General features: G+C 42.6%; 11 protein-coding genes and 3 pseudogenes across 21 annotated transcripts; 7 read left to right on the forward strand and 7 right to left on the reverse strand.

The window, feature by feature from the left end:
* Positions 1-29,623: 29,623 nt before the first annotated feature.
* On the forward strand, positions 29,624-54,983 carry LOC115101579 (sialoadhesin-like). 2 transcript variants are annotated; one of them, XM_029621048.2, is made up of 11 exons: positions 29,676-29,961; positions 38,634-38,686; positions 38,772-38,847; positions 39,174-39,536; positions 39,727-40,017; positions 40,246-40,497; positions 40,993-41,262; positions 41,376-41,472; positions 41,561-41,647; positions 41,795-41,870; positions 42,004-42,916. In XM_029621048.2, the coding sequence occupies exons 2-11, from the start codon at positions 38,660-38,662 to the stop codon at positions 42,067-42,069; spliced, it is 1,605 nt and encodes a 534-aa protein (XP_029476908.1). In that variant the 5' UTR covers positions 29,676-29,961; positions 38,634-38,659; the 3' UTR covers positions 42,070-42,916. The 2 variants fall into 2 exon arrangements, with proteins under 2 accessions (XP_064864176.1, XP_029476908.1); XM_065008104.1 differs by lacking the exons at positions 40,246-40,497; positions 40,993-41,262; positions 41,376-41,472; ... (1 more) ...; positions 41,795-41,870; positions 42,004-42,916 and adding exons at positions 53,446-53,697; positions 53,805-54,075; positions 54,384-54,480; positions 54,615-54,983 and having other exon boundaries at positions 29,624-29,961.
* On the reverse strand, positions 31,235-35,024 carry LOC115113917 (sialic acid-binding Ig-like lectin 14). The gene is made up of 4 exons (XM_065006587.1): positions 34,562-35,024; positions 34,081-34,371; positions 31,917-32,271; positions 31,235-31,406 (listed from the first exon to the last, which is right to left on the reverse strand). The coding sequence occupies exons 1-4, from the start codon at positions 34,920-34,922 to the stop codon at positions 31,235-31,237; spliced, it is 1,179 nt and encodes a 392-aa protein (XP_064862659.1). The 5' UTR covers positions 34,923-35,024.
* A 3,500-nt stretch (positions 54,984-58,483) lies between the features above and the next one.
* Positions 58,484-64,163, reverse strand: LOC115101699 (uncharacterized). The gene is made up of 8 exons (XM_029621169.2): positions 64,055-64,163; positions 63,736-63,796; positions 63,257-63,634; positions 63,107-63,154; positions 62,929-62,967; positions 59,479-59,581; positions 59,013-59,094; positions 58,484-58,815 (listed from the first exon to the last, which is right to left on the reverse strand). The coding sequence occupies exons 1-8, from the start codon at positions 64,118-64,120 to the stop codon at positions 58,741-58,743; spliced, it is 852 nt and encodes a 283-aa protein (XP_029477029.1). The 5' UTR covers positions 64,121-64,163; the 3' UTR covers positions 58,484-58,740.
* Positions 64,164-75,748: 11,585 nt separating this feature from the next.
* Positions 75,749-85,016, forward strand: LOC115101590 (heat shock cognate 70 kDa protein-like; annotated as a pseudogene).
* Positions 85,017-85,799: 783 nt separating this feature from the next.
* Positions 85,800-87,972, forward strand: LOC115113926 (chymotrypsinogen 2-like; annotated as a pseudogene).
* Positions 87,973-92,345: 4,373 nt separating this feature from the next.
* LOC115101678 (chemerin-like receptor 1) lies at positions 92,346-94,233 on the forward strand. Of its 2 annotated transcripts, XM_029621148.2 has the most exons (3): positions 92,346-92,429; positions 93,053-93,398; positions 93,573-94,233. In XM_029621148.2, exons 1-3 carry the CDS (start codon positions 92,420-92,422, stop codon positions 94,084-94,086), a joined length of 870 nt encoding a protein of 289 aa, XP_029477008.1. In that variant the 5' UTR covers positions 92,346-92,419; the 3' UTR covers positions 94,087-94,233. The 2 variants fall into 2 exon arrangements, with proteins under 2 accessions (XP_029477008.1, XP_064864200.1); XM_065008128.1 differs by having other exon boundaries at positions 93,053-94,233.
* A 270-nt stretch (positions 94,234-94,503) lies between these two features.
* On the reverse strand, positions 94,504-97,770 carry LOC115101714 (protein lin-37 homolog). Of its 4 annotated transcripts, none has more exons than XM_029621192.2 (10): positions 97,582-97,770; positions 97,153-97,199; positions 96,994-97,063; positions 96,801-96,848; positions 96,632-96,661; positions 96,452-96,537; positions 96,145-96,305; positions 95,894-96,025; positions 95,727-95,800; positions 94,504-95,550 (listed from the first exon to the last, which is right to left on the reverse strand). In XM_029621192.2, exons 1-10 carry the CDS (start codon positions 97,671-97,673, stop codon positions 95,463-95,465), a joined length of 828 nt encoding a protein of 275 aa, XP_029477052.1. In that variant the 5' UTR covers positions 97,674-97,770; the 3' UTR covers positions 94,504-95,462. The 4 variants fall into 4 exon arrangements, with proteins under 4 accessions (XP_029477052.1, XP_029477046.1, XP_029477059.1 ...); XM_029621186.2 differs by having other exon boundaries at positions 96,994-97,069; XM_029621199.2 differs by having other exon boundaries at positions 96,994-97,069; positions 97,548-97,604.
* Positions 96,471-105,967, forward strand: LOC115101492 (proline and serine-rich protein 3-like). Of its 3 annotated transcripts, none has more exons than XM_029621006.2 (14): positions 96,471-96,562; positions 98,262-98,350; positions 98,461-98,572; positions 98,689-98,981; positions 99,200-99,351; positions 99,823-99,929; positions 100,459-100,544; positions 100,666-100,799; positions 101,032-101,246; positions 101,389-101,822; positions 101,907-102,123; positions 102,303-102,465; positions 102,995-103,076; positions 105,358-105,967. In XM_029621006.2, the coding sequence occupies exons 2-14, from the start codon at positions 98,340-98,342 to the stop codon at positions 105,395-105,397; spliced, it is 2,046 nt and encodes a 681-aa protein (XP_029476866.2). In that variant the 5' UTR covers positions 96,471-96,562; positions 98,262-98,339; the 3' UTR covers positions 105,398-105,967. The 3 variants fall into 3 exon arrangements, with proteins under 3 accessions (XP_029476866.2, XP_029476864.2, XP_029476867.2); XM_029621004.2 differs by lacking the exon at positions 96,471-96,562 and adding an exon at positions 97,923-98,027; XM_029621007.2 differs by lacking the exon at positions 96,471-96,562 and adding an exon at positions 97,923-98,027 and having other exon boundaries at positions 100,702-100,799.
* A 368-nt stretch (positions 105,968-106,335) lies between these two features.
* LOC115113938 (alpha-crystallin B chain-like) lies at positions 106,336-112,988 on the reverse strand (annotated as a pseudogene).
* Positions 112,989-115,979: 2,991 nt separating this feature from the next.
* LOC115101452 (histone-lysine N-methyltransferase 2A-like) lies at positions 115,980-191,209 on the forward strand. 3 transcript variants are annotated; one of them, XM_029620948.2, is made up of 34 exons: positions 115,980-116,350; positions 122,099-122,177; positions 129,604-134,331; positions 134,524-134,717; positions 134,943-135,056; positions 135,281-135,443; positions 135,588-135,822; positions 135,933-136,231; positions 138,383-138,486; positions 139,111-139,221; positions 139,735-139,848; positions 140,035-140,175; positions 140,497-140,707; positions 140,843-140,956; positions 159,365-159,549; positions 159,957-160,058; positions 160,212-160,322; positions 161,611-161,687; positions 162,912-163,147; positions 163,255-163,409; positions 163,610-163,747; positions 163,903-164,061; positions 164,160-164,277; positions 164,364-164,442; positions 164,532-164,692; positions 165,988-166,131; positions 166,257-169,530; positions 170,005-170,114; positions 170,251-170,388; positions 170,698-170,950; positions 180,638-180,745; positions 181,270-181,353; positions 187,559-187,688; positions 188,368-191,209. In XM_029620948.2, exons 1-34 carry the CDS (start codon positions 116,018-116,020, stop codon positions 188,641-188,643), a joined length of 12,978 nt encoding a protein of 4,325 aa, XP_029476808.2. In that variant the 5' UTR covers positions 115,980-116,017; the 3' UTR covers positions 188,644-191,209. The 3 variants fall into 3 exon arrangements, with proteins under 3 accessions (XP_029476808.2, XP_029476816.2, XP_029476826.2); XM_029620956.2 differs by having other exon boundaries at positions 134,527-134,717; XM_029620966.2 differs by having other exon boundaries at positions 115,980-116,326.
* Positions 190,878-195,958, reverse strand: LOC115101670 (uncharacterized). The gene is made up of 5 exons (XM_029621139.2): positions 195,469-195,958; positions 195,301-195,340; positions 194,914-195,034; positions 194,341-194,505; positions 190,878-193,488 (listed from the first exon to the last, which is right to left on the reverse strand). Exons 1-5 carry the CDS (start codon positions 195,804-195,806, stop codon positions 193,166-193,168), a joined length of 987 nt encoding a protein of 328 aa, XP_029476999.2. The 5' UTR covers positions 195,807-195,958; the 3' UTR covers positions 190,878-193,165.
* Positions 195,959-214,865: 18,907 nt separating this feature from the next.
* LOC115113948 (uncharacterized) lies at positions 214,866-231,549 on the forward strand. Its single transcript, XM_065008165.1, has 5 exons — positions 214,866-217,310; positions 220,418-220,669; positions 221,313-221,420; positions 221,951-222,034; positions 222,589-231,549. Exons 2-5 carry the CDS (start codon positions 220,494-220,496, stop codon positions 222,974-222,976), a joined length of 756 nt encoding a protein of 251 aa, XP_064864237.1. The 5' UTR covers positions 214,866-217,310; positions 220,418-220,493; the 3' UTR covers positions 222,977-231,549.
* Positions 229,852-233,029, reverse strand: LOC115101662 (IGF-like family receptor 1). The gene is made up of 7 exons (XM_029621127.2): positions 232,834-233,029; positions 232,511-232,706; positions 232,333-232,372; positions 231,956-232,085; positions 231,689-231,790; positions 231,437-231,544; positions 229,852-230,589 (listed from the first exon to the last, which is right to left on the reverse strand). Exons 1-7 carry the CDS (start codon positions 232,934-232,936, stop codon positions 230,276-230,278), a joined length of 993 nt encoding a protein of 330 aa, XP_029476987.2. The 5' UTR covers positions 232,937-233,029; the 3' UTR covers positions 229,852-230,275.
* Positions 233,030-243,521: 10,492 nt separating this feature from the next.
* LOC115101548 (zinc finger and BTB domain-containing protein 16-like) lies at positions 243,522-255,852 on the reverse strand. 2 transcript variants are annotated; one of them, XM_065008100.1, is made up of 6 exons: positions 255,681-255,852; positions 255,417-255,531; positions 249,318-250,531; positions 247,733-247,833; positions 245,688-245,861; positions 243,522-245,562 (listed from the first exon to the last, which is right to left on the reverse strand). In XM_065008100.1, the coding sequence occupies exons 2-6, from the start codon at positions 255,489-255,491 to the stop codon at positions 245,333-245,335; spliced, it is 1,794 nt and encodes a 597-aa protein (XP_064864172.1). In that variant the 5' UTR covers positions 255,492-255,531; positions 255,681-255,852; the 3' UTR covers positions 243,522-245,332. The 2 variants fall into 2 exon arrangements, with proteins under 2 accessions (XP_064864172.1, XP_029476887.1); XM_029621027.2 differs by lacking the exon at positions 255,417-255,531.
* Positions 255,853-256,976: the final 1,124 nt, after the last annotated feature.

Raw genomic sequence — 256,976 nt, forward strand, 5'->3', positions numbered from 1 at the left:
TATACACTATGTTTTTAAAAATAAATCTGATTATTTCACATGGAGAGATGTGGGAAGCTAAAAAGTCTGTCTTTCAAATTTTGGGGGGCCAGGCTAAAGCCAGCTAGCAAGGCTGCCAGCTAGCCCACTGGCTGGCTACTACCAAGGGGCCAGGGTTCCAGTCAAGAAACATGGTTTCAATGGTTACTATAGCTTTTCTTCGGTACTGCAGTTTAACTGATGCCCGGCCCAGAAAGGCAGTTTCAATACATGGCCTCATAGAGAAGTCAGATTTGAACATTCCTAATAAGACACTAAGTCGTCACCTTTGTGCACAAAACATCCATTTAATTATTCAAATAAATGTCGCTGAGGCAGATTTCTTTTAAATTATTGCTCACAACCGAAGATATTAAAATGTTATATTGATCCAATGTCTGCTATATTTTTGGATGACGTCATCACGGCTCTCTGTGGGCACCAGAGGAGGCTGGTGAGAGGAGCTATAGGGGGACGGGCCGACATCCGACCCTAATCCGTAAATATAGAACATGTGCTGTATGCTACTGTCAGAGACGGCATAACAATTTTTTTTACAGGGGTTGCAGGAATGTGTTTTGCCTGATTTAGCTGTTTCTGCTTATAATTTTCAACATTTTGGTAGGCTATTTGTTAGTCAACTTGTCTAAAGTTAGCTTTCAGTTCGGCTTGGATGCATATTTTATGTGGCTGAAATACTATCAGCTTTTATGACTCTGATAAAGATAGCACTTCTATCTGCGCATTCACATTCTCTCAAGATGCTAAAATAAATAAATAATATTTCTCAACTCTTGTTCCAGAGTCAAAATGTTTCTTACATTTGGTGTATAATTGTACTGCAAGAAATGCTTAATTCTGCAGGAGTTAAAATGAAGGCTATGTGAAAGGCTATAGACCGGCAGTCAGTGTCCACATTTCAGTTAAACCCATTTGCACTGTAGGCTTTATATTTAATAACCTATTTAGGCTGTAGGCTACAGTTCCTTTCACTTATATATTTGGAGTCCCCGTCTTGTGACTATCGGACTAATATAGCACCTCACAGTCATCACACATAAATAACATAACCGATACTGCTTCAATCCTCTTTTACCACTTTTACCACCCAAACCCTTCAACTCTCCATTTCCCAGCTTTTCTCTTATTGAATTTTTTTAATTATTATTTTTTTAAACCTTTATTTAACCAGGCAAGTCAGTCCCCATTTGGAGTCCCCGTCTTGTGACTATCGGACTAATATAGCACCTCACAGTCATCACACATAAATAACATAACCGATACTGCTTCAATCCTCTTTTACCACTTTTACCACCCAAACCCTTCAACTCTCCATTTCCCAGCTTTTCTCTTATTGAATTTTTTTTATTATTATTTTTTTAAACCTTTATTTAACCAGGCAAGTCAGTTAAGAACCAATTCTTATTTTCAATGACGGCCTAGGAACAGTGGGTTAACTGCCTGTTCAGGGGCAGAACGACAGATTTGTACCTTGTCAGCTCGGGGGTTTGAACTCGCAACCTTCCAGTTACTAGTCACACGCTTTAACCACTAGGCTAGCCTGCCGCCCCGGGTAGCCTAGTTGTAATTTTGTCTCTGTGGATCGACTTTAACTTTTTCTGCTCGATCCCAAAAGCATTTGGTGTGTTGGTTATTTGGCACGCATACAGTTAGGGCCTACATTTTAGGATTAAGAACTAATTCCAGATAGCCTAAAATAATGAAAGAAAAACCTCAATGTAGCCTATAAACATAAATTGCAAAAGAATTATACATTTTTAAGGTATTGTTTTTTCTTTATTCAATCCGCCTGCCACCCACCCTTCATCCACGCAGTCCCGCCCGCACAGATGTAACAGCGGGGACTGCGGGTTATGAGTCAACCCCTGCCAGTGATGTGTATTCATGGATGCCAAGGGAAGCCAGGCTTCCCCAAATGACTGACCAATTTATCTTTCATCTGTCTTCATAATTTTCAGACAATTTGCAAGACAAAATTGACATAAGTGCTCATGCAAACACACAAACACAGACAAACAGTACCATGGACACACACATGATATTTAGCAACATTGGACTAAATCGTTTTTGGTATCTTTAAGTTTGTTTTTAATGTATTAAACTATAGCCTTGTTGATTTGTTGCAATAGCGCCGCAACAGCGGAGCCAGTGCTCCTTTTCTTTGTGCTCACTTGCAGGAATTCTGTGGTTCTAAGTCAGTAGTTGTTGAAAACGTTAACTTGCTTGACTGTGCTCTACGGTTTTGTGATGAAACATGTGTAGTTGAATTTATTCTGGCACTGTGTGACTGTGGTCTTTTTGTTTTCACGGCCTTATTGTATAGCACGGTGGCGTATGAACGACTGGGAGAGAGAATAAAGTAGACGGCACACGTCAAATGTTTGAAATATGACCCTATGTCAGGATGACGTGTGCATGCCCATATTTGGGCATCCTGTCAGGACATCCTGGCGGGAACTTATCACGTGCTTATGCCCATATATGGGCATCCTGTTCCTGTTCTCACGCATTAGAGGGTGTGCTAATTTATGCATATATTGCATCTATTCCTTTGAAGTTGTCATGATGATTGATGTCTAGGGACCTCTTTGAACTGGGGGGGATGTGTTGGCCCCCCCACCTCCTGTTTTATTGACCTTACGGCTGTTGTCTATGAAGCAGGAATGTCCGGGGGTATTGGGTGTGGCAGACGCATTATAAATAAAGCCCAGAACAAGGCATGCGGCCCCAGAATACTAAACAAGATTTTAAAAATAAAACCCAGAATATTAAACAGAAAATGATGTTTCCTAGGCCAATTCTCGGGGTGCTATGTGTCTCTTGTCATGAACCCAATGACAAAAGCCTCGAGGAAGTTTTGTGTGAGACCCCAGGATGTTTTAAAGGAGTTTTGGGTACGAGTGAGGGACATATGTCTTACATATTCCAACCTGAGGAATCTACGGTTAAGAGTTTCACAGACAGCGGCCCCAAACCCCTTTATCAGGCAAAACACGGGGAGTTTTTCTCCTGCGCTGCGGATAAGAGAATGGCTTATTAAGATAAGGCTCGCGCTCTGTCAAATTGAACAGGCCCTGAGCGTTACAACTCTCTCCGGATATGCACTGGAAGAACTGGTCTGCGGACGCAGTGATCTGAGGGCCCTAAGAATCGATGGCGTATAGCTCTGACTCCAAAGTAACAATTTTAGCATGTGAACAATTTGATAGTGCAAATGTGACTAAATCTGTCAGTTCATATGTATTTTCAAAAGCATGCAAGGATGTAAACTTTTTTTATGCCGGTGTTTAGCTTTAAATTGATTGATTATCCCATATTGAGTACCCATCACACTATTTCTGACGTTACTCCAATAATCACATACATAAGAATATTTATACATTAAAAAACACAAAGTGTGCACTCTATATTAAAAGCTATTTTTGTGTTTACAGCCAACATACAGCCAAGAAGGATAACGGGCTCCTTATGGATCCTGAACGACTTCGTTGGAGCAGATGACACATCCGATGACACAGATGCAATTCTCCCGTTCTGTACGAACGTTTTTTCAAACACACCGAGAACAGAGAATTTAAACGTCCCGCCAACTCCCCCGGGAACCTCCACCCCCTCACTACATATTCCAGACACAAACAAGCAACGCACACACGGGCTCTAGTACATTGCTCAGAATCCACCCCTCCAGAAAAGTACTACTGGGCAGGGAACTTGCGGCTTCACGAGCCGGCGCTCCATGGACACGGTATGAAGCCATTATATATATATATATTATTAGTAATACATTTTTTAGGCTTGAATATGTTAAAACAAGGACAAATAATGTTTTTTCAGGCTCCAACGAGACCGGCCCTGCAGAATCAGGAACGGTGGATGAAAAATTTGTCAGAACAGCCCTCGCCAAAAAAGCCAAGGTATTTTAATGATGTATTGTTAGTATTTAGTATTATACCTGAAATGTATTTGACATTTTATGTATCTAACATATTTTTATATTTAATAACCTATTTTGTATGTATTATTTCTATCAGACTCCTCCCCGGCGTATAACGGCACAGAAGACCACACACATCTAGAGCACACGGAGGATTCCAGCTCACCGAACATTCCCAATGAAACAACCAAAACTGAAGATTTCACCGTTTTAAATGACATTTCAGAGGCAGATGACCGGCTATTATGGGATGCGGCCAACCTTCTTGATTCCGCCAATTCTTTGGTGGCAACATCCGGATCTGAAATAGAACAAGCTAGGTTTTTCACAGCCTTTTCCAGGGCTCCAGGTTTTGCCACACAAACAAATGGGGGTTTTACTTGAGCGACATTACAGAGAGGATCTATCATTCTGGCATAGAACAATTCCACGTATGTTAAACAGCAATCCGATTAAAAAACGCAAATACAGGCGCTAAAATCATATATTTAACACGGATCCTTCCAGAATAACCCAAGAACGCACATCATTAATTATCCAAATGGCAGAGCCAACAGTCCTAGTTGAGACAGTTGAAAGCCTCTTATCACAGATACCGCCAGAACTCCTAGAACTTATTAATCGTATGAACAAGGCGTGGGTAACAGACATAATACCGATAGATGAAAGCATATTATCACAGATTCCAGCCAAACTCCTAGAAATGATTAAGCGTATGAAAGAGTCAGGGATGCCCGATGAAAACCTGTTATCACAGATTCCCGAAGCCCTCATATCGCTAATTAATCAGATGAACAAGAGCCCGACATCTTCGGGCATTCACCCCTCCCCCCAAAACCAACCGTTAATGCCCATGTCAGAAGAGTCTGAAACGCAATACAATGTTTTGGGGGAATTGGAAAATTGTCTAAAAAATCAGGAGGGAGTCGGTATTGATCGAAGTGTTCGGGTTATGTACCGAAATAAATTCAACAATACAGAGATTCGACAGTTTTCAATTTCACATGAGTGAATCAGAATCTTGACTATGCTGTGTTGTACGTAATGATATTGGATACTCTGACCAAACTGTTAGATAGGGCAAGAGATTATGGCGAACCACGTGATGTCTTACAGTTGGACATTTGTGGAGATGTGCCTGCATAACACGGTATCTCTTATTTTGACCAATGGCGAAGCAGATCTTGAACAATTTATCGCCCTGCTAGAACGACTTGTTCAGTCAAATTTATCCCTCATAGCCGATTGGACCCTCGAGCTTGTAGTGCAAATAATACGTCAACCCCAGGGTGGTGGGGGTCAGAGAAGGAAGCTAGATAGCCTAATGCAATCAGAAATAATAAGCAATAAAAGGGCCTACCTCATAAACTCATGCCGTTATAACTGTTAATTATGTCTGGATGAAAATTGCCGTATGCAACCCTTAAACCTGACCCCCTGTGAGGATTGTCACCGCACATGTTGTTCGGCCTACTGTTACGAAAAACACAAAATTGAAACATGGCACCCCAAGGCCTGTAAATCTGTAAGCAGTTGTGACATTAACAAGAAATGCCCAAAATGCCATTGCAATTTCAACCTTAAAATAGACAGCCCAAACCTCATGTGTGTGGAATCATACACTGTCCAATCTGTAAAGGGCCTTTGAAAAGCAGAGATGCTGAAGTGGTTCAAGAAGGGTCACACGAGTGTTATATTCAGCCCTTGGATGAAGATGAACATTCAGAGAAATACATGTTCTATGATTGTGAGACAAATCAGCAATCGGGGGTTCATTTGCCTATTTTTGTATCTACCATGACTTTCAAGGGTGAAAAGTGGTCGGCAGAGGGTCCCAATTGTGCACTGCTTTTTCTAAAACACAGAAAACCCCAGTACAGAAACTTCACGTTTATAGCGCACAATGCTAGAGCCGATGACTCTTACCTTCTTCTGAACCCCTTGATACAGCAAGGCGTGGCACCCAGTATCATAGCTCAAGGTAGTAAAATCTTGTGTTTTGTAGACCCCGTCTTCAACCAGAGATACATTGACAGTTTAAGCTTCTTACCCATGAGATTGGCTCAAATGCCAGAGGCCTTGGGTTTTGAAAACTCTGTGAAAGGCTGGTTCCCCTACTTCTTCACATCTGAGAAGAATCTACATTATATTGGATCTTATCCCTGCCCCGAAATGTACGGGTGTGATCAAATGTCTCCCAAAGAGCGTGAGAGATTCATAACGTGGTACGAGACAGTAAGACATGGCACCTTTGATTTCCATAAAGAGATATTGACATATTGCGACAATGATGTGGTTATACTTCGTGAAGGATGCCTCAGATTCAGGGAAGATGTAATCAAAGATGCAGGCATTGTCCCCTGGAGTTGTACAGCTATTGCATCGACATGCATGAAAACCTATCGTACACACTTTCTACCTACAGCATCTATAGCTATCCCCTCGCCTGACATCTACCGACGCCAGTTCAAGTCCTACTCTTGTGGGTCCGTTGGAGTACTTGGCCCAGGATAAATACATTTTTATTCAACATGCTTTGAATCGGGGGGAGAAGGCGTTTGGCTCTTACCATGTAGATGGATACACACAGATTGACGGGGTTGAAACTGTGTATGAGTACAACGGTTGTTTCTTCCACGGTTGTAAATCTTGCTTTGTGCCCCAGGCCATGTGGGTCCTAAACCAAAATACTTTTGGGGAAATGTATCAAGAGTTTCAAGACAAATTGGATTCTTTACAGGCTACTTACGGGTTAAAAGTGGAGGTTTTGTGGGAGCACGAATGGGCCACTCTCAAAAAGTTTGATCCTCATGTTCAAGCCTTCCTTTCCAGCTATGACACACCAGAACCCCTGGAACCACGACAGGCCTTGAATGGAGGCCGTACCAATGCTTTAACATTGCGGTATGTAGCGCAACCCGACGAGACAATAGGATATGTAGATTTTTACATCTCTTTATCCTCATGCAATGAGTTCCTCATGCTATCCTATGGGGCATTCGGAAATTATTCATCGCGACTTTGACTTACCTCAACACTATTTTGGTCTGATCAAAGCAACTGTCTACCCTCATAGGGGTTTGTTTATACCAGTGTTGCCTTACAAGGGCCCTCAAGGAAAACTTTTATTTCCCCTTAGTCGCACCTGCAGTGAAAACAACAACCAGCCAAACCTATGTGTTCACACAGATCAAGAAAGAGCCCTGACAGGGGTATGGGTCACAGTTGAATTCTCTAAGGCTCTAAAGATGGGGAATCGTGTGGCCAAAATCTTTGAAGTGTGGAACTTTTCCAGGAAATCAGATGCTCTTTTTAAGGAATACATCAAGACCTTCCTGAGATGCAAGCAAATGGCTTCAGGCTATCCTGCATCGGTCACAGATCAAGAGAGCAAGTACATTCAAGACTATCACGACAGAGAAGGCATACTTCTTGACCCTGACAGAATAGAGGTCAACAAAACCAAAAGAAATGTGTAAAAATTGTACTTAAGCTTTCCCCAAAGAGAGTTTTCGCAGAGATGCAATATGCTAACAACGTCGATCATTAAAGACCCCGAAGAATCTTTGGAATTTGTTTTTTCGGACCAATACGAAATTTCAAATTTTTCAGTCTTGAGTCAAGACATTGCCCTGGTGCAATGGAGGCACAACAAGAAGTGGGTTCTACCCCCGGGTAATGTAAATGTGTTTCTTGCCGCATTTACCACGGCCTGTGGCCGACTTGAACTGTACACCCTCATGGAGAAGCTTCAGAGGCGGGTTCTTTACCACAACACAGACTCTATGGTCTATGTAAACAAACAGGGCGATTGGAACCCCCCACTCAGCAACTATCTGGGTGGTTTAACGAGTGAACTCGAAGATAGTGACCATATCACAGAATGTTCCTCCTGTGGTCCCAAAAGCTATGCTTTTAGGACTAAAGACAATCATGTGGTGTTGAAAGCCAAAGGCGTGACTCAAAACTATGAAAATGCCCCGCGTGTAAACTTGGAATCAATCACACGCTTGGTCGAGGGGTTCATAAACGACAGGAATAGTGACTTGGAGATTTTGAGCTCCTACAAAAAGATTGTTAGGGATAAAAAGGGCTTCCATCTAAGGAACGCCCCACTTACTAAAAGATTCAGGGTAGTTTATGACAAGAGACTGCTTTTGCCTGACGGGACCACATTGCCCTTTGGCTACTGACTTATGCTACAAGCTACAGGGGTCTTAAAGCTTAAGATATAATGACTGCTGTAGAAGGTTTTGACCCCCGGTTGCAACTACCATTTTCAGCCTTAATCGCAGGCCCATCTAATAATGGTAAAACTTATTTTGTAAAAAGTATTTTAGAGAATTCTGAACATGTGTTAACTCTGATAATATTGTGTGGTGTTGTTCGTGTTATCAACCTCTGTATGATGAATTCTTGAAGAAAATAGGAATACCTGAATCCCTGTCTCATGATGAACTTCTCCCTCCTCATAAAAACAATCTGCTGGTTTTGGACGATATGCTATTTGCAAGGTAGCGAACATCCCGAAATTGCCTGAGCTTTTACCCAATATACTCATCATAGAAACCTGTCCGTGCTTTACTTGGTACAGAATGTCTTTCACCAAGCTAAAAATAGCCGCGCCATCAGTTTGAACGCCAATTACATGGTTTTGTTCAAAAATCCTAGAGACAAACTACAAATTAACACTCTAGCTCAGCAGATGTACCCAGGAAGGAAATCCTACTTCATGGAGAGCTATGAGGACGCTACGAAAGCACCATTTTCATATTTAATTGTGGATTTAAAAGCAAATACTCCAGAACACCTGAGGCTACGAACCTGTCTGTTCCCATGGGAGTGGCCGGCTGTGTACATTCCTAAAAAGTAACAGCTATGTCTCTGCGTTTAAAAAGAAACCTGCCCCTCTTGAGAAGCCTAGTTGGGGCTACAGCTAAAGAACGGAATGCCATCTTGGGTCACTGTTCTTCAGATCTCATATTATCCCTATGTGAGATTGCTTTGAATCTTCTCAAAGGATGCATTCCACTCACCCTAACCCAATTAAAAAAATTAAAGAGACAAAAGACTGCGATCAAACTCTTTGCCAATAAAAGGGCCAGTCTTCAAAAGAAAAGACATACCGTACAACAGCCTGGGGGTTTTCTTCTACCTTTACTAAGTATAGCCGTGCCCTTCATCACCAGCCTTATTGCTGCCAGATGTCAGGTTTGAACACAGAGTGTGATGGCCAATAAAATAGACTTAAAGTTGGATAGACTTAAAAAACAAGTGCAGGAACTTGAAAATATCAGACAAACAGGGGAAATGATTTGGATACGGCCATGAAGGATATTTTTAACCCAAAATATGATTGAACCCCTATGATAAGGTCCAAAAATACACAAACCTATTGCAAAGGTATTTGGCCTTGGTGAAACCAGGGGAGAGAGAGACCAACCATTGAACGCTTTCCCTACCGGACCCTTTAAAAGATGATGCGCCTAGCGAGAGCCAAGCCCCTGTAATGCCTGTACCTGCGAGCTTACCGGCTGAAGATCAAATGTTGAAGATAAAGTTATGCAGGACATGTTGACCCAACCCGGAAAAATGTTAGATACATTAAAAACAAGATAAAAGACTCAAAGGGGACAGGTACTTGGAATGACCAAGGAGAGTTTATCCTTCAGGGCGCTGTTGTCAGGGGTTCACATATGCTTGACTTGCTTAAAAGTACCACAGCTGCACACAAGGTTGCTGATGACAGAAGACCTCCAGGGTGGCTTCAGTTTCTTAAGGCCCTGGCCATCCTCAACATTCCCCTCTCGGGTGTACCCAACTATAAGCTTTGTCAACAGATTCAAGCTTTAAAACAAGAACCTTGAACAAGATACAGCACCCCGAAAGATACCCCAACAACCCCGCCCCCTATGAAATGAATGATGATAACTCATTTACCCCCCTGAACGTCTCCGGACCTTTTCCTAATCCCGATCTCTCTGGGTGGTTAGACTTTTGAATTACTTTTGAATGACTATGATTAAATTCAATACATTTTTTTTTAAATTAAGCAATTTAAAATTTGTGGCATTCTTGAAACATGTGACGTGAGCATACGCCTTGATTACACGGTCTTAAAGGACACATATTTGAACACTTTTGATATTTTCTAAAAAGACAAGCTACAACGTTATCATTACTTCTTAAATCATCCTTATGAAGAGACATAACATCTTCAAAAGAAACTCCCCGGGCTCTTTGGCATAGGTAGAATACACAGTGTTGACCACATGTAGTGGAAAGGTTATCTTGCACCTGTTTGATGCTGTAGTATATCTTTGAGACGTTTTTGGTAAAAAATTCTTCAATAGATTTGGGGAAATGTGAAAAACCGGGGGGAAAGCCATAGGAATCAAAAAAAAGTTGAGATTTTTCTTCCTCCTTCCTCTTCTAATGTCACAGCTAGCCAATATTCACCCGGCATGTTTTTAGGATGGGTATTGACAATTAACATGGCCGGCCACTCCAGCCATTTCTCAATAGGTAATTCATCACAAGCCAACACTCCACAAAATTGTATTCCAATCCAATAGGTTTTCTTGACTGCAGATTCTACTGCCGACAGGTATGCTAAAGGTTTTCATGGTAATTCTTTGGAGTGGGTAAAGGGCATTTCCTTTCAGCAAAGCCTGTGAGTGACCCAGACGAACGGCCGGAGATACAGACACTTTTTTAATAAAAAGCGTGGCCCCCAACACTTTTAAACTAAAGTCCCCATCCGTTGCAGACATTAGGCAAAACTCATCCTTGGCCCTGGTTAATTTTAGTCTTAAATCAACCGAATTTAAGAGTAAACGTTCTTGAAAGAAAATGTCAGAGTGTATAGGCCCTAGCAGATGAAACTCTCGAGATTCAGCACAGTAGCGAGCGTGTGCCTCCAGTCCTTTGTTTGCAATGGTGGAAGGGTCTATCGATGCCATAGAGACTCCTGCAGTATCCTTGCTAAACAGCCCGGTGCTGAATTGTGTCTTGAGAGTGTCTTCAGGGTAGTTGAGTAAACACTCCATGATGGCCCTATAGGGGTATTAGACACTGCTTTGACTGATTAGGCGTTCACCCAAAGTCACATCCACTTGGGAGAACATGGTGGCCAAGGGCCTAAGAGACTCTCTTTGGCATCGTCTGCAATATTAGTACCATCTCTTTTGGTTACTTTGAGACATAAATGCACCAGGGTGTTGTGGAGGTTCAGATAGTTGTCACCGTGGCCTGGTATGAAAGATTCTATAGGACTGTTGTCTGTAATGGCAGAGAGTGGGGCTATCTCCACATAACTGGACCTCTCTATTGAATGTTGGGTTAAGGGGGCCGTGAAAAGATCGAGCTCTGTCTTTATAGCTTCAGAGGACATGCGGTGTAAAAGAGCCATGTTGCTTGTTCTTTTAGAAAATAATTCTGAGTATTTTTTTTTGTCGTTATTGGTCCAGACCTCCTCACTTTACCCCGTCTTTGACTTACTGAGGTTTTTAGGGGCAAGCCTTATACCCGGAGGTCACTTTTTTGGTCTTCGAAACAACATCATAAGCCCCGAGCCTTCTTGACGCTCGACATCTGGTGACGCCCTTCTGGTCATAGCATTGGCTACAACCTCACTTACCTTATTTTTAGCCGCTGATTTTAAATGCGGTTTAGCTATGCTGAGGCCTCTCTTCATAAACGGTAAAACCATCCTAAAGAGGTTATGAAATATACCTCCTATCCCCGAACTGTACATGGTAGGGTATCCATAATAGCCGGGTATCCCATTACCCACTTGAACAACATAGTATGATGTATAGCGGTTAGGGTCGAGATGTTCGTGGTAATCCTTTTTAATTTATTTGTATTATGTTTATAAAAATATATAATATTAATATTATATATGTAGAGAGGTTTTGGTGGGTCTAAAGTGGAGTTTTACAATTGTTTTACCATAAGTAAATTCTATGTTTTCGTTCTGATCCGTTTTAAGCTCGACCAGAATGTTTTCAATATATTTCTTGCTTACAGGTACGTAATGTGGCTTGTCGTAGGTGACAGTGACTATGTCCCCGTCCTTTCCATCTATATGAACTGTTCTCAGGAGGGGCACACAGCTGTCTCCGACCCTTTGATAGGATATGATGTCAGTATACACAAATATGTTGTAAAATCCTGCATGTATATCCGCAGGGAATGGGAATAATTTATCTTTCACATACGTCCATTTATTGGGACCCATCCCCAACATGTGGGGGTATGTAATCTCGCTGAGACCTACTTCCCAGGCCTCTGATAACTCTATAGGCTTTGGAGAATTGGTTGTATAATTTGAACTCTGATTATTACGATATATATGTGCAGACGCATTACTGGGGAGAGTCAGGTAGAAGCCGCTGTGTTCCATGATGCACTCCTGTGTACATGCGAATTATGTTGAATTTATCATGAATGAGGGTTTAAGTTAACCCCCGATGCCTCCACCACATCGTGCTCTAATACACAACTGTTGAACTTTTGGGGCCAGTTTTTCCAGCTGACCAGCACCCATTTTTTTTTACCCTTTTCTCTATTTTGATCTAGAATCTCCTCCACGTGAAAGACTTTGTCTTTACCCAACTGTACCTTCTGTAATTCCTTCTCATAAAAAGATGCCTCTATACGCTCCCCGTCATAATCTTTTAACTTGTAGACAGGGGGTATGCACGGCAGACATTCGGTAACGGTCAACAACTCATCGCTGTAACCTTGCTCATATTTTTTGTCGAAAACACCCCTCAATTTGGATATACGCACCAAGCCCCCCACAATGAATTTAACATTTACTTTTTTTCTTATGGCGAAGGGGGAACAAACCATACAGATTTTTAAAGACTTGAAAAGAGTTTTCAGAAGAGACCTCAGTGGGTTTCATACGTATACTCTTATGTAGCTGTTGTTGTACCCCTTTACTAAATCTTGAACTATATCGATATATCTATGCTTGTTGTGAGCTGTAAAATATCGCCGCATCCACTCCTTCAGAGTTCTGTTAAAGCGTTCAACAACTGAAGCTTTCAAATCCGAGCCTGTAGCAAAATGTACTATATTGTGCTTCTTCATGAGTTTCTGAAAAGTATTATTAAAAAATTATTTTCTGCCATCAGTCTGCACTTTCTTGGGGGCTCCTCCTTCCTTCAAGATAGAGTCAAAGGCCCGGGTCACCTCTGCCCCGCTCTTATTTTTTAAGACCCTTACAAATGCTATTTTAGAGAAAATATCTATAATCGTTAGCATGTAGCGATTTCAATCATTTTTATCTGCAAGGGCCTGCATGTCACATAGATCCGCCTGAAATTGGGACAATGGTTGAGAAGAAAAAACTCTATTTCTTGGAAATTGTTTTCTTACAGGTTTATGTAGAGTATGTGCATCCTGCTTTGATAACCACTCATTCACGTTAGCTGCGCTTAACCGGCTACCTGTTTCTTCTGCTATAGCTCTCTGTAAACGCTCCTTACCCCCATAAGACCCGGGGTTAGAGGGATTATCGTAAATGTTTTTCAACATCTGCTCCGGCATCCTTCTTGCCTCTCTGAGGTACAATATCGTTAATGAGCCACTTTCAAATAACGACAACATTTCATTTTAGAATTTTTATTTTAAGCATACATCAAGTATTACGTATACAGAAAATTCAAAATTCATTGCAGGATACATGTCCCCGTTTTCTCAACGATCACAGCATGCAACACCCTGTAACACTCGTCGTGGGTGGAAGAAGAGGAGGACCAATGCGCAGCGTGGTAAGTGTCCATATTGTTTTAATAAGAACACTGAACACTGAACAAAAACAATAAAATGACAAACGAACAGTCCTGAACAGTGAAGCAAAACACAGAACATAAAATAATCACCCACAACACAGGTGGGAAAAGGCTACCTAAGTATGATTCTCAATCAGAGACAACGAACGACACCTGCCTCTGATTGAGAACCATACCATACCAGGCCAAACACAAAACCACAACATAGAAAAAATAACATAGACTACCCATCCACATCAAGCCCTAACCATACTAAAACAAAGACATAACAAAAGAACTAAGGTCAGAACGTGACACACCCTGTATATTTGATTTAGATTTACAGGCTTGTGTCGCTGAATTTTTAAAACACACACAACCGCTATATAAGTATATAAACAACAAATATGATACATGTTACAATTAAATTGTAACATGTAACATTACAATTGTTCCATTTTCAGCACACACTCTACATTAGCCCAGGCATTGTGGGTTGTGTAGAACGCTACATTGCTCACTTTATTTTCAATAATTTGATGCATAACATTTGTAAGTTCTCTCAAAAGATAAAATGTATTTATTCTCTATAACATCGTATACACATAGTTGCCCATTGCTTTACATCTAAATAACAAATTGTCACTCGGTCTCTTGGGGTTTATTGAGCCAGAAAGTCATCACATCAGCCACCACAGCTTCCCCGTATTTGTTGTCGTCCACCAGGGTGTGTCAGATTTCTTTGAGTTTCTCGTGGATGTAGATTGCCTCCTTCAGTTCATGTAGGAAAGCCTCGGTTACCCCGTAAACTCTGGGAATAGACGGCACAAGACCCATAGACTCCAGGGCTCTGACCAGCGATGGTATAAACCTGCAGGACCGAAGTCTTTTCACCAGCTCCTCAAAATGGTTGAAGAAGTAGTATCTTGGGGGCTCGTATAGGCACGGATGCCTGCGCTGGCTGGGGTGATTGATCTCACAACAGATGCATTTTTCTCTTTATATACTCTCCAATCACCACGTCTAAAAGTGTGGCTACAGAGGCCTTGATGGTGTCCACAAAAATAGTACTGACCACCCCATCAAACACATCCTCAGGCTGTGTACATGTAGGGGGTGTTGCGGGTCTTGCCAGGGGGGAGTAGAATGTTGGGCTGCGAGGCATAGAGTCCTTAGGGTCTGGCCCCCATGACGTTTCGGAGTCCTGGTATGTTGTATGAATATCCATGGTATATGCGGAAATGAAGAACTGGAGGCTTTAAAGGCCCTCCTTTTATTGTTGAACCAGTCCTTTGGGTATCAGGGCGTGGTTAACGCAGCCGCGTACTTCGTTTTCTTCGGGGGATGACCCTTCTGAGGATGACCCTTCTTGGGGCCCCTTTGAATCATAATCCTCAGGATTCGCATATATTATGCACTTCCTTACATGAACAATGCTCTGCCGCTGTTGGCTCTGAACAAAAAGAGCGTCCAACAACTCTAACATTTTCAATTCCATTAAATCCCAACTTTTAAAAGGAATAAGCATGCGCAATCTAAAATCCCCAGTCAGGCCACCATCACGAATGTTTTGTTTGCGGGTTTCCTCGTTGCTGATATTGATCTCCACGCAGCCACATGGAAGTCCATTCTTTCTTTGTATTTTCACCCTGTGAAATATTCTTCCTGAGAAGTCAGGGGCACCTTCCCAACGGGTCTCATAGCCCGTGAACAAGCTATACCCCTTGGTGATAAGTCTCAGTTCGGGACACACAACCTTGCGAAAAACCGTCCAGTCTTCAAGCCCGTAGTCCACTCCTAAAGTCTGGTCAGTATATTCTTCTCCTTCGGCTACCGTATAGAGTTTCACTATACAGGCCAGGTAATCAAACTGATACCCCCATTGCTGTCCATTAGACACCAGCACTTGATCTTTCAGCGCAGTTGCGGGCGGTATTTGGGTTCTATACACACTTAGAAACCGCTTTTTTGCGCATTGTATATTGTGGCTTTATACTTGGCCCTTTCTCTATGTTTCAGCCGTGGTCCTGCTTCTGTTGTTACAGTCATCACAGCTTTGCCACTGATCACAAAATCCATGTTTATTTTTAAAATCTTGTTTAGTGTTCTGGGGCCGCATGTCTTGTTCTGGGCTTTATTTATAATGCGCCTGCCACACCTAATACCCCCGGATATTCCTGTTTCATAGACAACAGCCCTAAGGTCAATAAAACAGGGGGTGGGGGGGCCATACTCTTTGAAATGTTCAAACACATCCTCCCCAGTTCAAAGAGATCCCTAGACATCAATCATCATGACAACTTCAAAGGAATAGATGCAATATATGCATAAATTAGCACACCCTCTAATGCGTGAGAACAGGAACAGGATGCCCATATATGGGCATAAGCACGTGATAAATTCCCACCTGGATGTCCTGACAGGATGACCAAATATGGGCATGCACACGTCATCCTGACATAGGGTCATAAATCAAACGTTTGACGTGTGCCGTCTACTTTATTCTCTCTACTGGGTTATAGTGCAAACAACGCAATTATCACAACAGGTTGTAATATGGCTTTTTTTTACTGGCTTGGCTTGCCCACTGAATTTACCCATGCATTGCTACTGACCCGCGATCACTAGTGTCTGCTAATCCAAAAATCTCACTCCACCCATGTGTATGAATGCAGGAATATCAATGAAGTCTGTCGTAACATTTAGGGATTAACAGATTACAAGCAAAGAATATGCTGAACACAAATGCTGTAACAGTTTATTGTATTCCTGAGTGTAGCCTGCCCCTTTGATGCTATCACTATCAAAACACCCATGGGTGTCCTATTTCTGTCTTTCAGTGGCTATGTGTTGCATGTAGTAGCCTACACAGGAAGTGTCTTCATTATTCTATGTATTCTTGGGGAGTGAGAGAGAGAGAAAACAGTAGAGAATCAGACCAAAGGGCTTGTGTAGGCCTACTCTTTTCACACCACCTCTTGCTCCCTCTCATGGTCTGTCTATGTAACATATCTGATATATTCATATTCTGGGTACTGTAGTCATATGGTCAAGAGGAAAGCCTGACTTACATGTGCAAAGTGGAGTGGGGTGGGAAATTCCATCTCCAACAAATGAGGTGAAACAATATCCAGTGTGTACATATTTACCTAACTAAATGAAACATAATTAAATAGAGTAAAAACAAGTGTATAGTAAGTCTTGACCTAAAGGCATTGGTGTCTTGACTTTCAATGTCCCAACAGACTTAGTTAAATTTGAAAGTTTGTCCCAATATTCGAATAGAGGTATTCTTCCAGTGTTCACTTCTTTACTGTATAGCTGTCCATGGTAAACAGTCTTCCACAAAGGCTGGGTTACACATCTCTCCCCTGTTAAGACAGAATCTGCTGGTCTGAGGGCATATGGGCAGGTGGACGTAACGGCTGCAGCTGCTCCTAGCGAGATGCTCCAGCTTGTTCCCGGCACAGCCATGCTTGGGGACCGCCAACAAATCCTCTTACTGCTTGGCCAGGAAGTCCTCCAGCTTGACCGTGTCCTCCTTGCGGTGGCCCCAGGACAGGTTCCCAAGAGGGTGGGACATGTGGCCGCTGGACACTCTGTTTCCCATGGGACAGGAGGAGGTTACTGTAGACAGGTAGAGGGGTAGTGGCTCACAGAGCACATGAGATATGGAATTTAAAAACACTGTAATTAGTGTCATGTGAGGAAAATGGACACATACTGGTATAAACCAACTGAATGACTGGTGGTGCTAGTTGTGTAACCCACTTACAAATGCTGTCTGCCAACGATTGTATGAATGTTTTGAGGGTAACAAGTCATGTAAACATAATTGAGCCATAAAAACTGCAGCAATGTTATTTCTTACCAGAGATGAGTTTGGAAGTGTCTTGCCTCTGCATTCAGCAACTGATGGAAAGGTGGATGATTTAGTCTGTTGATGGCAGAGGTTCTGTAGGCCAGGGAGGTGTGAATGGGCCTAGCCGCCATGAAACAAAACGTTTCACTCAAATCCATTTAGACAAGGTTGAAAAAGTATTAAAATATCATACTTGAGTAAAGGTAAAGATACCTTAATATAAGATGACTCAAGTGAAAGTAACCCAGTAAAATTATACTATAATTATATTATACTTTCCTTTACTTTACTCCTTTACTCCTTTACTGCTAAGCATTCAAATTGTAACTCGTACTTTTGGGTGTCGGGGAAAATGTATGGAGTAAAAAGTACATATATTGTCTTTAGGAATGTAGTGAAGTAAAAGTAAAAGCTGTCACAAATATAAATTGTAAAGTAAAGTATAGATACTCCAAAAAACTCCTTAAGTAGTACTTTAAAGTATTTTTACTTAAGTACTTTACACCACTGTGTATGTCACGTCCTGACCTTAGTTCCTTTTTTATGTCTCTGTTTTAGATCGGTCAGGGCGTGAGTTGGGGTGGGCATTCTATGTTTTGTAGTCTAGGTTCTGTATTTCTATGTGTTTGGCCTGGTATGATTCCCAATCAGAGGCAGCTGGCAATCGTTGTCTCTGATTGAGAACCATACTTAGGTAGCCTGTTACCACCTGTGTTTGTGGGTAGTTGTTTTCTGTTTTTGTGTGTTTGTACCAGACAGAACTGTTTTGTTTGTTCTGCTTTGTTGCCTTGTTGTTGGTTTTTGTTCTAGTGTTCAGTTTCTTTTTTGTTTTTTTTGTTCTAGTGTTCAGTTTCTTTATTAAATCTACCATGAACAAGTACCACGCTGCACCTTGGTCTTCTTCACCTTCTTCCACCTATGACAACCGTTACAGTGTATCAGTCAGGATTTCTGAAAGTTGAAACAATACAACTTCACTTCATCATTGCTGATGAATGCATTTGGCTCTCAATCAATTTAAGATTGGTGGTGCCAAAGAATGGAGAAAAGCACAGGCATTTCAAAATGACAATATGTCAAAATTGCAAATATTGTAAAATATCACAAAATAGAGTTGGCATCAGTTGTTTTAGACTGTTTGTACTCAGGGTATTTTTAAAAAATATATACTGTCCCCAACACTATTAGGGAACACCTTCAATAATAAAGTCTACAATGTTTTTATGGAGGATCACAATGGGATAGATACTCTTCAAATAAAATAAAATGTAGTGAAATGCTTGTGTTCCTTGCTCCAACAGTGCAGTAATAGCTAGCAATTCTAGCAACAACAATACACACAAATCTAAACTAAAATAATGGAGTAGAGAAAAATATATATATTAGGACGAGCAATATCCGAGTGGCATTGACTAAAATACAGTAGAAGAAAATAGAGTATGTTCATATGAAATGAGTAAAGCAGTATGTAAACATTATTAAAGTGACTAGTGTTCCATTATTAAAGTGACCACCTCTAAGGTACAGGGTTGAGTAACCGGGTGGTAGCCGGGTAGTCATTTCTATTTAACAGTCAGCTGGCCTTGAGATGAAAGCTGTTTTTCAGTCTCTCGGTCCCAGCTTTGATGCACCTGTACTGACCTCGCCTTCTGGATGGTAGTGATTTGAACAGGCCGTGGCTCAGGTGGTTGATGTCTTTGATGATCTTTTTGGCCTTCCTGTGACATCGGGTGCTGTAGGTGCCCTGGAGGGCAGGCAGTGTGCCCCGTTGATGCATTGGGCAGACCGCACCACCCTCTGGAGAGCCCTGCAGTTGCGGGTAGTGCAGTTGCCGTAACAGGCGGTAATACAGCCCTGTAAACATTTGTGGCCTTGGTGCAGTACGATTTATTGTGTTCCAAGTCTACAAAAAATTGTCATGGACGTAAATACAGATTAGACCATTTAAACAGAACTGGTGTGCACTGGGTTTGTTCACAATTTAGTCCTCTACTCCTCTTGCTCATCATTCATATTTCACATAAACATATGATGTAATAACTTCTACAAATCAACAGGAGACGTGGTGATTTACAGAGGCCACCACGAGCTAAGAAGAGGTAGACAAGTGGAGATAGCAGCTCATTGGTGACTAATAATTACCTCTGCTTGACATTTACATTCTTTGAGTACTTGAAGTTGATTCATGAAGTTGATTTTTGATAACAATAGATGTTTGTTTTCCCCCACACAGCAGTTCAATGAGAAGCAGAGTGTCCCAGTAAGAACATAAACTGTGGAAGTAAAAGGATGAAAAATAACTCAGTAGTAGATTGGGAGATTCAGGAACAAACATGACTGATAATATTCAAATGCAATGAAACACGTTTCTATTTGATCACTGTTGTTGCTGAACGTTTACACATGTTCATATTTCATCTGATCTGGAGACGATTTTCATGGTACTTTACAATGGTTGTGTTCTCCATCTCAAGTACATACAGTATATGTCTCAATATGGCCTGTTTTGACAAATGACACTATACTGTATCTGTCTGTACATTGAAGGGGACAACAAAAGCACAGTGCTGACCTGAGTGTTAGTTACACATCAGTGGATTACAGTTGAAAGGGGCAACACAAAAAAAATGATATACTGTATATACACTTCTCAACTATTATAACAGTACAGGTACAGCAGGTAGCCTAGTGGTAAGAGCGTTGGACTAGTAACCAAAAGGTTGCAAGTTCAAATCACTGAGCTGACAAGGTAAAAATCTGTAGTTCTTCCCCTGAACAAGGCAGTTAACCTACTGTTCCTAGGCCGTCATTGAAAATAAGACATTTTTCTTAACTGAATTGCCTAGTTAAAAGTTTTTAAAAAATATTATAATAATTCAGAATCGCCCAAGCTGTAGATAAAAACAAATGCCTAGTAAAACACATCAAACTAAAAGGTAGAACCCAAATAGAAATGTCCCATTTTCTTTAGCCTTTAGATCCATAAAGCTACATAAAGCTAACAAATGTAAGCAGTCGCCAGCTCTCCTACATTGGGTTAAAATGATCATATTTTACTGGAACCTTTGACAGGATAAGTACCATGGCCTCTGAGCCAGCTGACTCCCACATGCTTCCTCTACAGCCTACAGGAAACCAGATCAGAGATACTATCATCAACAACACCTCTTTTGTTATTTATATCCTTTCTATTTAGGTCACAGTTCTTCTCAGATATCTACGGTATATATCTGCAGTAGGCCTACAGTACATACCTCCATGTTGCCATATAGGTGATTGTTGGTGTAGTAGTTTGTGTGGATTTCACTGCTGGTGTCTGTTCCTGTGGATAGAGTTAGGGCCACTCTCAGAAGCATTCTCTTGATTTGGTAAGCCACAACAAGATTGCATGTAGGCTAATGGGCTTTAACAACTCAGCAGGGGTTCTAGGTTATGATCACAGACATAGCCACAGGGAGTAGGGGTGCTGATGGGTGCTGAAGCACCTCCTGATCAATCAGAATAAATAAAATGATTAACTAATAATATATACAATGACAAGGTAGGGGTGCTATACAGAAGATAGCCCTATTTGATAAAAGACCAAGTCCATATTATGGCAAGAACAGCTCAAATAAGTAAAGACAAATGACAGTCCATCATTACTTTAAGACGTGAAGGTCAGTCAATCTGGAACATTTCAACAACTTTGAAAGTTTATTCATGTGCAGTCGCAAAAACCAACAAGCGCTATGATGAAACTGTCTCTCATGAGGACCACCACAGGAAAGGAAGACCCAGAGTTACCTCTGCTGCATTAGAGTTACCAGCCTCAGAAATTGCTGCCCAAATAAATGCTTCAGAGTTCAAGTGTAGTAGCAGACAACTCAACATCAACTGTTCAGAGGAGACTACGTGAATCAGGCATTCATGGTCAAATTCCTGCAAAGAAACCACGACTAAAGGACACCAATAATAAGAAGAGACTTGCTTGGGCCAAGAAACGCGAGCAATGGACGTTTGACCGGTGGAAATCTGTCCTTTGGTCTGAGGAGCCCAAATGTGAGATTTTTATTTCCAACTGTCATGTCTTTGTTTGAGGTGGGATGATCTCAACATGTGTGGTTCCCACAGTGAAGCATGGAAGAGGAGGTGTGATGGTGTGGGGGTGCTTTGCTGGTGACACTGTCAGTGATTTATTTAGAATTCAAGGCACACTTAACCAGCATGGCTACCACAGCATTCTGCAGCGATACACCATCACATCTGGTTTGTGCTTAGTGGGAATATTAATTGTTTTTCAGTAGGACAATGAGCCAACACACCTCCAGGCTGTGCAAGGCCTATTTGACCAAGAAGGAGAGTGATGGTGTACTGCATCAGATGACCTGGCCTCTACAATCACCCCACCTCAAACCAATTGAGATGGTTTGGGATTAGTTGTACTGCAGAGTGAAGGAAAAGCAGCCAATAAGTGCTCAGCATATGTGGGAACTCCTTCAAGACAGTTTGAAAAGCATTCCAGGTGAAGCTGGTTGAAAGAATGCCAAGAGTGTGCAAAGCTCTCATCAAGACACAGGTTGGCTACTTTGAAGAATCTAAAATCTAAAATATATATATTTATGGGATAGATTCTGTTCAAATCAAAGTTAACACTTTTTTGGTTACTACATGATTACATATGTGTTATTTCATAGTTTTGATGTCTTCACTATTATTCTACAATGTAGAAAATAGTAAAAATAAAGAAAAACCCTTGATGGTGTAGGTGTGCCAAACTTTTGACTGGTACTGCATATTTTTAATTGCCACAAAAGTAATGCACTGGGCCTTTATTACTCCGGTATGAGCGGACCAAAATAGCTGTTGACAACAAAAAAATAACACTCCCACCCCTAAACATCTTCCGGCGGCCATGATCACAGATAGAACAGCCTTTAAAAATACAGTACCTTGAAGGTGAGGGTTCTGAGGAAGCACACTTGGATGCATCCATGTCCTGCATTCTGATTACTAGCTGGTCACTATGACTCCTGTCACTGATGAGAACAATAATACCAAGATATAAAAACAGAACAAAACAGCTAAAAACAAACAAAAGTCTACGTAACTCGTGGGCACAGTGAAGGACAAGGTGGCATTGCAATGTGTCTTGCTGGCATGGCAGTGGATGGTCTCTGAAAAGCCTAGTGCCCTCTGAAGGGTCACCATGGTAACTGACACATGCCTCTCCACCCTGGTACTGGGCAGGGTCCAGCTGGAAGAGACCACTCTACGGTGCCGGTGGGCTCCGATTCCACAATGCACAGACAAGTAAACATGGAAATGTCTGATGTGCAGGCAGAGTCCACTTTGATCTCAGGAGCATCTGGAATGAGAATGATAAACAAGTGTTTCAGTTGAACATGTTGTGCTACCTACATCCTTATGATGAAATCAAATCAAATGTATTTATATAGCCCTTCGTACATCAGCTAATATCTCAAAGTGCTGTACAGAAACCCAGCCTAAAACCCCAAACAGCAAGCAATACAGGTGTTGAAGCACGTTGGCTAGGAAAAACTCCATAGAAAGACCAAAACCTAGAGAGGAACCAGGCTATGAGGGTTGGCCAGTCCTCTTCTGGCTGTGCCGGGTGGAGATTATAACAGAACATGGCCAAGATGTTCAAATGTTCATAAATGACCAGAATGGTCAAATCATAGGTCTGGGACAGGTAGCAAGTCTGGTGAACAGGTCAGGATTCCATAGCCGCAGGCAGAACAGTTGAAACTGGAGCAGCAGCACGGCCAGGTGGACTGGGGACAGTAAGGAGTCATCATGCCAGGTAGTCCTGAGGCATGGTCCTAGGGCTCAGGTCCTCCGAGAGAGAGAAAGAGAGAATTAGACAGAGCATACTGAAATTCACACAGGACACCGGATAAGACAGGAGTAGTACTCTAGATATAACAAACTGACCCTAGCCCCCCGACACATACACTACTGCAGCATAAATACTGGAGGCTGAGACAGGAGGGGTCAGGAGACACTGTGGCCCCATCCGATGATACCCCAGACAGGGCCAAACAGGAAGGATATAACCCCACTTTGCCAAAGCACAGCCCCCACACCACTAGAGGGATATCTTCAACCACCAACTTACCATCCTGAGACAAGGTCGAGTATAGCCCACAAAGATCTCCGCCACGGCACAACCCAAGGGGGGGGGCTCCAACCCAGACAGGAAGATCACGTCAGTGACTCAACCCACTCAAATGACGCACCCCTCCTAGGCAAGGCATGAAAGAGCACCAGTAAGCCAGTGACTCAGCCCCTGTAATAGGGTTAGAGGCAGAGAATCCCAGTAGAGAGAGGTGTCGTGTCTTTACTATCATTAAATGAAGACTGATAGTTTTTTATCAAAGATTCTCTGTCATTAGTATTACACGATCAAATTGATTAGTCATGTAACTGTAATTAACTAGGAAGTCGGGGCACCAAGGAAAATATTCAGATTACAAAGTTATAATTTCCTAAACTTTTCAGATATTTTATCTGATCAATTAGTCTTCGAATTAATGAATAATTTACTTTACCTCACGTTAGTCTCGTTCCAAACGTCGTAAATTGTTGGTTATCTGCACGAACCCAGTCTTCAATATGAGTCATCCATACATAAATTGTCTTAAATCATTTATTTATTACTAACTAAGTAATTCACAGAAATTCATATACATTTTTTTTTTAAACAAGGTAAATATGGTTACAAGAAATGATAGGGGAATGTGCCCTAGTGGGCTAAACCGGCATCGCGGCTTGTTAGACAAAAGGGGAAGTGGGGGTCAACTGAGATGAGACACTACAAAGTGGATAATTATAACAATTGAAATGCTTTGCACATGAACGCTCACTCATTCAGGAACAATTGCAATCAATATATATATTTACGCTCAGTGTGTCGTCGGGATCTTTGTTGAAAAGTTAGTTTCTGTTCGAGTTTTGTCCATCTCGCTCTCTCTGTCTTGGTTAGAGGGGATAGTTCAGAGCGACATTCATTCATGTTGTAGAATGTGTGTTTCGGTAGTTGTCGTTCTTCGCGTTCAATGATACCGAATTCCTTGCTGCAGACTAGTAATTAATATCAAAGACTTGTTCTTATTCTGTCGGTATCGATAGTATAAGAGTTTAACCAGATTCAGCAATGGTCTGCAACCTTTGAACTCCCGTGATTGAGAGAAACATGGTCTACTTGAGATTTTCTCAAAGTTGGATTTTATTCGGAAGTGCAGAAAAGGGGCTGTCCCAGGATGCCTGACCCTAACTGGGCTCATAGGCGGTCCTCTGATTTAGTTAAACTCAAAAGGGAAAAGGAATTTCCTTCATTAAACAGTCCAAAATCACATTACACAATTTTACAACTAGTTTCATACTCATTCATCTTATACAACAATTAGATGTAAACCTCATATCTGAGGCTATTATATAAACAGCGTTATGGTAATGTGGCCATACCGTCTCCAATTAGCTTCCGCAAAATGTAACAAACGGACCAGTTCGTAGCTGGATTCTTCACCGATCTTTTATACCTTGTCCGGAACATGAAATTTGTTCGGACCTCAAGTTCTGTGAGGTGGAAGAAATTCCTTTGTTCTCAGGCAGAGACAGCAAGGGCGGTTCGTTGCTCCAAATAGTAAATAATCAATCAAATTGAAGACGGGATATACTGTGTTCAATACCGGAGGAAAACAAAGTGGAGCGTGCTTTTAGGTCACGCTCCTCTAACAAAGAGTACACTAGACTCGAGCCTCATTCTGAACAGTGTTACTACTTCATTTCTCAAAGGAAAAACCTCAACCAATTTCTAAAGACTGTTGACATCCAGTGGAATCGATAGGAACTGCAGGAAAGTCGATTAGAAATCTGGAGTCCCAATGAAAACCCATTGAAAAGAGTGATCTCAAAAAAATAAATACATCTGAACGGTTTGTCCTCTGGGTTTCACCTTCCAAATAAGTTATGTTATACTCACAGACATGATTCAAACAGTTTTAGAAACTTCAGTGTTTTCTATCCAAATCTACTAATAATATGCATATCTTAACTTCTGGGTCTGAGTAGCAGGCAGTTTACATTGGACACGCTTTTCATCCGGACATGAAAATACTGACCCCTGTCCCAAAGAAGTTAAATTAATTTCTATGAAAAAGGTGGCTAAACGGCATTTACTTGCGTTTAGCCTCCACTAGGCCGACACCACTGCCGGTAGCCTACCCTCTCAGTCGAGACAATTTTACACGCATGTTCGAACATATGCAGAACAGGTAGCCTTCCTTCATTATAATTGAATCAAACCATGTTTTACACCCTAGTTCATGAGTTGTCCATAATTCGTGAGTTAATGCTTGGAGTTTTGAATTAGAATATTGAACTTAAACCCTGTACGAATCATGGATCTTGGAGATCTGGGAAAATGCACTGTAGGTGTAACTATGCCTTCGTAACATTTAATTGTTTCACCATGAAAACAGTTCTGAAGGGCACACTAATCCAAAATAACGTTTGCTCTATGCCATTGCAAAATCGAATGCTTCTAACCGAACATTAACCTCTTCTAACTGAAAGAGTTACCTTATAGGCCTACTGTCATTAAAGTATAGCCTACTTGTTGGATTTATTTTATGTGCATTGGTGTCTAACTGTAGGCTAGTTGTCTAGTGATATTGTCAACCATCATCAGCTGATCCAGGAAACAAAACAATATTGATAGAAAATAATAAAGCCAAATAAATGGTCTACTACTTCTGGCCACAGATGGCACAGAGAACACCAGTACCTACCCGCACCTGAAAAACAAAGCAATGACTGACAGCTGACTGGCAAACGCAAATAATGATAAATCAACGGATAAACCAAATGCATTGGAATAAAGGCTATTTAGCAAGGACGCATGGCAAATAAATTGTGAAAATTAGGTAATACAAAGGAAAATCTATGCTCAAAGAAGCTCAGCATAGGCCAAAATTCAGCACTAATGGGTAGACAGTGCTGTTTCATTTCTAAGCTTTTATTTTCATATTTACCACTGTAAAACATACTTAACACTACATTTCAAATAAATAAGAGAATGATTAAATTAGCATTTATTAGAGACCCCTCAAATTTAGACTTTTTTTCATTTAGGGGAGATAACGTCTCATTCAGGGGAGCCCCCCCTGGCTCCCCGGTAATTCACACCTTGACTGTAAGCCTACTGCATATGTTTACAGCTACTGTAGAGATCTGAGAATTTTGCTCTACATACGAAGGATTAAGATATCATCAACAACAACCTTTATTGTTATGTTGCGACCCATACGAGTGTGATGGTGGAGACATGCAGTCTATGGTAACATTTGAACACAACAGGAAGCATGTGGGAGTCAGCTGGCTCAGAGACCCTTGTACTATATATTTACATTTTAACCCAATGTAGCATAGCAGCTGACTGCTTATCTGTGAGGTTTATTGTTTTTATGGATAAAGAATATGGTACATTCTTATTTGTGGTGTGGCTTATGTTATGACTTTTACAAGGCTTTCACAAGGCTTTTGTTTGTAGCTATGGCTTGGGTGAATCAAAATTAACCTGATATGAATAGCTATACAGTTATAATAGTTGAGGAGTATATATACAGTATATTATTGTTTTTGTGTTGCCCCATTTAACTGTAATCCACTTATGTGTAACTGACAATCAGGTCAGCATAGTGCTTCTGTTGTCCATTAGAATGTACAAACAGATACAGTATAGAGTCATTTGTCAAAACAGGCCATATTGATATATACTGTATGTACTTGAGATGGAGAATACTTGAGATGGAGAATTGTTATCTAAAGTATCTTGAAAATCGTCTCCAGATCAGATTGAATATGAACATGTGTAACTGTTCAACAACAGACAAAAAATAACAAATCTGTTCACTGCATTTTAATAGTCTGTAATGTTTGTTTCTGAATCTCCCAAGTGTCACATGAATGTTAGTTAAGCTAGTGAGCAAGCATTTTAGCCAGGTAGCCTAGGATAAAAAATTTAAAATGTAAACATGCAATGTAAGAAAGTGATTGTTTCATCAACATGAAAGAGGATGGTTTGGCATTTCTCTGCAAGGAGGGTGAGTCAATGTTTTTCACACTCAAACATTCACACAAATCAGAACCATGGACAGCCACATCATATTCTTCCCCAGTGATTTTACCCACACCTGACAGCAATGTCTATAGGTCAGGACTTACTATACACTTGTCTTTACTCTATTTCAATATGTTCATTTTACTTCATACCCATCCCGGATCCGGGATCGTGACTACGGCTCAAGCTCATTACCATAACGCAAAATGCAAAAAAATAGTCTTAGAAATATTTAACCTCCACACATTAACAAGTCCAATAGCTCAAATGAAAGATAAACACCTTGTTCATCTACCCAGCAAGTCAGATTTCTAAAATGTTTTACGGCGAAAACATAGCACATGTTTATATTAGATCACCACCGAAACAAAAGACAAGAGGCGGCCATTTTGTCCCAGAAAATATCAAATGTAAAAGTAGGATTAAAAAATAAATAATTCACTAACCTTTTGAAAATCTTCATCAGATGACAGTAATATGACATGTTACACAGTACATTTATGTTTTTTTCAATAATATGCCATTTATATCCATAAATCTCTGTTTACAATGACGACATTTCAAAAAATGCTACTCAAATGTCCGGAGAAATGATGATAGCTCCGACAGATAACGTCAGATAACAAGCAATAAACATGACTAAATATACATGTTCTACATATAGTTACAAAGATACACTTCTTCTTAATACAACCGCTGTGTTACATTTATTTTTAACGTTACAGAATTCGTTCACTAGGCTATACTATGAGACGGCGCTCAGATATTAGCAGTATGTCTCCTCTACGTTTGGAGTCCACAGAAACCCAAAATAACCACATAAATATTCCCTTACCTTTGATGTTCTTCGATCAGAAGACGTAGAAGGAGTCATACTTACCCAATACATCGTTTGGTTTCAAGTTGTGTGTCTTTGTATTAGCATATGCTAACAGCTTCAGCTGAAATGCACCCAAAATGACTTCTGGTCCCGCACTCTTGCGCATCAAAACTTCAAAATTACATATTATATGTCGACTAAACTGGTCAAACTAAGTGCAGAATCGAGCTTTATGATGTTTTTAACGTGTAAAACAAAGATCAGCGCGAACAGACAAACCGACATCAATTGGTGTTTCTTGGAAAAGAAAGTGCCCCAAATCGGCCGCGCGCAATAGAGTGCATGTATTTTCGAGTGACCCGAACGTTTTAGCCCGCCAAAGGACGAGGGCGCGCAAGATTCTCACAATGAACGCACCATTTGAAAGCAGGCATGGTGCTGAACGCATACAAACTGTTCCCAGATCGGTAGCTGCTTGGGAAGGGTGGGGGCTATGACGTCAAAGTTGGCCCAACTTTTCTGTTGCCAAGAGAGAGTTTGGGAGAATGGCTGCCCTGAGAGTTCTGCTTTACATACAGACATAATTTAAACGGTTTTAGAAACTTTAGAGTGTTTTCTATTCAATAATAATTATTATATGCATATATTAGCAATTTTGGGAAAATATATTTTCAGTTTACTATGGGCACGCACTTTCTCCAAAGGGGGCAGTATTCAGCCCTATCTCCAAGAGGTTATTAAAATTAGATTTTACACATTGTCATTTGTTTGAGTTGGAATTTCCCGAACCCCTCCACTCTGCACATGGAAGTCAGGCTTTCCTCTTGACCATATGACTACAGTACCCAGAATATGAATATATCAGATGTGTTACATAGACAGACCATGAGAGGGAGCATGTGGGGTGGTATGAAAAGAGTAGGCCTACCCACAGCCTTTGGTCTGATTCTCTACTGTTCTCTCTCTCTCTTTCTCTCTCACTCCCCAAGAATACATAGAATCACGAAGACACTTCCTGTGTAGGCTACTACATGCAACACATAGCCACTGAAAGACAGAAATAGGACACCCATAGGGGTTTTGATAGTGATAGCATCAAAGGGGCAGGCTACACTCAGGAATGCAGTAAAAGTTCTACAGCATTTGTGTTCAGCACATTCTTTGCTTGTGATCTGTTAATTACTCACTAATATTTGACAATTTATCATGTTAATGGTCATATTTAGTTGATGCATTCAGGCACTATAACCGCTATTGTATGTATGAGGTCCTACAGCTAGACCACTTGTTACTTCCTGGACTGAGTCACTGCTCAACTTGATTAGAAAAGCCATACATGAACCAACACTTTCTCGCCATACACATGTCTACTGGAAGACCGGTAATTGTTATAAGGTAAAGACAATTTTAATAATTGTGTTAGAGTTTGATATACTTTGTGCAGCACTTTTGCTTGGAACTGTTACTGTATTTAGAATTAGGCTTGACTAATGATCTTTATCAATATTAAGGGATAGATTAGTGAAATGTCTGCCTAGTCACAGCCATAGCCACTCTAATAATTTAATAGGATCTCTATGTTAAACCCCAAAGTTCCAGAACATATGAAAATACCAGCCATTGTGGTTGGGGAGAATTCCGAACCAGTCTAATTGTAATGAATGACAGTCAAGGAATAGGTGATGCATTTCCTACTTTTTTTATGCAGGAAAATAAAAGTAACTAATGTGATGTATCACTTGGTGATTTTAGCATGTAAATCTTGATTGGGGCAAACAAACAAAAAAATGTGTGTGTGTGTGTGTGGGGGGGGGGGGGGCATGCATGCATGCAAAGCCAAGACACAACACATTGATTGCACTATAACGATGACAAAAGGTGCCCACAAACTGTTAAGGCCTACAAAAAGCTGATGGGGCTAATGAGTTTGGAGATGGGAAAAGGAAAGGGTCAATAAACCGGGGGGAGAGTTTGCGGGATTCCACCTGGAGGGGCAGATCCCGGATGAGCAGCAATACCTTCTGCCCTAGCCGATACCGGAGAGCTGGGGTCCGGTGCGATCTGCTTGTCATCGATACCTGGAGGTGGTCTTGTGGAGGGCCAACCGGGCTCTTCTCCAGGTACAACGACAGTGACGGACAAACATGTGGGCAGAAGGTATGCCAAGGTATCCACCATGAACTGATGGAAAGGGTGAGGATGAACAAAGATGGGAGCTGTGGTAAAGCGATGTTTGAGCCCCCCAGACGCCTGGTCGGCAGCTGGAGACCACGTGAATGGAACCTTGGGCGAGGTGAGTGCTGACAGGGGGGAAGCCAGGGTGCTGTAACCCCGGATAAATTGGTGGTAGAAGTTGACAAACCCCAGGAAACGTTGCAGTTGCACCCTGGATGTAGGCTGGGGCCAATCCACCACCACTGTCACATTCCCGGGATCCATTTGTACACTCCCTGCAGTGATGATGTACCCCAGAAAAGGAATGGTGGAGTGATGAAACTTTTACGAACAGCTGGAGTGGCTCGAAGGCCGAGGTGTTGAGGCATAATGGGTAGCTATTTTTCCCCATCATGTCGTTGAGACCCGGGTAATCAATGCACGGGCGCAGGGTCTTGTCCTTCTCCCCAAAGAAGAAGCCTGGGCCGTCGGGAGAGGACGCAACTAGGGGGCGTCATCCACCAGTAGACCAGTTAATGAGGGGATCAGGTCGCTGGAGCCAGGAGAATTCCAATACAACGAGAACCTGAGGAGGCTTGAGCAGGAACTGGATGGCCTCGCTCTGGTTCCCTGACACACGTAGGTTGATGGGAGTGGTAGTGTGGGTGACCCGGCCGTCCAGCGCTCTGACATCCATGGAAATGGAGAGGGGCTGTGTGGGGATATACAGCTAGGAAGCCAGGGTAGGTCCAAAAAGCTCTCATCGGCCCCAAAGTCAATGAGGACCCGGATACATTTTGACTGGTTTCCCAACAGCGAAATGTCATGAAACGGGTGCGAGTAGGAGGAGCAGAGAAGCCCACCAGAGTACTCGATCCTACCGGTGAGCCAGGTCTTTTAGCGGACAAGAGGATACAAAATGACCACGAGTCCCACAACACAGGCAGCTCTTAGTGTTGAGCCTGTATCGCGGTTCCTCTGGCGACAACCCAGCTCAACCTGGTTGCATAGGTTCGGGAATTGATGACTCGACCGTCTTCGGCTACTCTCGGGGAACCTCGGGTGGCCTCGGGTTCTCTCCGCAATGTGGCCGTCGGGTGCTTCCGGGATACCTCAGAGGCGAGGTGGAATCTTTGGACGGGCAAACAAAATAAACCAAATCGAATCTCCTCTCCCTCCGACATTCCCATAGTCACCCATCGATCCTGATGGTCAAGGCAATGAGGGAATCGAGATCCATGGGCAATTCCTGGGCTGCAAGCTCGTCCTTGTTCCTACACAGAGTCTCAGAGGAGGTCATGTCGAACAGCGCTTCCTGGTTCCAGGCAGTGTCCGTTGCCATTGTGCGGAAATCCACCACATAGTCTGCCACACTGCGGGAGTCCTGGCGCAGCTGGAGTAGCTTCAGGGCAGCCTCTCTCCTGGAGAATGGGGAATCAAACCTCTCCCACAAATCTCCTACAGACTGCCGCATATGGCCGGCTGTTGCTCCCATACCGCTGTAGCCCAGGCGAGCGCTCTCCCAGACATCAGCGTGGTAAGGTACGCAAACTTAGTGATCTGAGGGGAAGGAGGAGGGCTGAAACTCAAAAATGAGGGCACAGTGGGCTAGAAATGCCCAACAGGTGCCCGCTCTCCATTGAAACGGGGAGGTAAGCGTTGCTCCCGGGAAGCCCGAGTGACCGGTGAGGTGGCGCCGCTAACCCGCTGAGTTACAGAGGAACCGTCGGGTTAACCGTCGGGTTCCCGTCGTAGTAGGCTTGCCTCCCAGCCAACCTGCAGAATTTTAATTGTTTTATTTTTTACATTTCACTTTATTGAACCTTGTAAGCCAGTTGAGAACATGTTCTCATTTACTGCAACCTGGCCAAGATAAAGCAAAGCAGTGGACACAAACAACACAGAGTTACACATGGGATGAACAAACGTACAGTCAATAACACAATAGAAAAATCTATATACAGTGTGTATAAATGTAGTGAGATTAGGGAGGTAAGGCAATAAATAGGCCATAGTGGTGAAATAATTACAATTTAGCAATTAAACACTGGAGTGATAGATGTGCAGAAGATGAATGTGTAGAGATACTGGGGTGCAAAGGAGCAAAAAAAACAATATGGGATGAGGTAGTTGGGTGGCTATTTACAGATGGGCTGTGTACAGGGGCAATGATCGTAAGCTGCTCTGACAGCTGATGCTTAAAGTTAGTGAGGGAGATATGAGTCTCCAGCTTCAGTGATTTTTGCAATTCGTTCCAGTCATTGGCAGCAGAGAACTGGAAGGAAAGACGGCCAAAGTAGGTGTTGGCTTTGGGGATGACCAGAGAAATATACCTGCTGGAGTGCCTGCTATGGGTGGGTGCTGCCATGGTGACCAGTGAGCTGAGATAAGGCGGGGCTTTACCTAGCAAAGACTTATGGATGACCTGGAGCCATTGGGTTTGGCGACGAATATGAAGCGAGGGCCAGCTGACGAGAGCATACAAGTTGCAGTGGTGGGTGATATATGGGGCTTTGGTGACAACGGATAGCACTGTGATAGACTACATCTAATTTGCTGAGTGGAGTGTTGGAGGCTATTTTGTAAATGACATCGCCGAAGTCAAAGATCGGTAGGATAGTCAGTTTTAAGAGGCTATGTTTGGCAGCATGAGTGACGGATGCTTTGTTGCGAAATAAGAAGCCGATTCTAGATTTCATTTTGGATTGGAGAAGCTTAACAAACCTCCAGACAAGCTTCAATGCCATACAATACTCCTTCCGTGGCTTCCAACTGCTCTTAAATGCAAGTAAAACTAAATGCATGCTCTTCAACTGATCGTTGCACGCACCCGCCCACCCGACTAGCATCACCACTCTGGACGGTTCTGACTTAGCTAGGTATTTATAGTTGTCCACATATTCTGTCTGGCTAGACTGTCTGGCTAACTCTCCTTCCAGACTCACATTATTAAACTGGCTGGCTAGCTATCCAATAAACATACTGTGCATATAATCTTAAAATTGATTGTTTTACACAATACCTTATAACAACACACTGCCTGACCATGGTTGACCAAGTCCCTGACCAAAATGGTTGACCTTTGATACTGTCACAAGAATTTTCATGTACATTCTAGTATTCTAATTCCTAATTCTATTAAAAACTAAAAATATATGCTTTTAGTGAGAATAGGCATTGGTTTGAAGCCGACAAATAAATGACATTCACATGAGCACCCCAATGCCTATGCCACCCATGCTCTACCAAAGTTTTACAGCACACAGCTTTGACCTACTAAAGTAGCTACAATATATATACAAAAGTATGTGGACACCCCTTCAAATTAGTGGATTCGGCACACAGGTGTGGTGCACTTACATTTGACATTGAGAGTTTTGGACATTTTCACTGGCTTCACTCCCCTGTGTTCTGCTGTGCAGACCAGAGACTGGTTGTGATCAGTGATGCTGGGGGTAAAGGTCAGGGATGATGTCACTTTCCACTGGCCGTTGGTCAGCTGCTGTGATTGGACACTGGGTGTTCCGGAGTGGCTCCAGGTGAGGAGAGGGGAATCAGATGGGCAGGAGTGAGACACAGAGCAGGAGGCAGACAGCTCCACCCCCAACTTCACCTCCTCCCTCACTGACAGAGAGGGGGGGTCTGGAGAGCCTGAAATCAGCAAAGAAAAGAGAACAGTTATTGCAGTTCTCTTGAGGTGTGCATCCACTACTTCTTAGTTCTGTCCTTTCAGTAATATAATTTTAATCTACAATAAGCTATAACTATCATTTGGGTAAATAATGGGATACTATAATACAACAAAAAATTATCCTTGTCAATTTTTACCCTGGGAACTTACTGCTCACTGCAATGGAGACCGTGTCATGTATGTAGGAATACTTGTTTTCGTCTTTAATTTCAACCCTGAAATGAAAAGGTCCTTTGTCACTGCGATGGAGGTGGTCGATTCTGAGAGAGCAGTTCTTCTGCCGGAGGTCTCCCACCAGCTCTGTACGACCCCTGTAGTCTTTGATGATGTTGGATCTGTCTGGGTGGTATATAGTATCATGGGTGCCTTTGAACCAGATGCCAGTGAATTCGGAGGGCTTCTTCTCTGGTTCTGGGTAGTTGAATGAGCAGGGAATCATGATGCATGAGCCCTGCAGGCCGGATACTGAGCTGGGCACCTCAGCAGTCCATGATGAGGCTTCAACTCCCATCACTCAAATAGCAGTAGGGGAAATGTTAATAAGAGTTGTTGGACACAGTCAATGAATGTGAGTATAATAAATATAATCCCTGATCTTCCGTGGGCTAGTCAAGTGGAATGATTTGAACAAATCAGAGGTTGAACAGGCTAGTAATAGGGGTGGCAATTTCGGGAGATTATTTTAGAAAGAAACGGTCCCAATTGTCTAGCCCGGCTGATTTATTGGGGTCCAGATTTTGCAGCTCTTTCAGAACATCAGCTGACTGGATTTGGGAGAAGGAGAAATGAGGAAGGCTTGGGTGAGTTGCTGTGGGGGGTGCAGTGCTGTTGACCGGGGTAGAGGTAGCCTGGTGGAAAGCATGGCCAGCCGTAGAAAAATGCTTATTGAAATTCTCGATTATAGTGGATTTATCGGTGGTGACAGTGTTTCCTATCTTCAGTGCAGTGGGCAGCTGGGAGAAGGTGCTCTTATTCTCCATGGACTTTACAGTGTCCCAGAACCTTTTTGAGTTTGTGTTGCAGGAAGTAAATTTCTGCTTGAAAAAGCTGGCCTTGGCTTTTCTAACTGCCTGTGTATATTGGTTTCTAGCTTCCCTGAAAAGTTGCATATCACGGGGGCTGTTCGATGCTAATGCATAACGCCATAGGATGTCTGTGTGTTGGTTAAGGGAAGTCAGGTATGGGGAGAACCAAGGCCTATATCTGATCCTGGTTCTAAATTTCTTGAATGGGGCATGCTTATTTAAGATGGTGAGGAAGGCTTTTTTTTAAATAATCAGGCGTCCTCTACTGACGGGATGAGATCAATATCCTTCCAGGATACCCTGGCCAGGTCGATTAGAAAGGCCTGTTCTCTGAAGTGTTTCAGGGAGCGTTTGACAGTGATGAGTGGAGGTTGTTTGACCGCTGACCCATTACGATGCAGGCAATGAGGCAGTGATCGCTGAGATCTTGGTTGAAAACAGCAGAGGTGTATTTAGAGGGCAAGTTGGTTAGGATGATATCTATGAGGGTGCCCGTGTTTACGGCTTTGGGGTGGTACCTGGTAGGTTCATTGATCATTTGTGTGAGATTGAGGGCATCAAGCTTAGATTGTAGGATGTTAAGCATGTTCCAGTTTAGGTCGCCTAGCAGCACGAGCTCTGAAGATAGATGGGGGGGGTGGACAATCAGTTCACATATGGTGTCCAGAGCACAGCTGGGGGCATAGGGTGGTCTGTAGCAGGCGGCAATGGTGAGAGACTTGTTTTTAGAGGGGTGGATTTTTAAAAGTACCCAAACTGTACCCAAATTGTTTGGGTACAGACCTGGATAGTAGCCTGCAGAGTTCTGTCCTATCTTTGCAGTAGATTGCAACACCGCTGTTCTGTCTTATCTGAAAATGTGATGGGGATGGGAAATGTCAGAATTTTTGGTGGTCTTCCTAAGCCAGGATTCCGACACGGCTAGAACATCCTGGTGGGCAGAGTGCTAAAGCAGTGAATAAAACAAACTTAGGGAGGAGGCTTCTAATGTTAACAAGGCTATTACGGTTACAGAAGTCATCAAAAGAGAGCGCCTGGGGAATAGGAGTGGATCTAGGCACTGCAGGGCCTGGATTCACCTCTACATCACCAGAGGAACAGACAAAGGTATGGTAGGATGTGAATACAGTGGAGGTAAACCTAGGTATTGAGTGATGATGAGAGAGATATTGTCTCTAGAAACATAATTGAATCCAGGTGATGTCATCGTATATGTGGGTGGTGGAACTGAAAGGTTGGATAAGGTGAGCAATGCTAGAGGTTCTACAGTGAAATAAGCCAATTAACACTAACCAGAACAACAATGGACAAGGCATATTGACATTAAGGAGAGGCATGCTTAGCCGAGTGATCATAAGGGTCCAGTGAGTAGTGAGGTTGGTTGGGGTCATGGCGATTCAGACAGCTAGCCGGGCCATTGGTAGCAAGCTAGCAGAGGATGGAGGTCTGTTTTTAGCCACCTCATGCGTTTCTGTCGGTAGATTAGTGGGGTTCCGTGTAGAAGAGGGGATCAATCCAATTGGCAAAATAGATAGTTATAGTGACCCAAGAAAAATTGTCCGATAGACCTATTCAGATAGCAGCCGATAAGACAGCTAACGATTAGCGGGCCGTAAATGGACGTTCAGGGAACGTTGCGACGGAGGGGCCAGTTGGATAACTCCCTCGGGCAGATAACGTCGGTAGTCCCGTTGTGAAGGCCCGGTGGGGCTCCGCATCAGCAGTAAAACGGGTCCGGATAGGTGATTGTAGCCCAGGAGTGGCTGATGGAACTCTTCAGCTGGCTAGCTCCGGAATAATTGGTGTTTGCTCCGGGATCAACGTAAAAAACACTTCAACTTCAACCAATAAAATTACTCTTTGGCTAACTTTTGCTACAGCCTATATCAATTAGTGTGTCACGTTCTGACCTTTATTTCCTTTGTTTTGTATTTATTTAGTATGGTCAGGGCGTGAGTTGGGTGGGCAGTCTATGTTTGTTTTTCTATGTTTTGGGGTATTTCTATGTTTCGGCCTAGTATGGTTCTCAATCAGAGGCAGGTGTCATTAGTTGTCTCTGATTGAGAATCATACTTAGGTAGCCTGGGTTTCACTGTGTGTTTGTGGGTGATTGTTCCTGTCTCTGTGTTTGCACCAGATAGGACTGTTTTTGGTTTTCTACATTTATTGTTTTGTTAGTTATTTCATGTCTAGTTCCTTTATTAAAGAACATGAATAACCACCACGCTGCATTTTGGTCCGCTTCTCCTTCACCACAGGAAAACCCTTACATAGTGTTAGTATTCTAACTAACAACTGCTGCATCCAAGTTAGTTATTGTACAAGATCACAACGAATGTTCAAGCAAGAATCAAAACATAATTGTAAGTGTATGAGAACCCCAAAAAGGTTTTTGTTTAGAAGTAATAAAAACATCTATGTTGAATGTGTGTGACATCAGTGTGTTGTGTACTGAGAAAGGGTCTATTGTACTTTAAACTATGTGTAGGCAGGTTGCTTCGCATTCGAAACCTTCTCGAACAGCCCAATTCAAACTTCCCCACCCTTTTTTGTTGTTGACAGGTGTGTTGTGTACCTCCAATCTAGTTGATTTGTGAATTTTCAAAGATATTGGTGTCATATTGGTGTCAAAAAGATTAAATAAATTAATATTGGCTTAGTTATGGTGATAGGGGATTTGAATTTAACACTGAGCTTCATCCAATCCCTATAATAGACGTGACTATCATCATATCTATAATTGTGACAGCACGGATCATGATACAGGATGTGAAATACTTGATCACAAGTACATTGTTTGAAGGAAATTGAATTGCAATGCATATGATAAAACGTTTGAGTTAATCATGTTGGTTTTAGTGCTACTAACGGAGTGTGAGTAATAGCCCTGACTAAAGTTAACATGGCGGAATGGTACGGTAACAATCTTACAAGATTCTTTACTGATTTCAAGAGATTTCATCCGTAGCTTCTGAAAACCTTTGAGTTTAGCAATTTGGAAAACAGTCCAAACACATATTCTCAAAGACATTACACTTTAGTGGGTTAACCCTCAATGGAACAGTTAAATCACCCCACCATCAGTCAGAGACAAAATATGGGAAGTCCTGATAGCAAAAATAAAGAAATCACGTTACATGTGAAATGGGAAGTGTGAGCAGGATGCTAATATTTCCTTTATATGTCAAATCCCTTAGTCTCTGAAGGAGAGTGGTTATCTGACATGAGAAAGAAATATTCAACTATGCAAGTAAGTGATTTGGCTTTTAGACATTAAACGTGTCAAAGGAAATGCTAACATTCTAGTAATAATAAAATCATTCTTATTCCCTCAGGTCCTGCACAAAGAGGAGGGGATGCGGAGTGAAACATTAACATGGCCTTTTCTTATTCATTGCATTTGGCTTGGAGGTAGGATACAACTTTAGATGTATAGAGTAAAAAATATTGTATTTATTTATTAAATTACACACAACAAAATACAAAACAATGTGGAGAGAGTTAAAAAGAATAGCGAAATATAGCGAGTAGCAAAAGGTGCATGTGTATTACTAACCTTGAGGGGCTCCCCCTTTAAAATATTAATTGAACAAAATGAACAATAAAATGGCCTCTTGATTTGTTCAAATCATTCCACTTGACTAGCCCACGGAAGATCAGGGATTATATTTATTATACTCACATTCATTGACTGTGTCCAACAACTCTTATTAACATTTCCCCTACTGCTATTTGAGTGATGGGAGTTGAAGCCTCATCATGGACTGCTGAGGTGCCCAGCTCAGTATCCGGCCTGCAGGGCTCATGCATCGTGATTCCCTGCTCATTCAACTACCCAGAACCAGAGAAGAAGCCCTCCAAATTCACTGGCATCTGGTTCAAAGGCACCCATGATACTATATACCACCCAGACAGCTCCAACATCATCAAAGACTACAGGGGTCGTACAGAGCTGGTGGGAGACCTCCGGCAGAAGAACTGCTCTCTCAGAATCGACCACCTCCATCGCAGTGACAAAGGACCTTTTCATTTCAGGGTTGAAATTAAAGACGAAAACAAGTATTCCTACATACATGACACGGTCTCCATTGCAGTGAGCAGTAAGTTCCCAGGGTAAAAATTGACAAGGATCATTTTTTGTTGTATTATAGTATCCCATTATTTACCCAAATGATAGTTATAGCTTATTGTAGATTAAAATTATATTACTGAAAGGACAGAACTAAGAAGTAGTGGATGCACACCTCAAGAGAACTGCAATAACTGTTATCTTTTCTTTGCTGATTTCAGGCTCTCCAGACCCCCCCTCTCTGTCAGTGAGGGAGGAGGTGACGCTGGGGGTGGAGCTGTCTGCCTCCTGCTCTGTGTCTCACTCCTGCCCATCTGATTCCCCTCTCCTCACCTGGAGCCACTCCGGAACACCCAGTGTCCAATCACAGCAGCTGACCAACGGCCAGTGGAAAGTGACATCATCCCTGACCTTTACCCCCAGCATCACTGATCACAACCAGTCTCTGGTCTGCACAGCAGAACACAGGGGTGTGAAGCCAGTGAAAATGTCCAAAACTCTCAATGTCAAATGTAAGTGCACCACACCTGTGTGTTAATAACACCGGAAGATTTACACTTTCACTTCTGTGAAAACAGAATGCTTATGTGCATACGACAAAAGTGAAAAAAGAAATTCAATGTATCTTCTTTGAAAAGGAAACATGCACTTTGTCCAGAGTCTGGATTTGGCATACTTCCTTTTTACATTTGAAATAGATTTAGCATGTGATTGATTCTTACTAATGTTGTGATTCATAGATGCCCCAGTGGATGTGAAGGTGGAGGGAGTGTCCAGTGTGAAGGAGGGAGACTCTGTGAAGCTGAGATGCTCCAGTGACAGTAACCCTGCTGCCCACAGCTACCGCTGGCACAACAGTAGAGGACCTCTGCCCACCACTGGACCTACCATCACACTGGAGAATGTGACCAGACTCACTGAAGCACTCTACTGCACTGCCATCAACACAGAGGGACAAGGCCACTCTAGCCCAATGAAGCTCAATGTAGAGTGTAAGTAGATGCAGCCATTCAAATCAAATTTGATTGGTCACATACACATGGTTAGCAGGTGTTAATGCGAGTGTAGCGAAATGCTTGTGCTTCTAGTTCCGACCATGCAGTAATATCTAACAAGTAATATAAACAATTTCACAACAACTACCTTATACACACAAGTGTAAAGGAATGAATAAGAATATGTACATATAAATATATGGATGAGCGATGGCCAAACGGCATAGGCAAGATGCAGTAGATGGTATAGAGTACAGTATATACATATGAGATGAGTAATGTAGGGTATGTAAACATTATATAAAGTGGCATTGTTTAAAGTGACTTGTGATACATTTATTACATCCCATTTGTAATTATTAAAGTGGCTAGAGATTTGAGTTAATAAGGAGCATGTCCTTTCTGTGTATATAATATTAAGACAAATCTCTTCAGGATGCATTCTGCCTACATGTTCAGTTAAAACCAAACTGTTTATCATTCTCATCCGAGACCCCCCTGAGATCAAAGTGGGCTCTGCCTGCACTTCAGACGTCTCCACGGTAACCTGTCTGTGCATTGTGGACTCGGAGCCCCCCGGCTCTGTGGAGTGGTCTCTTCCAGATGGACCCCTGCCCAACCGGTCCAGTATCAGAGTGGAGAGGCATGGGTCAGTTACCATGGTGACCCTACAGAGGGCACTAGGCTTCTCCGAGACCGTCCACTGCCATGCCAGCAACACACAGGGCAATATCACCTTGTCCTTCACTGTGTCCACAAATGGTAAAGGAAACAGTGGGGGAAGTGCATCATAAATGAAGTATTACATACAGTATTAACATCATAAAGGATATTATTAGTACATTAATACAACATATTTATTTGTTTTTGGACAGATAAGAAGTTGATGATGTACGTTTCAATTGGTATTGCTGCATTAGTGGTGGTAGTAATACTAATTCTCATGTCAGCTTGCCTTTTGAACAGGAAGGGGTAAGTTACTATTTTTTTTCTTTTTGGAAGGAGTTATATAGATTTGTGTTTGTTTGTTTTGATAACTTCACATTATTTTTCTCAACAGTAGGAGGAGTCGTAGTGACCAGTCAGTAACCAGCAAGCAGGACGTGGACACAGCCAAGGGTGCTTTTTCACATCCCTCACCATCAAGGTATTTTTCTACAGGCTGCTCTGTTATCTGTGATCATAATGTATACATCCTGCTGAGTTGTTAAAGCCCATTAGCCTACATTTACTCTTGTAGTGTCTTATCAAATGACGGGAATACATCTGAGAGTTGTCCTAACTCTATCCACAGGAAAGAGCAGAAAGAAACCAGGAGTGAAATCCACACAAACTATTACACCAACGATCAGCTATATGGAAACATGGAGGTATGTACTGTAGGCCTACTGCAGACATGTACAGGTGTTGTAAGGATCTGAGATCTGAGGAGATACAAAGGATTAAACAATAGAGGTGGTGTTGTAGATGATGATACTGTGTCTCTGATCTGGTTACCTGTAGGCTGAAGAGGATGGTGACCTATACGAGTGTGTTGGTGGAGACGATGCAGTCTATGCTAATATGTGAACACAACAGGAAGCATGTGGAAGTCAGCTGGCCCAGAGGCAGTGGTACTCAGTCTGTCAAAGTTTCCAGTAAAATATTAACATTTTAAGTCAATGTAGCAGAACATCTGACTGCTTATATTTGTTAGCTTTATGTAGCTCCATGGTTCCATGGTAAAGGCTAAAGAAAATGGCACAATCTTATTTGGGTTGTGGATTTGTGTTATGGCTTTTACAAGTATTTTTTTTAAATGATCTATGGCTTAGGTGATTCAGGCTCTTTGGTATCACATACACTTATGTCAGTCTCATTAAGACTGCAGAACTGTGTACAAGCTGAACTGTTAATTACAGAACACCACCTAACACATTAACTGGCATGACATTCCGTCTCATGGGAGGCCATAAAGCTTCTAAAAGTCTTTGAATAGGCGGCCACCTCTACAATGTATTCAGTCAAAATGCATGTTTTATTGTACACAAACCAAAAGCATACCAAAGGCACTAACAAGCATTTAAATGCATTTAAATTACTACAAATATGTCAAAATTCATCTCCCTCCATGCACCCCCTGTGACTTCTAGAAAGATTTGAACCCAGTAACCCCAAAAAATACTCAGTTTTCACCATCACTGTAAAGCCCTAGTCATTTTGTTGCTTTTGATGAAGTTATTTCTGAAGATTATTATTTATTTTATGTGAAAAGTGATTCCTTTGTCTGTTACGTGATCTGAACTCTCGTGCAGGGCTTGATAGTAACCTGTTAATCCACTTGTCCTTCAGAGAAGGTGGTGACTGAAAATGTTGTGGTGTTTGATGCAAGAAACATCTTTACAAAATAAAATGCATTATTATTCCCATACCGTTATTACAGAGAATCAGACAAATTATTCTACTCTCTGTCTATTGGCTACTTAGCTTATTTAAGCCTGTGTCAAAATACAACACTGCTCCTTTAATACAAACAAAAAAGCTCTTTACCTAACTCACTTTTCTAAGATGTCTCGAAGTGTATGTAGGAAGCAATCACTCCTCCATTGCTGACTACAAATGATCTATAACTGGGCTAAAAACACACTAACTAGCAAAGGATGTGAACATAATGTGCAAATGTGGCTACATGCAACTCTCGCTTTGATCTCAAAACAAGCTCATCTACTCATGACCGCTAAATGCTAGAAACACAGTCCAGTTCAAAGTAAATGGCACCGATCCATATATGGCAATGGTCTATTTGCGTATAGTCCTACTGCAGCTCTGATTGTAAATGCTGCACCAGTTTGTGTAGAGTACGGTCTGTGTAGACTAGAGTATGGGCTGAGTAGACTAGAGTACGGTCTGTGTAGACTAGAGTAGGGGCTGAGTAGTGAATGTCAATACAATAGAATCCTACTCCGATGCATTCTGCCTACAATAAAATATGTTGCATAGTTTGTTTTGTTTCGGTATGTTGCATTGAAAGTAGCTAATATTGCGTTGATTCAATCACAATTGCAACAGTAAAGGTAAAGGTTAACAGGGAAAACTCTAGAACAGTGGTCACCAACCTTCTCTGAGTCAAGATCACTTTGAGTCAAAATGCAACCCGAGATCTACTGCTCAGATTTTATTTTTTAACATGACTTAAAAGATGGAAGCCTATGCAACAATAATCAATTAAAAACAGTACTGTAGCAGTGAGGTTTGTGCAGTATGCTATAGGACCAATATATTGTCACTGTATTTTGGCCTTCTTGAATTGCCCTGCCAATACATCGTTGTTTGGGCCATTTTTAAAAATTTTATTTCAAAATTTGTGTTAGACTATGTGATCACACCGGTAATAGAGCCGTTGTTATATTACTTGTGAAGCACAGCTGAGTGAGCATACATTTAAATCATTTGCTTTTTATTTTTATTTTACTGGACTGATCGTGCCTGCATCTGATGGTCAGTCTCAGCCAGTCTCAGCCGCAGTGCTTGTTGTGGCGCTGAGTGAATATACCCTTGTGAAACAATATTGCAGTCAGAGCGGGGCATCTCGTTGAACTCGGCACAGCCTAGAGATTATGGTAATGCCATTGCAGGCTCTGTCTTTAAGCACCGCACTTTGTCACTCCATCCTTGCTCTCTCTGTGTGTGTGTGTGTGTGTGTGTGTGTGTGTGTGTGTGTGTGTGTGTGTGTGTGTGTGTGTGTGTGTGTGCGTGTGCGTGTGCGCGTGCGCGAGAGAGATGTTTGTCTTTGACATCTGTTGGGAGAAATGACTGATTTGCAGTTCATGAGTGTTACCTAGTCATACATTAAGTTTTGGAAAGATGTGACTTTTTTTACCTTCAAAACAGATACTGTGACCCCAATTAAAGGCACTTCCGATTAGCACAGGAAGCTAAAAGTAGACATATATCCATATTTGAGTAGGATTCTGTAAAAGCCTACCTAGTTTTAAGTCTATACGTTAAGAACTGACTGATTTACACAGGGTTGAATACACTATTTCTCACAAACTGCAGGTTGGGTATGGAAAAACACTTTGAGGGTGATTTTAACCACTTCCGGTTGCTCCAGGAAGCTTAGAATCAACACAGGTAGACCTCATAGTGGCCTGATGGATTATCATCGAAGACAGGTTCATAAGACATTCATAACCCACATAGGCTTCAGGTTGAATTTAGGGGTGCATGCAATGTATTCCTATGGGGAGAGAAGTCAGTGAAAACTGTTTGATGTAGACACCTTCTTTTAACTGTCAAGGGTTAATGCCACACGGTCAAGGTTAGGCTTGCACAGATCGGGAGGACCTCAGGAACGTTCCTGAGGTCATTGTGCTTCTCACCCTAACGGTTCTCCCACTGTCACCCAAATGAAAATTGAAAGCAAATGAAAGCAAATGAAAATTAGGGCCAGGCTTCATTATGGACCTACTTTTTCTCATGGTCGCTGCACTTAGACCGAGCGAGCTACGGTCAAGCGGGGTAACTCGTTGAACTCGACACAGCCTAGAGATTATGGTAATGCCATTGTAGACTCTGTGTGTCTTTAAGCACCGCACTTTTGTCACTCCATCCTTGCTGTGTGTGTGTGTGTGTGAGAGAGCTTTTCTTTGACATATGTTGGGAGAAATGACTGATTTACAGTTCATGAGGGTTTCCTAATAACACATATGAAGTTTTGAAAAGATCAGACATTTTTAGCCCTTCAAAACAGCACCTATGACATCATTTTAAGGCACTTCCGGTGCACACAGGAAGCTGAAAGTGTACACATATCCTCCTTTGGGTAGGCACTTATAGAATATTGAGTTTTAAGTCCTTATGCTAAGAACTGACTTATTTACAGAGGGTTGAATGAGTGTGTGTTATTTCAGAAGATCACAGAAAATCACAGAAATCTCGCATAGCTCGGAAACACAATTTACATTTACATTTACATTTAAGTCATTTTATTTCCAGAAGATCACAGTGGAAAATCATCTTTTCAGAAATCTCAGGTGCGGAAGGTGGTGATTAGCGTGAGGGAGTTTGTTCCACCGGAAACACAATTCAAAACGTTTCATCTGAACACGCTGCAACTGGACTTAAAAAAAATAATTGAACATCACCAATTTGACATTGGAAATTACGATAGATAAATGGCTGGTTCTTTTTTTATTGACACTGTAGGTTTATTTACTTTGACGTGAAGTGGAAGAATTATTGCTCTATTTTCATTTTTGACCTTTAATCCCAGAAAAATGGCCATAACTCAAAAACCGTAGAGGCCTGGATGCCATCTTGGTCGGGGCCAACTGCCCATTATGCCAAACCTATGCTCACCAAGTTTCGTCTTCAAAGTATTTTCCGTTTAGGAGATAAGGCCACGTCGTGATTGGTGATGTTTTGTACATTTGCAATATGTTTCCACTCGTCCTCTTGTGGGATTTACCGGGACGGCAGAAAAATTAGCAAAATGTAAACATTTTATAAAACGGGAACCGAATGTCCGAGTAACTTTGTTTGATGACTTCCTGGAAGATCAGGCCCTGCTGCACTGCCCGGCGCCGTCCGCAAATTTTAGAAACGTTGTCGGACGTCTAGTAATGGACCGTACATTGGCAATGTGGACTTTCTTACTAACCATATGGTGAATGTCAAAATGTTCCCTTAAGGTATGTTAGCAACACCTCCGCCTTTGCGGGATGCACAGGGGATATGGTCACTAGTGTAACCAGGAGGTGAGGCCTCATTTAACACAGTAAATTCATCAGGCTTAAGCCATGTTTCAGTCAGGCCAATCACATCAAGATCATGATCCGTGATTAGACTTTGATCAGTGATCGACTATAACTGCCATGGAAGAGAGGGATCTAACATTAAGTAGCCCTATTTTGAGATGTGAGGTATCACAATCTCTTTCAATAATGGCAGGAATGGAGGAGGTCTTTATTCCAGTGAGATTGCTAAGGCGACCACCGCCATGTTTAGTTTTGCCCAACCTAGGTCGAGGCACAGACACGGTCTCAATGGGGATAGCTGAGCTGACTACACTGACTGTGCTAGTGGCAGACTCCACTAAGCTGGCAAACTGGCTAACAGCCTGTTGTCTGGCCTGCACCCTATCTCATTGTGGAGCTAGGGGAGTTAGAGCCCTGTCTATGTTCGTAGATAAGATGAGAGCACCCCTCCAGCTAGGATGGAGTCCGTCACTCCTCAACAGGCCAGGCTTGGTCCTGTTTGTGGGTGAGTCCCAGAAAGAGGGCCAATTATCTACAAATTCTATCTTTTGGGAGGGGCAGAAAACATTTTTCAACCAGCGATTGAGTTGTGAGACTCTGCTGTAGAGCTCATCACTCCCCCTAACTGGGAGGGGGCCAGATACAATTACTCGATGCCGACCCATCTTTCTAGCTGATTTACACGCTGAAGCTATGTTGTGCTTGGTGTCCTCTGACTGTTTCATTCTAACATCGCAAGGTGACTGGAAACATGACCGAATACAAACAGTGTAGTTGTTCCCTCCATCAAGGCAGTCAAACAAGCAAAGAGTATGTATAGAGACAAAGTAGAGTCGCAATTCAACTGCTCAAATGCGAGACATATATGGCAGGGTCTACAGACAATCACGGACTGCAAAAAGAGAATCAGCCCCGTCGCGGACATCAACGTCTTGCTCCCATACAAATTAAACAACTTCTTTGAGGACAATACAGTGACAATGACACGGCCCGCTACCAAAGACTGTGGGCTCTCCTTCTCCATGGTCAATGTGAGTAAAACATTTAAACGTGTTAACGCTTGCAAGGCTGGCTGGTGTGTTTACGGACATATTCAATCAATCCCTATCCCAGTCTCCTGTCCCCACATGTTTCAAGATGGCCACCATTGTTCCTGTTCCCAAGAAAGCTAAGGTAACTGAACTAAATGACTATCGCCCCATAGCACTCACTTCTATCATCATGAAGTGCTTTGAGAGACTAGTTAATGATCATATCCCCTCCACCCTACCTGATACCCTAGACCCACTCCAATTTGCTTACCACCCCAATAGGTCCACAGACGATGCAATTGCCATCACACTGCACACTGCCCTATCCCATCTGGACAAGAGGAAATGCTATGTAGGAATGCTGTTCATTCAGCATTCAACACCATAGTAACCTTCAAACTCATCATTAAGCTTGAGACCCTGGGTCTCGACCCCGCCCTGTGCAACTGGGTCCTGGACTTTCTGACAGGTCACCCCCAGGTGATGAAAGTAGGAAACAACATCTCCACCGCTGATCCCACCACAAGGGGGCGTTAACAGCCCTCTCCTGTTAACCCTGTTGACCGCGTGGCCATGTACACTTCCAACTCAATCATCAAGTTTCTGAAGACACTACAGTGGTAGACTTATTACCAACAACGATGAGACGGCCTACTGGGAGGAGGTGAGGGCCCTCAGAGTGTGGTGTCAGGAAAATGACCTCTCACTCAATGTCAACAAAACAAAGGAGATGATCGTGAACTTCAGGAAACAGCAGAGGGAGCAGCCCCCCTATCCACATCGACGGGAAAGTAGTGAAGAAGGTGGAAAGATTTAAGTTCCTGGTCGTACACATCACAGACAGACTGAAACGGTCCACCCACCCAGACAGCATGGCGAAGAAGGTGCAACATCGCCTCTTCAACCTCAGCAGGCTGAAGAAATTTGGCTTGTCACCTAAAACACTCACAAACTTTTACAGATGCACAATCGAGAGCATCCTGTCAGGCTGTATCACCGCCTGGTACAGCAATTGCACTGTCCTCAACCACAAGGCTCTCCAGAGGGCAACGCGGTCTGCACAACGCATCACCGGTGGCCAACTACCTGCCCTCCAGGACACATCCACCACCCAATGACACAGGAAGGCCAAAAAGATCATCAAGGACAACAACCACCCGAGCCACAACCTGTTCACCCGCTATCATCCAGAAGGCGAGGTCCGTACCGGTGCATCAAAGCTGGGACCGAGAGACTGAAAAACAGCTTCTATCTCAAGACCATCAGACAGTTCAACAGCCATCACTAACATAGAGAGGCTGCTGCCAACATAAAGACTCAAATATCTGGCCACTTTAATAAATTGAGGTATCACTAGTCACTTTAAATAATGTCACTTTAATAACGTTTACATATCCTACATTACTCATCTCATATGTACTGTATATATATATATATATATATATATATATATATATATATATATATATATATATATATATATAAATAAAGGGAACACTAAAATAACACGTCCTAGATCTGAATGAATGAAATATTCTTATTAAATACTTTTTTCTTTACATAGTTGAATGTGCTGACAACAAAATCACACAAAAATTATCAATGGAAATCAAATTTATCAACCCATGGAGGTCTGGATTTGGAGTCACACTCAAAATTAAAGTGGAAAACCACACTACAGGCTGATCCAACTGTCCTTAAAACAAGTCAAAATGAGGCTCAGAAGTGTGTGTGGCCTCCACGTGCCTGTATGACTTCCCTACAGCGCCTGGGCATGCTCCTGATGAGGTGGCGGATGGTCTCCTGAGGGATCTCCTCCAGGACCTGGACTAAAGCATCCGCCAACTCCTGGACAGTTTGTGGTGCAACGTGGCGTTGGTGGATGGAGCGAGACATGATGTCCCAGATGTGCTCAATTGGATTCAGGTCTGGGGAACGGGCGGGCCAGTCCATAGCAGCAATGCCTTCCTCTTGCAGGAACTGCTGACACACTCCAGCCACATGATGTCTAGCATTGTCTTGCATTAGGAGGAACCCAGGGCCAACCGCACCAGCATATGGACTCACAAGGGGTCTGAGGAGCTCATCTCGGCACCTAAAGGAAGTCAGGCTACCTCTGGCGAGCACATGGAGGGCTGTGCGGCCCCCCAAATAAATGCCACCCCACACCATGACTGACCCACCGCCAAACCGGTCATACTGGAGGATGTTGCAGGACGTTCTCCACGGCGTCTCCAGACTGTCACGTCTGTCACATGTGCTCAGTGTGAACCTGCTTTCATCTGTGAAGAGCACAGGGCGCCAGTGGCGAATTTGCCAATCTTGGTGTTCTCTGGCAAATGCCAAACGTCCTGCACGGTGTTGGTCTGTAAGCACAACCCCCACCTGTGGTTGTCGGGCCCTCATACCACCCTCATGGAGTCTGTTTCTGACCGTTTGAGCAGACACATGCACATTTGTGGCCTGCTGGAGGTCATTTTGCAGGGCTCTGGCAGTGTTCCTCCTGCTCCTCCTTGCACAAAGGCAGAGATAGCGGTCCTGCTGCTGGGTTGTTGCCCTCCTACGGCCTCCTCCACATCTCCTGATGTACTGGCCTGTCTCCTGGTAGCGCCTCCATGCTCTGGACAATACGCTGACAGACACAGCAAACCTTCTTGCTACAGCTCGCATTGATGTTCCATCCTGGATGAGCTGCACTACCTGAGCCACTTGTGTGGGTTGTAGACTCCATCTCATGCTACCACTAGAGTGAAAGCACCGCCAGCATTCAAAAGTGACCAAAACATCAGCCAGGAAGCATAGGAACTGAGAAGTGGTCTGTGGTTATCACCTGCAGAACCACTCCTTTATTGGGGGTGTCTTGCTAATTGCCTATAATTTTCACCTGTTGTCTATTCCATTTGCACAACAGCATGTGAAATGTATTATCAATCAGTGTGGCTTCCTAAGTGGACAGTTTGATTTCACAGAAGTGTGATTGTGTCACGTTCTGACCTTTATTTCCTTTGTTTTGTATTTATTTAGTATGGTCAGGGCGTGAGTTGGGTGGGCAGTCTATGTTTGTTTTTCTATGATTTGGGTATTTCTATGTTTCGGCCTAGTATGGTTCTCAATCAGTTGAGAATCATACTTAGGTAGCCTGGGTTGCACTGTTTGTTTGTGGGTGATTGTCTATGTTGATGGCTTGTTTCAGTGCAGCTCACATTTAGCTTCACGGTTGTTATTTTGTTTACTGTTTTTTTGTATAGTGTTTCAGTGTTCCGTTCTTTCTTTAATTAAACATTCAACATGAACACATATCACGCTGCATATTGGTCCTCCGATCCTTCTCGCCTCTCCTCTTCAGATGAAGAGGAGGACGACCGTGACAGATTGACTTGGAGGTACATTGTGTTGTTTAAGTGTTCCCTTTATTTTTTTGAGCAGTGTATATATATATGCATTATAAGGTTTAATATTGTTCCACAGTTATTTTCTAGTCACTGCCTCTCATAAAGAAACGGTCTGAGAGATGTGAGTTATGGCAGTCAAACAGGGTGTTTGTGAGAAAGAACCGTGCAGGGGAGTGAAAGAGAAGAGACTAGTCAGACATTCTACTATGAATCAACTTGGAGTGGACATTTACTGCAGAGCCTTTAGATAACACTGAAACTCTTGTTTGTTTAGCTGTATAGGAATGGGCTTGGTCTCATGAGTAGAAGGTAATGACGTAGGCAGTGACATCACTAAGATATGACTGCACGTATAATAAAACAACTTGGACCCTTTTCTATCTTGCAGAGCTTACTCAGAAATGTGTGCTATGTTCCTGTTCTCAACTTCTGTCTGCAATTGCATTAATAACGTTTTTTTATTGATTTACTTATCCTAGGTAGGGGGCAGCATTCGGAATTTTGGATGAAAAGCGTGCCCAAAATAAACTGCCTGCTACTCAGGCCCAGAAGCTAGGATATGCATATAATTGGTAGGTGTGGATAGAATACACTCTGAAGTTTCCAAAACTGTTAAAATAATATCTATGAGTATAACAGAACTGATATGGCAGGCGAAAACCTAAGGAAAATCCATCCAAGAAGTGCTTTTATTTTGAAATGGCTGTTTTTCCAAAGAAAGCCTATCCACCATACAAAGACTTATGACCCAGTTCACGATCCCTATAGCTTCCATTACACGTGGCCAGTCTTTAGGCATTGTTTCAGGCTTTTACTCTGAAAAATGAGGGAGAAACACCACTTTCAATGAGTCTCTCTTTATGTTTGCGTTTTCTTCAGTAATCCACAGGCTCAAACACAGTCACAAAAGGCAGACAAAAAATCCAAATTGCATCCGTAAATTCATAGAAACATGTCAAACAATGTTTATATTCAATCCTTATAATCGTCTGGAGGGTTGTTTACCCAGTGTCCAAAGAAGGGCCAGAGGTATACAGAATTATATGCATATCCTATCTTCTGGGCCTGAGTAGCAGGCAGTTTAATTTGGGAACGCACACGGGAGGGTGGTTCATTAACATTTTGAAGAGTTACCCAGTGAATGAGTTGAGTTGTTTTTGAATAGTGGTAGTTCTGTGTGAAATTTACCCAGTGAAAGAGTTGAGTTGTTTATGAATAGTGCATTGTATGTTTCATTGTTTATCTGTGGATTATGGTGGGGTTAATTGGGTAATCGCCCAATGATGGAATGAAAAGTTAGGAGTAGGACAGAAGTTATTTGAATAAAAGGTTGAACATAATTGGTAGTGACACTTTCCTACCATAGGACAGTATAGGAAATGTACAACCCTTAGTATACCAGTAAAAGTATTACAAAGAAGTTCTGTAGAGATTTTCATAGAAAGTTGCTTTACTTTCATTTCTATCACCAGGGGGCACTGGTGTATAACATATTACTGGTACTCTAAATCCTTAAGATATAATATTAGGAATTGAAGTCTAGTATGCAGTTGTCTCTGTGAGGCTGTGTGTGAAATATATTTGAGTTTAGTAGAACCATATTCTGTAGCCTGGAGTAAGTGAGTAGAATTAGGATTACAGTACAAACATTTAAATTGCACAACAATTCCATGTGAATCTGATAAATATAATGTGTAGACTTTCCACTGTACCGTTTATGTCCTCCTATCATTGATGATAATGCCTCAGATGACAACTGAAAAATCTCAAATTTTATTAGTCACATGCGCCGAACACAACGGGTGTTCAACTTACAGTGAAATGCTTACTTACGAGTCCCGAACCAACAATGGAGTTTAAGAATAAATACAGATAAGAATAAGAAATAGGAGTAACAAGTAATTATAGAGCAGCAGTAAAATAACAATAGAGAGACTATATACAGGGCGGTGCCGGTACAGAGTAGTTGAGGTAATATGTACATGTAGGTAGTTATTTAAGTGATTATGCTTAGATGAAAGTTACAGAGAGTAGCAGTGGTGAAAAAAAGAGGGGTAACCATTTGATTAGATGTTCAGGAGTCTTTATGGCTTGGAGGTAGAAGCTGTTTAGAAACCTCTTGGACCGAGATGTGGTGCTCCAGTACCGCTTTCCGTGCGGTAGCAGAAAGAACAGTCTATGACTAGGGTGGTGTCATGACTGTCCTGACCAGGTCAGGTTACAGGAGACCAACCCTGCTTAGCTTCAGAAGCAAGCCAGGGTGGTATGCTGCTGGCCAACAAATAGGTTCTGTCGTGCCCATGTGTTGAGGATCAGCGTGGCGGGTGTGTTGTTACCTACCCTTACCACCTGAGTGCGGCCCGTCAGGAAGTCCAGGATCCAGTTGCAGAGAGAGGTGTTTATTCCCAGGGTCCTTAGCATATTGATGAGCTTTGAGGGCACTATGGTGTTGAACCCTGTCCTGTAGTCAATGAATAGCATTCTCACATAGGTGTTCCTTCTGTCCAGGTGGGAAAGACAATGTGGAGTGCAATAGAGATTGCATCATCTGTGGATGTGTTGGGGCAGTATGAAAATTGGAGTGGGTTTAAGGTTTCTGGGATACTGGTGTTGATGTGAGCCATGACCAGCCTTTCAAAGCACCTCATGGCTTCAGACGTGAGTGCTTCGGGTTGGTTGTCATTTAGGCAGGTTACCTTAGAAGATTGACCGTGCTCTACAATATATAATGTATATATATATATAACATAGTAATATAATTCTTACTAATGTTGTTATTCATAGATGCCCCAGTGGATGTGAAGGTGGAGGGAGTGTCCAGTGTGAAGGAGGGAGACTCTGTGGAGCTGAGATGCTCCAGTGACAGTAACCCTGCTGCCCACAGCTACCACTGGCACAACAGTAGAGGACCTCTACCCACCACTGGACCTACCATCACACTGGAGAATGTGACCAGACTCACTGAAGCCCTCTACTGCACTGCCATCAACACAGAGGGACAAGGCCACTCTAGCCCACTGAAGCTCAATGTAGAGTGTAAGTAGATGCTGCCCTTCTGTTAATATGGATCATGTCCTTTCTGTGTATATAATATGAAGACAATACTCTTCATTTGAAACCAATGTTTATCATCCTCATCCCAGACCCCCCTGAGATCAAAGTGGGCTCTGCCTGCACTTCAGACATCTCCATGGCAACCGGTCTGTGCATTGTGGATTCGGGGGCCCACCGCCACCGTGGAGTGGTCTCTTCCGGCTGGACCCCTGCCCACTTTGCCCAGTACCAGGGTGGAGATGCTAGGGGCAGTTACCATGGTGACCCTACAGAGGGCACTAGGCTTCTCAGAGACGTTCCACTGCCATGCCAGCAACACACAGGGCAATATCACCTTGTCCTTCACTGTGTCCACAAATGGTAAGGGAAACAGTGGGGGAAGTGTATCATAAATGAAGTATTACATACTATATTAACATCATAAAGGACATTATGGGTACATTAATAAATAATATTTATTTGTTTTTGGACAGATTTGATGCTGTACATTTCAATTGGTATTGCTGCATTAGTGGTGGTAGTAATACTAATTCCCATGTCAGCTTGCGTATTGAACAAGAAGGTGTAAGTTACTCTAGTATTTCTTTTTGGAGGGAGCTACGCAGATTTGTGTTTGTTTTTAGCTGTTTTGTTCTGTTGGTTCAACTTGGCATTGTTTTTTCAATCAGCGGGAGTCATTGTGACCAGCCAGTAACCAGCAAGCAGGACATTGATGCATCAAAGTGTGCTTCCTCAGATCCCTCAACATCAAGGTCTTTTTTGGAGGTATGTACTGTGGTTCTACTGCAGACATTTACAGCTGCTGTAGAGATCTGAGAAAAGTTTGCTCTAAATAAAAAGGATATAAAAAACAATAGAGGTGTTGTTGATGATAGTATCTCTGATCTGGTTTCCTGTAGGCTGAAGAGAATGGCGACCCACACGAGTGTGATGGTGGAGATGATGCAGTCTATGGTAACGTGTGAACACAACAGGAAGCATGTGGAAGTTAGCTGGCCCAGAGGCAGTGGTACTCAGTCTGTCAAAGGTTCCAGTAAAATATTAACATTCTTAACCAATGTAGCAGAGCTGGTGACTGCTTATATTTGTTAGCTTGATGTAGCTTTATGGTTCTTATGGCTAATGAATATGGTACATTCTTATTTGGGCTGTGGCTTTGTGTTATGGCTTTTACAAGGCATTTGTTTATCATCTATGGCTTGGGTGATTCAGAAGAGTTTTTACAAGATGTTTAATATGCACAATAAATCAACCAGTATTTAACGATAGATTGTTTCCCAATTCCCCAGCTGTCTGTTGAAATTGTGTCTTGAGTGTAATCTGAGGTTAGATTACGAGTGTGGAACTTTCAGTGATTCTCCACTTGGGGTTCCCCTTTCATTTATTGAGATTTTCAACGTCTGTTTATTTCACAATACTGATTTTGTCAGCTTTCTTGACCCTCTCTATAAGAACATATCGGCAACGGGCATACAAATCAAAATACAGACAATTATTAATTGTTATTAGGTTCTGATTGTAGCTCTGTATACATGATTAAATCTGGAGAAAAAAAAGAAAGTTTCACAAAACATGTTTTGGAACAAATCCTTCATATGATTTGAAAGGCATAGAAACATTTAAATGTATTCAATTTATTTTGTGAGAAAGGCCTCCCCATACTAATTCCTGGGAGTGTAGGAAAGTGTCCTTATCTTCAAACTCCCCCTCCACTAAAACTGTAGAGGTTGACAAGTCAAACGTGTGGTTTCGTTGGTTCAGCCCAAGTAATCTGCATACTTTTCTGGAAGGTCTGTTGGGAGAATATGGGCCATTTGTTTATAGCCACACAGCATATTTTTACAGACCACTTCAGAACTGCAATGAGCTACGAAAACTCTGGAACTTCCCCAATTACTGTGATCTTCAGAAAATCAAATCAAATCAAATTGTATTAGTCACATGCGCAGTTTTAAAAAATACGGATAAGAATAAGAGATAAAAGTAACAAGTAATTAAAGAGGAGCAGTAAAAAATAACAACATATACAACATATACACATACACATTGCCGAGTCAATGTGCTGGGGCACCGGTTAGTTGAGGTAGTATGTACATGTAGGTAGAGTTAATTAAAGTGACTATGCATAGATGACAGCAGAGTGGCAGTGGTGTGGAAAGGGGGGGCAGCAATGTGAATAGTCTGGGTAGCCATTTGACTAGATGTTCAGGGGTCTTATGGTCTGGGGGTAGAAGCTGTTTAGAAGCCTCTTGGACCTAGACTTGGCGCTCCGCTACCGCTTGCCGTGTGGTAGCAGAGAGAACAGTCTATGACTAGGGTGGCTTTGACAATATTTAGGGTCTTCCTCTGACATTGCCTGTTATAGAGGTCCTGGATGGTAGGAAGCTTGGCCCCAGTGATGTACTGGGCTGTTTGCACTACCCTCTGTAGTGCCTTGCGGTCGGAGGCCGAGCTGTTGCCATACCAGGCAGTGATGCAACCAGTCAGGATGCTCTCAATGGTGCAGCTGTAGAACCTTTTGATGATCTGAGGACCCATGCCAAACCCTATTCCCCTGAGGGAAAGACTGATATATGGATATATGAAAGGCACATTTAATAAGCCACGTTCAACAATTCAACAGGATATAGATAGCCAAAAAGTCCTCAACCAAATTAACATAGGCCTACCCAGCTTTCACATTGATGCAAACCATGTTACTAACATAGGAGAACTGGTTGTACTCTGGCATGTCAGTCCTGAAACAGAACGGTAAAACGTCATCGCGCTGACCATTATCAATACTCAGGATGCAGTTTTCCTTGTTCAGGTCTCCCAGGATCTGGGTGCAAACTCTGGGGCCACCAGGTGTTCTCCTGTAGATTCAGTTGACCTTCCCCCACCAGGAGAGGGTTTATCAGAAGCCTCCATAGTCTGTGATGTGTGTCCATGTGGGAGGGTACCTGAATGTACAGGATACATGGGACGTCTGCTGACCCGAGACTGGACCCCATGGATTACTGGAGCAGTCATTTGCCTCAAGTCAATCAAGAGTTAAAATAAATTCTTCCTAGTGTACATAGACCGCTTGCACAAACATGACTGCTGTAATATTATCAGGAAATTACCCCCCCCCGGGCGGTTGAGCTAACGTGCGCTAATGTGATTAGCATGAAGTTGTAGGTAACAAGTACATTTCCCAGGACTATAACGACACAAGGCAAGACCCAGATGCAGACACGGGAGGCAGATGGTTTGAGCTGTGACATTTATTATAGTCCAAGGTTCAGGCAAAAGGAAGGTTGGGAACAGTTCCTAACCAGGTCAGTGTCCAAAATGGTACAGGGCGGCAGGCAGGCTCGGGGTCAGGGTCAGGCAGAATGTTCAGGCTGGCGTGCTCAAAGTCAGGACAGACAAGGTTCAGAACCATGAGGTTGAGAGAAAAACACAGAATGGGAAAAACAGGAGCTCAGAGAAAAACGCTGGTTGACTTGGCAAACAAGGCAAACTGGCACAGACAGACAGACAACACGGGTATAAAAACACAGGGGATAGCAGGGAAGATGGGTGACACCTGGAGTGGGGTGGAGACAGGCACAAGGACAGGTGAAAAGATCAGGGTGTGACAAGGACAGACATATCTGATATGGGCAGAAAGCTTAAATTCTTGTTCATCTAACTGCACAGAATACCATGCTATTGTTTGAGGAGAGTGCACAGTTATGAACTTGAAAATGTATTAATAAACCAATTAGGTACGTTTGGGCAGACTTGATACAACATTTTGAACATAAATGCAATGGTTCATTGGATCAGTCTAAAACTTTGCACATACACTGCTGCCATTTAGTGGCCAAAATTGTGCCTAAGCTGGAATAATACATTCTGGTCTTTTGCTTCATTTCAAAGATGATGAAAAAATAAATAATAATAATGATAATATTATCTTTTACCAGATCTAACATGTCATATTCTCCTACATTAATTGTACATTTCCACACACTTCAAAGTGTTTCCTTTCAAACAGTATCAAGAATATGCATATCCTTGCTTCAGGTCCTGAGCTACAGGCAGTTAGATTTGGGTACGTAATTTTAGATAAAAATTGAAAAAAAGAGTCCGATCCTTAAGAGGTTTTAAGGAGATAACGTATAACAGCAAAATATGAAACAGCAGTTTGATCTCCATCACAGGTGACTGTGGAAGAAAAGAGAGGGAATGTGTTAAAACCGATGCCAGAGATGAAATCCTAAAACCAAAGCAATTGGAAAAGCTCTCATTCACTCTCAAACACAGAAGAAAATGTATGAGTTTGAACCAAAAAAATAAGAACGCAGGGGTACCTTTTCTGTGTTTCCTTAGTTCATGTCCAGTAATATGCCAGAGTTTCACCCACTCTTACCCCGAGACTTTGCATTTGAGTACCAAAATCAAGGCCTATATATGCATCCCCTCTGAAAAAAAGCTAACAGTGGCAGTTATTGTCTGCAAAGTTTCTTATTATATACTTTTTGTTCACATACGCAACATATAAAACTTAAAACTCTACCAATCAAAACTCTAAAAATGTATTCACTTTGACAAGTGAATCTCATGTGTATGACTTCACTCACTCATGACTACCCAGAAAGCCTTTGTCTAATTTTTTTTTTTTAATTCAGGCAATATATTGTTTCTGTCCAACTCAGCACAAATGTTACATTTAGTTGTGAATGCTTTTCAATATAGGACTGTGAGAGCTGCTTTTGTGAAATGTTTTGACATAGATTGAATCAAACAACCGGTAGCATATCATCTCAGTAAGTATGTTTATTTGAAAGCCAGTCTTTTAAAAAATAGTTACATGCTGAATTATGTATATTACATTTAACAAACAAACTGCACATATTATTGTTTAACCAAGTGAAAGTCAAACAGGATACTAGAAATGAGGGCTGACACTGTAAGCTGCCTTTTGACAAGAAAACAATCAAGATAAAAACACACACACACACACACATTCAACAAGCATTATTAAGCAGTGCTGATATCTGAGATTCAGCTTCATCACTGTTTTGCATGATCCACATTTGCATATACACTGTCCATTTGATCCATACTGTCCATCGGATCGTCTGGACCCTGTAAAGAGAAATGGAGAAATCAGGCAGGGAAGTTAACCCTTTCCCTATCATCAAGCTATGCGCACAACACTAAATGGCCAACATGGTAAACATATATAGTACCCACTGGCCACAGATGTCAACTCAACGTCTATTTCACGTTGCTTCAATGTCATGTCATTTTAAAACAGATCTGCTCAGGGTGCTGTAATGTACCTGGACGTTGCCATAGACGGGCTCATCAATGACCTTTGGAGGAGAAACTTGGGTGTCATCTTTCTTCTTTGTAGTCTTGACTCTGTGGAGATAGGGGAAGACAAGTATCTCACTGACACTGTAGGTCAACTCAAAGAACACATTTTAGAGTAATGTTCAGAAGAAAAAACAAAATATGTCAAACTAGCAATTTACTGAAGGATGTTTCATAGTTTTAAGCATATCTTTCAGGTTTGGTCGTTGGAGTTGTCATGGTGAAATTAGCATAATATCCAGACTCTTGCTTAGTGACACCCCTGGACCTATTAAATCAATTCAGTTATTTTAGTGAATGTGAGAAAAATGTATTTAAAATGTATCTGCAGTGACTAATATAAGGCAGAGGACAAGATGTTGCTATAGAAATGGATCAATGTCAGTCAAGCTGGAGTGCATCCCTCTGGGGACACCCATCAACCGGACCCACCTTTTCCTGTACTTGAAGAACCAAACAATCCCCAATACAGCAACCAGTAGAACTGCAACCACTGGGACCGTGGTGGCAATATATGTGGCCGTGGATGGTGCGTCTGTGAAAAACATTCTGATTAGGACTGAGGAATACACTTAGGTTGCAGTCATTAAAACTTGTTTTTCAACCACTCCATACATTCCTTGTTAACAAACTATAGTTTTGGCAAGTTGGTCAGGACATCTACATTGTGCACGACACAAGTAATTTTTCCAACAATTGTTTACAGACAGATTATTTCAATTACAACTCACTGTATCACAATTCCAATGGGTGAGAAGTTTACACACACAAAGTTGACTGTGCATTTAAACAGCTTGGAAAATTCCAGAAAATGATGTCATGGCTTTAGAAGCTTCTGATAGGCTAACTGACATCATTTGAGCAATTGGAGGTGTACCTGTGGATGTATTTCAAGGCCTACCTTCAAACTCAGTGACTTTGCTTGACATCATGGGAAAATCAAAAGAAATCAGTCAAAACCTCAGAAAGAAAATTGTAGAGCTCCAAGCCTGGTTCATCCTTGGGAGCAATTACCAAACGCCTGAAGGTAACACATTCATCTGTACAAACAATAGTACGCAAGTATAAACACCATGGGACCACGCAGCCGTCATACTGCTCAGGAAGAAGACGCGTTCTGTCTCCTAGAGATGAACGTACTTTGGTGCGAAAAGTGCAAATCAGTCCCAGAACAACAGCAAAGGACCTTGTGAAGATGCTGGAGGAAACAAAAGCAAAAGTATCTATATCCACAGTAAAACGAGTCCTATATCGACATAACCTGAAAGGCAGCTCAGCAAGGAAGAAGCCACTGCTCCAAAACTGCCATAAAAAAGCCAGACTACGGTTTGCAAATGCACACTGGGACAAATAACGTACTTTTTGGAGAAATGTCCTCTGGTCTGATGAAACAAAAATAGAACTGTTTGGCCATAATGATCATTGTTATGTTTGGAGAAATAGGGGGAGGCTTGCAAGCCGAAGAACACCATCCCAACCATGAAGCACGGGGGTGGCAGCATCATGTTGTGGGGGTGCTTTGCTGCAGGAGGGACTGGTGCACTTCACAAAATAGATGGCATCATGAAGATGGAAAATTATGTTGATATTTTGAAGCAACATCTCAAGACATCAGTCCGGAAGTTAAAGCTTGGTTGCAAATGGGTCTTCCAAATGGACAATGACCCCAAGCATACTTCCAAAATTGTGGCAAAATGGATTAAGGACAACAAAGTCAAGGTATTGGAGTGGACATCACAAAACCCTGACCTCAAGCCTATAGAAAATGTATGGGCCACACAGTGATTTCAATTACAGAATTTAATGATTGTGATATGAGAAAACAGGATGGATCAACAACATTTTAGTTACTCCACAATACTAACCTAACTGACAGAGTGAAAAGAAGGAAGTATGTACGGAATAAAAATATTCCAAAGCATGCATCCTGTTGGCAAATTATTCTTATTTTTGTTACATTTATGTCCCGAATACAAAACATTATGTTTGGGGCAAATCTAACACATCACTGAGTACCACTCTTCATTCGTTCAAGCATGGTGGTGGATGCATCATGTTATGGGTATACTTGTCATCAGCAATGACTATGGAGTTAAAAAAATAAATAATAATAAATGGAGATAAGCACAGGCAAAATCCTAGAAGAAATCCTGGTTCAGTCTGCTTTCCAACAGACACGGGAAGACAAATTCACCTTTCAGCAGGACAATAACCTAAAACACAAGGCCAAATCTACACTGGAGTTGCTTACCAACATCTATGGCAAGACTTGAAAATGTCTGTTAAAAACCTCTTAGAACTACCCATCCCGGATCCAGTATATGTGTCATCAGCAACGCTGAATAGCATAGCGCAACAGTAAAAAAAATATTACTAGAAAATATTCATATTCATGAAATCACAAGTGAAATATCGCGAAACACAGCTTAGCCTTTTGTTAATCACCCTGTCGTCTCAGATTTTGAAATGGTGCTTTACAGCGAAAGCAATACATACGTTTGTGTAAGTTTATCAATAGCCTAACATAGCATTATGTACACTTAGCATCAGGAAGCTTGGTCACGAAAATCAGAAAAGCAATCAAATTAACCGTTTACCTTTGACGATCTTCGGATGTTTTCACTCACAAGACTCCCAGTTAGACAGCATATGTTCCTTTTTTCCATAAAGATCTTTTTTATATCCAAATACCTCCGTTAGTTTGGTGCGTTATGCCCAGGAATCCACCGGAAATAGCGGTCACGACAACGCAGACAAAAATTCCAAATTATATTCATAATATCGACAGAAACATGGCAAACGTTTGTTATAATCAATCCTCAAGGTGTTTTTCAAATATCTATTCGATAATATATCAACCGGGACAGTTGGCTTTTCACTAGGACCGGGAGGAACAATGGCCGCCTCTCTCTTTTGCGCCCCACCTGACCACTTACGTAATGTGGTCGTTCACGCTCATTCTTCAAAATAAAGGCCTGAAACTATGTCTAAAGGCTGTAGACACCTTAGGGAAGCCATAGAAAAAAGGAATCTGGTTGATATGCCTTTCAATGGTCAATGGGGATGCATAGGAACACAGAGCTTTCAAAATAAGAGTCACTTCCTGATTGGATTTTTCTCAGGCTTTCACCTGCAATATCAGTTATGTTATACTCACAGACAATATTTTTACAGTTTCGGAAACTTTAGAGTGTTTTCTATCCTAAGCTGTCATTTATATGCATATTCTAGCATCTGGTGCTGAGAAATAGGCCGTTTACTTTGGAAACGTTATTTTTCCAAAAATAAAAATAGTGCCACCTAGCTTCAAGAGCAATGATCAACAACCAACTTGGCAGAGCTTGAAGAATTAAAAAAAACTATGTGCAAATACTGTACAATTCAAGTGTGCAAAGCTCTTAGAGACTTACCCAGGAAGACTCACAGCTGTAATCACTGCCAAAGCTGATTATAACATGTATTGACTCAGGGTTGTGAATACTTACGTAAATAAGCTATTTCATTATTTAATTTTCAATAGTTTCTAAAAACATGTTTTATCTTTCTCACTATGGGGTATTTTATGTAGATCAGTGGAGGCTGCTGGGGGGAGGATGGCTATATTATAATGGCTGGAACGGAGTAAATGGAATGGCATCAAACACATGGAAACCATGTGTTTTGATACCATTCCACTAATTCTGCTTCAGTCATTACCACGAGCCTGTCCTCCCAAATTAAGGTGCCACCAACCTCCTGTGGTGTAAATAGGTGAGAGAGAAAAAAATATTGAATCCATTTTTAATTCAGGCTGTAACACAACAACATGTGGAATAAGTCAAAGGGTATGAATACTTCCTGAAGGCACTGTAGATATAGCAGTGTCTACTAGAGTCTACTTACATTTTGTGGTGGCTAGTGGGACTGTAGTTGTGGAATCAACTGAGAAGACAAATACATTGTTATTGCTGTTATCAACTGTGTCAGGTTCACTAGTCATTTCTAAAGTAAACCAATATCTGATTCAGAGCAACATTTTAAATTCGGTGTGTACGTGAAAATTCTAAGCTGAGTATTTCACCTGTGTTTGACATGTCCTTTGGTATCGTTGAAATAGTCCCGGAGGTTCCTGAATGGAAAAAAATACAGTAGGGATTAGTTTCCTCCAAATCAAAGGAATGACACACTGCACTGAACAAAGGCACTTTACATTGCATCCTCTACTGCTTACCAGATATTTGAATGGAGACAAGGTCTTTATTAAAACTGAAGTTGTCGGCTCCAGTGGCAATTCTCAAGTAGTAGGAGTGCCCAATGTCGCCATGTTGAATTATATTGATCTTCAGGGAGCAGTTTCCCTGTGTGATATTTCCTGTCAGGTTGGTCCTGGTTTGAAAACTCTTGATGACGAATGTGTTGTTGGGGTGATAGAGGAATTCATTCTTGTCATTATCATTGATTTTTAGTTTAGTATTTCCCCAGCGTTTCCAGTAGGCTTGGATAGGCTCTTTAGATTGGGATGGGGGATAGGTAACATTGCATGGTATGGTCACATCTTCTCCCAATTTGGTAAAAACAACTTTCGGGTAATCAGCTTTCCAAACCACACCTGTGTTTGAATTAACGGCAAAAGTATTATTCAGTTTATGTTGTTTAGACATAGCATAAGAAAACACTGAGTGCATATTGACATAAAAATGAATCACATACCACTAGTGCCAGAGGCCTGAGACAAAATGAGCATCATCACAATCCACATCAATGGGCTCATCTGGTCCAACAGAGAGATTTGAAAGTTAACTCTAACTAATGACGCATCGGATTCCTAATATCGTTTACGTTGTGTTAAAGATACCTGGTGTCAGATGGCGCTCCCATCATAATTGTGTCAAACCAAATACAACATTACCACTGACCAACAAGCATAGCACAGACTGTAAAGCACTGGGAAATAATGTTGGTTCAGCAACAACAAAATAAAACAACAGCAATAACAAAATAAAAACTCAAATCTACAGAGGATACTCACTGTGTTGTGAAAAGAGGTGCCAAAACATGAGGCTACAGGTCCAAGGAAAACACCAGCAGTGACCATGGCACTGGCACACGTCTTAAAAGCCAACTGGTTCCAATAAAATGAGTGACAAGCAGTTATAACGAGAGTGGTGTCAAAAGTATTGCATGTATATTTCCTGTTACTTAACAATGGTTGAACAAAAAAAATTGAGGAAGTTTAGTGTAAATGTGAAAACTGAAAGTTGGCTAATTACTTGAGACACAGCTAGCACATAACGTTCTGAGAACCATATGTTTCTTCTTTTACCTTTATTTAACTAGGCAAGTCAGTTAAGAACAAATTATTATTTTCAATGACAGCCTAGGAACAGTAGGTTAACTACCCTTGTTTAGGGGCAGAATGACAGATTTGACCTTGAGAGCATGGGGATTTGATCTGGCAACCTTTCGGTTACTAGTCCAACGCTCTATCCACTAGGCTACCCTGCCGCCCCTTCTTAGAACAGGGCTCCGGGCAGCCTAGGACTATGATGTGTCCAAAAGGGGTTCTCACCCTTGATCTGAGATTTAACTACGTAATATGTGATACTACTGGAAGAAAACAAGTCTTGGAACTGCATCAAGAACACTGAAAAATTGCATGTAGCAACAGTTTGCATGTGTTGTGACTCCTCCGTGGCTCGACGACTCATTGCGAGCTCACAGAACAGGGCTCCGGGCAGCCGAGCGGAAATGGAGGAAAACTCGCCTCCTTGCGGACCTGACATCCTTTCACTCCCTCCTCTCTACATTTTCCTCTTCTCTCTCTGATGCTAAAGCCACTTTCTACCACTCTAAATTCCAAGCATCTGCCTCTAACCCTAGGAAGCTCTTTGCAACCTTCTCCTCCCTCCTGAATCCTCCTCCCCCTCCCCCCCCTCCTCCCTCTCTGCAGATGACTTCGTCAACCATTTTGAAAAGAAGGTCGACGACATCCGATCCTCGTTTGCTAAGTCAAACGACGCCGCTGGTTCTGCTCACACTGCCCTACCCTGTGCTCTGACCTCTTTCTCCCCTCTCTCTCCAGATGAAATCTCGCGTCTTGTGACGGCCGGCCGCCCAACAACCTGCCCGCTTGACCCTATCCCCTCCTCTCTTCTCCAGACCATTTCCGGAGACCTTCTCCCTTACCTCACCTCGCTCATCAACTCATCCCTGACCGCTGGCTACGTCCCTTCCGTCTTCAAGAGAGCGAGAGTTGCACCCCTTCTGAAAAAACCTACACTCGATCCCTCCGATGTCAACAACTACAGACCAGTATCCCTTCTTTCTTTTCTCTCCAAAACTCTTGAACGTGCCGTCCTTGGCCAGCTCTCCCGCTATCTCTCTCAGAATGACCTTCTTGATCCAAATCAGTCAGGTTTCAAGACTAGTCATTCAACTGAGACTGCTCTTCTCTGTATCACGGAGGCGCTCCGCACTGCTAAAGCTAACTCTCTCTCCTCTGCTCTCATCCTTCTAGACCTATCGACTGCCTTCGATACTGTGAACCATCAGATCCTCCTCTCCACCCTCTCCGAGTTGGGCATCTCCGGCGCGGCCCACGCTTGGATTGCGTCCTACCTGACAGGTCGCTCCTACCAGGTGGCGTGGCGAGAATCCGTCTCCACACCACGTGCTCTCACCACTGGTGTCCCCCAGGGCTCTGTTCTAGGCCCTCTCCTATTCTCGCTATACACCAAGTCACTTGGCTCTGTCATAACCTCACATGGTCTCTCCTATCATTGCTATGCAGACGACACACAATTAATCTTCTCCTTTCCCCCTTCTGATGACCAGGTGGCGATCGCATCTCTGCATGTCTGGCAGACATATCAGTGTGGATGACGGATCACCACCTCAAGCTGAACCTCGGCAAGACGGAGCTGCTCTTCCTCCCGGGGGAAGGAATGCCCGTTCCATGATCTCGCCATCACGGTTGACAACTCCATTGTGTCCTCCTCCCAGAGCGCTAAGAACCTTGGCGTGATCCTGGACAACACCCTGTCGTTCTCAACTAACATCAAGGCGGTGGCCCGTTCCTGTAGGTTCATGCTCTACAACATCCGCAGAGTACGACCCTGCCTCACACAGGAAGCGGCGCAGGTCCTAATCCAGGCACTTGTCATCTCCCGTCTGGATTACTGCAACTCGCTGTTGGCTGGGCTCCCTGCCTGTGCCATCAAACCCCTACAACTCATCCAGAACGCCGCAGCCCGTCTGGTGTTCAACCTTCCCAAGTTCTCTCACGTCACCCCGCTCCTCCGCTCTCTCCACTGGCTTCCAGTTGAAGCTCGCATCCGCTACAAGACCATGGTGCTTGCCTACGGAGCTGTGAGGGGAACGGCACCTCAGTACCTCCAGGCTCTGATCAGGCCCTACACCCAAACAAGGGCACTGTGTTCATCCACCTCTGGCCTGCTCGCCTCCCTACCACTGAGGAAGTACAGTTCCCGCTCAGCCCAGTCAAAACTGTTCGCTGCTCTGGCCCCCAATGGTGGAACAAACTCCCTCACGACGCCAGGACAGCGGAGTCAATCACCACCTTCCCGGAGACACCTGAAACCCCACCTCTTTAAGGAATACCTAGGATAGGATAAAGTAATCCCTCTCACCCCCCTTAAAAGATTTAGATGCACTACTGTTCCACTGGTTGTCATAAGGTGAATGCACCAATTTGTAAGTCGCTCTGGATAAGAGCGTCTGCTAAATGACTTAAATGTTAAATGTAGAGCTTGGTGAGAGTGTGGTTGTCCTATGGTTATTTTGAACACAACCTTCCCACAACATTCTGGGAACGGTGCAGGATACCCAGATGACACATTACGTTTTGAGAACCGTATGTTTCTTAGGTGGGAATTTCAGTACTTCAGCATGTTTTCTGCAGGTTTTCCTCATGGTTCTATTTAACGTCATGTTCTCAGAACATTAAGATAACTTTCCATAAACACCACAATACATTTTTTAAATTGGGCCTGTTTGTACATCATGTTGGCGCAGTGGACTAATCCATGAATAGAAAACAGAAGATCATAGGTTTGAATCTCACCGATGCCTTGCCACAACAATAATAAATGCCTAAACAAATGAATTTCCATGGGTTCAAAACAGTTAACCCAAACTAAGCCAACAGTGTTATTGAAACATGTTCTCAGAATGTTATTTAATTACCTTCAAATAGCCTATCATTTTTGATCTCAGAATGTTAATAAAATGTCCCAGGAAAACTTTCAGGGTTCCATGATGAAATGTTCTCAGAACCTCCCTGTACCCTAAAAATGAACATTCCCAGAACAGGCTAAATTGTCAAGTCTGTTCTCAGAACGTTTAAAAAACATAACATTTTACCGGTCAGGAAACTTATGGCTTCGATCCCAGAACCCATGGGTAATTAAAAATGTACATTCCCACAACTGTCAAGGACCCAGATGTTTTTCTCTCTCTCACTCTATCAGTAAGGGAGATATGAGAAAGAGAGATATGACCCAGGGTATACAGTTTTGGACTGTAAACACAATCATCTCTAACCTGTGGTTGTCGAAGAGATTTTGTCATGCTGAAAAGCTGAGAGTCATGAGGCTTCCATTGCATGTTAGAGAGGGGCTGCCACGGGGTGGGGATTGTGGGGTAATTAGAATGAGTGTAACGGATGCATGATCAGGAACGCAGAAAACATTTCTCATATAATCTCTCTGCCTTTCTCTCATCCCTGTCTCGATCTCTCACGCCTCTGTCTTTCTCTCACCTCTTTATCGCTCACCCCTGTCTGTCTTTCTCTCACCTCTTTCTGTCTTTCTCTCACCCCTCTATATTTCACCCTTCTCTGTCTTTCTCTCACCCTCTGTCTTTCTCTCACCCCTCTCTGTCACCCCTGTCTTTCTCTCACCTCTCTGTCTTTCTCTCACCCCTCTCTGTCTTTCTCTCACCCCTCTCTGTCACCCCTGTCTTTCTCTCACCTCTCTGTCTTTCTCTCACCCCTCTCTGTCTTTCCCTCACCCCTCTCTGTCTTTCTCTCACCCCTCTCTGTCACCCCTGTCTTTCTCACCCCTCTCTGTCTTTCTCTCACCCCTCTCTGTCACCCCTGTCTTTCTCTCACCTCTCTGTCTTTCTTTCACCCCTCTCTGTCTTTCTCTCACCCCTCTCTGTCTTTCTCTCACCTCTCTGTCTTTCTCTCACCCCTCTCTGTCTTTCTCTCACCCCTCTCTGTCTTTCCCTCACCCCTCTCTGTCTTTCTCTCACCCCTCTCTGGAACTTTTAAAGTAGAAAAACAAAACCACTTTTTATTCTTTAGGCCTTTGCAAGGTCAATGATTTAAACATTAAATATTTCTGATATCCACATCCAACTGACATTTGCTCACACAAACCTACATTGGAAACCACAGTGGGTTTGACTCATCTATATATATATATATATATATATATTTTTTTTTTTACCTCAACAGTGTAGCTAGAGCAACAGGAAATGAACTTAAGGAAGTAAAGTTGTTGCGGTACTATTTGGGGGCATAAGGTAAGACTTTAATGACAAATGTAGTCAATATCTTCTTTGAATCTCTTGTCTGTATGAAATTCTTTCACTATTCAACCCATAAAATCTGACTTTAGGTATAATAAAACATGCTAATTATTTGGCTCTTCTGGTTGCTGTAAGGAATGACTACCTTTCACATTGTCCTAATTGTGATCATCCTTCTCAAAGGTAATGGTTTTATCTTGTTTGGGTTTTAATTGAGTTTTGTGCAGTTGGCAGACACAAACCCCAATGTTAACTATAGGAGAGATCTAAACAGGTGCATCTAGTTTCACTATTGTATACTCTCTTTTGTCTTGATGGCAAAGAAAGTCATCATCTTGACAGAAATATAGTTATTTACATAATGGGTTGTTCAAGCCGTGAATGCTGATTGGCTGACAGCCGTGGTGTATCAGACCGTATACCACGGGTATGATAAAACATGTATTTTTACTGCTCTAATTACGTTGGTAACCAGTTTATAATAGCAATAAGGCACCTCAGGTGTTTGTGATATATGGCCAATATACCACGGCTAAGGGGGCTGTGTCCAGGCACTCCGCGTTGCTTCTGCGTAAGAACAGCCCTTAACCGTGGCATATTGGCCATATACCACACCCCCTTGGTCCTTATTGCTTAATTATACCATAACGAGAACATTTGTCACAAGTATTTGTCTATTCTGTTGTCCAGTCCCTCATCAGGCTTTCTGTCGTGTATGGGTGGACCAGGACCCTGTGGTGACCAGCACACTGGCCCAGAAAGTCTCCATGGGATGCCGTGTCCTGTCGGACAGCGGGGAGCTGATCACTGGCTGCAGGGCAGAGTGGTACATCAACACGGCCACACATGGCCAGAGGAAGGTGTGGAGGGAGATGGGTGACTTGCCCCGATTCAAGGGGAGGTTTCAGAAAACCTACGACCTGAACACAACAGATACAAGCCTCCTGATGACCTGGTTAGAGCTGAATGACATAGGCTATTACTTCTGCACTCTGCAGTGCTGCGTCAATGGGAAGGACAAGCAGTACCATGGCAATGGGACAAGACTCCTCCTCAGCGAGGCTACACACACACCTTATGGGTTAATATTTACCTCAGTTATCCCAGGTAACACAACAAAGAAAATGCACATATTAGGTTAAAAAAAATATCACATTTATTCCCTTGATATTGTATTGCTCAAAAATGTATCAAGTTATCATACAGATGACAGTTGTGCTTCCCTTTGTAGTTAATGTTTTCAATACGATTTTGTTCTTAAGGTGCAGAAGAGGAGAATACTTCAGAGATGCAACTCTTTTATTTTTATGCTTTTCTGGCAGTGAAGCTGTTGGTCATCATAGTGCTTGGAGGCCTCACAATCAGTTCTTAAAGATGTAATTTGGACAATTTAAAGGTTAAATAAAAAAAAAAGTTAAGTAGTTAATCAATTTATTAATGGAAAAAAGCCCAACATATTGTATGGTCATTATGTTAGTCATTAATTAGAACTCCTTTCTAGGGAGTTTTTCCTAGCCACCGTGCTTCTACACCTGCATTGCTTGCTGTTTGGGGTTTTAGGCTGGGTTTCTGTACAGCACTTTGAGATATCAGCTGATGTACGAAGGGCTATATAAATACATTTGATTTGATTTTGATTTAGTTTGTACTTTTAGTATTGCACTGAATTTGAATTTCACAGACCACTTCCATTCATAGTGTGGGAGGAAATGTAAATATTTGGGTGTAGGGTGATAAAAGAGCAGTTTAGACTAGTTAGCTGTAGGCCTAGTCCATCATAAAATGCCAAGAATATGAATGAAGGCGTTTCACTTTCAAACGCTTATGCCAGATTGACCATGTGTAGCCTAGCCCTATACAGTAGAAATAGTTATCTCGTAAAAACCACAAGGTAAGCGTTAAAATGCTCATGTAGCGGAAGAATTGCGGCTTTCAACCCTACATAAAAACCCGAATGTAGGCCTCACACACAAAACAGTAAGGTTCAGTCATATGACTGACTCACAGTAAGATCTTTGGACGTAAGGTTTAAGTGGGCAGAGCATAGAAGTCTTACACATCATGGATTCCTGCCTGAACTGGAAAATGTCCTAACTCCTGTGTGTATTGAAGCATATTCCATTTAAAATCGGAGTGCAGCATAAACATAAAAGTGAAAGGAACGTAAAACGCAACTTTTTATTTTGCAACAAACAAATGTAGCGGGCACTCAAACCGGTTTCACGGGGAGGAATGTTTGTGTTTTACACTTCGTGTCGTTAGTGAGAATATACATCATGGACACTCTACAGGAGAACGGGCTACCGCACTCACCTGCACTCGATATTCCCAGTCGTGAAAGTACCGCCAAAGAACTCGAGGTATGTGGGACTCCCTTTATTAAAACAAAGGGCAATAATGGAACAACGGAAAGAAGTTCACCTGCCAATCATGTCACGGCGGAGTTTGGCAACCAGCAGTTGTACCAAGTACCATTGGTAAACGCTCCTGCTCCTTCCACGACACCTCTCGGGTTACCTGGCGTTATGGACGTAGAAGGGAGAGCCTATCATAAAGTTTAAATTAAGTCAAGTTAAATTGTTTCCCAGTGCTGGGTTTCCCATATTTGGTATTGCTTTATCACTATCTACAAGTCAAGTGATCTTTTCCTGGGGAGCTAGCTGACTGCACTACAGTTCAACCATTCTCTAGAAAGCCATGTAATCAAACCTCACTGAGACCCCTCAAGCAAAGACTCCCAAAATGACTTTTAGAAACAGACAATGGTTTGGTTTTACATTTACCAGTCAAGACGTTGGTGTGATCTCACAGATTATGTTCAGAAGGAGGAAAAATCATTATTCACATGAAATCCATCAATCATGGTTTGTGGGTATGACATCAACAGTCCACACACAGCTGATCCTGAGCTGAATGGGTGAATAGCAGTATACTTTCTAGCTTCTATCTGCATCAGTGTGTACAGTCACCGGTACACTCAGGGCCTTCACTTGCATGTTTTCAAGGTGAAATGGACCTTAACATCAGATCTAGGATCAGATGATCCAACTACCAATCATAACCTTAACCATTTAGGGATGACAAAATATCTGACCATGTACCAGTGGTTAGGGGAAACGGCTACAGTATATGACCAAGATGTAGGACTCAGGGTGCATAGTGTTGACTGTAAACAATGAACCCCCACTGACTTAGGAACCCCTAGGGCTTCATTGTGCTGAAAATCATGAGTCATGAGTCTTCCATTGCACGCAAGGTAGAGCTCTGTGAGCTAGGTACATGGTATACTACTACAGAGGGGTTACTACTGTGACTGGGTTTATCAGAAAATGTAACCAGGAACATGGGGAAACCCCCCCCCCCCTTTCATCGATGCACATTCCTTCTCTCCTCTGGTGCGATATCATTAGCTGCATTGACTATGGTGGAAAAACATTATATAATGATCACTGTCAGAGCCCTAAGAAGGGGGCTAAAGGTCTCCACGCTGGGGATCAAGACTTGTTTTGCACACTAACCATTTTAAGCCACTCATTCCTTGAAAAGCCTAGTTTGTTTAGGGATAAATTAGCTAGAAGGAATAAATTAGCCACTTTATCTCCCGCGTAGAGGTCTAAGGCACTGCATCTCAGTGCTAGAGGCGTCACTACAGACGCTGTTCGATTCCAGGCTGTATCACAACCGTCCGTGTTTGGAAGTTCCATAGGGCAGCGCACAATTGGCCCAGCGTTGTTAGGGTTTGGCCGGTGTAGGCTGTCATTGTAAATTAGAATTTGTTCTTAACTGACTTGCCTAGTTAAATAAAGGTTAAATATATATATATATATCTCTAGTCAGAGGCCAATTGAGCCAATAGCTTATCTTTTATATTTTAGTTCTTGTCTTCACATTCCAGTGAAATTATGCAAAAGTCCTTGTCTCACCATTATAACCTGAGTCGATTCTGTTGAAAAGCTAAAGAGAGACCTACCAGTCCAGAACACCAAGTGGACATGTCATTGCATCTCTCACCTGTCCAGTTGTTTCCCATCAGTGAGGAAAAGTAACACACAGGAGGAAAGAAGCCATTGTAAAGTATCTGGACTCAACCTGTGCTGTATGTGTCTAGGTGGTATGTCCCCTTCAGGGCGTGGCTAGGTGTGGCGTTTCCTGTTTGGGATGTACCCCTGCAGCTCCACCTCTCTGGAGAGCCCCCTACTGCAGGAGCAGCTCAACGTCCGCTACCACTCCATGAAGAGGAAGTGGCAGCAGCTTTTTCCTGCCGCCGTCCGACTGCGTATAAATGGCACCGATGGTAGGGCCCGGATGTAGATCAACTTATACTCTCTCTTTCTCGCTCTCTTGCTATCTATTGTTGTTCAGCACCTCATTCTAGACTCATCAACTTTATGCTGGAATCTGAGCTCAACCAATTTAGTAAATTCTCCCTGGTTTCCTCCTGTAAAGTTGCTTCCTTCACTCACACTCACCTGCCTCCCATTCTCTTCCTCCCTCCCTGTGTGTGTTTCTAGCTGAGTTGGTGGCAGCGGTGCGGTACTACAATGTGAGGCAGGACAGGGTCCAGCTGCAGGCTCAGAACCAGAGTGATGAGGTCAGGGAGAGGCTGTCCTTCCTGGAGCTACAGGACCAGGTAAACCACCAGCCTCAAAAAGTACACTCAAAACCCCTGCAAAGTATATGGTTTAACTGCTTCTCCCTCTTTACATTTTTGAGTGTATAAGAGATCAAAATTACCATAAAGGTTCTCTATTGACCTTTCACTTATTCATAGTTAATATGTTCAACAGAAGTGCTATGCATTGAAAATGTACTACAGTAATTTAGCTTGGATCTGTTTGAAATGTTGTCAGTTTATATTGCACCAGGATATGGGTGTTAGGTTACAAACTGTGTGTTTTAGTCATGGACATGTCAATATAATCCACTCTGTCATCGCATCACTTAATATTATATATATTATATTTTACAATCTCTTAACAGCTGGTCACACTCTCAGAGGTTGACATGTCTTGTTACAGACCTTTACAGTCTACAGTATGTTACAGACTGAAGTCTGAGATGATGACATAGTCCATCTGATCACTAATATCTTTGTTTCTCTGACCCCTGAACCCAGGTGTTCTTTGAGCGGGTGACCTTTGATCTGGAGGAGCTCCAAGAGGCCATCCGAATCATCGACAAGGACGTGCCTCGGACAGACCGAGACCTACCCTACTACTTGTGAGTGGCTTTAGTTCATTATCAACTTCAGTCTCTGTACAGAGACAGAGCGCCAATGAAATTAGCTCACAGATGAATTCTCTACTTTGTGGTGATCAAATAGTAAGTCGGTAGCCAGAGTCTACACCCCCTTGTCGGAGATTGGTCACCAGTAGGGATTCTTCAATGAAGTGCCCGTTGTCATTCAACGAGAGATGACTCGTCCTCATGCACATTTTGTTCACTTGAGAAATACTGCACCAAACATTCTAGTCAGATGCAATATTGCACGATTAAGATCTCCTCTGGAAAAACCTCCAACTCAAGAAATCTGTCATTAATTTTATCTTAAATGAATCCTGATTTATTGAGGAAGTACTGGCTTCGGCATCTCAAAATGGACAAACAGTACTATTGCCACTTTTTTTCTAGTTTTTCAAGCGAAGGTTTTTTTATTGGAGTAAGCGATCGCATTCGTTTGGTTTCGGTTAGCCGAGCTCGGCTAGGCGCCAGGCGAACTAAAGCATGCTGATGCCTTTACAGGGAACATTGCTCAATACTTAACAGAAACAGGAAGCTTAACAGGATTTCTGTTTAAACTCCCCAGCTACAAACAGTTCAACACTTAAATCAACAGGGCATATTGGAGTAGGGCCGTAAGTGTTCGTTCTGTCAACATGTGTAAGCAGTGACACACTGACTACCTGTTGTTGGTTTTAGGATAAGAAGGCTGTGTCGTTACAACGTTAAAGGTTTTTAGCTTGACATTACAACCCATATAAAGCCAGTAGGCTACATGTAGTTTCTCATTTTTAAGGCTCTCAGTCTTTTTGTGCGAGGTATCAGTGTATTTGATCTGATTTGTTTTAACGAGGGTTGCAAAACTACTGGTCATTTACCAAAGTTATCAGATTTTGTCAGTGATTTTGGTAATTAACAGTTAATTTATCTATGGTAACTTAAAAAAATATTCATATAAAATAGTGATATTTTCTTAATCTTTACATCTGTGTGTCCATATTGTCTACTAGTTTCTAGTGCAGCGTTTCCCAAACTAGGGGTTGTGACTGAAATAAAAAATAAATAAATAAAACATCTTATTTTATCTGTTACATGTTATGAAAATTACCTAAAATCCTAGAAGTGTCCAATATTCCAGTAGTGTACTGGTAACGTTTACCAGTAACTTTCTCCCCCTTTGCAACCCTAGTGTTTTTGGTTTGTTTGCTTTTACAGGGGTGAGGGCTTGGGCAATCTGCTGGTGTTGAGGGATATTCTCATCACATATGCTGCTTTTCACCCAGGTAATCTCTCTCCTATTGTCTCTCTTTCTCTTCAGTCATTTTTTTTCTTTATTTTCTCTCTCTCTGTTTATCTTTGATCCTGCCTATCTCAGTTTTTAGTGCTGCAAATACTGTATATTGGACATCAAAGTCATGAGCCGGTTGTCACCCAACCACTGAAAGATACTGTCGTTAGAGAGCCCTCTAATGGCGAAATATATGTTGGCGGAGTAAAATGTCACACAATCCTAACTTGACAAATGTGCGTGTACGTTTCCGCCCCGATCTGCCATGGAAGTAAATTCAGAACTTATGAGAAATGTACACGCATATATGTTCAAATTATCCCCTTAGTCTTAGTAGTAAGCTAAAGTAACTGTATTTACTTACTTTCCTCATACTGTATGTGTCATGCTGATGTGCTGGGGGTCAGAGGTAAGCTATGCCCAGGGGATGAATGACCTTTGTAGCCGATTCCTGGAGGTTCTGGACTCTGAGGTGGACACCTAATGGAGCTTCTCCTGCTACATGGAGAAGTTCTCCAAGGACTTCCGCGCTGACGGCCTGCACAGGAAGATAGGTTTGTTGTTAGTTTTAATACATTTTTTGTCTTCTCTGTACATGTGTAATAATATGGTAGACTTGATAATAAGGTAATGTTATTTACGTTTTGATTGTTGTCACTCAGAGCTGGAGGCAGCACTGCTGAAGGAGTTGGACCCTCAGCTCCACACCCACCTGATCACAGATAGCATGGAGAGTTTCACCTTCTGTCACAGGTACACAACACTACATATACTGCATCTACATGTGTTTGCAGTACATACACTACACAAGTATGTGGACCCCTACTCGTCAAAAATCTCATTCTAAAATCATGAGCTTTAATATGGAGTTGGTCCCCCCCTTTGCTGCTATAACAGACTCCACTTTTCTGGGAAGGCTTTCCACTAGATGTTGGAACATTGCTGCCGGTACTTGCTTCCATTCAGCCACAAGAGCATTAGTGAGGTCGGGCACTGATGTTGGGCAATTAGGCCTGGCTCGCAGTTGGCATTCCAATTCATCCCAAAGGTGTTTGATGGGGTTGAGGTCAGGGCTCTGTGCAGTCCAGTCAAGTTCTTCTACACCGATCTCGACCATTTCTGTATGGACTTCGCTTTGTGCACAGGAGCATTGTCATGTAGAAACAGGAAAGGGCCTTCCCCAAACTTTTGCCATAAAGTTGGAAGCACAAAATAATCTGGAATGTTATTGTATGCTGTAGTTGTAAGATTTCCCTTCATTGGAACTAAGGGGGCTTCCAAACTTTACAGTTGCCGCTGTGCATTGGGGCAGGTAGCGTTCTACTGGCATCCGCCAAACCCAAATTCCGTCGTCGGACTGCCAGATGGTGAAGCATGATTCATCAGACCAGAGAACGCATTTCCACTGCTCCCGAGTCCAATGGCAGCGAGCTTTACACCACTCCAGCCGGTGCTTGGCATTGCGCATGGTGATCTCAGACTTGTGTGCAGCTGCTCGGCCATGGAAATCCATTTCATGAAGCTTACAAATAAAATGTATAGGTGAGACGGTAGGCGCGGTGCACGGTATAGGTGAGACGGTAGGCGCGGTGCACGGTATAGGTGAGACGGTAGGCGCGGTATAGGTGAGACGGTAGGCGCGGTATAGGTGAGACAGTAGGCGCGGTATAGGTGAGACGGTAGGCGCGGTATAGGTGAGACGGTAGGCGCGGTGTAGGTGAGATGGTAGGCGAGACGGTAGGCGTGGTGTAGGTGAGACGGTAGGCGCGGTATAGGTGAGACGGTAGGCGCGGTATAGGTGAGACGGTAGGCGCGGTGTAGGTGAGATGGTAGGCGAGACGGTAGGCGCGGTGTAGGTGAGACGGTAGGTGAGACGGTAGGCGCGGTATAGGTGAGACGGTAGGCGCGGTGTAGGTGAGATGGTAGGTGAGACGGTAGGCGCGGTGTAGGTGAGACGGTAGGCGCGGTGTAGGTGAGATGGTAGGCGAGACGGTAGGCGCGGTGTAGGTGAGACGGTAGGTGAGACGGTAGGCGCGGTATAGGTGAGACGGTAGGCGCGGTGTAGGTGAGATGGTAGGTGAGACGGTAGGCGCGGTGTAGGTGAGACGGTAGGCGCGGTGTAGGTGAGATGGTAGGCGAGACGGTAGGCGCGGTGTAGGTGAGACGGTAGGTGAGACGGTAGGCGCGGTATAGGTGAGACGGTAGGCGCGGTGTAGGTGAGATGGTAGGTGAGACGGTAGGCGCGGTGTAGGTGAGATGGTAGGCGAGACGGTAGGCGCGGTGTAGGTGAGACGGTAGGCGCGGTGTAGGTGAGACTGTAGGCGCGGTATAGGTGAGACGGTAGGCGCGGTATAGGTGAGACGGTAGGGTATAGGTGTGACGGTACGGTGTAGGACAGACGGTAGTCTCCTGTGGCCATCCTTCCAAGTCCCAGGCTATGTGTGACAGTATATAATGTGTGACAGTACATAAGAAACAGTGCACAGCCTATGGTTCCAAATACACTATATATTGTAAAGTGGAAATATGTAGAAGCAACAACGGCTCAGCCACGAAGTGGTAGGCCACACAAACTCACAGAACGGGACCACCGCTGATTTTGGAATGAGATGTTCGAGGAGCAGGTGTCCACATACATTTGGTCATGTTGTGTATATGTCCATACAATTGGTAATATGAATTTACAGAAGCCCGTTTTGGTCCTTCTGTATTTGCTTATAACAATGGTATGTTGTCCTTCTTGTGGTTTGTTTGTGTTGTAACGGATGTTCTGGGATGGTTCCAGAGGATAAACCAGTGTCTGAGGCACAGGCCGTCAACACGGAATTCACCTTTGAACTCTTCATCTGTGCCACCATATTATTGGACAACAGAGATGCCCTGCTGAGCTGTAGGAACGACGTGCAGCTCATCCAGTTCACCAATAGGTTTGTTTGTGTGTGTGTGTGTGTGTGTGTGTGTGTGTGTATCTGCGTCCGTCCATCCTCTGAAATATTTGCCTTGTCATTACAAAGCAATACAACCAGACTCATCAGTGTTTCGCTCCGTGTTTTTCTATGTGCAGTCTGCAGGGAACTCTGGACCTGAACCTCACACTGAAGAAAGCAGAGGAGCATTTCTACAACTACTGCAAGCGCTCTGCTTGGGACTATATGAATGGCCGCTGCAGGACAAGTAAAAACAAGGAGGACCACTTCTTGTTCCAGCTCCGCAGCTTCTTCTCCTGAACTCAGATCAGTCCTTAACTTAACCTCTTGAACATTCAGCTACAACCTGTAGTAACTGTGGGGTGGACTCAAAACAAGGGACTTATTTCCTAAGAGGAGTGTGTACTATTTACATGTCTTGTCCACTAACGTTGAAGTATTAATATTGCTGTGGGATCTACCTAGGACTATGATGTGTCCAAAAGGGGTTCTCACCCTTGATCTGAGATTTAACTACGTAATATGTGATACTACTGGAAGAAAACAAGTCTTGGAACTGCATCAAGAACACTGAAAAATTGCATGTAGCAACAGTTTGCATGTGTTGTGACTCCTCCGTGGCTCGACGACTCATTGCGAGCTCACAGAACAGGGCTCCGGGCAGCCGAGCGGAAATGGAGGAAAACTCGCCTCCCTGCGGACCTGACATCCTTTCATTCCCTCCTCTCTACATTTTCCTCTTCTCTCTCTGATGCTAAAGCCACTTTCTACCACTCTAAATTCCAAGCATCTGCCTCTAACCCTAGGAAGCTCTTTGCAACCTTCTCCTCCCTCCTGAATCCTCCTCCCCTCCCCCTCCTCCCTCTCTGCAGATGACTTCGTCAACCATTTTGAAAAGAAGGTCGACGACATCCGATCCTCGTTTGCTAAGTCAAACGACGCCGCTGGTTCTGCTCACACTGCCCTACCCTGTGCTCTGACCTCTTTCTCCTCTCTCTCTCCAGATGAAATCTCGCGTCTTGTGACGGCCGGCCGCCCAACAACCTGCCCGCTTGACCCTATCCCCTCCTCTCTTCTCCAGACCATTTCCGGAGACCTTCTCCCTTACCTCACCTCGCTCATCAACTCATCCCTGACCGCTGGCTACGTCCCTTCCGTCTTCAAGAGAGCGAGAGTTGCACCCCTTCTGAAAAACCTACACTCGATCCCTCCGATGTCAACAACTACAGACCAGTATCCCTTCTTTCTTTTCTCTCCAAAACTCTTGAACGTGCCGTCCTTGGCCAGCTCTCCCGCTATCTCTCTCAGAATGACCTTCTTGATCCAAATCAGTCAGGTTTCAAGACTAGTCATTCAACTGAGACTGCTCTTCTCTGTATCACGGAGGCGCTCCGCACTGCTAAAGCTAACTCTCTCTCCTCTGCTCTCATCCTTCTAGACCTATCGGCTGCCTTCGATACTGTGAACCATCAGATCCTCCTCTCCACCCTCTCCGAGTTGGGCATCTCCGGCGCGGCCCACGCTTGGATTGCGTCCTACCTGACAGGTCGCTCCTACCAGGTGGCGTGGCGAGAATCCGTCTCCACACCACGTGCTCTCACCACTGGTGTCCCCCAGGGCTCTGTTCTAGGCCCTCTCCTATTCTCGCTATACACCAAGTCACTTGGCTCTGTCATAACCTCACATGGTCTCTCCTATCATTGCTATGCAGACGACACACAATTAATCTTCTCCTTTCCCCTTCTGATGACCAGGTGGCGAATCGCATCTCTGCATGTCTGGCAGACATATCAGTGTGGATGACGGATCACCACCTCAAGCTGAACCTCGGCAAGACGGAGCTGCTCTTCCTCCCGGGGAAGGACTGCCCGTTCCATGATCTCGCCATCACGGTTGACAACTCCATTGTGTCCTCCTCCCAGAGCGCTAAGAACCTTGGCGTGATCCTGGACAACACCCTGTCGTTCTCAACTAACATCAAGGCGGTGGCCCGTTCCTGTAGGTTCATGCTCTACAACATCCGCAGAGTACGACCCTGCCTCACACAGGAAGCGGCGCAGGTCCTAATCCAGGCACTTGTCATCTCCCGTCTGGATTACTGCAACTCGCTGTTGGCTGGGCTCCCTGCCTGTGCCATCAAACCCCTACAACTCATCCAGAACGCCGCAGCCCGTCTGGTGTTCAACCTTCCCAAGTTCTCTCACGTCACCCCGCTCCTCCGCTCTCTCCACTGGCTTCCAGTTGAAGCTCGCATCCGCTACAAGACCATGGTGCTTGCCTACGGAGCTGTGAGGGGAACGGCACCTCAGTACCTCCAGGCTCTGATCAGGCCCTACACCCAAACAAGGGCACTGCGTTCATCCACCTCTGGCCTGCTCGCCTCCCTACCACTGAGGAAGTACAGTTCCCGCTCAGCCCAGTCAAAACTGTTCGCTGCTCTGGCCCCCCAATGGTGGAACAAACTCCCTCACGACGCCAGGACAGCGGAGTCAATCACCACCTTCCGGAGACACCTGAAACCCCACCTCTTTAAGGAATACCTAGGATAGGATAAAGTAATCCCCCCCCTTAAAAGATTTAGATGCACTACTGTTCCACTGGATGTCATAAGGTGAATGCACCAATTTGTAAGTCGCTCTGGATAAGAGCGTCTGCTAAATGACTTAAATGTAAATGTAAATGGTGACTGGTAAACATGGAAATAGAATTATGGGGATGCCTGTTCTAGTCAGTCTATTTCTAAGGATATAAAGAGGATGCCAGCTGCTGACCTATGTGTCATAGTGGACCTGTGTGACCGGAGTAGCTGTTCATTGGTTCAGTTCCGAGAAAGAGCCGGGAGGTGGGGTCAGGTTCGATTAGTTCTACAAGATCCCTCAGGGTTGGCACACTTTGTGACAGACAGTATTGGCACACTTTCCAGACAGTGTGCCAATACTGTCTGGAATACTATATGTGCATATACATGTCTGTCACAATCTTGCTTAGTGAAAGTTTGATATTATGTGTTTGGGTTCGTTTTTTGGTAATTTAAAGATGTTTTATTCGGATCCAGCTAATTGCCATAAAGGAGATGTCACTTTCAGGTGTCCAGTGCGTTAAGGTAGGTAGGAGTGAACATGTAATTCCGAGTATAATTGGGTTTGTTGCCATTCATAAAAAAATTGAGGATTATTTCCAGATGTATAGCTGCTTGACATTTCAGTTCCTCGGCCTGCGAGTTGGAGAGTGAAGAATACGTTTCAGTATGTTGGAGGGACAGGATTGTCATTGTATGTATGGACTGTTATTATGTAAGGGTTAAATGTAATAAACTGTGGGACATTAAAGGCGTGTGAATCTTTTCTTAATTGAACCTTTTTAGAATAGCCTTTGTGTGACCTACTTGACTTGAGCCCTTGGTGAAATGCTTTCATGGTTAGTGTAGTATTTTCATGGAGCATGCAGTGAAAGGTTCAGACAACTATATAAAAAATGCTTCATTTATTCAAAAATACTGTCAATTCATTACTGTCAATTCATTACAGCATGTCATTTACTGTACAAACTAGAATGTGCTTTTCTGCTTGCTTTCCTGCTTTTCTAATGAATGTGAATCCACAGGCCGGTTGCTGGTAGGAGATATCTGTAGTCTTCTCACAGTGCTTTTATCACTGAACAGCCCCCAGACCATGTGAACCGAGTTAAACATGCCCTGAGAAAACATCCTTTCTCTGTGGACAGGACAAACTTGTTTCACATTTATTTTTATAAATCAGAGAAAATACAATAGTCTTCCTTTTCTCATTTCTAACAGCAATGTCTAACAGCAATTCCGCTAACTCCTATACCAGATAAAGTTAGTTGGCTAGCACTGAATGGGCACACAAACTACGTGGGCCTGGAACTTTCCCTGGCTGAGCCACCTGATTCCCTGATGGAATCTCAGTGAGCTGTCTGCTGTCTGTCTGTCGTTATATACTCTGTAGAGACACGGTACTCGTCCTCTTAGTCTCTGTACAGGAAAGGAAGAGGAGTGCTTCAGTGGAATTGAGCAGCCGTTGTTCTGAGGTTTGTGTGGTAATCTTTGAAGCGTTGCACAACTGACTGAGCAAGGTAACTCCTTTTCTAAGAAGCGTTGCATTCAGCTCTGCTTTTTCAGCTTGACTTGCCAGCTCCTGTCCAATTCAAGGGACATGACCCCACTCTCATAATGACACTATTATGCTTTATGTCAGCTATTGGCTGAAGGAGGAGCATTAAGAACTAGCATAAAGCTTATCTCAAATTGTTTAAGCAGTGTTTAAGTAGCATGAAGCCAAAAGTTATTGTCAAGCCTATTTGAATGATTTGTCTATCGCATGACTTTCTGTTTCTGGACACACATGTTGTCCAATGTCCAGGCAAGCCCAAGATGGAAGTAGAGTACAAGGGAGAGAGGAAGACCTTTTTCCCTGAGGAGGTGTCCTCCATGGTGCTCACCAAGATGAAGGAGATTCTGAAGCTTACCTGGGCAATGTAGGGAGTCTGACTAACCAAATGAAAAAACATTTCAATTCCAAATCTAGTCTTAGCCCCTACCCACTCCATGCACCCCATGTAGGTTTGAAAAGATTGGATGGGTATACATTGTATGTTAATAACTCCAACTGACAATCTATTTAGGGATGATACACACTAGACCTAACTAATACTATTTTTCCCTCTTCAGCCAGTGAACAATGCTGTCATCACAGTCCCTGCCTACTTCAACGACTCCCAGCGCCAAGCAACCAAAGATACTGGAGTGATCTCTGGACTCAATGTCCTGCGTATCATCAACGAGCCCACCACTGCAGCCATCACCTGTGGCCTGGACAAGAAGGTACAGAAACCACAAAACAAACATAAAACACTGGTTTGTACGACTCACACTAGGTCTGCTTGATTAGTCCTTTGAAAGTCCTACTGACTTAATTGGTCTCTCTTATCAGGTCGGCGGTGAGCGCAAGAGTCCTGTTCTTCGACCTGGGTGGCGGCACCTTAGACGTGTCCATCCTGACCATCGAGGATGGCATCTTTGAGGTCAAGTCCACCGCCGGCGACACCCACCTGGGAGGCCGCATGGTCAATCACTTAATCAGTGAGTTCAAGCGTAAATTCAAGAAGGACATCAGCGGCAACAAGAGGTGGTGCGGCGCCTGCGCACCCTGTCCTCCAGTACCCAGGCATCGAGATTGACTCTCTCTATGAAGGTGCCAACATCTACACCTCCATTACCGGGACTCGCTTTGAGGAGCTCAACGTTGACCTGTTCCGCAGCACCCTGGAACCCATGGAGAAGTCTATGAGAGATGCCAAGATGGACAAGGCCCAGATACACAACATCGTCCTGGTGGGAGGCTCGACACGTATCCCCAAGATCTAGAAGCTTCTGCAGGACTCATTCAATGGGTGAGACCTCAACAAGAGCATCATCCCTGATGAGGCTCTGGCTTATGGCGCCTGTAGGTATCTCACTGTGTATTGCAGGAACATTTCACTGTGTCAAGTGTATGTGATACAATGTTTCATCCAACATCTCTTCTCTGTCCTCCACAGCTGTGCAGACTGCCATCTTGGCAGGTGACAAGTCAGAGAACGTGCAGAACCTGCTGCTGCTGGACTTGAGATGCTTGGTATTGAGATGGCGGGAGGGGTCATGACTGTGCTCATCAAGAGGAACACCACCATCCCCATCAAGCAGACCCAGACCTTCACAACATACTCAGAAAACCAACCCGAAGTGCTCATCCAGGTGAGTCTTTATCAGCTGCCTACATTTGTGTAAAGTAGCCAGATCACCTATACCCTCCATGATTCTATCTAGTATTAATCCATTCCCATTATTTATTTCTCAGGTGAATTAGGGGGAGAGAGCCATGACCAAGGACAACAATATCCTCTGCAAGTTTGAGCTCACCGGAATCCCCCCTGCCCCCAGATCGAGGTGAACTTTGACTTTGACGCCAACGGCCTCCTCAATGTGTCTGCGGTGGACAAGAGCACCGGCAAGGAGAACAAGATCACCATCACCAATGACAAAGGTATGCCTCCTTAACCTTGAACCTCACGATATGATCAAAGATCTTATCGATGTCCAACCCTTTCCTCAAAGAAAAGAGTCTCAAAAAGAAAGAGAGACAACAGGAGAGAGTAGGAGATAATGAATATGTCACATATGGGCAATTATATAATTGATGTGTCTGTATCTTGTTATCCCCAGGACGTCTGACCAAGGAGGACATTGAGAGCATGGTGCAAGAGGCTGACCAGTACAGGGCTGAGGACGAGGCACAGAAGGAGAACGTCACAGCTAAGAACTCGCTGGAGTCCCTGGCTTTCAACATGAAGAGCACAGTGGACGACAAGAAGCTCACGGAAAAGATCAGCCCGGAGGACGTGTTCTTAGTGGTTAGCAATGGTTTCACACTGATGCATTTCCTCCCATGGTAAAAGTAGGCTTCACAGTAAGTTTGAAACAAATAAATCATATAAGATAGAATATTGTGATCACCACCTGTGTCTCTTACCCTCTCATACTCTCTCCCTTCCTCTCTTGTCTACCCCTTGTCTTTATCTAGATGGCAGGGAAGGATGAGTATGAGCACCAGCAGAAGGAGCTGGAGAAGGTGTGTAAGTAACCCCATCATTACCAATCTGTATCAGGGTGCCGGAGGCCCGCCAGGAGGTATGCCAGGTGGTATGCCTGGAGGCTTCCCTGGAGGTGCTGGAGCTGGCTCCTCCTCTGGCCCAAACATCAAGGAGGTCAACAAAAATCCCTGACCTCTACAGGAGAGAATCCACATCCTGTCCACATCTCAGCTCCCTTCTCACAACACCTACTGCAGACCTGGCCTGTGTCATCACTTCCCTTCTTGAGAACATCCTGTGTAATATTTATATCTACGGCAGGCTCCTACAGCCTTGTGCTGTTGTGCAGTTCACACAACCTTCACTTTAATCAGATTGAATATATCACAACCAATAAAGCTGGATTCTGATAAGCATTTGTTGTGTTTTTCTTTAACCTCCCCCCAAATACCTTCCCTTAGGTTAGATATGACAAAATTCATTTTGTACATTAACAGTTGTCACAAAGTGCTTAAAGTCTTATAAACTTGTATAAACTTGTATGAACATCTGCACTATTGCTCATCGGAAAAGTTCCCTCAAAAGTGACTCATCAACCCTCAAATGTAGTGGCATTTTAAATGTGTCTAAGTCGGAAATGGAATAGTAATTTTAACACATGTCCTGACTGCTACTTTGTATAGATGAATAAACAATATCTTCCTTTCTTAATAAAACAAATGTTTTTGTCACAGAGGGCTCCATAAAACATATGATCTGAATCCATAATGTTAATCAAGTGTTTTGTTTTTGATTGTTTTGCGGTCACGTTCAGCTGCATATAAACAGAACGGTTTTCCACCCTGCTTGTGGGATTGCAACACAAGGTTACAAGATGTTATTGTTCTGACCATCATCAGAACTCCAATTGGACAGCGTGATAAGAAACCAGAAAAATAGGCATCAAGGGCATTTCAGAGGACCAAATGTAGGGTCTGGGCATATTTTCCACTCAGCATAAAGACAAAGAATTATGACTGCATCTTTCCCTGGAATCATTGTGAAAAGACTTTTATGCTTAGGCCTGGTCCACATAGAGTACAGTACACTACAGAGTACAGTGCACTACATGGCAAACACAAGCGTGTATCCGACTGTCCCTGAGGCGTGAGGTTTTCCCACCTGTTCCACCTGACTGTTCCCAGCTCTATCAGACCATGGGGGAACCTGTGGGTGAGTGGGAGACATGACTGATGGGCCTGCCAGGGTATAAGAGGGAGAGATACATCAAGTACAATCTACTAGACTATGGCCATGCTCTGGATCGTCTGACTTATTCACATAGGTAAGTAGGTAAGTCCTATTGAGATGAATAGCTAAAAGAAGCCCCCAACAAGGAGGTGAAGTGTTGTATTATACTTTGGTAGTTACTGAAGGCATGTCAGTCCATACTCTGAGGCTAATCAAAACTATGTAGGATTTTGGTCAAAAGTGGTGCACTATATATGAGGATAGGGTGTTGTTTGAGACTGTGTGTTCGTGCCCTAGGTTGCGGAGTGCCTAGCATCCCGCCGCAGGTGAGCGGCTTGAAGATTGTGAACGGACAGAACGCCGTATCTGGCTCCTGGCCCTGGCAAGTCTCCCTTCAGGTAACTCCATTTCCACCCTTTCATTCTATACATTGTTTTTTCACACCGCAATCACTGATTGCGGTTAGCCACTTACAGTAAATGTATGTTGACAATGTTGGGAAGTGCTGTCTTCACATTATGGTCAGACCCATACTATCTATCTACTGTCTTCCAAATCTTCCTTTCTCCTTCAGGATACCTCTGGACTCCACTTCTGTGGAGGCTCCCTAATCAGCCAGAACTGGGTTGTCACTGCTGCCCATTGCCGTGTCACATAGGTGCATTTAATTCCATTCAATAGTGCTTTATTAGCACCATGTTCATAGTACATACAGCATTCCTCTTAGTTGCACTCAGATAAGCTGGGTTCATTCATACATACTGTAATCTGTTTTCTCTCTCTCCAGTCCTAGCCGTCACCAAGTGATCCTGTCAGAGCACGATCGTCAGTCCAATGCTGAGCCGATCCAGGTCAAAAGCATCTCCAGGTTAAGTCCAGGAGCCTGGGGAGAGATCCACTCACTTAACCACAACATGCCTGCCTGCTTCATAGGTTTTACCAGAGTTCTGAGATTCTGTTCACTTTCGAAGATGAATCACTTCACTATCTGTGTCTAAATCAAATCAAATTTATTTATATAGCCCTTCGTACATCAGCTGATATCTCAAAGTGCTGTACAGAAACCAAGCCTAAAACCCCAAACAGCAAGCAATGCAGGTGTAGAAGCATCTACATCTTTCCTTGATCCCTGTAGGCTATCACCCACCCCTACTACAACAGCCAGAACTTTAACAACAACGTGACCCCGCTGAAGCTGTCCTCCCCCGTCCAGATCACCTCCCGTGTGTCCCTGTGTGCCTGGCCTCCTCTAGCACCCCCTTCCCCTCTGGAACCTGCTGTGTCACCACTGGCTGGGGCAAGACTGGCACCACCTGTGAGTGGCCACACAAGCTACTGAACCATTATTGATACACGATAGATTTACAGTTAATACAAGAGTATGTGCAAATGGATGGTAAAATACACAAAAACTGTTTTAATCAGTAAACCAGTCAGCATGGGCATGGCTCTTAAGAAAACAGCTGCATCATAGAGAAAGGCCTAATGTTTGCATGATTTCCTTCCTCATTCTCAGTTTGTGGAAAGAAACTGCCACACACTGCACTTGCAAATGTAGCACTATTGCATTATTTCCGGAAAAGTATGCACTCACTACAGTATGGTGTTCTTGATAAGAGCGTCTGCTAAATTTCTAAAATGTCAAATGTATTGTGGCAATGTTTCCACCTCAGCTTTCATTAAGAGCACTGAGCTCCTTCCTAACCATGTCGTCCCCTGTCCCCAGCAAGCCCCCGTATCCTCCAGCAGGTGGCCCTTCCTCTGCTGAGCTCTGCTCAGTGCAAGCAGTACTGGGGCCAGAACAGGATCACTGAAGCCATGATCTGCGCCGGAGCCTCCGGAGTGTCAGGTAACTGACTGACCTCCCATGTCCTTCTGAAGCAAGTTGAGGCTACCTTTCTCCAGTCAGTTACTGAACATTTCTCTCTAATCACTCTCGTATCATGTCGTCCGGCAACAACCTTTCACCAACACATGCGCTATCTTAAAGTAGCCAGGTACAGATTTGTTTAACCAAATTATCTGGCAATGGTATGACAATGGAAGTCAGATAGGCTACAACTCGGCCCCTAATACAATCATCTCTACCAGTGTCAGTGCTCCTAACCTCTCCTTTCTTCTCCTCCATCTCCAGGGTGATTCTGGCGGTCCTCTGGTGTGTCAGAGCAGTGGCGTGTGGTTTCAGTTGGGCATTGTGTCCTAGGGCACCACCAACTGCAACGTCAGTACCCCTGTCGTCTACTCCCGTGTCGCCTACCTGTGTGGCTGGATTGACCAGACCGTCGCATCCAACTAGAGTCACAGTGGACCCCAGCTGCATGTCTCCTTACACAAACTCTTCTTCCTGCAAACAGTAGTCCCACAGATGAGTGTGTGATGTCACACAGGCTTGATCCGGCTAGCTTTCCCATCAGCTAGTGATACTTCAACCTGTCTCATGCACAGCCGCTCACTGTGTGGCCACAGTCTAATTTTTTTTCAATGGAACTGAAAAAGATGCATTCAATTAAAGTTGTATAAAGGTTTTTTCTGTTTGAAATCAGAGCAGTGCCGAGAGACCATTGAGGAAAAACATAACCAACAAAAGGCACGCACACATGCATCATTTAAATTTTTTTTTATAGTAACCCTTGGAAAGTCTTACTAAAACACATTTGGTAGTTATTTTTTTTGTAAATGTGTGAACTGTCCTTGGGAATGTAACGTTTTTTTTTGCCCCCCAACTTTTCCCCAAACAGCAGATATGGAAAGTATTTAAAAATGTGTCACACAAGCAAGCCATAAAAGGGTTAAATATTTTCCTGGTATTTTACAAATGTTCCATCCTGAACATAAATTTCTTGTCACACGACGAACCCGGTTTTTCAGGCCAAAACCTGAAGTGCCATTCTAAACTATATAAAGAATATAAATGTGTCTGGATTTGATTAGAGCTTTGATTGGCATGAACATCCAAGCCTGATGAGTCATACATCAACGACATGTTATGATCCCAAGCCCAAATGATAGTGCCATTATCCAATACATTGTTTATGATATAGGCTACCGCACATTACACAAAAACTCTTGGGTAAATAAAGGAAACAAGCTCCAGTAGCCTAATCTTTTTTGAGTCTGGACTGTATTACTATACTGTATTGTATTATAAGGACTGGAATTACTGACCTCATTCACACCATGAAGCTGGGAGATAATGTGATGCTGGTGCAGGACATGATACCTACAAAGTCACAATTATATTTGGAAATATAATATGGCCTATTTTAAAATGTGTATAATTTGCAGGCTGACATATATACCTTTCAAAACATTTCCCTTAATGTTTTACCATGTGTGTATAAGCCTACCTCCTTTCTCCATTGTTGCTTCATTCCTTCTTTGTTCCTTCTTTCTCCCCAGACTGTATCCCTCTTCCAATAGTCTATTGATAGTCTAATAATGATTTAAAAAAATGTCCAGCAAGCTATTATTCTAGTCTAGCTTTTCCTGGGACTCCAAGAGCTAAGGAGCATTTTTTTAAGGAGAGAGGCCAGTGGAGCGTAGGTGTGGATTATGCAAGAGACAGCTATAAATTAGAAGCTTAGCCTATGCATAACCCATCATTCATTAGCTAAATGTAAGGCTAATACTGCATTTAATGTATTACCTGAAAGAGGTAGGCTCAAAGATCTATAGGCTATAGAATGTATTCAGGAATTATTCAGACCCATTTCCTTTGTCCACATTTTGTCACGTTACAGCCTTTTTCTAAAATGGATTAAATAAAAAAAATCATCATCAATCTACACACAATACCCCATAATGACAAAGTAAAAACAGAGTTAGACATTTTTGCATATGTATTACAAATAAACAGGAATGCCTTATTTGCATAAGTATTCAGACCCTTTGCTATGAGACTCGAAATTGAGCTCAGGTGCATCCTGCTTCCATTGATCATTCTTGAGATGTTTCTACAACTTTATTGGAGTCCACCTGTGGTAAATTAAATTAATTGGACATGATTTGGAAAGGCACACACCTGTCTATATAAAAGGTCCCACAGTTGACAGTGCATGTTAGAGCAAAAACCAATCCATGAGGTCAAATAAATTGTCCGTAGAGCAATGAGACAGGTTTGTGTTGAGGCACAGATCTGGGGAAGGGTACCAAAACATTTCTGCAGCATTGAAGGGTCCCAAGAACACAGTGGCCTCCATCATTCTTAAATGGAAGAAGTTTGGAACCACCAATGCTCTTCCTAGAGTTGGTCGCCCGGCCAAATTGAGCAATCTGGAAAGAAGGGCCTTGGTCAGGGAAGTGACCAAGAACCCGATGGTCACTGACAGAGCTCCAGAGCTCCTCTGTGGAGATGGGAAAACTTTCCAGAAGGACAGCCATCTCTACAGCACTCCACCAATAAGGCCTCTATAGTAGAGTGGCCAGATGGAAGCCACTCCTTAGTAAAAGGCACATGACAGCCCGCTTGAAGTTTGCCAAAAGGCACCTAAAGTACTCTCAGACTATGAGAAACAAGATTCTCTGGTCTGATGAAACCAAGATTGAACTCTTTGGCCCGAATGCCAAGCGTTACATCTGGAGGGAACCTGGCACCATCCCTACAGTGAAGCATGGTGGTGCAGCATCATGCTGTGGGGATGCTTTTCAGCAGCAGGGACTGGGAGACAAGTCAGGATCGAGGGAAAGATGAACAGAGCAAAGTACAGAGAGAACCTGCTCTAGAGCGCTCAGCATGTCAGACTGGGGCAAAGGTTTACCTTCCAACAGGACAACAACCGTAAGCACACAGCCAAGACAACGCAGGAGTGGCTTCAGGACAAGTCTCTGAATGTCCTTGAGTGGCCCAGCCAGAGCTCGGACTTGAACCCAATTGAACATCTCTGTAGACCAGAAAATAGCTGTGCAGCGAAACTCCCCATCCAACCTGGCAGCTTGAGAGGATCTGCAGAAGAATGGGAGAAACTCCACAAATACAGGTGTGCCAAGCTTTTAGTGTCATACCAAAGAAGACTGGAGGCTGTAATCGCTGCCAAAGGTGCTTCAACAAAGTACTGAGTAAAGGGTCTGAATACTTATGTGAATGTGAGATTATTATTATTGTTTTTTTTAATTTGCAAATATTTCTAAAAACCTATTTTTGCTTTGTCATTATGGAGTATTGTGTGTAGATTTATGGGGGGGGGGGAATTTAATAAGAATAAGGCTGTAACATAACAAAACGTGGGAAAAGTGTGTCAAGTGTATTTCACTGTGTCAAGTGTATGTGATACAATGTTTCATCCAACATCTCTTCTCTGTCCTCCACAGCTGTGCAGACTGCCATCTTGGCCGGTGACAAGTCAGAGAACGTGCAGGACCTGCTGCTGCTGGACTTGAGATGCTTGGTATTGAGATGTCTGAATACATTCCGAATGCACTGTACAGTACATCAATCTTGACCAGGATTAGGCCTATCTATTTTGGATGCAATTTGAATGCAATTGATGGAACGAGAAAGACAGAAAGAGTATTTGCATGCGCACTGATTTAAAGTAATGATATTCGAGTGATAGACTGTTTAAAAACTATGCAGCTGCAATTTAAAAAATGCATCTTAACAGTGAAAAAAATGGTGACCCCGAAATCCAGATGGAGAAGAGTAAATTGGACTGCATTCAGTCCTTATATTACTGTAGCATAGGCTATGTTGCAGCAAACGTAGTTCTACCTTTCACAAGAAAATAAAGTTACCATGATGAGATGATACATGCATTGTGAACTGCGCTCCATACTGAGAAGCGTTGATGGGGTATCTTTGCTATTTATATTTTTGGCAATTTTTACTTTTACTACACTACATTCCTAAAGACAACAATGTACTTTTTACTCCATACATTTTCCCTGACACCCAGCAGTACTCGTTACAGTGACAGGAAAATTGTCCAATTCACACACTTATCAAGGGAAAATCCCTGCATCTGATCTGGCGGACTCACTAAACACTCGTACTTCATTTGTAAATTATGTCTGAGTGTTGGAGTGTGCCCTGGCCTTCCGACAATAAAAAAAGTAAAGAAAATTGTGATGTCTGGTTTGCTTAATATAAAGGAATTTGAAATGATTAATTATTTTACTTTTGATACTTATGTATTTTTAAAACGAAATACTTTTAGACTTTTACTCAAGTAGTATTTTACTGGCTGACTTTCACTTTTACTTGAGTCATTTTCTTTACTTTTACTCAATAATGACAATTTAGCACTTTTTCCAAAGACGCCAGATGTAGATATGGCATATAATGTAATTCCATTTCACATCATGCTGAGCCTATTCATATAAATAATTTATTATAATTTACCGGTTTTTCGCAGTTATTCATACTGGGAAAATGGAGTAGCTTTGGCCGGGAAATCTCGGTAACCCAGTTCCTGTTATTCAACCCTAATCCACACCATCTTCAAATATGAAATAAGGCACTTTAAACTTTAAGAGGATGTTTGAAGAGAAAGGGAGGGAGGGAGGCAGAGGGCGACAGTGCGCGCACGTGAGAGAAAGCTGTTTCATTTGTGGCGAGAGAGTGGATGATATTCTTGCTATAGAGAATAAGATGGAAATGGGTAAGACGCTTTATAGTCTATTTTTTTCTACCCTTATGATCTCTGCACCGGGTGCTTTAACTTTTCACTCAGACTGATGCTTCATTTGTAGAAGTAGAGTTTCATGACAAACATGCAATTCTTAATGTCATCTCGATTTTTGTCAATTGCTTTTACTCATACTTTTTTAGAAACTCCTATGCATTAGAATTGTTGCATTATGTGTGAATAGAGAACATATGAGGGCTAAGTCATGTACTAAATGTCTTCAATAAATCTAATGACTTTCCTTGTTGAAAGTCATACCTGGTCATAGTAGGTGGGAAATTAATGAAAACTGGGGTAACAAATTACCACAATGTAACCTTCTCTTTTTCCCCATTCCATTGGGACATTTCTTGTGAATAATTTATCCAAATAAACAAATAGATATTTAAGGCTTATCTATAGCAGTGCAGTACGCGTGCAAGGTTGCACAAAATATACACCATTTTGCAAGATACTGACTTCCCTTGCAAATAACTTTCAGATAACATCCGTTTCAAATAATCTCTTATAGAAAAGTCTACTAATCAGCACTATATTTAAGATTACAATGTGTCAGAGCCTAAAAGACAATTGGTAATATTTCTTTCTAATTTCAGAAAACTCTACCATGGTATATTCTGATGTGACAACTGGGATGGGCATAATATCTCTGGTTGTCTACTGTGTGGCGTTTGTGCTTGGCCCCACTGGCAACGGCTTGGTGATCTACGTGACGAGCTGCAGGATAAAGAAGAATGTCAACTCTGTTTGGTTCCTCAACCTGGCCTTGGCGGACTTCCTCTTCACTTCCTTTCTGCTCCTCTATATCATCTACATTGCCCGTGGTTATGATTGGCCTTTCGGTGACATCCTTTGCAAGTTAAACAGCATGGTGACTATGCTCAACATGTTCGCCAGCATCTTCCTCCTGGCGGCCATCAGTCTGCACCGCTGCCTGTCCACGTGGGTAGTTGTGTGGGCCCATAACAAGTGCACGCCAGACAGGGCTGAGGTTATCTGTGTGGGGATCTGGTTAGCCTCATTGGTCTGTAGCCTCCCATTCACCATCTTTCGGGAGATCATACACCATGATAATAGGACAATGTGCAGTTATTCAATTTCCCATTCTTCCTACAGGGACTTGGTTGTGTTCCGCTTTCTGCTGGGCTTTCTCATCCCATTCCTGGTCATCATAGGCTCTTACATTGCCATATGGATACGCGCCAGGCGCCTTCAGAAAGGAAGAACGCACAGGTCCCTCCGGATCATCATCTCCGTTGTCCTGGCCTTCTTCATCTGCTGGATGCCCTTCCACATGTTCCAGTTTCTGGACTTCATGGAAGACAACCAAGGCCTCAAGCTGGTCGTGCATATAGGGACTCCCCTGTCCGCTAGCCTGGCCTTCCTCAACAGCTGCCTGAACCCCATCCTGTACGTCTTCATGTGTGACGAGTTCCAGAAGAAGCTGCGTCAGTCCGTGTTGCTCGTATTCGAGAATGCTTTTGCAGAGGACCACGGGATGAACTTTGTGTCATCAACGCGCTCCCTGAGCTCCCATCTCTCCCGGATCTCCCGTAAGTCTGAGTCTCTGGCTCCAGGAGAAGGAGGACTTTTACACCTCACTGGTGACCAGTCTGATAGTAAAGTGTAAACTGAGGTGTGAGATGGGAGACATCTGCAAAAGACAGGGCTAGTACATCTGTATTACAGAGTAATTTGACTGTAGCTGTTGTCATTGTGGTTTTCATGGTGGCAATGAAATCAATCAAATGTATTTTATAAAGCCCTTTTTACATCAGTAGTTGTCACAAATTGCTTTACAGACACCCAGCCTAAAACCTCAAAGAGCAAGCAATGCTGATGCAGTTACCAGATTTAACTTCTGTTATAGTGATGTTATGTTGAAGTTACGGAGACCTTATTTTGATGTTATGTTGACATTATGGGGATGTTATGTTGACATTATGGGGAAATTCTCACACACAAATAGACAATAACATTCCTAAACCTCTAATTTCAAATTCTTACAAGACTGTTCGACCAGACAGATCAATTTTGGTATCAAAAGTAACAAAAAACCTCTTAAGGTCATTTATTAATGTATTTGTTTATATTTTGCTTGTAGCTAATACAAGAGTTGACTCCTGAAAGGACTCTTTGAAATCTGACCAAAGAAAAACACTTACAAATGTTTACTTCAGACAACATTCCTTTTGTGATCCAAAACAAACAGAACATTTATTGCCTGTATGTGATAGATATCTTGGACCTATTTCTTCCATGTGGACTGTGTTTCTGACCTGCAGATGACAAGATCCTTCTGAAAAACCCTCTCCCAAAATAACTGCTGTGGAGAAATCATTTGTGGAGAAATTACATTTCAGAAATCAATCAATTGTAAAAACAGCACTGGCAGATATATTATAGCGATGAATAAATTACAATAGCTCTTTACAACTTTTTTTTTTTTTTTTTACAGTTTACTTCAAATTTTAGATGTGTGAGAGACTTTTCTTTTGAATGTTTAAACAAAAAAGATTCATAAGAGCACTGCTTGTCTGGGAAACTGGTGATCCTAAAACACAAATATTTACCACTGGAAGCCTGGAATTAATTTAGAGTATTCCGGAATTTAGACAAATGTTGCACACTACTCAACCTGTTTACAAACTTTTCATGACACATTGTTGTGATTGACAACAGACTATATAATGCATTACCAGATATTCTGTAATATGACAAAAAACATGTAATAATTATTTAAACAGATGAACTTGGGCCCACCAGAAGCATCAACTTACTGAAAGTATTGCTACATTTTTCAAAACGAGGACTTTGGGTCCCTAATTGTGGCAGTATATGGTAGACATGGGCTCCATGAGGCTCCTCTGACATCGTCACACGTAGTGTCCTCCTTGGGGAGAGGACTAGTGCAGCGTCCTGGGGTAGATCACTTGCTTGTGGCTCCTACCTGCTCTATTCTTTTCTCCTCCCTCTGCTGTGGGATACTGCCTGGGGGATTCCCAGCTAGCGGTCGTACATCTCCTTCATCTCTTTCAGGATCTTGATGCTCTCGCTATACCTCAGCTGATTCTTATTGGACGCTTCTTTCCATCTGAACAGTTAATAAGATTGATCGCAGCTAGATAAACAATGTTTACTGACAGAAATTGTATCAACTTTTTTTCTCCAATCAAGATTCAATTCGGTTTAATAGTTGATATTCGACTCCACAATCTATTAATGTCAACAAAGTTATCTTTTATGATTATTTAGATGCCTTGGACTTACTTTTGCCTGATCTTTTTCCAGCGTTCTATGTGGTTGTATATGAGGGGACCAGACACAAGAGCTGTATCTGTAGACTGGTGACAAAGACAGACAGATTGAAGCAATCCACCGTTTTACTGTGGCAAATATGAAAATGATGGCTAGGCGTAGCAGATGTTATACAGTACCTTGCTGACAATAGGCTTTTCTGTGGATGGGATCCTCAGATTGACAGGATCTCCAGAAGGGTTGAGAGGACAGGAGGTGGGCGGAGGGAGGCGATACACATTCTGTCCCTTTCCATTGAGCATATCTGCAGCCTGGCAAGATGCAGGTGAAAAGTGAGAAAACAAATACTGGACAGAGAGCACTAATGAAAAATATATATTTATGCCCACATTGTGGGCATCTTTGTCCTGCTTTTTGGTTGTGAGCTTACCTCCTCTTCCCCCATGCTGTGTGGGGGGCTTGGGGATGCAGCTCTCTCTCTGACTGCCGGGTTGTTCCTCATCCAGGCCCGGCAAATGGGGTAAAGTGGGGTACTGGTGGTGTACTGGGCCAGGTCCACACTGCGGTCAAACAACTTGATAATGTAGGCATCTAGCAGAGAGAGAGGAGAACAAATGATTGTATATGTAGGTGAATATCTAGAGCTTGAAGGGTAGAGTCAGTGAGTGAGAGAGAAAGGTTTTTAAAAGTCAAATGAACTGTGTTTGGCAGGGGATTGACAATTGCAGCGGACTTACTTTGTTTATGTTGGTTACTCTCCGTTAAGCTATCATCCATCTCTTTCCGTTTCTTCCTCCGGTGCTGTGGGAATCGTGATGATGGGCTATGACATCAACGACGAGGGAAAGGTAACAGGTCAAGGCCTTTCAGTGTCTAACAGTCAGATGTGTTAAAAAAAAAACTCAAATAAGGCTTACCGCTTCCCAGCAGAAGATGGAGACACATCCCTATGGAAGAAACAGGCAAACGGAATTACTACATAAGTAGTGGAACCACAATAGGCTATTGAGTGAGTCTAAATAGCATACTTTGTTTAATATAAAAAGTTGGAATACCAGAGGAAGAAAAGAAATGTTAAGGCCATACTTGCTCAGAGACTCTTCTGCCATCTTTGTCTCATCTTCATTTTGCTCCCTGGAAAAACAGCAAAACCAACATTTCCCATCACCTAGGCTTGATTAGATTAGTGCACAGCCAATGAAAGGTTCCTGAAGCTGTAAGTTTCAGTGTCAAGCCAGTTAATGTACTGTATCTTTCCAAATAAAATAAAAACACCAACCTCTCACTGTCACTCTTCTCTACCAGCCCCTGTAACACTGCATCTAGTCGGCTGCGTGCACCACTCCCCTCTGCATCTGTCATATATAAATAAACAGTCGACTTTACTTAGGAGAGATATAATAATTGGTTTTTGGTTTTGAAATGTTCACGCGCTCACCTGGCTTCTCAGTCTTGATCTTGACGTGATGCATGATCAGTCTACCCCTTTCACACCGACATTCAGAAATCCCCAAAACAAAATATAAAATACAAGTTAGTTGGTAGCTAGCTACAACGACAAGCTTGCTAAAAAGTTTATGTACAGGGAAACACTGATGCAAAATATGTAGCTAGATATTAAATGACCCAAGATGACTGTTGTTGTGCCTGGATTCCGTAGCTAGCTAAAATAGCTAGTTAACGCAAATTGAAGCAGTCTTTTTTTTTTGTAAGCGTGTGAGACGCAGTATTGGAATTATGTCTATTTGATACATAATTTTTCATCAGCAGAAAATTATTGCACAATGAATGTCCAAATGCCACGTATCTATACATAGAACATAGTTTTGTTACCCTCCAACAACTAACTAGCTGCCTGGTTGGTTACCTCGGTAGTCGGATTTGTTTCAGTGGACTTTCCTCTTCCGCGCGCAGGTCGTTTCCTTTCTGCTGGTTGGACAATGTGGAGTCGACTATCATTGGTTCAAATCAATGTCTGTCACTTACCAACTTTTTCTAGATTGGCCAGAATCGATCGTTGACGATAATGATGTTCTCGGTAAAGATAAACTCAAGATTATTGAATCTGTCAAATGGGTGAATAAAAAGTTATCCTGCGAGGAATGTACCATTTAGAAAAGTAGAACTAATTGTCTAGACTATGCATATGATTTTACTAATCTAACTATTTTATTTCGCCGTTTGGTTGCCCGGTAACTGACAAAAGCCCAAACCGGATGAAAACCCGGAAGGCGCACTATGTTTTCCTTTCATTGAATCAACCCACCCAGGCAGTGATCAAATCGAGATGCTCAAGTAACATTTACATGGAAAGTACGTGCCTTAAAAAAAGTATTTAATACGTCATCGATGTCAGTGGTCTAGCCTTTCTAAATGAACAAAAACTGTTTCAACTGCAATGTTGTTAGCTTGTTACAGGGATAACTTTTTTTGCAGTGCCAGCTAATTAGCTAGTTGTCTATTTTCACTCTCTTGTTAAATCAAATGCGTGTGTGCTAGGTATTTACCTGACACACACTTTAACACTGTCTCATCCTATGATTATAGCTAAGAGTTGTCTGTCTACATGTGGGCTATAACACTTCGTTGCCCAGTGTGTGAGTTGGTGCCGGTGGTACTGTCAACATGAAAGCCAGGTGAGACGTGGAACAAGTAATTAGGAATGCAGAGCTACCTTTTTCAAACCAGAACGATATGTTTTTACCACAATGAAAATGGTCACCTTTTGTCTCTCTTGCTCTCTTAGTGGTGCTGCTCTGTTCACAAGGAAGAATCCCTTCCTGCCAGACCCACCTCTGGGAAAAACCCATTACAACCCTTCACGCACCAAGAAGCTTCCAAAGCAACAGAGAAAAACCGTAAATACTGGACTTCAGGGGCTGTCAGGGTCTTTTCCAAATATACATGCTTCAATACAGTAAATAAATGTATTGTCATTACATCAAACTTGTGCTTTTTTCCTGGTTTGTCTTAGACCCTGAGCCCTGTTCACCTTGCCCAGCTGTCCAGCCCTCTTCTCCAGACACACTCACTGAGCCCAGAGGACCAGTGCGTCCTTGGGGCAGCCAACCACTTTGTCCTCTGTTCTCCTCCTGCCACAGAAGCCCAGCCTAGTTTCTTAGAGTCCTGGCCCTCCACTGACCTTGGGTCCTCCCCGGCCAACACTGCCTCCTCCCCGAACACAGACACACTGACACGGGACCCAACATCGGGAAAGTCCCTGGTCTCCACTGGGGGAGGAGAGCAGGAAGATTCAGTGTTGGCAAAGTATGCTTAATACTATTTCTAAAATTACATGATGGTAATTTGATTTATTTGTGACATGTCATACAGCATTTGTGATCCTTATGTATGTCTTCATTATAGTGTGTATCATGATATCCACAATAAGCTTGCAGGTGATTAGTTCATAAGATTTTTTTATTGATTTATGGTGTTATGCCCTTTACTTGTCTCATTAGTAACTACAATAATTCCTTTTCCAGGTACATTGAACGCTTTCGTCACGGAAGGCCACAGAGTCGAGAGGTGCGTCAGCAGATGTCGGCAATGGTGGGAGAGGGCCAGCAGCCTTTCTGGTGGCTGTCCTCCTCCCCTCTACCCTCCAGTTCAACACCCACTCAAACCACTGACATAGGTACTTCACTTGGATCATTCATTGTTCTTTACATCTCATTGAAACTCACTAAAAGTTTTGCTGGCTATATAAAACAAGGACTGTAGTGATTGTTGTGATGCATTTGACCAACTGTCTTGCTCTGCTCTCCATTTCAAATAAAAGTTTATTGGTCAAGTACACAGTTTAGCAGATGTTATAGCGGGTGCAGCGAAAATCTTATGTTACTAGCTCCTAACAATGCAGTCAAATGTCAAACAATTAAAACATGTATTTTTTTAAAGGAAAGAAATCAAGAACGTCAGGACGAATACAATTAACAACCCAAATAGCACTGATTCAAAATTCAATCTATACACTGGATGAATATGTACAGCAGTAGCTATATTTGTGAGATATATCAAGAATCAAGTATTTCAATAAATATGCTGTGTGTATAAACAGTAAAATACAATGTCTTCTCAATCATTTCATATTTCTTTATGTACACAGGCCTTTCCCTTAGAAAAGACTCAGCCACCACCCTCAGTCCAGTTGGGCAGTTTCGGCATGGCACCACCCTCTCCCCATGCAGAGGACTCCTTGATCTTAGTGCCATGGTGAGTACATCATCATCGTGTTCATGCTCCATTTTGGTAAGATTCTTTTTGAGATGGTGAGATACATTGGTATTAGACAGGTGAATGTAATTCTGTCAAGTGTGCAAGAGCCAGAATGGCTGAGATGTATTAGAAGAAAGACTCCCCATGCAAGGTGCTGCTCCTCAATAATATTTGCATACCAACACCAGACGACATGTTCTGCCCAACCACTGTGTTTATATGAACTAGTTAGAAGCTGTTCCCTTTGATTATGCAACTGTGTTTGGTGCCTTCGTTAATACCCCTTCTGGTCAAAACACCGCTCCATATCCAGCTTGCTGCATATCCCTGAGGGAATGAGCTAAACTCTATGCAACTGACGTGAGCTTTTATAGACCTGATCCATAAAGCGTGTTCAAAACAGAACCCGCTGAGGGCTCAGTTACACAACATTGTGAATGTTCTAGAATGTTGGTGATAGAAAAGGTGACAGGAGATGATGCCTCTGATGCACTCACTGGCCTCTTTCTTTCTGATGCCCTGGCAGGGCCTGTCAGACTCCTCTCACGGTGACCTTGGAGACTCCGAGATACTGCATCTGCAGGAGAAGGCCAGTAGACTGCTTCACAGAAGGTAGATATGCTGGGAGGAATGGAATACACTGAGCAGGGTTGGGGGCAATTAAATGTAATTCAGTCAGTTGCAATGAGGAGAATTGGATTAGTCTTACAAAAACTAAATGTTGTGTTTTCAGTGAGCACTCACTCAGTAGTGGATCTATTCCCATCAGCTCTGAGGGCCTGGGCTGCTCCAATTTTTCCTCCCCTGTGAGCATAGATGAGCCAGTCCGAAGGCCTATAGTTACCAGTCTTATCGACTCAACCACTGGTGAGCCTTGGGGGTTGGGAAGTTCAAAACATCTGATTTGCATGAATTTTCCCTTGTCTCAACCACATGGTATTACTTTTTCAAACTCCCAGAGCCACTCTTATTCTGTGCTCTTGCCACGTACCTAATTTCTCATGGTCACGATTTAGTTTCCTTTTGCAAATTTCTTTATTCTCACTTTATCTGAATACACATATTGCAGTAACTCTTCTTGTGCAACCGCTTCCTCAAGTTGTGGGGAACCTAAGCTCAGCAGACCTCTATGCTGGAACCGTGCCCAAACCGTCTGTGGTTGGTCCCCCGAACCCCCGCACACGCCCAGAGGAGGACATCCTGTTTCAGTGGCGTCTGAGGAGAAAGATGGAGCAGGCCAGTCAGTGGGTTCAGTCAAACCCACAGCAGGGTTACACCCTTCATCAGCACTCTGTGAGCTGTCAGGCTCACAAGGTACTTACCCCCTTGTCTACTACACCTGCTATTTGAAAGAGGTTTTGAAGTCTCTTTGAAATGTCTGCCATTGTGTGGTAGTATTTTCCAATGCATTTAGCGAATCACAGATCATATGATTTGATTTGTTCCCCTTCGTTAGGTACAGCGGAATCCTCTCCCTGCCTCTCATAGAGTTGCCCCCTCCCTCCCCATCACCAGCCCCACCGTCTCTAAGTTGCAGCCGGATGCCCCTGTCCGTTCCCACATGCACCTCCTCTGTGACATCCTTTCTTGTACCGCTCAGCCCCACTCCCCTCCACTCAGCCACCAGAGGAGCCCAAAGAGGAGTGAGGTCTCTGGGGCCGACCGGACCGTCAGGCAGCCCAAAGCCCAGTTCAGCTCCACAGACACCTCCACTGAGGAGCCCACTAGTAAACATGAGTCCTCTCCACCACCGCCCGCCTTGTCTGTGACCACAGAGGAAGAGTGGGCAGTTCAACAGAGGAGAACCGAGAGGACAAAAAAGGAGACACTACAGAAGGAGAGGAGTGAGAAGCGGACAGGGCCGTCCTGCAGAAAGAAGAAATTAGCCAGGTATGACCTGTATCTAAGAGGGGTGACAGTTTGACTGAATGACATGTGGCCCAGTCTGTAAACTCAATGACAATATCTCTGTAGGTGTCACGTTGGTGACAGGGACCATGCTGAGAGGCCCAGCTGTGCAGATTGGAGTGTGAGCCAACACCACACCAGAGGTAAAGACCGGGTCATCCCATGGAGGGAGGAGCCCAGCAGAGACTGGGGGCAACAGGAAAGGGGGCCGGGGGTAGTGAGAGAGGGCTGCCCTGGAGATCGTGCTCCACCACCCTCTCCCATACACAGCGCCCTGGGACAGGTCAGTTAACACCGTGGGTCATCAGCATCACTGACTCTAGATGCCATTAACACATTGAAGAAAGGCTGTTATGAATTTCAGTGTTACAATAATATTAATTTACTTTATTCATTTATCCAGGTTAGTTTAATTTCAATAAAGATATTAGCTGAGTAAAGCATATTAATTTACCTTGGCAGGTAGTTTCAGAGGTACTGTTCCTGACCACGGACTCCCCAGACCCGCCCAGAACTCCTGTGTCCTCTGACTCTCCCAGATATGTGCCCCCGCAGTCCCCTGCCCCGCCTCCCAGTGCACAGCATCCACGGGAGGTTGTAGCTCAGCTGCTTCAGGAGGCTGAAGGTGAGACTGCTTGGTGCAGTGGGGACTGCTGACCTTAATTCTAGGTAGCAGAGGTGGAATAGACTCTGGCCGTATAATAGTGTGTATATATAGCCTCTAGTCAAGTTCCACCGGGACTGAATCCTAACTTGAACTTTTTCCTGAATATCCCATTCCTATACATGCATTTCTTACTCTAAATAATAAGTTAGGATTTTGCCCTAAATGCTAAAGGGGTCTTTTGGGTGGCATAACAATTGAGTGATGCCATAGTCCTCTTTGTTACAGAAGTGCATTGACCGTGTGGACCAGTGACAGTTATCTATTTTCACTTCACCTTGCTGGTGTTCATGTGTACATTTCTGGCTATTTATACCTGTGTACAGTTAACATGTGCTCTAATATAACATATTATGAACTCCTGGCGTTGCTTTGCTAGAAAGTAGCTAAAGTTACAACAAAAATAATCGGTAATGTAATCAAATGCTCCTAAAGTTACTTTTGTTATCTGCACAGTGACATTTTAACTGCATATATTTTCCCCCTTAAGATTCAGACGAGCAGGAGTTTAAAGATGACCCCTTACTGAAGGTCTTAAGGCAGCAGAGGAAGTGGGTGAAGGAGCAAATCAGGTAAAGAACTGGTATAGGTTCCCTAGATACAGTACATCCTTCGTCATTTATTTCATTGACCTTTTACTCATTAAGATAATGAACTTAAAATATTCTCCGAGTAATTACAGTGCCTTATGAAAGTATTCACTTTTATCCACATTTTGTGTTACAGCCTGAATTTAATATGGATTAAATTGAGATTTGTTTTTTGGTCACTAGCCTGCACAATACCCCATAGTGTCAAAGTGGAATTATGTTATTAGAAATCTTTACAAATTAAAAGCTGAAAATGTCTTGCGTCAAGTATTCAAGCCCTTTGTCATGGCAAGCCTAAATAAATTCAGGAGTAAAAATGTGCTTTAACAAGTCACATAATAAATTGCATGGTTTCACTGTGCAATAAAAGTGGTTAGCATAATTTTTTAATGACTACCTCTATGTACCCCACACAAACAATTATCTTTAAGGTCCCTCAGTCGAGCAGTGAATTTCAAACACAGATTCGACCACAATGGCCAGGGAGGTTTTCCAATGCCTCGCAAAGAAGGGTACCTATTGGTAGATGGGTAAACAAAGAAGAATAGGAAAAAAGCAGACATTGAGTGTTCCTTTGAGCATTGTGAAGTTATTAATTACACTTTGGATGGTGTATCAATAAGAGTCACTACAAAGATACAGGTGTCCTTCCTAACTCAGTTGCTGGAGAGGAAGGAAACCGCTCAGGGATTTCATCATGATGCCAATGGTGACAGTTAGTTTAATGGCTGTGATAGGAAATTGCAGGGGATGGATCAACCATATTGTAGCTACTCCACAATTCTAACCTAAATGACCGAGTGAAAATAAGGAAGCCTGTATAGAATAAAAATATTCCAAAACATACATCATGTTTGCAATAAGGCAAAAAATGTGGCAAAGCAATTCACTCTTTGTCCTGAATACAAAGTGATATGTTTGGGGCAAATCCAACACGTTACTGAGTACCATTCTCCATATCTTCAAGCATAGTGGTGGCTGAATCATGTTATGAGTATGCTTGTAATTGTTAAGGACTGGGTAGTTTTTCAGGATAAAAAAAAATGTAATGGAGCAGGCAAAATCCTAGAGTGAAAACTTGGTTCGGTTGCTTTCCACCAGACACTAAAACACAAGGCCAAATCTACACGAGTTGGTTACCAAGAAGACGGTGAATGTTCCTGAGTGGCCGAGTAACAATTTTGAATTAAATCTACTTGATAATCTATGGAAAGCCTTGAAAAAGTTTCTCGCAATGATCAACAACCAATTTGACAGTTTGAAACATTTTGAAAAGCATAATTGACCAATGTTACCTAATCCAGGTGTGAAAAGCTATTAGAGACTTACCCAGAAAGATTCACAGCTGTAATCACTGTCAAAGGTGCTTCTACAAGTTTCTGTATTTCATTTTCAATAAATGTGGAATAATTTCTAAAAACCTAGATGGTTGAGAATGTTTTTATAAATTTTTTATCAATTGTGAATTCCGGCTGTAACACAACAAAATGTGGAATACGTCCAGGGGTATGAATACTTTCTGAAGGCACAGCCTTATTCTAAAATGGATTAAATTGTTTCCCCACCTACACAATACTCCATAATGACAAAGAAAATAGGTTTTTAGAAATGTTTGCAAAAAATAAAATAAAATCTCAATCACAAAAGTATTCAGACCCTTTACTCAGTACTTTGTTGAAGTACTTTGGCAGCGATTATAGCCTCGAGTCTTCTTGGGTTTGACGCTGCAAGCTTGGCACACCTGTATTTGGCGAGTTTCTCTCATTCTTCTCTGCAGATCCTCTCAAGGTCCGTCAGGCTGGATGGGTCACTGCACAGTTATTTTCAGGTCTTTCCCGAGATGTTCGAACAGGTTCAATTCCGGGCTCTGGCTGGGCCACTCAAGGACATTCAGAGACTTGTCCTGAAGCCACTCCTGCATTGTCTTGGCTGTGTCCTTAGGGTCATTGTCCAGTTCTAAAAACCTGTTTTTGATTTGTCATTATGGGATAGTGTGTGTAGAGTGAACATTTTTTATTTAATCCATTTTAGAATAAGGCTGTAACATAACAAAATGTGGAAAAAGTCAAGGTGTCTGATACATTCCAAATACACTGTATAGTTAAATCATGTTATGCTGATTGTTTTGTCTTTGGAGTAAAATCTTACATTTTATTTTATAACATTGCAGACCCATATGATTCCTAGAGTGATGTAATATTTGGCTATGCAAAGTGTTGAAGCAACCTTAGAACATGCTCTAAAAACATGTTTTTTCTTTCAGCGAGGTGGACTCGCTGTTGGATGAATTCAAGGAAGAGTGAGCACTGGTGGTGTGCACACATGGAACAAAAACAACCAATCAATTCAACAGCATTTTTATTTTTGTACAAAAATATATTGTGCATTTATTTTTAACTAATTCTCTTCTTACAATAAATAGTTAGAAAATATACAACAACCTTACTGTTGGGTTTTGTGAACATACTTGATAATCTCGGAGTGTTAAAACATTTACTCATGACTTAGAGGGCATTAGACACTCCACACAATACAAATCAACATTTTCAATGGTTTTATATCATATTTACAATGAATGGTTCCATAAAAACATTTTAAGATTGAGTTAAATGGGATTCTTTAGGATGAGGGATGCTTTTAAATGAGGAATCTGTCCTGTTAATATGTACAAACCTCGAGAGAGAGCAGGGAATTTTAATGGTGTGATGGCGTAGTTAATGGGTGTTTTGGTACAGGCAGGCACCAGTTCCTTGGTGAGTGTTTGATATGTCTGTTGGAGAGTGCCTGTATTTTTGTGTGTGCATAGTTTACCAAGCTACCAATTACTTCACACTAGAAGAAGTTAAGCTACAATAAAGTTACCCTTAACTACATTTTTTTTTCTTTAACTAAAATGAATTTGAAAAGAGTTCACTACATCAAACTACTTTGTGATAAATTATCATATTTAAGTTTGAAATGTCAGACTACAAATTGCAAGAACAGTTCACTCTGGAGTAAGATGTGTAATTTAGCATATTAAACAACTATGTTTCAAGTGAGAACTAGAAAGGAATAATACTGAAAAAGAAAGGAAATTATTGCTTACTACACCCATAATTAATTTTCTATTTGCAAAAAAAGTAGTGTAATCCCAGTAGTTAGCTACACTGCTACATGGCAAAAAAAGAAGTTAACTACTAAATACTACCAGGATTTGAACTGCCACCATCTACTGCAAAATGTAGTTAAATTACTAGTTGAACTACATGTAGTTTACTACTCCCCAACACTGGTTCCTATGGATTGTGTGTTTGTTCCTAGGGTGTGTATGCTCATGATTCTGAGTGGGACAGGTGTCTGGAGTTCTCCCCCTGCAGCATAGGGGCAGATATGATGAGGATGCCTTCAGGCGACACAGCCGACTACAGAGCCATGGAGTCCACTCCCTCTGGAATCCTGTAGCGCCGGTTGAACTATCGCGTCACCACCCCCGACCCATCCTGCAAACACACGTTTATAGTGAACCCAGTCAGTGAGGAATGCTCATTTTCAGGCTAACAAGTGGTCTGGTTTCCAGTCTGGTCGGTAGTTGGTTGAAGCAGAAACAGACTGCATAGTAACCAGGCTATATTCAATGTCTGTCATCACAAACTATGAAAATGTGATTATGAACAGAGAACTCTTGCATAATACATACAGTAATACAGTAGTTGCTTCCTTTTTTCTCTTTGTGTTTCCCTTGGACCTCCACAAAGTCTCCTGTCACCTTGACCATCAGCTCCTCTGGGTTGAAGTGTTTCACATCAACCTGAACTGTGAATCGACTGTGGTCACAACACACCTGGCACCTTGATTCGTAAAGGCTACAGCGATGGTTTTTATAGTCCTTGACAAATCTGGAATATTACAGTAAATAATACCGAATCCGCTTGACCCTCAAAGTCCTTTCAAATTGTTGGTGGGAAGGGTCACAGTGTAAAATCCCAGAGACGCAGAAGTCGTTAGCGTTTACCGTTATGAGATGCCTGCAAATCGTATTATGTTCTGACTGCCAATAGGATGGATTGCTGCGTCCGTGTATCTGACTCTGCCCTTTTCCCTGACATAAATTGTGGAAGTGCCAGTTATTAAGGTCTGTATTTATGATAGCAGGAGTTACATAATGAGGCGGGAACTTCGCTGTGGGCACCCTGGATTGCTTTGGATTCACCACCAGACCCCCTGGGAATTATGATTTTGTTTTAGTTGTGATCAAAGGCTTCGATAGAATAGGCACCTGCCTTATTAAGGAACACTCCTATCATATCAACCTATATATGAGGAAATGTTACCATGTTCTCCTTCAAAATCATATCGCTTTTTCATTTATTTTTTTATTTTTTTATTTCACCTTTATTTAACCAGGTAGGCAAGTTGAGAACAAGTTCTCATTTACAATTGCGACCTGGCCAAGATAAAGCAAAGCAGTTCGACAGATACAACGACACAGAGTTACACATAAAACAAACATACAGTCAATAATACAGTATAAACAAGTCTTATATACAATGTGAGCAAATGAAGTGAGAAGGGAGGTAAAGGCAAAAAAGGCCATGGTGGCAAAGTAAATACAATATAGCAAGTAAAACACTGGAATGGTAGTTTTGCAATGGAAGAATGTGCAAAGTAGAAATAAAAATAATGGGGTGCAAAGGAGCAAAATAAATAAATTAATTAAATAAAGTTGGGAAAGAGGTAGTTGTTTGGGCTAAATTATAGGTGGGCTATGTACAGGTGCTGTAATCTGTGAGCTGCTCTGACAGTTGGTGCTTAAAGCTAGTGAGGGAGATAAGTGTTTCCAGTTTCAGAGATTTTTGTAGTTCGTTCCAGTCATTTGCAGCAGAGAACTGGAAGGAGAGGCGGCCAAAGAAATAATTGGTTTTGGGGGTGACTAGAGAGATATACCTGCTGGAGCGTGTGCTACAGGTGGGAGATGCTATGGTGACCAGCGAGCTGAGATAAGGGGGGACTTTACCTAGCAGGGTCTTGTAGATTACATGGAGCCAGTGGGTTTGGCGACGAGTATGAAGCGAGGGCCAGCCAACGAGAGCGTACAGGTCGCAATGGTGGGTAGTATATGGGGCTTTGGTGACAAAACGGATTGCACTGTGATAGACTGCATCCAATTTGTTGAGTAGGGTATTGGAGGCTATTTTGTAAATGACATCGCCAAAGTCGAGGATTGGTAGGATGGTCAGTTTTACAAGGGTATATTTGGCAGCATGAGTGAAGGATGCTTTGTTGCGAAATAGGAAGCCAATTCTAGATTTAACTTTGGATTGGAGATGTTTGATATGGGTCTGGAAGGAGAGTTTACAGTCTAACCAGACACCTAAGTATTTGTAGTTGTCCACGTATTCTAAGTCAGCCGTCCAGAGTAGTGATGTTGGACAGGCGGGTAGGTGCAGGTAGCGATCGGTTGAAGAGCATGCATTTAGTTTCACTTGTATTTAAGAGCAATTGGAGGCCACGGAAGGAGAGTTGTATGGCATTGAAGCTTGCCTGGAGGGTTGTTAAGTGTCCAAAGAAGGGCCAGAAGTATACAGAATGGTGTCGTCTGCGTAGAGGTGGATCAGAGACTCACCAGCAGCAAGAGCGACCTCATTGATGTATACAGCGAAGAGAGTCGGTCCAAGAATTGAACCCTGTGGCACCCCCATAGAGACTGCCAGAGGTCCGGACAGCAGACCCTCCGATTTGACACACTGAAATCTATCAGAGAAGTAGTTGGTGAACCAGGCGAGGCAATCATTTGAGAAACCAAGGCTGTCGAGTCTGCCGATGAGGATGTCGTGATTGACAGAGTCGAAAGCCTTGGCTAGATCAATGAATACGGCTGCACAGTAATGTTTCTTATCGATGGCTGTTAAGATTTCATTTAGGACCTTGAGCGTGGCTGAGGTACACCCATGACCAGCTCTGAAACCAGATTGCATAGCAGAGAAGGTATGGTGAGATTCGAAATGGTCGGTAATCTGTTTGTTGACTTGGCTTTCGAAGACCTTAGAAAGGCATGGTAGGATAGATATAGGTCTGTAGCAGTTTGGGTCAAGAGTGTCCCCCCCTTTGAAGAGGGGGATGACCGCAGCTGCTTTCCAATCTTTGTGAATCTCAGACGACACGAAAGAGGTTGAACAGGCTAGTAATAGGGGTGGCAGCAATTTCGACAGATAATTTTAGAAGGGTCCAGATTGTCTAGCCCGGCTGATTTGTAGGGGTCCAGATTTTGCAGCTCTTTCAGAACATCTGTAAGGGTTTTCCTGTGGTGAAGTAGAGGTGGCCCAAAACGCAGCGTGATTATATTGATTCATGTTTAATAAAAACAGATAAACATGAACACTACAAAACAATAAACGTGGAAAACCAAAAACAGCCCTATATGGTGCAAAACACAGAGACAGGAACAATCACCCACAAACACACAGTGAAACCCAGGCTACCTAAATATGGTTCCCAATCAGAGACAATGACTAACACCTGTCTCTGATTGAGAACCATATCAGGCCAGACATAGAAATAGACAAACAAGACATCCAACATAGAATGCCCACTCAGATCACACCCTGACCAACCAAAACATAGAAACATACAAAGCAAACTATGGTCAGGGTGTGACAACATCAGCTGAACGGATTTGGGAGAAGGAGAAATGGGGAAGGCTTGGGCGAGTTGCTGTTGGGGGTGCAGTGCTGTTGACCGGGGTAGGAGTAGCCAGGTGGAAAGCATGGCCAGCCGTAGAAAAATGCTTATTGAAATTCTCAATTATGGTGGATTTATCAGTGGTGACAGTGTTTCCTATCTTCAGTGCAGTGGGCAGCTGGGAGGAGGTGTTCTTATTCTCCATGGACTTTACAGTGTCCCAGAACTTTTTTGAGTTAGTGTTGCAGGAAGCGAATTTCTGCTTGAAAAAGCTAGCCTTGGCTTTTCTAACTGCCTGTGTATAATGGTTTCTATCTTCCCTGAACAGCTGCATATCACGGGGGCTGTTCGATGCTAATGCAGAACGCCATAGGATGTTTTTGTGTTGGTTAAGGGCAGTCAGGTCTGGGGAGAACCAAGGGCTATATCTGTTCCTGGTTCTAAATTTCTTGAATGGGGCATGTTTATTTAAGATGGTTAGGAAGGCATTAAAAAAAAATATCCAGGCATCCTCTACTGACGGGATGAGATCAATATCCTTCCAGGATACCCCGGCCAGGTCGATTAGAAAGGCCTGCTCGCTGAAGTGTTTCAGGGAGCGTTTTACAGTGATGAGTGGAGGTCGTTTGACCGCTGACCCATTACGGATGCAGGCAATGAGGCAGTGATCGCTGAGATCTTGGTTGAAGACAGCAGAGGTGTATTTAGAGGGGAAGTTGGTTAGGATGATATCTATGAGGGTGCCTGTGTTTAAGGCTTTGGGGAGGTACCTGGTAGGTTCATTGATCATTTGTGTGAGATTGAGGGCATCAAGTTTAGATTGTAGGATGGCTGGGGTGTTAAGCATGTTCCAGTTTAGGTCACCTAGCAGCACGAGCTCTGAAGATAGATGGGGGCAATCAGTTCACATATGGTGTCCAGAGCACAGCTGGGGGCAGAGGGTGGTCTATAGCAGGCGGCAACGGTGAGAGACTTGTTTTTAGAGAGGTGGATTTTTAAAAGTAGAAGTTCAAATTGTTTGGGTACAGACCTGGATAGTAGGACAGAACTCTGCAGGCTATCTTTGCAGTAGATTGCAACACCGCCCCCTTTGGCAGTTCTATCTTGTCTGAAAATGTTGTAGTTTGGAATTAAAATTTCAGAATTTTTGGTGGTCTTCCTAAGCCAGGATTCAGACACAGCTAGAACATCCGGGTTGGCAGAATGTGCTAACGCAGTGAATAGAACAAACTTAGGGAGGAGGCTTCTAATGTTAACATGCATGAAACCAAGGCTATTACGGTTACAGAAGTCGTCAAAAGAGAGCGCCTGGGGGATAGGAGTGGAGCTAGGCACTGCAGGGCCTGGATTCACCTCTACATCGCCAGAGGAACATAGGAGGAGTAGAATAAGGGTGCGGCTAAAAGCAATAAGAATTGGTCGTCTAGAACGTCTGGAACAGAGAGTAAAAGGAGGTTTCTGGGGGCGATAAAATAGCATCAAGGTATAATGTACAGACAAAGGTATGGTAGGATGTGAATACAGTGGAGGTAAACCTAGGTATTGAGTGATGAAGAGAGAGATATTGTCTCTAGAAACATCATTGAAACCAGGAGATGTCATTGCATGTGTGGGTGGTGGAACTAATAGGTTGGATAAGGTGTAGTGAGCAGGACTAGAGGCTCTACAGTGAAATAAACCAATAAACACTAACCAGAACAGCAATGGACAAGACATATTGACATTAAGGAGAGGCATGCTTAGTCGAGTGATCAAAAGGGTCCAGTGAGTGGAGAGGTTGGTTGGGGGTCACGGCGATTTAGACAGCTAGCCAGGCCATCGGTAGCAAGCTAGCATAGGATGGAGGTCTGTTATTAGCCACCTCTTGCGTTCCGTCATTTAATTTGAGATCATTTGTATGCATTATACAATTTCACTTTCTAAGAGTTTTTTGCTGTATGTTATCCATTACTTTCCGGGATTGTCTGTTTAAAAATGACATCAAAGGGGTGAACCCCCCAAACAGTGCATCCGTGCCAGACAGCATGTGACAGTAAAGGGTGATATGCCGCGTTCAAGTGTTAGTCAAAACTAGGAAACTCGTAAATTTCTGATTTGCCAACTGATTGCATGCGGCACGTGTACTGTATACTGTAACCACGACCAGTTAGCAAGTCGGAAATTTGAGTTTCCTAGTTCCGACTACCACGTAAACGTGGCAATATTCACATGCCAGTGTATGTGTGATAATAGGAATGTTTCCATCTCATGCACCTTTTTAATTAACCTAACATAATTGTTTTCCTTGACACCTGTTGGGAGCTCTGGTGGAGCCCCTTTTGGTGATTTGGCAATTGGCATTCAACACAGCCAAAAGCGGTAATCTCAATACAGTGTTCTGCCCGGCAACAGTTCAGACTCTTCCTTCTAGGGATACACTGCATAACGGACTGCTCAATAATTGCTGTTACAGATTCCTTGAAAAGTTATTAGATATTGCAATTTTATTTTCTGACAGGCTTAAAATGATTATCAATTAGGACTACACTGCATAAACGGTGTTTATCCCGGGTTAATAATTGGGGAATGGGGATTATTATCTTCTACCTCCCCTTATTAAACAGAGGTTGAACAAGGTCACAAACATTGTCAATGTCACACCATGTAAAGATATTTTCCCAAACACTGGAATGTTAAAGATGTTACAATATTTATTTTATAGGTCTACACACTTCAGATTTTTCTGTTACATTGTTCATGTAACGATCTTTTGATCAATGTGAAGCAGGTGTTAAGCACACTAATCTTCAATCACATTGGCCTTATTTGAAAAATGATTCAATATTTTTATAATTCTGTAATTTCTAGAGATAGAAATCCCAAAGAGAGGGATGAACAAATCCGTGACTAATGTTGGCCAGTCTCCCCGAGCCACTTTGTCCTGGAGAGGAATGGGGGCGTATTAAAACTACCTTATAATAATTAGGTCATTATGACATGCAGGGTGAACATCATGTTCTACAATTACACTGACACCACATGCACAACAATGTCATATAAGCCTCCAGCATGTCACAGGTCTTAGCACCTCATCGATTAGGTATCTTATGACCACCCATCACACACATCTGATTTGGGTTTACATCCACTGCCTCTTGACCCCATTTAGAGCAGACAGTTGTGTGACTTATACAACCCTGGCACTCAATGGACATGTGTTAAGTACTGGAGCTGGTGGGATGACGTGTCTGCCATGGCATCGGTTGGTAATAGAAGTAGTCTTTGACTGAGTACCTAAAAACAGCATCAACCATGATCCTGAAGAGAGGAGGTGGTAACATTTGCTACAGAGGCATTGAGTTTCATAATAAGAGATTGGCCTAAGGCGGACCTCATTTAAGGACTTAATCATAATGCTGCAATCATAAAGTACTTTACTGGCTAATATCTCATCACTGTCGGAATTGTTTACACTGTGAGAGTACAAAGGAGAATATGAATAAATGATCTGGAATAAGTATGTTGTTATCGTGAGCAGTGTTACACAAATACTGACTTACAAAACACAAAGCTAATTGGATATTGTTATCAAAAGCTATGCGCATACCATTCATATTATTCATAGGAGCCAAATGTCTAATGAAATGCACACTAGACCACGATCTAGCATATAAGCTCAAAACTTTATTAGAGCAAATAAAAAAAGCATACACTTCCATTTAATTTAGAACGTTTATGAATTTGCCATTTATTTTTGTCATACATACCATTCGCCTGTTTAACCTTCCAAATTTACTCAAATGTGTTGAGACATCCACACACTACACACAATTTGGGGAAAAAGGTGCAGTGTTCACAAGACATCTTCCCACTCATTAAAGCCCAGAAGAAAATTACCATGATTATCCATTGAGATCAACTACACATTTAACTATTTCAACCTGTTAGATTTGTCTACTAATTCTGTCATGGTCAAGTTTTATACAGTAGGAAGCTTTCTTGTTTCCCGCCTTGTCTGTCTCAGGGAATGCCAAGTGGAATGGTGAAGGAGAGGTAGTCGCCCACCTCACCCCATTCTGCTCTTAAGTGTTGGAATATGGTTATCCATGTGGTGAGTACTGCAACCCACAGTAGCAACCCCAGCCCTGAACGCTTTACATCTGAAAGAGAGATGTAATTTATTGTAGTCATGTTTGCATAGAAACTGCATGCTTTACTAATACAAAGCCAACTTTGTTTTAGCTGGATCATCTTATCTCATCATGGATCATAGGCCTACAGCTCATGAGACACACAACCTGTAACATAAATGTATTATTTATCCAGTATGTGGATGAGCCACAGCAAACCTGGACAACTAATCATTTGTACAGGAATCTTTAGCTATATTAATTCACAGAACTTTATCTGTGTACTCACATGTTTTGATCTGGAGTTGTTCAGTATATGTTGGCTTTACAAAGGCCTCTTTGAAAAACCACACCACATTCACCAGCCACAGGAATGGAAGGAATGCAAATCCCCCTGAGAGAGAGAAAGTCATTACAGTATTACTACACACACACACATACATTTGAAGTTTACATACACTTAGGTTGGAGTCATTAAAACGTGTTTTTCAACCACTGTATATGCAAACAACGTTGTGAAAACATCAATTCACAACACTAACATTGGGTAGTTCATGATTTCACATGGCTTATAATTAGAGCACAACACTTGGTAGTTCACTTACCTAAATAGTATTTCCTGCAGAGGGTGAGTTTCTCCTCATTTGGAAGGCGCTCTAGGTTCATGTCGATTTCCTGTTATTTCCCCCTTAGTATTGACAGCTTTTCAACGAGACCTTGAAGTATGAAGGAAGAGTATAAAAGTGAGAGGGTCTTTTGAAGCTCTACTGGCACATGTCGGCTTCATGGAACTGCCCGTCTGTAAAATGAGGGTGCCCCCTATAGATAAGAGTGGAACAAGTCTTGTGTTTCCACCCAACTTTTGCCTGGCTATCTTCCCAGATTACACGATAAAATAACATTTAAACACCAATTTTGCGAACTATTTAAGTATTTTAAGGGGAAATGTGTAGGCTAGTAGCTAAGTTTTGCAGTCGAAAATACTGCGTGCTGGATGGCTAACAATATATACTACAATGTTAACAGCAATTGTCCTCTATAGGAACCGCTATTACAGAAAAGACAGCATTAATAATATTTTCCGAGGCTTTTACCTGTAATCTTTAATTAAATAGATGTCAAATAGCTCTAAATTACTTGACAAATTAACGTTAAACAGCTCAAAACATCAACACAAAAGAGCATTTCAACTCGTTCCTTTCCGCTTCCTGCTCCAGTTTGCTGAAGAGGGGGATGTGACATCCATGCTAACCCCCCGCCAGTTCATTGTGGGTAATGTAGTTCAGATAGCGTAAATAGAAACGTATGTTTTGGCATTTAAATTTAAATATATTTCAACAATGTAATTCACTTTTGCTTGTAGTAAATCACCCATGATTTCTGACAGTGCAGATTATCTGAATTGCCATGCAAAAGATATGCTAAATATGTGCCTTGCAGTTGCAAAATTACAGTTAACCCGCCTGTCTTATTCTGTGAATATTTTCCAATATATAACCACAATTCTCTTCTTATCAATGCAAATATAGGCATAGACTTGTGGATGTTTTCAATTATTATTTTCAAATTATGTTTCGAGCTTGATTCAGGTGCATTGACTCTCTTCTCAAATTATGTTTCCATCTTAATTCAGGTGCATTGACTCTCTTCTTCTCAAATTATGTTTAGAGCTTGATGTAAGTACATTGACTCTCTCTCATGTAAGGAGCGTGCACATAATGTACAGTGGTTCATTCAGTATGATCATATCAGAAGACGAGGACATGCCGCTCGGCCACTGAGGAATAGGGACAAGCCTAAACATCTTGGTACAGCGGTAGATGGCCATTCACAAAATGTGTATTTTTTTTGCATGGAGGGAAGCTGGGCCTTGTAGTTACTTATCAATAATCGTAATGACTGTAATCAAACGATGATCGAACAATGTGTCCTTTGTTTAATATCAAATGGGTTTATTACTTGCATTACATATTGCATTGTACACACCACTCCTATGAATTCCAATCATAATTTAAATAAAGATTTGCAAGTTACCCTGTGAAGCTTTTCTTGGACTTACTTCATTTCCCGGCAGGCTTGCGGGGTCCCCCCTCCCTATCTCGCGCCTTCCCTCTTGTCTCACCTCAAGTTGCTATCGGTGTTGTTTTTGAAGCTATGATGGCGGCAGCGGGATGCGGATCAGCAACCGCGGCTGCCATAGGAGGCCAAGTTGGTACTGCTGCACCCCGAGGTCGCTTCCCTGGTCGGCCTTGGTCGTCTCGCAGCCGCTTGCGTTCTGAGAAGCGATGGCAACTCGACCGATCAGGGGCAGAAGCTGACGATGTGACTAATGCTGGAGGCCCAAGGCCCACAAGCCTGGTTCTCTCGTTAAACGAGGACCAGTCTCACTTGCGTTTACTTGGGATAGAGTCGAACCACAAGAGCTTAGCGGAGGCTGGGTACAGCTCAAGTGGGAGCGAAGAGGTGAGAGCCCAAATCGCTGCTGGAGTTAGTATATTTTTGCTTCTTTTATCATGTCATTTTGGTTACCTGTGTTGGTGTGTGTGTGTGATGTAGAGTTAACTCCGTTTCATAATACTTTGCTTTAAGTGTCAACATTAGTTAGCTAGCTAACGTTAGCAGGAGCGACTTCATGAGATGTTCGTCAATAAAGCTAGCTAACAAAGGGGAAGGCTAATGTAATATTTGTCTGCATTGGAGCTCTATGGATAGTTAGACACCATTTACCACGAATAACTTACACCCACGCTAGCTAGCCAGGTATTTGTCTTAAATTAGTGTTTAGCTGGTTTATGCCTGTAATTGCTGCAGTGAGTAACGAACGTAGCTACATGTTTCTGTGAATTCAAGAGGGGGAGGGGCTATGTCAGATACCTACTCTCTATGATAGCTAACTAACTACCGTTTATGGGGATCATTTCACGTTCCTTTCAAAAACATGGTTTGCAGAGTGTCACCCAGGTCAGTTTTTGTCGCAGTCACTGAGTCAATTAATGTAACGCTTGATAATGTAACTAGCTTGTTGGAGAAGTCATTGGAGGGAAACCTATGATAACGAAACCCGGTAGTGGGTAAATTTTCCATGATGTGAGATGTTAACGTTACTTGACCTGCTGTTGCAGTCCATTTTCTATTTCATTACAAGCAAGAGAGGACCACCAAGCATATTAGATGTTTCAATTTGACATATAAATGACCTAGGCCTACCTAATGATAAGTATTCATATGTTAATAATCTGACTTGGACCCTAGCTCCACATTCGCTGACAAAATGCCGCTGCCACAATATCGACTTTATTTGCATATTAACAGGCATGTAGCAGATGTAGTTAGAGGCCCAACCCCTCCCCAGTTCCCAGGCATGACTGGGTAAATTGCTGCTGGTTTCTTGGTAATGCCTCGCCATCCATGAACAACTGCATTACTTGGAGGAGAAGAGAATTTGAAAGATGTGCTTGGTCTGTTGTTTTTAATTATTAACTTAACTAGTTGATGTAATGGCTTGTCCAGTGCACTTGTGTTGGGTTTGTAATGGTATAATTTGGTGCTCAAGACTAGCACGATAATCAGCTGGGCATCCCAATGATGGTAAACATTTGACATGGAAGACCTATTCCAAGAAGGCAGTAACCTATTACACTATACTTGGTAATTTCCATGTAAAATGGCCCACAAGCACCAATGTGAAGTTCGTAGGCGCATATCAAATTGGGTGTCAAATGAAAGCTAAGAGTCTATTTTTGGTAAATGAAGGAACAGATGCATAAGAAAAACGTATTTATAAAATAAAAATTGTCATTGATTTCTGGCAAAATAGATGGGATAGGGTCTTTAAAAATATCTACCAGGAAGTCATAAAAGGTATTAGAAATACATCAATGTTGAAGTAAAGACCCCCTGCCAACTAATATAAGCAATTCATATTTTGTTTAAGAGAAATGATTTGCCTTTAAGTTGAAATGTTTCCTTGTGCCTTGTAATTCTGTTAACCAAAATCCCACGTCTTTAAGATATTTTCAAATTTCTCTCCCTCACGTGGAGGGAGGATAACAAAAGTTCACAGAAGTAACAAGTAAATGTAGACCTACCAATTAGTTCATGTTTTTACCGATAACCCATTTTCGTATATCAATTATTAAGTAATCATTAATGGAATGACTGCAATTGTCAACAATGGGAAATCATAGTCACAAACCTCCATTGGATCACCTGCTACTGTCCTCACTCCCATTAATTATAGCAAATTTATAATAAAAAAATAAAAACATACCTTATTTACGTAAGTATTCAGGCCCTTTACTCTGAGTCTCGAAATTGAGCGCAGGTACATCCTGTTTCCATTGATTATCCTTGAGATGTTTCTACAACCTGATTGGAGTCCACCTGTGGTAAATTCAATTGATTGAACATGATTTGGAAAGGTACACAACTGTCTATGTAAGGTCCCACAGTTAGCAGTGCTTGTCAGAGCAAGGAATTGTCCGTAGAGCTCCGAGACAGGATTGTGTGTCAAGACACCAAAACATTTATGCAGCATTGAAAGTATTGAAAGACAGTGGCCTCCATCATTCTTAAATGGAAGAAGTTCGGAGTCCCCAAGACTCTTCTTAGAGTTGGCCACCTGGCCAAACTGAACAATCAGGGGAGAAGGGTCTTGGAGAGGGAGGCAACCAAGAGCTCTGTCATTCTGATTGACAGAGCTCCAAAGTTCCTTGACAGAGCTCCACCAATCAGGCCTTTATGGTAGTGGCCAGATGGAAGCCACACCTTAGTAAAAGGCACATGACAGCCTGCTTGGAGTTTGCCAAAAGGCACCTAAAAAACTTTCTGACCATGCGAAACAAGATTGAACTCGTTGGCCCGAATGCCAAGAGTCACGTCTGGAGGAATCCTGCACCATCTCTACAGGGAAGCTTGTTGGTGGCAGCAGCATGCAGTGGGGATGTTTTTCTTTCAGCGGCAGGGACTGGAAGCCTAGTCAAGATCGAGGCAAAGATGAACGGAGCAAAGTACAGAGAGATCCTTGATGAAAGCCTGCTCCGGAGCGATCAGGACCTCAGACTGGGGTGAAGGTTCACCTTCCAACAGGACAAAGACCCTAAGCACACACCCAAGAAAGGGATAGGTGGATACCTAATCATTTGTTCAACTAAATGCCTTCAACTGAAATGTGTCTTCTGTATTTAACCCTACCCCCCTTGAGCTGGCTTAATTGACATCCACGTCTTCGGCGCCCAGGGAACAGTGTCTTAACTGTCTTGCTCAGGGGCAGAACGACAGATTTTTACCTTGCCAGCTCAGAGATTCGTTCCAGCAACCTTTCGGTTACTGTCCCAACGATCTAACCACTAGGCTAGAAAACACAGGAGTGGCTTCGGGACAAGTCACTGAATGTCTTTGTGTGACCCAACCAGATCACCGACTTGAACCCTGAAATACCTGAAATATGCTTCAACAAAGTACTGAGTAAAGGGTCTGAATATTTATGTAAATGTCATATTTCAGTTTATTTTTTATACATTTGCAAAAATGTCTAAACCTGTTTTTGCTTTGTCATTATGGGGTATTGTGTGTAGATTGAAGGGGGGAGTGGTACATTTTAGAATAAGACTGTAAAATATTTTTTGTTGTTGTTGGAAAAAGTGAAGGAGTCTGGATTTTTTTGGTCGTTCTAGACCAGCCTTAATTTGGCCCTAACAAAAACGCCCACGATTGGTTCAGATTTGGTCCGATCACCAATCCTAGAAGCCTGTGTTTCACAAGTTTGCACAGTACAGTGAAGCACAGCTGAGTACAGTAAAGACTATAAGAGTTTAGTTCATTACGCGTTAATGCAGAATTCTGCGTTTTTCACTCAGAAAAAGAGGACTCCTAAGATAATGTATCTTGCAGCGTTTTGTAAGCACAGATCTAAAATGCTTCTTATTGTAATTTCTGCTCAGCATCAGACACATTTTTTTGTGCTTCTGTTGCACTTCTCCACTTTTCTCGGTGTAGCCTACTTTTCTCCGGTAAATGCAAGATTAACTTCAAGCAACACATTAGGAAATGTAGCTGGCTACGCCTTTTCTATGATGAACAATGGAAATATGATGGCCATGCATAGTTTTTGCAAAAAAAATACCTTGCTTTTTTCATTGTAAGCTAATTTACTTGTATGGCTGCTAGCCAAATAGTGTTGCACTTCTGTTGTCATCTGATGAAAATGAAGCTATTTTCTGCTGAATGTGTTGCACTAAATGTATTTTCTGTGAAGGAGAACTATAGTTGCACACCCCTGATCACTCAATTGAAACAAACAAAAAACACGGTCTTTCAACAAAACACATGGGAGATGGTTTAAAACGCAGAATTTGATTTCTGAACTCTAACGCGACCCCCGGTACAGTGGAGTCTACTGTACTGAGTAGGGATCTTAACAGTTAACCGTTAATTGGTTAGCAGCCGAAAATACATTTGACCGCTCATGCTTATCAGTCTATAGGTTAATTTTGCATAATTTAGGGGATTTAAATTGGCCGTGTGTATTTTCGTTGGCTGTCATGTATCTTATCTGTCACACGCGCACAGCATACAGAGAATAGCCTATCACCTGTCAGAGAGCAGCTCCTCAAAAGATGGTACTGGAGTGAAACATGCTTTTATATATAACTTTTTATTTCTCAATCTCAACTCTCAACATTCGAGTACATATGCTATAGTCAACCATAATCAGGCTAGCAGTGAGTCACCCACCACTGCAGCATGAGCTTTAGGCAGTATAATTGTTTGAAACCTGAAAGTTTTACTTGACTTCAAATGAAGCATGTCTTACCTTGCTTCAAGGTAGCCCATAAAAAACTGAGGTAATTATTTTATATAAACTTTCGTATTAACTTAAATTTTTCTACTGTTCTATTGGTTTTCGTATCAACTTTCTTTTGTTGTCAAGAAACCCAAAGGCTCAATCCTAGTCATATTAGCAACTCATCCTAATGGTTGCTGTTAGATTTCCCATCTTTTTGTGTGACAGAGATTTTAATATCTGTCACACATGAAACCACTCACATTAGGTGCACTGTTTTAGAACATTTTATTAACCGGTTAATGATGGTCGCAGCAGAATTGACTGAAATTTGCATCCCTAGTATGTGCTGTTTATTTATATTGACTTTTTATTTTACCTTTTTATTTAAGAACAAATTCTTATTTTCAATGACGGCCTAGGAACAGTGGGTTAACTGCCTGTTCAGGGGCAGAACGACAGATTTGTACCTTGTCAGGTCGGGGGTTTGAACTTGCAACCTTCCGGTTACTAGTCCAACGCTCTAACCACTAGGCTAACCTGCCGCCTCTGTACTGTACCCTACAGACAAACCAAATTTGGTCATGAGCTCGTGAGAATAATGGCCAGTGTGTAGAATAATACCCATATATGCAAAGTATGATATTGCATATTTTTATCTTTGTGTACCTAATTCAGGACACCATGAAGAGTGACATAATTATGCATTTGTGTAGTACAGATCAGGGACTGATTTAGGTAATTCTGCTATCATTGTTCTCATTACCGGTTGGAAATTCACTTCACATAGTGTATTCAATAACCAAAATAGATTTTCAAAGTCGAGGTGTCATGTCATAGCTGACACTCCATTCTTTCTGCGTACATCTCTGAAGTTTTTGGGAAATGCAGTTGCATAAACAGAGGGAGATTTTACTGTTACCAAATTTAGCATCTGCACAGTTCTTCCAGTAAATGTATTTTTGTGAAATGTTCTGTGTAAATTGTTCAAAGTAGTCCTTGTGCATAGAGTTGTATGGTTTGTTCTACATTGAAATCAATGTTTTTTTGTTTAGAATATATTGAATGTAAAAAGTCTCAGCATAATTCCATTACCAGGGAATTATCTACTCACTACATGACATTACACAATCTAATTTTAAATCATTTTTGATTGCCATGCTACTCTTGTCCCTCAAGGTTGGGATATAAAAAAAATATTCTGTAGTCAACAGTACCAGTTCTAGCTATCTATTGCATAAGCCTAGTTGTGTTCAGGTGTGTGTGTGTGTGTGTTAGGTTATTTTCACTGTTGTCAAAGCTGTTAGGCCTAATTGTTGCATGTAAACTACTATTCATCAATTTCAAATACATATTCGTTATCAAACTGTTGTGAGGTTATGTAAAATTGTGAAACAGTGGGAAAAAGAATGTCGGGTGTCCAAAGTTAATAATCCGACCTTGCCTTTCAGGGAGATGATTTCACAGGATTTGAATCTGATCGTAAAGGATATAAAGGCCCCGTACGGTCCCGACATAATCCCTCCAAAAGTAAGTATTAGCCTATTCTAAACCTATTCCCATCCCTTGCCACTGATCTATTATTCTTGGGTGGAATCGAGATTTTCATACCGTTATTCTGCCATCCCGGGATTTACAGTATAACTGGTATAGCACAGAAGGGGCTCAAAATGCAAAAAAAGGCCCATTGGCAGTCTATTACCAGATTTCCAACAAAATGAGCATAAGTAATGGCGAATTCTCATGGACGCTTTTAGCTAAATGCTAACGAGCGCAAATGAACAAACTAGAGGTCGTCCGATTTATTTTTCAACGCCGATACAGATTTATTGGAGGACCAAAAAAAGCCAATGCCGATTATTCGGCCGATTCTTATTTATATATATATATTATATATATATATATATATATATATATATATATATATATATATATATATTTGTAATAATGACAATTACAACAATACTGAATGAACACTTTAACCTGATATAATACATTAATAAAATCAATTTAGCCTCAAATAAATAATGAAACATGTTCAATTTGGTTTAAATAATGCAAAAACAAAGTGTTGGTGAAGAAAGTAAAAGTGCAATATTTGCCATGTGAAAAAGCTAACGTTTAAGTTCCTTGCTCAGAACATATGAAAGCTGGTGGTTCCTTTTGACATGAGTCTTCAATATTCCCAGGTAAGAAGTTTTAGGTTGTAGTTATTATAGGAATTATAGGACTATTTATCTCTACACCATTTATTTAATTTACCTTTGACTATTGGATGTTCTTATATGCACCGGTATTGCCAGCCAATTCTCGGGAGTTGATGGGCTTGAAGTCATAAACAGCACAATGCTTGAAGCACAGCGAAGAGCTGCTGGCAAATGCAGGAAAGTGCTGTTTGAATGAATGCTTACGAGCCTGCTGCTGCCTTCCACCGTCAGACTGCTCTATCAAATCATAGACTTAATATAATAACACACAGAAATACATTCATATGGTCAAATCCGGAAACAATCATTTCGAAAACATAACGTTTATTCTTTCAGTGAAATACGGAACCGTTACGTATTTTATCTAACTTGTGGCATCCCTAAGTCTAAATAATGCTGTTACATTGCACAAGTTTCAATGTTATGTCATAATTATGTACAATTCTGGCAAATTAATTGCGGTCTTTGTTAGGAAGAAATGGTCTTCACGCAGTTCGCAATGAGCCAGGTAGCCCAAACGGCTGTAAATACCCTGACTCTGCTCGCACAGAACGCAAGAGAAGTGACGCAATTTCCATAGTTAAAACAAATTCATCTTGGCAGCAAATATTAACTAAATATGCAAGTTTAAAAATATATACTTATGTTTTGATTTTAAGAAAGGCATTGATGTTTATGGTTAGGTTGGTGCAATGACAGTGATTTGTTTTGCGAACGAGCTTGTTAAATCATCACCGTTTGGCAAGTAGGCTGTGATTCAAAGATAAAATGCAGATTACCGATTTTGTTATGAAAACTTGATATTGGCCCTAATTAATCGGCCATTCCGATTAATCGGCCGACCTCTAGTCTGAACATCGGACAGGATGGCATCGTCTCCCTCAATCCGTGCAATGGCTACTGCTATAGGTTTCAGGCTGCTTATCCACTCTCTCCCAAAATACATCATCCAGGAGGATCCTCTTGATGGGGCTGTCCATATTGGCAGACTGTGATATGGCCATTTCTTGGAGAGATTCCTTCCCCTCCAGGATACTGTCAAATATGACGACAACACCACTCCAAGAAGTGTTGCTGGGCAGCTTCAATGTGGTGCTCTTATTTTTATCACTTTGCTTGGTGAGGTAGATTGCTGCTATAACTTGATGACACCTCACATACCTAACCATTTAATTGGCTCTCTTGTAGAGTGTATCCATTGTTTTCAGTGCCATGATGTCCTTGAGGAGCAGATTCAACGCATGAGCAGCACAGCCTATGGGTGTGATGTGAGGGTAGGACTCCCCTTTAGACCAAGCGGCCTTCATGTTCGCAGTATTGTCTGTCACCAGTGCAAATACCTTCTGTGGTCCAAGGTCATTGATGACTGCCTTCAGCTCATCTGCATTGTAGAGACCAGTGTATCTGTTGTCCCTTGTGTCTGTGCTCTTGCAGAATACTGGTTGAGGGGTGGAGATGATGATGTAGTTAATTATTCCTTGCCCACGAACATTCGACCACTCATCAGAGATGATTGCAGTACAGTCTGCTTTCTCTATGATTTCCTTGACCTTCACTTGAACTCTGTTAAACTCTGCATCCAGCAAATTATAGATAAAGCATGTCTGGTTGGAGGGGTGTATGCTCGGCGAAGAACATTCAGAAATCTCTTCCCATACACATTGCCTGTGAGCATCATAGGTAAACCAGTTGCTTACACAGCTCGAGCAAGACCTTCATCAGCATTTCTCTGACTACGTTCCTCCATTGAGTAAAAAAAAAAAACTTCTGATTCCAGGAGGACCGTGAGCTGTTGCTATGGATAAGTTGTCTCATCATTTTAACCTCGAATAGCAGTAGAGGGACTTTGACAAAAGGTTGCTTGTTGTGGGCTCTGATGGAACTTTATGCACTTGGCCAGATGATTTCTAATCTTTGTTGCATTCTTAACATATGAACAGTATTTGCAAATGTACACAGCTTTTCCTTCTACATTAGCTGCAGTGAAATGTCTCCACACGTCAGATATTGCCCGTGGCATTTTCCTGTGAAGATAAGAAAAAAATGAGTAAAAAAAAAAAATACATGGCTCAAAAAAAGGGAACACTTTGTTTTTTTGGAGCAGTGTACAATTCCATGTACAGATAAATATTTAAGCAGTTAGATTAAACAACTCCTTTGTAAGATCATTTTTTTTTTTATGAAACCTGTATGGAAACAGTAAGCAGGCTCAGTAAGCAGGCTCAAGCAAGTTAAAACCCACCTGGTAAAACTAACTAGCAAAAAAGGTTAACAAGTTAGAAATGATTTAAACACACTTTGCTGTAGGCTACTATTTACTGGTTAACAAAAAATAATGTATGTCTTAAAAAATATATTCACCCCACCCAGTATTGTAATCAAAACTTTGTCATCAAAACTTCCCAGAAAGAATGTAGTCCTTGGCTCAGACAGTGTAGTAGTTTGGGCTCAATAGCATCTCATTAGTTTGTAAGTCGCTCTGGATAAGAGCGTCTGCTAAATGACTTAAATGTAAATGTAAATGTGTGCAAGATCTTGGGAATCAGCTATACATGTGATGGAAGAGTGCACTGCACATGTGATGGAAGAATACATTGTGTATGCAGAGGGTTTCAATTCCATTGAACTGGGTGTAGTTTAACAAACATATGTCAAGACTTAGAATTGCCTTATGTGTATCCCACAAAAAAAGGTTCACTGTTATAAGCTAACGTTTTTGATGAATTTTAGCAAAATTCCTGGGCTTAACTTCATGGACAATTTCCTGAAATATTCTGGAATTTTACCGGAAGGTTTCCGACCCTTTGCAACCCTAGTCGTGAAATACAAAGCTTTATGTTTGGGACAAATCTAACACACCACATCGCTGAGTAACTCTCTTCATATTTACAAGCATGCTGGTGGCTGCATCATGTTATGGGTTTGCTTGTCATCAGCAACTACAAGTGAGTTTTTAAGGACAAAAGAAACAGAATAGATCTAACAACAAGCAAAATCCTAGAGGAAAAACTTGTTTGGTGTGCTTTCCAACAGCCAATGGAAGACAAGTTCACCTTTCAGCAAGACGATAACCTACAACACAATGGCATATACAGTGGGGAGAACAAGTATTTGATACACCACCAATTTTGCAGGTTTTCCTACTTACAAAGCATGTAGAGGTCTGTAATTTTTATCATAGGTACACTTCAACTGTGAGAGACAGAATCTAAAACAGAAATCCAGAAAATCACATTGTATGATTTTTAAGTAATTAATTTGCATTTTATTGCATGACATAAGTATTTGATCACCTACCAACCAGTAAGAATTCCGGCTCTCACAGACCTGTTAGTTTTTCTTTAAGAAGCCCTCCTGTTCTCCACTCATTACCTGTATTAACTGCATCTGTTTGAACTCGTTACCTGTATAAAAGACACCTGTCCACACACTCCATCAAACAGACTCCAACCTCTCCACAATGGCCAAGACCAGAAGGCTGTGTAAGGACATCAGGGATAAAATTGTAGACCTATACAAGGCTGGGATGGGCTACAGGACAATAGGCAAGCAGCTTGGTGAGAAGGCAACAACTGTTGGCACAATTATTAGAAAATGTAAGAAGTTCAAGATGACGGTCAATCACCCTCGGTCTGGGGCTCCATGCAAGATCTCACCTCGTGGGGCATCAATGATCATGAGGAAGGTGGGGGATCAGCCCAGAACTACACGGCAGGACCTGGTCAATGACCTGAAGAGAGCTGGGACTACAGTCTCAATGAAAACCATTAGTAACACACTACGCCGTCATGGATTAAAATCCTTCAGCTCACGCAAGGTCCCCCTGCTCAAGCCAGCACATGTCCAGGCCCGTCTGAAGTTTGCCAATGACCATCTGGATGATCCAGAGGAGGAATGGGAGAAGGTCTGATGAGACAAAAATAGAGCTTTTTGGTCTAAACTCCTTTCCGTGTTTGGAGGAAGAAGAAGGATGAGTACAACCCCAAGAACACCATCCCAACCGTGAAGCATGGAGGTGGAAACATCATTCTTTGGGAATGCTTTTCTGCAAAGGGGACAGGACGACTGCACCATATTGAGGGGAGAATGGATGGGGCCATGTATCACGAGATCTTGGCCAACAACCTCCTTCCCTCAGTAAGAGCATTGAAGGTGGGTCGTGGCTGGGTCTTCCAGCACGACAACAACCCGAAACACACAGCCAGGGCAACTAAGGAGTGGCTCTGTAAGAAGCATCTCAAGGTCCTGGAGTGGCCTAGCCAGTCTCCAGACCTGAACCCAATATAAAGTCTTTGGAGGGAGCTGAAAGTCCGTTTTGCCCAGAGACAGCACCGAAACCTGAAGGTCTGTATGGAGGAGTGGGCCAAAATCCCTGCTGCAGTATGTGCAAACCTGGTCAAGAAGTACAGGAAACGTCTGATCTCTGTAATTGCAAACAAATGTTTCTGTACCAAATATTAAGTTCTGCTTTTCTGATGTATCAAATACTTATGTCATGCAATAAAATGCAAATTAATTACTTAAAAATCATAACTTGATTTTCTGGATTTTCACAGTTGAAGTGTACCTATGATAACAATTACTGACCTCTACATGCTTTGTAAGTAGAAAAACCTGCAAAATCAAATACTTGTTCTCCCCACTGTACATACATAGTTTATAGTTTATATACTTGGAGTCATTAACTTGATTTTCAACCACTCCACAAATTTCTTGTTTACAAACTGTAGTTTTGGAAAGTCAGTTAGGACATCTACTTTGCATTTTCATGTCATTTTTACAACAATTGTTTACAGACAGATTATTTCACTTATAACTCACTGTATCACAATTCCAGTAGGTCAGAAGTTAACATACACTAAGTTGACTGTGCCTTTAAACAGCTTGGAAAATTCCTACTGAAAATTCCAGAAAATAATGTCATGGCTTTAGAAGCTTCTGATAGGCTAATTGACATAATTTGAGTCAATTTGATGTGTACCTATTGATGTATTTCAAGGCCTACCTTCAAACTTAGTGCCTCTTTGCCTGACATCATGGGAAAATCAAAAGAAATCAGCCAAGACCCCAGAATTAACAAAAATTGACCTCCACAAGCCTGGTTCATCCTTGGGAGCAATTTCCAAATGCCTGAAGGTACCACGCTCATCTGTACAAACATTAGTACGCAAGTATAAACACCACAGGACCACGCAGCCGTCATACCACTGAGGAAGGAGACTCGTTCTGTCTCCTAGAGATGAACGTACTTTGGTGCAAATCAATCCCAGAACAACCGCAAAGGACCTTGTGAAGATGCTGGAGGAATCAGGTACAAAGTATCTGTATCCACACTAAAACAAGTCCTATGTCAACATAACCTGAAAGGCCACTCGGCAAGGAAGAAGCCACTGCTCCAAAACCGCCTTAAAAACGCCAGACTACGGTTTGCAACTGCACATGGGGACAAAGATCCTACTTTTTGGAGAAATGTCCTCTGGTCTAATGAAACATAAAATTGAACTGTTTGGCCATAATGACCATTGTTATGTTTGGAGGGAAAAGGGGGAGGCTTGCAAGCCGAAGAACACCATCCCAACCTTGAAGCATGGAGGTGGCATCATCATGTTGTGGGGTTGCTTTGCTGCAGGAGGGACTGGTGCACTTCACAAAATAGATGGCATCACGAGGGAGGAAAATTATGTGGATATATTGATGCAACATCTCAAGAGTTAAAGCTTGATAGCAAATGGGTCTTCCAAATGGACAATGACCCCAAGCATACTTCCAAAGTTGTGGCAAAATGGCTTAAGGACAACAAAGTCAAGGTATTGGAGTGGCCATCACAAAGCCCTGACCTCAATCCTATAGAAAATGTGTGGGCAGAACTGAAAAAGTGTGTGCGAGCAATGAGGCCTACAAACTTGACTCCGTTACACCAGCTCTGTCAGAAGGAACGGGCCAAAATTCACCCAACTTATTGTGGGAAGCTTGTGGAAGGCTACCCGAAATGTTTGACCTAAGTTAAACAATTTAAAGGCAATGCTACCAAATGCTAATTGAGTGCATGTAAACTTTTGACGAACTGGGAATGTGATGAAAGAAATAAAAGCTGAAATAAATCATTCTCTACTATTATTCTGACATTTCCCATTCTTAAAATAAAGTGGTGATCCTAACTGACCTAAGACAGGGAATTTGTACTAGGATTAATTGTCAGGAATTGTGAAAAACTGAGTTTAAATGTTGCTTACCAAGACGACATTTGAAGGTAACTGAGTGGCCTAGTTACAGTTTTGACTTAAATCTGCTTTAAAATCTATGGCGAGACATGAAAATGGCCATCTTGCTATGATCAACAACCAACTTGACATCTTGAAGAATTCTAAAAAGAGTAATGTGCAGATATTGTACATTCCAGTGGTGCAATACAGTGCAATGCTCTTAGAGACTCACCCATAAAGACACAGCTGTAATCACTGCCAAAGGTGATTGACATGTATTTACTCAGGGGTGTGACTAGTTGTGTAAATTAGATTTCTGTTTTTCATTTGCAATAAATTAGCTATCTTTTTATTTTTTCATGTTTTCACTTTGTCATTATGGGGTATTGTGTAGATGGGTGAGAAATTTAATTTTAAACCATTTTGAATTCAGGCTGTTATGCAACAAATGTGGAATAAGACCAGGGGTATGAATACTTTCTGAAGGGATTGTATATCAGCCTAGATATGATAGTAATTTCCTCTCTTGTTATTTTCCTCCATAAGGTGATCCTGTCCAAACAAAATCAAAAAGGATACGAGAGAAGCCATCCCTTGTAGTCACCCCAAAGGAGACGGAGGGGTCTCCAACTCCTGAAGAAGATGCACCATCTTCACAAGAGGTCCACTGTGCAATTCCTCCTCATGCAGTGCCTTCCAAAGATGGTAGGAAGGGTTCAAAAAACAAGCACTCAAACCCAGCAAAGGAGAAGCGTCCTGCGAAAAACGGGGTGGCTTTAACTCCAAGGATTACCATCAAGTTGGTGGCCAAGAAGACGGTAAGAAAGGAAAAGGGAGGACATCTAAAATCTGTGGAGAAGTTGAAGGTAAAAGGATTGCATTTTCAATCAAAAGCTAATGACGTCAAAGGTGACCAGATCTCCAGTGCCCATGTCAAATTAAAGACCGAGACACAAGCTGATGAGGCACAGCATCTGAATGGCACTGAGGATGAGGGAGGCGGAGGAGCCATACCAGCAAGGAGGCGTGGTAGATCTGCCTCCAAGATCACTGAACCCTGTGTTCAAAGTGGGGCCAAAATTGGGGAGGTTGATGACCAAAAATCAGAGGGGGGTATAAAATCAACAGGCAAACAGGACATTGCACTGGAAAGTGGAAATGCGGCGCCAAAAACAGACATTAAGAAATTCAAACGGAAAGAAAGAACCACAGAGGTAAGCACTGAAGTCAATAAACTGGTGATCCGGAGAAGTAGAACTACTAATCCACCCTCCGAAACACATGAAGGCCTTGTAACAGAATCAAAAAACCAGAGCAATGAAAAAGTATGTCTGGCAGAGTCTTTGTTAGAGGTTTCAAGAATAGAGGAAGCCAAACCACCACCCAGAAAGAGTAAGCGTAAACAAAGCAAGGCACATCAAGAAGAGAAGATGGTCACAGAAATCCATGTTCCATTAGCCACAGAACCTAAAAAGCCAATTGTTGAATCCAATGACGGTCTGGCTTTTAAAAATGACGATGACATTATCGGGATTCCAAGTTTTAAGCTGATTAAAATCAGAAACCCCAAATTGGAAGGCTCATCTCGGTCTGATAGTAAAGGCTCCTCTCGTAAGAAGAAACGAAGCAAGTTTGTGTGGACACTTACATTAGTTAAGGGGAAAATAAAGGACACCCAAGTGCAGGGCTCTGGAAATACTGTCAAAGGAACAGAGAAGCAGCGGAGTACCACTGAATTAGACAAAGACTCTCTTTTTGAACCCAGTGTGATCAAGAGTGTAGAGAACCCTGAAGAGAGAGAGGCCACGAGTTTCACCACTTCCAGAGATGCTGAGCACACACATAATGAGAAGTCTTCCAAGAAGAAGACTAAGGAGACTTTGTCTCTTGAGGAAAAGTCCTCTCTTCATGTTGAAGTGGGACAGGTAACGCAACCACATCCAGAGGAGGCCACTCAAACTGACTGTGGTGATACTGTGGCAAAGGTTGTTCCACCCCTTCAGATAAAAAAGGTCTCCTCACCCGGTAAACCTAAACGCTCAAAACCATCATTCCTGATCCATCAAACTAGTCCTGCGCCTGAAGAAAAAAAGATACTGGTGAACACAAAAGATTCAAGTGAAATTCTGGAGGAAAATGTTTTTTTATCAGACACAAATGCTGTGCCAACTCCCAAAGCAAGGAGGAGAAGACTGGCAAAGATGTCTACACCACGGAAGAAGCGTGGAAGTCATAAACCCTGGACAACCCACAAACACAAGCTTCAATCAAGTCCAAATGTGGAACATCCATCTGATGTACCTGCCAGTGAAGCAGAACCACAGATCAATGAGGTTTTGAAGACAGACGAGGTGGAAACCTCAGTCTCTAAACCTAGAAGGAGAAGAAGTTCGAGTGTTCCAGTTAGAAAGAGGCCAGGGAAGACACAGATGTTACCTGAACCCACTGAATCTCCAAACACAGAGTTAGCTCCATCTGAACCACAGACAGAGGTCTCCACATTGTCTGTTGTCTCTAAACCTAGGAGAAGAAATTCTACCCTTTCAATAAGAAATAAGTCAAAGATACCAACATCATCTGAAACTCCAGTCATAGAGATGGCCCCATTTGAACAGCAGACAGAGGAGGTATCCACATTGTCTGTTGTCTCTAAACCTAGGAGAAGAACTTCTAGTCTTTCAATAAGAAAGAAATCAAGAAAGACACCATCATCTGAAACTCCAATCACAGAGATGGCTCCATTTGAACCACAGACCGAGGAGGTCTCCACATTGTCTGTTGTCTCTAAACCTAGAAGCGCTTCTAGCCTTTCAATAAGAAAGAAGTCAAGAAAGACACCAACATCATCTGAAACTCAAATCACAGAGATGGCTCCATTTGAACCACAGACTGAGGAGGTCTCCACATTGTCTGTTGTCTCTAAACCTAGAAGCGCTTCTAGCCTTTCAATAAGAAAGAAGTCAAGAAAGACACCAACATCATCTGAAACTCCAATCACAGAGATGGCTCCATTTGAACCACAGACCGAGGAGGTCTCCACATTGTCTGTTGTCTCTAAACCTAGAAGCGCTTCTAGCCTTTCAATAAAAAAGAAGTCAAGAAAGACACCAACATCATCTGAAACTCCAATCACAGAGATGGCTCCATTTGAACCACAGACCGAGGAGGTCTCCACATTGTCTGTTGTCTCTAAACCTAGAAGCGCTTCTAGCCTTTCAATAAGAAAGAAGTCAAGAAAGACACCAACATCATCTGAAACTCCAATCACAGAGATGGCTCCATTTGAACCACAGACTGAGGAGGTCTCCACATTGTCTGTTGTCTCTAAACCTAGAAGAGCTTCTAGCCTTTCAATAAGAAAGAAGTCAAGAAAGACACCAACATCATCTGAAACTCCAATCACAGAGATGGCTCCATTTGAACCACAGACCGAGGAGGTCTCCACATTGTCTGTTGTCTCTAAACCTAGAAGCGCTTCTAGCCTTTCAATAAGAAAGAAGTCAAGAAAGACACCAACATCATCTGAAACTCCAATCACAGAGATGGCTCCATTTGAACCACAGACTGAGGAGGTCTCCACATTGTCTGTTGTCTCTAAACCTAGAAGAGCTTCTAGCCTTTCAATAAGAAAGAAGTCAAGAAAGACACCAACATCATCTGAAACTCCAATCACAGAAATGGCCCCATTTGAACCACAGACAGAGGAGATCTCCACATTGTCTGTTGTCTCTAAATCTAGAAGGAGAAGAAATTTGAGCCTTTCAATTAGAAAGAAGTCAAAGACATCAACATCATCTGCAACTCCAAACATAGAAGTAGCCCGATCTGAAACTTTGACTTTGGCTGACACTCAACCAGTGGTAAAGGTGGATCAAGAGACCCAGTCAATAGAGAGTGGAAAGGTGCTGCTGTTGGAGCCCCCTGTTATTGAAAAGACAGAACCACGCCGTCATAGAAGTCTGTTCAAACATGGCAAAAAGAAGCAAAGAGCCTTGATTGGACAGAGGCAGAAACAAACGCAGAGGCCAAGAGGGAGAAAGAGTGATGAGAGTAAATCACCTGAAAGTAAGGTTCCTGAAACTGTTGAAGAGGTAGACCTAAAGGAAGTTTTCTCCCCAGAGGCGGCTTCCATACCTGCAAGATCTAAACTCATTGGCATCCTCAAGACCAAGTACAGAAGGAAAAAGGTCCCCAATTCACGCCTTCAGTTCCTTGGTACCAAAAGACCAAGAGCCAGGCCTAAAACTCTGTCTAAGCAGGTAGAAGTGGATCTCGCCCAGCACATTTTGGAGGAGCAGGATATACAAGACACGGTGGATGATGAACCACAGTCTGATGCTTTTGATGAACAGCATGGTAAATCAAAGTACCTTAAAAACATAAAGCACTTCATCATGCCTGTTGTCAGTGTCCGGTCCTCACGGGTGATCAAGACTCCACAAAGGTTTATGGATGATGCTGGCATGTCCGTTTTGCCCCGTAGAAACTCCCCGAAGAAAGGCCAACTATTCGGCTTACACCCACGCACCGGAAGGAAACGAGAAGATGGCACAGGTAGAGAGCTTACTCCTGATCTGCCTGTCGACGAGGAAGAATTTCTAAATGAGGCGCAGTTGGATGTCGATATGTTCTCAACTCAGGAACTCGAACAGGAAACCACTGACGTGAGTGACTGCTTATCCTCCGGAAAGCCGTCTGGAAAGAGGAAGTCCCTTTTGAGGAATCCCAGTTTCAAGTGGCATGTGCCAGGAGAGTCTGGTGAGGAGGTATATACGCTGGACAAAACTCTACAGAGCAAGTATGAGACTTTACTTTTATCCAAAGAATTCCAAATTGCTTCTGACCAATCAACCGAATCCCAGGAGGTTCAGAAAAAAAGGCCCTGCAGGTTCAACAAGCAAACATCTCACCTAAATATGTACAAGCGACTGAAGAAGCTGCAACCAGGACTTCCCAAAAAGAGAAGAAAAAATGTGATGACAGATGGTGTTTGCAATACTCTTCAATCTTCTGTTCATATGCTAGCGGAAGGTCTGGATGATGAAGTCAAGAGCATCTGTCTAAAGAAACATACAACAATAACAGCTCCAAGCAAACCCAAATCAAAGCAAGGCAAATCCAAGCTCAAGATTGAGGACCTTGATAGCCCTGGGGTTGTGCGAAAAGTCTCTGTGTGTGTTCGGACTATGAACTCAAAGTTCTTAACATTTCAATATGGAGAACGTGAGGAGTTGACAGAGGAAGACAAAACAAATGCTGAGAATGTTATTGCAGGTAAGCAAAGATTAATCAATTAATGCTGATAGTTGTTTAACATTAGCTTGCTTGATAAATGACTGCACATTATGTAAACCTGGTATTTTTGTTTATTTGTATGTTACTTGGTTTAATGTCTCTGAGTATGTTTTTACTGCTTAAACTACCCTGGAAAGTAGTGACATACTTTATGGTCTTCCTCTGTCCCAGAAGCAAGAAAGCTTGAGCCACAGGAACTGCATCTGAACATGATCGCTGAGCCTGACCGTGCTGCTGCTGAGGAGAAAGGAGCCACCCAGAGAGTTCGCTTCACAGGGGCCAATAAGAGGATGTTCAATCTGCTCAAGAAAGCCAAGGTCCAGCTCAACAAGATCGACCAGCAGAAACAACTGAAGTCTTCAGGGGTAATAATTGGCCCACTCATAAAAAGAATACACTTGAAAATTGCCATGCAGACAGTTGTTTTTTTTCAGTAAACAACATGCATGATGGGACTTATTTCTGATACAGAATATGCTTTGTTTCTCTTCATTGTTATTAAATAGGATGATATTCATTAACACCAATATTGTGATATCTCTGGAGAGCTTCCTGTGTAAGCCCATAGTGATGAAACATGTTACCTGCAGCTTCTATCAGGGCCTGCTGGCTCCAGAGATGCAGCAGGGAAGAGACAAAGGAGGAAACCGAAAGAGCAGCTTGAGCCTGTTGCCTCAAACATGACTGACCCTCCCCTGTCACAGGTATGGGCATATGAACACAATCCTGGTCTGTACTGTTCTCTGCATGTTCTATCTTCAGTTTCTCTCACTTTTCAATGTGTTTGAATGTTTCTTTGTCTCTTACTTAATAAAGTATCAGTATGTTGTTTCTTCCTCACTAAGACCCACCTTTTCTGGTCATAAATACATTTTTCATTGTGATGAAACAGCATCCCTCCTTGTCCCCCCTCTCTCCTTGTTAACAGGAGTTCCGCAGAGCGGGGGGTCCACGCATCAAGCATGTGTGCCGTGCAGCAGCTGTGGTGCTGGGCCAGCCTCGTGCACTGGTGCCCGAAGACATGATCCCCAGACTCAGTGCGCTGCCTCTGCATGAGAGAACTGGCATATCCCCCTCTGGAAAGAACCAAGGTAGAGCCTCAAGCTTTCAAAACTGATTATCAATACAAATCTCTCAACAAACATTTTTAAGTGATATGAGTTCTGGTCTTTCCACACAACTTTCTTTGACTTTCCTATGAAAGATATTTTAATTATATACCTTACCTATTGCAGGTGGTCGGTCTCCCTCTGGGCCAGACAGCCCTGGGCTGCCGGACCAAAAGGTTACCAAGGTCAGGAAGTCGGGAGCAGGTTTTGCTAAACAAAAGAGCCTTGGACCTTTTGGGCTCCGCTCTCGGAGGTGTGGGATCTGCAAGGGCTGCAACCATGAGGAGGACTGTGGCGAGTGCATGAACTGCCTGGACAAACCCAAGTTTGGAGGGCCCAATACGAAGCGACAGTGCTGCATGTAAGTGTACTGCTCATCAGAATTCCAAAGGTGACCAACTCGCATATATGCTATTGAATTATATAGATTGAATAGACAACTAAATGACCCATTTTTTCTCTCTCCATAAGATATAAAAGATGTGATCAGATTGAAGACAGAAAAGCACGTCGTTTGAGTGGCAAGTTCCCTGGAGGTCCTGGGAATCGCAGGCGGCACTCCCTCAGCGTGGGTCAGTCTAGCAATGAGGAAGTTGATGGGATGGAGGTGGGGGACAGCCAGAGCCCATCTGTGAGGAAGCAGCCGCGGCGCTGTGTGAAGCCGCGTTCCTACTTTGACCTGCTGGACTATGACTCCGACCTGGAGATCACTGTGGGCTCCAACTCTGCCTCTCCCGGCCGGAGGAGAGGCCCCGGCCCACGCATCCAAGGTAGTAATGTAACATTATTGGGAAGTGATCATAGAAAGGGATTTTACTCTATTTAATATTGTCAGATCTTCTGGAACAGGTATTCCCAAACTGGGGCACATGCAATGCCGTCGGGAGTATGCCAAATAAAAATGTGATTCACATTTAACTTTATTTTTTTCTCCACATTTTCAAACAGTCCATTTTAGTAAGGCCTGTGTCCATAGAGACGTATACCAGCTCTACTGGTAGTACTGCTACTACCAGCAGTTCTGCACCTGTTGACTACACAAGTTGTGTTGCTTCCACAAGCACATCCAATGCTAGCATCAGTAATTCTACATTTGTTGTTAGCCTAGCTAGCAAGGATACTGACAGTTGTGAATCTGATGCAGCCGAAGAGCTACCGTCCGCTAACCCGGGAAAGCACCAAACAACAGACAGGGACATTGGACCATCGAAAAGGCGCAAATATGATGAGAACTACATTGATTTGGGGTTCACTTATATTGGGAGTAGTACCTTTCCTCAGCCACAGTGTATTATATGCAAAAGTACTATCTCACAACTTGATGAAACCTTCACTCTTGCACAGACATTTAGAAACAAAACATGCCAATTTGAAAAATAAGCCATGGGAGTTTTTTCAGAGAGAATTAAGATGACTTTCGAGTAGTAAGACATGTTTAAAATCAACAGATACCATTAATAGGAATGGGCTAGAAGCGTCTTATATGGTGAGCTACCGAGTGGCTTGGACAGGCAAGCCCCATACTATTGTGGAGGACTTAATTCTTCCTGCTGCCATGGATATGGCTGGGACAATGCTGTGGGAAAAGGCCCAAAAAACAATACAGACAATGCCTTCATCAAACAACACTGTTTCACAACGCATCAGTGGCATGGTAGAACATGATAGGGGAGACATAGTGGAGTGGTAGCGTGTGCAAGCAGTTGTTCTCGGCAGTGTACGCCACTTGGGTACACTGCAGCATCCACCGAGAGGCTCTTGCTGCCAAGGGAATGCCTGAAAGCTTGAAAGATGTTTTGCAGACTAAAGTTTCTACAACATACTTGTGTGCGCTGGTTATCAAGGGGCAAAGTATTGACACGAGCTTAATGTTTTTTTTACTGCCCATAATTTTCACTTGTCTGAACGCTTGCATGATGACGAGTTTCTCACACGTCTGGCCTATCTGGGTGATGTTATTTCTAGCATGAATGATCCGAATCTAGGATTACAGGGACTCTCCACAACTATATTCAATGTGCGGGACAAACACAGAGGTCTTTCCATCATTGTATGATTTTTTGTGTGCAAATGAACTCAAGCTTACGGACAATGTCAATTGTGATATAGTGAAGCACCTGAGTGAGTTGGGTGTGCAATTACGCAAGTACTTTCCTGAAACAGATGACACAAATAATTGGATTCATTATCCCTTTCATGCCCTGCCTCCAGTCCACTTACTGATATCTGAAGAAGAGAAATTGAAATTGCTACAAGCGGTTCTGTGTAAATGTAATTTAATCAGAAGCCACTGCCAGATTTCTGGATTGGGCTGCGCTCACAGTATCCTGCCTTGGCAAACCACGCTGTTAAGACACTGATGCCCTTTGCAACCACGTACCTATGTGAGAGTGGATTCTTGGCCCTCACTAGCATGAAAACGAAATGCAGGCAGAGACTGTATGGAAAATGATTTAAGACAGACTCCAATACAACCCACCATTTCAGAGTTATGTGTATCCATCCAAGCACACCCTTCTTTCTCATTAACCTGTGGTGAGTTATTCACATTTTTTGATGAACAAATAAAGTTTTATATGTAAGATGGTTAAAATAAAGAGCCAAACGATTGATTATTATTATTTGTGCCATGGTCCTATAAGAGCTCTTATAGGACCAAAACTCACACTCATTAATACATGTATCGTATAGTGTGTGTGTGGCAGGCTTACAATGGTGGCAACATTTGAGAGTTCGCTGACCCTGGTGCTAGAGAGGGTACGCAGCTGGAGGTTGAATGTTTGAAGGGGTACGGGACTACAAAAAGATTGGGAACCACTGTTCTAGAAGATCCTGTTCATAGCTGTGAGGTAATGTGTTAACTCTGAAGTATTAACACTGTAGGTCTAATCACCACTGCAATGGTTTCTTTTTGTCTTCAGACTTTGTCTCTCTGGATGGATTCCTGGGAGATCTATCGGATGACGGTTTGAGACATCGCAGGCTGCACCACCGAGTTCCTCCGTGTCGCCGTAAAACTGACAAGGTAAAGAATCACAACAGGGCTGCTGCTCTGATGCCACTGAGCAGGCGGTGCAAGAATTGACCGTTTCTGGGTCGCCTAGGTGAATAACACAAAGGATCTGCACAACCCCCCCCTCTCCAATCTCTATCTTTCCACTTACTTCGTCTTCTCTCTGCTGCACCTCATGGTGGGATTCCCTGTCCTCTCCTCCTTCTCTCTCCTCTCATTCTGAGTTAAGCTGCTGCTTGCTTATAGGTGCTCGTGGCAGATAACGCTAGTGCTCTTTTGCTTTGGCCGCAGCAGTCCCACCCTTCACAGGTACAGCAGAAGCAGACAGGCCTGTGGAGCGGTGGTGTCTACAGCTGGCTGGACGATGACCACCAGGGAGAGAGAGAGTCAGAGTGGCTGTCGGCGGAGCAGCTACTGCTGCAAATGACGCAGTCGCCCCCACACTTACAGTCAGACCTGGAGCTATCCTCCTCCTACCCCGAGGACCAAGGGTCTCCCCTGCGCCTGCTATCCCACACTGGGGCCACCCCGGGGTGGCCAAGGGCCAGGGTGAGGGTGGGGGGTGAGAGGGGAAGAATGTTGGTGGAGGCGGGGTGGGGACGAGCCTATTTTTATGCTTCGTCGTATTTTTCCCAGAATCCTATGGAACAGATGCCACCTAGCGTCCTGGCCGCCCTGGCCAATGGATTTGACCAGAGGGAGAGGGAGCCCTCCGAGCCTACGCACAAGATCGGCGTGGACTTCAAGGTCAGATGCTTTTCCTTGACTCTTGTAGCTGTGGTTTTAGAGATCTCATTTACCAGGTATACCCGTGGTATACGGCTGTCAGCCATTCAGCATTCAGGGCTTGAACCACCCAGTTTTAATGGCCAATATACCAGAAATCCCTGAGGTGCCTTATTGCTATGATAAACCGTTACTAACATAAATATAACACTAAATAAGTTGTTTTGCATCATACCTGTGATATATTGTATGCTAAATACACGGCAAGATTGCCCATCAGCACCCAGGACCCAAACTGCTCAGTTTATAACATGGTTAAATTAGCCATTATCATCATCAGGTTTTGTCTTTGGTTTGGTTTATTTCTGTAATACCCTTATCTATCCACTGGATGTCAGTGTTCTTCTACATCAAGAGTCCAAAAGGCTGTCGTTTCCCATCTCTGTATCTCCCACTCCTGTGTCTGACTCTGTCCTGCGGGCCTCAGTATGAGAGGTGAAAGCTGTGTCTAAGCCTCCCCTGTCTGCCATGCAGGAGGACTGTGACCTCCAGAATGTGTGGATGATGGGAGGCCTGAGTATCCTGACCTCTGTACCCATCATGCCCCCCTGTGTCTGCCTGCTGTGTGCCAGTAAAGGACAACAAGAAGTAAAGGCTCACAACATGGCTCTGTTATTACAATGTCCATTGGAGGAATGTCTTTTTCAAAACTGCTATTTGCTGTATGATGTTTTGACATTTATAATGTTTTTGTCAATGTATGGCCATGATGGATCTTTTGAATCTGCATTGGAAAGTCTTAAAACTGCAGACCGTTGCCTCTTCCTATCCTAGCAAATGCTGTACTGCCAGGTGTGCTGTGATCCCTTCCACCGGTTTTGCCTTGAGGCAACGGATCGGCCCTCTGAGGAGAACTGGTGCTGTCGCCGCTGCAAGTGCTGCCATATATGTGGCAGAAAAAACAAGCACTCCAAGGTATGGGTCCACGCAAGGCCCCAGTCACTTGTCTCACCTGAGGACTGAACCACCTGGTCACTAGTTTTAAGGCTATATCCAGGGTCTATAGTTTTCTGCTTCAATGAGAGTCAATGAACTAAGTAGACCAGATCTAGCTGATATTGCATTGATGCCTATAGGAGAGGAACTTACTTTATTACATTAGAACTGACATTTTGTTCAATAATTCACACTCAGGCCGTTAACAATCTTCATATATCCACCATCTTTGACTGTGACATTAGTGTTGCCACCAATCTATGTGTAACTGTAATACTGTATCTCTCTGGTGTTCCTCAGCCTCTGCTGGAGTGTGACAGATGTCAGAACTGTTATCACCCTTCATGCCTGGGGCCTAACTACCCCAAACCCAACAGGAGGAGGAAGGCCTGGGTGTGTATGACGTGCATCAGGTGTAAAAGCTGTGGGGTTACACCAGGGAAGAGTTGGGACACCGAGTGGAACCACGATAAAGGACTCTGTCCAGACTGCACCAAGCTCCACGACCAAGGTAAGATGAAGTGAACGCTTTGGGGAAGTCGATCTGCAAACACAAATGTTAAAACATGATAAAAGACCAGCTCATTTATTTGATTTCACTATTCATATGGGAATGGCAGGATATTGACGATATCACTTTCTAAAGGCAACTACTGTCCGATCTGCTTCAAGTGCTATGAGGACAGTGACTACGACAGTCAGATGATGCAGTGTGCCACCTGTAACCACTGGGTCCATGCCAAGTGTGAGGACCTGACAGGTGGGTCTTCCAGTGTTACGCCCAACTTCTGCTGTGTAACGGGCTCCCATGCTCAGCCGTACCTTTCACAGGGATGCCAACTCGTCACTTTTCCGTGATATTTGCCTTTTGATCTCAGAATACAGAAGGTCATCCATGTGAGTCATGTAGATCTGACAAAAAGTGCGTAGATGTAGTGTATCACTCATTGAGTTATAACGTCGAGGCCCCAACAGATCTTCTCCCTGTGTGATCACTACCGACTGTACAGAATGCATCCCTACCCTCTGCGTCCTACAAATAGAATACCAGGGTTTAGATCGTGATGTCAGATATGTCATATCAGAACGAGTGCTTCATCCAATATCACGTATGACAGCTGTGAGCAGTTAGCTGCGTCCCACTAACAAGCCATTAGCCTACTCAGCGGCATCTCTCCATCTGTTTTTTTCTGCACATCTCTATCACTTTTAATATGCTATTTAGTCGTGATGGCCAGCTGGCGTGTGCAGATAGTGATGTGGTTTGTGTTACATTTGTTAAATAATTAATTGGAGCTGCTCGCAGTGCAAGGGAAGTAGATACATATTACTCTGTATTAGGATACTTGGTCTGGTAGCCTTAGTAAAGTGTTGGTGTGGTGACAACCCCACTCTGAAAATAGGCACATTTTCTTGCAGTTTACGTAGCTTTTTTGTGTGTTTCTGTATGAAGAATTTCTGTCACTTTATTTAGGCACTCACCAGTTTGCATCCCTGCTTTCACAATAGAGAACATACACTGAGGGTACAACACATTGGAAACACCTGCTCTTTCCTTGACAGCTTGACCAGGTGAATCCAGTTGAGAGCTATGAGCCTGTATGAATGTTACCTTCAATCAGTGTAGATGAAGGGGAGGAGACAAGTTAAAGAAGGATTTTTTTTTTATCCTTGAGACATGGATTGTGCATGTGTGCTATTCAGAGGGTGAATGGGCAAGACAAAATATTTCAGTGCCTTTGAATGGGTTTTAGTAGTAGGTACCAGGCACACCGGATTTGAGTGTCAAGAACTGCAAAGCTGCTGGGCTTTTCACAAGTTTCCTGTGTGTGTTGTTAGGTTCTAATTCTCAGAGTCAAACTCAATGGATACTATGAGAGCTTAAACAATTTTATTCTTCCCAGAGGGTCAATACAGCTGCATTCAGACAAAACATGTCTCCACCAACACAAGTATATATGCTCCAATTTAGATGCAATCCTCCTTCTCTGCAATCCTCCTTCTCTCCAACCCTTACATCTGTTATGTTTCGACATGAAGACGAAGTGATGGGGTAATAAACTGTTCCTTCTCCCTTAAGGTGACCTGACCTCAACCCCCTTGATGCCTATTCCAAAGCTCTCCACCCGTATCACCTATAGCAATCGTGATTGCCTCCTTCTACACAGCATATTCCAAAGCCATCTGGCTACTACAGATAACCATTAACTTCTGATATAAAAACCAGTCTCTATCAATCCTCAGATACTATCGTATTACTTTTGTTCCATCATGTCTCTAGTATAACAATGTTCCAAGTTTAACCTGTCTAGGACAATGTTCCAAGGTTAACCTGCCTAGGTTCCGCTAGCGGAACCCCCCCCCGCAACAGCCAGTGAAAGTGCAGGGCGCCAAATTCAAAATAACAAAAATCTCATAATTAAACTTCCTCAAGCATACAAGTATTTTACACCATTCATAAAAATATAATTCTCGTTAATCCAGCCACAATGTCTGATTTCAAAAAGGATTTACAGCGAAAGCACCACAAACGATTATGTTAGGTCACCACCAAGCCGCAGAAAAGCACAGCCATTTTTCCAGCCAAAGAGAGGAGAAAAAGCAGAGATAGAGATAAAATGAATCACTAACCTTCGATGATCTTCATCAGATGACACTCATAGGACTTCATGTTACACAATACATGTATGTTTTGTTTGATAAAGTTCATATTTAAATAAAAAATCGGAGTTTACATTGGCACGTTACGTTCAGTAGTTCTAAAACATGCGGTGATTGTGCAGAGAGCCACATCAAATTACAGAAATACTCATAATAAACATTCAACTTAATGCAACCGCTGTGTCAGATTTTTAAAAAACTTTACGGAGAAAGCAAACCATGCAATAATCTGAGTACAGCCTTTAGACAACAAAGCAGCCAAAAAGATACCTGCCATATTGGGTAGTCAACATTAGTCAGAAATAGCATTTTATTTATTCACTTACCTTTGATGATCTTCATCAGAATGCACTCCCAGGAATCCCAGTTCCACCATAAATGTTTGATTTGTTCGATAATGTCCATCAGTTATGTCCAAATATCTTCTTTTGTTAGGGCGTTTGGTAAACAAATCCAAAAGCGCGTTCAGGTCGAGCCGAACGTCGGACAAAAAGTTATGTTACAGCCCGTAGAAACATGCCAAACTAAGTATGGAATCAATCTTTAGGATGTCTTTAACATAAAACTTCATTAATGTTCCAACCGGACAATTCCTTTGTCTGTACAAATGAAGTGGAACGTAGCTACCTTTCACGTGAGCGCCAGACCGAGGCTGTGGCACTCTGCCACAGACCACTCACTCAAATAGCTCTTATGAGCCCCTCCTTTAGAGTAGAATCCTCAAAGCAGTTTGTAAATACTGTTGACATCTAGTGGAAGTCTTGGGAAGTGAAACATAACTAATATCCCACTGTGTCTTCAATGGGGGCTGAGTTGAAAAACTACAAACCTCAGATTTCCCACTTCCTTGTTGGATTTTTTCTCAGGTTTTTGCCTGCCATATGAGTTCTGTTATACTCACAGACATCATTCAAACAGTTTTAGAAACTTCAGTGTTTTCTATCCAAATCTACTAATCATATGCATATTCTAGCTTTTATGGCTGAGTAGCAGGCAGCTTAATTTGGGCATGTTTTTCATCCAAGCTAGTCAAATACTGCCTCCTATCCCAAAGAAGTTAAGAAGTCAGAACCCAGAATCTAACAGTCCCTTGTATCGAACATATTACTCCATACTGTTCAACAATACATACACTTGGAAATTACTTTTAAATGGACAAACAATAAAAAATAAAACACGATTAACATTCACAGTTAGGCTTATGGCCTCTGTTCTATATGCACACTCTTATTTCTGTCTCATCACACAACAGAATTCCATTCCAGCTGAAGCTGTTGGCTTTCTCCACTTCAGCTGGAGCTGCTTTTCCACTTTCTCTTTCTGGTTCTTAAGAGAGTGATAGCACAAGACTTGGAAAGCCGAAAATAAACACAAAACAACAGCATTAACAATGTGTTAAGCTATGCATAATTATATATGCATTAAAACAAAGTCTGAGGCCATGACAATTCCCACTCTCTCTCTTCACCTGACTCTATGCCTCTAGGATACTTTTCTGCTGGATTCCACAAAATTGAAAGCCCTAAAAAGCCTCCTCATGCTTTCGCCCAGTCTTCCCCTTTCCCGGCCCTAGGTTCTGAGAGGTGTTCCCAAGCCATGTCATTTTCACTTTGTTCCCCATCTCCTCCATTGGGGAACAAATCAACGCTACATCCTCTTGAGGTAACTCAGCACTGTATAGACTTTTACATCAATGCCTTCAAAATGTTGTTTAGAGTACAATTACCCCACCATCTATCCTTTCATATGATGCATTAACCAATAAAGCAGCTAACCCAACCCAACTATGATGTTTAAAGTAGCTCCCTGACCCAACCCATCTACATGTCTACAGTGGAATCTAGTCTCTCTCTCTCTTTCTCTCTTTAGCTCTGCTTCCTCTGTCATGGCGTCTTCAAGTTCACCCATTATGCAGTTGGACCTCACTTCCTGTGAGATCTGTGAACCTACCGAGGAGAGACATGCCGATCTTTACCGCTACATGTGCTGTAAGGAGTACTGTGCGTAGACCAGACCAACACTGTCCCAACACCCCTGCCTGGTGTATCTTGATGTACACTCAATCTCCAGAATTCAGCCCGTGCCCTTGGTTATCTCCTGCTTCTCATGTGCTGCTTTCTCCTGAGGATATACACACTGCAACACATTGGTTATTTCCTGACAACATAGACTCCCCCTTATGGCAAGATCACTAATTTGTGCCATTTGACTAACAGCCCCCGGTACGCCCATCAGTCTCCCAGTTACCAGCTACCCAGCCATTTGGCATGAGTCCTCATAAACTGATATCCCAACAATGCTACTAAAGTAACCCCTGCTACTACTAACATGGTCCATGACTATAGCCTCCTTCAATTACTGTCCCTACAGCGACTGCCGTGAGAATAACTACTGCATGTAATCTGTCAAGTGTTCGCCGGCAATTAGAAATTGGGAAAGAGATTAATGAGTTGGAAAAATATCCAACCTAACAAAACTGAATCACGTGTTTCCTGAAAGTTTACCTTATTGTCTGAAATGCCACCACTATCTTTTCTACTCTCACCATGATCTGGGTATGTGTAATGTTTAGCTGTAGTTTAACCTCATAATAGTCCCTGTATTGTGCACAGTTAGCTGTCCTCCCTCTCCTATGAGCCATCTCCTGTAACAATATACATAGTCTCTGGGAATAATACCCCTCTATCACCACAACCTTAATTTATGAGCCCCCACAGATCTCCACCGCAGCAGTCACATCCCACTTAACAGCCCTATGTAATCATTCTGTCTCAAACACACCTCATGTGTACCTCGCCTCCTCCTACAGATACATTTGTACATATATCATTCCATCTAACCCATAACACACTAGTCACTACTAATGCACTTCTACAGTAATAGACGTACTAAAACATTCTCAAATCAATTAGTCAATATACATCAGTCCCTCTGGAACAATGATCACTCTTATGGTTCCTGAAACCTAAAAACATATTGACTTGCAAAGGAAAGAGTGAAAAGGTACACGTTTAATAACTTCACACCACCTTTGATGCGACTAAAACTCCATTACGTTCTATACCCATGTGATGCTGGTCTCAATGCCATCTCCTTCATTTTCATCCTTGTGTGTTATCGCAAAACAGACTGAGCCTTGTATGCAATTAATTGTATCGTATCATCCAGCAATCTCTATGTATCAATGCGGTTTAACATTAAAATTCTGATGACAAAAGAGAACTAAATTAACCTTAATGGTTGACCCAAGCTACCATCCAGTGAGTTCTCTAACAACCTCCTTGTCAGTGGATACTTAGAGATGAGTTTTCTAGAGCCTCCCTAGGAATTATACATTTTAGCAGTGCCCTCACCCCTCAGCGTTTTAGAGCCCCTCTCTCTCTATCCGAATCATAACTAAAACATTTTGTAAATGATCCAACTCAAATATAGAGTGACAGTCCTTAGTGCTTACTTTGAGTCTGACTAAAATTTATCGTGGTAGGTTCCTTGTCAATCATTGGCTTATTGGTGAAATCAGCAATCAGACAATATCTTCTTTAAGTAAATCAATTAAACCTTTATTAATGCAATTGCAGACAGAAGTTGACAACGGGAACATAGAACGCATGTTTCCGATAAGTTCTGCACCCCACCTAAGTGCACAGCTGATTTTATACATGTGATCACTCCCTAGTGGTATGGTACGGTATGGTACATCCCTAATGTATGTGTGTATCAATAAGCTGAGGTTACCTTATAAGGCAACCTAGTACAGTAGCTTCTCTGAATGTATTAGCATTGTTTATGGTCACACAAGATCAACATGTCAAAACCAGACAGTGGTTACTTCTCTTTATCTAGTTTCGGTCTGACTCACACCCAGCCTGCAAGCGCACTCTCGCAACAGCCAGAAAGATCAGTATCTCAATGCATACTTAGCCTAAATGCCCCCCCTCCCTGCACTTATCATTCTAGCGTGTCTTCAGATAGCGGTGCAGTTCATCTTCCTAACGGCACATGTAACTCTTGTCTGTCACATTTGATGGTCCTTGATAATGTCCCAATTTCAATATCCAAATGGATACGTCCGATTTTCCCACGTACACGAGCCTCTCACCTGTGCTGCTATCACCATCCTGTCTGGCCTATTCCTCCCACCAGCACCATGAGAGAAATGTGTATGTTATCTCTCTCAACGCTCACTCCACATGCGCGATCTCAGGACTCTAGTGCACTCCTGCCGCCCATACCCAGGTTAATGGCTCTGACTCATATTGAAGTGTTAAAAGTCACTGTCACATTGAACGCCTTTGTCGCTCGTTCTTCAACCAGTTTGGGAGAGTTTTGAGGTTCACACACAAAGTTTGTGTCCAAATGATTCATACAATGCATTAAGACACGATCTGACGTCACCTTCCATGATAACCTCAAAAAAGCACAGACCAGAACAACAGTTTAGTTAAATTCCTTCCTGTTTCAGGAAATTCAGACAAGCGTTGACTATATAACTATACTATATAAATTATTACATTCCCAATTTTCTTAACACCATCTCTACGACAAAGGTCAAAGAGCATAACATACTGTTACTGTTGAAACCATTTTCAACATTAGTTCATACTCCCTTGTTTTACTGGCGACCTCTCGGAAGAGTTACCCGATCAGGGAGTTGGCACCCTAATCCATCGGAGAATCCCACCAACAATCCAGCAGTCCCAATCTGGTGAAATTTGTATCGAAAAAATTAATTCAGCAAATCACATATCAAAATCCATTTGGAGTAACTGTCATCCCTATTTAACATATACAGTGGGGCAAAAAAGTATTTAGTCAGCCACAAATTGTGCAAATTCTCCCACTTAAAAAGATGAGGCCTGTAATTTTCATCATAGGTACACTTCAACTATGACAGACAAAATTAGAAAAAGAAATCCAGAAAATCACATAGTAGGATTTTATAATGAATTTATTTGCAAATTATGGTGGAAAATAAGTATTTGGTCACCTACAAACAAGCAAGATTTCTGGCTCTCACAGACCTGTAACTTCTTCTTTTAGAGGCTCCTCTGTCCTCCACTCGTTACCTGTATTAATGGCAATGGTTTGAACTTGTTATCAGTATAAAAGACACCTGTCCACAACCTCAGTCACACTCCAAACTCCACTATGGCCAAGACCAAAGAGCTGTCAAAGGACTCCATGAACAAAATTGTAGACTAGCACCAGGCTGGGAATACTGAATCTGCAATAGGTAAGCAGCTTGGTTTGAAGAAATCAACTGTGGGAGCAATTATTAGGAAATGGAAGACATACAAGACCACTGATAATCTCCCTTGATCTGGGGCTCCACGCAAGATCTCACCCCGTGGGGTCAAAATGATCACAAGAACGGTGAGCAAAAATCCCAGAACCACACGGGGGGACCTAGTGAATGACCTGCAGAGAGCTGGGACCAAAGTAACAAAGCCTACCATCAGTAACACACTACGCCGCCAGGGACTCAAATCCTGCAGTGCCAGACGTGTCCCCCTGCTTAAGCCAGTACATGTCCAGGCCCGTCTGAAGTTTGCTAGAGAGCATTTGGATGATCCAGAAGAAGATTGGGAGAATGTCATATGGTCAGATGAAACCAAAATATAACTTTTTGGTAAAAACTAAACTCGTCGTGTTTGGAGGACAAAGAATGCTGAGTTGCATCCAAAGAACACCATACCTACTGTGAAGCATGGGGGTGGAAACATCATGCTTTGGGTCTGTTTTTCTGCAAAGGGACCAGGACGACTGATCCGTGTAAAGGAAAGAATGAATGGGGCCATGTATCGTGAGATTTTGAGTGAAAACCTCCTTCCATCAGCAAGGTCATTGAAGATGAAACGTCGCTGGGTCTTTCAGCATGACAATGATCCCAAACACACCGCCCGGGCAACGAAGGAGTGGCTTCGTAAGAAGCATTTCGAGGTCCTGGAGTGGCCTAGCCAGTCTCCAGATCTCAACCCCATAGAAAATCTTTGGAGGGAGTTGAAAGTCCGTGTAGCCCAGCAACAGCCCCAAAACATCACTGCTCTAGAGGAGATCTGCATGGAGGAATGGACCAAAATACCAGCAACAGTGTGTGAAAACCTTGTGAAGACTTACAGAAAACGTTTGACCTCTGTTATATACCCTTTGTTGGCAATGACAAAGTATTGAGAAACTTTTGTTATTGACCAAATACTTATTTTCCACCATAATTTGCAAATAAATTCATAAAAAATCCTACAATGTGATTGTCTGGATTTTTTTTGTCTTTTTGTCTGTCTTAGTTGAAGTGTACATATGATGAAAATTACAGGCCTCTCTCATCTTTTTAAGTGGGAGAACTTGCACAATTGGTGGCTGACTAAATACTTTTTTCCCCCACTGTATTTTTAGTCTGTATGCAGACTGAACAAAGTATATTTGTATATTTACCCAAAAACCAGGAACCCGAGGGAACCGATTATTTTTCCTTCGAACCCATGATTCGCATCGTGACTCAAAAACATGTTAAATCAAGAATAACCAATCAACTTAGAATTATAACTCAATAAGGAAATAATAGTATGTCATAAACCAATGGTAAAATAGAATAGAAACTGGTATTTCTCATTCATTTTATAGTTAAGACACTAACAGCTTACAGACGGTAGGCAATTAAGGTCACAGTTATGAAAACATAGGACACTAAAGAGGCCTTTCTACTGACTCTGAAAAACACCAAAAGCAAGATGCCCAGGGTCCCTGCTCATCTGCGTGAACGTGCCTTAGGCAAGCTGCAAGGAGCTGCAATGAGGACTGTATATGTGGCTAGGGCAATAAATTGCAATGTCCGTACTGTGACACGCCGAAGACAGCGCTACAAGGAGACAGAGCGGCCAGCTGATTTTCCTCGCAGTGGCAGACCACGTGTAACAACACCTGCACAGAATTGGTACATCCGAACATCACACCTGCGGGACAGGTACAGGATGGCAACAACAACTGCCCGAGTTACACCAGGAGCGCACAATCCCTCCATCAGTGCTCAGACTGTCCGCAATAGGCTGTGAGAGGCTGGACTGAGGGCTTGGAGGCCTGCTGTAAGGCAGGTATCACCAGATATCACCGGCAACAACGTTGCCTATGGGCACAAACCCACCATCGCAGGACCAGACAGGACTGGCAAAAAGTGCTCTTCACTGATGAGTCACGGTTTTGTCTTACCGGGAGATGATGGTCGGATTCACGTTTATAGTCGAAGGAATGAGTTTTACACCGAGGCCTGTACTCTGGAGCGGGATTGATTTGGAGGTGGAAGGTCCGTCATGGTCTGGAGCAGGGTGTCTCATCGGACTGAGCTTGTCATTGCATGCAATCTCAACGCTGTGCGTTACAGGGAAGACATCCTCCTCCCTCGTGGTACCCTTCCTGCAGGCTCATCCTGACATTGTCCCTCCAGCATGACTATGCCACCAGCCATACTGCTCGTTCTGTGAGTGATTTCCTGCAAGACAGGAATGTCAGTGTTCTGCCATGGCCAGCGAAGAGCCCGGATCTCAATCTCTTTGAGCACGTCTGGGACCTGTTGGATCGGAGGGTGAGGGCTAGGGCCATTCCCCCCAGAAATGTCTTGCAGGTGCCTTGGTGGAAGATTGGGTTAACATCTCACAGCAAGAACTGGCAAATCTGGTGCAGTCCATGAGGAGGAGGTACACTGCAGTACTTAAATACAGCTGGTGGCCACACCAGATACTGACTGTTACCCCCCTTTGTTCAGGGACACATTATTCCATTTCTGTTATTAACATGCCTATGGAACTTGTTCAGTTTGTCTCAGCTGTTGATACAAATGTTATGTTCATACAAATATTTACAGTTTGTTTGCTGAAAATAAACGCAGTTGACAGTGCGAGGACATTTCTTTTTTTGCTGAGATTAAATTAATTTGCATATCACGTGTGGAAGATGTAATCAGCCATCCTCATCCCCTGCCAGTCCTCACCTGCTTCTCTCCGTCCGCTCTTCACGCGCGTCTATTCCTCCGTCAGTTTGAAAATAAATGATATATTTGTGATGGCAAGTGGGGATGCAGACCCTTAGTCTTCTGTTTAGATTTGTACTTGTGTTATGTTGGAGCAACACGAGCAATGTTGATACATTGTATAATTTCATCGCCTGTTATAACCAAGAGCACAGATCAGTTCACTGTCATGCAGCCTCTTATTGTCGGAGAGGGAAAATGGACAGGCATGCTTGCCTCTGGCTTGTCTCTAGCCCAAACGGTTACAAAAATATGACCCATATTACCAGAGATGCCTTTTTTATTTGTATCAGGATTCGCGCATTTTATATATCACAAACCATGACACGGGCCGTTTTGAACAAACCCAGGGTTGCTAATTATTGATTTGACATCAACTAACGTTGTTCAGTCATGTTACCTAGCTAGCTAACAACCTGGTAACTTGACAGTAGGTGTTGGCAAATTTGATTGATACACAAAGAAAGGAAATGGGTCTCCTACTCATGAGATGTGTTTCATATAGGTCTAATGTAAACCTAAACTATATCAAACATCTTTCTTTCTGGTGCTCCTTAAATTCTGTTTGGTGCCTAATGTTTTTTAAGTTGGTCTCAGTGTGTGTGTTTGTGGGAGAGAGTGTTTATGAGAGTGAGGGAGATTGTGTGTGTGTGTCAACTGAAGAGTAAAGGTTTCATGCCCTCCTTACTGACACAATGACATGCATGTAGAGTACAGGAGGTTGGTGGCACCTTAATTGTGGAGAATGGGCTTGTGGTAATGGCTGGAGCAGAATTAGTGGAATGGTATCGAACACATGGTTTCTATGTGTTTGATGCCATTCCATTTGTGATGTTCCAGACATTATTATGAGCCGTCCTCCCTTCAGCATCCTCCACTGATGTATATTCCTTCCTCCCATTCCTCCAGCCATATCACAGGTAGAGCTTTGCCAATATGAGCAAATCAGCCATTCTATGCAGTATTCTATTAGTTCAATTTGTTGTATTAAGTGAAAGTGTGAATTTCAGTGACATGTTTTTGGAGAAAGTTTAGAAAAGCTTCCAGGAGATGCTAGGCCATTGAATCTCGGTATTGTGATACTTCGCCTGGTATCATCACAGTAAGCACAGGAGATTCCAATAGAGAACTAGTATGAAAGGTCGAATGAATTACGTGGGTGATTCTAAAAATAGTTATTTAACGTAATGGCCTGATGTAATTTTCTGCCTAAAGGAGTTCTGCTTCCTTGCTTTGTCCTTTTGCTGTCAGGGTTACCCAGAAACACATAATATAATAACAAAGTTTCCCATCTTTTGTTTTATATTTGGGTTTATTTCTCCAGGTATGAAGAGGTTGACCTTTGCTCTCAGGAAAATGTTTCTCACATTTTTTGTTTGTCTAGTTTGTTTTCCTTGGAATTGGCGCCATATGAGAGGGGCATGTGGGTGCCGATAGGATGCAAGGGGAGAGAGTAGCTCTGTTTAGGAAGCATGGGGAGTGAGTAGCTCTGTTTAGGAAGCATGGGGAGTGAGTAGCTCTGTTTAGGAAGCATGGGGAGTGAGTAGCTCTGTTTAGGAAGCATAGCTCTGTTTAGGAAGCATGGGGAGTGAGTAGCTCTGTTTAGGAAGCATGGGGAGTGAGTAGCTCTGTTTAGGAAGCATGGGGAGTGAGTAGCTCTGTTTAGGAAGCATGGGGAGTGAGTAGCTCTGTTTAGGAAGCATGGGGAGTGAGTAGCTCTGTTTAGGAAGCATGGGGAGGAAGCTCTGTTTAGGAAGCATGGGGAGTGAGTAGCTCTGTTTAGGAAGCATGGGGAGTGAGTAGCTCTGTTTAGGAAGCATGGGGAGTGAGTAGCTCTGTTTAGGAAGCATGGGGAGTGAGTAGCTCTGTTTAGGAAGCATGGGGAGTGAGTAGCTCTGTTTAGGAAGCATGGGGAGTGAGTAGCTCTGTTTAGGAAGCATGGGGAGTGAGTAGCTCTGTTTAGGAAGCATGGGGAGAGAGTAGCTCTGTTTAGGAAGCATGGGGAGAGAGTAGCTCTGTTTAGGAAGCATGGGGAGAGAGTAGCTCTGTTTAGGAAGCATGGGGAGAGTAGCTCTGTTTAGGAAGCATGGGGAGAGAGTAGCTCTGTTTAGGAAGCATGGGGAGTGAGTAGCTCTTTTTTTTTTTTTTTCAACACAACTGTTATATGTAGAAGCCAGACAACAGTTTAAATTAAGCCTGTAAAATCGATAGATCAATATATCCTCAAGTACCTGGGAGAGAGTGAGTGGTAATCTGTGAATATCAGCGAACCAATTAGTTGGTACAGCGACACAACCATGGCTTCCCTCAGAGGAAAAGACCAGGAACAACTTGGAGATGCAAATGAGAGTAATGAACGTCTAAAGGATATCCAGGAAAGTGTAGCTGAAAGGCTCTTGATGCTCACCAAAACTAACAGTTACAATCTGTGCTGAAAAAAGTAGATTTGTTCGAAAAGGAAGTAGTCTATCGTGTCAGATACGTACCAACAAGGCATGTGTGTGAGCGAACAAGACGACAAAATGTGCCTTTTGGAAACAAAGCTGCTAACTTTGGAAGAGGAATTGAAAATACTGTAGAACGATTATTGTCTATACCGGAAGACGAGGAAAAAGAAGACCTTTCCAGCTACGTGGTCAAACTGATTTCAGAGGAACTTGTTAAGGGTATATCACCACTGGATCTGGAATGATGCCATTGGATCGGCGTGAAATAGAAGAACGCTAAATACCAGAGGTGGGACCAAGTCAAGTAAGTCGCAAGTAAGTCTCAAGTCTTAGCACTCAAGTCCCAAGTCAAGACAGGCAAGTCTCAAGTCCTATACTTTGAGTTTCGAGTCCGAAAAAAGTGATAATGTGCTCTTCACCAAATGTAATACCATTTCATATTTTTAACAAGAGTAATAGTATATTACATTTACGCAAATCATGAATGCTTTTAACAAATATATACATTTATTACTTTGCAAATAAACTTTATATTTCCATGCAAATACATGGGTAGCCATGAGAAAGTTATAAATAATGTAGCTGTCGGCTATATTAGCTAAGACTTACCGTTCTTTGTGCAGCTTCAAATGTCGAACAAAGTTGAAGTTGTTGCGCCTCCGTCTGTAATTTTCTTCCTGCATGTTTTGCAAGTTGCAATCCGTTTTTTGTTGATACAGCGTAGTCTTTATATCCGATAATCATTTGGGGTATCATCTTTCCAAGGGCTCCATCTGAATTCACCCGCCAACGTTCCTCTGCACTGCCACGCACAACTTTTTCTCAGCTGGCACAATTTGATTGATTGGCTGGTGTCAGATTCAAACTGTAATCCGTAAAATGAAGAGTTGACGTGCTGCACTCTTTTAATAGCATCATTTTTTATATTTGGGCTTGGGGAGGATATCAAGTCAGTTCCAGTCAAAAGGCTCAAGTCCAAGTTAAGTCACGAGTCATTGGTGTCAAAGTAGAGTTGCAAGTCGTCAGATTTGTGACTCGAGTCACAAAGAATGGAATTCACAAGTGCAGATGAGGCCCTGGACACGCTGGAAGAATCCCTTCCTGTTGGAGAGACCCCTTGTCTGAGTAAAGGAAGAAGCGGGAAAAGGTGTTAAACAGTAGGCTACATACAAGGATGTCTAGGACCAGCACATCGTAAATTGAGACATTATTATCCCCCCCCCAATACAATCTATACACTACCTTCCCAAGTAATTCTTCTTCTATATGAAGTAACGATAGAAGTAACCGATGCCAATGGGCCACATGGACATTGAAAAGACAATTCAAAGGGGGGGAACACCCCTTCACTTCTACATTTTGTTGTTACAAGGTGGGATTACAATGGATTTAGTTGTCGCCTACTCAGAATCTATTCTACTTTGAAAGAGTATTTGAACTTTTTTTTTTATTATAAAAAATAATAACATCTTGGTAATTAAATTATCTTGATTAAGTATTCAACCCCCTTAGTCAATACATGTTTATAATCACCTTTTGGCAGTGATTACAGCTGTGAGTCTTTCTGAGTAAATCTCCAACTAAGAGTTTTTTAACACCTGGATTGTACAGTATTTGCACATTATTCTTTAAATTCTTCAAGCTCTGCCAAGTTCGTTGTTGATCAATGCTAGACAGCCATTCAAGTCTTGCATAGATTTAAGTCAAAGCTAACTAGGTCACTCAAACATTCAACGTCGTCTTGGTAAGCAACTCGTGTATATTTCGCCTTGTGTTTTCGATTATTGTCCTGCTGAAAGATGAATTTGTCTCCCAGTATCTGTTAGAATGCAGACCTGAACTCCCTAGTCCTTGCAGATGACAAGCATACCCATAGCATGTTGCAGCCACCACCATGCTTGAAAATATGAAAAGTGGTACTCTGTGTTGTTAGATTTGCCACAAACATAATGCTTTGTATTCAGCGATGGTGGAACAAGTACTCAATTGTTATACTTGAGATAAAGTAAAAAAAACCTTAATAGAAAATTACTCAAGTGAAAGTAATATATATATATATTTTTTTTAACCTTTATTTAACCAGGCAAGTCAGTTAAGAACAAATTCTTATTTACAATGACGGCCTAGGAACAACTGCTTGTTCAGGGGCAGAACGACAGATTTGTACATTGTCAGCTCGGGGGTTTGAACTTGCAAGGTTACTAGTCCAACGCTCTAACCACTAGGCTACTCTGCCGCCCCCGACTAATTGAGTAATAGTCTAAAAGTATTTGGTTTTAAATATAGTTAGGTATCAAAAGTAAAAGTTTAAATCATTGCAAATTCCTTATATTAAGCAAACCAGACAGTACAATTTTCTTGTTAAAAAAAAAAATGTATTTACGGATAGCCAGGGGCACACTCTCTCCCTCAGATATAATTTACAAACAAAGGATTTGTGTTTAGTGAGTCCGCCAGAGACCGTAGTGATGACCAGGGATGTTCTCTTAATAAGTACTTGAGTTGGATAATTTTCCTGTCCTACTAAGCATCAAGATGTTTGTATTTTGGGTTGTCAGGGGGAAAGTTTGGAGTAAAAAGTACATCTTTAGGAATGTAGTGAAGTAAAAGTTGTCAAAAATATTAATAGTGAAGTGCAGATACTGAAAAAAAAACTATTTAAGTAGTACTTTAAAGTATTTTTTACAAAAGTACTTTACACCACTGGTATTCAAGACATAAAGTTAATTTCTTAGTCAAATTATTTGCAGTTTTACTTTAGTGCCTTACTGCAAACAGGATGTATGTTTTGGAGTATTTTTAGCCTACTACTTTTCACTCTGTCAATTAGGTTAATATTGTGGAGGGACTACAATATTGATCCATCCTCAGTTTTCTTCTATCACAGCCATTAAAGTCTTTAACTGTTTTTAAAAAGTCACGATTGGCATCATGGTGAAATTCCTGAGCGGTTTCCTTCCTCTCTGGCAACATTGTAGTGACTGGGTGTATTGGTACACCAGCCAAACTGTAATTAATAACTTCACCATGCACAAAGGGATATTCAATTTATGCTTCTTTTTTTTTTTAACCCATCTAGCAATAGGTGACCACCTTTTGTGAGGCATTGGAAAACCTCCCTGGTCTTTGTAGCTGATTCTGTGTTTGAAATTCACTGCTCAACTGAGCGACCTTACAGATAATTTGTGTGTGTGTGTGGTACAGAGATTTTATTAAAGAATCATGTTAAACACTATTATTGCACAATGTTAGTCCATACAACTTATTATGTGACATGTTAACTCTTTCCTGCAGCCAAATGACCAAATCACTGTCTTGTGGCCTCATGGTCGAACGTTAATAATATTTAAATGAATAAACATTATTTAAAAAAGCCCGCCGAAAATGCGGCGTTTCTATGTCTTTCGTTATTTTAGTATTTTATGATGTGTATATAAAGTGTAGTATTTGGAATCAAACTCAATTTAATACATTTCAACTCTCTGACATGGTACTGGTTTATTTGTATTTTTTTAAGCCCATGACTATGTGTGTGAGGTGTAGACTTTTGTTTAAAAGTAAACTGGGGAAAAAATGTAAACGTGAGTTACAGTTCATATAAGGAAATCAGTCAATTGAAAAGAAATGAGGCCCTAATCTTTGGATTTCACATGACTGGGGATACATATATGCATCTGTTGGTCACTGATGCCTTAAATAAAATTATAGGGGCGTGGATCAGAAAACCAGTTAGTGTCTGGTGTGACCACCATTTGCCTCATGCAGTGCGACACATCTCCTTCGTATAGAGTTCAGTCTGTGGATTGTTGTCCCACACTTCAATGTCTGTGCAAACCTGCTAGATCTTGGCGGTACTGGAACGCACGTCACGTACACGTCAATCCAGAGCATTCCAAACATATTTAATGGGCGACATGTCTGGTGAGTATGCAGGCCATGGAAGAACTAATTGAGGCGTCACTACAGACCCGGGTTCGATCCCAGGCCCAGGGGAGGGTTTGCCGAGCGGGATGTCCTTGTCCCATCACGCTCTAGCGACTCCTTGTGGCGGGCCAGGCACATGCATGCTGACTTCGGTCGCCAGTTGTACGGTGTTTCCTCTGACACATTGATGCAGCTGGCTTCTGGGTTAAGCGAGCATTGTGTCAAGAAGCAGTGCAGCTTGGCACGGTCGTGTGTCGGAGAATGTATGACTCTCGTCCTTTGCCTCTCCCGAGTCCATACGAGAGTTGTAACTACCAATTTGGATATCATGAAAAGGGGGAGAAAAAAAGGGTTTAAAAGTATAAATAAATAAAAGATTACCAAGAAACGCTGTGTGAAACTGATTTAGCCCACTGCAGTCAACGGTTGAGCAAATGTTTACTCCTGAACCTATTTAGGCTTGCCATAACAATGGGGTTGAATACTTATTGACTAAAGAAATGTCAGCTTTTCATTTTCAATTAGTAAAAATTTAGAAATACACAATTTCCCTTTTACATTAAGGAGTATTGTTTGTAGGCCAGTGACAAATTTAATCCATTTTAAATTCAGGTTGTAACACAACAAAATGTGGAGAAAGTCCAGGGGTGTAAATATTTTCTGAAGGCACTGTATCTCTATTAAGGCTAACCCCATTAAATGGACTGGTTGATTGTTTTGTCAATGGGTTGTTGGTCGACTGAGCATTCTTTAGTCGAACAGTCCCACATGTATGTATTTCTTCATGGTGCACAAGCCGGCTGTTTAATTCGCGCCTATCTCAGTGGACTGCTCCATTGCCGAGGCCATGAGGATGGCACAGCCCATAACTCCAAAACGTGCTACTGAAATTATAAATGGTTATATTATGTAACAATAATGGTGCAACGCTAATAAATAGAATATTATATAACAAATGCGATGGATAGTGGTTCTGATACATAATCTTCAGTGCGCCGTTGAATTGGCGCCTTTCCCCCTATATGTTGCTATGTGCATAATAGCAAAGTTAACCAGCATGTTGTTGTTGAGAACAATGCGGAGGAGGCAGCAGCTGAATGAGGAGACGAGGAAACAGGTCTTGCCTTAATTGTCATAAGAAAATTGAGGGGAAACACCAACTTAATTTATGAATAGCCTAACTGTTAAACATGCCTGGTTTTATAAATTATCCATATACAGTACCAGTCAAGTTTTATAACACCGACTCATTCAAGGGTTTTTATTTTATTTTTCCTATTTTCTAGATTGTAAAAATAATAGTGAAGATGTCAAAACTATTAAATAACACATGGAATCATGTAGTAAACATACAAATGAAAATATATTTGAGATTCTTCAAAGTAGCCACCCTTTGCCTTGATGACAGCTTTGCTCACTCTTGGCACTTTCAAGTTTCTTTTTCACATCCATTTTGCTGTCATGTGTTCGGCGTTTTAGAACCAATTTATTGATGTGATTATGATAGGCTATAGGCCAGGCCCTATTGGTCACATGCATACATGTTTCACTTAAAGAGAGCAAGGGTCTAGGGAATGTTTTTCCTTAACAAATGTAGATATTTCGGTAACAGAACTTTTCAGTTTAGAAACAAGTAAGAAATTAAATCGCTGTTATTATGTTGCAGCTTTGGCACAGACAGCGCAATAAACACTTGCTGTGGTGTCCCAATTTGTAAGTCGCTCTGGATAAGAGCGTCTGCTAAATGACTTAAATGTAAATGTAAATGTGTCTGTTTGCTGCACCAGGGAGGAGAGACTTGCTGTCATTTGTTATAAATGTTTTTACTCAGTGTGGCCAATGGGCTCCCTCCCTCATGAGTAATTTGTCTTAATTATTTAATCAAACTGCGCTTAAAGCGTCAGACAAGCTCAGTGCATATAGTTGATTTTATTCAAATTATAGGGTGTCTATATTTGAAAAATGTGTTTTACAATTTTGATTGGTCTAAAGAACAGACGACGACTATCTGGGACAGCCCAAATCTGAGTTTATCACATGCTGTTATCTCCCATGATTTTGATGTAGTGGAATGGTTCTGATGGTTGTCTGTCCCTCTCCCTCTCCTCCCCTCCAGGTGACCTGTATGAGATTCTGTCCAGCCTGCCAGAGAGTGTGGCGTATTCCTGCCGGCCCTGCAGCCAGTCCCAGCCCAGCCCCTGGAGGGAGCTGCTCCACATGGAGCTAAGAGCCGGGGTAGAGAAGGTGCTGGCCTGCCTGCTCACCTCCACTCTCACCCAGCACCTCATCACCTGCTCACAGGTGGGAGATACCAGGCCGTACAAAGCATTTCGCTACACACAAGCATTTCGCTACACTCGCATTAACATCTGCTAACCATGTGTATGTGACAAATAAGATTTGATTTGATTTGATTTCTTGTCACAGGATGCTAAATGAGACCAGATGCGCAAGCTGAAAATAGCAGCAGGCTTTAACACCTATCATGACTCAAGTTTTGATGTGGCTTTTCTGAAGAAATAATTTCACAGAACGAGTGCAACGACTCTCTCCTCTCTTTTTAAAAGTTTATTAGCTGATATGGTCCTGTTCTGCTGGGACTATTTGCCTGTTAATCTTGAACTGTTGCACATAAGTGCTTGTGTGGCTATATGTTCAGTGTTGTTTCTCTCTAACATACTAAATTTGTCCCTATTCCCCTCCTGTAGTGTGTGACCCTGGTTGACCCTGACAGTGGAGCGGAGGGCCAGCCAGCCTGTGACCTCCGTGCTGTGGGCAAGAAGTTTGACAAAGGCCTCTACACCACCCTGGTCAGTGTCTGTCTATATAGCATCTGAATTGGCAGGACAGGATCTCTTCTACATTGAAACTCTCATTTGAAGGAACATTTTCAAAGGAAGATGAATGAGTAGTGTCAGAAATATACAAACATAGTTATTTAGCTATGTCTGTTGATGTTGTAGAAATCGTTCCATGAAGATGTGGTGCAAGTGGTGCGGAGGCGTCTGGACCAGGAGGAGTCTCTCCCGGAGGATGAAAGGCCCACAGCCGTGGCCCGCTCCTACTACTTGAAGGTAATGCGGAGTACTCAGACAGCAACACTCTGGGAGGAAAACTCTTTACATAGGCAATTGTACAGTACAAATCAGAAGTATTTACTTGACCATGTAGCTACAAGCACAGTACTTTCAGTATGACAGAAAACAGTTGGATGAACTATAAGTCGTCTGCAATGTTATCACGTTTTTACTGTACTTTAGTTGCATGACCATAACCTTTTTGTTCAAAGCACACACACACACGATAGTAAACGGATATACACTTGGCTGCACTTTGAACACAGCTGTTTACGCTCATCTTGCTTGAAACATTCTCAACTTATTTTGAAGTTATGTGTATAGACTGTACACACTAGTTTAAATGTTTCATAAAATTCAATATCAGAAGTTAAACAACAGACACTTGAATACCCTCATCCTAACACAATACATGGTCTGTACTCAGTCAGTGATATCAGTCCTCAGTATATGTCTTGTGGTGTCTGTAGCTCCCTTCAGTAACCACGAGCACAACCGTTCCTTGATTTTAACTGGCGGCTTTATTCTGTAGTTTTAGTCAGAATTATCACCTTCCGTGAGAACTATAAAGTAAATGAAAAGTTAAAGCACACTCTTACAGCCTTCTTATCTTACGAGTGACCTATTAGCTTGGTATAACTCTGAAGTGCTTACATACATAACAGTTTAACCGGCGTTATAACGGGTTCAGATTAAAGACATGAATAAAGGAACAAATACCTCATTGGCTGCTTATTACAGAAGGGAGGAAATCAAACTTCACACTTATTATTCCTGGCATGAATTCACACTTCATCCTTAATTATTATAAGGTTACCATCATAACGTACACGCTTCAACTTTTACGAACTACACCTGATGACATGAAAACTTAGCTAACACAGCGCGGGATTGCCTTCCCTCCAAAGGTGTGTTGCTACAATACTGTCCCCGTTACAACAGTTATTAGCTACGTAGTTCCGCTTGTTTTTATCATTTCCCCCCGCATAGCGAACACGTAAACAATTCAAACAAAAAACGACATAGACTTGTCAGTTACAGTGTCTGCTGTTCCAAATGGCTGTCTAGTTTGCAGAACAGTATGTGATTGGGAATGAGTTATGGGGCTCTGTAGGGCTGTGGTTCTGGTGGTCATGACTCCCCTGGTGGTTCAAACTAAAGTCATAGAAGATGGTTCAATCCAATAACATTTGCAATGTTTATTGGAAAGAAAAATGAACGACATGTTGTAAAATGGCCAACAGAGGAGTGTAGATTCACCCCCTCCTCACTGTTCTCTCTGTAGCTTCTGGAGGAGGTCTTCAACTGGTTCAACAGCCAGGACCCCAAAGTGTGGGACCCCCGATCCAAAGACCTGCCTATGTGAGTAGCAATCCTCTCCTTAAATCTCCTAGTTCAGGGTATCTCAACTGGTGGCCCACAGTGATTTTATTTCCCACGCATAATAGAGAAATGTGGTTTTATACCAATTTAAGCAGGTCTTGAAATTATTGTTTTAGTCAAATTATTATATCTGTTTGGGGATCTTGCGATCATTTTACAGTCAACAAATGATGTGTAATTATGTTCCGGCCCCCTGACCATCTTCTCAAGAGAAAATCGACCCGCATCTGAATCTAGTTGATGATCCCTGTCCTAGTCTGTTAAACCTAGTTTTTGTTATGCTTGTGAACTCGGCGTATGATTTACCAAGGCTCTTAGAAGGTTATCTGTCTGGGAGTTATTTCTCAGACATTGGGATTTGGGGATTTAACACTTAGATATTGACTCATATGGGAAGATTTCAATGAAATTCCAGTTTAACGTTGGGTTGTGACATATTGCTTCACTACATCCCTGCAGTGATTTATGCATTTTCCCATGAAGCAGCATAAGCCTACATTGGCGCAACTGATTATGTTTTCTGGTTTGCCACACATTTGTATGACACTCCTGTTGTTCACATCCTGATGGGAAATGAGAAGTTGATTTGAATTGTACTGTCAACAATGACCTTAAAGTGGGGGAAAAGTCATTAAAATCCAATGTGACAGGAAGTTACAGAAGTTAGTCTTATAATTATTTTCTTCTTCTGTATGTTAAAGCCAGGACAGTCCCCTTCCTCTCCCATACATTCCCAGTTCACATCTTTCCTTCCCTGCGACGGAGGACACAGAGTAGTGACTTCATTTAACTCATTGCAGGGTGATGCACAGAGTGGTAAAGGTAGAGTGGTAAAGGTAGAGTGGTAAAGGTAGAGTGGTAAAGGTAGAGTGGTAAAGGTAGAGTGGTAAAGGTAGAGTGGTAAGCTCAGGACTTGACCTGTCTGTCACCTTATCTTCTGGGGGAAAGATTGATTAATAAACATGAATGGTTTCTTAATGTAAATGAGTGTCATCATTAAAGTTAGCTAGTTGTGAGCCACTGTCGCAGTTGTATTCCCAAAGTCAAATCCCAACTTGAGTAACTGTGTGCCCATGTAACTCAGATGTTTGCCTAAACCATCCAAATTTGAGTTTTGTGCTGGTGTCTAACACAGAACTTGACTTCCTCTTCTTTCATCTCCTCACCTCTCCATTTCTTCATCCATTCTCTTTCCCATTGCAGTGGGATGCTGTCCCATGCGGTTCAGCCCCCCACCACTGAGCATGTGTATGCCCAGTGGCGTGAGAGGGAGGAGCTAAGGTCCAGGGCCCCTCTAGGGAGCCTGCAGACGGAGAATGTACCACGCCTGGAGGTGAAACAAGAAGAGGTGCCTCACCCCACCACCCCACTGATCTCAGAGCCAACCAGGGGTCTCCACTTTAGGAAAAACAGGGCTTTCAGGCTTAATAAACTCAAAGGTACTTTACACAACTGAGGGGAGGAAAAACTATGAGAACGAAAATATTGAATCAACCAATTTCCTAAGGGAATTGTTTTGGTTTGATGTTTGGCATTTGTCCCTCAGGGAAAAGGGGAAGAGCCGGACGGCAATCCATGTCTGAGGGACGTCCATTCAAGTCTGAGGGACGGTTGTCCAAGGCTGACCTAGACACAGGGTGGTCCAAGGACGACGGGAGGCAATGCTCACTGTGCCAAAAGTATGGAGATGCTAAGTCCAATGTGAGTAAGACTGAATGAAACTAGGTTTCAGAACACTTCTGAGCAGCATGGTGGAAGAAACACAAACCGCACTCTGACTTCAGAGCACTGAGCCTTCAAACCCTTTTTCAACATAACAGCCCTTGAATTAAGTCAACCAAAACCACACAGTAGGTAACCCATCAGTACTGTATTTCTAACCTCCTCCGTGTGTCCTTCAGGAGGCGGGCAGGCTGCTGTACCTGGGCCAGAACGAATGGGCTCACATCAACTGCTCCATGTGGTCCGCCGAGGTGTTCGAGGAGGACAATGGCTCTCTGATGCACGTGCACAGTGCCGTCGCTAGGGGGCGCTTCATGGTGAGGCTTCACTTTATTTGTGCAGTGACGTTCTTGTTTTTCCAGCAGCTGTAATTTGTGTATCTTTGTCCACTGTCCATCATCTCTCTCAAACTCATTATCCACCCTTATTCTCTCCTCCTGGACTGATCTAACCTGTCTCCTTGTTTCCGCAGCGCTGTGAGCGCTGTAACCATACAGGTGCCACAGTGGGCTGCTGTCTGACCTCCTGCCAGAGCAACTACCACTTCATGTGTGCCCGCTCCCGCAACTGTGTATTCCAGGACGACAAGAAGGTGTACTGCTACAAACACAGAGACCTCATCAGTGACAAGGTAAAGTCCTGGGACTACTCAGCAGTGGGACTGTTGTTTTTTTAAATATTTGAATGAGTTTCCTCACGCATGTGCACATTGTTCTTGTTCCATTGCAGATCATCACCGGCCAAGGGTTTGAGGTGAATCGGAGGATGTACGTGGACTTTGACGGGATCAGTCTTCGCAGGAAGTTCTTGACTGGACTCGAGCCAGAAAACATCAATTTGATGATTGGTATATTTTTAGCTCACTTGAGTATAAGTATAACAGGACTGGTCATGGGTTTTGCTCATCTAATCATAGTTATTTTCTGAATTCAGGCTCTTTGCAGATTGAAAAGCTAGGTATGCTGACTGAGCTGTCTGCAAAGCAAGGAAAACTCTTCCCAGTGGGTTACCGGTAAGTAGCAGCAATTAATAATGAATGAGAAATTGGCATGTTTAGACTTGTTTTTTTTCTGACTTGCTTTCAACTCCTCCTCTCTGCAGGTGTTCTCGCTGGTACTGGAGCACGGTGAACCCACTGCGGCGATGCAAATACACGTGTACGATCCGTGAGGTCCGACCGCCGGTCCCTGAGAAACCTGCTGAAGAGATGCCTGACAAGGGAGAGAATAGCACTATAGCACACAGCCCCTGCGCGCAGTCAGGTGAGAGTCTTGGTAACACAACACTGCATCAAACCCTCACTACTACATTGAACAAAAATATAAGCGCAACATGTAAAGTGTTTGTGCCATGTTTCATGAGCTGAAATTAAATATTATATCCATTTCTATACATACAAAAGCTTATTTAGCTCAAATTTTGTGCACTAATTTGTTTACTAATAATGTATAATCCATTCACCTGACAGGTGTGGCATATCAAGAAGCTGATTAAACAGCATGACCATTACACAGGTGCACCTTGTGCTGGGAACAATAAAAGGCCACTCTAAAATGTGCATTTTTATCACACAACACAATACTACAAATGTCTCAAGTTTTGAGGGAGCGTGCAATTTGCATGCTCACTGCAGGAATGTCCACCAGACATGTTGCCAGAAAATTGAATGTTTAGTTCTCTACCATAAGCTGCCTCCAAAGTTGTTTTAGAGAATTTGGCAGTATGCCCAACCGACCTCACAACTGCAGATCACGTTGTATGGCCACGTGTGGGTGAGCGTTTTGCTGATGTTGTGAACCGAGTGCCCCATCGTGGCATGCGGGTATGGGCAGGCATAAGCTACGGACATCGAACACAATTGCATTTTATTGATGGCAATTTGAATGCACAGAGATACCATGACACGATCCCGTCGTGCCATTGTCGTGCCATTCACCCACCGCCATCACCTCATGTTTCACCATGATAATGCACTGCCCCATGTCGCAAGGATCTGTACACAATTCCTGGAAGCTGAAAATGTTCCAGTTATTCCATGGCCTTCGTACTCACCAGGCATGTCACTCCGTGAGCATGTTTGGGAAGCTCTGGATCGACGTGTACAACCGTGTGTTCCAGTTCCTGCCACTATCCAGCAACTTCATGCAGACGTTTAAGTGGAGAGGGGACCACATTCCACAAGCCACAATCAACAGCTTGATGAACTCTATGTGAAGTAGATATTGCGCTTCATGAGGCAAAAATAGTGCTCACACCCGATACTTTTCTGATCCACGCCCCTACCTTTTGTTTTTTAAAGCATCTGTGACCAAAATATGCATATCTGTATTCCCAGTCATGTGGAATCCATAGATTAGGGCCTAATGCATTTAAATAGCCAGATTTACTTATGAACTGTCATTCAATGAAATTTTTGATATTGTTGAATGTTGCGTTGCTATTTATGTTCAGTATAAATATTAATGTGACTGTTGGCTTTCTTACACTGCAACGTGGATATTAGCAAGACTTAGACGTGGCATAGGAAACAGAGTTGTTGTTGTTGTTTCACCTCTAGAATCTGATGCCCAAGAGGTTGACGTGGCACATTCCCGACCCACTACTCCCAGCTTCTCAGCTCCACTCCCTAAACCTGACCAAGGGGCAAGGCCCAAAATCAGGAGACCAGCTGGAGGACTGTTCCGGCCTCTGCCCTCCCCAGGTAACTGTTCCGTGGTTGGCTAATGTTGTTTTCTAATAAAAAAAAGACAATTGTCAGGTTTTGAGTGATTTCTAGATATTACCCAGAAATCAGTTGTCTCACTGCTATCTGATTTTCCTCTGCAGGAGCTACCAAGTCCAAACCCCACCACATCCTGACCATCAGTGACCTGGAGGAGACACGCAGGCCTCGTCGCCACAGCCCCCATTCCCAAACCCGCAGGGACATGTCCTCCCCACCCCTGGGCTCTCCAACTGGATCGGGACTAATCACCCTCCGCACTGGGGGCTCCATGCATCCCAAGGCCTCCGTGCCCACCTCTCCGCTGTTTCCCCTCGGCGCTACTGATATCCTGCTGACCTCTCCCTCTGCCCGCCCTGTCGGAGGTCGAAGTGCTTCCTCTGCCCGATGCCCCGGGAACATGACTCACTCTACCTCAGGACTTTTTCCCCAGCCACCGTGGGAAGACAGTGTGGGCAGCTTCCCTTGCCTGTCCCTTTCCCCAACCGTCCAGCACTCCCCTAGACCCAGGCTGTCTTTTGACCTGAACCAGTCAGACTCAGTGGAGGTACCACACAACTTCCTGGCTTCCCCAGAACCGGAGGATAACCCTGCACCTAACAGCGCCTCACCACTTAGGGGCTCTTTCACACAATTCCACGAGGACTCTGACGTGGCCCTGGTCTCCGAGTTGAAGACTGAGCTTGAGATTGAGGAGACGCTAGTGAATGAGGGAGTGGCCATGAACTGTGGTGCCCAGATAGACGTGGAGGGCGACGACAATCAAGAGGAGTTCTGGGAGCCCGAGGTTCGCAAGAGGAAGACCCGTACAGCCCTGACCCGCTCAGCTGCATCCACCAGGCAAGACTGGGGGAACACTTCCTCTGATGAGGACATGGAGCACTATTTTGACTTCTCGCACACTGTGGTCAGTCGCACAGGTGCCAGGGACCCACCCCAGGCCCCTGCCTCTCCCTCTTCAAGATCTATCCCTCAGCTGGACGGTGTGGACGATGGGACTGAGAGTGATGCCAGCGTGACAACCACAGATGGGGCTCAGAAACTGAAGAGTGCCAGTCAAGTTCAGAACCCAGCTCAAACACATGCTCCGCCTGAAGTAAAAATTACAACAAATGGTCTAAGTGCAGACCCTGGAAGCCCTGTCCCAGATCAGTCACCCCTTAGCAACCCTTTCAAGTCTACAACCAGAGTTTTCCTCCCCGCTACAAAACCTCCCCCAGCGTATAGACCCCATGATCCATCCAAAGCCTTTAATGCCACACAACTAGCTAGGACTGAATTGGACAGTGTGACCCTTGCGCCAACTGAGATCTTACCAGAAGCTCGAAGACCAGCTGCAGTGGACCCTTCCACAACATACAGCCCTGCTGATGTGAATACTACTCCCCTGCAGTTATACACCTTCCCAACTCCTGTAGAGCAAAAGAACTCAGTCCCCTCCTTAGACTCCCACAAACCAGTGCTGATTGCACCCCTTCAAGGAACTCTGCTGGACTTTGTCCATACTAAGGTCCCTGATACGGTCTACCCAGAGGATTTATTTCAAGTTTCTGGTCTGGACTTTGTCCCTGGGGCTCCACTTGTTCTTGAAAGTTGTGATCCTCCCTCCCCCAGCACTTGTTTCACTGAGCTGCTCCCTGTCCAGGTTGATGCTCCCATGGAAACCCATCAGCCGCAAGACCCAAAAGACCTCTTCTTGGATTCTAACAGCGGCCACTTTGTATCGCCCACAGATGGATCTGCCATTTACATGAACCACTTGACAGAGAGTTCACGAGATCCCTCGTTGAGCAGTAGTCAGGGCACCCTGTTGGAGCTTCTTCAACCCTCTTCTCTTATCTCCTCGGACTTCCCTAACCCCAGCGTAGCACAGATGAACCCTTTACAAATGAGTCCCTCTGTGCAGTCCTCTTTGCCTGGCTTTAACACTTCAAGGCCACCTCTCAGTAGCATCTCGCTACAACCCCTGACATCCTCCCAAGGGTCAACAGTCTTGCCGCCCATGGAGACCTTTTGTACCAAATTATCAGCACCTATTCCAGACAGTGCACTTCCACATTTGTCCTCTCAAATTGATCCCATTTTATCTGCAACATCAAGCGTCAGGCTCCCATCTTATGGATCTGTCTCTCTGCCTATATTCTCCACACAATCCCAGGCCATGGTCTCCACAGCAATTACCATTGTATCCTCCTCTCCCTCCGTATCCTCTCTCTCCGATGCCCTTTCCACCCAGTGTCACCCCATGCTCTCTTCGCTTCAGCACTCCTCTGCCCCTGTGATGATTAACGGATACAGCTCCACGTCTCTGCAGAAGGAAGCTGCCATGGGACACACCATCTCCATCAACTTCTCCACCCCCAGGCCGCCACTGGAGCCCCAACAGCCGGTGTTAACTCAGGGACTACCTGGCCACGCTATCCTTACTGTGAAGGAAGTGGGTGGTCCTAACGTGGACCCTACACCTCACGTTCTACTGGTCAACCGCCTGGGCCAGATCTTTGTGAAGAACCCAGAGAGCAACACCTTCCAGCTTCCCAGTCAGAGCTGTCCCTCCTATAATTGTGTCACTCAGATAGCCAGCCTCCTTCAGAGCAATGCCCTGTCTGCCACCTTGGCAGCAGCTGGTACAATGTCCACCCCAGTTACAGGGACTGCCATGCCAACCCATGTCCCTAGGATGGCCACGCCTGTGGTTCAGAACCCAGGTACCATCACTCAACTGCTCACTCATAACAGCAATGGGACAGTGGCAGCAACTGCGGTCAAGAAACCCAGGAAGAACGCAAGCGTATCTGCAGATGGAGCTATACCAGGGATGAAGAAACCCAGAAAGAAGAAAGAACCTTCCACAACTTCTAAGAGAGAGAAGTCTGACAAAGCTGCAGACCTGTTTGAGTTTGCTGGTCAGGACGGGAGTTCCTCCATGACCAAGACTGAGAGCGCCCAAGCCATCATCAACCAAGCCATGGCCAGTAACTACACCCCCAACCGGACCGGTCCGCGCATACTGAGTCCCTCCACATTCCGTAACAACCCTTCCCTGAAATCTGTGGTCCTGCCCCCAGGACTACTCATCGAACCCGAGCTCGCAGCCCCCACACTGTCTGTTTCAACACCCCGCCCTTCTCGCGCCCATGTCCGTATGAAGAGGGTGTCCTCCCTTTCAGATCGCATTGGTGCCACAAAGAAGTCCAAGACAGACTTCCTAGAGCCAGAGCCCCCTAGTGCTAAGGAGGACCTGTCGGTACCCAAAGACAGCTTTGCTGCTGTCTCCAGCAGGGCTGGGGGTGTTCGCATTAAAACCCCAACGGTGAAAGGTGTGTTGGACCTGGACAAGCTAAAGGAGGAGCACTTGAGTGACTCTGAATGCACAAGGTTCGTCTTTTGGAACTTATGCTCAAAAGTCAGATTCATATTGAAATATTATTTCTTTTCAAATTGGCACGTCGCTCATGTTTCCAGTGTGGGCCTCTTCTCTTTAGTGTCGATAAGATCATGTCTGGCTATTTTTTACCTTATTCTTAACTCTTCCTCTCCCTACTAGTAACCTACAGTATGATATGACAAATGGAACAAGGCGTTTTACTCCTGAAATAGAACTGTCGATAGGCTATGTAGAGGTCAGTAACTATAAAGAGCAGGTCATGCATAGAAACCTTTTTTGAAGTCATAACTGAGATTGTCATTGTCACCACTCATTTACCAATCTACAATACAGCTCCTAGTTTGCACGATGCTCTCCAATTGTCATCACTGCATTTCTGCCCTAAAGTGTGTATCTAATACAGTGAGTGATATTCAGCCTGTATCCAGTCGATTTCAGTGTTTCTCTTGTTATATTCCTCACAGGCCAGGGCCTTGGGACCGCCTGTCTATACCTCGATTTGGGGGGGACATGGGTAAACAGAACTGGGACACAGTGGGCCGCAGTGCCCTGACTGACTGGAACAAATACTCAGGTACTTATGTGTAATGGTACCGTATGAACAGTATGTCTGTATGACGACTTGGATGATGATGACTGATGATACTTCTTATACCTGTAAACAAGTGTGCCTGATTTGAAAATACCCTGTGGTATTTCCATCTTGCCAGGTGCTGTATCGTGCTCAGATGATGAGCTGCTGCCATCAGACGAGGACGATGAGTGTCCCCCCAGCCGAGACCAGCCCCACCTTCGCTTCGAAATCAAAAGCGATGACGGCTTCAGTGTGGAGGCAGACAGCATAGAGGGTGAGGTTTCAGGAAGGAAAGGGCAAATGAATAGACTGCGTGTGTGGAGTGTTCGTTTAGAAATTATTACATTTCCCAACACTCAAGGCAATGATTTCTGTACAAATACCCACTATTTCTACATGTGACTAAATATAAGATTATGAAAAATACTTGTTCTCGTACTTGGCTAGAATGAACTTGTGTAATAAACCATCTAGCACAAAATGTAGGCTAATTTCCATATGTATTACATTTGTGTGTTATCCTGTGTTACTCACGTCTTACTCTTCTCTCTCTATTTCTTTGCCCCCTCCTTTCCCTCCTCAGTTGCCTGGAGGGCAGTGATAGACTGTGTCCAGGAGGCGCGGGCAGGGGCAAGGCTTAGGCAGCTGTCATTCTCTGGGATGACAGGTGTCCGTATGCTGGGCCTGCTCCACGACACAGTGGTCTTCTTGGTGGAGCAGCTCCAGGGGGCCCGCCGCTGCCATAGCCACGCCTTCCGCTTCTTTAAACAGATCAGCCAAGAGGAGGACCTGCCTGTCAACCCCTCTGGATGTGCCCGCTCTGAGGTCTACCTCAGGTCAGTGTCCCTGTGTTCTGTTCACTTCAGGGGCCCTGGAAGTTAAATATAGAAATTATAAGGGAAGTCATTATTTTGGAGTGTAAATTGGGTCTGAGTTGTCTTACAGATTCATCTTACATATATTGTCAACATTTCACCAACACTTCCTCGGTATCATGAGTAGGGTTGCAAAGGGTCGGAAACATTCCGGTAGATTTCTGGAAATTGCCCATGGGAATTTTTTTGGGGAACATTTTTTGTGGGATACACAAGGCAATTCTAGGTTTTGTGACATATTTTGGTTAAACTATCTCCAATTCAATGGAATTGCAAATCTCTGCATGCACAGTGCATTCTACCATCACGTGCAGTCCACTCTTCCATTACATGTACAGCTGATTCTCAAGATCTTGCACACTAATGAGATGCTATTGTGCCCACACTACTACACTGTCTGAGTCAAGGACAACATGCTTTCTAGTAAGTTTTGATTACAATACTGGGTGGGGTGAAAATATTTTATTAACTAGTAAATAAACTCAGCAATAAAAGAAACGTCCGCTCACTGTCAACTGCGTTTATTTTCAGCAAACTTAACGTGTAAATATTTGTATTAACATAACAAGATTCAACAACAGACATAAACTGAACAAGTTCCACAGACATGTGCCTAACAGAAATGGAATAAAGTGTCCCTGAACATAGATGGGGTCAAAATCAAAAGTAACAGTCAGTATCTGGTGTGGCCACCAGCTGCATTAAGTAATGCAGTGCATCTCCTCATGGACTGCACCAGATTGCCCTTATTCTTGCTGTGAGATGTTTCCCCACTCTTCCACCAAGGCACCTGCAAGACATTTCTTGGGGAATGTCCCTGGGCCTCACCCTCCGATCCAACAGGTCCCAGATGTGCTCAATGGGATTGAGATCCGGGCTCTTCGCTGGCCATGGCAGAACACTGACATTCCTGTCTTGCAGGAAATCACGCACAGAACGAGCAGTATGGCTGGTGGAATTGTCATGCTGGAGGGTCATGTCAGGATGAGCCTGCAGGAAGGGTACCACATGAGGGAGGAGGATATCTTCCCTTTAACGCGCAGCGTTTGCCTGCAATGACAGCATGCTCAGTCCGATGATCCTGTGACACCATGACAGACCTTCCACCTCCAAATCGATCCCGCTCCAGAGTACAGGCCTCGGTGTAACACTCATTCCTTCGACAATAAACGCGAATCCAACCATCACCCCGAGTGAGACAAAACCGCGACTCGTCAGTGAAGAGCACTTTTTGCCAGTCCCATCTGGGCCAGCGATGGTGGGTTTGTGCCCATAGGAAACGTTGTTGTTGGTGATGTCTGGTGAGGACCTGCCTTACAACAGGCCTACAAGCCCTCAGTCCAGCCTCTCTCAGCCTATTGCGGACACTCTGAGCACTGATGGAGGGATTGTGCCTTCCTGGTGTAACTCGGGCAGTTGTTGTTGCCATCCTGTACCTGTCCCGCAGGTGTGATGTTCAGATGTACCAATACTGTGCAGGTGTTGTTACACGTGGCTTGCCACTGCGTGGATGGTCAGCCGTCCTGTCTCCCTATAGTGCTGTCTTAGGCGTCTCACACTACGGACATTGCATTTTATTGCCCTGGCCACATCTGCAGTCCTCATGCCTCCTTGCAGCATGCCTAAGGCATGGGACCCTGGGCATCTTTTTTTTGTTTTTCAGAGTCAGTAGAAAGGCCTCTTTAGTGTCCTAAGTTTTCATAACTGTGACCTTAATTGCCTATCGTCTGTAAGCTGTTATCGTCTTAATGACCTTTCCACAGGTGCATGTTCATTAATTGTTTATGGTTCATTGAACAAGCATGGGAAACAGTGTTTAAACCCTTTACAATGAAGATCTGTGAAGTTATTTGGATTTGTATTAATCATCTTTAAAACCTGTTAGGGATCATGCGAATTTTCGCAGCTTTTTGTTAAAAATCGCGCAACATTTCAAAGTCCTGCTACTCATGCCAGGAATATAGTATATGCAAATGATAAGTATGTGTGTATAGAAAACACTCTGAAGTCTCTAAAACTGGTTAAATCGTGTCTGTGGCTATAACATAACGTGTTTAGGAGTAAAAATCCCTCGAAAAACTGTTCACCAAAAACACAAAAAAAATATGAATCCGCCAGTCAATGTATTGTCTAAGGCAAAAGAAAATAAATGAGGATGCCCTGTAAACGCCTACAGCTTCCACACGATGTCGCCAGTACTGGCATTTCCAGTCTGCTTTATCCTTGGTATGATGATGTTTTGGCCCTTCCTGTTTTAGGCTCACCACAGGATGTTGTGAAATTGAAAACATGGACGATGATTTCAAGACTTGCTGCTATTGAATACAGATCGCCCCGTGATCAATTTGATAGATTATTAACGTTTATTAATACCTAAAGTTGGTTTAGAAAAGTAGTTTGAAGTGATTTGTAAAAGTTTATAGGCAACTTTTGTAATTTTAAAAAGTGACATTGCGTCTTGTAAAATGGAATATTCCTGGATCAGACCGGTCTAAGGAAAACAACATTTTGGCTATACAATGACGGATTTAATCGGGAAAAAGACCCAATTGTGATGTTTATGGGATATATAGGAGTGCCAAGAAAGAAGCTCGTCAAAGGTAATGAATGTTTTATATTTTATTTCTGCGTTTTGGGTAGCGCCGGCTACCGCAAAATCTGTTGTTTTAGGTGACATTCCAGTATTTTGGGGGGTGCATGCTATCAGATAATAGCTTCTCATGCTTTCGCCGAAAAGCATTTTACAAATCTGACTTGGTGGCTAGATTCACAACGAGTTTAGCTTTAATTCAGTACCTTGCGTGTTTTAATGAAAGTTTGAGTTTTATCGAAAACTATAGGTGGCGCTCTAAAATTTCTGCTGATTTGATCCCGCCACAGGAACCAAATCTCTAAGAAGTTTTAAGACAGGGCCCTGGAAAAGGGATGTTTCTTTTTTTAGCTGAGTTTAGTAGCCTACAGCAAAGTGTGTTTAAATAATTTCTAACTTGTTAACAGTTTCTGCTAGTTAGTTTTTGCTACCATGTGGGTTTTAGCTTGCTTGAGCCTGCTAACTGAGTGTTAATTCACCCGTTTCCATACATGGTTCATTTTAAAACATTTATCTTACAAAGGAGTTGTTTAAGCAGTTAGATTAACTTCTTACGCCTGAGATCCCGTTAACGGGAAAAACACAGCCATTTTTCCAGCCAAAGAGAGGAGTCACAAAACGCAGAAATAGAGAGAGAACTAATCACAAACCTTTGATCTTCATCATATGGCGTTCATAGGACTTCATGTTACACAATACATGTATGTTTTGTTCGATAAAGTTCATATTTATATCCAAAAATCTCAGCTTGCAATTGTCCGATTTCAAAAAAGCTTTACAGCGAAAGCACACCATGGAATAATCTGAATACAGCGCTCAGCCACCAAAACAAGGCATACACATACCCGCCATGTTGTGGAGTCAACAGAAGTCAGAAATAGCATTATAATATTCACTTACCTTTGATCTTCATTGGAATGCACTCCCAGGAATCCCAGCTCCACAATAATTGTTTGTTTTTGTTTGATAAAGTCCATAATTTATGTCCAAATACCTCCTTTTTGTTCGCGTGTTTAGTTCACAAATCCAAATTTACAAGGTGCAGGCACTTGTGAAAAGTCAAAACAGTTCCATTACAGTTCGTAGAAACACGTCAAACGATGTATAGAATCAATCTTTAGGATGTTTTTATCATAAATGTTCAATAATATTCTAACCGGACAATTCCTTTGTCTTTAGAAATGAAAGGGAATGCAGTTCGCTCTCACGGCTGCGCGTGTGACATAGTTCATGGCATTCTGCCAGACCCCTGAGTCAAACAGCTCTTATTCGCTCCCCCTACACAGTAGAAGCCTGAAACAAGGTTCTAAAGACTGTTGACATCTAGTGGAAGCCTTGGGAAGTGCAATCGGACCAAATTTACACTATATTGGATAGGCAAAGACTTAAAAATCTCCGAACCCCAGATTTCCCACTGGTTGGATTTTTTTCTCAGGTTTTTGCCTGCCATATGAGTTCTGTTACTCTCACAGACATCATTCAAACAGTTTAACTTCTTATGGTATAGGGGATGCTTGCGTCCCACTTGGCCAAAAGCCAGGGAAAATGCAGAGCGGCAAATTCAAATTAAATTATATAAAAATCAAACTTTCATTAAATCACACATGTAAGATACTAAATTAAAGCTACACTCGTTGTGAATCCAGGCAACATGTCAGATTTTTAAAAGGCTTTTTGGCGAAAGCATAAGAAGCTATTATCTTATGATAGCACAACAGTAAACAAAGAGTAGCATATTTCAACCCTGCAGGCGCTACACAAAACTCATAAATAAAATATAAAACATGCCTTACCTTTGACGAGCTTCTTTTGTTGGCACTCCAATATGTCCCATAAACATCACATTTGGTCCTTTTGTTCGATTAATTCCATCCATATATATCCAAAATGTCCATTTACTTGGCGTGTTTGATCCAGAAAAAAACAGCTTCCAAATTGCGCAACGTCACTACATAATATCTCAAAAGTTGCAAACTTTGCCGAAACATTTCAAACTACTTTTGTAATACAACTTTAGATATTTTTAAACGTTAATAATCGATCTAATTGAAGACTGGTCTATCTGTTTTCAATAGAGAACGAGAGGAAACTAACGCTACTTTTCAAGTCTTGCGCAACTCTCAACAGTGTTACCCATTTCCTAGATGGCCGTACTTCTTCATTGCACAAAGGAATAACCTCAACCAAACTCCAAAGATTGGTGACATCCAGTGGAAGCGGTAGGAACTGAAAACTAGTGCCTAAGAAATATCGTTTGCCAATGAGAACTCACTGAACAGACAGAGAACGGTTAGTGAACGGTTAGTCCTCTGGGTTTTGCCTGCTACATAAGTTATGTTATACTCACAGACATGATTCAAACAGTTTTAGAAACTTCGGTGTTTTCTATTCAAATCTACTAATAATATGCATATCTTAGCTTCTGGCCCTGAGTAGCAGGCAGTTTACTCTGGGCACCTTATTCATCCAAGCTACTCAATACTGCCCCCCCAACCCAAAGAGGTTAACTATTTTTCTCTACATGGAATTGTATTTTTATTTTATTTTTACTCGTTTGTTTCTAATCTTTACAGGATATTGCCACATGCAATATCTGACGTGTGGAGACATTTCACTGCAGCTAATGTAGAAGGAAAAGCTGTGTACATTTGCAAATACTGTGCCAAATCATACAGTGGGGCAAAAAAGTATTTAGTCAGCCACCAATTGTGCAAGTTCTCCCACTTAAGATGAGAGAGGCCTGTAATTTTCATCATAGGTACACTTCAACTATGACAGACAAAATCAGAAAAGAAATCCAGAAAATCACATTGTAGGATTTTTTATGAATTTATTTGCAAATTATGGTGGAACATAAGTATTTGGTCATCTACAAACAAGCAAGATTTCTGGCTCTCACAGACCTGTAACTTCTTCTTTAAGAGGCTCCTCTGTCCTCCACTCGTTACCTGTATTAATGGCACCAGTTTGAACTTGTTATCAGTATAAAAGACACCTGTCCACAACCTCAGTCACACTCCAAACTCCACTATGGCCAAGACCAAAGAGCTGTCAAAGGACACCAGAAACAAAATTGTAGACCTGCACCAGGCTGGGAAGACTGAATCTGCAATAGGTAAGCAGCTTGGTTTGAAGAAATCAACTGTGGGAGCAATTATTAGGTAATGGAAGACATACAAGACCACTGATAATCTCCCTCGATCTGGGGCTCCACGCAAGATCTCACCCCGTGGGGTCAAAATGATCACAAGAACGGTGAGCAAAAATCCCAGAACCACACGGGGGGGACCTAGTGAATGACCTGCAGAGAGCTGGGACCAAAGTAACAAAGCCTACCATCAGTAACAAACTACGCCGCCAGGGACTCAAATCCTGCAGTGCCAGACGTGTCCCCCTGCTTAATTCAGTACATGTCCAGGCCCATCTGAAGTTTGCTAGAGAGCATTTGGATGATCCAGAAGAAGATTGGGAGAATGTCATATTGTCAGATGAAACCAAAATATTACTTTTTGGTAAAAACTCAACTTGTCGTGTTTGGAGGACAAAGAATGCTGAGTTGCATCCAAAGAACACCATACCTACTGTGAAGCATGGGGGTGGAAACATCATGCTCTGGGGCTGTTTTTCTGCAAAGGGACCAGGACGACTGATCCGTGTAAAGGAAAGAATGAATGGGGCCATGTAAGGGCATTGAAGATGAAAACGTGGCTGGGTCTTTTAGCATGACAATGATCCCAAACACACCGCCTGGACAACGAAGGAGTGGCTTCGTAAGAAGCATTTCAAGGTCATGGAGTGGCCTAGCCAGTCTCCAGATCTCAACCCCATAGAAAATCTTAGGAGGGAGTTGAAAGTCCGTATTGCCCAGCAACAGCCCCAAAACATCACTGCTCTAGAGGAGATCTGCATGGAGGAATGGGCCAAAATACTAGCAACAGTGGGTGAAAACCTTGTGAAGACTTACAGAAAACGTTTGACCTCTGTCATTGCCAACAAAGGGTATATAACAAAGTATTGAGAAACTTTTGTTATTGACCAAATACTTATTTTCCACCATAATTTGCAAATAAATTCATAAAAAATCCTACAATGTGATTTTCTGGATAATTTTTTTAATCATTTTGTCTGTCATAGTTGAAGTGTACCTATGATGAAAATTACAGGCCTCTCATCTTTTTAAGTGGGAGAACTTGCACAATTGGTGGCTGACTAAATACTTGTTTGCCCCACTGTATGTGAGGAATACAACAAACATGAAAAATCATCTGGCAAAGTGAATAACGTTCCCTCTGTGCTCACAACAAGCAACCTTTGACAAAAGTCCCTCTACTCCTATTCGAGGTGAAAATGATGAGACACCTTATCCATAGCAACAGCTCATGGTCCTCCTGGAAGTTTTTTTGACTCAATGGAGGAACGTAGTCAGAGAAATACTGATGAATGTCTTGCTCGAGCTGTGTATGCAACTGGTTCACCTCTGGTCACAGGCAATGTGTATTGGAAGAGATTTCTGAATGTTCTTCGCACAGCATACACCCCTCCAACCAGACATGCTTTATCTACTAATTTGCTGGATACGGAGTTCAACAGAGTTCAAGTGAAGGTCAAGCAAATCATAGAGAAAGCAGACTGTATTGCAGTCATCTCTGATGGGTGGTTGAATGTTCGTGGGCAAGGAATAATTAAAGGGGAGGAGTCCTACCCTCACATCACACCCATAGGCTGTGCTGCTCATGCGTTGAATCTGCTCCTCAAGGACATCATGGCACTGAAAACAATGGATACACTCTACAAGAGAGCCAAGGAAATGGTTAGGTATGTGAGGTGTCATCAAGTTATAGCAGCAATCTACCTCACCAAGCAAAGTGAGAAGCATAAGAGTCCCACATGGAAGCTGCACAGCAACACCTGTTGTGGGTGGTGTTGTCATATTTGACAGTCTCCTGGAGGGGAAGGAGTCTCTCCAAGAAATGGCCATATCACAGTCTGCCGATATGGACAGCCCCATCAAGAGGATCCTCCTGGATGATGTATGCAAAAAACAACTACCTTTAAAAATATATATATTTCACCTTTAATTAACCAAGTAGGCCAGTTGAGAACAAGTTCTCATTTACATCTGCGACCTGGCCAAGATAAATGCAAAGCAGTGCGACACAAACAACACTACTGTCAATAACACAATAGACAAATCTAAATACAGTGTGTGCAAATGTAAAACATATTCTAAGTCAGAACCGTCCAGAGTAGTAATGCTAGACGGGCAGGCAGGTGCGGGCAGCGATCGTTTGAAAAGCATGCATTTAGTTTTACTTGCATTTAAGAGCAGTTGGGGGCCACGGAAGGAGTGTTTGTATGACATTGAAGCTCTTCTGGAGGTTTGTTAACACAGTGCCCAAAAAAGGGCCAGATGTATACAGAATGATGTCGTCTGCATAGAGGTGGATCAGAGAATCACCAACAACAAGAGCAACATCATTGATGTATACAGAGAAAAGAGTCGGCCCGAGAATTGAACCCTATAGCACCCACATAGACTGCCTGAGGTCTGGACAACAGGCCCTCTGATTTGACACACTGAACTCAATCTGAGAAGTAGTTGGTGAACCAGGCGAGGCAGTCATTTGAGAAGCCAAGGCTATTGAGTCTGCGGGAGAGTGGGAGGCCCCGGTGCACAACTGAGCAAGAGGTCCTCTGCCGAGAAGGCCAGCGTCCCGGAGTCGCCACTTCACTGCTGACGTTGAGACTGGTGTTTTTCGGGTACTGTTTATTGAAGCTGCCAGTTGAGGACTTGTGAGGTGTCTGTTTCTCAAACTAGAGACACTAATGTACTTGTCCTCTTGCTCTGTTGTGCACCGGGGCCTCCCACTCCTCTTTCTTTTCTGGTTAGAGCCAGTTTGTGCTGTTCTGTAAAGGGAGTAGTACACGGCTTGTACCAGATCTTCAGTTTCTTGGCAATTTCGCGCATGGAATAGCCATAATTTCTCCGAACAATAATAGACTGACGAGTTTCAGAAGAAAGTTATTTGTTTCTGGCCGTTTTGAGCCTGTAATCGAACCCACAAATGCTGATGGTCCAGATACTCAACTAGTCTAAAGAAGGCCATTTTTATTGCTTCTTTAATCAGAACAACAATTCTCAGCTGTGCTAACATAATTGCTAAAGGGTTTTCTAATGATCAATTAGCCTTTTAAAATGATGAACTTGGATTAGCTAACACAGCGTGCCATTGGAACACAGGAGTGATGGTTGCTGATAATGGGCCTCTGTACGCCTATGTAGATATTCCATAAAATATCAGCCGTTTCCACCTACAATAGTATTTACAACATTAACAATGTCTACACTGTATTTCTAATCAATTTGATGTTATTTTAATGGACAAAAAATTTGCTTTTCTTTCAAAAGCAAGGACATTTCTAAGTGACCCCAAACGTTTGAACGGTAGTGTATTTCCGTTAATGCCCGTATATTCCCGTTAATTCCCACGGAAAGTTTCCACCTCTGAATATTCCCCAAAATGTGCAACCCTAATCATGAGTCATAGTTTGGAAGAAGTTTAATAAATACAAATGTATTCATTTGGAAGTTTCTGAGAATTGGTAAATCACCACAAGTGTAATGGTGGGAACCGGTATTATTTTGTCCTCACCTTGCAGTTGGTCAACCCATAGCACTAAAGTCTAGCAAATGTTTAAAGAATCTGGGTTTTCCCCTCTGTAGGTGGTTTTCAACTTCAAAGTGGAAGCTAGTCTCTGTGTGGAGTATTGGTGAAATGTCTGTTTTGAATGTAGACAGCTGTCAGGTTTAGAGGAACAAAGGATGTCTGTGGTTGTTGTGTTTCGATGTGAGTGTGAACTCCAACTCCACAGTCTGAGTAAGCTGGAAATAAGACCTGTATTACGTCTATGCTGCTCCTTCCATTAACATATGAAGAGTGTGTGGGTGACGTCCACATCCCAAATTCTACACCAGTGCTGGGCAAAATAACTATGATAAAGAAAGTCTGCATACTGTAAAATTTAACGTAACACCTTGTTCCTGTCTTCTCTTACAGGAAGTCCACCTTCGACATGTTCAACTTCCTGGCTTCCCAGCACCGCCAGCTCCCTGACATCAACCCCTACGACGAGGAGGAGGATGAAGTCCCACTCAAATCCACAAGGTCAGATTACAGTTATTGTATGCTGGCCATCGCAAAGGAAGCTAGCTAATATCTTAAAAAAGGAACCTTTGGCTTAAATACTGCAGTAGCTAGTCCATGAAAGATCTTGTCTAGCGGAACATTCTTAGAACTTGTTGAACATTGCCGCAAATGTTGTTCCTTTGAAAAACAACTTTCACATCAACAAATGATCAATTTTTAGTTGGTAGACATATCAATGTATTCCTTCAGCCTGATGAGTAACAAAGGAGCCAGCTGTACAGCTACATGTTTACACAATCGTTTTTAAAGCTGTGACTAATTCACTATTGAAATGTTGTCCATTCCTGTATTTGTAACTCCCCTAAAGTGATCTTTGTGGTTGGACTAAACCATTCTGTCATTTCTGCAACTACCTCTCCCAATCAAGCAACGTTACAAATGTGTTCTACCCTCTTGTCTTAGTCTCTAGTGACTCTTTTCTCAGAGTTCAACGTGAAAGGTCAGAAGCACATCATCTTCTCTGCTTATCCCTTTTCTCCTAGACGTGCCACGAGCTTGGAGCTCCCCATGGCCATGCGCTTCAGACATCTGGAGAGGACATCGAAGGAGGCTGTAGGCGTGTACAGGTCAGCACACAACTAGTCCTGGTCCCCAGAGCCTGTGACTATGATCATGATTCTGGGCTAAAGAGCTCATGCGTTTCTCAGTGGGGTGGAAACTGACCCCCCAAAGGTAATTTGCGGCCTGTCTTGACAGGAAGCAGTCACTGTGGTTCTCTACAGCAGATTTTCCCAAACTGGGGTACGCGCAATGCCGTCGGGGGTATGCTAAATAAAAATGTGGGTTCACCTTTTTTTCTTCACATTTTCAAACAGTCCATTTATATTTTCCAACGAGGCTATACATTTGGGTGAGGTTTTTTTCGTTTCACTGCCAAAAATAAAATTAAAAACCATCTAGTGTTAAGTAAAATAACAACACAATGTCAAAAATTCACATCCACATTAACCGTTACTCTCTCATGGGAATTCTGCTGCTCATGTAGGTTTTATTTTTCATTTTTTCTTTATTTAACCAGGTAGGCTAGTTGAGAAAAAGTTCTCATTTGCAACTGCGACCTGGCCAAGATAAAGCATAGCAATTCGACACATACAACAACACAGAGTTACACATGGAATAAACAAAACATAGTAGAACAAAAGAAAACAAAAAGTCTATATACAGTGAGTGCAAATGAGGTAAGATAATAGAGTTAAGGCTATAAATAGGCCATGGTGGTGAAGTAATTACAATATAGCAATTAAACACTGGAGTGGTAGATGTGCAGAAGATGAATGTGCAAGTAGAGATACTGGGGTGCAAAGGAGCTAAATGCTAATAGTATTAGTTAAAACTCAAAAGTTCATTAAAATACACATGCAGGGTATCGAATTAAAGCTACACTCGTTGTGAATCCAGGCAACAAGTCAGATTTTTAAAATGCTTTTCGGCGAAAGCATGAGAAGCTATTATCTGATAGCATGCAACACCCCAAAAGACCCACAGGGGACGTAAACAAAATAATTAGCATTTCGGCGTTACACAAACCGCACAATAAAATAGAAAACATTCATTACCTTTCACCATCTTCTTTGTTGGCACTCCTAGATGTCCCATAAACACTATTTGGGTCTTTATTTCGATTAAATCGGTCCATATAAAGCCTAGCTATCGTTATATGTAGACTGTGTGATAAACGAAAAAAACATAGTTTCAAAACGTAACGTCATTTTTTAAAATTCAAAAAGTTGACGATAAACTTTCACAAAACACTTCGAAATACGTTTGTAATGCAACTTTAGGTATTAGTAAACGTTAATAAGCGATAAAATTCATCAGGAGCGATGTAAAGATCATTAGCTGTCCGTCTGGAAAAATGTCCGGCTAGAAACTCAACGAAAATATCCGGTCCTAGACCGGATTAGATACGGTGTCCTGTATGTGTTTGACCAAGAAAAAACTCGAAGGGAAATGACAAGACTCTAGACACCCTGTGGAAGCTGTAGGTACTGCAACCTCAGTCAATTAATTGTGGTTCACGTTTATCAATGGGTTCAAGTAGCGCATGGATATATTTTCCCCATTTTCAGTGATCAGTTTTTCCTGTGCTTTTCGATGTAAATGCCGTTCTGGTAAAGCCACAGCAGTGATTTAACCAGTTTTTTAAACGTCTGAGTGTTTTCTATCCACACAGACTAAGCAAATGCATATACTATATTCCTGGCATGAGTAGCAGGGCGCTGAAATGTTGCGCGATTTTTAACAGAATGTTCAAAAAAGTAGAGGGTCGACTGAAGAGGTTAAAAGATAATAGCATCGTTTGCTTTCGCCGAAAAGCATTTTTGAAATCTGACATGTTGGCTGGATTCACAACACGTGTAGCTTTAATTTGTTATCTTACATGTGTGATTTCATGAAAGTTTGATTTTATAGGAATTTATTTGAATTTGGCGCTCTGCATTTTCTCTGGCTTTTGGCCAGGTGGGACGCTACCGTCCCACATATCCCAGAGAGGTTAACACAGTGTCCAAAGAGGGGCCAGAAGTATACAGAATGGTGTCGTCTGCGTAGAGGTGTACCAGAGAATCACCAGCAGCAAGAGCAACATCATTGATGTTTACAGAGAAGAGAGTCGGCCCGAGGATTGAACCCTGTGGCACCCCCATAGAGACAGCCAGAGGTCCGGACAACAAGCCCTCCGGTTTGACACACTGAACTCTATCAGAGAAGTAGTTGGTAAACCAGGCGAGGCAATCAATCCTCATCCAGAACGCCGCAGCCCGTCTGGTGTTCAACCTTCCCAAGTTCTCTCACGTCACCCCGCTCCTCCGCTCCCTCCACTGGCTTCCAGTTGAAGCTCGCATCCGCTACAAGACCATGGTGCTTGCCTACGGAGCTGTGAGGGGAACGGCACCTCAGTACCTCCAGGCTCTGATCAGGCCCTACACCCAAACAAGGGCACTGCGTTCATCCACCTCTGGCCTGCTCGCCTCCCTACCACTGAGGAAGTACAGTTCCCGCTCAGCCCAGTCAAAACTGTTCGCTGCTCTGGCCCCCCAATGGTGGAACAAACTCCCTCACGACGCCAGGACAGCGGAGTCAATCACCACCTTCCGGAGACACCTGAAACCCCACCTCTTTAAGGAATACCTAGGATAGGATAAAGTAATCCCTCTCACCCCCCCCTGAAAAGATTTAGATGCACTACTGTTCCACTGGAGGTCATAAGGTGAATGCACCAATTTGTAAGTCGCTCTGGATAAGAGCGTCTGCTAAATGACTTAAATGTAAATGTAATGTAAATGATTTGAGAAACCAAGGCTGTCGAGTCTGCCAATAAGAATGTGGTGATTGACAGAGTCGAAAGCCTTGGCCAGGTCGATGAATACGGCTGCATAGTAATGTCTCGTATCGATGGCGGTTATGATGTCGTTTAGGACCTTGAGCGTGGCTGAGGTGCACCCATGACCAACTCTGAAACCAGATTGCATAGCGGAGAAGGTACGGTGGGATACGAAATGGTCGGTAATCTGTTTGTTAATTAATTGTAACTACCCATCCCGGATCCAGGAGCGTTGTCATCAACTGACACTAATTAGCATAACGCAACGGACATAAATATTACTAGAAAATATTCATATTCGTGAAATCACAAGTGAAATATATTGAAACACAGTTTAGCCTTTTGTTAATCACCCCGTCATCTCAGATTTTGAAAATATGCTTTACAGCCAAAGCAAGACAAGCATTTGTGTTTACCTTTGATGAGCTGCGGATGTTTTCACTCACAAGACTCCCAGTTAGATAGCAAATGTTATTTTTTTCCAAGAATATTGTTTTTGTAGCCGAAATAACTCCGTTAGTTCTTCACGTTTGGCTGAGAAATATTTCAAATTAGCTCCGTAATATCGACAGAAACATGGCAAACGTTGTTTATAATCAATCCTCAAGGTGTTTTTCAAATATCTATTCGATAATATATAAACTGGGACAGGTGGCTTCTTAGTAGGAAAGAGAGAAACAATGGCCGCATTTGTCTCTTACGCACAAAACACTCTGAGAGACTCCAGCTGACCACTGATGCAATGTTCACGTTCAGGCTCATTTTTTCATTTTTCAAAATAAAAGCCTGAATCTATGTATTGTGACACTAGACACATTAGGGAAGCCATAGAACGCAGAGCTTTCTAAATAAGAGTCCCTTCCTGATTGGATTTTCTCAGGCTTTCGCCTGTAATATCAGTTCTGTTATACTCACAGACAATATTTTTACAGTTTTGGAAACTTTAGAGTGTTTTATATCCTAAGCTGTCAATTATATGCATATTCTAGCATCTTGTCCTGACAAAATAGCCTGTTTACTTTGGGAACGTTATTTTTCCAAAAATGAAAATAGTGCCCCCTAGATTCAACAGGTTAACTGGTATCTGTACTGATGGTGCAAAAGCCATGACAGGGAGACACAGTGGAGTGATAACGCATGCAAACAGTTGCTCACTGCAGCATCCACTGAGAGGCTCTTGCTGCCAAGGGAATGCCTGACAGCTTGAAGACGTTTTGGACACTACAGTGAAAATGGTTAACTTTGTTAATTTGGGAAAGGCGTGCTGCTAGCAGGACACCTCGACAACATCCTGTGAAATTGCAGAGCGCCAAATTCAAATTAAATTACCATAAATATTTCATATTCATGAAAATACAAGTGTAGTACATCAAAATAAAGCCTAACTTGTTGTTAATCCAGCCGCCGTGTAAGATTTCAATAAGGCTTTATGGTGAAAGCAAACCATGCGATTATCTGAGGACAGCTCCCTGCATACCAACACATGAAAAACATATTTCAACCAGGCAGGTGCGACATGAAAGTCAGAAATAGCGATATAAAAAATGCCTTACATTTGATCTTCTGTTGGCACTCTAGAAGATCACAAATGGTCCTTTTGTTCGATAATGTCCTTTTTATCCATAAAAACTCAGTTTAGCTGGCGTGCTTCAGTCAATAATCCATCCAGTTTCCCTATACAAAATGAATCCCAAACGTTACTAATAAACTTTTCCAAACAAGTCAAACAATGTTTATAATCAAACCTTAGGTATCCTAATACGCAAATAAACTATACAATTTAAGACCGAGAATAGTCTTGTCCTGACAAATAGTATGTTCATTACCGGAGATAAATAAGAAAACGCGCTTTCCTCCACCCACTTGGAAACACTACAGCCAAAATGGGAGCCACCTAGAAACACTCATTTTTTTCCAAAAACCATCCGGAAACTATAACTAAAGACTGTTGACATCTAGTGGAAGCCCTAGGAACTGCAATTTGGGAGGACTTGGGCTTATAATTATTGTACTTGCCATTGAAAACAGTGGTAAACAGATTTTTTTTGGGGGGTTGTCCTCGGGGTTTCGCCTGCCATATCAGTTCTGTTATACTCACAGACATCATTTTAACAGTTTTAGAAACTTTAGAGAACACTATCTAAATCTACCAATTATATGCATGGGGCAAAGTATTGACACGAGCTTAATGTTTTCTTTGCTGACCATAATTTTCACTTGTCTGACCGCTTGCACGATGACGAGTTTCGCACACGACTTGCCTATCTGGGTGATGTTTTTTCTCGCCTGAATGATCCGAATCTAGGATTACAGGGACTCTCTGCAACTATATTCAATGTGCGGGACAAAATTGAGGCTATGATTAAGAAGTTGGAGCTCTTCTCTGTCTGCATTAACAAGGAAAACACACAGGTCTTTCCATCATGGTATGATTTTTATTTTTGTGCGAAAGAACTCAAGCTTACGGACAATGTCAAATGTGATATAGTGAAGCACCTGAGTGAGTTGGGTGTGCAATTACGCAAGTACTTTCCTGAAACAGATGACACAAATAACTGGATTTGTTATCCCTTTCATGCCCTGCCTCCAGTCCACTTACTGATATCTGAACAAGAGAAATTGAAATTGCAACAAGCGGTTCTGTGTAAATCGAATTTAATTAGAAGCCACTGCCAGATTTCTGGATTGGGCTGCGCTCAGAGTATCCTGCCTTGGCAAACCACGCTGTTAAGACACTGATGCCCTTTGCAACCACGTACCTATGTGAGAGTGGATTCTCGGCCCTCACTAGCATGAAAACAAAATACAGGCAGAGACTGTGTGAAATGATTTAAGACAGACTCCAATACAACCCAACATTGCAGAGTTATGTGCAGCCTTTCAAGCACACCCTTCTCAACCTGTGGTGAGGTATTGACAATTTTCGATGAACAAATAAGGTTTTATATGTAAGATGGTTAAATAAAGAGAGAAATATTGATTATTATTATTATTTGTGCCATGGTCCTATAAGAGCTTTTTGTCACTTACCACGAGCTGGGGTGTGACAAAAACTCACACTCATTCTTATGTTTAAGAAATGTATTGTATAGTGTGTTTGTGTGTGGCAGGCTTTACAATGATTGCAAAAAACATCGGAGTGCGCTTGACCCTGATGCTAGATGGGGTACGCAGCTGGATGTTGAATGTTTGGAGGGGTACGGGACTATAGAAAGTTTGGGAACCACTGTTCTACAGCTATCACAGCAAACTAGGGACTGAGACATGCTTTATATTTCCTGCCTCTCCCTTTTCTGCTATTCTGTTATTCTGCTGCAAAATGAGTAACATGAATTTCCATTGACTCAGATAATAAAAATGTGATCCATTGCATCCTTTTAATAGCCAAGGGGATTAGCTATGGAACTGTTGTTCATACTTGAACCTCTTCTGACATCTCTCTGGTGTAGGTCTGCTATCCACGGCCGAGGTCTGTTCTGCAAGAGGAACATCGATGCTCAGGAGATGGTCATCGAGTATGCCGGCATCGTCATTCGCTCAGTGCTCACAGACAAGCGGGAGAAGTACTACGATGGCAAGGTGAGATCAATCAGTCCAGAGTGTGTTTGAGACGACATAAATCCCTATGGTTTGTCCCAACGAGACCTTAGTTGGTGGATTTTTTTAAGTCCACTAATTGTGGGCTTGAATAAATACATGTTATTGATACCAACATAATACATGTTTTTTTGTTTTTTTTTTTTTTTACCCCGTTTTCTCCCCAATTTCGTGGTATCCAATTGTTTTTAGTAGCTACTATCTTGTCTCATCTCTACAACTCCCATACGGGCTCGGGAGAGACGAAGGTTGAAAGTCATGCGTCCTCCGATACACAGCCCAACCAAGCCGCACTGCTTCTTAACACAGCGCGCATCCAACCCGGAAGCCAGCCGCACCAATGTGTCGGAGGAAACACCGTGCACCTGGCAACCTTGGTTAGCGCGCACTGCACCCGGCCCGCCACAGGAGTCGCTGGTGCGCGATGAGACGAGGATATCCCTACCGGCCAACCCCTCCCTAACCCGGACGATGCTAGGCCAATTGTGCATCGCCCCACGGACCTCCCGGTCGCGGCCGGTTACGACAGAGCCTGGGCGCGAACCCAGGGTCTCTGGTCGCACAGCTGGCACCCTTAACCACTGCGCCACCCAGGAGGCCAACATAATACATGTTAAACTAAAACTAAGTGCCCTGTCTCTTTTCCCTCCTTCCTCCACAGGGTATCGGCTGCTACATGTTCCGTATCGATGACTTTGACGTGGTGGACGCCACAATGCACGGCAATGCGGCACGCTTCATCAACCACTCGTGCGAGCCCAACTGCTACTCGCGCGTCATCAACGTGGAGGGCCAGAAGCACATCGTCATCTTCGCCTTGCGCAAGATCTACCGGGGCGAGGAGCTCACCTACGACTACAAGTTCCCCATCGAAGACCCAGCAAGCAAGCTCAACTGCAACTGCGGGGCCCGGAAATGCAGACGCTTCCTCAACTAGGGGCAGGAGGAGGACTTGGTACTGCCACAGTCTCTGCAGGGGGAACAAGGCACAAGGGAAGGGGGTGAGAGCAGAGGCAACAGAGGAAGAGTTTAAAAGCCTTAAATTAAGGTTTTACTGGGTTGGGAGGTGGGGGAGGAGAAAATACAGGAAAGGATGAGCCACTACGAAGAGACTGGGAGAGGAACCAGGGCCAGGAGATGGGGAGCAAGAGGGAAGAGGACCGCCACACAGGGACATGCATCAATAAGCTCACATTGGCTCCTAACCGATATGCATCTGCCAGAGGTTGGGCAAGTTTGCCACAAGAGAGCGGAAGTAGCTACCGTTATAGCGTGTGTTTTTTTTCTTGAGAACAGGATACTGAACGCTGCAGACATATTGTGGTTATGCTGGTTCTATGTTGCATGAAGGTATTTTCCTTGACGCCATAACGTCAAGCACTTTCTGTTGAAATGAGGGTGGACCAGAAAAGCTAGACTTGGAGAGATTCCTCATCTTTTTTTGTCGGGGGGCAGGGGGAGATTTTTAATTTCGACACCCATAATCATGTTGGCTCCATCCTCTCTAGTTGATCCCTTAGAGATAGCCCTTAGCCATATCTCCATCTTTACTTGATTTATTCATCATCGTTTTATTTATTTGAAATTATATTTCACAGTGCTCATCATGCGTCAGGTTGTACATATTTGCTTTCCATTGACTGTTCATAGAACCATGGTGCTAGATATGATGGGCCATAGACTTTGTGGCTCCTAGGTCAGAGACCCAGCAAATAATACCTATTTTTCTATCCATTCTCCACTTCCCTGTTACACAGACCGGGGAAGAGACCTCAATTATGTTCAATTAAACGGTTCGATAACAGTGTCACCCTTAAAGAGTTTGCTGCAGCTAAATCATATCTTTAAGAACTTTCCCTTCACCATTTTTGCATGTAGCAAACACTACCCAATCCAAGAGTGACGAGTGTAGCTCTTTTTTTATTTAAAAATATATTTTATTACTATCATGGCAAATGCTGATTACTTTTTGCAATAATATTAGGCCTACTTCTTTGCTGCGCTACAGTTGCACATCTTTAGTGAATGAACAAAATCCAGACTCCATATTTCTCAACAGTCAGTGGAGTTAACAAAGTACTGACTTCTCCTTCTGACATTCTCTGCCATCCACAAAGGGTGGAACACTGTCCATGTTACACCACTAAGAGATGTGTTATAAACTCTATATATACCCGACTGTGGACTGACTGCACCCCTGTGCACTGGAGATCTCAAGCATAGCATTAGGCCAGTACTGTACTGTATGTTGCTCCGTAGGATGGCTTTAAGAGAGAATCATGTCTTGGTGTAAAACCAAGATAGGGAGAGAATGCACTCAGCACCTTAACGTTTGCTGTCGTACAACTTTAGTCAACGCTGTCAGTTCAGTCAGACATATTAGGAAATCAAATGTACACCCTGTTGTTCACATCTTTACAATAAGAGATTGCTTGAGCTCTAGAATAGTTGTATTTATTCATGTTTCTGTTCAGATTTTGGACTGGTGAAACTAGCTGTGCTTTGTATAAATGGTGGTCTAGTGGGAAATCCTCCTCCCCTCGTTTCCTCTTTTTGTTTACTTTGTTACTTCTTTTTCTTATTTGAACCTTGATGTTTGAGGACAGTTGTGTATTACATTTCAGCCTTTACACAAGACATTGTTCTAAAGCAGGTATTTTTTAATTGTTTTTGATTGTATTTCTTTGTTCTGGTATAATTTTCATGGAGAAAGTACAGCAGGCCTTAGTATCGGCAGGCCTTATAACAGAAGAATATCAAGCATTCGAGTCATGCTGTTCTTCCCATCTGCGTGCCACAGAGAACCTTTCAAGCTAGAGATAATAATCTAAAGGAAATGAGCACTGTCCTTTTGAAATATAATACCCAGTAAGGAAGAGCTTAAGCCCACCAGCCTGCGCGACCAATCAGTGAGATGGAGCCTGTATTCCCATTTGTCAATCATCTAACACCCTTAGCAGAGTTTGCCAATAACAGGATGCATCTTTTTCAGGGATACGGCTATCCTTAACCTAGCTTCCTTTTTCGCTGAAAACCTGATGTTGTAACAATGCTCAGAGCAGGTTTCTCTATGCCCACTCCACTCCCTAACCTCTTGCCAGGATTCTACCTCAGTTGCTCTGACAGATGTTAAAGAATACTAATGCAAAAAAAAGGATGATGACAATATAATAAGAGTAACTTGGTTTTAATGTCCTGCAGAGCTGGCCTGTGTGTTCGATGAAACATGCAAAGCACTAGTTGGAAACCTGAAGTTACCATGACGATCTCTCCCAGAACTGGTTCAGAAAGCTGTATGTTCTATATGGTAGGGTTATTTTAAAGTATAACAAAGTGTTAAAGACATGAAAATATGTGTGAACTTGTCTTTGTTACCTTGTACAAATAAACCCTGAGTTTGTAAATAATTGTATACATATTTCTAAACCCGTTTAATTTTTCTATGCACTTTTTTTATTTATAATGTTATTTGCTTAATAAAGATGTTAAGATGTTTGAACAAATTGGAGTTGATCATTTGAAAATTGAATTAAACAAATGCTAATATGACATTTATATAACAAGCAATGTATAAATACAGCAATATCATTGGTTGGTGATATTACGTTTGACATAAGATGAAAATGATTGTGAGGGCCAGGTTGGGAACTTAACACTTGTTCTGAGCGCCTGAGATCTGACACATATCTGTCACGCACATCATATCAGTTTCCCTGATCTTCTGATTTTGTGTGAGGATAATGTTCTATATACTGATCTTTACAGGAAACCTATTGATCATAACAGTTTGAGGGCTGATAGCTGTCACCCGCTTCCCATGAAATACAGTTTGCCCTACAGCCAATTCTGTCGAATAAAAAACAGATTGACAGATATGGCTGAGATGCAAAAAAAATTCTAGGAGAGGGGGTACAAAAATCCATAACTAATTCTTACACCGGGACACTCAATCTTAACTGAATGATTGTTTATTTGTCAGCGTGCTGGAGAGGTTCCAACCAACTCAATGCAGCATAGTACACATGTCTCAGAGACACTTGGCAGTCCCAACCGTTGTCTGTGTATAGCCGTATATAAGACAGGTTATATTTGCATGATTTGGCATAATTCATTCATCATTACCGTTTTGTTTCATCCATGTTACCCACCAATACGGTTTCATAATGTGACAGACCAACACATCACAAGGATTCTTTCTCTAAGCTGATACCTTGAAACAGATCTTTTGTTTGTTCTCAAAACACGGTCTGGGCCTACTGCCAAATTGCAGCTACTCATAGGTGTGATTTGTCCAGTCAGCCACTTGCATGAACACAGAAATTAGATAAGAATGGCAAAAACAAAATGTCCCTTAATCTCTTTCAAGGACAGTCTCGCAAAAAGAAGCATTCTTGCATCCTCACTACCCCTCATTTAAAGTGCTCTGAACAAATTATGGAAATCGTTCACAAACATTGCCACATTCTACGATCCGATGACACTATCGGTAATGTGTTTTCGGACCCTCCCTTGGTCATATTTTCACGGGGCAGAAATCTGATCAATTGGTGAACTTATTTACCACCCCAAAATACTCCTGCACAATGTCTATTAGCACCTCTACCGGATGGAGACTACAAGTGTAACAGCTGCACTCAATACAATGTCACTTACAAATGTAGATCATTTAAACACCCCCAAACAGGGAAACCGATCCCGATCAAAGGTGTTATCACGTGCTCTGCTAAAGCAGTTATTTATCTTACAACTTGTCCTTGTGGTAAAAATGAACACTCGATTTCGTCCCTACGTTATATCGGCACCTCTCCCAAGGAGAGGGGGTGACCTCGACAATTTGTTAAAACGAGAGGCTGCCTGGATCTTTACTTTAAAGACCCTTGCTCCCCTCGGTCTCAACGTAGACTTTGATCTGAAGCCATTACTGTGATCTTGCTATTCATTATAAATGTTTGTAGGCCTATGTAGCAAAATGTTATCTATGATTGTATGCTATCCATTCATGTATGTTCTATTTATATCTGAAAATTAACCAATGATATCAAGCCACACCCGGTCATGATTACAGACACTTGTGTGTGTGTGTCCTTCGACACAATATAAACTAGTCACCCCACAGTGTTTGTCATTATACCCTGATGAAGACAGCTTGTCTGTCGAAACGTTGGTTATTAGGAGCTCAGATGCAATAATATACTAACCTAGAGTGTGTAGCTCCATTTTTTTTCAGGATACCGGGATTAACATCCCTGCTTTAAGTGATAAGTGCCATGTTATCGCAGTTAAATATCTTACTTGAACCCTAATGCAAGTGTTCCCAATCACTGCTTTGGGGTCCCCAAGAAAAGCATGCCTCCTACTGGCCCTCCTGTTATATCTCAGTGCCTTGGCAGGGGGTAGAGACTCGCGGTTGTATCAGGATGGAGCCATCTTTTCCGGACCCAACACAGAACACACCCAGACTAGAACACCTTAAGCAAGCTGAGCTTGGTGAGCACCACCACTGTGTCGTTCCGGTCCATCTCTCTCAGCAACCTGGCCAGGTGTCCTACAGTCCACTCTGGGTGTTTGGTGGTGACCCCCTCCAGCACGGCCCTCAGGGGGCTCTTGCTCTCCCTCAGGGAGTAGGTGTAGGTAATCCAGGTGGCGGGGAAGGAGCAGCGAGATGCTAGGTGGCTGGTGTTCTTCACCCCAGGGCTCTCCGGGTCCAGCAGGATCACAAGCTCCTCTAGAACATCCAGGTTGTCCAGAACCGTCTGCAGTGGCGCAGACTGGAGGTCAGGACCTGGTAAGACATGAGGAAATATCACTACGGGTGAGTGATGTGTCTGGAATGCTGACTTCTGTCAATCCAGAGCCAAATACGTAAATCAAGTATTAATGGGTTGTTCCACTAAATGAGTCCCTTTTGGGTAGTGTAACTTGGTCAAGAAAAACCTGATTTCCCCTCATTTTAACATTCTGTCAAGTGCACACGGTCAACTTAATAAAATACATGATTTCCCATCTCAAGAGGTTAAATAAAATAACTACTATATTAAGTGACTAATAAAGTAACAGGGTTGACAATTTCATCTTAAATCAGCCATAAATCCCCTTTTGACAGGGTGAATGGAAGCTTGTGTGTAACAGGGAGGGGCAATTGAATGCAAGCTTCACAATGTAAATTGTTGGGTAACAGGGTTGATGTGTTCTACTCGACCAACTCAGTTTCCCACCACAAAACACCATAAAATTGACAGTAGAACCAGCTCACCTGCTTTTACACTATGATTTGACTGTTAAATGTTCAATGTTTATTTTTAAACAATTATTTTAAAAGGAACAGTTTAACGTCTTTTCAGTCTTCATTGAATTATCCATGTGGTCTACATTAAAGGGCACTTCATTTAATATAACAGACTTTTAAAATTAAATATGGGGCACAATTTCTACTTAAAATATGAAAGACACAAAAGGGACCAATTTCGTGGAACCACCCACATATCATGGGAGATTTGTGCTGAAATCCAAGTTGCGCGCTAAAACCTCGAGCATTTTTGCAACTTATGGAAGAGTAGTGATGTAGAGGTACTGGTAATACCAATGAATAACAGACTGGTAGTAGCTCTATTAGTAATAGCACTTGATAACTCACTTAAAATGTCCTCTAGGCTCCTGGTCTCTGACTGTAGCAGAGCAACCTCTTCATTGACAGCTGCTGTTGTCTTATTGCTCCGTGAATGTTGGTTGGTATACAGGATATTGTCTGATGGGAGGCAGTCTTTAAGGCTGACCATGAAGCATGGCTTATGTTCCTTATCTGTGTCAAACCACAACCATTCAAAAACAGGACAGGAAAGTAAGCTAAGTGGAAGAGTTAATGCGGTTTTAAGCAAACATGTCAAACCAGATGTTCTGTGTTATGCATTGACAGTTTGACAGTTTTTAATCTCCCTAATGCTCATCATCATGCTCAACTCTGATCCTCTCCTTCTCTTCTTAATATAGATGAATAAGAGAAATGCAAGTACAGAGAGAACCAAGATGAGGGTAAGCACTATCCCTGAAAGAACACAGAGGAGCGTGACAATGAGCAGTTAGACATGTTCAGCAGTATCCTAACAAAACAGTTTAGTCATCTTTTTGAATTGTGAAGGACTGGTATTATCAAACTCAGTACCTTTTAAATTACTTCTAAAATGGCTCATATTTGGGGGTTGGAACTTACATGCAGTCTGATGGTTGACATGTGAAGTTGCAGAATCACCATGTAATCTTGGATCAATGTGTTTGGCTGGGGTGGGATTTGATGTTGACACTTGGACCCTTAATGTTGTTGACCATTGGACCTGTTGAGTTTGAAATTGATGTGAAGTCAACATTAACTCTGTTATTCCTGATTGAATAACTTTGTTTTGTTTGCTCAGTGCCCTATTGACCAAAATTGAAAACATTTGCGAATAAATTGCCTAACTGTGACACTGTTATTGATGTATTTTAGGTCAATATTAGAATAACAGCCATGATAAATTTGAGAGTGGTCTTCACAAAACTACCACATAAACGCCCTTAATTAAATAGCATCATCAGCTTCATCATCATAGATGAAACTCACCGTGGTATTCAGGGCACCTTTCCAACAGCCTGTCTGGTCCCTAGACATAGGGTTTTACAGTGTTACTCAAACAACCAAGCACCCATAGTTTCAGCACCAGATAGAAAACAAATGGCCATCCTTTTCCTATGAAGATTTGAAGCCAACCCAGAGAAAATTTGCGCTCACCTCGCTACGCAGCATTGCGTGTCTGTCGTTTCGTTGCATTCGGACAGCTTTTGATGATTTGGAGTGCAGCGAGAACAGGGTTGGCATTTCATGAAGCTCCCGTTATTGAAGCTCTGGGCGGCATACGGTCTTTCCGCTGCTCCCCCATTGTCATACCTGCCACAGTTTGGACTAAATTCGTACCCTGATCGAAAATAAGATTTGTTTGTAGACCACAAGTGCGCGCTGTGCACTGATAAAAACGTAGCAACATCGAAACTAGATTTAAAATAAAGACAATCGTTGCAGCATGTCGAGTTTACCTGGTCGATGCTGTGAATGTAAAACACGGCACACATGTTTTACTCATCCCAAAATGTATCCAAGTCATCAGAGCAATTCTCAGAATTGTGGCCCATTTCGTTAAGAGAAACGTGTAGAATAGAGTAGGCTACAGTGCTGTTTGCTAGTAAAATAAAAGTTGTTGAAAGCAGAGTATCATCAGGCTGCCCACTCAAGAAAAACTGTAACCAGTGCCTGCAATCTGGTTCAGGTTGTCAGTCAACCTACCAGGGTAGTTATAAACAGCACACGAATTAAATCATCAACATGTATTGATCATATATTTACTAATACTGCAGAAATTTGCTTTAAAGCAGTGTCCAAATCCATAGGATGTAGTGATCACAATATAATAGCCATATCTAGGAAAACCAATATAGGGCCTAATATAGTATATAAGAGGTCATACAAGAAGTTGTGTAGTGATACAAGAAGTTGTGTAGTGAATCATATGTTGATGATGTAAAGAATATTTGCTGGTTTATGGTGTGTAATGAGGAGCAACCAGACGCTGCACTTGACACATTTATGAAATTGCTTGTTCTTAATAAGCACACACCCATTAAGAAAATGACTGTAAAAACTGTCAAATCTCCTTGGATTGATGAGGAATTGAGAGGGATGAGGCAAAAGGTATGGCAAATCATTCTTGCAGCCCTAGTGATTGGCAAACATACTACAAATTAAAAAACTAAATACAAATTAACTATACTATGAAACAAAGATCAATTATCCAAAATAATGATAGTAAAAAGCTTTGGGGAACCTTAAATTACATTTTTGTGGAAAAAAAGCCAACTCGGTGCCATCATTCATTGAATCAGATGGCTCATTCATCATAAAGCCCACTGATATTGCCAACTACTTGAATTACTTAATTGGCAAGATAAGAAAACTTAGGGATGACATTCCAGTAACAAATGCTGACACCACATCCAAGTATATCAGACCAAATTATGAAAGACAATTGTACTTTTGAATTCTGTGAAGTCCGTGTGGAAGTCCGTGTGAAGAAAATACTGTTGTCGATCAACAATGACAAGCCACTGGGGTCTGACAGTCTGGATGGAAAATTACTGAGGATAATAGCAGACAGAATTTCCACTTCTATTTGCCACATGTTCACCTTAAGCCTGATAGAAGGTGTGTGCCCTCAGGCCTGGAGGGAAGCTAAAGTCATTCCGCTACCCAAAAATAGTTAAGTCCCCTTTACTGGCTCAGATTTGTGTGTATTAGGTAGTTGTTGGGAAATTGTTAGGTTACTTGTTAGATATTACTGCACTGTCGGAACTAGAAGCACAAGCATTTCGTTACACTCGCATTAACATCTGCTACCATGTGTATGTGACCAATACAATTTGATTTGATTTGAAAAATAGCTGACCAATCAACCTGTTACCAACCCTTAATAAACTTCTGGAAAAAAGGGTGTTTGACAAGATACAATGCTATTTCACAGTAAACAAATTGACAACACCCTTTCAGCATGCTTATAGGGAAGGACACTCAACAAGCACAGCACTTACACAAATGACTGATTATTGGCGGAGAGAAATTGATGAGAAAATGATTGGGGGGGCTATCTTGTTTTGACATTATTGACCATAGTCTTCTGCTGGAAAAACATATGTGTTATTGCTTTACACCCCCTGCTATAATGTGGATAAAGAGTTACTTGACTAACAGAACACAGAGGGTATTCTTTAATCGAAGCCTTTCAAACATAATCCAGGTAGAATCAGGAATTCCCCAGGGTAGCTGTTTAGGCCCCTTGCTTCTTAAAATGTTTACTACCGACATGCCACTGACTTTGAGTAAAGCCATAGTGTCTATGTATGCAGATTACTCATCACTATACTAGTCAGCTGCTACAGTGATTGAAGTGACTGCAACACACAAAGGGCTTCAGTTAGTTTCAGAGTGGGTGGCAAAATTCCAAGATGGCGTAGCAGTCGGACGTGTGTTTTGTCTTGTCCCGTCCTGTATAGTGTAAATATAGTTTTTCCTCGTTTTTTTCTGTATATATTTCGTACATATTTTAATCTCACTTTCCAACTACAGGCTGAATATACTCTCCTGCAACCCGCATCACCCAATGTGGTACGGATCTGCTTTTTCTATACTTTAGAATCGGAACCCTCATCAGAAGCTAGCCAGCTAACTAGCTACTAGCTAGTAGCTAGCCACTGCTAGCGGTCTTCAACGCTAACTAGGACACCAGCGCGACATCTACCCAAAGCATATCAGACTGCTTTTTCTTTTTCTCTACCACATCTCCGGATTCCTACCGCAAGCTCTGAACCTTTATACCAGATCATCGTAAATAGCTAGCTGCAATCCGTGGCTACTCCTGGCTAACGTCTCTGTCCCAGAGCAAGCACCAGTTAGCCTGGAGCTAGCCTCGAGCTAAGCCCATCTCCCGACTAGCCGAAGAGGTCCAAAAATACCTAATTTGCCAATTGGCCTGGACCCTCTACTGCCGACACGGAGCCCCGCCGATCCATCACGACTGGTCCGCCGACATAATCGTCCGAGGGGGTTTCAACAGGCTTTTCCGCTGCGACATCGCCAAAGATCCATCTGCTGGCCAAGGCCCGCGAGCTTTCTGAATCGCTGTATCTCCAGCTCACCGCATGAAGAGGAATAAACAGACTCACCCCATCGCGACGTCCCCCAAAGGTTAACTCTCTAGCCCTCGCTATCTCCCTGCTTGCTAATTCGGCCTGCTAACGGCTAGCTTGTCAAGCTCCGGTCCGCTAACTGCTACCTTGTCTAGCTCGGGCCTACGAACTGTTAGCTTGTTAGCACAGGCCTGCTAACCGTCTGAACCACCGCGTCCCAATCACTCTCTGACCCCATTTACTTTCTATTTCTTTTTGATTTTTAATTTGTTTATACCTTCCGGAAACCTGCCTCACCCAATGTGATACGGAATCGCTATTACTTTTACTCTTATTTTTATTTTTATGACACACTCAAGAACCTCCAGACGCTAACCAGCTAACTAGCTACAAGCTAGTTAGTCATTGTTAGTTTTTTAAAAACCTGGATAACACTCGGCAGCCCAGCCCCCCTGCCCATCCACCGCTGCCCCCTGGACACTGATCTCTTGGCTACATAGCTGACGCACGCTGGACTGTCCATTAATCACGGTACTCCTTTCTGCTTGTTTGTCTTACCTGTCGGCCCCGTTGCCTAGTCAACGCCATTTTACCTGCTGTTTGTTGTGCTAGCGGATTAGCCTCGCCTACTGTTTTTAGCTAGCTTTCCAAATTCAACACCTGTGATTACTGTATGCCTCGCTGTATGTCTCTCTCAGATGTCAATATGCCTTGTATACTGTTGTTCAGGTTAGTTATCATTGTTTTAGTTCACAATGGAGCCCCTAGACCCACTCTGCATACCCCTGTTACCTCCTTTGTCCCACCTCCCACACATGCGGTGACCTCACCCATTACAACCAGCATGTCCAGAGATACAACCTCTCTCATCATCACCCAGTGCCTGGGCCTACCTCCGCTGTACCCGCACCCCACCATACCCCTGTCTGCGCATTATGCCCTGAATATATTCTACCATGCCCAGAAACCTGCTCCTCTTATCCTCTGCCCCCAACGCTCTAGGCGACCAGTTTTGATAGCCTTTAGCCGCACCCTCATACTACTCCTTCTCTGTTCCGCGGGTGATGTGGAGGTAAACCCAGGCCCTGCATGTCCCCAGGTACCCTCATTTGTTGACTTCTGTGATCGAAAAAGCCTTGGTTTTATGCATGTCAACATCAGAAGCCTCCTCCCTAAGTTTGTTTTACTCACTGCTTTAGCACACTCTGCTAACCCTGATGTCCTTGCCGTGTCTGAATCCTGGCTCAGGAAGGCCACCAAAAATTCAGAGATTTCCATACCCAACTATAACATCTTCCGTCAAGATAGAACTACCAAAGGGGCGGAGTTGCAGTCTACTGCAGAGATAGCCTGCAAAGTAATGTCATACTTTCCAGGTCCATACCCAAACAGTTCGAACTACTAATTTTGAAAATTACCCTCTCCAGAAATAAGTCTCTCACTGTTGCCGCCTGCTACCGACCACCCTCAGCTCCCAGCTGTGCCCTGGACACCATTTGTGAATTGATCGCCCCCATCTAGCTTCAGAGTTTGTTCTGTTAGGTGACCTAAACTGGGATATGCTTAACACCCCGGCAGTCCTACAATGTAAGCTAGATGCCCTCAATCTCACTCAAATCATCAAGGAACCCACCAGGTACAACCCTAACTCTGTAAACAAGGGCACCCTCATAGACGTCATCCTGACCAACTGGCCCTCCAAATACACCTCCGCTGTCTTCAACCAGGATCTCAGCGATCACTGCCTCATTGCCTGTATCCGCCACGGAGCCGCAGTCAAACGACCACCCCTCATCACTGTCAAACGCTCCTAAAACACTTCTGTGAGCAGGCCTTTCTAATCGACCTGGCCCGGGTATCCTGGAAGGACATTGACCTCATCCCGTCAGTTGAGGATGCCTGGTCATTCTTTAAAAGTAACTTCCTCACCATTTTAGATAAGCATGCTCCGTTCAAAAAATGCAGAACCAAGAACAGATACAGCCCTTGGTTCACTCCAGACCTGACTGCCCTCGACCAGCACAAAAACATCCTGTGGCGGACTGCAATAGCATCGATTAGCCCCCGTGATATGCAACTGTTCAGGGAAGTCAGGAACCAATACACGCAGTCAGTCAGGAAAGCTAAGGCCAGCTTCTTCAGGCAGAAGTTTGCATCCTGTAGCTCCAACTCCAAAAAGTTCTGGGACACTGTGAAGTCCATGGAGAACAAGAGCACCTCCTCCCAGCTGCCCACTGCACTGAGGCTAGGTAACACGGTCTCCACCGATAAATCCACGATTATCGAAAGCTTCAATAAGCACTTCTCAACGGCTGGCCATGCCTTCCGCCTGGCTACTCCAACCTCGGCCAACAGCTCCGCCCCCCGCAGCTCCTCGCCCAAGCCTCTCCAGGTTCTCCTTTACCCAAATCCAGATAGCAGATGTTCTGAAAGAGCTGCAAAACCTAGACCCGTACAAATCAGCTGGGCTTGACAATCTGGACCCTCTATTTCTGAAACTATCTGCCGCCATTGTCGCAACCCCTATTACCAGCCTGTTCAACCTCTCTTTCATATCGTCTGAGATCCCCAAGGATTGAAAGCTGCCGCAGTCATCCCCCTCTTCAAAGGGGGAGACACCCTGGACCCAAACTGCTATAGACCTATATCCATCCTGCCCTGCCTATCTAAGGTCTTGAAAGCCAAGTCAACAAACAGGTCACTGACCATCTCGAATCCCACCGTACCTTCTCCGCTGTGCAATCTGGTTTCGAGCCGGTCACGGGTGCACCTCAGCCACGCTCAAGGTACTAAACGATATCATAACTGCCATCGATAAAAGACAGTACTGTGCAGCCGTCTTCATCGACCTCGCCAAGGCTTTCGACTCTGTCAATCACCATATTCTTATCGGCAGACTCAATAGCCTCGGTTTCTCGGATGACTGCCTTGCCTGGTTCACCAATTACTTTGCAGACAGAGTTCAGTGTGTCAAATCGGAGGGCATGCTGTCCGGTCCTCTGGCAGTCTCTATGGGGGTGCCACAGGGTTCAATTCTCGGGCCGACTCTTTTCTCTGTATATATCAATGATGTTGCTCTTGCTGCGGGCGATTCCCTGATCCACCTCTACGCAGACGACACCATTCTATATACTTTCAGCCCGTCATTGGACACTGTGCTATCTAACCTCCAAACGAGCTTCAATGCCATACAGCACTCCTTCCGTGGCCTCCAACTGCTCTTAAACGCGAATAAAACCAAATGCATGCTTTTCAACCGATCGCTGCCTGCACCCGCATGCCCGACTAGCATCACCACCCTGGATGGTTCCGACCTTGAATATGTGGACATCTATAAGTACCTAGGTGTCTGGCTAGACTGCAAACTCTCCTTCCAGACTCACATCAAACATCTCCAATCGAAAATCAAATCAAGAGTCGGCTTTCAATTCCGCAACAAAGCCTCCTTCACTCACGCCGCCAAGCTTACCCTAGTAAAACTGACTATCCTACCGATCCTCGATTTCGGCGATGTCATCTACAAAATGGCTTCCAACACTCTACTCAGCAAACTGGATGCAGTCTATCACAGTGCCATCCGTTTTGTCACCAAAGCACCTTACACCACCCACCACTGCGACTTGTATGCTCTAGTCGGCTGGCCCTCACTACATATTCGTCGCCAGACCCACTGGCTACAGGTCATCTACAAGTCCATGCTAGGTAAAGCTCCGCCTTATCTCAGTTCACTGGTCACGATGGCAACACCCATCCATAGCACACGCTCCAGCAGGTGTATCTCACTGATCATCCCTAAAGCCAACACCTCATTTGGCCGCCTTTCGTTCCAGTACTCTGCTGCCTGTGACTGGAACGAACTGCAAAAATCGCTGAAGTTGGAGACTTTTATCTCCCTCACCAACTTCAAACATCAGCTATCCGAGCAGCTAACCGATCGCTGCAGCTGTACATAGTCTATTGGTAAATAGCCCACCCATTTTCACCTACCTCATTCCCATACTGTTTTTATACTGTTTTTTTATTTATTTATTTACTTTTCTGCTCTTTTGCACACCAATATCACTACCTGTACATGACCATCTGATCATTTATCACCCCAGTGTTCATCTGCAAAATTGTATTATTCGCCTACCTCCTCATGCCTTTTGCACACATTGTATATAGACTGCCCATTTTTTTTCTACTGTGTTATTGACTTGTTAATTGTTTACTCCATGTGTAACTCTGTGTTGTCTGTTCACACTGCTATGCTTTATCTTGGCCAGATCGCAGTTGGAAATGAGAACTTGTTCTCAACTAGCCTACCTGGTTAAATAAAGGTGAAAAAAAGGAATAAATTAGCCCAAATATGTATAAAACTTAAAGCATTGTATTTGGGACAAAACATTCACTAAACCCTAAACCTCAACTAAATCTTGTAATAAATAATGTGGAAATTGTGTAAGTTGAGATGCATGAACAGCTTGGAGTAACCCTGGATTGTAAACTGTCGTGGTCAAAACATATTGATACAATAGTAGCTAAGATGGGGAGATGTCCATAATAAAGCGCTGCTCTGCCCTCTTAACAACATTATCAACAAGGCAGGTCTTACAGGCCCTAGTTTTGTCACACCTTGACTACTGTTCAGTCATGTGGTCAGGTACTACAAAAAAGGACTTAGGAAAATTGCAATTTGCTCAGAACAGGGCAGCACAGCTGGCCCTTGAAAGTACACAGAGCTAATTTCACAAGTGTAGAGAGGAGTAGGGAGAAGGCAGCCACAGGTTTAGAACTACTGAATTTATTAAAGCACCATAGATGAAAGCTGGACGAAACCCAAAGTGCAAAATAATAAAGTATTCAGGAAAATAAACTAGAGATTCCTCTCAGGAAAACAAGCAACATATACAATGACCAACAAAGACAAATGACAGGGGAAATACATATACAGTGATAGAGTGGGGATTGGAACCAGGTGTGTGTAATGATGACAAGACAAGTCCGGGGTTAATGAGTGAAGGGAGTTTTCCAGCAGCAGGTTTGGCAGCAGCTAGAAGGCAGGCGACGCCGAACACCTGAGCTGGACAGGAGGGGGACTAGGATGGTGGGGGGAGGTCTGTGACAAAGTCCATGGAGAGATGGGACCAGGGTCATGGGGAACCCGGCAGCGGGTGGAGTTTGCCATAGGGGAGGTGTCTCGGTGTCTTGCTCCATAAGGAGGTGGTGCAGGAAGAGATATATTCCCGGACATCCTGGGCCAAGGTGGGTCACCAAAACTTGGCGGAGAGACAGTCGATAGTACAGGCTATACCCAGACACAGGTGCTTTGTGTGCCCATGCGAGGAGACGGTCCCGCACATCAGAGGTGATGTAGATACGCCCTCAGAACAGTGGGCAGGTGAGGACATGGGAATAATGGGTGTCACGCTCTCCCTCCGATCCTCTGTGGGACAATGCATCGGCCTTGACGTTCTTAGATCCTGGCTGGTTCAGCCTCTTCGCTGCTCGAATATACTCTAGGTTCCAGTGGTCCATTCAAACAAGGAATGGGTGTTGAGCACTCGCCAGCCAGTGCTGCTATGTTTTCAGTGCCTTTTTGACAACCAACAACTCACGATTCCCCACATCGTGGTTCTGCTCCGCGGGAGACAGCTTCCGTGAGTAGAAGGCACACAGATGGAGTTAAGGCGGCGATCCAGTGCATTGGGAGAGAACAGCCTCTACTCCAACCTCGGAGGCATCCACCTCCACCACAAAGGGCAGAGACGGGTCAGGATGAGCCAGAACAGGTGCATTCGTAAAACGTTCCTTGAGCACACGGGAAGCTTTTTTGGCCTCCTCAGTCCAGAGCAGCTGTCGAGGACCTCCCTTCAGGAGGGAGGTCAGAGGGTCCACCATTGTGCTGAAACCCCTAATGAAGTGCCTGAAATAGTTGGAAAAACCTAGGAAGCGCTGCACAGCCTTTATGTTGGATGGAACAGGCTACGACCATACTGCACTGACTCTATGCTCCTCCATCTCCACTCCCACGGTGCATATCCGATAGCCCAGGAAGGAGACTGCTTGTTGAAAGAACATTCACTTCTCCACAGGTGATGCCCTATCAGCCTCTCCAAAATGGACTTGACATAAGAGACATGTTGCTCGCATGTAGTGGAGTACACCAAGATGTGGTCTATGTACACCACTACACAGCAAACCAACAAGTTTCTAAACACCTCGTTAATCAAGGATTTAAACACAGAGGGGGCATTTGTCAGGCCGTAGGGTATTACCCTGTATTCATAATGCCCGGTGATGGTGCTGAAGGCGGTCTTCCATTCATCCCCCTCTCTGATGCGCACCAGGTTGTAGGCACTGCGTAAATCCAATTTGGTAAAGTATTGAACACCGTACATCTGTTCGATCACAGTGGGTAGGAGAGGCAAGGGATAACTGAATTTAACTGTTGCCTTATTCAGTGTCCAGTAATCAATACAGGGGAGGAGACCTCCGTCCTTCTTCACGAAAAAGGAGCTGAAGGAGGCCGGAGAGGTGGACGGACGGAGGAATCATTGAGCCAGCGCCTCCTGGACGGAGACCACCATGGCTTCGGTCTCTGCATGCGAGAGAGGGTAGATTTGCCCCCGTGGGAGGTTAGAACCAGGCAGTAGGTTGATAGTGCAGTCCCATGGGCAATGAGGGGGCAGGCACGAGGGACTAGGATAGTCCGGGAAGGTGACAGGAAGGAGGACAGGCTGGGTGAACAGAGAGGAGCAAGGCACATCCACGCCTACCTGGAAAGGTGCAGGAGCGCTCCTCGGCCTGTCGCTTCCTCGCCTGGTTCTCCTTTTGGGACAGGTTTTCCAGGGGTGGTCCGACTCCTCACAGTAGGAGCAGAGACCCTGTTGACTGCGGTGTTGACGTTCCTCTGTGGGAAGGAGTGTCGTGCCCACCTCCATGGGCTCAGTCTCACTGTAGGTTCCTGGGAGAGAACCGAAACCCTGGGATGGGTGACGACAGGCACTCAGTAGATTATCCAGGCAGCTGGCCATGGCGATCAGCTGGTCCAGCGTGAGGTCCTCATCGCGACAGGCCAGCTCGGTCTGGACTTCCACCTGTAGCCCGCAGCAGAAAACCGTCAACAGGGCCTGGTCGTTCCAGCCAGTGGACGCAGCCACTGTCCGGAAATCCAGAGCATACTCAGACGCTGTCCTGGACCCCATGGCATAGACGGAGGAGATGCTCACCTTCCTCTTGGCCCTCTGTTGGGTGGTCGAAGATGGCACGGAAGAGTCAGAAGAGTAATGATGACAACTTCTGGAAGACGTCCCCCAACCTAGCAGAGCTCTTGCAGCATGAACTGACATGTTGTCCACCCAATCAAAGGAGAATTAATCTAGTACTGAAACCATAAACTACAGCTAGATAGCACTGCAGTGCATAAAATGTGGTGAGTAGTCGACTCAAAAGAGAAAGACAATAGTTGAACAGTTTTGAAAAAACATGTTTTTTTCCTAAATTAAGGACAAGCAAGAGAGAGAGCGATACAGAGCTAGCTATAGTTGGTTGTATTTTTAAAAACTTTTACTTTCACTTAGCTAGCAAATGCAGCTAACTAGTTTAGCCTACTCAAACACCCAGGTCAAACAGATAGGGATGCTATGTCAGCTAGCTGGCTATGGTTATCCGACACTGGAAGTCATGTTAAGCTTTTGGTTTTATAAATGTATTGTCACCGGGGCCCGCCGGTGTAACTGCTAAACTGCTTGTTGTACACTAGTAGCTATGTTGACTATGACGTTAATATGGTGACAATGATGTAGGCTGTGTGTAGCGGTTATGATATGAAGGTTTGGCTTGGAAAGTTTTTTTCACCTGATCACAGAAAGCTGATGTGTTGTGCACTGAAGTCCATAAACGAAGGGAAAAAGGTGAGAGGAGGAGAGCGCGTAGATGCGAGAAGGAATTATACAACAATCAAAGGGATTGTGCTGTTTGTATGTGGCTGCTATGAAAGTGAACTGTATTTGCGTGTGATCAGGGGTGCATTCATTCCACTGATTCTGTTGAAAAACGATTCTTAAATGGAAAAACAGAACAAAACAGGGATAAACATACCTGAATTTGTCCAATTTAAACTCTCATTTGCAACTGTTGGACTAATGATTACAGCTTTGATCAGCTAGATCAGCTAGCAGTAGTGAATGTGTCAATGTCTGTCACCTTGATTACTCAATTTTCTCTTAACCTGTACACCTACTGTAAGTTGTAAACTTCCATTCATAGGCTAGGTTGTATCAACCTCATTATGGGTATAGAGAACATTTTAGTATCTTGCATTAACCTAAAACAATCGATGTTACATTGAGCTGGGTGAATGGAATATGAATGACCGTCATCCAATATGCTGTAATAGAAATACGGCCATGTTCACTGACAGCCACTGTTTAAAAGTTGTGTAATGGCAAATGTGTGTACTGGGTTCGCATGAATCCCAGGTATGATGTACTGCTCAGCCTGTGACCAACCAGACAAAAGGAGAGTAGAAGCAAGCACGTCTGCCTTGACAGACTCACATACTGATGGTTGACACCTGGACTGTAGGGATGGAGTGCAGGCTGACCTGGCTACCTTTACTTTGATTTCGGATTATCAATATTTCACGAGGCAAGTCATATATACAGTTGAAGTCGGAAGTTTACATACACTTAGGTTGGAGTCATTAAAACTTGTTTTTCAACCACACCACAAATCTCTTGTTAACAATTTTTCAAACAATTGTTTACAGACAGATTGTTTCACTTATAATTAATTCACTGTATCACAATTCCAGTGGGTCAGAAATGTACATATGCTAAGTTGACTATGCCTTTAAACAGCTTGGGAAATTGCAGAAAATGCCATGGCTTTAGAAGCTTCTGATAGGCTAATTGACATCATTTGAGTCAATTGGAGGTGTACCAGTGGATGTATTTCAAGGCCTATCTTCAAACTCAGTGCCTCTTTGCTTGAGATCATGGACAAATCAAAAGAAATCCGCCAAGACCTCAGGAAAAAAAATAGTAGACCTCCACAAGTCGGATTCATCCTTGGGAGCAATGTCCAAATGCCTGAAAGTACTACGTTCATCTATACAAACAATAGTACGCAAGTATAAACACCATGGGACCATGCAGCCAGCCATCATACCGCTCTCTCCTAGAGATTAACGTACTTTGGTGCGAAAAGTACAAATCAATCCCAGAACAACAGCAAAGGACCTTGTGAAGATGCTGGAGGAAACAGGTGCAAAAGTATCTATATCCACAGTAAAACGAGTCCTATATCGACGTAACCTGAAAGGCCGATCGGCAAGGAAGAAGCCACTGCTTCAAAACCGCCATAAAAAAGCCAGACTACGGTTTGCAACTGCACATGGGGATAAAGATTTTACTTTCTGGAGAAATGTCCTCTGGTCTGATGAAACAAAAATAGAACTGTTTGGCCATAATGACCATCGTTATATTTGGAGGAAAAAGGGGGAGGCTTGCAAGCCGAAGAACACCATCCCAACTGTGAAGCACAGAGGTGGCAGCATCATGTTGTGGGGGTGCTTTGCTGCAGGAGGGACTGGTGCACTTCACAAAATAGATGGCATCACGAGGGAGGAAAATTATGTGGATATATTGAAGCAACATCAAGACATCAGTCAGGAAGTTAAAGCTTGGTCGCAAATGGGTCTTCCAAATGGACAATGATCCCAAGCATACTTCCAAAGTTGTGGCAAAATGGCTTAAGGACAACAAAGTCAAGGTATTGGAGTGGCCATCACAAAGCCCTGACCTCAATCCCATAGAAAATGTGTGGGCAGAACTGAAAAAGTGTGTGCGAGCAAGGAGGCCTACCATCCTGACTCAGTTACACCAGCTCGGTCAGGAGGAATGGGCCAATATTCACCCAACTTAATGTGGGAAGCTTCTGGAAGGCTTCCCGAAACTTTTGGGCCAAGTAATACAACTTAAATGCAATGCTACCAAATTCTAATTGAGTGTATGTAAATGGTTGACCCACTGGGAATGTGATGAAAGAAATAAAAGCTGAAATAAATCATTCTCTCTACTATTATTCTGACATTTCCCATTCTTAAAATAAAGTGGTGATCCTAACTGACATAAGACATGGAATTTTTACTGAGATTAAATGTCAGGAATTGTTAAAAACTGAGTTTAAATGTATTTGGCTAAGGTGTATGCAAACTTCCGACTTCAACTGTATATGATTAATGTCAGAAAAGTTCTAAAATGTATCGAAGATAAGTATCTTTTTCTCTTTCTCTCCATGTTGTTGTGTAAAAAGCCAGTATATTGTAGAAGTCCGCTAGGGACCTTTGTCTCACGTATTAAGTGTGTATGTTATCCTGTTATTATTTAGTTAGCTAGTAAATAGACAATTAAACCCATTTGTGTAGTACTGAAGTAAGGCTGGGGTTTTTGCAGATGCATGAGGTTTCAACTGTTCAGAATGATAATATGATGAGGTAATGATTAATAAGAGGACTGTTTATCGTTGAAATAGATGTATACCTTATATGAGTTCAGTTTTCAAGATGGTAACACTTTAAACAACCTCTTCCATGGTGGCCCAAATCCTAATGAGTTCATTGAAACTTCCGACTTCCAACTGTATGACCATGCCCCTTGACTCTGCCAACAATTTTTTGTTTGCTCGAGTCACAAAATAGTTATGGAAGTGTACTGTATCTCCTCTCTCTGGTCATCATGGGTGTACCAGTAATATGTAAGCAGCTTTTAATGAGCTCAGACTGCCTGGTTAAATGACCACCCACTGGGCATACTGGTTGTTTCAATTAAATTACGTTGACCCAACGTGGAATAGACAGCAGTGCCCAGTGAGCTATAACCAGCTGCTCTGGAGATTCAGATTCAGATCAACTTTAATATCCCATCAGGGAAAAATGTATTTGTTAATATATTTAAAACAGAAACTACACAATTGAATTCATTCAAAGTGCTATAGCTACACATTTAAAGTGAAAGTGCAATATGCTGTATACTCGAGGACCAACAGTTAATGGCTGTTGGAATAAAAGAGTCCCCATATCTATCTGTTTTTCATTTTCTTTTGAAGAAGTCTTTCCCTTTGTCCGGCTGGTGCTGTGACTGAATTGAGTGAAGGGGATGAGTACTGTCCTGTAAAATGCTTTAAAGTTGAATGAGGATGAGATTTTTGTACAGGTTGTAGGCTGATTCTTGATCTATACCAATTATCCTTCCCGCCACCTTAATTAAGCGCTGAAGCTTGACTTGGTCTTGCATGTTACCGAAAATGCACATCAGACCAAAGGACAGCACACTCTGCAGGATAGAATTATAGAACATTTGCAATTTATGGCGGTCAACATTAAAAATGGTTCAGTTTGCGTAAACTGTGTGGGCTGCATCAGAGGCTTGACAATCGTGTGCAGTATCTGTGAAAGTACGCAACCTTGAGGGGCTCCCGTATTCACCATTCTAGATGTAGAGATGGCAGAGTTAAACTTCACTTGTTGAGTACGGTTCACAAGGAAACTAATTATCCACCTGATCAGTAGAGATTTGACACCTACATTCACCAGCTTATCCATCAGTAGGTGGGGTTGGATGGTGTTAAACATTCTACTTAAGTCAATGAATACAATTTTCACTAGGCTATTTGCCTTTTCTAAATGTTCGTTGATATTGTTCAACATGACCAATAACACATCAACAACACCCCTGGAAGCAGGGTAGGCAAAATGGTTTGAGTCTAATTGGAATGAGAGACCATAATTTGTTTTTGAATATTTTTTTCAATACATTTCATATTTACAGATGTTAGGGCTACAGGGCGTAAATCATTTTTTTCTTTTGGCCTGTTGTTTTTAGGTATTGGGACAGTCAGTGACTTCTTCCATAAGTCTGGAACTATCCCACTATTCAGTGACAGCTGGAACAGCTTCTGGAACGGTAATGCGAGTTGGTCTGCGCATGACTGAAGTGCCTTGCTGCTGACCGTCTGGACCATATGATTTTCATGGGTTGACACGTTGAAACTATTGCTTGACCTCATTCACAGAGATCTGTATATCAACAACTGGTATGCCGTCTATACTGTCCAAGGCCACCTTCTGCTGCGATGCAAAATCACAAGTCAAACCTACAATCATTTGCAAAAGCAAGGTCATTTTCAACAGTCCTACATTGTCTGTTTAGTTTGAAGCCTGTGATGGTTTTCCTACTGTCCTTGTCCTTGAAAAGATTTTCTAATTTGTCTTTGTATGCTGTCTTGCACTTCATGATTTTGCTTTTGCGTTGCCTCTAAATATTTTTCCTTTCCTCTTTACTGCCACCCAATTTAAACACTTGTTTTTTCTGGTTGAGGAGCTATTTTAATTCCTGAGTTACCCATGGTTTATTATTGGGGAAGATGTTGACTTTCTTTTTGGGAATAACGAGATCCTCACACAAACAGAGGTAATCCGAGACGGTATCCGCTGCCTCTTCCAGGTCATCGGCACTGTCCATCAGTCCCGCCCAGTCAGTCCTGGAGGGCTGTAGGAGTCCAGGTTTTAATTTCCACCTTTTTAGCCTTCTCTCGCATTGTAGATTGGGATGAGCTGAACCATATTATGATCCGAACCCCCAAGATTGGGTGGTGCTTTGGAAAAATATGCACCTGGGATCTTACCATAACAGAGGTCCAGACATGCTTCGTTTCGGGTAGGACATGTAATGATACCTGGGATCTCATCACCTGCTGGTTATTTCAAGACCAAGTACTCAAAGGTTCCTGTGTTCTACATTATATCAACAACCCCTGAGGTGCCTTATTGCTATTATAAACTGGTTACCAACGTAATTAGAGCATTCAAAATAAATGTTTTGTCATACTCATGGAATACGGTCTGATATACCATGGCTGTCAGCCAATCAGCTTTCAGGGCTCAAACCAACCAGTTTATAATTTTTGTTGACATGCTCTTGTGTTTATTTAGGTATTGAATGACTGGGAGTCACTCCCCTGCCATCAACCTTGTTCCCATATCTGGCACCTCACCTTCAGCTATAGTATGTTGACAAGGGCTAAAGAGGCCCCTAGTGCTGAGGCCAGGGGTTCCACAGGGACCATACAGGAGGGTCCACGGGGCCGGCAGACATCCATCACTAACCAGCCCAAAGCCACCATGATGGCCCAGACCAGAGCTCAAGGGGAGAACGTTCACGATCACTCACCTCATCAACGTGAGGGAATCAATGTTTACGTGGATGTTTATTAAATATTGATGAACGTTATTTTAACATGATTTGTTAATAGTTTCTTATATATTTTCTGAAAAAGTAATTCCAATGATTTGTTTGCTCTAAAAGGAAAACAGAAAAGATAACAGGGATTTTATTTTATTACATGTTCTATATTGCAGTTTTCCAGATGAAAAAGGCATCCCCTGAGAAGGTGTGGAAAGTTTTAAAGTGTAAGTTCAGCAGAGCAGCATGAGACACAAAAAGGGAAACTAAATGTGAGCAAGAAAATAAACATTAATGAGAGTTTGATGTGGCACATTCCCGACCCACTACTCCCAGCTTCTCGGCTCCACTTCCTAAACCTGACCAAGGGGCAAGGCCCAAAATCAGGAGACCAACTGGAGGACTGTTCCCGGGGACTGACATCTGTTCTGTGGTTGGCTGATGTTGTTTTCTAAAACATATCTGGGTTTGAAAAAATAAACTTTGTTAGGACTCTTAATTGTCAGGTTTTGAGTGATTTATAGATATTACCCATAAAGCATTGATTGTTTGTGTGCCTTACTGCTATCTGCTATCTGATTTTCCTCCGCAGGAGCTACCGAGTCCAAACCCCACCACATGCTGACCATCAGTGACCCACGTCGCCACAGCCCCCACTCCCAAACCCGCAGGGACATGTCCTCCCCACCCCTGGGCTCTCCCACTGCACCTGGACTATTGTCCTCTGCACTGGGGGCTCCATGCATCCCAAGGCCTCCGTACCCACATCTCCGCTGTTTCCAATCGGTGCTACTGATATCCTCCTGACCTCTCCCTCTGCCTGCCCTGTTGGAGGTCGAAGTGCTTCCTCTGCCCGATGCCCCAAAAATATTACCCACTCTGCCTCAGGACTCTTTCCCCAGCCACCGTGGGAAGACAGTGTGGGCAGCTTCCCTTGCCTGTCCCTTTCCCCAACCGTCCAGCACTCCCCTAGACCCAGGCTCTCTTTTGACCTGAACCAGTCAGACTCAGTGGAGGTACCACACAACTTCCTGGCTTCCCCAGAACCGGAGGATAACCCTGCACCTAACAGCGCCTCACCACTTAGGGGCTCTTTCACACAATTCCACGGGGACTCTGACGTGGCCATGGTCTCCGAGTTGAAGACTGAGCTTGAGATTGAGGAGACGCTAGTGAATGAGGGAGTGGCCATGAACTGTGGTGCCCAGATAGACGTGGAGGGCGACGACAATCAAGAGGAGTTCTGGGAGCCAGAGGTTTGCAAGGGGAAAACACGTATAGCCCTGACCCGCTCAGCTGCATCCACCAGGCAAGACTGGGGAACACTTCCTCTGATGAGGACATGGAGCACTATTTTTGACTCCACGCGCGCTGTGGTCAGTCGCACAGGCTCCAGGGACCCGCCCCAGGCTCCTGCCTCTCCCTCTTCAAGATCTATCCCTCAGCTGGACGGCATAGACAATGGGATGGAGAGTGATGTCAGCATGACAACCATGGACGGGGCTCAGAAACTGAAGAGCGCCAGTCAAGTCCAGAACCCAGCTCAAACGGAAGATGTTCGGCCTGATGTTGAAACGACAACAAATGGTCTAAGTGCAGACTCTCGAAGCCCTGTCCCAGATCGGTCACCCTTTGGCAACCCTCCCGAGTCTACAACCGGAGTTGTCCTCCCTGCTACCAAACCTCCCCCACTGTATACACTACCGTTCAAAAGTTTTAGAACACCTACTCATTCAAGGGTATTTCTTTATTTTTACTATTTTCTACATTGTAGAATAATAGTGAAGACATCAAAAACTATGAAATAACACATATGGAATCATGTAGTAACCAAAAAAGTGTTAAACAATTCAAAATATATTTTGATAGCCACCCTTGGCCTTGATGACATCTTTGCACACTCTTTTCATTCTCTCAACCAGCTTCATGAGGTAGTCACCTGGAATGCATTTCAATTAACAGGTGTGCCCTAAAAGTTCATTTGTTGACTTTCTTCCTTAATGAGTTTGAGCCAATCAGTTGGATTTTGACAAGGTAAGGGTGGTATACAGAAGATAGTCCTATTTGGTAAAAGACCAAGTCCATATTATGGCAAGAACAGGTCAAATAAGCAAATAGAAAAGAAAGCCCATCATTACTTTAAGACATGAAGGTCAGTCAATACAGAACATTTCAAGAATTTGAATGTTTCTTCAAGTGCAGTCGCAAAAACCACCAAGTGCTATGATGAAACTGGCTCTCATGAGGACCGCCACAGGAAAGGAAGACCCAGAGTTACCTCTGCTGCAGAAGATAAGTTCATTAGAGTTACCAGCCTCAGAAACTGCATCTCAAATAAATGCTTCACATCCTTCAAGCAACAGACACATCTCAACATCAACTGTTCAGAGGGGACGGTGAATCAGGCCTTGGTCGAATTCCTGCAAAGAAACCACTACTAAAGGACACCAATAATAAGAAGAGACTAATAAGAAGACACTTGCTTGGGCCAAGAAACACGAGCAATGGACACTTGACTGGTGAAAATTTGTTCTTAGGTCTGGAGTCCAAATTGGATATTTTTGGTTCCAACCGTCATGTCTTTGTGCGACGCGTGTGGGTGAATGGATGATCTCTGCATGTGTATTTCCCACCGTAAATCATGGAGGAGGTGAGAGTGCTTTGCTGGTGGTGTGGGGGTGCTTTTATGGTGACACTGTCTGTGATTTATTTAGACTTCAAGGCACACTTAACCAGTATGGCTAGCACAGCATTCTGCAGTGATACGCCATCCCATCTGGTTTGCGCTTAGTGGGATTATCATTAGTTTTTCAATAGGACAATGACCCAACACACCTCCAGGCTGTGTAAGGGCTATTTTACCAAGAAGGAGAGTTATGGATTGCTGCATCAGATGACTGGCCTCCACAATCTCCCGACCTCAACCAAATTGAGATGGTTTGGGATGAGTTGGACCGCCAGAGTGAAGGAAAAGCAGCCAACAAGTGCTCAGCATATATGGGAACTCCTTCAAGACTGTTGGAAAAGGATTCCAGGTGAAGCTGGTTGAGAGAGTGCCAAGAGTGTGCACAGCTGTCATCAAGGCAAAGGGTGGCTATTTGAAGAATCTCAAATATAAAATATGTTTAGATTTGTTTAACACTTTCTTGGTTACTACATGAACCATATGTGGTATTTCATAGTTTTGATTTCTTCACTATTATTCTACAATGTAGAAAATAGTAAAAATAAATAAAAACTTTTGACCAGTAGTGTATACCCCAGGATCCATCCAAGCCTTCAATTCCACACAACTAGCTGGGACTGAATTGGACAGTGTGACCCTTGCACCAACTGAGATCTTACCAGAAGCTCGAAGACCAGCTGCAGTGGACCCATCCACAACATACAGCCCTGCTGATGTGAATACTACTCCCCTGCAGTTATACACCTTCCCAACTCCTGTAGAGCAAAATAACTCAGTCCCCTCCTTAGACTCCCACGAACCAGTGCTGATTGCACCCCTTCAAGGAACTCTGCTGGACTTTGTCCTAACTAAGGTGCCTGATACGGTCTACCTATAGGATTTATTTCAAGTTTCCGGTCTGGACTTTGTCCCTGGGGCTCCACTTGTTCTTGAAAGGTGCGATCCTCCCTCCCCCAGCACTTGTTTCACTGAGCTGGTCCCTGTCCAGGTTGACGCTCCCATGGAAACCCATCAGCCTCAAGACCCAAAAGACCTCTTCTTGGATTCTAACAGCGGCCACTTTGTATCGCCCACAGATGGATCTGCCATTTACATGAACCACTTGACAGAGAGTTCACGAGATCCCTCGTTGAGCAGTAGTCAGGGCACCCTGTTGGAGCTTCTTCAACCCTCTTCTTATCTCCTCGGACTTCCCGAACCCCAGCGTAGCCCCGATTAATCCTTTACAAATGAGTCCCTCTGTGCAGTCCTCTTTGCCTGGCTTTAACCCTTCAAGGCCACCGCTCCGTAGCATCTCACTACAACCCCTGACATCCTCCCAAGGGTCAACAGTCTTGCCACCCATAGAGACCTTTTGTACCAAATTATCAGCACCTATTCCAGACAGTGCACTTCCACATTTTGTCCTTACATTTTTCCTCTCAAATTGATCCCATTTTGTTTGCAACATCAAGCGCCAGTCTCCCATCTTCCCTGAAATCTGTGGTCCTGCCCCCAGGACTACTCACTGAGCCCGCACCACACCACGTGTTTCAACACCCCGCCCTTCTCGCGCCCATGTCCGTATGAAGAGGGTGTCCTCCATTTCAGATCGCATTGGTGCCACAAAGAAGTCCAAGACAGACTTCCTAGAGCCAGAGCCCCCTAGTGCTAAGGAGGACCTGTCGGTACCCAAAGACAGCTTTGCTGCTGTCTCCAGCAGGGCTGGGGGTAGGGCTGAGCGATATGACGATATATATCGTGTGACAATAGAAAAACTTATATCGTTTCATATTATGCTCTATCGTTTATTTCATTGTGTCGCAAATCACTCTCTTTGCGGCAATATTTGGACGTCGCTCTGTCCATATGGCAAAAAATCATGAAGATGGAAGATTATAACAGCTACCGTTACAACTTACATCTGCAAAGACATGGCCCCAATTTACACGGTCGAGAAATGGGGGTTTCGTGAGTTGGTGCTGACACCCGACCCAATACAAATACCTTTTATTTGTAAACGTATAATTCCAAATGTAATAAGAAATAGGCCTTTACATGTGGTCATTTTATATAAACTAGTCATTGAATTTACAGAAAATGTGTGTATCGTGATATGTATCGTTATCGGGATATGAAATTACCTATATCGGGATATGAGATTTTTGCCATATCGTCCAGCCCTAGTCAGGGGTGTTCGCATTAAAACCTCAATGGTGAAAAGTGTGCTGGACCTGGACAGGCTAAAGGAGGAGCACTTGAGTGACTCTGAAAGCACAAGGTTAGTCTTTTGGAACTTATCAGGGCAGTGATCTAATGAAGTGAGTAATGAGACAAAATGTACAAGTATCTTCAATGAATAATAGAAGAATAGTCATGCCTTTATGTTTAATGGCCAGTGAGTCTCCTGTAGAGTTCCATTTTAATTTAAAGTGATTAAGCTACATCTGCAACTATGCTCAAAGTCAGATTCATATTGAAATATTTTTTTCCACAATTGGCACGTCACTCATGTTTCCAGTGTGGGCCTCTTCTCTTTAGTGTTGATAAGATCATGTCTGGCTATTTTTAACCTTACTCTTAACTCTTCCTCTCCCTACTAGTAACCTACAGTATGATATGACAAATGGAACAAGGCGTTTTACTCCTGAAATAGAACTGTCGATAGGATATGTAGAGGTCAGTAACTATAAAGAGCAGGTCATGCATAGAAACCTTTTTTGAAGTCATAACTGAGATTGTCATTGTCACCACTCATTTACCAATCTACAATACAGCTCCTAGTTTGCACGATGCTCTCCAATTGTCATCACTGCATTTCTTCCCTAAAGTGTGTATCTAACACAGTGAGTGATATTCAGCCTGTATTCAGTCGATTTCAGTGTTTCTCTTGTATTCCTCACAGGCCAGGGCCTTTAGGAATGCCTGTCTATACCTCGACTAGGGGGGAACACGAGTAAACAACAGAACTGTGTCGCAGTGCCCTGACTGACTGGAACAAATACTCAGGTACTTACAGTGGGGAGAACAAGTATTTGATACACTGCCAATTTTGCAGGTTTTCCTATTTACAAAGCATGTAGAGGTCTGTATTTTTTAAATCATAGGTACACTTCAACTGTGAGAGGTGGAACCTAAAACAAAAATCCAGAAAATCACAATGCATGATTTTTAAGTAATTAATTTGCATTTTATTGCATGACATAAGTATTTGATACATCAGAAAAGCAGAACTTAATATTTGGTACAGAAACCTTTGTTTGCAATTACAGAGATCACACGTTTCCTGTACCTCTTGACCAGGTTTGCACACACTGCAGCAGCGATTTTGGCCCACTCCTCCATGCAGACCTTCTCCCCAGATCCTTCAGGTTTCGGGGCTGTCGCTGGGCAATACAGACTTTCAGCTCCCTCCAAAGATTTTCTATTGGGTTCAGGTCTGGAGACTGGCTAGGCCACTCCAGGACCTTGAGATGGTCCTTACGGAGCCACACCTTAGTTGCCTTGGCTGTGTGTTTCGGGTCGTTGTCATGCTGGAAGACCCAGCCACGACCCATCTTCAATGCTCTTACTGAGGGAAGGAGGTTGTTGGCCAAGATCTCGCGATACATGGCCCCATCCATCTTCCCCTCAATACGGTGCAGTTGTCCTGTCCCCTTTGCAGAAAAGCATCCCCAAAGAATGATGTTTCCACCTCCATGCTTCATGGTTGGGATGGTGTTCTTGGGGTTGTACTCATCCTTCTTCTTCCTCCAAACACGGCACGTGGAGTTTAGACCAAAAAGCTCTATTTTTGTCTCATCAGACCACATGACCTTCTCCCATGCCTCCTCTGGATCTTCCAGATGGTCATTGGCAAACTTCAGACGGGCCTGGACATGCGCTGGCTTGAGCAGGAGGACCTTGCATTTTAATCCATGACGGCATAGTGTGTTACTAATGGTTTTCTTTGAGACTGTGGCCCCAGCTCTCTTCAGGTCATTGATCAGGTCCTGCCGTGTAGTTCTGGGCTGATCCCTCACCTTCCTCATGATCATTGATGCCCCACGAGGTGAGATCTTGCATGGAGACCCAGACCGAGGGTGATTGACCGTTATCTTGAACTTCTTCCATTTTCTAATAATTGCACCAACAGTTGTTGCCTTCTCACCAAGCTGCTTGCATATTGTCCTGTAACCCATCCCAGCCTTGTCCAGGTCTACAATTTTATGCCTGATGTCCTTACACAGCTCTCTGGTCTTGGCGAGTTCAAACAGGTGCAGTTAATACAGGTAATGAGTGGAGAACAGCAGGGCTTCTTAAAGAAAAACTAACAGGTCTGTGAGAGCCGGAATTCTGACTGGTTGGTAGGTGATCAAATACTTAAAAATACAGAAAATCACATTGTAGGATTTTTAATGAATTTATTTGCAAATTATGGTGGAAAATAAGTATTTGGTCACCTACAAACAAGCAAGATTTCTGGCTCTCACAGACCTGTAACTTCTTCTTTAAGATGCTCCTCTGTCCTCCACTCGTTACCTGTATTAATGGCACCTGTTTGAACTTGTTATCAGTATAAAAGACACCTGTCCACAACCTCAGTCACAATCCAAACTTCACCATGGCCAAGACCAAAGAGCTGTCAAAGGACACCAGAAACAAAATTGTAGACCTGCACCAGGCTGGGAAGACTGAATCTGCCATAGGTAAGCAGCTTGGTTTGAAGAAATCAACTGTGGGAGCAATTATTAGGAAATGGAAGACATACAAGACCACTGATAATCTCCCTCGATCTGGGGCTCCACGCAAGATCTCACCCCGTGGGGTCAAAATGATCACAAGAACGGTGAGCAAAAATCCCAGAACCACACAGGGGGACCCAGTGAATGACCTGCAGAGTGCTGGGACCAAAGTAACAAAGCCTACCATCAGTAACACACTACGCCGCCAGGGACTCAAATCCTGCAGTGCCAGACGTGTCCCCCTGCTTAAGCCAGTACATGTCCAGGCCCGTCTGAAGTATGCTAGAGAGCATTTGGATGATCCAGAAGAAGATTGGGAGAATATCATATGGTCAGATGAAACCAAAATATAACTTTTTGGTAAAAACTCAACTCGTCATGTTTGGAGGACAAAGAATGCTGAGTTGCATCCAAAGAACACCATACCTACTGTGAAGCATGGGGGTGGAAACATCATGCTTTGGGTCTGTTTTTCTGCAAAGGGACCAGGATGACTGATCCGTGTAAAGGAAAGAATGAATGGGGCCATGTATCGTGAGATTTTGAGTGAAAACCTCCTTCCATCAGCAAGGGCATTGAAGAGGAAACGTAGCTGGGTCTTTCAGGATGACAATGATCCCAAACACACCGCCCGGGCAACGAAGGAGTGGCTTCGTAAGAAGCATTTCAAGGTCCTAGAGTGGCCTAGCCAGTCTCCAGATCTCAACCCCATAGAAAATCTTTGGAGGGAGTTGAAAGTCCGTGTTGCCCAGCAACAGCCCCAAAATAGCACTGCTCTAGAGGAGATCTTCATGGAGGAATGGGCCAAAATACCAGCAACAGTGTGTGAAAACCTTGTGAAGACTTACGGAAAACGTTTGACCTCTGTCATTGCCAACAAAGGGTATATAACAAAGTATTGAGAAACTTTTGTTATTGACCAAATACTTATTTTCCACCATAATTTGCTAATAAATTCATAAAAAATTCTACAATGTGATTTTCTGCATTTTTTTTTCTGTCATAGTTGAAGTGTACCTATGATGAAAATGACAGGTCTCATCTTTTTAAGTGGGAGAACTTGCACAGCATAGAAGGTGAGGTTTCAGGGAGGAAAGGGCAAATGAATAGACTACATGTGTCTTATCTGTGGAGTGTTCGTTTAGAAATTATTACATTTCCCAACACTCAAGGCAATGATTTCTGCACAAATACCCACTATTTCTACATGTGACTAAATATAAGATTATGAAAAATACTTGTTCTCGTACTTGGCTAGAATGAACTTGTGTAATAAACCATCTAGCACAAAATGTAGGCTAATTTCCATATGAATTACATTTTTGTGTTATCCTGTGTTACTCACACCTTACTCTCTCTCTCTCCATTCTTCTTCCCCCTCCTTTCCCTCAGTGGCCTGGAGGGTAGTGATAGACTGTGTCCAGGGGCGCTGGCTGGGGCCAGGCTGAGGAAGCTGTCCTTCTCTAGGATGACAGGTGTCCGTATGCTGGGCCTGCTCCACGACACGGTGGTCTTCTTGGTGGAGCAGCTCCAGGGGGCCCGCCGCTGCCATAGCCACACCTTCCGCTTCTTTAAACAGATCAGCCAAGAGGAGGACCTGCCTGTCAACCCCTCTGGATGTGCCCGCTCTGAGGTCTACCTCAGGTCAGTGTCCCTGTGTTCTGTCCACTACAGGTGCCCTGGAAGTTAAATATAGAAATTACAAGGGAAGTTTATTTTGGAATGTAAATCAGAAATTGAGTCCAAGTTGTCTTACATACTCATCTTACATATCTTGTTAATATTTCAACCAACACTTCCTAGGTATCATGAGTCTTAGTCGAAATTTCAGAGAATTGGTGAATCACCACAACTGTAATGGTGGAAACAGGTATTACTTTGTCCTCACCTTGCAGTTGGTCAACCCATACCACTGTCTAGCAAATGTCTAGAGAATCTGGGTTTTCCCCTCTGTAGGTGGTTTTCAACTTCAAAGTGGAAGCTAGTCTCTGTGTGGAGTATTGGTGAAATGTCTGTTTTGAATGTAGACAGCTGTCAGGTTTAGAGGAACAAGGGCTGTGGTTGTTGTGTTTCTATGTGAGCGTCATCTCCACCTCCACAGTCTGAGACAAGCTGGAAATAAGACCTGTATGACGTCTATGCTGCTCCTTTCATTAACATATTAAGAGTGTGTGGGTGACGTCCACATCCCAAATTCTACACCAGTGCTGGGCAAAATAACTATGATAAAGAAAGTCTGCATACTGTAAAATGTAACGTAACACCTTGTTCCTGTCTTCTCTTACAGGAAGTCCACCTTCGACATGTTCAACTTCCTGGCTTCCCAGCACCGCCAGCTCCCTGACATCAACCACTACGATGAGGAGGAGGATGAAGTCCCACTCAAATCCACAAGGTCAGATTACAGAGTTATTGTATGCTGGCCATCGCAAAGGAAGCTAGCTAATATCTTAAAAAAGGAAACTTTGGCTTAAATACTGCAGTAGCTAGTCTATAAAAGACCTTGTCTAACGGAACATTCTTAGAACTAGTTTTACATGGCCGCAAATGTTGTTCCTTTGAAAAACAACTTTCACATCAACAACTGATCCATTTATAAATGGGTAGACATATCAATGTATTCCTTCAGCCTGATGAGTAACAAAGGAGCCAGCGGTACAGCTACAGGTTTACACAATCGATTTTATAGCTGTGACTAATTCACTATTGAAATGTTGTCCATTCCTGTATTTGTAACTCCCCTAAAGTGATCTTTGTGGTTGGACTAAACCATTCCGTCATTTCTGCAACTACCTCCCCCAAACAAGCAACGTTACAAATGTGTTCTACCCTTGTGTCTTAGTCTCTAGTGACTCTTTTCTCAGAGTTCAATGTGAAAGGTCAGAAGCACATCGTCATCTTCTCTGCTTATCCCTTTTCTCCTAGACGTGCCACTAGCTTGGACCTCCCCATGGCCATGCACTTCAGATATCTGGAGAGGACATCTAAGGAGGCTGTAGGCGTGTACAGGTCAGCACACAACTAGTCCTGGTCCCCAGAGCCTGTGACTATGATCATGATTCTGGGCTAAAGAGCTCATGTGTTTCTCAGTGACGTGGCCAACTGACCCCACAATAGATAATTTGTGGTCTGTCTGGAGAGGAAGCAGTCACTGTGGTTTTCTACAGCTGTCACAGCAAACTACGGACAGAGTCATGGTTTATATTTCCTGCTTCTCCCTTTTTAAGTCTTCCTCAAGAAGTGTCATAGTGAAGGCTGTTATTATGCTGCAAAATGAGTGACATGAATTCCCATTGACTCAGCGTCAGATAATAAATACATAAAAATAGATTTAAATAAATAAATTGAATAGTCAAGGAGATTAGCTATGGAAACTGGTGTTCAATCAGTCCAGAGTGTGTTTGCGGAGACGACATAAATCCTATGGTTCATCCCAACGAGACCTTAATTGGTGGATCCACTAATTGTGGGTTTGAATAAATACATGTTATTGATACCAACATAATACATGATCCTTAAACTAAAACTAAGTCCCCTGTCTCTTTTCTCTCCTTCCTCCACAGGGTATCAGCTGCTACATGTTCCGTATCGATGACTTTGACGTGGTGGACGCCACGATCGCAGCAATGCGGGGCGCTTCATCAACCACTTGTGCGAGCTCAACTGCTACTCACGCGGCATCTACGTGGAGGGCCAGAAGCACATCGTCATCTTTGCCCTGTGCAAGATCTACCAGGGCAAGGAGGTTACTGTCATGACTGTCCTGTGAGGATTACAATGGGTCAGATCAGCCTGGCAATGGTTGACAATAACCAGACCTTCTCTCACCCACTAAAGAGGGGAGGAGGGAGCCCTGTCGTAAATGTAAGTAGACTTTCTCTCCCCCTCCAGTATTTAACCCAAGTAATGATCTTTGTTAACTTTTCCCCCCGAAACTCTAACACGGTCTAATGGAACAATAATTCTAACATAAGAATGTGGCGAATGGTCAGTGGAGAGCTATGGAAAATTAATGTAACATTGGTTTTCATTTTGTGATGTCATTAAACTCTATGGACAAAAAACTGTAACTTGCAAAGTAAATCCCCGTTATCTGTCAAGTTTCCATCTAATACGTTGCGCATATAATATGAAAAATGATTAAAGTATTGTTGTTAAGATATTAATGTGGTTTTAGGAGGTATAAGATAATCTATCTCCTATAAACTGTGCATAAGTAAGTAGCCAAGCCCCGAGTGAGGTCGGAGAGCATGTCAGACTGATGGAACCGTCCCTTTCGGCCAGAGTGCATGAAAAAGCTTGGTAACGAAATTAACATTAGACCAGAAAATGTGAGGCAGTAGCTACATGTTTGAAATGGTTGGAACTTTGAACCTCAACACGAGGTGAAGAAATAAACTCACCTTCCTTTAGACCAGAGAGACGGCAAGCTGCATCTCAAGACCATAGTAGTATGAATCCTGAATAATCAACACAAGGTGTAGACGAGAAGCTCACCTCCCAGACAACCACTGAGACAGCTATCGAGTCAAATATCTAGAAAGGGAATCTAAATTAGACTTTTCTACTAAGCTCATCACCAATGGGAACCGTCGACACGGCTGATTAGTTATCTTCCAGAGTGAACAACAGTAGAAGACGAGAAAAGGGATACCCCTTTTGGGCAATCAGAGCCATACAGTTTTCCACTGAAAGGCCAACAACCTTCCTAACGAGGGCTGGTTCCGACCGAATAAAGGAACATGCACGTAAATATATTAATGATTTCTTATTTCAAAGGTGCAGCGATTCGTGTTCAAACTACAGTTGAAGTTGGAAGTTTACATACACTTAAGTTGGAGTCATTGAAACAAATTTTTTCAACCACACCACAAATTGCTGGTTAAACCTGTTATGGCCAAGGGGAACTCCACCCTCCCATTCAGCTGAAAAGGTGGCACAGGGAATTCAAAAATATTCTTTAGAAATATTTAACTTTCACACATTAACATGTCCAATACCTCAAATGAAAGATAAACATCTTGTTCATCTACCCATCATGTCTGATTTTTAAAATGTTTTACAGCGACAACACAACATGTATTTATGTTAGACCACCACCAAATCAAAGGGAAAATGCAGCCATTTTTTCCAGCCAAAGATAGTCACAAAAGTAGGATTAGAGATAAAAATGAATCACTAACCTTTTGAAAATCTTCATCTGATGACACTCATATGACATGTTACACAATACATTTATGTTGTGCTCGATAATATGCATATTTATATCCACAAATCTCGGTTTACATTGACGCCATGTTCAGAACTGCCTCCAAAATATCCGGAGGAATTATAGAAAGCTATGCCAGATAACAGAAATACTCATCATAAACTTTGACTAAAGATACATGTTCTACATATAATCAAAGATACACTGGTTCTTAATGCAACTGCTCTGTCAGATTTTTTAAAAACGTTACAGAAAAAGCCTACCATGCAATAATCTGAGACAGCGCTCAGATGTAAAAGTATTTCTCCGCCATGTTGGAGTCAACAGAAATACGAAATTACATCATAAATATTCCCTTACCTTTGATGATCTTTCATCAGAATGTAGTGCAAGGAGTCCTAGTTCCACAATAAATTGTTGTTTTGTTCCATAATGTCCAATACTAGTGTCCAATTAGCTGCATATGCTACCACTTTCAGCTCACGTGCCCAAAAACTGACTGCTGGTCCAGGACAACTCGCACGAAAACTTCAGAAAGATATATTCCAGGTCGAATAAACTGGTCAAACTAAGTAGAGAATCAATCTACAGGATGTTATTTCCATATATATCCAATAACGTTCCAACCGGATCATACGTTTTCAGCTGCAGCCAAATGGAACGGCAGTAGCACCCACAGAGAAATGCGCCACAGAAAAATGGCATTCTGTCGGGATAGTGACTATTTCCACTCCAATTCGGTCAAAGTTCACAGCAAATGCTCCATTCCACTTTCTACTGAATGGGGACATCTAGTGGAAGGCGTAGGAAGTGCTACCAGATCCATATCTTGTTGGGAAAGGAGGGGGCGATGACGTCAAAGTTGACCCACATTCAGAATTTCACTTCTTGTTTGGAAGATTGCCTGCCCTATGAGTTCTGTTATACTCACAGACATAATTCAAACAGTTTTAGAAACTTCAGAATGTTTTCTATCCAATAGTAATAATAATATGCATATATTAGCAATGTAGGACAGAGTAGGATGCAGTTCACTATGGGCACGCAATTCATCCAAAGTGAAAATACTACCCCCTATCCTCAACAAGTTCTAACTATAGCTTTGGCAAGTCGGTTAGGACATCTACTTTGTGCATGACACAAGTAATTTTCCAACAATTGTTTACAGACAGATTATTTCACTGATCCACTGTAGCACAATTCCAGTGGGTCAGAAGTTTACATAGACTAAGTTGTCTGTGCCTTTAAACCGCTTGGAAAATTCCAGAAAATGATGTCATGGCTTTAGAAGTTTCTGACATAATTGTGAGTCAATTGGAAGATCACCTGTGGATGTATTTCAAGGCCTACCTTCAAACTCATTGCCTCTTTGCTTGACATCATGGGAAAATCAAAAGAAATCAGTTTCAGAGAAAAAATAGTAGACCTCCACAAGTCTGATTCATTATTGGGAGCAATTCCCAAACGCCTGAAGGTACCACGTTCATCTGACCAACAATAGTACGTAATATAAACACCATGGGACCACGCTGCCGTCATACCACTCAGGAAGAAGACGCATTCTGTCTCCTAGAGATGAACGTACTTTGGTGCAAAAAGTGCAAATCAATCCCAGAACAACAGCAAAGGACCTTGTGAAGATGCTGGAGGAAATGGACACAAAAGTATCTATATCCACAGTAAAACGAGTCCTATATCGACATAATCCGAAAGGCCGCTCAGCAAGGAAGAAGCCACTGCTCCAAAACTGCCATAAAAAAGCCAGACTACGGTTTGCAACTGCACATGGGGACAAAGATTGTACTTTTTGGAGAAATGTCCTATGGTCTGGTGAAACAAAAATAGAACTGTTTGGCCATAATGACTATCGTTATGTTTGGAGGAAAAAGGGGGAGGCTTGCAAGCCGAAGAACACCATCCCAACCTTGAAGCATGGGGTGGCAGCATCATGTTGTGGGGGTGCTTTGCTGCTAGAGGGACTGGTGCACTTCACAAAATAGATGGCATCATGAGGGAGGAATATTATGTTGATATATTGAAGCAACATCTCAAGACATCAGTCAGGAAGTTAAAGCTTGGTCGCAAATGGGTCTTACAAATGGACAATGACCCCAAGCATACTTCCAAAGTTTGGCAAAATAGCTTAAGGACAACAAAGTCAAGGTATTGGAGTGGCCATCACAAAGCCCTGACCTCAATCCTATATAAATTTTGTGGGCAGAACTGAAAAAGCGTGTGCGAGCCTTGAGGCCTACAAACCTGACTCAGTTACACCAGCTCTGTCAGGAGGAATGGGCCACAATTCACCCAACTTAGTGTGGGAAGCTTTTGGAAGGCTACCCGAAATGTTTGACCCACGTTAAACAATTTAAAGGCAATGCTACCAAATACTAATTGAGTGTATGTAAACATCTGACCATCTGGGGATGTGATGAAAAAAATAAAAGCTGAAATAAAACATTCCCTCTACTATTATTCTGACATTTCACATTCTTAAAATAAAGTGGTGATTCTAACTGACCTAAGACATGGAATTTGTACTAAGATTAAATGTCAGGAATTGTGAAAATCTGAGTTTAGATGTATTTGGCTAAGGTGTATGTAAACTTCCGACTTCAACTGTATATGATTAATGTCAGAAAAGTTCTAAAATGTATCGAAGATAAGTATCTTTTTGTCTTTCTCTCCATGTTGTTGTGTAAAAAGCCAGTATATTGTAGAAGTCCGCTAGGGACCTTTGTCTCACGTATTAAGTGTGTATGTTATCCTGTTATTATTTAGTTAGCTAGTAAATAGACAATTAAACCCATTTGTGTAGTACTGAAGTAAGGCTGGGGTTTTTGCAGATGCATGAGGTTTCAACTGTTCAGAATGATAATATGATGAGGTAATGATTAATAAGAGGACTGTTTATCGTTGAAATAGATGTATACCTTATATGAGTTCAGTTTTCATGATGGTAACACTTTAAACAACCTCTTCCATGGTGGCCCAAATCCTAATGAGTTCATTGTTACAGAATGATTTAATCGGGTAACAATTAAACATAGTTAACAGATTAAATAAATAACAGTCATTAGATTAATGAAACAAGTTCCCCATCAAAGACCCAGCAAGCAAGCTCAACTGCAACTACGGAGCCCAGAAATGTAGATGCTTCCTCAACTAGGGGCAGGACGACGTGGGACTGCCTCAGTCCCAGCAGGGTGAGCAAGGTGCTAGGGGAGGGGTAAGAGAGCAGAGGCAACATGGGAAGACAACAGAGGTTAATAGGCTCTGGAGGAGGAGATGATACAGGGGAAGATGAGCCACTACGAAGAGACTGGGAGAGGAACCAGGGCCAGGAGATGGGGAGCAAGAGGGAAGAGGACCGCCACACAGGAACATGCATCAATAAGCTCACATTGGCTCCTAACCGATATGCACCTGCCAGAGGTTGGGCAAGTTCGCCACAGGAAAGAGTGGAAGAAGCTACTGTTATGACATGGGTTTTTTCTTGAGAACAGGAAACTGAACGCTGCAGACATATTGTGGTTATGCTGGTTCTATGTTGCATGAAGGTATTTCCCATTATGTATAACGTCAATCCCTTTCTGTTGAAATAAGGGTGGACCAGAAAAGCTAGACTTGGAGAGATTCCTTATCTTTTTTTGTCAGGAGAAGGGGTATTTTTTATTTTTTCGACACCCATAATCATGTTGGCTCCATCCTTTCTAGTTGATCCCTTAGAGATATAGCTATCTTTACTTTAATCATTGTTTTATTTATTTGAAATTATTTTTCACAGAACTCATCATGCGTCAGGTTGTACATATTTACTTTCCGTTGACTGTTCAGAGAACCATGGTGCTAGATATGATGGGCCATAGAATTTGTGGCTCCTAGGTCAGAGACCCAGCAAATGAATCACTATTTTTCTATCCATTCTCCACTTCCTTGTCACACAGACCGGGGAAGAGACCTCCATTATGTTCAATTAAACGGTTCGATAACAGTGTTACCCTTAAAGAGTTTGCTGCAGCTAAATCATATCTTTAAGAACTTTCCCTTCACCATTTTTGCATGTAGCAAACACTACCCAATCCAAGAGTGACGAGTGTAGCTCTTTTTTATTTAAAAATATATTTTATTACTATCCTGGCAAATGCTGATGACCTTTTGCAATAATATTAGGCCTACTTCTTTGCTGCGCTACAGTTGCACATCTTTAGTGAATGAACAAAATCCAGACTCCATATTTCTCAACAGTCAGTGGAGTTAACAAAGTACTGACTTCTCCTTCTGACATTCTCTGCCATCCACAAAGGGTGGAACACTGTCCATGTTACACCACTAAGAGATGTGTTATAAACTCTATATATACCCGACTGTGGACTGACTGCACCCCTGTGCACTGGAGATCTCAAGCATAGCATTAGGCCAGTACTGTACTGTATGTTGCTCCGTAGGATGTCTTTAAGAGAGAATCATGTCTTGGTGTAAAACCAAGATAGGGAGAGAATGCACTCAGCACCTTAACGTTTGCTGTCGTACAACTTTAGTCAACGCTGTCAGTCAGTTCAGTCATCAAATGTACACCCTGTTGTTCACATCTTTACAATAAGAGATTGCTTGAGCTCTAGAATAGTTGTATTTATTCATGTTTCTGTTCAGATTTTGGACTGGTGAAACTAGCTGTGCTTTGTATAAATGGTGGTCTAGTGGGAAATCTTCCTCCCCTCGTTTCCTCTTTTTGTTTACTTTGTTACTTTTTTCTTATTAGAATCTTGATGTTTGAGGACAGTTGTGTATTACATTTCATCCTTTACAAGACATTGTTCTAGATTGTATTTCTTTGTTCTGGTATAATTTTCATGGAGAAAGTACGGCAGGCCTTATAACAGAAGAATATCAAGCATTCGAGTCATGCTGTTCTTCCCATCTGCGTGCTACAGAGAACCCTTCAAGGTACAGAAAATATTCTAAAGGAAATGAGCACTGTCCTTTTGGAATAGGAAGAGCTTAAGCCCATCCAGCCTGCCTGACCAATCAGTGAGATGGAGCCTGTATTCCCATTTGTCAATCATCTAACACCCTTAGCAGAGTTTGCCAATAACAGGATGCATCTGTTTTTCAGGGATACGGCTATCCTTAACCTAGCTTCCTTTTTCGCTGAAAACCTGATGTTGTAACAATGCTTAGAGCAGGTTTCTCTATGCCCACTCCACTCCCTAACCTCTTGCCAGGACTCTACCTCAGTTGTTCTGACAGAAAGAATAACAATGCAAAAAAAATGACAATATAAGAGTAACTTGGTTTTAATGTCCTGCAGAGCTGGCCTGTGTGTTCGATGAAACATGCAAAGCACTAGTTGGAAACCTGAAGTTACCATGACGATCTCTCCCAGAACTGGTTCAGAAAGCTGTATGTTCTATATGGTAGGGTTATTTTAAAGTATAACAAAGTGTTAAAGACATGAAAATATGTGTGAACTTGTCTTTGTTACCTTGTACAAATAAACCCTGAGTTTGTAAATAATTGTATACATATTTCTAAACCCGTAAAATTTTTCTATGCACTTTTATTTTATATGCCTAAAAATCAGACTTGGTCATTCAAAAAGAGTTTGAAACAAATAAATGCTGAAATGTCATTTATATAACATGCAATGTATAAATAAAGCAATATCATTGGTTGGTGATAATACATTTGACATAAGATGATAATGATTAGTTGGCCACGGTTGGGAACTTGGCCTGGACACAGGGTTTACCATCCTTGCTTTAAGTGCCATGTTATCGAAGATAAATATATTTTTTGAACCTTAATGCAAAGGAGCAGTGTTCCCATTCACTGCCTTGGGACTTCGGTGTCCCCCAGGAAAATGCCTCTCCTGTGAAGTCGTGACATACGCCTAGTTTCCTGAAACGAGTCACATATCCCCCCCAAGAAAAGCATGCCTCCTACTGGCCCTCCTGTTATATCTCAGTGCCTTGGCAGGGGGTAAAGACTCGCAGTTGTATCTGGATGGAGCCATCTCTTCCGGACCCAACACATCCAGACTAGACAACCTTAAGCAAGCTGAGCACCACCACTGCGTCGTTCCGGTCCATCTCTCTCAGCAACCTGGCCAGGTGTCCTACAGTCCACTCTGGGTGTTTGGTGGTGACCCCCTCCAGCACGGCCCTCAGGGGGCTCTTGCTCTCCCTCAGGGAGTAGGTGTAGGTAATCCAGGTGGCGGGGAAGGAGCAGCGAGATGCTAGGTGGCTGGTGTTCTTCACCCCAGGGCTCTCCGGGTCCAGCAGGATCACAAGCTCCTCTAGAACATCCAGGTTGTCCAGAACCGTCTGCAGTGGCGCAGACTGGAGGTCAGAACCTGGTAAGACATGGGGAAATATCACTACGGGTGAGTGATGTGTCTGGAATGCTGACTTCTGTCAATCCAGAGCCAAATATGTAAATCAAGTATTAATGGGTTGTTCCACTAAATGAGTCCCTTTTGGGTAGTGTAACTTGGTTTAAAAAAAATCTGATTATAACATTCTGTCATGAAAAGCACACTGTCAACTTAATCAAAAACACGTTTTCCCATCACGAGGTTAAATAAAATAATGACTATATTAAGTGCCAAATAATGTAACATGATTGACGATTTTGTCTTAAATCAGCCATAAATCCCCTTTTGACAGGGTGAATGGAAGCTTGTGTGTAACAGGGAGGGGCAATTGAATGCAAGCTTCACAATGTAAATAGTTGGGTAATAGGGTTGACGTGTTCTGCTCGAGCCACTCAGTTTTCCACCACAAAACACCATAAAATTGACAGTAGAACCAGCTCACCTGCTTTTACACTATGATTTGACTATTAGATGTTAAACTGTTCCTTTAAGTAATTGCTTCAAAAGAAACATTGAACATCTTTTCAGTCTTCATTGAATTATCCATGTGGTCTACATTAAAGGGCACTTCATTTAATATAACAGACTTTTAAAATTAAATATGGGCCACAATTTCTACTTAAAATATTAAAAAAAGACACAAAAAGGGACCCATTTCGTGGAACCACCCACATATCATGGGAAATTTGTGCTGAAATTCAGGTGGCACACTGAAACCTCCAGCCTTTTTGCAACTTATGGAAGAGTAGTGATGTAGAGGTACTGGTAATACCAATGAATAACAGACTGGTAGTAGCTCTATTAGTAATAGGACTTGATAACTCACTCAAAATGTCCTCTAGGCTCCTGGTCTCTGACTGTAGCAGAGCAACCTCTTCATTGACAGCTGCTGTTGTCTTATTGCTCCGTGACCGTTGGTGGGTATTCTCCTTATCTGTGTCAAACCACAACCATTCAAACAGGACGGGAAAAAAGTGCTTTTTACACAGAGTACGGCAAATGGAAGAGCTAGAGCAGTTTTAAGCAGCCTGATAGTTTTCATTTTTTAATTCTCCCTAATGTTCATCATCCTGCTCACCTCTGAAGCAAAAAGGTCTTGATCTTCTCCTTCTCGTCTTAATATAGATGAATAAGAGAAATGCAAGTACAGAGAAAACCAAGATGAGGGTAAGCACTATCCCTGAAAGAACACAGAGGAGCGTGACAATGAGCAGTTAGACATGTTCAGCAGTAGCCTAACAAAACAGTTTAGTCATCTTTTTGAATGGTGAAGGACTGGTATTATCAAACTCAGTACCTTTTAAATTACTTATAAAATGGCTCATATTTGGGGGTTGGAACTTACATGCAGTCTGATGGTTGACATGTGAAGTTGCAGAATCACTTTGTAATATTGGATCAAAGTGTTTGGCTATGGTGGGATTTGATGTTGACACTTGGAACCTTAATGTTGTTGACCGTTGGACCTGTTGAGTCTGAAATTGATGTGAAATCAACATTAACTTTGTCATTCCTAATGTAATACATTTGTTTTGTTTGCTCATTGCCCTATTGAGAAGACATTGACCAAAATTGAAAATTTGTGAATAAATATGCTCCCTGAGGCACTGTTGTTGATGTATTTAGTCCACAGATTATTAACAGCCATGATACATTTTAGAGTGGTCTTCAAAGTCTAACACACAAACGCTCATCAGCTTCATCGTCATAGGTGAAACTCACCGTGGTACTCAGGGCTCCTTTCCAACACCGTGTCTGGTCCCTAGACATAGGGTCTACAGTTAAACATTTTACTCAAACAACCAAGCACCCATAGTTTCAGCACCAGATTGAAAAAAAATGGCCATCCTTTCTTTTCCTATGAAGATTTGAAGCCAACCCAGAGAGAATTTGCGCTCACCTCGCTACGCAGCATTGCGTGTCTGTCGTTTCGTTGCATTCGGACAGCTTTTGATGATTTGGAGTGCAGCGAGAACAGGGTTGGCATTTCACGAAGCTCCCGTTATTGAAGCTCTGGGCGGCGACACATGGTCGATACGGTATTTCCGATCTTCCCCCATCATCATGCCTGCCACAGTTTGGACTAAATTCGTACCCTGGTCAAAAAAATGTATCATTGTTTGTAGACTACAAGTGTCCGCTGTGCACAGAAAAACATCAAAACGTAGCAACATCGAAATCTTTATTTTAAATCAAGTTATCTTTGCAGTATGTCGAGTTTACCTGGTCGGATCGGATTATGTTGATGACATGGCACACATGTATTACTCAACTCATCCCAAAATGTATCCAAGTCATCAGAGCAATTATGAGAATAGTGGTCCATTTCGTTCAGAGAAGACGTAAAGGAATAGACTAGGCTCTGTTAGTGGAAGCGAAACAGCAACCCTCTGTCTCAGTAATGCCAACTCCTCAGTAAGGAAAGTAGCTATTGGCTGTCCTAAAAGTCGCCAAATGACGGCATTGCCTGATTTGCATAATTGACCATGTGCATGTAATTGTGATGGACGCTGTAGAGGAGAGGAATAAATAATGTCGTGGGGAGAGACAAAAAGTGAGTAAAAAACACCCTAAATATGTTTTGATCTACAAATGAACTTTCTTCTTTCGATTCTTTAAAAAAAAATTATGTCACAATTCCAACCCTCGTCCTTTATCTGGGCTTGGGACCTGCAAAAGAGACACTCTGACCGAGTTACTTATTTTATTTTTTTTTTTTTTTTTTTTTTATATTCCCTCCCTGAATGTATGCCAGGACGGGATCAGCCAGCGGCGGCTTCCCGCATGTGCTATTCATTTGCAGTCTGGACTCGGAGGGGTGAACACCTCCTGCTCTGACTGCAGCTGGGAGGGACTACTGCGCGAGAACTGGGCCGCCTGTCAGTGCTTTGGGATGGGGGTGGGACCCGCTGCTGCACCCGCTGCTGCACCCGCTGCTCTTTGAGAAGAGTAAGAACGATACCTGCTTTCACATCAGAGTCTCCAAAAGTCTCCAATTCTCCAAAGTCGCTAGATTTGTCCCTAGTCGCTTTTTTGAAAATGTGTTGCTAGAGGGGTCTGAATACTCGTTAAATATAGCGACCGAGTCGATAAGTTGGCAACACTGCTCAGTATGTTTCGACCTTGTATCGGATTCTGTCTGGACCGAAAGTGTATGGCATGTCATCCTATTTCTGTCCAGACAGCATCAGATAGGCCTATATGGGCTACATATAGAGGGCGGTGTTTCTCTCGCTCGGATGCTTTACATTTTATTCAGGCTTTAAGGGCTTTATTGGCATTGGAAACATGTTAACATTGCCAAAGCAAGTGAAGTAGATAATAAACAAGAGAAGTTCCAAAAGAATAAAGACATTTCAAATGTCACATTGTGTCTATATACAGTGTGCTAACGATGTGCAAATTAGTTAAATTACAAAAGGGAAAATAAAAAAAACATAAATATGGCTTGTATTTACGATGGTGTTTGTTCTTCACTGGTTTCCCTTTTCTTGTGGCAACAGGTCACACATCTTGCTGCTGTGATGGCACACTGTGGTAATTTCACCCAATAGATATGGGAGTTTATCAAAATTGGGTTTGTTTTTTAATTCTTTGGATCATTGTAATCTGAGGGAAATATGTCTCTCTAATATGGTCATACATTTGGCAGGAGATTAGGAAGTGCAGCTCAGTTTCCACCTCATTTTGTGTGCACATAGCCTGTTTTCTGTACATTGTCAAAGCTTTCCTTAAGTTTGGGTCAGTCACAATGGTCAGATATTCTGCCACTGTATACTCTCTATTTAGGGCCAAATAACGTTCTAGTTTGCTCCGTTTTTAAAAAATTATTTCCAATGTGTCAAGTAATTATATTTTTGTTTTTTCATGATTTGGTTGTGTCTAATTGTGTTGCTGTCCTGGGGGTCTGTGGGGTCTGTTTGTGTTTGTGCTTTCTTTGATATCGTTTCAGCACAGATGAAGCAAGAGTGCTCACTCTCACCAAAATCTGTCCAGAATAAGCCCAATTAGTTTCTATGGGAATAATATGCAGACCTAAACTTGTCGCCTGCTTTCCCGCCTTTGGAACAAAGACTCCCATTTTAAGGGTGGAGACATGAACATCTCATCATTATATACAGATCTCTGGTTTCAGCACCTTGCAAATTGTAAAGGAAAGTTGGTGGGTGAAAAGTGCACTGTTAGGATGCTTGATTGCCCTAAAGTAAATTGATGTTACACCAAAATTATATAATACTCCTGTCTAAATAATATCATTAAAATACTTCACCAGAGAGCATGACATTGCCACGGAGGATCATTTGTTTATTTTTTATCTGTGGATTGCTTCATATCACAAGTGTGTTTGGAAAGCCCCAATTTGGGTAGTGCATGTGTGGCAGTAGGTCTAGCTGATTGAGTTACAACTGTCAGTGAAAAGTGTCTAAAACTTCTGAACATAATGTGCCTTGAGTGTAATTTAAAATGTTGCAACAAGAAGAAGGAGAGGGTTGTGTGGCGAAGATATGGTGCTTCTCTCTCCAGAATGCATTCATATGAAGGAAAGTGCCCATTTGGCAATGGCTTATTTCTTATTGTCTTAACTCACCAGGTACACCACAGTGCATTCGGAAAGTATTCAGACCCCTTGACTTTTTCCACATTTTGTTCCATTACAGCCTTATTCTAAAATGGGTTGAATCATTTCTCCCCCCCATCAATCAACACACAATACCCCATAAAGAAAAAGCAAAAATAGGTTTTTAGATTTTCTTTGCAGGAGGTCCACTGAAAAAAACGTGTCCCTGTATGGAAATCAAAGGCCCGTCCAACTGATTCGTTCTGCTGCCAGCCCTGGAAAAGGGTAGGAGGGTTGGCTTGTGGGAGGTGGCTACGTGGCAGTAGATAGAGCTCAACTACATTAGGCCTCTGCTTATTTATTAGATATGAGATACATACTCAAGCAGCCCAAATCTGATCTTTTGCTCAATTATGGGCAAAACAGCTGAGCCAATTAAGACCAATTAATAAAAAATAAAAAAGATCAGAATTGGGCTGCCTGTGTAAATGCAGTCTAAGTTATTTGTCATCTTATTCATTAGTTAAAGGCAGTTGAGGATCCTCAGAGGAGGAAGTGGAGGACCATCCTCTTCAGTGAATTTCATAAAAATAAAAACAGTAGCCTCAACAGCACCCTCTGGTGTAGCACCATGGTGTAGCCAGGGCAAATTTAGTTTCCATCCTCTGGGCACATTGACTTCAATACAAAACCTAGTAGGCTTGTGGGTCTCACTTCCTTCCATAGAGTTACACAGTAACCTAGGTGTCTGGTTAGACTGTAAACTCTCCTTCCAGACTCCAGTCCTTCCAGACTCATATTAAACATCTATCTAGAATCAGCTTTCTATTTCGCAACAAAGCCTCCTTCACTCACGCCGCCAAACTTACCCTCGTAAAACTGACTATCCTACCGATCCTCGACTTTGGCGATATCATCTACAAAATAGCCTCCAATACTCTACTCAGCAAACTGGACGCAGTCTATCACAGTGCCATCCGTTTTGTTACCAAATCACCTTATACCACCCACCACTGCGACCTGTATGTTCTAGTCGGCTGGCCCTCGCTACATATTCATCACCAGACTCACTGGCTCCAGGTCATCTATAAGTCTATGCTAGGTAAAGCTCCGCCTTATCTCAGTTCACTGGTCACGATAACAACACCCACCCGTAGCACACGTTCCAGCAGGTATATCTCACTGATCATCCCCAAAGCCAACACCTCATTTGGCCGCCTTTCCTTCCAGTTCTCTGCTGCCAGTGACTGGAACGAATTGCAAAAATCGCTGAAGTTGGAGACTTTTATTTCCCTCACCAACTTTAAACATCAGCTATCTGAGCAGCTAACCGATCGCTGCAGCTCTACATAGTCCATCTGTAAATAGCCCACCCAATGTACCTACCTCATCCCCATATTGTTTTTATTTTATTTACTTTTGCACACCAGTATCTCTACTTGCACATCATCATCTGCTAATTTATCACTCCAGTGTTAATCTGCTAAATTGTAATTATTTGCTCCTATGGCCTATTTATTGCCTACCTCCTCATGCCTTTTGCACACACTGTATATAGACTTTCTTTTTTTCTACTGCATCATTGACTTGTTTATTGTGTTATTGGCTCGTAAATTGTTTACTCCATGTGTAACTCTGTTGTTGTCTGTCACACTGCTTTGTTTTATCTTGGCCAGGTTGCAGTTGTAATTGAGAACTTGTTCTCAACTAGCCTACCTTAAATAAAGGTGAAATAAAAAATAAAATAAAACTTGCAAAGAAAGGAATCTAGGAAAATCTAACCCTAAACGTTGTTTCAACCAGTCAAATTATGTTCGTATTTATTCCTTAGAGATCCTAGAACAGAACCATACTTCACTATATCATTAGGAGTGTAGTATATCCTACAAGACACCAAAATTGGTCAGAGAGCGACGCCTTAATGGCGTGCCGATGACACGGGCAGTCTACACTTGATTGACTGTAACTTTGTCAAACAAAGCTAGCTACAGTTTATGTTGGAAGTTTACATACACCTTAGCCAAGTACATTTAAACTCAGCTTTTCACAATTCCTGACATTTAATCAGAGTAAAAATTACCTTTCTTAGGTCAGTTAGGATCACCACTTTATTTTGAGAATGTGAAATAGTAGAGAGAATTATTTATTTCAGCTTTTATTTCTTTCATCACATTCCCAGTGGGTCAGAAGTTTACATACACTCAATTAGTGTTTGGTAGCATTGCCTTAAACAATTTAAACTTAGGTCAAACGATTTGGGTAGCCTATCACAAGTTTCCCACAATAAGTTGAGTGGATTTTGGCCCATTCCTCCTGACAGAGCTGGTGTAACTGAGTCAGGTTGGTAGGCCTCCTTGCTTGCACACGCTTTTTCAGTTCTGCCCACACATTTTCTATAGGATTGAGGTCAGGGCTTTGTGATGGCCACTCCAATAACTTGACTTTGTTGTCCTTAAGCCATTTTCCCACAACTTTGGAAGTATGCTTGTGGTCATTGTCCACTTGGAAGACCCATTTGCGACCAAGCTTTAACTTCCTGACTGATGTATTGAGATGTTGCTTCAATATATCCACATAATTTCCCCACCCCATGATGCCATCTATTTTGTGAAGTGCACCAGTCCCTCCTGCAGCATACCACCCCCACAACATGATGCTGCCACCCCTGTGCTTCATGGTTGGGATGGTGTTCTTCGGCTTGCCAGCCACCCCTTTTCCCTCCAAACATAACAATGGTCATTATGGCCAAACAGTTCTATTTTTGTTTATTCAGACCAGAGGACATTTCTCCAAAAAGTACGATCTTTGTCCCCATGTGCAGTTGCAAACTGTAGTCTGAATTTTTTATGGCGGTTTTAGAGTGACTTTTTCCTTGTTGAGCGGCCTTTTAGGTTATGTCGATATAGGACTCGTTTTACTGTGGTTATAGATACTTTTGTACCTGTTTCCTCCAGCATCTTCACAAGGTCCTTTGCTGTTGTTCTGGAATTGATTTGCACTTTTCGCACCAAAGTACATTCATCTCTAGGAGACAGAATGCATCTCCTTCCTGAGCGGTATGACAGCTGCGTGGTCCCATGGTGTTTATACTTGCGTACTATTGTTTGTACAGATGAACGTGGTACCTTCAGGCATTTGGAAATTGCTCCCAAGGATGAACCAGACTTGTAGAAGTCTACAATCTGAGGTTTTGGCTGATTTCTTTTGATTTTCCCTTGATTTCAAGCAAAGAGGCACTGTGTTTGAAGGTAGGCCTTGAAATACATCCACAGGTACACCTCCAATTGACTCAAATTATGTAAATTAGCCTAGTTTCTAAAGCCATGACATCATTTTCTGGAATTTTCCAAGCTGTTTAAAGCTGTTTAAACTTAGTGTATGTAAACTTCTGACTCACTGGAATTGTGATACAGTGAGTTAAAAGTGAAGTAATCTGTCTGTAGATAATTGTTGTAAAAATGAATTGTGTCATGCACAAAGTATATGTCCTAACCGACTTGCCAAAGCTATAGTTAGTTAACAAGATATTTGTGAAGTGGTTGAAAAACGAGTTTTAATGTGTCCAACCTAAGTGTATGTAAACTTCCGACTTCAACTGTAGATAGCCAATGAGCTGGGCTTTACAGGAGTATGCGATAACCCTATATCTGTCGCACAATTATTCTGCTAACCTTGTGCGACAGCAAGCCTTTTCCTTTGGACAAAATTGCAAGAATATGGAGAGTTATGAAACCTGGGTGTTTTACAAATGTTGAACTTACAATATGGCTACTAATACTGGAAAAGCTAAATCAAAGTGCAAGTATACAGATTTGACGATATTCTTGCAGAAAAATGTCATGTAAATGTGTCCTTCACGATTTGCCCAAATGTTGCTGGGTGACTTCACACTAAATGTCATGTAGCTTGCTCATACTTCAAGTTATCTGAGTCTTTGCACATACACTGCTGCCCTCTCTAGGACACCATCGGATTTACAACCATAGAGATGGCTAGATTTGGGACCTTTCTGTTGAATTTCAAATATGGTGGTAAACGGTTGTTTTTTTCTTCTACCAGATCTATTGTGTTAAATTCTCCTACATTCAATTCACATTTCCACAAACGTCAAATTGTTTCCTTTCAAATGGTACCAATAATATGCATTTCCTTGCTTTAGGGCCTGAGCTACAGGCAGTTAGATTTGGGTATGTCATTTTAGGTGAAAAATGAAAAAAGGGGGCTAACCCTAAGAAGTTTTAACAGTTATGTTATGAAGGTTTGGCTTGGAAAGTTTTTTCATTAGGTCAGAGAAAGCTGATGGTGTTGTGGACTGAAGTCCATAAGCGAAGGGAAAAAGGTGAGAGGAGGAGAGCACGTAGATGCAAGAAGGAATTATACAACAAAGAGATCATGCTGTTTGTATGTGGCTGCTATGAAAGTGAACTGTATTTGCGTGTGATCAGGGGTGTATAAATTCCACTAATTCTGTTGAAAAACATTTCTTAAACGGAAGCAAACAGAATGAAATTGGTATGAACATACCTGAATTTGTCCAATAAACTCTCGTTTGCAACTGTTGAACTAATGATTACACCCTAGATCAGCTAGATACAGGCAATAGTGTGCAAAGCGGTATTGAATGTGTTAATGTCTGTCACCTTGATTACTCAGATTTCTCTTGACCTGTGCACCTACTGTATGTTGTAAACTTTCATTCATAGGCTAGGTTGTATCAACCTCATTATGGGTATGGAATCAATTTGAGTATCATGCACTAGCCTTAACCTATCGATGTTACATTGAACTGGGTGAATGGAATATGAATGACTGTTATCCAATATGCTTTAGTAGAAATAAGGCCATGTTCATAAAAAAATATAATTGTATAAACGTCACAGACAGCCACTGTTTTAAAGCTAAATGTGTGTAACCAGACTAAAGGATATTATAAGCAAGTATTTTTTTCTTCGACAGACAGACATACGCATTGACCAATGGTCGATGCCTAGACTGTAGGGATGGAGTGTAGGCCGACCTGGCTACCTTTTACCATTTTACTAGGCAAATTCATATATAATATGTATTTCTTAACAGATTACATTACATTTTTTTGTTCAAATTTTGTAGTGTATTCCCTACAAGACCATGGTGCTTGCCTACGGAGCTGTGAGGGGAACGGCACCTCAGTACCTCCAGGCTCTGATCAGGCCCTACACCCAAACAAGGGCACTGCGTTCATCCACCTCTGGCCTGCTCGCCTCCCTACCACTGAGGTAGTACAGTTCCTGCGCAGCCCAGTCAAAACTGTTCGCTGCTCTGGCCCCCAATGGTGGAACAAACTCCCTCACGACGCCAGGACAGCGGAGTCAATCACCACCTTCCGGAGACACCTGAAACCCCACCTCTTTCAGGAATACCTAGGATAGGATAAAGTAATCCTTCTCACCCCCCCCCCCTTAAAATATTTAGATGCACTATTGTAAAGTGGCTGTTCCACTGGATGTCTTAAGGTGAACGCACCAATTTGTAAGTCGCTCTGGATAAGAGCGTCTGCTAAATGACTTAAATGTAATGTAAATGTAATTCCCAAATGTTGTTTGTGTTTCCTTGTGCTGAAGGAGTTAAATAATCTTTGGAAGAACAACCTCATTAATCCCCCCCAGTGAGGTATTTCGTGTCACCAAATAAAGACAAGATGCTTTCCAGGTGGACTCCATTGTTTTTCCATGTGTTTTTATGTGCACTGGTTTAGAGAAGATAAGTCGGAGCATGGACACATAGGTGCGGACACTATAGCATGACTGTGGGTTCAAATCCTGCATTCACCTCATATGTGTGTTAACAGTAAGTTGCTCTCTGGATAAAAAAAAAAAAACGTTATATTATTATTGTCCCAGTCAGTGTGGTGCTAGGTTGGGACACCATCACAATTCTGCTGAGACAGAGGATGAAGGGGCTTAGAGCAACAGGCCCTGTTTGAGTGGACAGGTTAAGAGCCAAAATCTCTCCCCCACCCTACTCTGTCTTTATCTGTCTACTAAATCCTTCTACTGCTGTAAACACTGTTCACAACTCCAGACTGTATATCTGATCTCAGCAGTGGTTCTGTTGCACATAGTTTTATATGGTTCTTGATTGGTGGGTTGCTGCCAGTTAGACTAGGGAGTAGTCTAGGAACATGTTTGTAGGAAAGTACTTCATGTGATGTCCCTGACTATGCAAGTGGCAGTGACTAAACACACACCAAGATTTATAAATTATTCAGGCAGGTTTTATTTTTAGGTAGAAGCCTTCCAAAGAGAGTCTCTGGATCAGGAAATGCCCAAAATGCAACCAATAAAAAAATGGAGACATTTGGCATAACTGCAGGCAACAGAGATATGGGTGTCTTTCCCTTTTAATTGTGGCTGATGTGTTGAGTGAGCACTGTGGGAGTATTGTCCTTAACACAGTGTTGAAGTGACCAGGGGCCTCATTTATAAACATTGCATATGCACAAAATATGCCACAAAATATGCCATGCAACAGTTTTCACGCAAAAGTTGCCATTTATAAAAACTCAACTTGATGTGAGAATGTGCTTATCGCAAACTTTAGACCATGTGTAAGCAGTTTCTAGTGGTTGAAGTATTGCATTGCAAGAAGCCAAATGCAATAGCCGAGCCTTGTGAAATGGGGAAAATATAATGACGCTCTTATTCCTAAAAAGAACATGAAGCTAAATACGCTTTAATAACAAGATGAAATCATCTGCCGTTCGTGAGAACAGCGAAATTCTATGTATTTTATCTTTCCATTCTAAAATAATTAGAAATGGGCATATATTGCCTATTATTTGATTTCCATGATGTTGCAGAATAAATTCCTCAAATGTTCTGCCTGAAAACTTTATAAGCCTACAACAAGTAAGGATAGGCTTCATCTCTTATTTAATTGTATCCACTTCACAGTAGTAAATAGATAAGCTAGTTGAAGTATGTTGCTCTATGCGATCCATTCCGAAGCACAGTTTAACAGTAGAACAGAGGTTCACCTTTTCCATTGCCATTTGTAGGCTACGTCTGTAATTTAACATTTTCTCGAGTAGACAATATTTCATTTATAAACATAATACATTTGTCATATTATGATATGTATTGTGTATTATTTATTCTGCAATTGTTATGATAACCATTTTATAATACATTCCTCACCGTTTATGGCTATGATGAGTAAATATTCACGAAGTAACCATACAACAATTTACCATGCGTGTCTAATTTAATTAGGTCAATCAGATGGGCAATTAATAATTTCAGGTTTTTGCTCTATGCGTCGGAAAGGGAGCGCGGTTTAGAACATACAGTAGAATTTAAGGAGCAGTGGTTACAAAGAGACTGGTTATTATGAACAACCGTAACATATGCAGGTTTTGGCTCATAGTGTCCTCTTGTGGCAGAATAGGGTAATTGGAAAAATGTAGTTAAAATTATGTATAACTTTATTTTAAGATCATTTGCAAAGCATTGCCTTGGAGGGCTATGCAGCAGAAATTATTCAGTAGCTTGTTTGCTAAACATTTCCAGATGCAGTGACTGGATTGACTGACTGTATTCCTCTACCAGGTATGATGTGCTCAGCGAATATCTCCTGCATAGAGACATAGATTTTTGTTTATATATTTCACTCTCTATGCAAATGTTAACATATGTTTCCCATGCCAATAAAGCCCTTAAATTGAATTGATAGAGTGGGGGGCTCGATGTGAGCCATGCATGACCCTAGAGAAGGGCTCATTCCGGGTGGACCTGCGTCGGTTCCACTCGACCACACTGCAGCGCCCGCGAGACCAAGCAGCTTAACGTCCTGGTGGAGTGTACGCTCTTCGCACCCTCCAAGGCCAGCGACGACTCGGAGAACTGTGTTGACGGGGCGGCGAGAGAGAGAGACGGAGAAGAGGGCAAAGGGAGGAGAAGGAGAAGCGGCCGTCACACCGTGGGGGCTTCACTATAGACAACATCCAAGAGAAACGGGTGAAGTGAACCAGTGTGATGGGAGTCAGGATCAGATCACTACTCTGTAATATCAGATGCTCTCAGGCCTCCACATTAACTGATTATATTCGCCTAAGATATTGTAATTTAAAATAATAAGCAACTGTAATTTTAAATGTAGAACATTTGTTTATTTAAGACTGACCGCGTTGATTGATTGTTGAGTGCTGCATTAGTGAATACTGCTTTTCAGATATCTTTTCAGGTAAATAGTTCAGATAAATTACGAGGATTGTTTGGACCAGATGAATAAGATGTTAGATATTGTTTAATAATGAGATTATAGTTGTATCTAAAAAGTACTATAAGTAAAATGGTAGAACACTGACACAGACAACTTGTCAAAAATAAATAAATATTTATTTAAAACATTTATTCTCTGAAGAGATAATAATTACAAATCGACTCTGCATGCCAGCTGCTGTGTAATGTAATGCCAAAACAAATCAATCGTCATAAAGGTTTGACAGGCTACTGTTTTTTGGTTGTTGTTGGGTGTGACTGTGTGAGGATCTACATTCAATACAAAAACAGGCCATCTGCCAAATGAGTACATTTATTATATCAATACTATCATTAAAATAGCAACGGGCTAAAGCAAATAGACAGTGCCTATAGAACGGCTACACACCCCTTGGATTTATTCACATTATTTTACATTTACATTTACATTTAAGTCATTTAGCAGACGCTCTTATCCAGAGCGACTTACAAATTCACATTATATTGTGTTACAAAGTGGGATGAAAATGGATTTAATTGTATTTTTTGGTCAACGGCCTCCACAAAATACTCTGTAATATCAAAGTGGAAGACACTAATATACCTTGATTAGATAAGTACATAAGGCTTTGCATTTAGGCCAAAAAAGTGTATTCCTTTGCCATGTTTTAGTTGTTGTTGCAGTATTACTTTAGTGCCTTTTTGGATTTTTTGTATATTTGTATACTTCTTTTCACTCTGTCATTTAGGTCATTATTGTGGAGTCACTACAATGTTGTTGATCCATCCTCAGTTTTCTCCCATCACAGCCATTGAACTCTGTAGTTGTTTTAAAATCCCCAATGGCCTCACAATAACATCCCTAAGCAGTTTCCTTAACGTCCTGCAGCTCAGAAGGACGACTGCATCTTTGATGTGTCTGGGTGGTTTAATACGTAATCCACAGCATAATTATTCATCTGACCTTAAGCTTAAAGATATATTCAATGTCTGATTTGTTATTGTTACCCATCTTCCAATCACTGGTCATCTTTATGAGGCTTTCAAAAATCTCCCTGGTCTTTGTAGTTTAATCTGTGCTTCAAATTCAATACTTGGCTGAGGGACCTTACATATGTTGTATGTATGGAGGACAGAGCAAGGGGTAGTCGTTCAAAAAATCATGTCAAGCCCTATTATTTCACACAGAGGGAGTCCATATAACTTATGTGATTTGTTAAGACAAATTTGACTTCATTTAGGCTATTACTTCTGCAGCTACTATGTTTTAGTTATTTAATTGTTATTCATTTGTAAAAATGTGTAGAATTGTCTTTTCACTTTGATATTAGGGAGTATTTTGGGTAGATTAATGATTTTAACAAATTTATAAAATATTTTTCTATCCCACTTTGTAATGCACAATTCCAGGAGGTGCAGACTCTATAGGCACTGTAAATATGAATCGAACAAGATCTAAATGTACTAAACACATATGGCTAAATGAAAATCAAGAACTTGAGAACAAAACAATTGCTCCAAGTCGTCCTGAGAGAGATAACGGCCAAACATGGATGGAAACATTCATATGAAACAAGGACACATTTTTTGCTGCCTCTAAATAGTCTTGATGTTTCCTTTCCTTGTCTCTTGGAAGTGACTGACTCTTCAGCTACAGCCACGATAGAATGGTAATAATACTGTGCTTGATAATGATAATGCTGTTGATGGAAGACATGTTTTACATTCTTTTCTGAGACCCAGTGTCCTTCTAGTGGTGGAAATATGCATTGATGTACTCCATGCACTTTTGGAGTACATGGATAAATGCTACGGTAACTGGTGTCTTGTTACCATGTATGTACATTACATGCTATGAGTTAGTTTCCCTGAGATGTTTGGCAGTAAAACGATTCTCTGTTGACATTACATTTGCCTTCAAGCTAGCTCAGGTATGGCATGTGTACAGGTAGGTGCTGCTGATGGTCCAGTCTGGGGGGAAGTCCTGCAGCGGGTGGGTCTTCAGGTGTTTCTGCATGGCAGCAAGGCTGCTACAGAACTCCAGGCAGACAGTACACTGGTAGGGTGTGGCCCCGCCGTGGGTCCGCAGGTGCTTGATCATGGCTGAGTAGTCCCTTGACCGCTGGCCACACAGACGGCACTCAAACGGCTTCTCTCCTGGGGTTGACATTGAGAGTGAGCAGGCAAGCACATACACAATGACTGACAAATTGAAACACACACCCACGCCTACACCCCCCCCCCCACACACACACACACACAAACACAGGGGGATATAATACCTGTGTGTACCCGATGGTGTGTATCCAGTTGGTGTTTGAGACTGAACCTCTTGGAGCAGCGTTTACACTGGTAGGGCTTCTCTCCTCCCTGATCTCGCCGGTGGGACGGCAGTGACCTCTCCACCCTGAAGCTATGATCACAGTACTTACACCCCAGAGAAGTCTCATCTGAGCCTGGGGAGGAGAGAGCAACAAGAGGGGGTGGGGGTAGAATTGTAATCATTCCATGTCATATAAATTCCTTTTTTCATTTAGTATCTTGTGATGAGTAACTTATAATTAGTTATAGTTAACTTTACATGAATGTACATTGTGTATACAGACAGAACCGTCCAATGAACATCAGTATTAATAAACCTAGCTTAGCTCCATTTCTATTCTGTAATGTGTTTCTTCCCCTGACGTTCCCCCTGTGCTCCCCATTGCAGCCTGTATAATTGAGCGTATGGGTTAATTGTTTTCTCACACGTCTATATTTATCAGCACAATCATTGGTGGCCATTACCCGGTTAAACAATAGTGTCAGGCCAGAGTGATGACCTACTAATAGCACTAAAGGGTGATGTGAGCTCAGCCACATTGCATGCAGATGGATTTTCTGTAGGACAGGGGTCACACTCATGACTGTAAAGGCTCACTGTTGTCATAGCAGCAACCTTCTTCACTCAACATTTTTTGTTGTCATCATTTGTGAAGATAAATTCAAAGATTACTTTTTTTTTATATTACAGGGGGTATTGTATGAAATGGTATTATACAACTGTTATGAAGCATAATTATATTTGTCACACACCTAGATAATGATAACTAAGACCTCCTTTTACCAGAGATAGTTCTATAAATACACCACATCCTTTCACGAGGTTCAAATTGACAAGAAGAACCTTGGTTTCCTCTCATTGTGTACCTTTGCATTTCTCTATAATCTGACCGAGGTGTGATTCTGAAGTAGAGCTGTCAGCTCTCTAGCCCTTTGGTGTCAGTTAGTGATACTGTTTTACACAGTTACTATGGGGCTCTGTTGAAGACATACAGGATGCTGAATAGGGCTGGGGGTTGGGGGGGTGATGAGAGAGGGAGCGAGAGACGTGGGGGAGAGCAAGGACCAAGACCACAATAAAGTGTTTACTCCTCTCTCACTACAATTCAGCCTGTTCTCAATTAGCTTCCTGTCCAAATCTTCCTTGGCCTCTCACTTAGAACGCACAAACCTCTGACGTCTAAGCTTGATAAGTATCTCACTTATAGGGACTAAAATGATCAAGTCTGATAAAAGTGACCAGTTGAAGTCAGTGAAACACTCATTATTCAACTAAATGTGTTACTCTTGGCTGTCCATTCAATTTGGTGGAGACAATCAGTGGAGATAATCTTGAGTCACATGAATACCGTCTCTCAGTCGTACTGTAACGAGCGAGTGACAGTGCTAACCCCATCACACAAACACAGACTGTAAAGATGTGAGGCTGATTTGACCACCCTACATAGAGTGAAAAAAAGATGTAAGCTTTTTTTCTCCCTTTGGCACTGTATCAAAACCACCAGAACATTGCAGAACGTACTGTTTGTTCTGCCAGCTTACCGCACTGCTGCACCGCCAGCACAAAGCCACAACTCACTCACTCATTCTGTCTGTCTTTCTGTATCTCTCTCTCTCTCTCTCTCTCTCTCACACGCTCTTGCTCTCACTCTCTCTTACTCTTTCTCTCTCCCCCACTCTTTCTCTCTCACTCTCTTACTCTCTTTCTCTCTCATTCTCCCTCAGGCACTCTCTCTCTCTCTCTCTCTCTCTCTCTCTCTCTCTCTCTCTCTCTCTCTCTCTCATGTTTCCTATATGCTCTGTCCCTGTGACGATAGAGGTTAAGGGTCACACTTTGTTAGAAATGTCACTGCCATGTATCCATTAGAATATTAAGAATACAGTCACGTCTTAGTTCTGTACAGCTCCAATACAATATTCAAATTTGAGATGATGCTTTTTGCAATGTACCCCAGTTAGAGGTCTAGTGAAAAAGCACTGAGTGAATGTTGTGACATTACAGTACCTGAGGGGTTGGTGGTTGAGGCCTGCAGCCATGAGCTGCCCAGGGGGACCTTGCTGCAGTGCTGACAGTCCTGGGTTCTTCCTGGACGCTCCTGGGAGTATCTGGCCCCATAGAAGACAGGTTCAAAATAAAACCTTATTTCAAGGACAAGAGTCAACGTAACTGTTGTAAGGCAAACACGCGAGCATGGTGGTCACCGAGCCACTATTAGATAACCCAGTTGATGTGTTGCAATGAGTGTCATGCCAAAGCAGATTGATTTGCACACCACCTTTAGACATCCTGTCCTTCTCCCCGGCCTCTCCAACTCCAGGCTATATGTACCTGTCTATTGATGTCAAATGTGAGTACCCAACTGTCGTAGGCTGGGGTTCTGAGGAAGAGGCCAGGCGTTACAAATATACTATATGTTTAGTGTCACATAGAAAAGGGACTTTCCACAGCATCTGACGCACTTTGTTAGCTCGACTGAAAAACCATAGGTGAATGATTTTTCAGAGATTAAAGGAGGAGTGGTAACGCTCTTTGTGGCCCTAAAATCCCCCAAATAAACAAAAGTGACAAATCTGCTACAAAGTCTGCTAGATGGTTTCCTACGCTACCTAAATGAAATGGACACAGATATCAGATAAACCTCAGAGATCAACAACGGGAGGGAGGAGGAAGTCAGAAAGATGTTGACGACCGATAGTTTCAACACTGAAACAGGATCACATAAACACAGTTTTAAGACTGCTTACACTCATTCTGTAGTACTTTGTAGTACTCTGATCTGAGCCACATGTTATTTCTGACCTGGGCGTCAAGGTGGTATCTGAGGGAGTGCAGTATGTATCATGTTATGCGTGTGTGTGTGTGCAATGTGTATTACGGGGACCTTATACCAAATTGTGAACTGCATTTCTTTATATATATTGTTTTATTGGAATGTTCGTGTTAAATTGGTTGTCCTCAGGACTCAATGGACTCCCCTGATTAAATAAAAGTTAAATAAATAAAAAATAGGCAGACATGGTTTAAGAACAGGACTGAAACAGCTTGTAACTGATCCGTAGTGGATCTGAATGTCTTTCATGGTTGATATTTGCAAGGGAGGAGAGTAATTAAGGGGGCTCCCCTTTAGATACTATGCAGAAAACTGCTTTGTAGAGCCTTTCAATTACACCATACTGTACATCATGTCTCTGCATTAGAAAAGAGGAAGTAGCTTCACTGTAAAACCAGAAACGAGACAGTGTGTAATGCCACCATCAAGGGACAGACCACGTAACATGACTTCAGCAGCTGTTCTGTGGTTTGGACACAGCTAATATGAATGACCATCTACATCCATAATATACATCATGTGAATATGACAGACAGGAGAGGGTTAACTGGAGACAGCGGAAACTCTGCTTGTAGGAAAGAATTTTCACTCAGATCCACCCAAACGACAATGAGTCAGATAGCTGTGTCAATATGTGCTACTTAATGTAAGCAAATTAGGGGGATTCTGAACTATATTGTAGAAATGAGAACAGGGAAAGAAGGAGAAGAATGAAGACCAAAACGTCTGTAGTATAAAACCCCTCCAGAGAGGTCTTACCTTTGCCCTTCCCCTGGTGCTCCACCTATCAACACTTTATCCATCGAGTCTCTTTTTCCCAGCAGACCTTGCTTCAGGATGTCTCCCAGCTCCCGAGACCCAGAGAGCAGGGGGTGGTGGTATGGATGCAGGATGCCCGGGTAGCCCAGGACGGCGCTGTGGACCTGGGGCGGGCATGAGGACGTTAGCAGGGGGTACATGTGGAGAGAGGGGAGGTGGAAGGGGTATGTCACCAGGTGCTGTGAGGGGTGAAGGGAAGAGGAACTGGCTGCTAGGATGTCGTTATAGTTCAAGGCCATCCTCCTCAGGGTGTTGACTTGGTGCCACATGACCCTCGACGCTGGGGGAGGAGGAGGAGGAGGGGGTTGGATGGTGGCAGCAGTGGTGGCGATGACACTGTCTCTGGATGGAGGCGGTGTGGTGGCCACTAGTGTGGGTGTGAGTGGCTTTGGCCTTTTTCTCTGTGGTGGTGATGAACCAGAGGAGTTATCCCTAGTGTCAGGAAGAGTGGGATCCTCAGTGAATGGGCTGCTCTGGGGCTCCAGATCAATGGAAGGAATTGTCTGGGGATCCCCATCTTCTGGAATGGGACTTCCTTTCAGGGATTCTTTCTCATCTCTCTCCTCTGTTATCTGAAGTCTTGTTTCTGTCATTTCTCCAGTTTCTTTCGTTCCTCTCACTTCTCTTATTTCTCTCAACTCTCTTCTCTCTCTCTTCAGGCACCCCCGATTTCTCTTCAGCTGGCTGCGACACTGCTCCTCCAGGGAATGCATCTCCAGGAGCTTGGCGGCCCTCAGAAGCTGGGGCAGATCATCCACAGGGACCTCCAGGGTCTCGGTGTAGGCAAAGTCCAGGACCTGCTGGAAGGTGTGTGGAGAGAGGAGCTCCAGACTACAGTGGTGAGGTTGGTTGAGGCGATCAGGCTGGTCTGAGTATGCAGCCTGCAGGGTGAGCTGATGCTCCAGGGTTTTGCTAGCGCAGGCCAGCACCAGCCGATGGGCCTTGAACACATGGCTCTCCACTGAGATGACAGCATCACACAGCGTCCCCGAGCGACGCAGGACATCTGCCTGGCGCAGGAAGAGGGAGTACTGGGTGTTGTGAACTCGGATCATCTTAGAGGTATGGAGGAGGAAGGGAGGAGTGATGGGAAGAGAAGATGGGCAGGTGGATAGGAGATGGTTTGGAAACTGTTTGAGACAACGCCATTCAACCTATAGGAAAAAGGAGACCATGATCATTTTTGTAATGTTTCTGAGAAATAAAAATAGCAGATAGCAAGTTGGAAAATGTATTTGTATAAATAGGTAAATTGCAGAGATTGCGGTTGTGATAAATAGATTATATCCCACGCCTGGTTCTTAGTGTTTTTCCATCGATGCCAGACGTTTAGGATGTTTTCAAGCTATCAGGGGTGAGAGAAGAGGGGGATGGAAACTCAGAGGGCAGATCATATCACCTGCTGACGTAGGTTCGGTTGATAACGTGCTGTTGGTTACTAGGGTTTTGGAAATTCATAGCCCGAAAGGGACTGACACAATGCAAGAATGACTTAAAAAGTTCAACATTACAGGAGCAATTGATATGTCGACCATGTTACATATCAATAAATATTGATAGTCTGCAGCATGAAGTGAAATTAATCTCAAGAACATGTCGTAATAAATTATATCCATTTATGATATTATCTTTAAGTCCATTTCCCCTGAAATCCTTGTGTGGCAATCTGTGGCTTAAAATGTCTATTTCAATTCTGTGGTTGATGAAGTACAGCATATTTCACAGATGTTTTTAGCAAATCTTATATCTGACCTCTGTAGTAAAAATAAGTGGCGGAGGCTGTATGTCTGGTTGACGTGTGGAAATGTTATGTTTCATGTCAGCTTCGAAATGAATCTCTCAGTTATACGCTCAGAAGCCACAAACCTCCTCAGAATATGACACTATGACTAATGCCAGTACACACAGGCTTCACAGACAGACGGCAAGTTTGTTTGATCAACAACAACCTATAGTGTACTGTAATTTGGTTTAGATAGGCATCTACAGTTGTAACAGTGTGCTGTATGAGGTATAAATCAAATTGTGCTATTGGAACATGCAGTAGTGAGTCTTGATATGACAGGATTGAGTCGAAAAGAAATGGGTCACGTCAATTTACAAAAGTGGATTAACCGCAGTTCTGTGCTATATTGTGCACAATCCTACTAAACAGCAGTGGTGGAAAAAGTACTCAATTGTCATACTTTGGTAAAAGTAAAGATACCTTAATAGAATATGACTAAAGTAAACGTGAAAGTCATCCAGTAAAATACTACTTGAGTAAAAGTCTAAAAGTATCTGGTATTAAATGTACTTAATTACAATGGTGGAAAAAGTACTAAATTGTTATACGTAAAAAGTACAACAAAATGCTTTACATCAAATTCCTTATACAAAGCAAACCAGGTGGCAAGAATTTCTTGGTTTTCTTATTTATGGACAGCCAGCGGCACTCTCCAACACGCAGACATCATTTACAAATGCAGTAGTTGCATTTAGTCAGCCAGATCAGAGGCAGTAGGGATGACAACATGTTATATTAATAGATGCGTGAATTGGACCATATACAGTGGGCAAAAAAGTATTTAGTCAGCCACCAATTGTGCAAGTTCTCCCACGTAAAAATATGAGAGAGGCCTGTAATTTCCATCATAGGTACACTTCAACTATGACATATACTTATTTTCCACCATAATTTGCAAATAAATTCATTAAAAATTCTACAATGTTGAAGTGTACCTATGATGAAAATTACAGGCCTCTCTCATCTTTTTAAGTGGGAGAACTTGCACAATTGGTGGCTGACTAAATACTTTTTTGCCCCACTGTAGCTGTCCTGCCTGAGCATTCGAAATATAATGAGTACTTTTCTGTGTCAGAGAAAATGTATGGGAGTAAAATGTACATATTGTCTTAAGGAATGTAGTGGAGTAAAAGTAAAAGTAATAAATATAAATAGTAAAGTACAGATACTGAAAAAATCTCCTCAAGTAGTACCTTAAGGTATTTTTACTTAAACCACCGCAAAACAGGTTAAAACTTACTTTATTTTTGAACTCATTAAAACCCCCTTCCTTAAAAAATCCAAGTTGTCAGTTATGTGTGTGATGTGTGGTTGTGTATCCTCTATTCTGCTCCTCCAGCTGACCTGTCTCCAGAGAACTTTCCCATGGAGCACTTTGGCACAGTAACCTCTGCTCAGTACAGTAACTCCATTTCTATCCGCCGACGGCGACAGTCGATAAGATCGAAAGTAGACATACCGGTACTGAAATGGCAGCAATTTAATATAATTGTTACTGTAATGGATGCTTAATCTCTTTCCAACACACACATAGTCAAACAAAGTGCCAGTTCCACTCTCAAAAGTATGAACTCAATATTTTAAGTAATACATTCCTTTATTTGCTTACTAAACACACAAAATGTGATTTGTTTGCTGAATGGGTCTATAGACCCCAGAGTGAAAATACAAAAACTAAAACTAACAACTAGAGTATACTGATGGCCATGGACAACTGTTATATGATGCCTCTGTAATGGCCTCTGTATTATTATAGATTATATCATATTATAAACTGGGTAGTTCGAGCCCTGAATGCTGATTGGCTGAAAGCCATGGTATATGAGACCGTATACCACAGGTATGACAAAACATTTATTTTGACTGTTCTAATTATGTTTGTAACCAGTTTATAATAGCAATAAGGCACCTCAGGGGTTTATGGTGTATGGCCAATAAAGAGAAAGGGGGATACCTAGTCAGTTGTACAACTGAATGCATTCAACTGAAATGTGTCTTTCACATTTAACCCAACCTCTGAATCAGAAAGGTGCGGGGGGTTGCCATATACCACGGCTCGGTGTTGCGTCGTGCCTAAGAACAGCCCTTAGCTGTGGTATATTGACCATATACCACCCCCCTATATCGTATTTATGCACCAGATGATGGATTCACATTGTCCACAAATGTGCAATACATTATCCTTGCCAAGACACAAACATACAAAGGCCAATCATTCAAGGCTCAATAACGCTGGTTATTGGTGGTGGGGACACAACAGATCATAGAAATCATCATATTCGGATTTAAATGTTGTTGCTAAACTTTCTGTATGCAACATGAGGGATCCCACAATCACATGTTTGAATTTCTTATTGTTGAGAAGAAACTGCTTTAAGTTCATTGAATTAAATTACATTGAACACCCTTCTCGAAAATGACAATGAAGTTCATGCGTAAGTGAAACTGCAGATTAGCAGTTATCGTACAATGTATTCCAGCATCATTTCATCCCTATTTGTATTGGTACAGTAATACTTTATAGGGTGAACATTTGTAGAACGTCTTTACTGACATTAATTTGACTATTCACTGTATATTAGAGAATTGTATGAGTGCATTTAAAAAAATTATATTATATTATTTCCACCAGTAGGACATCAAGTCACGACAGAAATTATTGATAAAGATGAGCAGAAAATACTGTATAAAATACATAATACAAATACTAAGCTATATTGTATGCTGAAAAAAGGGGAAATCCAATTTTTTTCTACTAATACAATTTTGCTCACAGAAAGAGATTTTGTTTAACAATACTTTTTTTCTTCTTAAAAAGATAGGGGTCACAATTATTGACACCTCGGTTTTCAATAATCCAGCACCCTCCCTTTGTGCACCCTGCCTTTGTGAGGATAACGGCACTGAGCCTCTTTCTGAAATGTTTTATGAGATTGGAGAACACATTGGGATGAATCTTAGACAACTCCTACATACAGAATCTTTCCAGATCATTGATATCCTTCCATCTGTGCTAATGGAGTGAGTGCCCTCTTCAATTCAAACCACAGGTTTTCAATGGGGTTCAAGTCCAGAGACTGAGAGAGCCATTGAAAAATGCTGATTTCTTTGTGGAATTTGATGTGCGATGGGAGTTATTGTCTTGCTGGAAGATCCACTTCTGGCCAGGTTTCAACCTCCTGTCAGATGCAACCTGGATTTAGTCTAAAATGTCCTGGTACTGGGTAAATGTCATGATGCCATTGACCTTAACAAGGGCCCCAGGACCAGTGGAAGCAAAATAGCCCCATAACATTAAAGATCCACCACCATATTTTACAGTAGGTATGCAGTTCTTTTCTGTTTATCACATCCTTCTTGCGTGGCCAGACACGTCTACTTTCATGTCATCTGGCCATGGCACGGTAACTCCAAGCACACATAACATTCCACATAGAAATGGTTCATTGACCACAAAATCAACATATTGCAATGACCATCTCTGTCTCCGGACTTGTGGTTTGAATTGAAGAGGGCCATAAGTACAGACAAAGGATGTCAATTATCTGGAAAGATTCCGTATGGAGGAGTAGTCTAAGATCCCTCCCAATGTGTTCTCCAATCTCTTCTAACATTTGAGAAAAACACTCAGAGCCATTATCCTCACAAAGGGAGGGTACCGGAGTATTGAAAACAGGGGTGCCAATCATTATGACCCCTATCTTTTTGAGAAAGAAAATATTAGTTGTTAAACAAAATATATTTTTCTGAGCAATTGTATTAGTAAAAATACTAACATTTTAAAATCTTTGCAGCATAGCTTGTATTTATTTTATTCAGTCTTTTTTGCTAATCTTTATCAGGGTGCCAATAATTTGAATCACGACTGTATGTTCCTTTACTGATACTGACATGCGTTTATAGAAGTAAAATGCATTATTATTATTATTGACATCTAGGACTATTGCAGGTAGAAATGTTACATGCAGAACCTTTAACAACAGCTTGATCCACCATCAATGCAACCATCCATACAAACTAATCGATCCACAAAGTTGAATGAGTAGATCTTCCCTGGTTATACGCATACAGGACAGTACCATCAGAAATCAGGTACTGATGGCGATATGATTACTGAATATCACACATACAGTAGCGGGCTACAGACAGACATTAGGCCCTCAGTATGCAGGCCTCAATATTACCACAAGCAAATCTACATGTCCTCAATAGCCCATAAAGCTAAGGGGAAAACCTAGTGTGCACTGACATACCTTCAACATCCGCTGACAACACATGAAAAACCAGAGGGCCTCTCCTCTATTCACATGTAAAGGCTGGAGTTGCATGTGAGGAACCTTTTGAAGCTAAAAACCACAGAGACACCAGCTAGATGACAGGATCAACAGAGAGGAGATAGTGAAGAGAAAGAGTTAGAGAAAGAGAGAGAGAGATTTTTTTTAAAATTGGCTTGGGAGACCATGCAGGGACGGAAAGTGTAGTAAAGCAGAGGTGTTCAGTGTGATGGAGAGACTCACCAGTTCACGAGTGACTCAACCCACCCACTGTGGAGAGTGTCGACCCTACACGCATTGTGGCCTGGCTGTTGAATGACAGGGTTGGCTGGGTGTCCGTTTAGGTAAGGGAAAGGGTGGTTACCTCTTCTCTCTTCTCAGTCCCTCCTCTTAACCTCATCTGGCCCTGATTGGTCTGTCATGGGAGCACCCGTGAGATATGATTGGTTACTACAGTATACAGAGTTGAACTGGCTATACTATTGATCTTGGTTGATTATCTCATTTCAAAATAATGTGTTAGGCTGAGACTGACAGTTTGAAATGTAGCTAGGCACAGGTTATGCCAGAGTAATCTCTTTAATCATATTTTTGATCTTATCCTAAAAGGCACAAACATTTATTCATTTTTTCCCACCCACATCACAGTCGCAGGTTACTAAAATGTTGTAATGGGCTGAAGTACAGTGCTCAGAGAACCATTTGCACTTTGTTTAGCTTTGACAGGATGTTGAACGCCAGAGAGGCCGGAGATGCTGTAACAACATAGAACCCAACTACAACCTGTCTACCTGAAATAGCACATGCATTAGCCTGATGGTGCAGCATTTCATGTGCGTGTGAGATGGATAATGTGAAAACTATTATCATTAATGATATAGGCGTGTAGGCTTCTACTGTGGGGTCAATGGTCCGACCTTGCACTCTTTACAATGCATGCAGCATCTTTAGTAGTACGTTATACAGTAGTGAAGCGTGGAAATTTAAGGCTCTGTTTTTCAAATATATTTATGTTGATTAAAGGACCATTTCAGTCACAATTTAGTTTTCCTATATTTTGTATCATATTATATAGCTGATGAAACTAACACTGTAAAAGTGTGAATAAATTTGATCAGTGTTATTTCCTGATATTTGCTGGTTGAAAATACAATCTACACAGGACCTAAAAGGCAGGTTTTGCATGGGTGGAGTTTCGGCTTGGCTGGTGACATCACCAGGTGGTAAATTACTTAATAGATCAATCACAACGAGAGTTCCAAACTTCTCTGCCAATAACAGCTATTTTTCCTCTCCCTACTCAGACCACTCCCAGACAGTCTTAGCTAAATTTTGTTTGAGAAATCTTGTATATTCTTTTTGACCATTTTAATTGAAAACTATTACAGTAAGGTACTTAATTGTTACCCAGAAAGGATTTGATATTGATATAAAAACATCTGCATTGGCCCTATAAATTAACCTCCATTGTGTTGAGAAGACATACTGTAGTATGGAGAGTCTTGACCAATCATTCGTTCTGGACTATGCCGGATATTT

Source organism: Oncorhynchus nerka, linkage group LG3 (assembly GCF_034236695.1).
Source record: "Oncorhynchus nerka isolate Pitt River linkage group LG3, Oner_Uvic_2.0, whole genome shotgun sequence".
Lineage (NCBI taxonomy): Eukaryota > Metazoa > Chordata > Actinopteri > Salmoniformes > Salmonidae > Oncorhynchus > Oncorhynchus nerka.

Coding starts and splice junctions, on each gene's coding strand:
- LOC115113917 (XM_065006587.1), bottom strand. CDS start 34,922: ATGGGAGTTGAAGCCTCATCATGGACTGCTGAGGTGCCCAGCTCAGTA. Junction 34,372..34,561: donor GGTCTCCATTGCAGTGAGCA/GTAAGTTCCCAG, acceptor TGCTGATTTCAG/GCTCTCCAGACCCCCCCTCT. Junction 32,272..34,080: donor CAAAACTCTCAATGTCAAAT/GTAAGTGCACCA, acceptor CAGATCACTAAG/TTTGCGTACCTTACCACGCT.
- LOC115101579 (XM_029621048.2), top strand. CDS start 38,660: ATGAGAAAGAAATATTCAACTATGCAA. Junction 38,687..38,771: donor AGAAATATTCAACTATGCAA/GTAAGTGATTTG, acceptor TTATTCCCTCAG/GTCCTGCACAAAGAGGAGGG. Junction 39,537..39,726: donor GGTCTCCATTGCAGTGAGCA/GTAAGTTCCCAG, acceptor TGCTGATTTCAG/GCTCTCCAGACCCCCCCTCT.
- LOC115101699 (XM_029621169.2), bottom strand. CDS start 64,120: ATGGTCACTGCTGGTGTTTTCCTTGGACCTGTAGCCTCATGTTTTGGC. Junction 62,968..63,106: donor AAAGGACATGTCAAACACAG/GTGAAATACTCA, acceptor TTGTCTTCTCAG/TTGATTCCACAACTACAGTC. Junction 59,095..59,478: donor TTCTTCAAGTACAGGAAAAG/GTGGGTCCGGTT, acceptor CTATCTCCACAG/AGTCAAGACTACAAAGAAGA.
- LOC115101714 (XM_029621186.2), bottom strand. CDS start 97,673: ATGATAGTCGACTCCACATTGTCCAACCAGCAGAAAGGAAACGACCTG. Junction 97,070..97,152: donor GATCAAGACTGAGAAGCCAG/GTGAGCGCGTGA, acceptor TATATATGACAG/ATGCAGAGGGGAGTGGTGCA. Junction 96,306..96,451: donor GAGTAACCAACATAAACAAA/GTAAGTCCGCTG, acceptor TCTCTCTGCTAG/ATGCCTACATTATCAAGTTG.
- LOC115101492 (XM_029621006.2), top strand. Junction 98,982..99,199: donor GAAGATTCAGTGTTGGCAAA/GTATGCTTAATA, acceptor TTCCTTTTCCAG/GTACATTGAACGCTTTCGTC. Junction 99,352..99,822: donor CACTCAAACCACTGACATAG/GTACTTCACTTG, acceptor TTATGTACACAG/GCCTTTCCCTTAGAAAAGAC.
- LOC115101452 (XM_029620948.2), top strand. CDS start 116,018: ATGATGGCGGCAGCGGGATGCGGATCAGCAACCGCGGCTGCCATAGGA. Junction 164,693..165,987: donor CAGCCCCTGCGCGCAGTCAG/GTGAGAGTCTTG, acceptor TTTCACCTCTAG/AATCTGATGCCCAAGAGGTT. Junction 166,132..166,256: donor CCGGCCTCTGCCCTCCCCAG/GTAACTGTTCCG, acceptor TTTCCTCTGCAG/GAGCTACCAAGTCCAAACCC.
- LOC115101670 (XM_029621139.2), bottom strand. CDS start 195,806: ATGTGTGCCGTGTTTTACATTCACAGCATCGACCAGGTAAACTCGACA. Junction 195,341..195,468: donor ACGCAATGCTGCGTAGCGAG/GTGAGCGCAAAT, acceptor CCCTATGTCTAG/GGACCAGACAGGCTGTTGGA. Junction 193,489..194,340: donor GAGCCTAGAGGACATTTTAA/GTGAGTTATCAA, acceptor ATGTCTTACCAG/GTCCTGACCTCCAGTCTGCG.
- LOC115113948 (XM_065008165.1), top strand. CDS start 220,494: ATGACAGGTGTCCGTATGCTGGGCCTGCTCCACGACACGGTGGTCTTC. Junction 220,670..221,312: donor CGCTCTGAGGTCTACCTCAG/GTCAGTGTCCCT, acceptor CTTCTCTTACAG/GAAGTCCACCTTCGACATGT. Junction 222,035..222,588: donor GAGGCTGTAGGCGTGTACAG/GTCAGCACACAA, acceptor CTTCCTCCACAG/GGTATCAGCTGCTACATGTT.
- LOC115101662 (XM_029621127.2), bottom strand. CDS start 232,936: ATGGACCACTATTCTCATAATTGCTCTGATGACTTGGATACATTTTGG. Junction 232,086..232,332: donor AAGGAGCCCTGAGTACCACG/GTGAGTTTCACC, acceptor CATCAATTTCAG/ACTCAACAGGTCCAACGGTC. Junction 230,590..231,436: donor GAGCCTAGAGGACATTTTGA/GTGAGTTATCAA, acceptor ATGTCTTACCAG/GTTCTGACCTCCAGTCTGCG.
- LOC115101548 (XM_065008100.1), bottom strand. CDS start 255,491: ATGCAACTCCAGCCTTTACATGTGAATAGAGGAGAGGCCCTCTGGTTT. Junction 247,834..249,317: donor GCACCAGGGGAAGGGCAAAG/GTAAGACCTCTC, acceptor CTATGGGGCCAG/ATACTCCCAGGAGCGTCCAG. Junction 245,862..247,732: donor CTCAACCACCAACCCCTCAG/GTACTGTAATGT, acceptor TCTCCTCCCCAG/GCTCAGATGAGACTTCTCTG.